This window comes from Tamandua tetradactyla, chromosome 21 (assembly GCF_023851605.1).
Source record: "Tamandua tetradactyla isolate mTamTet1 chromosome 21, mTamTet1.pri, whole genome shotgun sequence".
In the NCBI taxonomy this organism is placed as follows: Eukaryota; Metazoa; Chordata; class Mammalia; order Pilosa; family Myrmecophagidae; genus Tamandua; species Tamandua tetradactyla.
The window spans coordinates 60,394,805-60,623,244 of record NC_135347.1 but is presented as its reverse complement, the minus strand read 5'-3'; the positions used below and the strand labels follow the sequence as shown (position 1 = coordinate 60,623,244).

General features: G+C 44.5%; 2 protein-coding genes, 1 long non-coding RNA gene and 1 pseudogene across 9 annotated transcripts; 1 reads left to right on the top strand and 3 right to left on the bottom strand.

Moving 5' to 3' along the window:
* The first annotated feature begins 8,287 nt into the window (after positions 1 to 8,287).
* MAP1B (microtubule associated protein 1B) lies at positions 8,288 to 98,122 on the top strand. Its single transcript, XM_077139509.1, has 7 exons — positions 8,288 to 8,471; positions 17,927 to 18,028; positions 74,103 to 74,185; positions 75,822 to 75,962; positions 82,902 to 89,406; positions 92,605 to 92,843; positions 93,841 to 98,122. Exons 1-7 carry the CDS (start codon positions 8,288 to 8,290, stop codon positions 93,994 to 93,996), a joined length of 7,410 nt encoding a protein of 2,469 aa, XP_076995624.1. The 3' UTR covers positions 93,997 to 98,122.
* A 3,868-nt stretch (positions 98,123 to 101,990) lies between these two features.
* On the bottom strand, positions 101,991 to 104,475 carry LOC143665731 (uncharacterized). Its single transcript, XR_013167211.1, has 2 exons — positions 103,868 to 104,475; positions 101,991 to 102,163 (listed from the first exon to the last, which is right to left on the bottom strand). It is a non-coding gene; the product is annotated as an uncharacterized LOC143665731 (long non-coding RNA).
* Positions 104,476 to 106,280: 1,805 nt separating this feature from the next.
* Positions 106,281 to 228,170, bottom strand: MRPS27 (mitochondrial ribosomal protein S27). Of its 7 annotated transcripts, none has more exons than XM_077139502.1 (11): positions 227,996 to 228,170; positions 220,746 to 220,823; positions 199,814 to 199,884; positions 190,330 to 190,388; positions 123,338 to 123,452; positions 119,182 to 119,260; positions 116,852 to 116,967; positions 113,265 to 113,367; positions 111,105 to 111,247; positions 110,052 to 110,222; positions 106,281 to 107,660 (listed from the first exon to the last, which is right to left on the bottom strand). In XM_077139502.1, exons 1-11 carry the CDS (start codon positions 228,021 to 228,023, stop codon positions 107,439 to 107,441), a joined length of 1,185 nt encoding a protein of 394 aa, XP_076995617.1. In that variant the 5' UTR covers positions 228,024 to 228,170; the 3' UTR covers positions 106,281 to 107,438. The 7 variants fall into 7 exon arrangements, with proteins under 7 accessions (XP_076995617.1, XP_076995616.1, XP_076995620.1 ...); XM_077139501.1 differs by lacking the exon at positions 227,996 to 228,170 and adding an exon at positions 227,290 to 227,421; XM_077139506.1 differs by lacking the exons at positions 106,281 to 107,660; positions 227,996 to 228,170 and adding exons at positions 107,667 to 109,856; positions 227,290 to 227,443.
* Positions 207,500 to 212,659, bottom strand: LOC143665730 (eukaryotic translation initiation factor 1b pseudogene; annotated as a pseudogene).
* Positions 228,171 to 228,440: the final 270 nt, after the last annotated feature.

The following is a 228,440-nucleotide window of genomic DNA, read 5'->3' as shown; positions in this document are numbered from 1 at the left end:
GACCACCAATAGGGAGAAGGGAGCATCACCTCTGGCACATCCATTCTATACACTACTATGTAGCGGCTTAACAGATAAATAGAGTTTTACATGTTTGCATGAAAGAGCTCCAAAGAGAAGCTGCCATTTGAAGCAAAGTATGTAAAATATTCCATTTCTGGGGGGAAAGCTATGTGTATGGATATCTATGCTGCTTTATTTTTTGTCTTGTTGTGCTTGTTGTTGAAGGGTGGTGATAAGACAGACCCAGTTCACACAGGCAGGAGAAAGGGGTCAGTCCAGCCGTTTGGTCCTGCTGTGTGATAGTTTTTCCATCACGTCACCAAAAGAAAAGAAGAGGACCTTTCTGAATCAGCAAGGATTAGATAGAAGTAAGTATGAGAAAGTTTTCTCTAACTCTGAAGGACAACACTAAATTTTCAGAAAAGTCCCTCTTTCAACTAACTAAAATTGCCACAAATGAGAGTTAGGTGCATTTGTTTTGTGGGAATGGAGAGTAGCTGTTCCCACTGACAACTTAGCACAGAGGTTATACCTTTAAAATCTTCTCCAAAGCCTCTTCAATACTTCTTTGGCTTCTATTCCTGGACTTCCTGTTATATATATATTTTTAATCTAGCTTAAAATTTAGAAAGAAAGGACTGATGAATGCTGAGTAAAGAAAGACTATTTCTATTTTCCTGCATTGGCAAGCACCGGGAATCAGAACCGGGAGTCTCCATTGTGGCGGGCGAGAACTCTGCCGCTGAGCCACTGTGGCCCACCCAGGAAAGGCTGTTTCTTGACTCTTGAGTGACATTGTTTTAGATTACATTCCAGAATCATTTCAATCTTAAATTACAGCAATAGTCCTGAAGGCTCATTCAATATAAGATTGATCGTGATTCTCAACTCTCTTTTATTCTTATTCCCGCCAAAATGTTTCATTAAATTGCTGCGCTTTGTTTTCTTTACTTGCTTTAATTCCTACAGCATGGAAGAAGCTATTACATAAGGAAGGTCATGACCTTTGAAGCCCTGAGTCCTTTTCACAGATTTTCAACTTACTATCTCTGTGATTTGGAGCAAACTGCCTAAACTTTCTGAGCGTCCTTTAATTCTCATTTGGTGTTGCTGGGTGAGACCTTTTTATTGTTTCCATGGAGATGCGACCCACCCAATTGTGGGTGATAACTTTTGATTAGATGGCTTCCATGGAGATGTGTCTTCACCTATTCAAGGTGGGGTTGCTTACTGGAACCCTTGAAGAGGGCACCATTTTGGAAAAAAGCTTCAGTGCCACGAGAGCCACTAGAACTGATGGAGCTCACACAGCCAGAGACCTTTGGAGATGAAGGAAAACAACCCTGGGGAGAGCCAAGTGTTCTCCCAGCTGACAGAGAGAAACCCTGACTTCATCGGCCTTTCTTGAATGAAGGTAACCTCTTGTGGTGCCTTAATTAGGACATTTTTTTTGCAGCCTTAGAACTGTAAACTTGCAACTTATTAATTCTCCTTTTAAAAAAACCAGCCCATTTCTTTATTGGATTCCAGCAGCTTTCATATTAGAACAATGCCCAAAGATGTTTTTTTGAAAAGACTGACAAAACTGATAAATCCCTAGCAGGACTGATCAAGAAAAAAGAGAGATAATACAAATAATCCATATTGAGAATGGAAATAAAGGACATCAATACAGACCTTAAAGTGATTAAAATTAGAAACATCAATGCCAGTTTTTTAGGGTGAGTTTATGGGAATTGAATGAGATAATGAACTCTGAGCACCTGGCACATAACATGGCATATGGATGTCATTCATTCAGTCATTGACAAGCTGTCACTGAGCACACGCCTGTACCGGACACTAGGAATATAAGGTGAGCCAGGAGGTGTGTGTGAGACAGGGGGACAATGACGTCCCTTCTCCCTATCGAGCAAAGTGTGGTAAAGAGACACACACATAAAAAATTACACACATAAATGTAAAGTTGCAATGATGGCAAGTGCTACAAATAAGAAGCGGGGCATGGAGATAAAGATGCGTCTAAAAAGGTGAACTGACGTTGTGAGGAAGGGAGAGAGGACTTGCCTGGTGAAGTGGCAGCTGAGTTGCCATCTGCAGGAAGGACAGGCATGGATGAAGGGAAGAAAAGCAGTGAGAGCACTTGGCAGAAGGAAGAGCCAGGAAAAAGGCCCCATGTGGGGTGCAACACGGCTGAGGGCAGTGTGGCTGGAGCACGGAGAGTGAGGGTGGGGGGTCAGGTGAAGCTGAGGTAAGCAGGGCTCACGCTTCCAGGGACGTGTGGATGATGCTGAGGAGTTTGGTCTTTCTGCTAAAAGCGATAGGAAGCCCCTAAATGGTTTGAGTGCGAGTGGGATACTACAACCAGATCAGGAAAGATGCAGTGTGACGCATGGGCTGGGGGAGCTCAGGTAGATTTGGAGATGCCGGTCAGGTGATCCAACTGCTGCCTCTCAGGTAAAAAAAAAAAAATGATCAGCTAACTACCATTTATAATATTTTAAAAACCTGGAAATATCCCAACTATCCAACAATAATGGACAGGCTGAAGAAATTAAAGTGAATAAACACAGTGCAGCTATAAAAAGAAATGAAGACTAGTAATATTTACTGCTAAGGAGTTATCTCCAGGATACATTGTTGTTTTAAAAATATTTTTATTGAGAAAATTTATTTTATTTTAGAAATAAATGGGGGATATAAATATATATGTAATTGTTTGCATTTTTTAAGTGAAAGACTAAACCATGAAAGAAAGGTTACTTAGAGGGAGAGAGAGAGAGTAAGATGGAGGTGGTACAGAGAGAGGCAAAGGGTCTCTGAATATAAATTGGCTTGTAGATTTGACTTTAGAACCATGTAAATATTTTCATAATTATAGAGAAATTAAATTTAAAGAAACAATCCATAAAAACTGAAAACAATGAAATGAAGATAACTATCTATTGAGTTATAATCATATAAAAATGATTAATTCAAGTTACTTTGAAACTGCATCCTTAGAAGGATATACTTAATGATGCGGAAAATGTCAACAACAAAAAAACCCTAAACTGCTTTCGGTATTCCTATTGATAGCAGTAGCATTTTTATTGTTATTCTATTAATAATGTATATTAAGGGAACAAATAAAGTGATAATTTTGGTGTCTTTTGGCAAGTGAGAATTTTGGTTCTCTAATGTGATACATTCTAAGAACAAAAATAATTGCAAAAAATTTTTCAAACTATTGTTTGCGATCACATCTTTGGCAAAAGTGTTGTGTTGTTGCATGAACTTCCTTGAGTGTAAGTTGTATATATTACGGGATAAAGCAAGTGAGTGATTATGGACTCTGTAATTCTGTCGCTGTTGGTATCATTGAAATCTGGAATTCTCAGCATGGGACAAAGGAAACAAATGCTAGAAAGAAGATGAAGCAAATTCCCTGTAGTTCTGATCTCTAATTGACATTATCAGTATGAACTCATAATGTATTTTATCTTGAAAAAAGGATTCCTTATTTCTGCCCACTTTCTCAGTCTAGAAACAATGACCAAGATAGCAGCAACAAGTAATAGCATCCAAATTATGGTCTCAAAATGTCATTTTCCACTTAAGGAACAGGGTCCCTCAGAAAAATGGCTAATTCTAGGCTCTGACACTGGAAAGTATGAGATGAACGGCAATATCTTATCAGATGACCAACCCCAAAGCATATTTCATATTTTTCATATAATTGCTGCAAGTTACATGTTTAATGGTACTAACAGGTTGGTCACCTCTGGAGGATATTATGGAACCAACACACTATTTTGAAAATTAGTAAATAAAGACAAAGCATCATGTGTATATCCTCCCTTTCCTGTACAAATCATTCCTCTGGCCAATGTATCAATGGGTGATAGTTCCTCTAATATAAATTTTCCAGCTGTCAAGTGTAGAAAGAATAATAAAATTAGTCTCTCACAATTTTCCAACACTTAATGAGTCTAGGTGATGATCACCAACAGCTGCTGACTTCACAGAGCGCCACCCAGATTTTGCGTGTCTCCTAATGGAAAAGCAGGACTATGAAATATTGCAACAAACAAGCATGTAAGTAATCAAGGATTTAGGTATGACTATCAATGTACAGAAATTCAGGAGCTAGAAGAAAGTGTTAAATAGCACAACAGGGATGCGATCAGCAAAATTCAGACCTGCAAAGCTCTACATAACACATGATCAAAGTTACTCAACCAAATTTGGAGTTGAGAGGGACACACACACACGGGGGGGGGGGGGCAGCAAAGGTGAGATCCTGCCCTTTTTAGTTGCCTTTTTCTTGATTTGATGCTTACCTTGTTACTGCTGTTTTCCAAAACTTTGAGAAGGGTGCTTCTGTTAGTTCTTGTTTGTTGTTTAAAGCTGTGGGAGGGTAGAGCCGTGGAGTGTCTCACATCACCATCTGCATTACCCTCCTCTCATTACCGAAGTGCTAGCCTGGCTCCCACTCCGTGTGGGTCGCTGGTCCAGCTCTGGAGGGATCAGGGCAGCCTTTGCAAACCTACAGTCCTGCATAAGTATCTGTGCTAGTTGGTCTGATAGCAGCCTGGAGAATGGAACCAGGACGCTCACCACTGGCTTGCCTGCCCAGAACTTACTCTGCGCAGAGTTGGCTCATAGAGCTCTCCTACAGAACACTATAGAAGACGGTAAATCACAGCTGCTTGGGGGTGAAGGCTGGCTGGCTATGGGACATACAATGTAACACCTGGACCATGAGGAAACACTGTTTCCTAGGAAATGGGGACATTCATTTCTATGCAAATGGAGGATTTCCTAGGGCCAAGTGTGCATGCCCAAAACAAGATGCCTGTAGAAAAGACCAGGGAGGACCCTACGCTGTTTGCCTCCTGCTGGTCTCTAAATTCATTATTAGGACAGTTAAACTCTCTTTTGTATACCATTTGCATAGACCGTCTTTTACCATTGATGGTAGTTTGGACAGCGTACTCCAGTTTGGATATGTCCTTGCTCTTGGTCTGCGTTCTGGAAGGGTGGTGGACTCATTGTAAACAAGTTCTCGTCAAGCTGTTACTGAAGTTCAGGCGTGGCCCCACTGAGTCAGGACAGGTGCTGGAGTCCTGTCTAAGGAAAGTGAACTCGAATGGACAGGGAGGCCTTAGGGAATAGCTAGAAGCTGGAAGTGAGTGGGACCCGGAAGAGAACGAAGATCCTTCCGTGTGCATCTCCACGTTACACAAAAGAGAGCGGGATGGCCGCACTAACTTCAGAGAAAATAAACTTTAAGTCAAGAAGTGCTAAAAGGGACACTATGCTTGATAAAGCGGGGCAATTCATCAAGATGTTATAATGATAACATATATGCACTTAATAACAGAGCCCCAAAATATATGAAGGAAACACTGACTTATTTGAAGGGAAAAATACATAGTTCTACAATGATAGCAGGAGACTTCAACACACCAAGCTCAATGACGGATTAAACATCTAGACAGAAGAGCAGCAGGAAGACAGAGGGCTTGAGCAATAATGTAAACCAGCTAGAACCAGCTGACATATATAGGACATCCCACCCCATACTAGCAGAGTGCACATTCTTCACAGGTGCACACAGGTCATTCTCGAGCATGGACCACATATTAGGTCAGAAAACAAGTCTTGATAAATTTAAAAAGACTAAAATCATACAAAGAATCTTCTCTGACCACACTGGGAAGAAGCTAGAAATAAATGGCAGAGAGAGAAAGGTCTGAAAAATACGTGGCATTTATAAATATGTGGACATTATACAATATACTCTTAAACATCCAATGGTTCAAAGAAGAAATCAGAAGGGAAATTAGGAAATATCTTGCGACAAATGAAAATGAGCACACAACATACAAAAATCTATGGAATGTAGCAAAGGCAGTGCTGCATTAGAAAAGATCTCCAATCAGCAGCCTGACCCACATCAGGAGAAACTAGAAAAAGAAGCACAAGCCAAACCCAAAGTGAGCAGAAGGGAATCATAATAAAAATCAGAGTGAAAATAAATGAAATAGAGACTGGAAAAACCAGGAGGAGCTTACACACACACACACACACACTCAAACACTCATAAAGATGTTATCCTTCCCATTATAGAGATGAGGGGCCTGAAGCTCCAAGAACAGTCGCTTTTCCAAAGTTACAGCGCTATATGGTAGGGTCGCATCCCTAGTTCGTGTTCTCTCCATTCTGTCTCGGCTGTTCCGAGCGTGGCCAATGACTCAGGTATTCGTGGACGTGGGATTCTGTGCATTGACTCACACGGTAAGAGAGCTCATCTGCTGTAACTCTCATCCAACCTTCTGTTATGACACGGAGAACAACTCAATTAGGTGCTAGTGTATCTTTAACACTTCTCTAACAACTGCTTATTTGTTTTTTGTTTCTTTGCTTATTTGTTTTTAACCTGGAGAGGGCACACCTCAATTTCTGAACTTTCACTGAACAACAACTATGTATGTAGCAGGGATGTAATCATATTTTCTTAATTTCATTTTGTCAATTTTAGGGATGCTGCCTATTTATGTGTTATCAGTGCTTCCATTCATAGAGCAATACAAAATTTCATTTTAAAATAAACTTCAGTAAAAGAAATGAACTGGTTTAAAGAAAGTGATTGCATGAATAAAAGTCATGGTGCTTCAGAGAAATCGAAAAAAAATTGCCAGATGAGGTGGACTCCAAAATCTGATCTTTGGAAGAGAGTACCCCTGAGCACATCTGCCCTCCACCCCACACCCTCTTTGAGATTTTGTTGCTGGTGTCATCTCTCCAGCAATAATTCAAACTCTTGGCCAGGACACGATTTGTCACCATCCCATTTGGAAATTCTTAAGTCATTGTTCACTGCTGAACGCAGTGAGTTTGGCGCAGACCCCAACTGCTGCCGGCGGCCTCCTCATTTCCCGTTGGTCAGACTGGACTCCAGCATCGGACCCACAGCCTTAACTGCCCAGCATGCCTCCAATGCAGGGCTTCAGGAAAGAGCTAAAGGCAAACCCCTAAGTCACGGAGGTTAACACCCAAGACACTAGGTTCCTTTGGAAATCTTAAAATACCCTGGTGATAACTTGTTTAATATGCACCTTGGTGTTTACAGGGATATTGGCCACATCAAGCTCCATCCATTTCTCTTCCCTGAACCTCCAATCCCCCAGTCTTTTATAACACCGTGCTTACACATTTAGTTCCTTCTTCCTCCTCACCTCTCCTGGGACAGGAGCTGTATTCAGTATGTTTGCAAGAAATGGTTGTACATGAACTGCATTTTAAAAACATTTCAACGAGTTCTTCTACACAAGGCAAGGGCAATAAAAATTCTCATGCTGCGTATATTTTAAAAGGAATCACAGTCACATAAAATAATATTGCTTGTGTGTTCCCCAAAGAACTGGAAAGTCCATTATAGTCCCTGTCCTGCTGGGTAGAGCATCTTCTCTTCATTCTTTGTTATGCCTGACACTATATGTTCAGCCTGTTACTGAAGAAATAAAAAAGAAATCTGTATTTAAGACAATGCATCTGCATTCATCTCATTTCCCACGAGTCCCACGAGCCTGGAAAATTGTTCGCCACCGGGCTTTGCAGCGTCCAGGCCCTGAACAATAGCAGGCTTCGGCTCGGCGTTTTCAGTGCATTCTTCAGGGAAAAACCGTCCTCGCCGAGCGGGTAGAGGCGTCTTCCTGAAGCCCAAGGTCAAAGGAGAGACCGGCGGGTCCTCCTCGGCGGGCGCCCGAGCACGCAGGGCTGCCCGCGCCCCCGCGCCTGCTCTGGAGTCGGACGCGCCCCCCATTCTCCACCCGGCCGCGCGGGGGCTGCATGGCGGGCCGGGACCGGGGCCGGGGTCGGGGGCCGCATCCCCTTGCCCAGCGGCGGCGAGAGCCGTCCGGGTCCCCGCGCCGGAGCGCCTGCCCAGCCCATTGTCCGCACACCCGGTCCCTGCGCTTCCGGGCCGCGGGGAGGCGGCTTGCTGCAGATGACATCAGCGCCGGGCCCGCGGCCACCGCTGGGGAGGTGCGGGTGGTCCCCTCCCCCTCCCCTCCCCCTCTCCCTCCCTTCCCCCTCCCCCGCGCGCCGGCGCAGGCTCCGTATAAAGGCGGCGCCGCCGACCCGCCCCTCAGTCCGCTGCGGGCCGCGCTTGGCGAGGGCGGGGGCGCAGCCGGGGGGGCCGGGGCGGAGCCGGGGCGGCGCGGGGAGCCCAGCTGCCTCCCGTCGCAGAGCAGCCGAGCGGCCGGAGGCGACGGTCCGCGGACTCGGCGGCGGCAGGATGGCGACCGTGGTGGCGGCGGCCTGCGAGCCGGAGCCGTGCGGCGGCGTCCCCAGCCCGGCGGCGGCCACCTCGCCCAGCCTGTCGCACCGCTTTCTCGACAGCAAGTTCTACCTGCTGGTCGTCGTGGGCGAGGTGGTGACCGAGGAGCACCTGCGACGCGCCATCGGCACCATCGAACTGGGTGAGTGGCCCTGGCGCGCGGAGGCGCGCGCGACCCCACCCAGGGCGCAGCGGCCCCCTCGGCCCCCGCCGCCGCCCGGGCTCCTGCTGTCCACTTTCGGTGTATAATCCGAGTGGTCAGGGTTGAGACCCGGAGGAGAGCGCGCCTCATCCCTTCGAGCTCTGCACCTGGCTTTCCGCGGAGCCGGGGGGGGGGGGGGACCTCCTCCCCCCGGAAGGGAAATGCAGGTGTCAGAGGAACAGAGGCCACCAGGAAGCCGCAGGCTGCGGGGGGGAACACGCCGTGCCCCCCCCCCAGCTCCCCTCGCCCCTGCTTGGGACTGGGCAGACCCGGGGTACGGGGCTATGTGCCCGCGCTCGCCTAGCAGCCTGCCTCGTGCACTGCCTTTTCGCCCCCAGAAATGTCTTTTCTGGCCTCAAAACCTCCAGATCTATTCTTTCCTGGGAATGACTAGGCGAGAGCTAGGGCCACGCCCGCCCAACCCCCCCCCCCCGCAACCCCCCCCGGCCCCCCGGGACGCAGGGATGGTTCCCAGACGTAGCCGCCTCGCCGCCGCCCCGGGCCTTGGCGCCCCTTTCTGAAGGACAATGAAACCCCGAGTTGTGGGGTGCGGTTTCTCCTTTTAAAGGTCCAAGCGTTGAGGAGGGCGGCTGGGGGTGCGCGTGGGCAGGTCGTGTCCGAGGCGCGCCGGGCAGAGGCCACATACCGAGGTCGCGAGCACTGGGCGGGGCAGTGAGGCTCGGGAGGACGCGTTTTCGGGCGCGCGGACCCACCCGTCCCTAGTCCCCCGCACCGCCGCAGAGGCCCCCGCCCTGCCGCAGTGTCCCCATCGCCCCCCCCCCGTACTGCCCCCATCGCCTCCCGCATCGCCGCAGCGCCCCCAGCCCTCCGCACCGCCCCCACTGCCCTCCGCACCACCCTCCCGCACTGCCGCAGCGCCCCCATCGCCGGTCGCTGCGCCCCCAGGCCTTCCGCATCGCCCCCTGCCCCCGCACTGGGCGCACCTCTCGGGCACCGCCCGCTGAGTTCGGCTCTGCGGGCTGCGCGCCCACCTCTTCCTGCGCCCCTCTTTGTCGCGGCCCGACCCCGGGGGGGCAAGCTCTCGCCTCCGCCTCTCCCTGCATCCCCGCGCCGGGCCCGCGCGCTCCCTAGGGCGGGGCTCAAGCGCCTCTGCGGGCGCGGGCGCGGGCGTGGGCGTGGGCAGGCCGCACTGCGGGCTCCATCGCGGCCAGTGCGGACAAAGAGTCCCCGCAGCCCTCGGCCCCCCCCCCCATTAATAAAAGATTAAAGAAAAAACATATTTTAGATCCAAACAAACAAAACAAAAAGCAAACCCTTGTCATGTGCCTCTGCGTTTGGAAAGGGCCACTTGTGCCCAGAACAAAAGGCTGCCGAGTGGGGACTGAGTTGCCCACCTCGTTCTTTTGTTTAACTTTAGGCACTGATTTTTTCTTTACAACTTAAAAAAAATAGCAAAATGCAATCGTTGCATTTTATACTGAAAAAAATTTTCAGAATGAGATTTCTATAATGAAATGATTTATTTGAGCATTTCAACAACCTTTCATTTTCAAACTAGAGGCCATTAATCCGAACTGTCCTAATTTGGCTGATTTGCACATTTTCCCGTATGAAAAATTTCCCAGTACTGACTTTGGGTGTGGCTGCTCTAGAACGCAATGACTTTGGATTTACAAAAATGCCGTTTTTCAGCAACAGTGCCGGGAATCTGTCCCACATTAGAGGGGCTTTCCTGTCTGTGAGACCCTCATAACCTCCCTTATGGCGAGCCAGCACCACCTTCCCTTTAGAAATGAGGGTCCGGAGTGGTGGGAGGCATCGCGGACCAGCTCAAGGTCACGCCGCTCCTGCGGGCACCGTGGCATCGCTGTGCCCTGTCCCTGTCCCGATACCGGTGCAGGGGAGGCCAGTATCAGAGGGAGACCGACGTACAGCAGTGTTCAGGGTTCCCCTCCTCCTGTCCCCGGGCAGGCTCAGCACCACCTCGGCCGGCATTGTCTTCCTGCGTGGTGGCCGCCCATCGGCTCTCAGCTGCTCCTCAGGGGCTCCTTTGAGCTGCTTCTGGTTGAGGATAAAATGGATGTAGCCGAGTGCTGCTGCGGAGTGCTTCCTGTCTTTACTCCTCATTTGTATTTTTATAATACTAGCTCTAGATGATGAAAAGATTGGCCTTTGATAAAAGGATAAAATCTTTTCTGATAAAAAGATTTGATTTTTTAATGCATAAAATTTATTTACGTCTAGAGACAAAAGGGCGCAAAAGGTAGATGGACAGCTCGGTGCATTTTCACAAAATGAACAACCTGTGTTAAGCAGCTCGAGAAGCAGACGTGACTGGAATCCCAGAAGCCTCCCCATATCCCCTTTCCAGTCACCACGCATTCCTGAGTCGAATTTACGAATTTGGTCAGGTTTTTGTACGAAACTCTGAAATGGTTGTATTGATCCCATTAAGAATTATCCAAGTGAGTGGACAGAGCCATTTCCATGCTCCCAGGACCAGATGCTGCCCGCCCTCCTGCGCCCCGCCCTCCTGCGCCCCGCCCTCCTGCGCCCCGCCCTCCTGCGCCCCGCCCTCCTGCGCCCCGCCCTCCTGCGCCCCGCCCTCCGGGTCCCTCCTTCCTGGGTACCTCCCTCCTGCGCCCCGCCCTCCTGCTCCTCGCCCCCCTGGGTCCCTCCCTCCTGCCCCCGCCCCCCTGCCTCCCTCCTGCGCCCCGCCCTCCTGGGTCCCTCCCTCCTGCGCCCCGCCCTCCTGGGCGCCTCCCTCCTGCGCCCCGTCCCCCCGGGTCCCTCCCTCCTGCGCCCCGCCCTCCTGGGTCCCTCCCTCCTGCCTCCCGCCCTCCTGGGTGCTTCTCTCCTGCTCCCCGCCCTCCTGGGTTCCTCCCTCCTGCCCCGCCCTCCGGGTCCCTCCCTCCTGCGCCCCGCCCTCCTGGGTCCCTCCCTCCTGCGCCCCGCCCTCCTGCGCCCCGCCCTCTTGGGTCCCGCCCTCCTGGACCCGCTGCGGCCTCCGCCCACGGTCTCCTGGCTGCTGGGGCTCTGAGATGACCAATCCCCGGGACAGGCTTCCCTGTCCCCGAGCACCGCAGGCTGCGCAGCCGTCGGGTCCAGCCCAACCCGGGAGCAACGTGATGGGCGGCCGCTGCTGTGTGGCGCGGGGCTGGGCGGGGCTGGGTGGGCGGCTCCAGGGCATCGCTCTGAGGTGTGCTGGGGCCCAGAATGCGCTTCACCTCTGCCCCCTTTTTCTTCCTATTTCTCCTCTCACCTAACTGACCCCCTGTGGGTTGGAGACCCTCGCAGTTTGGGTTTTTCCCGTCTGATTGCTGAGAGCTCTCCGCGAAGCCTAGAGAATAGCCTATAAATCTGCAGGGAGATTGTGGTAGCGGAGTAGATCGGCAGGCGGAAGCACCTCATATGGAGGCCCCATAAATGCTTCTTGAAACCAAGGAAGATGACTAGTTTTCTCAGCTCTACTCAAAGGCGCGAAGTGGGCTTTAATCCTGTCTTCGCTCAGAGTTTGGAACAATAGTCTGGCTTTGTTTCTTTAATTGTGGAAGACCTTATGCGAAACCATTGTCTTCCACACCAATTACCATTCCAGGCCCTTCTCCCCGAGGTCCCCTTCCTAATCAGCACAGGTGCACTAAACAGCCATGCTCACGCCTCTGATTTATTTTAATGTGTAGACTACCTGCAATCTATGCCTTGCAAATAGAATTCTAGAGCTTTGTGCAAAGTGTTTTTATTGTTTCATTTTATTTTTTAAAAGAAACTGAAACATATAAGGAATACTAAGTATCAGTTTGAGGCTTTCAATTACTGTTAAAGAGTGTAACTTTTCCTCTTGTCAACACTGGGAATCACAGAGATATGTGCATACAAAGACAGCTGTGTGTGCCAGCCACTGGGTGTTTCAGGTGTGCTGGCCCACTACGTTGTAGCTTTCTGATGTCACTCTTTTTTTTAAATTTTTAATTAATTTTCTCTTAAAAGTATAGCAACAAACAAAAACATTCTTAACATCATTCCATTCTACATATATAATCAGTAATTCACAATATCATCATATAGTTGCATATTCATCATCATGATCATTTCTTAGAACATTTGCATCAATTCAGAAAAAGAAATAAAAAGAAAACAGAAAAAAAATTCATACATACCATACCCCTTACCCCTCCTGTTCATTGATCACTAACATTTCAATCTAAATTTATTTTAACATTTGTTCTCCCTATTATTTATTTTTATTCCATATGTTTTACTCATCTGTTGATAAGGTAGATAAAAAGGAGCATCAGACACAAGGTTTTCACAATCACACAGTCACCTTGTAAAAGCTATACCATTATACAATCATCTTCAAGAAACTTGGCTACTGGAACACAGCTCTACATTTTCAGGCTGTTCCCTCCAGTCTCTCCATTACACCTTAACTAAAAAGGTGATAGTCTATTTAATGCGTAAAAATAAGCTCCAGGATAACCTCTTGACTCTGTTTGGAATCTCTCAGCCATTGACAATTTATTTTCTTTCATTTTGCTCGTCCCTCTTTTGGTTGAGAAGATTTTCTCAATCCCTTGATGCTGAGTTCCAGCTCATTCTAGGATTTCTGTCCCACGTTGCCAGGAAGGTCCACACCCCTGGGAGTCATGTCCCACGTAGACAGGGAGGGCAGTGAGTTTGCTTGTTGTGTTGGCTGGAGAGAGAGAGGCCACATCTGAGCAACAAAAGGGGTTCTCTGGGGGTGACACTTAGGCCTAATTTTAAGTAGGCTTGACCCATCCTTTGCAGGGTTAAGTTTCATATGAATAAACCCCAAGATTGGGGACTCAGCCTATTGCTTTGGTTGTCCCCACTGCTGGTGAGAATATCAAGAATTCTCCACTTGGGGAAGTTGAGTTTTCCCCCTTTCTCACCATTCCCCCAAGGAGACTCGCGAATAGTTATTGATTCACTGTTCAAATCTGGGATTTATTGGGGCATCACACTGGACAAACATACAAAATCTTATGTCCTACTCAAGGATCCATGTACTTATGGTGTTCAATTAAGCTGTCTACATAAGTTATATTAGGAAGTGCACTAGTCAAAATATAAATTTTGTACCAAATAAACGTTTTTTGCTTTAGTCTCACACAAAGGTTAAAATTTTTAAATATGAATTACCATCTATTTTCAACACCCTGCAATACTGGCATTCCTTTGTTCTTCCTCATGCAAAAACATTTTTAAATTTGTACATTTAGTCACTATCATTATACAGTCTAGGCATTCCTAGATTATACCATCTCATTCTTTATCGTCTGTCTTTCCTTCTGATTTCATTTGTGCCCCCAGCCCTCCTCCCTCTATCATTCTCACATTCAGCTTCATTCAGTGTACTAACATTATTGTATTACAGTTAGGTAGTATTGTGATGTCCATTTCTGAGTTTTTACAATCAGTCCTGTTGTGCAGTCTGTATCTGATGTCACTCTTGAATATCTTCAGTCTAAGACAGTAATAGAATGAAGAGATTTGGGCTTTACTTTTTGTCATTTTAACAGGGCAGAAAACATATATGGTAAGCGTGTTAAATTTACTATATTTGCCTTTATACTTTTCAAAGTCAAAGGGAGATGAATTTCTGCTTGCTGCTTAATTGCTGTTATTTACTCAAGGTGCTGTGATCCACGTTGAAATGCAAACCAGCCCCAACACTTACAGTCATTAAACTGATGATTCTTTGTTAATCTTCTCAAAGAGCTTATTTTTTATGACCCTCAAGTTGCTGCTTTAAAAAAAAGAAAAAGAAAATTGAAATGAGGATCATCAGTTAGGTCAAGTAGAAAATTAGGAAATCCCTGAGAAATAAAGTCTACGTGAATTTAGCATTTCCTTTGTTTTTATTGCTTCTTTAGTTTATGATTCTAATCTGGTTTGAGGTAGGTTTTTGGCATAATTTTTACAAATAGAATCTTATGATTCTAGGTTAATCATTTAGGTACTTGCAAAAATATTCAAAAACCTATTTCTCAGAGGGAACAACTGACATCCATAGACAAAAAGTAACTTGTCAAACTCCAAAATAACTGCCAGATAGAGCCTGTGTGCTTTCAACAAACAATCCATAGCCATTTTATTCCGTAGTCTTCAATCTTCTGTCTCACTTGGGAACATGGAATTTAGTCATTTAAACAGGAGGTGCCATTTTGTTGTTGTGGTTGATTCCATGAAACAATCCTGCAACGCATTCATGTGATTGGCAACATTGGGGAAATTCGGCGTCCGTCCGTAAGGGTCCCTGGCTCTTCCTCATCCTTTTCCCTGACTCACACCTGCTGCCCCACCCCCTCCACCTTTTATTTTCTCCTTCTTCCCACGTGCGAGCTTCATGTGTGTGTTAGCCTCCCCTTTGTGGACGGCCAGGGAGTTGTGGAATTGAGAAGAAAGGCCTTTTGTTACTCCCCGAGGAAAAGGGTGAGGCAAGAGTAGGTCCAAGAACTGCCAGATGGACACAGGATGGCGCTTCCTTCCAGACCTGGGGGGCTGCCCCCGAGGGGGCTGGGAGCGTTCTCAGGATGCCGCACCACACCGGTCGGGGTGACGGGGACCTCCGGGCCGAGAGATTTTGTCTCTTCCACCTGGACCCCTTATTCTGCCCCCACCTGGGTAAGCCAGTAAGGGGTGCAGATCTGGGAGAATTAAAGGTCTGGGGCCAGCTTGAACTGGGGTGTATTGGGTGGGGGGATGCGGATGGGGGGACGTCAGAGAAGAGGACTGGGAAGCCATCATGGCCCCTCTGCTCCCCACCAGGGACCCGGAGGGCTTGTTTCTGAAACACCCAGTATCCCCTCCAGCCATGAACAGACACAGGGAGACTCTAGGAAGAGCCCTAAAGAATATTTTTTTTCTGCCCTCGGAGCTTTTGAGGGCCCACTGTTAACTCCTCCCAGGTACAAAAGGGAGATACATCAACCTACTGAATGCAGTATGGACTTAAAGTGAGAGATACTATTTCCCTTTACTAATATTTTCAAGTAGCAGGTACAGAGTGAGTGCAAAGTATTTTATTTCTAAAATTGGTATAGACAGTGGCCTGGTTCCAATGTTTTGCTTTCCAGCTAAAATTACTAGTGAATCCATTGTAACCTGTATTTTATAAGTGGTAGTAATGATTATGCATTGTTAAGAAATAATGTGGCTGGAAATTGCTCTCTTAAAAAGAGAACCCAAGCTAAACTTTTAGTTCCATTGGTGATATAAAGATGAGAAATCTTATTTTTATTAGGTATTTACTCATGAAACTTCAAAATTACTAAATGCCTTTTTAGTTTAGTACCTTTTAATTGCTAAATTATAAATCATTCAACTGGCCTTTACAAAATATGAAGCAAACATTTAATTGCATGTATCATGACAAGTTAATTGAAGCCCAGGGAAAAATGGCAAATAATGTAAGAGCAAGCCTACCCATAACCCAAAGTCATTCAAATTATGTAGCAATTTGGACATTACTTGAAACAAAGGCAGAAAAATTGTATGAATTTAGTTTAAAAACATGTTTTATTATTAACTTATCGACAAGCTGGAAGACAAAGTGGAGCTCAGGCCTGGAGCCTGGAGAATTCAGTCAACATTACTGATTAGTCAGCTCAGACAGGACTCAGTGATTCTCACACTGGGCGGAAATAGTGTGTACGTTGAAATAAAATATTCTAATGAATTCAGACCTCTCAACCTGTCAAGCTCCCCACGAAACAGAAAGAACTAATTTATCATTTCTCCACTAAAAAGATCCACAAATCGTGACAAGCCTTACTTGTTAAAATTTAAATACTCCATTAGCACAAATGCAAACTGAGGCTGTTAATGTTTCTGGGGAGACCCACAAAATTCTCCCTCCTACCTTAGCCTCTCTTTAGGAATGTTAACTCTTCCATACCTAAACTCTTCCCATTTATCATGGGAGAAATTTCTGCCTTTGTATTTCTTCACAAATGAAAAGGCCTTTCATGTACAATCTGAAGGTACTAGATATACAATAAACTGAGGTTATAGGATAGTTTTTAAATGTTTGCATATAAATTTAGGTTGATTCTTTGCAAGATAAGAATACTGCACAGACATAAATGGAAGTGAATACAGATATGCATTAAGGCTTTACAGCGGTGTCCAATAATGCACTGCCATTTGTGTTCTCAAGTCTGAAAGCACTAATGACCAACAAAAATGAGTAAATGACATGGTGCTTATTTGGAGATAGTATACCTGCTGCGATACACGTGAAGGTCAAGCACCTGCCCTTTGGAAGGTCTGCAGTAAATGCCTGGCACTCAGAGGTTTGTTCCTGTCGATCTCTGAGGATGCCCCGTACAAGGCACCATCACGGAGACTGCGTCCTGGCCTCCCCATGAGCAGTCTATTTGGGAAAATGTAAAAGAATGTAAAAACGCACACACTCCAGAGTTTGAGGGGGGGTTCCCTGGTTTTCCTTGCTGTCTCCCCAGATCTCCTTTCTCTGATGCTTTCTGGGTCTCCCTCTCAGCTGCCCCCTGGTGGGAGGGTGGGTAGGAGGGAGGAAGAGGAAGGAGGAGGAAGGAAGAGACCAGGGAGGCCCGAAACCACAGTCCCTCTGTTGGTGCCCCTGTGCTGGCTCTCCTCCGGCCCCCGGCCTAGCGAAAGGAAGCCTGAGCTTCCGTGAGAGTAGACAAGTTCACTGCCCCTGACCCCATAGAAGTTTTGTAACGTATAAAAAGTTGCTTCATTTCTTTGCCTCTGGATAAGAAAATTCAACACAACTAACAATTCCTGAATGAAAGAGCTGCCTGCCAAGCTATTCGGGCAAAACAAATGCCTGGGAGGACAGACAGGTCGAGTCCAGAACACAGAGGTCCGCCTAACCAAGGGTCCAGTGGGTTTGGCATTGATATCCAGGGGTTGAGAAACGACTCTCATGCATGGTGACACGCACACTAGAGACTTCCTTTAAAAACCGTGCCCAGATTGAATGCCAGCCCCAAGCCCCTGCCTCCTGCACCTGTGTACTCCATTTTCCTACCACTTACAGGGAGCCCAGGAAAGCTAGAGCTATGCTGGTACCGCTGACACCTGGGGACTGCCACAGACCTGGCCATCTTGTTTCTGCCCTCTCTACTCCTTCCCCAGAGTGCAGTTGTCATTCCCTTAATGATAGTCTTCTTTTATTCTTGCAGAAAAGCTGCATTTACATTTTATGAGGGGCAGGGGTTCATTGCACACTGCTAGTTGCCCTCCCTTGTGGTTTCTACCTCCCCAGCCCTCCGTGTTGTGGCATCCACTGTTAGAAACCAAGCTCTTCAGAAGGCAGCTTCCACACCCTACCAGAGCCTGAGAAACAGTGTAGTGACGTTTTCCAAACCCCTGTGACGTGGCCAAAACTGGAAGTCTGTCAACCGTTTCCTTTCTGTCCTTAGGAATCCGATCATGGGACACAAACCTGATTGAATGCAACTTGGACCAAGAACTGAAACTCTTTGTATCTCGACACTCTGCAAGATTCTCTCCGGAAGTTCCAGGTGAGTTTCCCTGCAGTATTCACCAACCTAGAAGGGATTGCAAATAATTTAAATGTTCATTTTACCCAGATGTAGTTATGAATTCAAATTAGATACCCTGGAATCTCATGACCCCTTTCCCTCAAAAGAAAATGCAAATGTCTACTGCATTTAAAAATGAATAAACATCAAAATTTCATTTTTGCATCATCATCTGCCACTGAATCATTGCTTACTTTTCTTTGTGTGGTTCAAAGAGGGTTTAATATTCCACAAACTGCTGTTAAAATAGACTTTCGTTCAGAGGTGAAAAAGAATCCTACAGAATAAATAGAGGTAAGGATCCAAACTTGTCATATGTGGAGACGCTGCTGGCCAGCAGTGGGTCCCCTCAGTGCCCCTGGGGTAGGAACTGCTGGCGCCACCCCCGCCACACCTGCCTCTGGGGAGCAGCGGCCTGGAGCTCTCCCAGCTGGTCACTTGCAGGGATTGTGGGAGAACATTTCAGGCCCATAAAGATTTCAAACCTGGGATGTGTTTCTCAAAAGCTCTTTCACTGACCCACCATAGATGCTGTAGTGTGTTTTTTTTTAATTGCATTTTTTAAAAATATTTTTTATTATGAAAAATAGCATTACTACAAAAAAGCCGTAAATTTCAAAGTAGATTGTAACAAATAGTTATAGAATAGATTTCAGAGTTTGATATGGGTTATAATTCCACATTGAGGTGTTTTCCTGGTAGCTGCCCTAAGACACTGGAGACTAAAGTGTCCATATAGTTGTATTGCCTTTTATTTCTTGGATATCACTTGAACGTTATGGAAAGCAGAGTAGAGGAAGCTCTTTCTTTATGCATGCCTTTGATGTATGGTTGCTGAGTTTATTGGCATTGAGGTAAAATCGAGAATGGGCTCCAGTATGTTTTGACTGAGTAGGTCACGGGCATTAGCATAGTAGGGATGCGAATTGAATCTACTTTCACAGGTGTCAGGCTTCACGAGTCCTTAGCAGCGCCCTGCTAGCAGTGTACCCATGAGACTGTCCCAGCTCTTCCTTTTGCGTTTAGCATTACAAAAAACAATACCCATATATATGGTGATTGAAATCAATCAGTTTAATAATGGAATTGAGTAAACTGGTTTATTAAACACTGACCTTGCTGCAAAGCCTGTGAAAAACCAGCTTTTAATTGACTCTGCTCTGAGAATGACCAGCACATGAGTTGCTGAAGTAAAGGTACAGTGCATGGTTGTTTCTCGTTATTGTGTTGCATTTTCACGTCTTGCAAAATATAAATGAATTATCTTTTGTCCAAGAAGAACACTTATTTCAGAAGGACGATAAAAGCCGAGCTTTTATCCTTTTATGTAGGTTGTTCTGGCTTACTTACTGTGAGTTGGGTTTTTTTGGTAAAGCAGATCATGTGATTCCCATTGTGTTCATTCATAATTGGATTTACTTTACAGAATGACAACAGTGTACTGCAAAGTGAAAGGCAGCCAGAACTTCTAAAGAGTTAAACCATTCTTTAAAAAATGACCTAGTATTACTCTTGTAGACTCGGAAGGTCAGGTTCCCCTAAATTGCCACATTCTCTGCTCCTTTCTCCTGCTGTTGTCCACAGTAGGCTCTGTTCACCTGCCTGGTTGTGGCAGTGCTGTGCCAGATGCTGTTGGAGGTTGCTCTAGGGACACGGAGCACCGTTTCCAGCCTGGCTGGCTCAGAACCAGCAGCGCTCACCTTTCCCCACGAGCCCGTGAGCGCCCTGCACCAGCCTGCCCTGGGGAGCTGCGCAGCCCGAGCAGGGCCGCCCATCGTAGTGGTGCATGCAGGACGCGTGCAGGGCGCATGCAGGACGCGTGCAGGGCGCATGCAGGGCGTGTGCAGGACGCGAGCAGGGCGCGTGCAGGGCGCGTGCAGGGCGTGTGCAGGACATATTCAGGGCGTGTGCAGGACATATTCCAGGGCGTGTGCAGGGCGTGTGCAGGGCGCATGCAGGGTGCATGCAGGGCATATTCAGGGCATGTGCAGGACGCGTGCAGGGCGCGTGCAGGGCGTGTGCAGGGCGCATGCAGGATGCGTGCAGGGCGAGCAAAGTCTTCCAGCCGAAACTGCGGGCCGGGAAAGCATGTGCCTGGTCCGTTTCTGGCAAGTGGGCTTTGGAGAGAAAAGATTTGGTGTTGGAGGGCAGGACGCAAAGTTGGTGAGTGGAGATTGCTCACAGGATGGTCTGATTGGGCTCGGGGAAGCCTTTGGCTCTTCCCGATCAAACCAGAGTTTATAGAAACGTTTGGAGTCTTTCGTTTTTAAGTGGAACCGATTCTAGTGGTTACTTCCTTACTCACTGAAATTCCGTAAAAGCCAACGCATGTGCTCAGGTCACCCTAAGGTGAGTCAGCCTTGAATCTTTGTATTTAGAGTTCTAAGACTCTAAGTTCTCTTAGAGTCAAGGAACAAGATGAACGCTGGCTCCTGAAAATGGTAACGGTTTCAGTCACTCAGTCATTGAAAAAAATGCTTAATAGCACCTACAATGTGCTTTTGGGGTGCAGCCGGGCCACCGTGGTGGAGAAGACAAGCCCAGTCGCTACTTTCAGTCAGCTTTCTTCTCGCGGGAGGAGATGCTTCATGATTACGTACAGCCCAGCATAAGATCCAGCATCCTGCGTCAAGACCGGACTTTAACCAGTTTTTTGCTTTGCTTTGCTTTGCTTTGCTTTGCTTTTTAGGTTAGCAGATCACAGCAGTTATGGCAAACACTCGTCTTCTGTGACAAAGACAGCTCAGGACCAGGACCCCTATTATAGCTGTTACACATTCACATTGGTTATTGTATCTTTTTTGTGTTTTTAAGAATTGGAGGTTGTGCATAAAAGACGGGATAGCCTCAAGTTGCAGCGATCAGAGGTTGCCCAGATGGGGCCACCGTATTTGTTCCCGTATGTTCTTTCTCCCCCATTCTTGAGTTCTTAAATATGGTTTTGAGATTCATTTCAACTAGTTTTTCAGGATTGAGGGTTTCATTCAAGAACCTTGATCAGCGTTGATATCTCTGCGCCCCGCCCTGCTCCAGAGTGCTGTAACGCTTGGGGTCAGCCACGTAGGGCATCTTACCGTCCACCAGACATGTGCTGTGTGTCCATGTACCCTGCGGTGCTCCTCCTGCCCTGCATGGTCAGCAGGTGTCAGAGCAGCCTGCCGCAACTAAGCTGGGCTCAAGTGGGACCAGTTACCTAGAGAGAAAAGCTCAGGTGCTTTCATGAACACCCCAACTATTCACTCAGGTAAAAAGTCAACAATTGAGTGTTTTCAGCATGGACCAAAAGTCCTACATTTCCTTATCTTTATGAATTCAAATACTGTCATACAATTTGTATCTATCTATTAATCACATAGGTTTTTTTTTTTTTTTGGTACCTTGGCCATGTTGGAATCTGTCTGCCTATTAAAGTAATTATATATTTCTTGATAATCTGAGTTCCTGTAAAAAGGTTAAGAGTGAAGATTCTTGAGCCATCCCACCCATGATTTGATCATAGCTGTGCCATTTATTTGCTGTATGATTTTAGACAAGTTACTTAATCAATTTATGCCTTAGTTTTCTCATATATGAAATGGAGATGATCACTCCTAACCCATATTTTTCATGAGGATAAAATGAATTAATTCGTGGAGAGAGCATAAAACAGTGCTTGTCACATGGTAAACAATAAACACAAGCTAGTATTGTGCGTCCGTTTGACTTGTGTATTCGGTGATTATTTCCATTTATAGGAAATACTGGCTTTGGCTATTGAGTGTCTTCTTTTTTGTAATAATGCCTAATTTGCATTAAAGTGTTTTCTAGAGAAACACTTCAACATTATCAGACAAAAAATAGCTGCTGGTTTTGTGTGGGGGCTGCAGCCATCTATATTCGGTTTGGGGAAGTACTTTGCGCCTTAGAACAGAAAGGAGGCCGTGGTTTTGGCTGCTGCCATCACGGACTCTCAAAGCAGGGTTGTAGGCCCTTCGTGGAACCATCTGTCAGGTGCTGCAGCTGAGGGCACTGAGCTGGAGGGAGAGGTTTGCTTGCCTGGTTTCTCATTAGGATGATCCATTCATGGGTGGCTTCTCTCACTCCATCTACTGCTAGGTTCGCTGCTAGTACTTTCTCCAATCACTTAGAGACTGTAGACTTTGCCAGTTTTGAGAAACTGGAATTTCTTGTGGTTTATTTTCTTAGTCAGCTGAATAAATATTCAGACCTTGGCATATTTATACTTTGTCTCTGGTTTTATAACTTGGGATCACGTTAACAAAAATATTCATACAGTGTGATTGATTTTGAAATGTATATATGAACAGTTTTGCTTAAGAACTCATGTGTTTTCCCCAGAGGAAAAACACATCCCAGCTAGGCATCATTAGATTTGTGTTGGATGGCTGCTAGGAATGTCCTGCCTTGAGATTGGTTTTTGATGGGGAATTAAAATCAAGCCCTTTGAAATGAAGTCGTGTGAATCCTGTTCTCCCTTTGACATTTAATGAGACAAGGCTTTACAGCTAATATTTGTCATAGAGTAATCAGAAAATGTTAAAATGCTCTTAGCAAATGCCCACAAATGCTTTTAGCATGGTTGTCTGTCTGGAGTTGTGCATCTGGTCTGCCGGTACTGAGAATCAGAGCTTAGCCGGAGCGGCCTGGAGCGCCTCAGGTGCCCTGCGACAGAGCATTGCCTGTGCTTTGGGCCGAGCCTCCAGCCTGTGGACGAGGCACACTGGCACGTGCTGCTTGGTTGGCTCTGGGGGAGCTCTGAGGGGTGCCACGTGCAGAAGTCAGCAATTCCAAGACCTGTAGAGGAGAAAAGAAAAAAGTGCATGCACATTGAAAATACCCATTTAAGCATATATTATATATTCATGTTGTCTATATAAATTGAGGCATAAATACATGTCCATGAATTCTCTTTATAATCGAGGAATTTTGAATCCAAACTGTGAATGAAAGTATTCACTATTTTGAAGCTACATTTTCAGTTAAATGCTTGAATTCCATTTTGAAAAGGTTGCCTTGACATTCTGCACGTCCAGCCCCTCTGCGTGTGTGAGAACACATTGCTGAACCGAACGTGGAGGGTTAATTTCAAGACTGTCTCCATCCTTGAGTGCTGGGGACTTGTCCACTGGTAGCCTCAGAACTAGAGGGAGATTGTTGGACTGGAAGGTTTTCTGGGAACTAACCTGAAACGACTGCTTTGCTGCCCCGAAGCCAGTAAAGAGGACCCTTTGCAGAGGACCTGGCCCAGGTGTCCCTGTGTCGGGGAGGTTGGGAGGGGGCTTCGGTGGGCAAGCGGTTCCTGGACCTTCCCCTCGGGCAGCGCTCAGAGGCTGACCTCACGCTCCTGGGCTCACCTGAGACAAGTGGGGCTCCTGTCACTCCCTGAGAGGCTGCTAGGTGGAATTTCCTCCTTTGTAAAACAAAGAAATCAGGCGCGATCCTGGTATCCTGCGTTTTGTTCTACGAGTCAGTAGCTCTGCAAACCTGGTGAAATTCCGTTTGCGAGCTGTGGCCTGTGGGTCTCACTCCCAGGAGAGGCCTGATGTGCGGAAAGGCACGTGAACGCACTTGCCGAATTTTGTTTAGCCATAAGTTTCCTTCACTTACTGGACCAGTCACTTCCACCTCCTCTTTCTCTCATGGGCTAAATGGTTACTAAGGCCTTCCCGGGTTTGACATGCCATGATTTTTCTCCTGAGGTTTTACTAAATTGCCTCATCACTGAAAAGTAGAAGGGAACTTGTCCTTCTCTGTTTAACTTGGAATGTTTTTTAATCCAGGTTTAGAATTGACATAAATGAATTTGGTTTAGAAAACCTACCTGTCCAGGGTTTTCACTCTGAGGACGTTGCCCGGCCTCAGGCACCGTGGAGCCTGGTCCTTGAGTTTCCCCAGCTGTCTTTACGTTGCGCACAGACCAAGCGAGGCAGACACAATCATGTTTGCACAGTCCAGACACCTGGATGGAGAGTCTTCCAAAAGTCAAACTTATGGTGTTTTATCTACATAATGCCAAACAGGAAATAGCTGCAGTGTTTTCCATTGACGTGTGGTGCTGCACTGAGCCTCTGTTCTTATACACAGATCTTTGGAAAGAGGCTGAAGTTTGAATCTCATGAGATTCATCTGTAGGTTGAGGATGCTAAAAGTCCCAGGCACATCGTTGGATATGGATAATTGAGAATGGAGTACATTTTAATAAGCATGATTAGCAATGCATACCTTGTCATGCGAACTATCAATTAGCACAACATGATTTAACGAGTAAGCACATGCAGATATGAATGCTCTTGGGAAGCAATGCTGAAATCAGATTGTTGCTGACAATCTACCACTCATATGCAGGTGCTCGTGATCAGAAAGCCTTGATTATCCAGAAGGAAAAGGAATTTTTATGGTAATGCATCTTATGATTGACTGTTGGTTTCTAGTACCTTTAAGGTAACAATTTCAATTTATCCTATCCCTGATTTGGTCATGTTTGTGAGAAATGCTTAATTCGCTCATTAAAATTGAAATGTAATGCTATGTATTTACAGCAGGCATCACGGAGTTCTAAAACTCAAGGAGATAATTTATGTACAGTAAGAGATTAGTGACAATACCTCGGTGGATGAGAACTGCTGGCGGCCGGTCTGGCTCACTGAATATTCTGTTCATGGCAAATTGTCAGTATTCCCTATGGAATTATTATTTTTCAAAGTTTAGAATCCAATGATTCAGTTGTTTCTTTCCTATGAAAACCTCAAATTTATCTTAGAATTGACTTAGAATCTCTAAACCAAATTTATACATTAAACCAGGATATACTTAAACTATTTGTATAGTTTGAATCTTGTAGTTTGCAGAACGTCGCTAGCCCACCGGATTCACGCTGTCTGATGTCCGCCAGCTGGCTGGCCCCACTTCCAGGCTCAACCATCTCTCCTTCCTGCTTCCTATATCCCTTGCTTATGAAAACACATTTTTAAAAATAACTGATTGTCTTCTCCACTGCACCAACTCCCTCCTAGTGGACTGAGCACAAACACCTAACCGAGAGGGAAAAGAATGAGGAAAGTTCCTTCTTTTTAAAGGCACTCGCTTCGCTTTAGGTTTGTCCAGACTATAGTTAGACCCAGGGAGGAGACGAGCTCCACGGCAGAGCTGGGTGGCTGTTTGCCCGGTGCTTATCGTTCTGTGCGTGTGCGAATGACTTTGCTTTTATATTATTTCAAAGACAACTGCGGTCACGTCTGTCTTTGCCTGTTCCAGAGGCATTCACGTACCTGTGGGTGTGGAAGTACATTTCCACCCCTCTCCTCGGCAGCACGCACGCAGTTTCTTCCCCATGATTTCATTTCCCTCCTGCGTTTCTTTCTTCTCTCCTTTCCTTTTTCTGAATGTGCCCTCCCAACCACCACCCCCCTTCCCTGGCCGCAGCCTTCTTTTCTACAGATAATGCTGGTTTGGGTTATTTTAAGACATCTAAAATGAGATCAGTGTCTACTTTTTAAAGAAGCATTATGTATTAGTTATACTGTTAGTATGCTAGCTCTTATTTTTGTTTTATTGTATCATACATAGAACAGACTATTTGGAGCCTCTGGAATAATATTCCAGCATATAATTATAAATGAAATAATTTGACAAATTGACTCACTTCATGGTTAGTCTAGAAATATGATTCCTTCATCAGATAGAAATTTTTATTATTGGAATCTTCTAGCCAGCAAATGGATTTTCTATGCTTGGTAAGCAGACTCATCAAATATTTGAAACTAGTTACCAAACAAGCTCCAACTTACAATTTAAAAAGAGGGAAAATTAAAAACAACCAAGCAAACAAAAGCTTACTTTGTACGAGAAACTGAAGACCAAAGAGCTTGAATCAAATCATCAGGGTAGATTTTAGTAATCTTTCAGGGTTCTAACCTTTCAGAAGTGCCTTTCTTCCCATAGCAACTGAATGAAAGGAAAGGAATGCAGTGGTCTTTTAACCAGAGAGATAAGGAGGCCTTAGATTAATGTTCCTTGAGTAGCGCCTTAGCCCGTGCCTGGTACGTGGTCCAGGCTTGTCATGTACGTTTATGGCAATGAGCAATGAGGTATCAGGGGGTGGAGAAACTATACTTAGCTCTTAGGCTTGAAAAATAAGTTACATAAGAAATCTGAAAATTTGCAGTGATTATTAATGTTACAATTTCTTTACCACAGATTTTCTTTAAAGATTGAGCTGTGGTGAAGTGTTTGTTACAAACTGTCAATTACTTTCAGAGACTTGGCAACCTAGAAGCTCCATTTAAGAGGCAATCTGCTGAGAAGCAGTGGTCTGAGTGCTGGGCAGTGGGCAGGCTGGAAGATAATGCCAGGTCTGCGGCTGGGCAGAGTTGTGCATTGTGGATACATTATTCCATGTCTGCGAATGGAAGTGTTTGTATCTCTGAGGTCCCTTTTATATCTGATATTCTGTGATATAATATCAACCCCAAATATAGATGTTAGTGAAAAAAAGTCATTCAAATATTTAAAATAATGGTTTGCACACAAAGTTGGTAAACATAACTAATGTGGAAAGTCAGGATGTCTTGTTTGTATAAAGTTCTTTGGAATTCTTGGGACATAACCTGTTTTGCTGAGTGGTGAGTGAAAATATGTACGGTAAGTCTGTTCATTTTAAAAATGATATTGTTTCTTTTGTGGAATCTGGTGCTGTGTCAAATACTGAGGTTAGCAACAATAAACAAAAATAAAAAATAAAAAAGACAGTCCCTACTCCCATTGAACTATTTATTAGTCAAGGTAAAGAGACAGACATTAAACAAATAGTCACAAAAATATATAATCACCAGTGTGCTAAGTACAGTGAAGGGAGAAAGCCTGGTGTTATGCAAGTACATAAAAGAGAAAACTGACCAACTAAGGGGGCAGTGAGAGCTCTGTTGAGCAGAATTAATGATCTGTTAATCATTAATTAAATTAAATTATTAAATAAATTAAATCTGTTAATGATCTTTTATTTTATTTTTAATTCATTGAATACAGTATTTCTCTTTCCCTTTTCATAAAACATTAGCAACACAACCTAGTTTTATGGATTCTTGAATAATCAGACTTCATCCAGGATTTCACAAGGCTCAATTTGAGTTTACAGTGGCATTTAGGAATTTGATGCCTAAATTCTTAGGAAGAAGAATCAATGAAGTGGAAATTGTTAGTAAAATATTTCCATAAAGATATTAACATCCTGGTAAGGATTCCGTACTTTACTCTGAGTCAAGAATGAAAGTGAAAGAGTACTATCCAAATACTGTTCTTTGGCCTCTTAGAAACATGGAATGAATTACAGGTTAGCTGGGCTGCACAAATCCCAACGATAAATGAAAAGTGGAATAGCAAATACTTCTGACATCAGAATTTGAAGGTTTGTGTTGTGGTAACATAACTGTGGTTCCTGAGTCCTATAGAGTCGTGGCCTGTATAATACAGTGCTTAGATTCAGTACGGCATTCCCAGCATCTGCTCTGGGTTTGCCTGTGGGATGCTTCCCTGGGATTTCAGTCCAGTCCTTTCCCTGGTGTTTTCTTTGTCAGGCTAACAGCAGGAAGACTTCTTGCATCACCGCTGGTCATTTTTTATTAGCCGTTTACCTTCTGGTTTAAATGTCCACTTCTCTTCCATGCCATCTGCTGTCTGTTGGCCCTGTTTTGTGTTGTGTCGCAAATCTCAGCTTTACATATAAAAATATACTTTTCTTTAACTTGGAGGATATGACTAAAACAAATAACCTACATGTTACTTAGAACCAGTGCCTCTTATTGGAAAAATATAAAACAGCTTCACCATTATATGTAACATGGAATGGATTTTCTTGTTCTATATATGATTTTTCTTGAAGGTGCCAAAAATTCAGTTGCTTGCAGAGTAACTTTCTCAATAGCATTTGTTCATTCTCAAATCTTGGCTGATCTCCCGAATCTATCTGATATTAAAATGTGTTGTAAAGTAATGTCAAGATGCAAGTATTTTTCATTAATTTTTTGTTTCTGAAATGCTCTGAGCCCTTTTACTCTGCTAAGCCTGGTCTTTTCTATCTAGCAAGTTCTTTCCATATAGCCCTTTCGTTTCTGTTATTATTTCAACCTTAAAGATAGATATAATTCTCATAATGAAACAGTCTTGTAACTCATCCTGTCTCCTTATTTTCTCTGTGATTTTTTTCTGTGTGTTCTAGGAGAACAGTTTGCCCTATGCATCACTAAGTTGGTATTTGCAGTGTCAGTTCTGCTATTTACTGTCTTGAATGAGTTTTAAATTCTGCTGTTGCATTTTGTCTTTCCTTAAATTCTTTTGTCAATTCAACTGGCTTCTTTCTCAGTCTCTGCCTGTGATTCAGCGCAGAGGATTTTTATTGTTCTCTGTCATGCATAGAGACTATGTCTAGAACCTTTGTACAGATACCAAAGGTCACTTGGTAAAATTTTATTTGGTTCCCATACAAAGTCCTTTTCAGAGATATGTTTTTTCCCACCAAGTCTCAAGACAATGCTCATTGATTCTGGTGTGGCAGGATCTTTTCCACCATCCCAATTTGCATTCTGTTTATTTATTCCTTGAACAGGGAGAGGCCTGTCCAGACTCAGCATTTGTACCTGGTTGTGTATACTCCTTAGTAATGCTCACTGCCCACCTGGGTTCTCATAAGTACAACCTGGACATCAGATTCAGGTGCATGCATGCCATCCCTAGGGAGGCACTGCCCGTCTGTCATGGTGAGTGCTTCAGCCTCTGAGAGAGACTTGCAGCTGACCGGCAGTTCTCAGTGTAGCTATGATGTGAGAAAGACCATGCACCTGTGTGTATGCCATCCAGGTTTTTCCTGCCTCTGCTTCCATTTCCAAGTGCTTTTCCCAAGATGCAGTTCAGCTCAGGTAGCAGTGCAGGACAGCAGTTTTCCTCTATCCCCAGCTGTGTCTCTGGACTGAAGCCTCTTTTTTTTCATCTTTGTATCCTAGAGTTAAGCGGCAGATGTCTGAAAAGTGAGTCAAAACCTTTCCCACTTTCTTTGGGCCCTCCAAAATAACCAAGAGTAGAGGCTCAGGAGGGAGAGGGCCGATTCAAACACAAGGCCCACTGCATAGTTCCCTTTTCTACCTCACTTTCCTCATTTATGAACTGATCTTTTAGGTGACTCATGAAGCTGACTGCCTGTGTACGTGTGATGTGCTAAGGTGGTGACTGGAACAGATTCAAGTGCTGCCTGTATTTTACCTGTCGTCAGTACACGTACTGTTATTCAGAGGGTGAACATGTGGTTCAGGAATGTGTATTTCAGTTTCTTTTGGTGCGGCTCTTCTGGCCCAGCCTCTCTCCATCCTCTTTGGTCATCTATATTTTAAAATCATCGTGGTCAGTTTTTCTGGTCCTGTGTATTTTCGTGACTATATTTCAAATATTCCTGAATTTGTTTGGGATGTGTCAGGCTCTCCTGGTCTGCCGCCGTGTTAACCCACCAGCCTTCCTAATTCCAACTCAGAATAATAAGGGGCACAATCTTCAGTTGTGAACATCTGTAATGCTTATAGAATGTGGTGCCATTTTGACATCTCTGATATACGTTTAATTCCTATTTTTAAGAGCAAATTACCTGTGTCATTTATGCAAAAAAGAAAAAAAAAATTCTCTGGTAGAGTCGATTGGCTCCGTGGTAAATGGCATGCCATTCTTAGTCTAAGTACTGTGCAGATATTTTGTACTATAAACTAATAGTTTATAAATTTATGGGTTTTGTATTAGATTTTTAGAGAAAGGTACTTTTTTAAAAACAGAAGACCATCTTTGATAATGATTAATGCCTTTAACCTGTCATTCAGGGATATTAATAAAAAATGTTAGGAAAGCAGAGAAAGCTGATTCATTTTGACTCAGTGTTCAAATGAGCTACAGTATTTGTCACTCTATAAACTCTATGCTGTTACCCAACAATAATTTGGGGAGCTTGTGGTTCCTTTAGCTCTTTATCTGTTCTCTTTATTGGAATTTTCCTAGAGCAAAATACTTCGACTTTTCTTTAATCAGGACTTTACACATTTCAAAGCTTTGTATAATCCCTCTCTTTTTACAGTAGAAACAGCGTTTTCCTTTCCTGTAACCTCCAGGACCTGCGAACAGATGTGCCAGCTTTGCTCCTGTTGTCACTGTGTGAAAACCTTGTGAATTACAGTTTTCTGTTCAACTTTAGATTTTGCATGTCTGTGAGTCAGAGTTTCGTTTGTGTACATGTAGCCTTTAGAGACACTGCAGTTTGACTTAGTTGAAGGAGAAAAATTCAGTTTCTTTCAAGTGGTCACTAGGGGATGTCAAGTTGGCATCAGAAAATCCAGCCCGATCCCATGGTCAAGTGTAGAGCTTCGGTTGCGGCTTCTTCTCACACGGTCTCAGCAGGACTCCTCCATCCATCAGTGGGTCCGACTGTACTCCCAGGGGGGCCAGTGGGAAGAGCTCACCTCACCTCACACCCGCTCCCTTCCCCCGCTTATTCAGCCTGTAATCACGGCACACACCTTTCTCCCTCTGTGGAATGACCTCATTGCATGTCTAACAGGATAAGCGTCAAGAGAGGGGTCCAACTGAAATTTTCATTTTCACCATGAAGAATTTGGTTTTGCTAACAGGAACTATTACCTTACTTCATAGGAGACATTTTTTAAAAAGGAAAAAACGAAAGGAACGCATGCAGATGTAAAACCGGACACATGCTGGCCGCATGAATGGAACTGCGCTCTGGAGCGCCTATCATCAATTAGTGAAAGGGTTGGGACACAAAGCGTGCCTGGGAAATCTGCTCCTTTTCTTACAGAAATGAGTCTCATTCCTCACAACGCCCACAGCAGCCCAGACTCTCTCTGGAGAATGTCCCTGAAAAAGAAAAGCAAGACCACGGGGCCACCTCTGGGTGGGAAGGGACAGCAGGCGGTCCCATCAGACTATTCATGTTTTAAATGTTCCACATTTTTAGGACGGCATCTGTTGGATATGCTCTGAGGTCTTCTTGTTCACCTCTCAGAGTAAAGCTCTCAGTTCCTTCCCATGTGAAAGCGTACACCAGGGAGTAAGGTGGAGGCCTGATGTCGAGACGCTTTGAGCCCAGAGCTGGGGTCCGTGGGAAAGCGCAGTTGTTATCAATTATTTTCACCTCCTCCAGCACAAATAAACAGGGAGACAGTCACTGTCAGACTTGGGGAGAGGGAGTCATTTCCTCCTTTGGAACAATCAAGCACAATGTCTGAGTGAGAAAAGGTGGGCTGGAATACCAGCCCAAATTTAGCGGCACAACCTCAGGAGTCTTCCTGAGACGCTCTGAACCTCAGCCCGCTGTGTCTGCCCAGCGGGTGACCTGGCAGCCGAGTCTGCCCCTCACAGGGCCTGGTGCCCATCTCCCTTTCACCTCCCAAAAGTATTTCCTCTCAGAAAGCAGGCTAGCATTCCACGGTGACCTTATCACCTCCAGTGGGCAGAAGTGCCACCCCTCTTCTCCTCATCCTCTCCCATTTCCATCTGTCTTGTGGATGCTCATAGAGAACTGACCCCTGCTGGTCTGTATTCCCTCCCTGTGCGGCCGGCCTTGGGGGCATGAGCCTGAGGTTCACTCAGATCTCATGGGCTGTAGAATTTCAGTCTTTTCCAGTTTTGCAAAGCATTGGAAGGAAAAAAGTCCCCACAGATTTTTCTTGGGAGGTTTTACGAATCGTTATAGTGTTTCTTGTTATTCTATATTTGGAAATTTCTTTGGAAATTGGCTTTGGCACAGAGTTGTTTTGTAAGAAGAATGAATCCAATCCAAATCAGACCCTCCTGCAAGGGAACAAGTCTCCATCCACCTTGCCCTGGGACCTTTCCATTTTCATTCTTCTTTCACCTTGAAAAGGTGACACGGTGGCCAGCTGCCTCCCGTTCTTCAGCCGGCTTTTCAGGTCCAACTTCCTGGCTCATTTTTGGCTACAAGAACAACAGTTTAGACATAAGATCCTGAATCATCCTGGATTTGAGGTGGAGGACACTGAATCTGACCAGTTCTCTTTAGTTGCAGTCCTTGATCAGTGTATCCATCATCTGGTTGGAAAGAAACCTGGATGTGCTGAGCTCTGTTGGATTGTTTCAGAAAGGACTCGACGCGCCCTATTGCCTGTATGTGGACCCAGGAGAAGGGAGAAGGCCCTGCTTCTCTGTGCAGAGCCCATCGCCGCGCCACGTGTCCCATGTTCCTCTGCCCTCCTGAGCTCCTCACATGGATTCTAGGGAGTGTTGCTATTGCTTTCTGTGCTGCCGCCCCCAGCAAGCCTTGGGCTGTCTCCAGTACAAGATTCTCTTTTACCACAAGTTACCTGAAGGTGACCAGAGGCCAAGGGAGGAGTGTTACAAACTGTAAATCGGCAGTTGCTCATGGGAATGGAAATTGCTGTCTCAGATGGCCAGGTGCTTGCCTGGGCGGCTGGCAGAGCAGCTGGGCCACCCTCGCAGGACCCGATCGTGTCCTTTCTGAGCTCCCCGCAGGGAGCGGTCATCCAAGTGTGGTCCTTTGGGTTAATTTAAAATCTACTGCTAAGATGCAGAGCCTGGCTGGAAGGGATAAGAAGACATTCTCAGTTGCTTTTCACTGGAGAACATAATTATTTCATTCCCACCCCTAAATCAGACTGGTCTACCATTTTGTTGTCTCTGTCCATTCGTTGACCAACACATCCTACAATTAGAGGATGTCTTCGCCTTGTTTTGTATCTTTCTCTGATTACCACTTACAGACTTAGAGATTTTGTACACTGAACCCAGGTTTCTACCAGGAAAATTTTGTCTGGAACTTGCTAATAATGAATGCTTAAGTAATATGTGAATCTTTTTTTTTTTCGTCAAGGATATTAACAGGACTTATTTTATTAGAAACTAATGAGCTAAATTTTGAGTGTTTTGCACCTGGTCATTATAAGTTGTCGAGTTTCAGATTTCTGCATCTTCTTCTACTCAGTGATCACGTGTCCTTTCACTGTGCGCTGAAAGCTGCGTTTATGGTGCAACAAACCAGCTGGGTTGTTGGGGTGATTTGCATTTTTGTTTACATCTGAAGTTTCAGGGATTCAGTAATAATTCACAGAAAAAAGAGTCAGTCCAGCACATTCATTAGGATGGCTCTGAGAAAGCAGCTATTTCGTTGATCTCCTAGGGATGTCAGGCCATTTGGTGGTGGCCCTGTGCCTCGGCTGTTGCATGCACGTGAAATCAGTGACCCACTGGCCTTACCGCTGGAGGTGGCCATCTTGACAGCCTCAGTTTCTGGAGAACCTTCGAGTGGATTGAATTTCCTAGACCAGCCTACTGGAGGCATGTAGGCAAGCACTGTGTTACCTAATTGTTGTCTCATGTCAGCCACAAATGAAGTCCTATTTTCCAGTGGATCACATGAAAACGTTCTGCTCTTGAATTGGTAAGACCTGTCTTCGTTCAGAGCTAAGTAGCGGCAGCTTTGCCTAATTTACCTGACCTATCCAAGCCTGCAGTATCTACAGACAAAGCATCTCAGTGTGTAGGAGAAGCCCGGCTTACAGGTGACCCTTTTTAAGAATGCCTTTTGTAAAATAAATAATGAAGACATCTTTCCTCATTTCTCTGATTGTTAAATTTGGGTTTTCAATTATTAAGATTCCTGAAAATAAGGCACACATACTATGTTCAAAATTGACACCAGCAGGGTTCTTATCACTTTTGAGGTGATTCACACCCAATTTGCTTTCTCTTAATAATGTCTAATGATAGTTTTTTTTAAAATTCTAGTGAAGTAAACAAACATTTTTTAGTGTAAACAAAAATTCTGAAACATAGTATTCACGGTATAAAAGGTCCTAAATAGCTCCAGTTGCTGTTGCTGTTTTGTTTCCAATACTTTGAAATAATTGATGTGGAAAAAGTATTAAAGCAGTACCCATCTTGGGGACACAAACTACTATCTATTCTGTTTATTTTTACCAGCAGGTGGCATGAGTTATCACCTGCTGGTGACAGTGTAAAAGCTAAGGCATCTTATCACTTTAAATTGTTATATAAGTAAAAATGACTCCCAAAGTATTTGCCCTAAATATAAGTCAGAAGTTTAATGTCCTTATTATATAAGAGCTCTTACAAATAAATAAGGAAAACCTTAAAACCTCATAAAAGAATGAACAAAGAATGTGAACAGTCTCCCCCCCCACACACACACATTGAGAGAGAGAAAGAGAAATGCAAAATGGCCAATAAGTCTATGAAAAATGTTTAGCCTTTCTCTAAATCAAGGAATAGAAATTAACTCAATGATATATACATTCTTACTTGTAAGGCTTTAAAAATGATGCTGTCATCATTGGCAAAGAGGACGAAAGAGAGGTACCTTTAGCTTCTGGTGATTGGATATAAAGATTTACTACCTCTCTAGAATGGAATTTTACATATCAAGAGTCTTAAAAATGTTCATACTCTTTGACTCAGTCATTCGCTACAGGGAATTTATCCTACGGAATAATCAGAAATATGCACAAAAATTTATGTAAAAAGATGTTTACTGCCACATTGTTTATATATTTGAAAAATTTGAAAAAACCCTGACATTCTCAACCAAAGTAAGTGGTGTATTAATAATGACTTTTCAACAGGATGCCACATTATAAATTCAGCCAATGTTATAAATTATATATTTAAAGAATCTTGACCAATTTGTGTAATGTTAGGTGAAAAAGAGTACACGAAGGTATATTTCAATTTGATCACAATTTTGTACCAAAAGCTTATTTATGTATTCATAGACCAAATATGTGCAAACTGTAATATTGGTTATCATAGAGTAGTAGGTAAACAGGTTATTTTAATTTTCTTTCTTACTTTTTCTGTATTTTAAAACATCGGTATAGTAGACATGTATTCTTTTATAGTTTGGAAAAAACATAAGCCTTTTTTAATAAATGGGAGCCTAGCATTTGAGACATGAATCACTGTTGCTTTTGTATTTCTCATGGAAATGAGATTCAATGGTAAATTATATGTCTGGGGAAAATAGAGCTCATTTCAGTTAGAGGCTGGAAAAGCTCTTATGAATACTAACCTCAGAAACCTCAAACTAGTACGTAGTGAAATAATGACATGGCACAAAAAGCCATGGATGTCAGTTTGAGTTAAGGGGGTAAAGGAGATACATAAAACAGGCGTAAGAGAAGAAAAGTTCACGGATCTGGTACCCCCAGCGCGGCTAGCCCTAGGGGTCAGTGTGTGGCTCCGCAGTAAACCCGTGCCTAATGCGCGATGTTGGGACTGGAACTCGGAGGCCTGGCTCCTGCTAGAACCTTTTGTATCTAACACTGGGCAAGTCACCAGACTCCCTGAACTCTGAGATTTCTTGCAGTTGCTGGATGTTTATTCTCTTTGTCGGAGCTTGGCATTCTGGTACAGATCCTGGACCCTTAAGATAAGCCTCTTGTGGGATCTTGAAGCTCCTTCTAGGTCACCCCCTTGGTCAGATGTGTCTGAAGTGACCCATCCTACGTCAGCGTCGGGTAATAAGTCACCCTGACATCAGGCCTTGGAGAGGGCTGCAGTGGAGCACAAGGAAGGCAGTTTCTCTCCCAGGGACCACATGGTGAAGGGAGGGGTATGTCACAGACTGCGAGCAAGCCTGGCATTTACTTTAATAATATATGTTTTTCCCTAAATGAAAATGCAGGTTTTAATTATGATTAGGTTAATTTTCAGCATAGTCTGTGCTTTTAGAATTGAGACTTTAGGAGCAACAGATCTTCATCCAATCACTGTTCCTGGCATTTAAGAAGGGTCCAGTTTAGGGAATTATCAAGATATATTGTACAGGAACGGTCTATATACTTCTTTTACCTTAGCCAAAGTATAAAAAATATATGGTGACCCATACATTCATGGACAATTCAAATAAATTCACAAAACAATGCAAACCCTTGTTCTCTTCAATGCATTCTAACATTTTCTATTTGACTTGATTAGATAGAAAGTCAGTCTAATGACTTTCTGTGACTCCCCATTTGATTTCCTGCCATTCTAAAGTATTATGAGGGTTTTGAGAACCTGGAGAACACGAGTGTAGAGCTTTTTGAAGATGCACCTAGAATAATGAAAAGAAAAACTTATCCTAAGTGAAATAAGATTGGATTTTTTTCCCACGAAGGTAGGGCCATGGTCTGCTGTATATTTGGGGAGGGGAGGGTGTGGGAAGGAAGCTAGTGTGAAGAGATGGACAGTAGTGTCTTTATAAGTAAAACATACAAGTTTTGAAGATTTTCATCCAAATGTTTGTTTTAGAGTTATATTTTGGAGTGTACATATAGGTAGATAGATTATTGGTCAAAATTATTCTTTACAGCCAGTCATGGGCTCTCAGTACCTCTTAATGGGGCCTTAGATGGACAACATGTAAAGTAATATGAAATACTAAATTAGAAAAAGTGAACTGTGCTCAGTTAGGGTGTTCATCTGCCTCGTTTTGCTGTCTGCCCTCTGGTTGGCATCAGGTGTGAGGCTGTGCATAAAGAAGGAAACTGTTTTCATGGGTCTGAGAATTGTTAAATACAGCTTCCAAATTTCTTTGCAGAGAAAGGAAATAGATCTTTTTTATATTAAGGTCATTGCGACAGGAATAAGGGCAAAAATGTTGTAGGAGGAACAGGTTAAAAAGAGGAGCTTTACACGTATCCCGTCCTTTTCGAATGAGCAGGCGGCACCTGAACCGGGCTTCTCGCCCGTCAGCGAGCTATGCCCGTGGAAGCCGTCGCGTGGCACCCACCTGAGCGGCCAGGGCGCGGCCCATCTGCTGCCTGGAGGAGTGAAAGGGCCGAGAGGGCCGGGTTCTGCCTCCGGGCCTGTCTTGCCGCTTTCCCTTCTCCTCTCTGCCTGGGCGGGGTTGGGAGTCCCCCGGTGAGCGCAGCTGCCCGCGCTGGAGGGCGGGTCTCGGCGGGGCGCGCCCCCCACCCCGGCCCCTGGGCCCCCGCGGCAGCAGCTGCCCCGGGCCTCTCGGGCTCAGCCTGGGCCGGGTCCTGGGCTCTGCCCCGGCGTCACTGCGCGCGCCCGCCGCTGGACGCCCCCGGGCTCTGTCCCTTCCCCTGCCCCCGTCTTCTTTCCTCCTTCCCTCGCGTTGCTGCCCCTTGCCCCCTTCTGCCTTGGCTGGCCGTCCCTGGCACGGCTGGCGCCGGAACCGCTGCCCCCAGGGCTCGGGGCCGCGGCGGGTGGCGAGTCTGGAACAAGACCTGGAGGCCGCGCGCCGCTTCTGCAGGCCGCCATCGCCTCGGACCCCGGAGACGCGCGGAAGGACCCGACTTCCGAGGCTTCCTGGCCGCGAGGGTCGCCTGCAACTGGCCCCCTGGCCACCGGGCGACTCTCCTGCCCGCGCCGGGCCCGGCGCTTGGAGGGCGGAGGTGTCCCGGGCCCGCGCCCGGCGCCGTGCGGGGCCCTCCTAGTCGGGAAACGCCTTAAATGGAGAGGCAGTGAGGCCCCGTTTTCTGTTTGGTTTGTAAGAGAATCAGGGTTTAAAAAAAGAACCAGAAGCCTGAGGCATGGCTATCGTATTACTAAACAGCTTGGCTCAAAAAGAAAAAGAAAACAGGACTTCAAATGGTTTCCATCTACTTGTGGATTTCGTGGGGGCGACAGCAGCTCCGCTATTCCCGCCGGCTCCGGCCGACCCACGCTGGCTGCGGAGCCGAGGCTGGCCGCGCGCACCAGGCGCTGCTTTCCCGGGCGGTCCTGCCCCGCGGCGCCCAGGCCTGTCGCTCTGCCCGGGAGCGTTTTCATTATTTCGGGAGCGCGGCCCCCGAGCCTAAATCCTAAAATTTAGGATTAAAATTAGGCGGGTGGTGCAGGATACCTGGCCCGCGGGGCAGGTGTCCTCAGACCCCCGGCTGCTCACACAGTGACAGGCTGAAACCTCCGGACGCGGGGGAAGACGGAGCAAACTGCCCCTACGTTTTCTAAGCCAGGATGTCGGAGCCCAGCAGAGAAATAGCGATGTGGAAGTATATATGAAATCATACCTTAAAAAGGTCATTTTAAAAGTATTTACGTAACGTTGTGCGCGTCTCAATTTTCAAGATGATTTGAGGAGACTTAGGACAAGTAAGGAGATTTGAAATAAAAGAGATTTTCCGGGAAATCAATGTTCCCCAAATGGAATGAAAGAAATTCCACGGCATAAACATTAAAGAAACATGAAAAGAACAATAAATCGTCTTTAGCACCTGGTGCCGAGGAAAAGACACGGAATAAAGTGGGGCCGCCGCAGGGCATGTTTATGTTGGCTAATATTTTGTGTTTTAAACTGTTTGAGTGTGCGATTTTCCATTGTCTGTGTCTTACTGAGAGGTGTGTGTGGATTTAGGCACTGTGTGTGTGTATATTACTTTTTTCTTTTGCACGGGCAGGCGCGGGGACTGTGCCGTCGAGCCCCGTGGCCCGGCCCGGGCTCCGCAGTTCGGAGCGCCGTGAAGACACGCGTGGTCCTTCCGCGCCACTCGCGGGCCTGCGGGGCGTTGTCCCGTCCTGTCGCGGAGTGGTACCATCTCTGCCTCCGCGTGGCCGCGTGTCTGTGGGCGCCGGGCCGGCCATGGGGCTCGGTTCCCAGAAGTGAGGAGCAAAAGTGTCGGGCGAGCGTGCGGGGATGCCCGGCCCAGAAGCGCGCGGGGCGCCACGGGCACCCGGGTCCGGCCCCTCCGGGGGTGCGGGCAGGTGGCCGGGGCGCCCGCTGCGATCCCCGGGTCCTGGGCCCCCAACGCCCACCCGGGCTACCTGCAGCGGGTCACCACGCGGCACCCGGCTGCTTCCGAGGATCGCCCTCGTGCTCGGCCCTTTGGGGTCAGCCGTAGTGTGTGCGAACCCGAAACTAAGACTTCCTATTTAGAGGGGGAGAGACAGGGAGACAGACAGAGGGACAGAGAGAGAGAGGGAGAGAGACAGAGACAGACAGAGAGAGGGGGAGAGATTGATTGAGCCTCAGGGCACTTGGGGTCTCTGGAAAAGTCCTTGAGCATCAGTGTTTTGACTGATTGCACCTGGTTTGCCTGCTCAGACTTTTTTCCCTTTTCCTGGATTCTGAGCTGAATTTCCTGTGGTTGCAGCTGCAGGAAAACGCCTTCTGGCGGGTGAACTGCGATGTTTGTGAGCCCCGTGGGTGAGGGGGCAGGCGGAGCTCACAGGGCAAGGCTCAGAGGGGTGGTGGAGGCCAGAAGACGCGAGAGGAGGGGCCGGCTGCAGAGGCCCGAGAATGGACTTCTTCTGTGGCTGGGACAGAAGCGCCCTTTCCTCCCGCCATGTGACCACGGAGGACTGGGGTCCCTTGTGCGGGGTGTGGAGGCCGCCCCTGCTCCCCAGTGTGATGTGAACCGCCTGATGCAGCTGGATGCTGCCCTGGCTGGGACAAACCCCTCCTGGGCTCAGTGTACTCCGATTTTCTCTTTTTTCCAGAATTATCCTTGTACAGATTTACCCGCTGGACTGTAGAGAAGGGCGGGCATTTATTTAGCCTGTAAAGAAAGTGATGGAGCCTCCCAGCAAAAGTGTTCACCAGCTCAGTACAAAATTATAGAAAGATCCTCTAGAGAACTTGAGATTTCTTGCATCCACCCTTTTATTTCCTGCCTGAAAGAAAATACTAAACCTCAGAAAGAGAATGATGTTAAACACAGAATGATTTTAAGCTTTGGCAGTAACCCACATACTTAAAAACAAAACAAAACCCTGGCTGTCATGCTGCACCCGGCGCTCCTCTGAATAGGTGCTTTTTCCTGTGCGTGGACAGTGGTTGTCAAAGCCGCTTCTCATCAGCAAATGGGGTGTCAGGCAAAGGCTTCGTCACTGTTAAGGAGTGCAAGGCAGGAATCAGTGGAATTATTCAGTGTTTGCATAATCAGCAAGATTTTTGAAGGGGAATGTTGCACAACTCAGAAGTGGCCTAATTTCACCTGACGAATATTATGCTCAGACTTCAAGCTCTCCTCCAAGAAGCGCTGAGGTGCTGGTGGGTCTCCTTAAGGTATGGGGCCATCACGGTGGGAAACTACGTTGTCCCAAATCTCTAGGTAGTTGTGATGACGCCCAGTGAGCACTTCGAGGCAGCCCCATTCATCCCTGTTGCTTCAGAGAGCTCGTTTATTTATTAGGCATGAAGCATGAGGTAATAATGAACCGCCAGCTAAATCCATTAAATTTCATTCAAGAGTAGAGTAAGGCTGAGAAATGTGGACAGTTTGAGCAGAATCCTAATGAGACGCTGAGATTGATTGAAAAGATAGACCTAATAAAGCATGCGTGGGGAGCAGTTGGGAAAAAGGCACAAAAGTTAAATATACATTCACATTTCTGTGGGGAAGAGAATGTCTTTTGCAAGAAAGAAGTTGTCAGTTGAACTGTTTTCGAAAGCTCTGCAATACAACTGTTTGTATGTGTCCGTATGAGGGAGATGGAGTTTTTCAGTAACTCATTTACATCAATTTATTTCAGCCCGGCATGATACCTAGAACTGAAACCCTGATCAGTGCCCCGGGGCAGCATCTCAGTCATCCAGCTCGTCTAATTTGGAATAGATCGCTTTTCTCATTAAATCTAAACATGATTTCAGGCAGGCCGGCTTTCCAGGGACCTCTGTGGTGAGCCATGTTCTAGGCAAGAGGCCTTGTCATCCCAGACAGACCGGCCGCCCTTCCCCGCTGCAGCCCCAGCAGCTCCCCATGGGTGCCAAGCCCCTTGGCTGCGTTGGTGAATTAGTCCTCTCGGCAGCTCCAGAGGCAGGTACAGCCACCGTCCCCTTTTCACCACGAGGAAGCTGAAGCACAGCGTGGTTAAGTCGCGTGTGCGGGGACACACAGCCAGGAGGCGCAGAGCTGGGGCTCGGACTCCGTTCGAAGGTGCCCTCCTGCCCGTGGCAGGTGGGAGGTGCTTCCATCCCAGTGCTTGCTCTGCGCCTGTTGGCGCTTCTGGGAACAGGATTTCCTGGGTGTGTCCTTCTCAGTGTCAGAGAGGAAAGGCTGGGGGGAAGGGGGAGAAGGCAGCCCCCCGCATCCCCCCGCATCCCCCTGGGGCTGCCCAAACCCCGCCCCCACTGTGGCGTGGTGCTGAGGCCACTGGGAGGGGGACTCGGGAGAAATGTCACTGGACACAGCTGGTGGCGGCTGGATGGCTGGGCTGGGGCCCCTGTGAGCAGGGCGGTTGCCGTTTCAATTACCCAATATCTACCCTATTTCTAGCTCCTATTTGTCTCTGTTCTTAACTGAAATTCTTCAATTTAATTCTTTAATGTTAATTCATAGCAGTGAGACCATACAGTATTTGTCTTTTTGTTTCTGACTAATCTCACTCAGCATAATGTCCTTAAGGTCCATCCATGTTGTTACATGCTTCATAATTTTATTCTGTCTTACAGCTGCATAATATTCCATCGTGCATATATACCACAGCTTCTTTAGCCACTCATCTTTTGATGGACATTTGGGCTATTCCCATCTCTTGGCCATTGTAAATAATGCTGCTGTAAACACTGGAGTGTGAATGTCCATTTGTGTCCTTGCCCTCATGTCCTCTGAGTAGATACCTAGCAATGGTTTTGCCGGGTCATATGGCAAGTCTATACTTAGCTTCCTGAGGAACCACCAAACTGCCTTCCATAGCAGTTGTACCATTTGACATTCCCACCAACAGTGGATAAGTGTGCCTCTTTCTCTGCATCCTCTCCAGCACTTGTCATTTTCTGTTTTATTGATAATGGCCATTCTGGTGGGTATGAGATGATGTCTCATTGTGGTTTTGACTTGCATTTCCCTAATAGCCAAGGAAGTTGAGCTTCTTTCCATGTGCGTTTTGCCGTTTGTATTTCCTCTTCTGAGAAGTGTCTTTTGAAGTCTTTTGCCCATTTTGTAATTGGGTTGTCTGTCTTTTGTTGTTGAGTTGAATAATCTCTTTATATATTCTGGATACTAGACCTTTATCTGATATGTTGTTTCCAAATATTATCTCCCATTGTGTAGGCTGTCTTTTTACTTTCTTGATGAAGTTCTTTGATGCACAAAAGTGTTTAATGTTGAGGAGCTCCCATTTATTTATTTATTTCTTCAATGATCTTGCTTTGGGTGTAAGGTCTAGGAAACCACCTCCTACATTTTCTTCTAACTGTTTTATGGTCTTAGATCTAATGTTTAGGTCTTTGATCCATTTTGAGTTGACTTTTGTATAGGGTGTGAGACATGGGTCCTCTTTCATTCTTTTGCATGTGGATATCCAGTTCTCTAGGCACCATTTATTGAAGAGACTGTTCTGTCCCAGGTGAGTTGGCTTGACTGCCTTATCAGTTGTCCATAGATGAGAGGGTCTATATCTGAACACTCTATTCAGTTCCATCAGTCAGCATATCTGTCTTTATGCCAGTACCATGCTGTTCTGACGACTGTAATTTAGTAAGACCTCTGACTTCATTTTTCTTTCTCAGGGTACTTTTAGCTATTTGGGACACCCTGCCCTTCCGGATAAATTTGGTTGTTGGTTTTTCTATTTCTGAAAAGTTTTTGGGGTTTTGATTGGTATTGCATTGAATCTGTAAGTCAATTTAGATAGAATCGACATCTTAACTATATTTAGTTTTCCAATCTGTGAACACGGTATGCCGTTCCATTTATTTAGGTCTTCTATGATTTCTTTTGACAGTTTCTTGTAGTTTTCTTTGTATGGGTCTTTTGTCTCTTTAAATTTATTCCTAAATATTTTATTCTTTTGGTTGCAATTGTAAATGGAATTTTTCACTTGATTTCCCCCTCAGATTGTTCATTACTAGTGTATAGAAACACTACAGATTTTTGAGTGTTGACCTTGTAACCTGCCACTTTGCTGTACTCATGTATTAGCTCTAGTGGTTTTGCTGTGGATTTTTTGGGGTTTTCGACATGTAGTACGAATGATCTGTATTAATTAAGAACAAAGTTATGACAGTAATGAAGAATATGAAGACTTTAAAAACAGAAATTATGCCATAAAATGCTTCCTTTACAATGCTCCTGGAGAACCGGACAGCTTAGCTTTGATGTGGAACAGAACCAGCTGAGTTAGAACCCTTTGGAGCTTTGTTCCATGGGACTTTCCGTCTCTCCCTGCGAGGCTCCACGTGCTCCCTCTGGCCCCTGGGGCTTCAGGGGCAGCTGCTGTGCTCGGGCCATGGGGAGCTGGGGAGGGCTGGGCAGGCAGCCCCTCGCCCAGCCCCTCCGAGGGGTCGGCTGCTTGGCCTAGACGTGAACTGCCCTTTGGAATGTTCTCCTCCAACAAATGTGGAAAGGTAGGCGAGAGCAGTGTAAGCTTTCAGACTTGTCCCTGGCTGGGGGAGGTGGGCTGGGCGAGGGGAGAGTGCCTTTAGAAACAGGCCAATCCCACGTCTCTCCAGGGTGCCTTCGAGTCCCCAGTGATAGGGTCTCAGAATCCGCTCACAAGATGACTTTTTTTTCCTGCATCTTTTTTTTAATTGAGATGAAATTCACATAGCATAAAATTAACCATTTAAAAATGTACATTTAACCCCACTTCTGACTAGTTCCAAAGCATTTTCATCACCCCAAAAGGAAACCCTGTGCCCATGAAGCGTCACTGCCTGCTCCTCCCTGCACCAGATGACCCGTGGGCCCCCCCGTGCATGCCACTGCCACGTATGCGGACCTGCTGCTCACACACTGGGGGAGCTTGCGGTAGGGAAGGGAAACAGGAGAGTTTGCAAGCAGGGGTGTTTGCAGAATGGAGTTTGGACTGCGATCCTTCTCCATTACGAAGGGGCAGAGGTAGAGGAGTTGGGAGAGGGCAGCCTGTTGGTCTGCCCTCTTTAATCTCCAAATTGGAGCATTTAGCACCATCCGAGCTGATTGTTTTCCTTGAATTTCCTGAAGCTTGTCTCCCTGACGTCACCTGCTGACAACTGCACCCTCTGCAATCTTCTCTGACACCCCAAGGTCGTTGAGCCCCCTGGAGTGCCGTTTCCCCGCACTCTGTACCCTTCAGTGTGTGTGCGATTACCTGTCCTGTCTTAACCCTCTTCCCCCGTGAAGGCAGAGGCCATGTCTAATTCTCCACTTCGTGCAGCCAGCACAATGCTTAGCACATAGTAGATGCTCACTAAATATATTTTGGAATAGACGAACGCATGTGAGTCCCCGCAGGTCTAGGCTGTTTCCAGGCTTGAGGAAGCGTCATGGTGGAGAATGTGGTGGTTGACTTCAGAGTCACTGCTCCTTCACACCAGCCTGCGAAGGAATTCATGGTCCAGCAATGTGATTTATCCCCTTTTGGGAAAATGTATCAGTCAAACATGTTGAGACTTAGAAGGGATGGTCAGTAAGCAAAACCTCGGGTTTCCCTTTTTCCCAAGTAGTCACTTGAATATTGTCTGCAGATGCCTGATGAACCCTGAATTTTATAAGAAGTATTTGATGACTTGTTGGCTGTTTTGAAAAGAGTGTGAGCTTGTTAGTAGCATTGTGGACCAGGCTCCTAAGACTGGGGAAGTTGGTTTTCTACACAGGCTGTTGACAGGCCTCCAGGATGGCCCGTGAAGGGACTGGTTTGCTCAGTGGAGACACCTCTGCCCGCCCCTGTCACTCCTCGGTGCTTTTGTTCACAACTGTGGAGGCAAGTGGGCCGACGGGTTAGAGTGGAAAAGCAGAGCGGGGAGCAGAGAGGAAAGTTCCTGATCGCACTGGGTACCAGAAGGAGGAAGAAGGACAAATGAAATTCAAACAAGAATTTTAATTTATCCTCAAAAGCCTGCTTCCCTGTGTGTGTTTTGTTTTTCTTCCTGAATATCGATATGGTCATTTGAGTGCACCGTGAGGGAGATCTTGGCTGGATAAGCCACCTTAGGGTTTGCACACGCCGGTGTGTGAACACTTGACGACAGGGGATCCCATTCTCCGGACGAGCGGCAGCCTCGGCTGTCCGTTTATGTACCTTGTGCATTCCCAGGCTTCCCCCACGCTTTTGAAAGGGGCTCATAAGTTCTGACAAAAATGGATGTGTCAATTTAGTTGCCACATGAGCAAACTGGCTCATTTAAAACAACGCCATAGTTTTCTAAGTCTAACTGTCTTCTATTTGTATTCTGCTATATATGAATTACTGATTCCAAATTCATTTAGTATTTTATACCAAGGAACTCTGAGCCCTTAATTTGTGTCTCTTCTCTCATGATCTGTTTTCTGTCGGATGGTGATGGGCATTTTCTTCTAATTACCCCTGACCACGTACAAAGTCTGAGCAGCCCCACGCATTCTGGAATAGGCTGCCCTGCTGAGACTGACCCGTGAGGAGTCCCGAGCTCACGACCAATCCTTCAGGGGCCGCGCGGGTCCGGTCGGAGCCTGGCGTGTGGTGTGGTCCGGTAGACCAGATGGCCCCCTCGGCGGGCGGCCGGGCAGCAGCTGGACACTGGGTTTGTGAAGCTGCGGGGAAGTTACTTACATAGACAGTTCGGTGCAGAAAGCGGGACCTGGAAGCTGTGTTTTCAGTATGTCCTCAGCTATGCAGAAGATGTTATGTGGAGGTAGGATCAAAGATAAACAATAGCGATTGTGTCTGGGTAGAGTGATTGTAGGTGAGTGCAGCTGCTGCCCCGTCTGTGCCACCCCGAGTGCTCACTGTGGACAGGTAGCTGCTGCTATAGTTGTTTATAAAAGTTTAGGCAAACCGTCTCTGTGAGGCTGAGAGACGTGGGCTTTCTACCCGCGGACCCGTGGACCCGCCTCCCACACCCACTGGGCAGGGCTGGGCGGGGCCTCTCTGTCCACTCCCTCCTTTGTTCTTTAGCTAATAAAGAACCACTGTAATGATGGAGCATATTTTTAATCACTTTTGACATTGCAGGGTCATCTTTTTAATAAACTTTTAATCTTTCAGTCATTTTAGATTTACAGAAAAGTTGCAAAGATGGGTGCCTTTCCCAGCTTCCCCCAGCGCTAACAGCTTCATAGCCACGTGCTTAGATCCAAACCAAGAGGTTAACCTTGGCAGAACGCTGTTAACTAAGCTAGGCTTTCATCCAGATGCCTCAGGTCCCTACCTGTGTCCCTTCGCTGCTCTGGGGTCCGTGAGGACGCCACGCTGTGTTTAGAGGTGGTTCTTTCCCGAGGCCGGAATCGGAGCGGCGCTCCGGCGGGCGCATATGGGTGTGTGTAGCCTCTCCCGTCCCTGGCTCTGTTTCACGTGCACACATCTAGACGCTTTTCCCTGGCCGTGGAGGAAGGGCTGCAGTGAAGCCATCAGATTCTCGCTTCTTCTCCATTTTTTATTTATTTATGTTTTGGCCTCGCACTCTTGAAAAGAGAATTTCTTGTTTTATAAAACCCAGGGTCTAGCCCTGTTACCGCCCCTTCCCAGCCTGAGAGGGGAATGCTGACCAACAGAGGGCCGGGAAGGAAAACCCAGGGAAGAAAAGAAAGCATTTGGGAAATCCCAAACTATTTTATGTCATTGGTTATACGTCAACTAGATCCTTTTAAAATTGCAGCTTTTGTTGTAAAGTGCTGTTAGCGTGAGGACAGCAGTGGCCAGCTCAGCCCCTGGTAGCTGCGCCGTTGACCCCTCTCAGCCACCAGCGAAAATCAGAAGGAGCAACAGAGAACCCAGGGCTGCTGCCCACAGGAAGGCTTGTAGATGAGCTCATAGGCCCAGCAGTGAACAGAGGAAGACAATGTAGTCAGGAAACTGCACTGTGGATAACGTCTGTGTCCGGTTTTATGAAATCTGACCGGACTATAAACAAGTATTTACTTAATATTTGCTGCAGGTGAGTGTGTGCTGGCTCTTTTTGCACAGCTTTGTCTTCTGCTCCTTCCCCTTTACACAACGAGGCGACAGGTTGGCCTTGCCCTGTGGCCTGGCAGGCGACTGGCCGGTGGTCTTGGGAGAGAGACCCGGTGAGGGTGGCGTGGGCAGCTCACCTCATCTTTCCTCCAGGGAGCTTTCCCAAGGAGAAGAATTGCGCGCTGAAATTCAGCCGTGTCGAAGTAGGAGGTCTTCTAGTTGCTTGAATCTGGGAATGCTTGTTGGCAGCGACGAGGTTTGTGCTCGTGTGGGCCGCGGTGAGCGGCGATTTTCATGACACCTGAGTGTGAAGACAGCCAGGATTGAGCCCAGAGTTAGTGTGGGGACGGCCGCAGACTGGACCCCGCAGACTGGAGCCGAGTCCTGGGCGGACCCCGGCAGCGATGTGTGGCTTTTGTGGGTGGGAGGGAGGGACGGATGAGACAGACGTGTGGGCGCAGAAGCCCTTGCGTGTGTCCCATCCGGTCTGCTTTCCCTCCTTATCCTCTGGCTCCTCTCCGCTGGCCCAGACAAGGACATGGGACGGGTTTGGCGTTACACGTTTTGTCGAGACGACCGGTCCACGTTGTGCAGCATAGGAGAATGGAAACAACAGCAGCATCTCCGGCCTCCACTGGACAAGCACCCCTCCTGGGGCCTTGGGCTGTGGCCTTTACAGTGTCCACCTAAAAAGTCTCTCTGCCTCAGGTGGACGGGCTGACCTTTAAAACACAAGTTCTGACGATCCCTGTGGGTTGGAACTGCAGTTAGGACACAGTTGCTGAGTGGAATGCCCTGCAAACTTCTCACATACTGAAGAAAAGCAAATTGTCAAAACAAAACAAAGTCTTTAAATAATATTGGTGTGGAATTGTTACTGCTGTCTTGCTTTTATTTCCACTGGGGAACCCATTTTCTTTATTACTGGTCTCCTGTTCCTACCTCACTTCCCCATTTATATCACAGTGGCTGTACCGTAGAGACCCTCGGATTCTCCAGAAATGATGTGTAACGAAGATGGAACAAGATTTAGGGCCAGGGAATTGGGTGGTTCTGGTCGTTCCGTATCTGCCGCCCCATCCGGGCCGTGCCCACAGCACAGTGCAGCGCGTTCCCTCCGGGTTTGTGGGCCGCTGACACGTCCAGACCGAGCGAATGTTTGGGTCCCGTTCCAGTTTGCTGTTAACAGCTTCACCTGGTTGTGAACAGACGCTGGGGTGGTGCTCACACCACAAGGGGAGGGTGGCAGCTCTTAGTAAACTAAGACAGCCACCGCAGGCGAGAGTCAGGGCGACGTCTTCCGGCTGTGAGATTGTCAGTTCTGTGTCTCCGGGATCCTGCCCCAGCTGGGCTCCTGAACTTTCCCAGCCAGGGTTTTCCGGAAGAAAGAAATGCCAGTCCCACGCCAAATGCAGAGGTGCTCACGGGAGAGGCTGCCAGGCCTGGCAGCTGTGCCCCCTTTGGTGACCAGGCCTGGGGCGTTTGGAAGCTGCTTCTTGTTCTCTGCGGCTTCTGTCCCCTGTTCACTGGTTCTGCGCGTCCAGCAGGTACTGAGCTTTCTCCCTCTCCCTTTTCATCCTTCCTTGCTCCCTGCAGTCCCTGTTACGCCTGTGCCTCTCAAGAGTGTCTTCTAAACTAGGAACCCTTTGTCTGGTGAACTTCTGTCCTGACAAATTCAAGGGCACCGCTTATCTGTGCATGTTTTCAGGTGCCCCAAAGACTAGAATTTTCTAGACTCCAGGTCAGACGGTGGATTACGTATTATTTGAAGAGTATATACCCTGTTAATAGAAGGCTGGACTTCTGGTGAATTGGAAAAAATTCTTACACACTGTGACCCTTCACTGGCTTAGAAATTATATGTGAGCATATGTTGTTTTCTAAAAATTGTACATCTAAAAATCCAGCCCCAGCAACTAGACTGATAAACTCCTCAAGAGTGATAATCCATTTTTGTACATCCCTGTGAAAGGGCTAAGTACACAGTTTGGATCTGATCCTGAGGGAAAGCAGTGCTTGAGATCATAATTTGGTGAGAGTGTTTCGGCCCAAACCCTCGAGATTGTGGTTTTGTGTGTTCTTGTCCCTGGCAAGTTCCTGGTGGTTATACCAACAACGAAAGTATGTGATGGGTTAAACAGAAATCTCTCTGTAAATATGACAGAGTGTTTAAGTCCATCCAAGGGCACTGCTCTTAATCTAGGGGTCGCCAAGCCGCCATGCCCAGGACACGCGTTCGGGACTCTCTCCGTGCGGAGTTCCTGGCAGCACACATCTGTGCCTGTCTGTGTTTTGAAGCAATTCCTAAATGATTTCATTTGTAGATAGTCACCCCTCATTTCTGAGTAGGCCTTCAGTCCAAAATCTGATAGAAAGGACACGGGAGGTAGTTGAAAGGTTTTTGTTTTGAACCACGTCTCCTCAGGCTTGACATTGACCCGTCCTTCTCCCCCGCTGTTTCCTTCCTCTGCTGCTGGAATGCTGATTTCTCCTTGCAGCATTTGCTATCATGCAGCGGGGAAGCCCCAGCTGGCACTGCAGACGCCCAGACCCACACACCCGCCCTCCACGACCCTCACTCTCACTTACTTATGTACGGGATTGTCCTAGTTTGCTAGCTGCCGGAATGCAAATACCAGATACAGAATGGTTTTTAAAAAGAGGAATTTAATAAGTTACTAGTTTACAGTTCTAAGGCCAAGAAAATGTCCCAATTAAAACAAGTCTGTAGAAATGTCCAATCTAAGGCATCCAGGGAAAGAGACCTTGGTTCAAGAAGGCTGATGAAGTTCAGGGTTCCTCTCTCAGCTGGAAGGGCACGTGGCGAACACAGTGTCATCTGCTAGCTTTCTCTCCTGGCTTCTGGTTTCATGAAGCTCCCTGGGAGGTGTTTTCCTTCTTCATCTCCAAGGGTTGCTGGCTGGTGGACTCTGCTTCTCGTGGCTATGTCGTTCTGCTCTGTCTCTCTGAATCTTCATTCTCCAAAATGCTTCCTCTTTTATAGGACTCCAGAAACTTATCAAGACCCACCCAAATGGTTGGAGACACACCTCCAGCTTAACAACCACTCTTGATTAAATCTCATCTCCAGGGAGATGATCTGATTACAGTTTCAAACATACAGTATTGAAAAGGGATTATTCTGCCTTTACAAAATGGGATTTTGATTAAAACATGGCTTTTCTAGGGGACATACGTCCTTTCAGACCAGTGCAGGGATGTTTAAAGCTCCCTCGTGCAATAAGCATTAGTGTTTCAAGCATGGAGGACTTGGTAAAGTTTAGGAGGAAAAACAGAAATCTGCCTTGGTAAATGATGGATTTGTTTGTGGACTGAGAACACTAGATGAAAGCAGCAACTTTTAAAACCTCATCTTAGAAAAAAAATCAACCCCGCAATGAAATCGCCACATAGAACCATTGAAGTCTTACGCTTTTCTTATTCAACTAGCACACAGTGGTTTTACATGCTAGTTGAGTAAGAAAATAGGACTAAGAAAAGTGTAAGGCGTGATGGAGAGATGCCCAGTGACGGCAGAAAGACGGACTGTCCGTCTGGTCCTGAAGGTGGTGGCTAATTTTAGGAACGCTTGTGCCAACTCCCCTTTGGGCAGTGTTTTCTACAGCAGTTCTCATGTTACCTCATTCAGCACTTGGCACAACCCCGTAGACAGGAATTGTCATTTTTCCTGTTGTGCAGACGAGGACCCAGGCAGCTGGCGAGGTTGAGGAACTCAGACCTGGTTCCTCCGTTGGCAGTGTCCGTCGCTGGGCGCCTCTGTGCACGTTATGGGCAGCCGTGTTCTCGACAAGGACACAGAGTAAGAACTGTGTGTGCGCCACATGCCGTCAACCGTCAGCAGGAAGGAGCGCTCCTGCTCCTCCAGCCCCTCCCGCCCCGCACCCGACACCCCCAGTTTACAGACTGAGACCCCGAGGGCCTTGTGCAGCTGGAGGCAGGGAAGCCGCCTGTCCTCGGCCGGCCTCAGGCGTCCTGGCTGCAGCACCCTATTTCTACAGGGTAACCACTGCATTCAGTCAGGTCCATGCAACCCCCACTGGCAGGGCCGTGGGCCTGGCACTTAGTAACTGTGTTAAGTAGATGTATGAATGATTGACTTTAGTTGTAACCATATACAAATCAGTAAAAACTTTTATATCAGTCTTGACTGGGTTTTCCTACCCAAAGATGTGATTTTTCACTCAGTGTGGATTAACGGGTTCATGTGTGTGAAAATCCTGAGACAATGGTGGAGAGGCCTCTGTGGGCACAGCTCTGCTCGTGCATTCCTGAGTTGCTTTTCTTTGGTCCTTTGGGTTCATCAAAGCCCTTTGTTATTGATGCCTCAAACACAAGTCTTTAATTTATTATTTAGTTTGTTGCTTTTATTAACGTATTTGAAATGCAAATAGCAGCAAAACACAGGTCAACTGCTGCAGCTGTGGGAGCAGCACGATGGAAAAGGGGTGCGGGGACAGCCAGCCATGCACGTCCAGGCCCTTCCCGGGGCTGGTGAGAGAGAGAGCTCTGATCATAGCCGAGGGGTGGGGTGGGCGTCTCCGGAACAGCTGCACAGCCGAGCCTGAGGGAATCGCCAATCTCAGTCCTTGAAAGGGGAGGAAAATGACTGGACAGCCCATGTCCTCCTGATAAAATTCACGACTGTGCTCGTGGGTCCTTGCTGCAGAAGCCAAGTCCCAAACCTTCCAGTAATTTCTTCTGGACAATGGGAAATGACAGTGGTAAAGGAAAGGAAACAATGCATTGCAGAGCATTTACAACAGTGCCTTGCACATAGAGAGCTCTTGGTAAATTATTATTATTCTTTTTCTTCTTACTATTTTTATTAGAGCCCTGTAATCAGTTGTGTTAGTAAGGGATGGTGAGAGACTCTAAAACAATTTAAGCTTCAGATGAACCCTCAATCTTGTCCTAATGTCATACAACTATTTAGGTGGCTAAGGCAATTGGAGAGAAGAGAAAGGTTATAGGAAAATGTGCCTGGGTCACCCTAAACAAAGCATCAGTGTTCACGCCAAGGGAAAGACGCACAGCTGAGCAGAGGGCCCTTCCGTGGTGCTTACTTATGTGATTTTATGTGGCTAACGTGGAGAGGACCATCGGTGTACTATTGGTCAGATAATGACAGGTTGGCGTTGTGGTGACTTACTAATGAAATCTAAAACTTGTGCCTAGTGGAGCTGAGTAAGGGGCGGAGGGGAGGAAAGCTTCAGGCTGTGCCGCCACCCGTGATGCTCTTGTCCTCGGGTTCGCGTGGCAGAAGCGGTTGAGGAGTGAGTGCTGTGGGGGGACCTCGAAGGGAGCACTCCCGGGGACCATGGCAGCTCTCTGAGGGGAGGAGCCGGACTCTGGGTCCAAAGCAGTTTTATAGAAATGTATAGAATTTGATTTCAAAAGTGTTCGGCTATGCAGGAAGCTAGGGATTGGGGCAGTGTGTCCAGTTCCAGCTACTATGGTGAGTATAGCCTAGCCCTCTCCTCTGTGTACACCGTGTGCTGGCCTCCTAATGAAGGAGACCTCACTTCATTCTCATAGCAGCCCGATGAGGTGTGGGCGCTGTCATTCCCATCTACAGACGAAGAGCCTAAGGGTCAGAGAGATGAAATAATCTGGCCCAAGGTCACAGCTAGGAAATTGCAGAGCTGGGATTTGAACTGGAAAAAAAAAAACCAGTCTTAGATGAAAGATTATAGAGCGGCGATGCTTCCTCGCAGAGGGATGTTTAGGAAATAGACCAATATTATTATTCCAGTATGCCTACATTTAGGTTTCTTAGGGGTCATCCAAAGCAGGATCAACTTTGAGTCTTTGGAGAAAGCAAAAATATCCACTGTCTGGAAGCTACCTCAAAGCAGATGGCGTGTCTTACCGCCCTGAAGAGGGTCATCGGCTATTTGTAATTGAGTGTCCCCGCTCTTTCCTAAGGGCTAGAGGCGTGACAGTCGGCCGTCTCCTGGCTTGGCTGTTGATGTAAAGTTATTTGTTTAAACTGACCCTCTCGTTTTATAGTGTTGCTATAACACTAAGTGATGTGGTTTCGTCCTTGGAGGAAGAGATACTTCAGATGAGTCAAAAACTGACCTTGAGGGAGCCCGAAGGCATCGCGTGATGGAGATGGAGAAAGGAATGTGGTGAAGCTTCACCAGGGATTTCAGGAGTCTCTGGGAACTAAAGGTGTCACCAAGTTCACATCTGCATCTGAGTCTGTTTTGAGGGAGGCACAGTTTCCCGTGGCTGTGTAGGGTGAGAGCCAGGTCTCATTATTTGGTTGTTTGAACTTGAGACGGACCCGTGCTGCCTCTGTCCTTCTGAGGAAGGCCTCTTCTCACTCAGTAGCTGCTTCTCGCTCTCTTTTGTGGCATCCTCTAAGTCTAAAACGCGGTGAGTGTTGGGCAGGCAGTGGTGGTGCCGTTGCAGAGTTCTCGCCTGCCATGCCGGACGAAGTCCCGCGTTTGAGGCCCGGTGCCTGCCCATGCCAACAAGAAAAAGGTGAAAAATGCAATGAGAGTTTTAATTCTTATGGAGAAGTACAAAATGTGAGCAAGGGAAGACGTGTCACCAATTCTTCTATCATCTCCCCTCCTTTTAATTCTCACTTTGAGAATAAATGAGAATTGGGAAGCAGAAGGGAAGAAGATTTTATGGTGGATTAAGATCAGAGGACAAATGAGAGTTTTCACTTGTATGTTGGAAATGAAAAAACACACACACACACACACAAACCAGCAAACAAAAACTTCTCACAGCCTCCTCCCAGCTATTTTCAAAAACATGCTGAGAAGTGAGTAACGTCTTTAATTAAGAGTAATAGTACTAGGTCTTTTACTACAAGTTGTACTTTTCTGTAAGCCTATATTTATTTTGCCAGGCTAGAAATAGCTGGAGTTATTTAAGCAACTGAGACAGTTGTCTGGGAATCGAAGGGGGGCTGGAATTGCCTGGTTGGCTATGCTATGTAGAAATGAGCCTTGTGTTGTGTTGTTGCCATTTCTTCAGGTAGGAAGGGTTTATAAATGTCCCTGTGTTTGACTGTCCCACGGCACCTTTTCATCTCAGTTCAGGGGCCTCATGCTGTAATCATTTCATTCTACAGTTTATTATTTTGAGTCTGTTATAACATGAACAGTAATCCTCAGAAAGTGGAGACAGGGCACATAGCAGGACTCCGTCCCTTTCTGCTCGGGGCGGGCTAGAATCCTGTGATGTTTTTAGAGACGGTTGTAGACTCTTTGTCCCAGGAAAGCTTCTAGAACAATCTAGACTCACCATGGAAATGACTGACTATCCACCGTACCTGCTGGCATGGATGAAGGGGTCTGGCCTTAGGCTCCACCAGCCAGAACGCTGCAGAACTCCGCCTGTGGGTGGCCCGGCTCCAGAGCGCAGCAGCCACCTCGTGAGCGGTGAACGGTGCCGTGGGTCTGAGCAGCGCCGTGGCCCTGGGGAGACTGGGCTGCTGCTCCCTGAGACTTTGGCATCTGCGCCTGCGAGAGTCCCAGCCCCGGGCCTCGGGTCGAGAGGAGACCACCCTGAGCTGCCAGGACTCTCGGCTCGGCGCTGAGGGGACTGGGGAGAGGTGGACTTCAGTGTAGATGCGGCTGGATTTGATTCCAGCTTTGCCATGCATCGGCCGCACGGCTTTGGCCGATCACTTAAATTTCTCCACACCCCAGTTTGTCTGCGCACACCGTGAAGTCGGCCATGCACCTCTCGTCGGGTATTAGAATTAACATTATAATCAGCCAAGGATGCACACGGAGCAGGTAGTAATGGTAGCTGCTGTGGTCCATGGTGCTCGTACTAGCTGCTAGTTACAGGAAAGGGGTGAACAAACTGAAGACATTTCTCCATGTGAGACGCTTCACCTGAAAAGGCCTCTTGCCCCCATTGCCGAGAGGTGGACAGAGGATGGACAGGGAAAGCTGCAGTTTGTGATGAGCCACGGCGACTTCCTCTCCTTCTCTGCCCTAGAAGTTTCGGCACCCTTAGCTCACACTTAGGTGTGTTGATGATGTGGGAAAACTACGTGGGGAAACCAGGATTGGCAGCCAGTTCTGAGGCCTGTGAGAAGCTAGTGCCATGTTCTCGTCACCAGGGAGGGAAAAGGGCCTTCTCCTGTGGACAGCGCTGTATGCAGCGCCTGCCGCGCAGGGCGCTGAAGCGGGGGACTGGCCTTGGTGACTCTTAAGAGCTTTTCCTGTGTCTCAGTATCACATAATAAATTCAGTCCCTCTGAGATGTTTTCAAAATGACATGATTGGGGGTGGGGAGCATCCTCCAGTTTTCTCTTTCTCCCTTTTTTTCTCTTCCTTCTTGGAGATGAAAATAACATGGCTTTAAGAAAAAGAAAAATATCCTTAAAAAGAAAGTTAAAAAAAAAAGATCTCCTTAAAACCGGCCTACTGCCTTACTCCATCACTTTATGTTCATGCTAATGAAATATTTTTAAAGAAATATGAGCATGTTCACGTAGTTTTTGCTTCCTCGCTTAGATGAGCACCTCGGAGGGCCCCTGGCCTTTGCAGATAACCTGCATTGCCAGGCCCGGCCCCGTGGAGCTTAGTAACTATTCCATCGTCAGTAGAAAACACTCCCCCTTCCGCCTCGAGTGCCTGAAGTTCTGTGGTGGAGCGTTGGTGGCAGCATGTGGGTGTTGCTCAGGACATCGCATCCCCGGCCTGAAGGCTTTCAGTGCACACGTGGTTTCATTTCTTCCAGTCTGCTGCGAGGGGTTTCTGAAGACTGAGAGCAAAAGAGAGAAGGCTCAGGAGAGGAAGCTTCACTGGATGTGATCTTAAGGGCTCTCTGTCTACACTCGGAATAGTTTTGGAAGTAAGGCAGTTACTTTTTCTAGTCCATCACCTGTCGGAAGGAGGGAGGCTGTGCGGCCACACAGTCTGAGCCAGGTGGGTGAGAGCCCTTGTTTTCCCATCGCCGACCCAGTAGGTGACCTCAGAGTTCAGCTGAAACAGCTGCTCTCACAGCACATTTGGGTCTCCAGCCAGGAATCTGAGCAATATCTGGGCTGAGAGTCAGAGACGCCCTTTACTTCATTTGAGATGACATCATGCAATGGGGGCTTCCGCTTGCTATGTGGGAGAGACCCCAGGTCCCAGAGCTCGGAGATCGCGAGGCCCCCCCGGAGCTGCCTCAGCTTCAGCAGGGGCTGCTTTGGGGAGGAAAAAGCTGATTGGCCAGATGCTCACGTTTACTCCTGGTTCTGCCATTATCTTGCTGTGTGATGTTGGACAAGTCACTTAACCTTTCTGAACCTTACTCTCTTTATTTGTAAAATAAAGGCTTCCTGTGGTCACTGGCTGGGAAAGATTTTTTCCTTCCCCATTCCGGAACGCCATCTTATTCTTTCCTATTCTCTAACTTGTGAGAGGCCCAGCCCCGTACGATTCTCTCCTCCAGCAGCTCCCCACCCCGCAATCCCCCCACACCAATAACCTCATGTTATAAATTCTAGAGATTCCTGTGCTGGTAATGTCCTTAGTCTGATTCAGACTATTGTGGAATTTGGTAAGAGAACTTTTTCAGAGGAGTTGCTTGTTGTAATTCCAAATGTGGTTGTAAATCAATGAAATTTAGAATTGAAAGCGGGTCCCAGAGAGGCTCCTGGGAGCCCCACCTCCACCCAGCGCTGGGGCCGTCTCTCAGGCAGAGGCTCCCAAAGCTGCCAGATGACCAGAGTCCCCACCTGCAGCTTTTCGTCACCCCCAACCAGCTTGGAGAGGTTCTGGTTCTGCATTCCCCGGGGACAGCGGGCCGGGCGGGCTCGGCAAGGGGCCCCCTGCAGCCTCTGGCTTCACACCAGTCTCCAGGTGGGTCTCACCACCTGGCACGGCCCCGAAGCCAGCCGCGTGCTTCCACACGGCCACTGCAGCGACCTGCAGCGGGCCTGAGCACAAGAGGGTCAGATGCCGGCTAATTGGACTTCAAACCACCTTGCCAGGTCAAATACAGTAACGTATTTAATGGTAGATTAAAGCAGACACCTGTTTTGAACAGCTTGTCCTCAGGTACTGATGAGTAGGTTGAACCATAGCTTGTGGAATGCGTGTCCGCAGCTGTTTACAAATATCCAACTATAACTCTCGGTCAGAATCGTTCTCTCTTCCCATCTGCCTCATTTGCAAAGTCTCCTTTCAACTATTCTACCTCCACTGATGTAACCAGTATTGCTCGGCTCTTTCAGAAAGCAATATCGACAGTTTCAGTTGGGAAGGCTTTTTCACAAACTCATCTCCACCCATGAATGAGAAATGAAAGCCTAGTGTCCTTCTGTGAGAAAGTGTCTGTCCATCTCGTGCCTGACCCTGTGGAGAGCAGAGGGGCACTCGTGACCGCATGGTCAGGGGGGCAGCTACCAAGAGGTGGCATTGTCTTGCCAGGACCCGAGGGACCCCTGGATCGCAGGGAACAGCATTCCAGCCATGGGGAACAGCAGAGGCAGAGCCCCAGGAGGCAGGAGAGCAGAGCTTCAGGGCAGGCACGGCGGTGAGGAAAGACCGAGGTGGGCCGGTTCCGAGTGGCCTCGTGAGCCGTGGTGTGGAGTTTAGATTCATCTGGAAGGTTCTGGGGAGACCTGAAGTGTATGAAAGAGAAAGGCGACAGGCTGCTGGTGATAAGGATATGACACGTGTGGGCAGCACTGACCCTTCTCCACCGTTCTGTGCAGCGCATTACCTGCCAACCCACGCATTCCTCCCAGCAGCCCTACGAGCCAGGTACTGTTACTATTGCCATTTTACAGATGAGGGGACAGGTGGGGAGTTAAGTAGTTTACGCTGAGGGAGTACAGCCAGTGGATGGTGAAGCTAAAGTTTGAATCTGTGAAGTCTTGTTCCAGAGTCCAAACTTTCAATTGTGAACAGTTTTACACATAAAAAGATCCCTTTGGCCGTAGTGTGCAGCACACGCAGGGCAGGAGCACACCTGGGGGCAAGGAGGGCAGGTGGGGGCCTTTCCCATCCAGGTGTGACTGTCTGGGCTAGAGCTGTGGCGGGTGCAGGCACCTGGGGTTGAAAATTCCCTTCTTTGTATCAGTTGTGGGTTAGAATCTTCCCCTGGGGAGGGAGAGCCAGTGGCTGAGTGTCACTGTCTTCTGGGCCTCTGGTGGCTTAAGAAGGGCTGGACAAGGAGCTGGAGGGAAGCAGCCCCCGGAGATGCCACACCTTGTGTCTTTCTTGGCCAAGGCCAGCGCTCGTGCCTTCACGATAGCCAGCAGGGGACCGTAGGACTCACCTGGTCGCCGGGAAGTGACCCTCAGTAGTTAAAGACACTTCCATCCTGGAGGGGAGGGACCTCCTTTTACCTGCCTGTTCGAGTCCTCAGGGGTTTTCCTTTCATGAGGGCAGGTGCTGCGCTCTCAGGAGGAGGAGCTCTTGGCTGAGTGAATGTTGCTTGCTTGCTGCCAGTGCTTTTGGTTGCAGGATGTTTTGTTTGGTTAATTTTATTGTTGGGGGGTGAGGTCTCGTACGTAACAGCTGCCTGTTAGTGTTCCCTGGGAACCCCCTTCATTCTTTTCTTCTCCCTTTTCTTCTTCTTTTTCCCTCTTTTTTAGATTATCTTTTCCTGTGTGCACCTGTTAGCAAATGATGCCTAGTCCTTGGGCCTCACTGTTGGTTTGGGAATTTCACGAGAACCTCGAATGGTTAAAACCGAGGGGAAGGAACCCTTGAAACTTACTCTTTGGAAATAAAACTTAATTTTGGCAGCTAATTCTTAATATGTTTCTTTTTTTTACCAATGACATATTCCAAGTTTATTCCCGAATGTCTGTTCACATCAGTGGGACCGACCATACAGTATTTGTCCTTTAGTTTTTGGCTAGACTCACTCAGCATAATGTTCTCTAGGTCCATCCATGTTACTACATGCTTCATAAGTTTAGTCTGTCTTAAAGCTGCATAATATTCCATCGTAGGTATACGCCACAGTTTGTTTAGCCACTCGTCTGTTGATGAACATTTTGGCTGTTTCCATCTCTTTGCAATTGTAGATAATGCTGCTATAAACACTGGTGTGCAAATGTCCGTCTGTGTCTTTGCCCTTAAGTCCTTTGAGTAGATTCCCAGCAATGGTATTGCTGGGTCGTATGGCAATTCTATATTCAGCTTTTTGAGGAACCGCCAAACTGCCTTCCACAGTGGTTGCACCATTTGACATTCCCACCAACAGTGGATAAGTGTGCCTCTTTCTCCGCATCCTCTCCAGCACTTGTCATTTTCTGTTTTGTTGATAATGGCCATTCTGGTGGGTGTGAGATGATATCTCATTGTGGTTTTGATTTGCATTTCTCTAATGGCCAGGGACATTGAGCATCTCTTCATGTGCCTTTTGGCCATTTGTATTTCCTCTTCTGAGAGGTGTCTGTTCAAGTCTTTTTCCCATTTTTTAATTGGGTTGGCTGTCTTTTTGTTGTTGAGTTGGACAATCTCTTTATAAATTCTGGATACTAGACCTTTATCTGATGTGTCATTTCCAAATATTGTCTCCCATTGTGTAGGCTGTCTTTCTACTTTCTTGATGAAGTTCTTTGATGCACAAAAGTGTTTAATTTTGAGGAGCTCCCATTTATTTATTTCCTTCTTCAGTGTTCTTGCTTTAGGTTTAAGGTCCATAAAACTGCCTCCAGTTGTAAGATTCATAAGATATCTCCCAACATTTTCCTCTAACTGTTTTATGGTCTTAGACCTAATGTTTAGATCTTTGATCCATTTTGAGTTAACTTTTGTATAGGGTGTGAGATATGGGTCCTCTTTCATTCTTTTGCATATGGTATCCAGTTCTCTAGGCACCATTTATTGAAGAGACTGTTCTGTCCCAGGTGAGTTGGCTTGACTGCCTTATCAAAGATCAAATGTCCATAGATGAGAGGGTCTCTATCTGAGCACTCTATTCGATTCCATTGGTCGATATATCTATCTTTATGCCAATACCATGCTGTTTTGACCACTGTGGCTTCATAATATGCCTTAAAGTCAGGCAGCGCGAGACCTCCAGCTTTGTTTTTTTTCCTCAAGATGTTTTTAGCAATTCGGGGCACCCTGCCCTTCCAGATAAATTTGCTTATTGGTTTTTCTATTTCTGAAAAATAAGTTGTTGGGATTTTGATTGGTATTGCATTGAATCTGTAAATCAATTTAGGTAGGATTGACATCTTAACTATATTTAGTCTTCCAATCCATGAACACAGTATGCCCTTCCATCTATTTAGGTCTTCTGTGATTTCTTTTAGCAGTTTTTTGTAGTTTTCTTTATATAGGTTTTTTGTCTCTTTAGTTAAATTTATTCCTAGGTATTTTATTCTTTTAGTTGCAATTGTAAATGGGATTCGTTTCTTGATTTCCCCCTCAGCTTGTTCATTACTAGTGTATAGAAATGCTACAGATTTTTGAATATTGATCTTGTAACCTGCTACTTTGCTGTACTCATTTATTAGCTCTAGTAGTTTTGTTGTGGATTTTTCTGGGTTTTCGACATATAGTATCATATCGTCTGCAAACAGTGATAGTTTTACTTCTTCCTTTCCAATTTTGATGCCTTGTATTTCTTTTTCTTGTCTAATTGCTCTGTCTAGAACCTCCAACACAATGTTGAATAATAGTGGTGATAGTGGACATTCTTGTCTTGTTCCTGTTCTTAGGGGGAAAGTTTTCAATTTTTCCCCATTGAGGATGATATTAGCTGTGGGTTTTTCATATATTCCCTCTATCATTTTAAGGAAGTTCCCTTGTATTCCTATCTTTTGAAGTGTTTTCAACAGGAAAGGATGTTGAATCTTGTCAAATGCCTTCTCTGCATCAATTGAGATGATCGTGTGATTTTTCTGCTTTGATTTGTTGATATGGTGTATTATATTAATTGATTTTCTTATGTTGAACCATCCTTGCATACCTGGGATGAATCCTACTTGGTCATGATGTATAATTCTTATAATGTGTTGTTGGATACGATTTGCTAGAATTTTATTGAGGATTTTTGCATCTGTATTCATTAGAGAGATTGGTCTGTAGTTTTCTTTTTTTGTAATATCTTTGCCTGGTTTTGGTATGAGGCTGATGTTGGCTTCATAGAATGAATTAGGTAGTTTTCCCTCCACTTCAATTTTTTTGAAGAGTTTGAGGAGAGTTGGTACTAATTCTTTCTGGAATGTTTGATAGAATTCACATGTGAAGCCATCTGGTCCTGAACTTTTCTTTTTAGGAAGCTTTTGGATGACTAATTCAATTTCTTTACTTGTGATTGGTTTGTTGAGGTCATCTATTTCTTCTTGAGTCAAAGTTGGTTGTTCATGTCTTTCCAGGAACCCGTCCATTTCATCTAAATTGTTGTATTTATTAGCGTAAAGTTGTTCATAGTATCCTGTTATTACCTCCTTTATTTCTGTGAGGTCAGTAGTTATGTCTCCTCTTCCATTTCTGATCTTATTTATTTGCATCCTCTCTCTTCTTCTTTTTGTCAATCTTGCTAAGGGCCCATCAATCTTATTGATTTTCTCATAGAACCAACTTCTGGTCTTATTGATTTTCTCTATTGTTTTCATGTTTTCAATTTCATTTATTTCTGCTCTGATCTTTGTTATTTCTTACCTTTTGCTTGCTCTGGGATTAGTTTGCTGTTCTTTCTCCAGTTCTTCCAAGTGGACAGTTAATTCCTGCATTTTTGCCTTTTCTTCTTTTCTGATATAGGCATTTAGGGCAATAAATTTCCCTCTTAGCACTGCCTTTGCTGCGTCCCATAAGTTTTGATATGTTGTGTTTTCATTTTCATTCACCTCGAGGTATTTACTAATTTCTCTTGCAATTTCTTCTTTGACCCACTCGTTGTTTAAGAGTGTGTTGTTGAGCCTCCATGTATTTCTGGCATTCTGCCTATTACTGATTTCCAACTTCATTCCTTTATGATCCAAGAAAGTGTTGTGTATGATTTCAATCTTTTTAAATTTGTTAAGACTTGCTTTGTGACCCAGCATATGGTCTATCTTTGAGAATGATCCATGAGCACTTGAGAAAAAGGTGTATCGTGCTGTTGTGGGATGTAATGTCCTATAAATGTCTGTTAAGTCTAGCTCATTTATAGTAATATTCAGATTCTCTATTTCTTTGTTGATCCTCTGTCTAGATGTTCTGTCCATTGATGAGAGTGGGGAATTGAAGTCTCCAACTATTATGGTATATGTGTCTATTTCCCTTTTCAGTGTTTGCAGTGTATTCCTTACGTATTTTGGGGCATTCTGGTTCGGTGCGTAAATATTTATGATTGTTATGTATTCTTGTTGAATTGTTCCTTTTATTAGTAGAGAGTGTCCTTCTTTGTCTCTTTTAACTGTTTTACATTTGAAGTCTAATTTGTTGGATATTAGTATAGCCACTCCTGCTCTTTTCTGGTTGTTATTTGCATGAAATATCTTTTCCCAACCTTTCACTTTCAACCTATGTTTATCTTTGGGTCTAAAATGTGTTCCCTGTAGACAGCATATAGAAGGATCCTGTTTTTTAATCCATTCTGCCAGTCTATGTCTTTTGATTGGGGAATTCAGTCCATTAACATTTAGTGTTATTACTGTTTGGATAATATTTTCCTCTACCATTTTGCCTTTTGTATTATATATATCATATCTGACTTTCCTTCTTTCTACACTCTTCTCCATACCTCTCTCTTCTGTCTTTTTGTGTCTGACTCTAGTGCTCCCTTTAGTATTTCTTGCAGAGCTGGTCTCTTGGTCACAAATTCTCTCAGTGACTTTTTGTCTGAGAATGTTTTAATTTCTCCCTCATTTTTGAAGGACAATTTTGCTGGATATAGGAGTCTTGGTTGGGAGTTTTTCTCTCTTAGTAAATTAAATATATCATCCCACTGTCTTCTAGCTTACATGGTTTCTGCTGAGAAATCTACACATAGTCTTATTGTGTTTCCCTTGTATGTGATGGATTGTTTTTCTCTTGCTGCTTTCAAGATCCTCTCTTTCTCTTTGACCTCTGAAATTCTAACTAGTAGTGTCTTGGGGAACGCCTATTTGGGTCTAATCTCTTTGGGGTGCGCTGCACTTCTTGGATCTGTAATTTTAGGTCTTTCATAAGAGTCGGGAAGTTTTCAGTGATAATTTCTTCCATTAGTTTTTCTCCTCCTTTTCCCTTCTCTTCTCCTTCTGGGACACCCACAACACGTATATTTGTGCGGTTCATATTGTCCTTGAGTTCCCTGATACCCTGTTCAAATTTTTCGATTCTTTTCCCAATAGTTTCTGTTTCTTTTTGGAATTCAGATGTTCCATCCTCCAAATCACTAATTCTATCTTCTGTCTCTTTAAATCTATCATTGTAGGTATCCATTGTTTTTTCCATCTTTTCTACTTTATCCTTCACTTCCATAAGTTCTGTGATTTGTTTTTTCAGTTTTTCTATTTCTTCTTTATGTTCAGCCCATGTCTTCTTCATGTCCTCCCTCAATTTATCGATTTCGTTTTTGAAGAGGTTTTCCATTTCTGTTCGTATATTCAGCATTAGTTGTCTCAGCTCCTGTATCTCATTTGAACTATTGGTTTGTTCCTTTGACTGGGCCATATTTTCAATTTTTTGAGCGTGATCTGTTATCTTCTGCTGGCGTCTGGGCATTTAGTCAGATTTCCCTGGGTGCTGGACCCAACAATTTGGAAGATTTTTCTGTGAAATCTCTGGGATCTGTTTTTCTTATCCTGCCCAGTAGGTGGCGCTCGTGGCAGTCGTTTGTCTGCGGGTCCCACCAGTAGAAGGTGCTGTGGGTCCTTTAACTTTGGAAAACTCTTGCTTTCGGGGAGGTTCGCTAGCCGAAGCGGCTTGGAAGAGTGCCAGCCGGCCCGGGGGTCCGGATGCGGGGAGGGTCACCGGCCGCTGCAGCCCGGGAGAGCGCCCGTCCGAATTTCCTAGTCGGCCCGGGGCGCCAAGCGTGGCGGGAGGGCGCTAGCCGCCACGGCCCGGGAGAGTGCACCGTTCCCAGCCGGACCGGTAAGTCACGTGTTTGGAAGGGCCCACCCCCGTCACCGTTCTCTGCGGCCTGGGGATTTCCGATCCAATTCTCTCAGTTGGTCTGGGGGACCGTGCGTGGTGTGGGCGCCAGCCGTCGCGGCTTGAGGGGACCGCCTGTCCAATTCTCCCAGCTGGCCCGGGGACGGGGAAGGGAGTGACTCTGGCCGCTTGCCGCCCCGTCCGGTGAAGCCCGCGCCCCTTGGCGATCTCACCAGAGAAGGTTCTCTCAGCCAGTCAGCCGTTCCAGGATGGGGTACGCTGTCTTTTTTATCTCTGTCGTGGCTCCGGAAGCTGTTCTGTATCGTTTCTACTCCCCTAATAGCTGTTCTGGAGGAGAAACTAAGATCCACGCGTCTTACTAAGCCGCCATCTTCTCCGGAAGTCCTTAATATGTTTCTCGATGTTAATCTTCCTTAGCCATTTGTTCAAAAGTAGTTGCCGCCATCCCTTCCACATGCCCCTGCTTTGATTCTTTGCAGTCACTTGATTTTTCTGATAATTTGATGTGTTTCTTATTTTTTGTTCACTTCCCCCCCTTTGCCCCCACTACAGTCTCACTGACTGTTTTACCCTCAGAGCCTGGCATATGGGAAGTGTTTAACAGAGACCTGTTGAACGAATGAAAGGAGAACGAGTGAAAGCCGTGCAGCGAAGGCACTGACGGTGCTGCAGGGGTGGGGCCTGGAGGAAGAGCCGCAGACAGCAAACAGGGCCTCAGTGGCCTTTGCCAGCCATGGGGAGCTGGATGAGGGTCCTTCAGGCGTCAAGGGCTGCACCGCTACCTCAAAGGAAAAGTGCGTTGCCCAGGCCTGCGCCCCACCTGGGGAACGCGTGCATGCTGGGAGCTGTGGGGATGCAGGGGGGACACGGGGGGTGCAGCAGGGGCAGGGGTGAAGCGCCATTTCCACCCTGCCACCACTCCTGACCGGGGCTGGGCGATCACCCTTCTGCAGGCAAAGTCCCTTTCCGAAGCGTGCAGTGGGCAGGAGACGTCACCTCGGGTCTCCTGGCCCTGAGGCTGCCCCCCACAGTTCCCGATCCCCGCGCCCTGTCTGTGGCTGGGCAGGTGGGAGACGCCTGGTGGGTGACGGGGCCCAGGCCACTGCAGGGTGGCCCGTGCTGCCCCGTCCCGGGACCTGGCGGCGGAGCACTGTCCCCACCCCATGGCCTCAGGGTCTCTGGCCCTCCCTGGTCCTCCCAGGCCTGTGGCAGCGGCAGGCAGAGCGGGTCCTCCGGGCAGGTCCCACAGCGACACCCCTTGTCCTCACGGCCATGAGATGCTGATGCACGAAGGGAGAGGCCGGCCTGGCGGCAGTGTGGCCGTGTGGCCGGTGGTGTGGCTGTGTGGCCGAGTGGCTGGCGGTGTGGCCATCTGGCAGCGGTGTGACCGTGTGGCAGCAGTGTGGCCGTGTGGCCGGTGGTGTGGCTGTGTGGCCAAGTGGCTGGCGGTGTGGCCATTTGGCTGCGGTGTGGCCATGTGGCAGCGGTGTGGCTGTGTGGCCAAGTGGCAGCGGTGTGGCCGTGTGGCAGCGGTGTGGCCGTGTGGCCGGCGGTGTGGCGGTGTGGCTGGCCTGGCTGCCACTGGGTACACGTTAAATCCGCAAGCGGGTGAGATGGCCCAAGGGCTTACAGGGGAGAAGGGGCGGCACCCCTGGGTGGCATATGGCTGGTGGGGAGCAGGGCTAGCCAACAGGACAAAGCAGGGCGGACCTTGTCTGTCATTCACGTGTCTGTGGACGACCATGCTAGTTTGTGCGGCCACATCACATACACTAATTGCTGTTTTTTCTCTTTTTCCCGGGAAATGCTCAGATGGAAAGCTCTGAAACCTAAGAGACAATGCAGAAATGCCAGAATGTAGACATTGCAAAAGAGGGAGGAATAGAGGGACAAAGAGAACCCAGATTTACAAAACGGGTGAGCAATTTAACGGGTGAGCAGTCCGCTAAATCAGCACCTGTCTGTTCCACGCAAGCCTTATGAACACTAGGGGAGTGGAAGGGTGCGATTTCCCAGGTGTGGCTTTTTCACACCTTTTTCAGAATATGCAGAATATGACATCTGCCCCATATTCTGAAAATTGCTAATTAGGTCCTTTTTTTTAAGCTAGAAGCAGAAATTTCACCTACCAAAAGACTAGAAAGTTAGCGAGTTCAGATAAAAGGCCAGAGAAGTTACCTACCCTCCAGCATATATGATAAGAAAGCAAGCGCTAGTGCTTTCTCTTCTACTTTTCTGACAAAACACCTCTCAATTGACCACAAGACTCAGATGCAAACTGGAAAGAGCACACAATTCAGCCCACTTCAAATAATTACTCATTAATAGACAAGTCTCACTCATAATATATATTTTAATGTATCAAGGGCCGTGCATCTCTGGTGTCCCATTAAATTTTCCTGAGCGACTCTCATTCTTTTGTTATTCAAATAAGAACAGACCAACATGTTAAAAGCATAATTTCTCTAATGAAGCTAATTAGAATGCAGGCATTTCATACTGAAAGAAAATGGACCAGGGAAGAGAAACATATATTTATTTTTCTTTATCTCTGGCATCAAAATATATCTGGCATCAAAACCAAACAGTTAATGTATTGATAAATGGACTTCTTATCTTTCTCCCAAAAATGATAATTCTGAATCCTTGTATTTTCCTGATACGAGTTTAAATTGAGTCTGTAGAACCCACGGGAATCTTAGTGTGCCCTGTCTCGCCTTTTAGTTCTTCAGTGACGACCTGTGTTCCAAAATAAAGTGGAAAGGATGCACTGTTCCCTTCTGGGGTGGGCGTTCATGTTATTTCTTTTTGTTTGTTTGCTCTTTTTAAATTTTTCTTTTATTATTTGTTTTGTTACAAGTTATTTCTTTTCATTATGTATACTCCAGTTCCTGGTCCTAGGGCACCCTTCAGAGCCTGATTTGATTTGTTCATCTCTAGAGTCTGCTTATCTGTTGGCATTTTTACAGGGACAAACATATTCTCAATTTACAGTGTTTTATTTGTGAAAGCAAAAAAAAAAATGCATCGTAAGAACTCTGATTAGCATACATATGGATAACTGCATTCTTTCAAGTTTGTAAATCATAAGCATATCCGACAAAGAATAATATAAGATAGAAATGAATAAACTGATTTTAAACATGCTAACTTTATTATGAGAACCTATTATTTCCCAAAGAAATTAAAATCTCCTGGAGATTTTATCAAGAGCAAGCTTTCCTAAAGTCCCCAGTTTATTTTCTTTCCCCCTGAACTTGTTCTGAACTGGAATTCTAGTCTTTTTCTTAAAAAAAGATTGAGGAGGGTAGGGTTTACTTGGCTACCTTGTCGGCTCTCTTTGGCATCTTGGCGGCTTCGGCTCTGTCTCTCAGAAGACCACGTCCTTCGGCTCAGCACATTTATCAGGGTCTGGAAATGCCCCTCGGCCAGAGTTGATTGAATTGTATCAGACGCGAATCGGGGCTTAAGTGAGCAGAAATTAGACATGTGGCACTGAATGTGCTCCTTTTGTTTCCTGCATCAAGTTTTCCTAAGTCTGCAGATGTATTCATTCAGCTCTGACCGCCCATTTAAAGATAATGGTATTTACTTTAAGATAAGTGAAAATACGTTAAGTAAGAAATAAATCTTCAGCAAAAAGTGTGGTTGGGGCCATGCTGTGGTGTCCTATGGAGAGTGATGTGGCCATTGAATATAAAATGAGAATAAAATCTTCCTAATGATGCCCAATTTTAATTCCTTAGGAATCATAGTAGGTGAGTGATCAGAGACAAAACCCACTGCACTTGGATTTCACCTGAAATTCCTGTGAAGTTGGCAATTTTTATGTAAATGTCAGGCCCTAGATCACAGCCTCCCACCTCGGGCAGTCAACAGAACACATTCGATGATGGGCGTGACAACTCAGAACACAAACACCGCCAGCCCTTACAGACGCGCATGCGCCATGCGCCGTCTGAGCAGATTTAAGGTAACAGTTAAAGGCTCCTGACACTGCTGGGCGTTGGTTTGGCCGTAGTCACATTCAGAGAGCCAAACAACGTTTCCTTTTTAGGGATGGCCATGTGGCAGTGGGCTTTCTCCTGACGGAGACACGGTTTGTATTCTGATCCTGGGGTCGGCCGTGTGGCTGGTTCACTTCTGAAGGCTGGATTTCTGCCTGGACTGTTACCTTAAAGCTGCTCAGACAGCGCGTGTGCATCTGTAAGGGCTGGCGGTGTTTGTGTTCTGAGTCGTCACGCCCATTATCGAATGTGTGCTGTTGACTGCCCGAGGTGGGAGGCTGTGATCTAGGGCCTGACATTTACATAAAAATTGCCAACTTCACAGGAATTTCAGATGAGATTTTGTGCATGGAAGTATGTGAAAGCATTTTATGAACTGAAATGTTATAATGTAGTTGGAGCCTATACTGTAAATATAAATATTTATGCTGTTCCTCTAATTGAATTGTATGATACAGAGGCCATTAACTGCTATTGGAATTTCAGGGGAAGAGCCGGTTCTGGGAATTAAAGTGGAGAGGGAACTGTTTCCAGGGGAGATAAAGTGTGAGTTGGCCCTGTAAAGAATGCATTAGGGTTAGGTGGGCGGTAGGCCTTTCTCGTGATGGCAAAGTAAATCGTATCATCAAACGACACTTTATTTACAGCAACCTAAAAGCAGACTGTCCCACTGGGGATAAAAATGGATGCGGTGACCAGCTGATTTGAGCGTCTGCTTGATTGAGAATTTACATTGCTTAGTGTGAATGGATACATCAGCATTAAAGGTCATAGTTTATTTAATGTCTACCTTTGATTATTTTTAATAATTTAGAAATAATTTTTGATTAACTTGAACTGAAAATTCAAATGAAAATGAAAAACTCGTAGTTGAATGAAGAACTCATAGTGAAATGAAAAAACTCACGGCTGGATTGAAAGCCAGGGGCCTGCGCCCTGCCCACCCAGGTGGGGTTCCTTATGAGGCTGTGGGCGGCCGCGCCTCCTCGCCTCTTGGTCTCCTCGGAGACTCGGTGTTGGAGTAGAGGCAGTGCGGAGGTCCGGTCTGTGTGTGTGCTCCTGAGTGAAACGCTGCGTTAGTCCGTGTAATAGCTCCCTTTGAGCCTTTTAATAAACATTTTACTGTTAAAATATGGGATGTAGATTTGGTTGGGGGATAGGTGCAGGATTTAGGTGGAGAAAGTCCTTCTGATCATTTTTTCCTGGGCTGCGTCTGCTGAGAGGAGCTGGAACTAACCCAGACACGGGACTCAGTACCCCTGAACGTCTCTGAAGATCCGGCAGCCAACCTCTGAGGCCTTGTTGAGCTGTCTTCTTTAAGCTCGGTAATTATGGTTAAAATACCTACCTAAGGATTTATGTTCATGTAACTCATCAAGGCTTGAAAAATGCCGCCCTCTCTTGTGGCAGGAACAGCCTACAGGGAGTAGAAAGCAAGGAGGTGGAACGGGGAAGGCCTGTAGCGCCACTGCTTAGAATAAGAAAAAGGAAAACGTGAACAAATATGGTGGTTGTTCTGGGGCCATTTGCCAGAAAAACAGCAAGGGATTGTGATCCTTCAGACGTGGCAGAGCTGATGAGTGGGCCCTGGGCTTGGAGAAGAGGCCACAGAAGCGGGCGGGCCTCAAGTCCGGTCAGCAGACCAGGCACGGGACCCAGGGCAGGACAGGAAAGCAGGACATCCAGGGCTGATGTGCTGAGAGTCGCCTTAACCCTGGGGAAGCGAAGACCACGCTCGGGAGGAACCGGGCACTTTGCTGGCGGCCGAAGCATTGCATCAAGACCTGACAGCACAGACTCAGTGTGGGGTGGAGATGCAGAGGGGCCGATGGCCAGCGTGTGAAAATTCACCGTCTCCTGCTGCGTGAGTGAGGCACATGGAAGTAAACAAACAGCAAAGATCCCGGGTCCCTTAGGCTCTGCTGAGGATTTTGGTCAGACGCCCTAGAAGAAGACATGACCAGATTTATCCTTTGCCTTCGGCGTCACCAGTGGTGGCAGCCGAGGCATCACCACTGGTGGCAGCCGAGACACCACCGCAGCTAAGAGCAGATGCAAGGCCCCGACCTGTGTCCTTTCAGGTCTGAGCTTGTCCTTTGGGAGTCCCTTCCTTGCAGGCCACCTCGATGCTGCTTCCCATGGCAGGCGTCTGAGGGGCCGGTAATGACTGGGCATTGGGGCTGATATCAGCTGTCAGCTGCTTCTGTGGTTCTTTTTTTTTCCTTTATCCGTTTCCTTCTCAGTGGCCAGGCTCTGTTTTGGGAGCAGCTGTCCTGAGAGTGAAGAGCTTGGCAATTCGGGCTCTGAGCAGTCACAGATGGGGTGTGAGGTCAGCAGTTCCTCTGGATTTAGTCGGTGGCATGAATGGACAACAAATTAAATGTCAGATAAATCTGTCAAATGGTTTTGAAAATCTATACTTACAAGGAAAAGCTGTTTAAGCCGTTAATTGTCCCATTTGCTCACAGGGAATTAATCTTCGCAGTACATTCGGACGCCATGGCAGCAACACGTGCGAACCACGTGGGGGTGAATCCCGTAAGACCTGCCATCGCTGGGTAGAGCCCCTGGTGTACGTGGCTTGTTCTCAGAGTTTCCACGGACCGCCGAGTCTCCTGCGAGATGGCAGCAATGCAGGTCCCTGGCCCGGCCCACGTCCCCGAATCAGGGTTTCTGAGGGTGCACCGTGCGGTCTGCGTTCTTATGGCTGCCTCAGGCCGGCGTGGGGTTCATTACCTTTTGAGACCTGCTGGCCCACGGCCTCTTCCTTCCGTTAGGAAGCTGTCTCCGGGGTGCGTGACGCAGCGTAAAGCTGTGCCCAGAGGCTGCGGAATGCACGTGTGGGGGTCAAGCGGGTGGGTTCTGGACTGAAGTTGAAAACTGGATGTGGATTATCTTGGGATTATTTAATGTCTCTGAAGTATTCGGACTCAGCTGTCCTGCGTCCAGAGGTGGGCTCAGGTTTAGAGATCAGGACACCCTGCAGCGGGCAGCCTTGGGCGGTGGGCGCGCCGAGCAGGAGGGCTGCGCATTTCCCGCTGCCTCGTGTCCTCCCCCACGCCGGCTTTTCCCCTGCGCGTGTCCTTCCGCCACTGGCACTTCCCAGGACGCGCCCTGCGGGGACCAGGCTGATGCTGGCAGGTCCCCACGACCACCTGCTGCTGGACAGGGCCCCGAGGTGACCGGACGGGCCTCAGCGCCGAGCTCGCGCGGTCCCTCTGCGAGCGGCGTGTGATTTACGAGCCGGCCCTGCGGACGGACCTGCTCCACCTCCCTCCTGGTCTGCTGCTTGCTGGCCGGTCCTGGCGCCTGCCTGGTGGGGTGACGGAGGATTAAATGAGTTCCTGCCCCTAAAGAAGTGAAGTCGCGGCCTGACCGGGAGAAGGTTTTCAGCGTATCTTAGCCATTTTTTTTTCAATGCTGAACAGAAATTGAAGGCCTTATTCTTTGATTACTTTTTCCAGCTTAGACTTGAAGTCTTAGCTTTTCAGGAAAAAGAAACGGTGGGAATAAAGTCCTGGATTGGCTCATTATTGGCCTTGGAAAGTGGATTTTCACCCTCACGACATGGAGAGCTGTCCTAGAGACAGTGAACCCGGTTTGCAGAGCTAGTGATGATTTCCACGGGGGCTCAGCCTCAGCTCCAGCCCCTGGCCTTTGTGCTGGGCTGAGTCATTGGCGGCCACCCCTGGGCAGAGACCGTGTGGGTTGCTGCGGTCCGAGCAGAGATGCCACACTCTCCTAGGCACAGCACTGCACCCCACGTATGGCCCGGCTGTGGGGAAGATGAGGGTCAGAGGCGCAGCAGGGAAGGTTCTGAGCTTTAGGGGGGCGGGAAGGCCGAGGCTGAGCCTCCTCGGTGGCTCTGTGAGTTCAGCCGTGGTCAGCCTTTTCTAAGCAGGGTGCGGGGAGCCGACGGGGTCGGGGTCCGCCGGGATGGATCCTGCACTCTGGAGAGGAGGCCCTGCAAGCATCCTAGAAATTCATACATAGAAAAATAGCATTTTGCTTTACGAGATTTCAGAATCACCTGCAAATAGTACATCATAAACCACTGAAACAACTCAACCATAAAAGACACACCGATTCAATTAGTCGGACATGTTTTCAAAGCGGAGAGAGTTCCAGCAACAGCGCGCCCTTGGGAGCGCGTGGACAAGTGTCTGGCCCGCGAGGAACCCCTGCTCTGAGGGGCCCTTTGACTCTGAGGTGGAGCAGACCCTTTCGTCACTCAGCACTCGTTTTTTTCAGGTTGAACCTTCGCAATTACACGGAGTTCTGAGGGGGGCCCTCCAAGGCCTTTTCTTATCCAAGCAGTAAATGACGTAGCCCGTCCATGAGGACAGGAGCCCGCCCATCGGGGCTGCCCGTGGCGTGCTGTGTGCTGGAGGGGGGCCGGGGGCAGGGGCCGGGACGCGTCGTCCTTCTCTCCTAGGGACTTCTTTTCTGTGGCTATGGAATGAGACCTTTACAGTGAGGGTGGCGGCCCGGCCCGTCTCCCAGGGCGACGCGCTCCTCAAGTATGTGACCCTGGGGGGCTGCGGGGGCGGGTGCTGGGTCTACCAGATGCCCAGGAGGGTCAGGGCCCCCAGAGCCCGCGTGCTTGTCTCTTTAAGTCCCCCCCCCCCCCGCCCCGTTCACTTCAAATCCTATCAAAAGGCTTTTGTGCAAGGAGCAGCCATGGCATCTGAGGGCACGTCTGTGTCACTCCTCTCAGTATTTTCGAACATGGACAGAAAGAGCCGCGTCTAGCCGGGCTCCTGGGAAACAGGTTTGGGAATTGACTGGGGAGGGGTGTAGCGGCCGTCGTGGTGTCGTGGGGGGGTAAGACCCCGGAGGGGGGCCGGCCGTGGGCTGGTGGAGGCCGCGGCGGCTGGGCCGGGGGGCGGCTGCGCAGGGGCAGCTGGGGCTGCAGGAGACCTTTGCCGCCAGGGCGCCCCGAGGGATGCGGGTGGGGACGCTGCGGTCACTGAGGGAGGACGGGGCCTGGTTGATTGCATGCCTTGCTTGCGCTGCTTATACGGGTCCCCCTAAGTGTGGCCGTGACCGGGCAGCTGGCATCGTGCTGCTGCGAGCCGTCACGTCGGGAGTGCGGCCGGGGAGACGCCGTTCACTCCTCCGAGGGCTCCGGTCACACCTCTGGAGTCCCGGAGCCTTTGCCTGCAGGGGCCGCGGCCGGGAGGGCGGTTTTGTGTTCCTCCGATGTTCTTTTCTCATTGCCTGTTGAGTTTCCTCTGCTTTGTCCTGACTGCGCAGTGGTCAGAGGAGAAGCAGCCGAGCCGGGCAAACGCCCCACGAGTTACCGACGCAGGCGCTCCCAGTAGAGAGCGTCCCTCCACCGGCAGAGGTTAATTTCTGTTCCTCAGGCTCAGCCCCTTGCCGGCTCAGACCGTGGGTGGTGTTTTCATTTGGAGTTTGTTCATTTTTAGCCATTTGTAAGAAAACGTCACACACCTCGTAATTTTACCCTCTTTTATGTGGATATTCTGCTACCTTTGCCTTCTATTTGATTTTATTTTTTTGCAAATATTTCTTTTCCTAATGATTCCTGGCTTCTAGCTTCGTTGAGCACATTTCTGGTTTTACTCCCGTGGGCTTCCCCTTTGCCCCCTGCTTGGTGTCTGATGTCCGAGCCTCCTCTGCTGTCCCGCAGTCACACCCCAGCCAGCACCCACCCCGGCACTGAGGGGCGGGCAGTCCGTGGGTGGGCGCCAGAGTCCCGGTCCCACCTGGTCACTTCCCAGGTGTGAACTGGGCAGGTTAATTCGCTTCTGAAGGCTCCAGTTCCCGCAGGAGTAGAAGGAAGTAACGTCATTTCCGTGTCATAGAGTCTTCGTGGGGTCAGGTGTGGAGTGCTCACAGCAGGGCCTCGTGCATGGTGAGCGACCGCTGGTGACGCTGTGGACCTCACCCAGGTCTGAGGGGTTCTGTGGTCAGCGCTGGTTGTTCAGGAAGTGAAGATGGTGGAGGAGGGTGGGCTTGGAGAGGGGGTGGTACTGTGTCCCCGTTTGGTAGACCTTCTTGGGGGTAAAAAGGAGGCACACTGTGATTGTGTTTTCTGGCCCGATGTTTGGTTGTTCTCTCCCCCTGGCGGAGCCCTTGGTGTCTGTCCCCCACATTCTGGCCCGTCCCCCGCCTGCTGTCCCGCGGAGCTAATGGTGTCCTCTCTGTCTGCAGGACAGAAGATTCTCCACCACCGCAGCGACGTCTTGGAGACAGTGGTTCTCATCAACCCTTCAGATGACGCTGTCAGCACCGAGGTGAGCGCGGCCTGCTCGGTACCGCTTAGCAGAGCACAGCATGCACGGGATGCAGCGGACCTACGTGTTCGCATGCGATGGTCACTCTTGTGCTGCCCACCATGTGAGATCGTCCCCCGCTGCCCGTGGGCAGGTGGCGGGAGCAGGGCCCTGGGTCCCCCACCCGGCCGCTTCCTTCCAGGGGGCGCAGCGCCACTGAGGATAAGCTGCGTCCTGTGCATTCAGGGGGCCCCAGGCCACAGGGACCCATCTTCATCCGAGTGTCTCTTCTACCCAAACTTTGGGCATTTCTGTGACTGTAGCTTTTTTTAAATTTTAATTGAGATACAATTCACGTACTATAAACTCACCCTTTTAAAGTGTAGAATTCAACGATATTTTTTAGTATATTCACAAAGTTGTGCAACCATCATCACTAATTCCACGACATTTTCATCACTGAAAACCCTGTGCCCGTCAGCTGGCACTCATCCCACCTGGCTCCTGGCACCCACTGGTCTCCTTTCTGTCTCTCGATTTGCCCCCCTGGGCCTCTCCTGAATGGAATCATACACCATGGCCTTCTAGTTCTGATTTCTCTCACTTACCACAACGTCTTAAGGTTCACCACACTTCATTGCTTCCTTCCTTGTTGGAGGGTCACCATCCCATCGCATGTGTACACACATTCTGTGTTCCTCATCGAGAAAGACATCTGGGCTGTTTCCACTTGGTGGCTGTCACAGTGTGCCCTCTCGGAGCAGCTCCAGGTCGGGAGGACCCCCCCCCCCCCGGATCCATCGGGGCATAAGGCTGAGGAAAGTGATGGGATTGCCGTCTCCCTGAGACTCACAGAATCATGAAGCAGTTACCCCTGGGGGAAAACTGGAGGGTCATTCTATGTCCAGGCAGCCCGCCTGGAACAGCTGCAGGGAGTGGAAAGGGAAAAGAAAGAATTTCTTTAGAGAAGCCAGGCTTTTTTGGAGCAGACGAAACACTGGCTTAGGGCTTGTGTTTCTCTGTGATTAGATTGGGGGCTCCTGAGGGGAAGGAGTTGCGGCTTGTTGACTTTTGTACCTGCCTCGGTGGCTCGCCTGGCGCCTGGCATGGAGCAGGTTTGCACTGACACTTTGGTGCTTAGAGCGCTGCTCCTGCTAAAGGACAGGCTGGCAAGTCCACAGACCGTCCTTCAGTGCGTATCATCTGCAATTCCATTTAAAGGCTCAGGGCAGCCTTTGCTTTTCCTTTACGTTCAGCTGAGCCACTGGAACTGCTTTTGGAACTTTCTTTGTGCTGCCCGGCTCAGAAGGCAAAGGATCGTGGGTGGCAGGGTGGGCTTGGGCCCTGGCTAGACCAGCCCTCCGGGAGGGGTGGGTGCTGAGTCTCGTGACTCAGCCTGTGGGATACTTGGCGGTCGTCCCGTCCCCCACGCTGGGCAGCTGTGGAACAGGTGATCGAGACTACTCTGAAAGAGGAAGAAACCATGGGAGATAGCTACCTGCTGGCCGTAGCCCTGGCTGGAGCCTCCTGCACGCAGGGCCCGAGGGCTTGAGGGCCCAGGGGAGATCCGGAGGCGGGGGACAGGCGGCTCCTTTTGGGGCTGAGTGCTGGCTGGGGCCGTGGCCAGGCTCACCCCAGCCCTTGCGCTTTGTCCCAGGTGCGCTTGCTCATCACCGACGCCGCCCGGCACAAGCTGCTCGTGCTGACTGGGCAGTGCTTCGAAAACACGGGCGAGCTTATCCTGCAGGCCGGCTCCTTCTCCTTCCAGAACTTCATAGAGATTTTCACCGATCAAGAGGTGAGTCCCTGTCTGGAGAAGCTTTCCAGCCCCTTGCAGGTGGACGCGGCTCTGTGTGGTAGCCCTGGAGACAGTTAGAGGACGAAGGGGGGATGTCATACCTCCTTTCAAAGTGCAAAAGTGGGGGGCGTACACTGCGGCTCCGCGGCTACCACCTGAAAGTGTGCAGAGCGCACCTCCGTGATTAACTGGACATTTCTCGGTGTGTCTGAGATACAGCTGAGGGGGTCTCTGCACAGTCAGTTTACACAGCAGACACATGTCCAGGAAACCTGAGATGACAGAGCCAGAAAGAAAACCCACATCTCCTGTTTTCTGAAAAAAGACTCCAAACCTCTGGTGAGCTTTTGGTGGGATTTAACCACCCTGGTCTCTTACACTGTTCGTGCTATCTTCCTGCTCTAATTATTTCTGATTCCTCTCACTCTTCATGCCTTATCCCAATGTTTGAACTTGGGCTAAAGAGTCACACTCTAGAAGTAGAGGTATATAGAAAATAGGCATACCTGTGACACAAGGAAAAGATGATTAAATTTGTTGAACTGAAACCAAATCGTTATGCCTTACGAATATATTTTATTCAGAGATGATGCATGTGAAGTATTCAAAATTATATGAAGTTAGTGGTACTTGCCAAAATCAGGTAACAGGTTTTCATTTGATTATTTCTGCTTGAGGATTTACCTTGGACAGGGAAACATCATATTCAGTGCGATGTGCCTCTTCCGTCCTGCTGGGAGGTGGCAGTCTCAGAAGCAGAGTGGCTCCCTGCAGGCTGGTGCTGCCTGGCAGTCGATTCCTGGGTGGGGCCCTGGGGTGGCCCCCACCTCTGTGCAGAGCTCTCCCTGGGGAGCCGGGTAGCTTCTCGGTCCCTGCTGAGAAGGCTGAGGACCTTTCTGCATTTAATCTTTGGGCTTCACAGAAGGTCTCTGGTTTTATTTCATCAAGGGCAAGGGCTGTAAACAAGCTGCCCAGGCCATTTGACCCTGGGGACTCTGTGCAAACACCATCAGGTGACAAGAGTTTCACTCTCTACTCCTGGGGGAGAGGGGGAGAGGGGAGGAGCTTGGGGATAAAAAACAGTAAAAAGGAACATTTTATTTAGTGTTTGGAGCCCCAGCTTTCAGGAGGTGTGCTAGGATCCGCAATGAAAGGACCCTGGAGCCCGTCTGCTGGCCCCCCTCAGTGGTGTAGGGTTTCCCCACAGCTGGCCCCTTCCTTACTCCACAGTAAAGACAGCACGCTGCCTTTCTCTTAAGTCTGTGATCGCGGCTGCTGGAGCTCAGGCCCTATGTCCCCTTCACTTTGTCCCCACTGGCCCTGCACACAGGGAAGCCCGGTGAACCTTTGCTAGATTACACTGAAATGGCAGAGAAGGCCTGCGGGTCCCATGAGCTTCTGCCCTGGACTTGTGTGGGACAACTCTGACACCAGAATCTGCTGCCAGGCTGGGTCTCCCATGTCCGCACAGGGTCCAGGGGCCGTTGGGCAGTGGTCAGGCAGCTGGTGAGGTCACACATGCCTTCAGCACCTTGCCTCGGGGAAGGCCATCGTGTGTGGTTGCAGCCCTGTGCCCGACTCGCTCACCCCTGTGCAGCAGTGAGCTCTGCACTCAGCTGCTCCCGGTTGGTTCCCACCCCGCACCACTGGTGTCTTTTTTCTTCACAGTAAAACTGAACAAAGAAGTTCTGTAAAGAAAAGCCTTTGTCATTGGCAATATTTCAAATAAGGAGTTTTAATTCATCCACCTAGCCCCCAAGCAATACCTCTTTCTTTTTTTTAAAAATAAGGAACAATATTATGAATATTGTTGCTTCAATCACTCTTACCAGACCACAGCGATAGAATTGTAACGTAATCATCTGTGCATGCATCAGATTTTGCCACTAATTATGAAGAGAAACAAGTGGCCTTCCCCGAGGAATGGACGGTCCATGGGAGGTCAGGCCCTCGGGTCTGCGGTTACTGCCGTGGTTCTGAGGAGCTTGTGGACTCCGTTCTCCCCGGGCGGGCATCTTGAAAGGCATAGACCTTGCCTTACTCTCTTGCCTCCCTCGTAACCCACACCCCAGTCCTTTGGAAAAAGTGATGCACAACACATGTAGGAAAGGCATCTACAGTTTTCCCCAACAGACAGATGGGTTTTGTCGGGTTGGGGGCACAAGGGAAGAGGAGGACAAGGGGTGGAGCTCACGCTGTGGCCTTGGAAGGGCGCGACAGCTATCGGGGCTCGAAAGTCGCCAGATTGGGCCACTGCCCCTGGTCTTCCTGTATCCACGCTGCCCAGTGTGGTCTGGGGAGGGGCTAGAGCGCCGCAGCGATGAGGGGCCCTTAGAGGCCGTTGGCTGTCCAGGTCTGTTCCTTTTATCCAATCCTGGATGCATAGCAGTCACTCCAGAGAAGCCAGAAACACGATTGGGGAAAAATAAGCATGATACATTTGGCAAGAATAGTTGGAAATAAATGGACAGAAAGATGTAACTATCAATGTATTTATTATTATTTTTTTGAGTCTTAGTCACACAGGCCACTTGAAAAGCCAGAACTTAATGAATAGAACAGGCATCTGGCTTACCCATCCCCTCCCTGGAATCCAGGCGGTGAACTCCCGTCTCCTGGGAGCATTGTCTCATGCTCTTTGTTACATAGTTTTTCCATATTTGTTTCGCTGCATCTTCAAGGAAGGAATGTGATCCCTTTTCTGCCTGTGTGTCAGGCCCTCTCTGCCGACACTGCCAATGCGTTTTTGTTTTTCCCTCCAGATTAATCATTCTTGATTTCACTCCTGCTGTTCTTCATAAAGAGTTAAAAGTTCCTCAGAGTCTCTGGCCGCTGTCCTTCACATCTGCTCCCATGGCGGGAGGGAGGTGACAGGTGGGGAATGGCAGACTTCAGTTCTAAGTGTGTTTCGGTGCTCTGCAGTCACCAGGCCGTTGGCTGTGTGAGCCCAGAGGTCTGGGAACTGTTGAGCTAATCTGGAGACATTAATTTGGAAGTCACCAGCACACTGCAGGCTCTTAAAACCCTAAGCCTGGAGGGAATGCTCTAGGAAGGACCGTGTTAACAAGCAAAGGGGGTTCCAGTCCAGCGTTTAGAAGTTACAGCCAAGGAGAGGGAGCCAGCAAGGCAGGACACAGCTTTCTCCAGTCCGGTTTCTCTCAAATTCATCAGGAGCCAGGATTTCACACTCAGAGGTCATTCCTCTGAGTTGGGATGGTGAGAATTGATGATTTCTCTAGTTCTCAGTACAATCTTCTAAATAAGTCCAAAAGTACCATTTGGCTGTCACCATTCACACTGAGGTGCCAATGACGTCATGACACAGGTGTTGAGGCAGGGGGATCCCTTTAAGGAAAATAATATAAATTATAAATCTACCATTAAATACAAGGCTTTGGAAGAGGACCACGCCACTGAGGGGCCTTGAAATTGAAGCTTTTTTAGCATCGTCATAAATCCAGCTGACTGCCAGCTAAAATCCCTGAGCATTTTCCACAAGCATCATCGTCAAGCCTCGTCTCAGCCTGTGCTTTACTCAGCTGGTCTGTCGGACCGCTAAGCTTATGCCTTGAGAATGCCAGCCCGTTAGGGCTGACTGTGCCGTCCTGTTAGGGCTGACTGTGCCATCCTGTTAGGGCTGACTGTGCCATCCTGTTAGGGCTGACTGTCCCATCCTGTTAGGGCTGACTGTACCGCCCTGTTAAGGTTAACTGTGCCATCCCACTAGGGTTGACTGTGCCACCCTGTTAAGGTTAACTGTGCCATCCCGTTAGGGCTGACTGTGCCATCCCGTTAGGGTTGACTGTACTGCCCTGTTAAGATTAACTGTGCCATCCTGTTAGGGTTGACTGTACCGCCCTGTTAAGGTTAACTGTGCCATCCCGTTAGGGTTGACTGTGCCATCCCGTTAGGGCTGACTATGCTATTGTCCTCATCCCGAGGTCCGGAACTCCCATCGGCCCCTTAATTCTGCCATCCCGTGGTCTTGCTATGCCTCCTGTATTCGTCCATCTACAAATCTGGTAGCATGCCTGCTCCATTTGCATCCAAGGCAATATCCGCAGTATGAAAGGATCCCTGAGGCCGTCTTCAGTCTTTCTTTAGGTGACATTAGCGCTATTTATATAGCCAACTACAAATCCACCTAATTCAACCATCCCACTGTTCAGAGAGCTTGTTAGATGCTCTGCTAAAACCCAGAGATGTGCTGTCTACTGTACTTCCTCATCAGCCGAGCGAGTAACCTAATCAAGAAAGGAAATGTAGTTATGCCCATGGTTTTGGAATTCAAATCTTGTTTTGCCCATGCTATCTGCAGTAAAACCATTTATTTCCTCAGTCTTCCTGCCTCTTCTGGTACGCCAGCATTTAATCAGAAAAAAGTAATTAAAAAAATAAGAGATCATCTTTGCCCCCAAGCGATATTTCTTCATGGCATCCACCTTTTTAAAAACCAGCAAGGAACAGCAGTGAGTGTGTTTGAATGAGTATTAGCAGGCTCTCTTTCCACCCAAGTGCCCTTTCCAGGAAGACAGCTTGTGTTGGATTGGCTAACTTTCATGCAGTTCAACAAAATAGAGCCTGATTATATATTGGGGGAAAAAAAGATGGATAAGCTGCAATGATGCAGAAGATTCTTCTCCCATCATCCAGAGACCTTTTAGTGTAGCTGTAATAATAACCACCATTTACTGTGATGGTTTCCAAACTCTTTTGGAGGAAGCCAGAAGGAGCATGCTGCTTTCTCGAGGGGCGCAATTTACCCTTTCTGAAAAGAAACCTGGACAGCTTGTCATTTTTCCTCTGCTTTTCCTTGTATGTTGTGGTTTTCCATTTACTAACCTCTCTGCTCTTTTCATTACCCTGACTTCCCCACAGTTGTGGGTGGCCTTGTTTTCTTTCTGGTCATGTCTGTGTCACACAGGAGCTCTGGGCAGAGGTGATAAGATGGAAAATAGGCAGGTATTCTTTGAGTCTTTTATCTTCTCCTTGAATTTGGTGATCTCACCAACTTTCATAGGAAAAGAGCTAGTGACCGAATACCTCCCTTTCTGGCTGGATTATATATATATATATACACACACCCTTGGCAGCTGCGCCTCTCAGCTAGAATTTCAAAATTTAAAATGAACTAAGTTGTAAACATTTCACTATTAAAGATTCAGCAGTTTGAGTTACCCAGGATTCCCCCCTAAAAGGTATTGTAAAACATTAATTATTTGCATTGTGCTCTGTTGAAGATTAGGCTTGAGGGAACCCTGAGTGTGCTGGAGATAAAGCTATGCGCTAGTGTCATTGGACAAGAAACAATGTTGGTGCTTATGTTTGCTTTGGCAAGTGAATCATTTGAGCAGAGACTGTCCCGGAGAATGCCTACTATCTGCTTTTTCAGTTTGTTTAACTTCCAAAATGGCAATCTGTTTTTAGCCCTTTTATAGGAGGTTGTGAAGTTATAAGTCAGAGGGAAATAGCGAAGTCAAAGTCTTGCTATTTTGTGATCTTTCACATAAAATTTTGTACTTGAGATTAATAGGCTAACAAAACAAAAATGAGAGTTTTACTGCAAACTAACGTAGGAAACTTCAGATTTTTAAGATTACCCTTACACACTCACAAGTACCCTCAGAATGTTAATTTTCGAGGTGTTAGGTGAGGCAGAGAAGACACTCTTGTCCTAGAATGGAAGAGTTCAGACTGCTGGCTCAGGGATGCTTGGACCAAATTAAACCTTTGCTTTGCCCTTTCATCACATACCATCGATTGCAGAGCCCTTCTCAGTCTGAAGCTCTGAGCTACTTATAAGCTTGGCTGAAATGAAAGGAGAACAGCAGCTTATGACCTGATCCCCTCAGTGTTTCCAAGGCTAAGACCATGAAACATGCGGTCCTAATACCAGATGAGAAAGACAATAGCTTTGCATTGAACTGCAAGCTCTGTTTTGTTTCTGATTTGTTCCTTCACATCCCTCTCCTATGGAAAGAACTGAACAGTGTGTCGCAATCTTGTGGAGCTAGATTTGCTCCTCATCCACTCAAACCCAGCTGCCTGAAAAGAGCAGGAGTTGTTAGGGAGCTTAGTGTCTCCACCTGAATTTAAATAGGAGCAAATAAGGGACAAATTTGGCAGCTTACTTGTTAATTACCTAATCTCTTTAATCATCACAGTTTCAATAAAAGCATTAGTATTTGCAGAATTGCACTTGCTGCCATAGTATGAGAATCTGCTGGGTAAACCGCTCAGGGTTTAAATAGTGTGAATTGATGCCAGAAACCAGTGATTTTGTAGTAATGAGCAGTTCATAACTTCTGTCTCAGGAGGAAAAAAAAAGCCATCTTTTTTCTTTTGAAACTTCCAAATTCTAAAAGGCGACAACAGGCACACTGTTATCCAAAACCTTTAATGTGTCAATCAAGCCTTGTCTGCCAATTCCGATAGAATAAAAAAAAAAACACAAAACATTTTATATCACATTTATACGAGTGAAACCACGTACCAAGCCTCCCTTGAAGGTTTAATCATTTTTAAAGTGCATCTTTGCCTGGTGAGTGCCCAGGAGTGATGACAACTGCTGCGGCACAAGCACTTATCTAGAATGGGTGCTGGCACAACTGGAGCAGGTTTCTGATGTCTCCCTGCTGGGCGGGGCCATACCCAGTGTGGTAGGATCGCGGGGCGGGAGGAAGTCCTGGGCTGGGCTCAGTGGTGGTGGAGGCAGGGGGAGGTTCCTGGGCCCTGGGGACCTCAGGACAGAGGCATTTCACCTCCTATCATGTGGAAGTATTTCAGCGTCTAAACCATCGGCATTGCCACATGAGTGCACCTTTGGAACTGGCCTTGCGTGCATCCGGTCGTCCTCAATCACTAGTCATAGATGAAGGTGATGGGGCAATGATGACCGTCACTTAAACGTTTTATGTCTTTCTCTTTTCTTAATCCCAGATTGGGGAATTGCTGAGCACTACCCACCCAGCCAACAAGGCCAGCCTGACCCTTTTCTGCCCCGAAGAAGGGGACTGGAAGAATTCCAATCTTGACAGGCACAATCTGCAAGACTTCATCAATATTAAACTCAATTCAGCTTCTATATTGCCAGAAATGGAGGGACTTTCAGAGTTCACCGAGTATCTGTCGGAATCAGTGGAAGTCCCATCTCCCTTTGACATCCTGGAACCACCCACATCTGGGGGATTTCTAAAGCTGTCCAAGCCCTGCTGTTACATTTTTCCAGGAGGTCGGGGCGATTCTGCATTATTTGCAGTGAATGGATTCAATATGCTCATCAACGGAGGATCAGAAAGGAAATCCTGCTTCTGGAAGCTCATCCGACACTTGGATCGAGTGGACTCCATCCTGCTCACCCACATTGGAGATGACAATTTGCCTGGAATAAACAGCATGCTCCAGAGAAAGATCGCCGAGCTCGAAGAGGAACAGTCCCAAGGCTCCACGACAAATAGTGACTGGATGAAAAACCTCATCTCCCCTGACTTAGGAGTCGTGTTTCTCAATGTACCTGAAAATCTGAAAAACCCAGAGCCAAACATCAAGATGAAGAGAAGCATAGAAGAAGCTTGTTTCACGCTCCAGTACCTTAACAAATTGTCCATGAAACCAGAACCTCTATTTAGAAGTGTAGGCAATACCATCGATCCTGTCATTCTTTTCCAGAAAATGGGAGTTGGTAAACTTGAGATGTATGTGCTTAACCCAGCCAAGAGCAGCAGGGAAACGCAGTATTTCATGCAGCAGTGGACTGGCACCAGCAAGGACAAGGCGGAACTGATTCTGCCTAATGGTCAAGAAGTAGATATTCCAATTTCATATTTAACTTCTGTCTCATCTTTGATTGTATGGCATCCAGCAAACCCTGCAGAGAAAATCATCCGAGTCCTGTTTCCTGGAAACAGCACCCAATACAACATCCTGGAAGGGCTGGAAAAGCTCAAACATTTAGATTTCCTAAAGCAGCCACTGGCTACCCAGAAAGACCTCACTGGCCAAGTGACCACTCCCACAGTGAAACAAGTAAAATTGAAACAAAGGGCTGATAGCCGAGAAAGTCTGAAGCCAGCCATGAAACCTCTTACCAGCAAATCTGTGCGGAAGGAGCCTAAGGAAGAAACCCCCGATGCCACGAAAGCTAACCATGTAGAAAAGCCATCGAAAGTTGAAAGCAAAGAAAAAGTAACAGTAAAAAAGGACAAGCCAGCAAAAGCAGAGACCAAACCTCCAGTGCCTGAAAAGGAGGTGGCCAGCAAGGAAGACCAGCCTTCAGTGAAAGCCGAGGTGACTGAAAAGCAAGCCACAGATGTCAAACCCAAAATTGCCAAGGAGAAAATAGTCAAAAAGGAAACAAAATTAAAATCTGAAGAAAAGAAAGAGGAGAAGGAAAAGCCAAAGAAAGAAATGCCTAAAAAGGAGGACAAAGCAACTATCAAGAAGGAGGAAAAACCAAAAAAGGAAGAGGTGAAAAAAGAAGTCAAAAAAGAGGTCAAGAAGGAAGAGAAAAAAGAATCCAAGAAAGAGGTTAAGAAAGAAACACCACTGAAGGAAACCAAGAAGGAAGTTAAGAAGGAAGAGAAGAAGGAAATTAAAAAGGAAGAAAAGGAGCCAAAAAAAGAAATTAAGAAGCTTCCTAAAGATGTCAAGAAACCATCTACTCCTCTATCAGAAGCAAAAAAACCAGCTGCATTAAAACCAAAAGTACCCAAAAAAGATGAGTCTGTCAAGAAAGATGCTGTTGCTGCTGGAAAGCCAAAGGAGAAAGGGAAAATTAAAGTCATTAAGAAGGAAGGCAAGACCGCAGAGGCTGTGACTGCAGCCGTCGGCACCGTGGCAACTGCAGCAGCCGTGGGGGCTGTGGCTGGAATAGCGTCCACTGCCCCTGCCAAAGAACTTGAAGCCGAGAGGTCCCTTATGTCATCCCCTGAAGATCTAACCAAGGATTTTGAAGAGTTAAAGGCTGAAGAGGTCGATGTAGCTAAGGACATCAAGCCTCAGCTGGAATTGAGAGACGATGAAGAAAAACTCAAGGACAGTGAGCCAGTCGAAGCCTATGTCATCCAGAAAGAGACAGATGTCATCAAAGGTCCTGCCGAATCCCCCGATGAGGGCATCACCACCACCGAAGGGGAGGGCGAATGTGAGCAAACACCCGAGGAGCTGGAACCAGTTGAAAAACAGGGAGTGGATGACATTGAAAAATTTGAAGACGAAGGAGCTGGTTTTGAAGAATCCTCAGAGACTGGAGACTATGAAGAGAAGGCAGAAACTGAGGATGCTGAGGAGCCCGAAGAGGACGTTGAAGAAAATGTGTGTGTGAGAACTTCCAAGCACCGCCTTACTGAGGATGAGGAAAGTGCGAAGGCTGAGGCAGATGTGTACATCAAGGAGAAGAGGGAGTCCATGGCCAGTGGCGATGACCGAGCAGAAGAAGACATGGATGAGGCAGTGGAGAGAGGGGAAGCTGAGCAGTCTGAGGAAGAGGGTGATGATGAAGACAAGGCAGAGGATGCCAGAGAGGAAGAATATGAGCCTGAAAAAATTGAAGCTGAAGATTATGTGATGGCCGTGGTGGATAAGGCTGCAGAGGCTGGCGGTGTGGAGGATCAGTATGGGTTCCTTACCGCATCAGCCAAGCAGCTAGGAGCTCAGTCTCCTGCCCAAGAGCCTGCATCTTCAATTCACGATGAGACTTTACCCGGAGGCTCAGAGAGCGAGGCTACCGCTTCTGATGAGGAGAATAGAGAAGACCAGCCTGAGGAATTCACTGCCACCTCTGGCTATACTCAGTCCACTATTGAAATATCCAGTGAGCCCACCCCAATGGATGAGATGTCTACTCCTCGTGATGTGATGAGCGATGAGACCAACAATGAAGAGACAGAGTCCCCATCTCAGGAATTTGTAAACATTACCAAATACGAGTCATCCCTGTATTCTCAGGAATACTCCAAACCTACTGTTACACCACTCAACGGACTATCTGATGGGTCAAAAACAGATGCCACAGATGGCAAGGATTACAATGCTTCTGCCTCCACCATATCACCGCCCTCATCCATGGAGGAAGACAGATTCAGCAAATCCACACTACATGATGCGTACTGTTTTGGAGAGAAAGAAGTGAAAGCCAGTGCCACACTGGAGATCAAAGGCACTTCGGCAGATTTGGATGAAAAGCTTAGCTCACCCAAGAGCCCATCCTTGAGTCCGTCTCCACCATCACCCATAGAAAAGACCCCTCTGGGTGAACGTAGTGTGAACTTCTCTTTGACGCCCAATGAAATCAAAGTCTCAGCAGAGCCGGAAGCAGTCCCAGTGTCTCCTGAGGTGACTCAAGAAGTAGTTGAAGAACATTGTGCTAGTCCTGAGGAAAAGACCCTGGAAGTGGTCTCTCCATCTCAGTCTGTGACTGGCAGTGCTGGCCACACGCCTTACTATCAATCTCCCACTGATGAGAAATCCAATCACCTCCCCACAGACGTCATCGAAAAACCACCAGCAATTCCAGTGAGTTTTGAATTTGATGATGCCAAAGATGAAAATGAAAAGCATTCCATAAGCCCAATGGATGAACCAGTGCCTGATTCAGAGTCTCCTATTGAAAAAGTTTTATCTCCTTTACGCAGCCCTCCCCTAATTGGATCAGAGTCTGCATACGAGAGTTTTCTAAGTGCTGATGACAAGGCTGTGGACAGATGCACTGAAAGTCCCTTTGAAGGAAAGAATGGAAAACAAACCTTTCCAGATCAAATAAGCCCAGTTTCTGAAATAACTTCCACTGGTCCTTTCCAAGAGAAACAAGAAGGGAAAAGCACAGACTTTATACCAATAAAGGAAGACTTTGGTCAAGAAAAGAAAAATGAGGATGTCGAAGCCCTGATTTCTCAACCAGGACTGGCTTTGGATGAAAGGAAATTAGGAGGAGATGTTTCTCCCACACAAATAGATGTCAGTCAGTTTGGATCTTTTAAAGAAGACACCAAGATGTCCATTTCTGAAGGCACTGTCTCAGACAAGTCAGCTACTCCTGTTGATGAGGCTGTAGCAGAAGACACATACTCTCATATGGAGGGGGTGGCTTCCGTCTCCACAGCGTCTGTGGCTACGAGCTCCTTTCCAGAGCCAACCACCGACGATGCATCTCCATCTCTGCATGCTGAGGTTGGCTCCCCGCATTCCACAGAAGTGGACGACTCCCTCTCAGTGTCTGTGGTGCAAACTCCCACCACCTTCCAGGAAACAGAAATATCTCCATCTAAAGAGGAATGCCCAAGACCAATGTCCATCTCTCCACCAGATTTCTCCCCTAAAACAGCCACGTCCAGGACACCTGTTCAGGATCACAGATCGGAACAGTCTTCAATGTCTATTGAATTTGGTCAAGAATCCCCGGAACACTCCCTTGCTATGGATTTCAGTCGACAGTCTCCAGATCACCCTACAGTGGGTGCAAGTATGCTTCACATCACGGAAAATGGGCCAACTGAGGTGGACTATAGTCCTTCTGACATGCAGGACTCTAGTTTATCACATAAGCTGCCGCCCATGGAGGAGCATTCCTATACCCAAGATAATGATCTTTCTGAGCTCATCTCAGTATCTCAGGTCGAGGCCTCCCCATCCACCTCTTCTGCACATACCCCTTCTCAGATAGCTTCTCCTCTCCAGGAAGATGCTCTATCTGATGTTGTTCCTCCCAGAGATATATCCTTATATGCCTCACTCACCTCTGAAAAAGTGCAAAGTCTGGAAGGAGAGAAGCTTTCACCAAAATCTGATATCTCTCCCCTGACCCCAAGGGAATCCTCTCCTTTGTATTCACCTAGTTTCTCAGATTCTACCTCTGCAGTCAAAGAGAACATAGCAGCTAGCCGTAGTTCCTCTTCTCCGCCAATGGACGCAGCATCTGCCGAGCCCTGTGGCTTCCGTGCCTCAGTGTTATTTGATACAATGCAACACCGTCTAGCCTTGGATAGAGATTTGGACACGTGTGGTGTGGAGGAGGATAGTGGAGGGAAGACACCTGGTGATTTCAGCCATGCCTATCAAAAGGCCGAGAAAACAACCAGATCCCCAGATGAAGAAGGTTATACCTATGAGTCTTATGAGAAAACCCCCCGAACCCCAGATGTTGGTGGCTATGACTATGAGAAGACAGAGAGAACCACAGACTCACCAAGTGACAGCGGTTACACCTATGAGACCATTGAGAAGTCGGCCAAGACTCCTGAAGATGGCGGTTATGCCTATGAAGCTATGGAGAAGACCCTCCGGACCCCAGAAGAGGGTGGGTACTCGTATGAGATAAGTGAGAAGATGACAGGGACCCCCGAGGCGAGTGGTTACAGCTATGAAAAGACCGAGAGGTCTAGAAGGCTCGTGGGTGACATCAGCAATGGCTATGATGACTCTGAGGGTGGAAGCCGCACACTTGGGGATTCTAGCTATGCTTACGAGACAACTGAGAAAATTCCCAGTTTCCCTGATTCTGAAAGTTACTCCTATGAGACATCTGCAAAGACGACGCGGACCCCTGCTGCTTCCCTGTACTGTTATGAGACTCCGGAGAAAATCACTAGGACCCCCCAGGCATCTTCATACGCCTATGAGACTTCAGATCGAGGCTACACCGCAGAGAAGTCCCCCTCTGAGGCCCGCCAGGATGTCGACCTATGCCTTGTGTCCTCCTGTGAATACAAACACCCTAAGACTGAACTTTCACCCTCCTTCATTAATCCCAATCCTCTAGAGTGGTTTGCCAGTGAAGAGCCAACTGAAGAGTCTGAGAAGCCCCTCACTCAACCTGGGGGCCCCCCGCCACCCCCAGGAGGGAAGCAGCCAGGGCGGCAGTGCGATGAAACGCCCCCCACGTCCGTCAGTGAGTCAGCCCCCTCGCAGACAGACTCAGATGTCCCCCCAGAGACGGAGGAATGTCCGTCCATCACAGCCGACGCGAACATCGACTCGGAGGATGAGTCTGAGACCATCCCCACAGACAAGACGGTCACCTACAAACACATGGACCCCCCTCCGGCCCCCGTGCAGGACCGCAGCCCTTCCCCACGCCACCCGGACGTGTCCATGGTGGACCCGGAGACCTTGGCCCTCGAGCAGAGCCTCGGCAAGGCTCTGAAGAAAGACCTGAAGGAGAAGGCTAAAACGAAAAAGCCAGGCACGAAGACCAAGTCGTCCTCGCCCGTCAAGAAGGGCGAAGGGAAGTCCAAGCCCTCTGCCGCGTCACCAAAACCAGGAGGCTTGAAGGAGTCCTCAGATAAGCTGTCTAGAGTGGCTTCTCCCAAGAAGAAGGAATCTGTGGAAAAAGCAACAAAACCCACCAGCACCCCTGAGGTCAAAGCCGCACGTGGGGAAGAGAAAGACAAGGAGACCAAGAACGCAGTCAACGCCTCTGCGTCCAGATCCGCCAAGACCGCGACTGCAGGTAGGTTGCCGGAGGCACCAGGCACCCTGAGCTGGCCGCAACAGTCCCACTTGTTTTTGGAGAAACTATGTGGAATCCTTACATTTCCATGTTTGACTTTGGGCTTGGAGGATGAGAGAGCACAAAGTGGTGCTTTATCTTCCCTCTAAATTCTGTTTTGCCAGAAAAGAACATGTCCCAGCCCAGCGAGGCCTTCAAAGCCCCAGGACAGTGCAGATGTGGTCAGAGTGGCTCTGGCTCGCCAGATGGCATTAGACAGTAACCACAGTCCTAATGGGTGGTACTGGAACAGAGGACGCACATTTGAAGTGCTTCTGGAAAGCCTGTGCTGGCGCTGGCTTCAGCCTCATTGTCCCCAGAATCAAGCTGAGGCTACGCAGGCCAGGAGCTGGCTTCAGAGGCCTGAGGGAGAACCAGAGGTTCTGAGCAAGCCTAGTCTGAAGCAGGCATTCTAAGCCCAAGATTACACTCCAATTTTTTTTTTCATTAAAAAAAAACAACTAGGCTGGAGATGCATGCCCATTTAGGCAATGCTCTCTCTCTCTTTTTAAAGATCTGCCAACAAATTATATAATTTCAGTTGACGAGTGGGGAACCCAGTACAAACTGAGAGAAAAGCCCCCAGTCTCTTCTGTGACTGCCTTATTCCACAGCCTCAGTAATGGGGACTCATAATGTTCTTTCAGATTGAAATCCCACTCCCAGGAGCATCCATCTCTGGCTTCCTGTTTTGTTCTGATTCCCAAATTTATTAGGCTCTCAGTGATGACCTGGGTTTTTCATGGAACAAGTCTTGGGTGGCCCAGCTTTGTCCTGTTGATTCCAACAACACCCCTATTTAATAGAAATTTCCGTTAATAGATCTTATTTACTTTACACAATTATTCAGGAATTTTAGATTGCTGTTTACAAAGTAATATAAATAGATTCAAACATGTACAGCAGGAAGTAATATAAATAACATTTCCTAGGTTTATTAGGTAAAACCTGAGAGATGAAAGTAGGAAGTTAATCAGAGCTGTACATTTTTACCTTAAGCATACAGAGCAGCAATCTCAGAACTCAGTTTGGTGTTTACGTGTGTGCAGACAGTAAACTGAGTCTGTTCCTGGTCAGAATTAATGAAAAGCCACCAGATAATTAACCAACTGTTCTAGAAACATTGACAACGGACCTGCCCGTGGGAGAATATATAAAATCCGCTCAAGCGCATAAAAACCAACTGAAGTTTGCTACAAGGCTCGTCAGAACCCACGCCCCAGCCCAACCATTACCCACGCAAAAAGATAATTTAAGTCATAGTAATAAATAAGGAATGGTTGATTTGAATTTACTTTGAAGATGCTTTTACAATGGATTTCTAAAAAAGCAAAATTACACAAGGATTGTGCTTTCAAACAAACCTGCCGTGACATTTGTCGAGCCCCTCTGGGCTTCTATGAGCAACAGGCCTCTGGTGTCAATGGCACTGATGTAGTGTGCAAGAGACGATCTTATGTCCTTAATTATTAGTACAAACGTAGTTCACAAACTTCTGCTACAAGTCACGACTCTTTAGGAGGCCCACAAATGGGTATTTTGAAGGCTTTCTGCTCAGAGTTAATCTGTTTTTAAAAGTGAGTCAGTTTATTCAGATATCAGTTTGGCTGATTTGTCCCCCCACCATCCCCAGATAAAACCGGGCAGTGGGCAGGGTTCACCAGTGGTTTTGTCTCTGTGATGGCGGTCTTTAAAAAGCCCTAGAAAGAGGGACAAGCGTATGAGATTTAGCTGGCATTTTAAATGGCTTTAGAGTAGTGGTCACAAAACAGCTGCACGTTAGAATCACTTGGGGTGATTTTCCAAAATGGGGGCACCCCTGCCGTGATCCCAGCCCCATTAACCTGTCCTTTGGTGGTGGGGCCTGGTGTCACCAGGTGTCTGCAAGGGCCCCAGGTAAGTGTACCTGTGCAGCCAGGGCCGAGAACAGCTTCCTTAGGAGAGTTGTTGTACTGATGTTTCAGAGCCTTAAGCGGCCTTAGATTTGTAAATTAGTTGTGTCTGTGTGTGTTTGTTGGGTGTTGGGGTGGGGTGCGGAGGCGATAGTGAGAAAAGCCGTTCTCCTAAGACGAGCTATACTAAACAAGGAGCATTTTATTTTAACTCATCAGGGCTCCTTATATACCCTCGGTTTAAATATGAGTCTCCTGCATCACTTCCTGTTGGTCTTACTGAATTTGCAAAGATTTAGCCTTAATTTTAATGCCATTTGTTCTCCACGTCAGCCCCCACCCAGACTCCAATCTCAGCCTGGGGGGCTGGCGCAGGCCCCACCTTTAGAAGGTCCTGCAGGGGCTCCGTTGCAGCAGATTTCTGTCTCCCTCACCCAGTAGAAACCAAAAGGGGGGAAACTATCCAAATAACCAACCAACCCATCACAGGCTTCAAAACAGAACTAACCGCGGTAGCCCCCGCCTCCTAGGATAAGTGAGGAGGCAGCCCACCAGAAATGGTGCGAGAAAACTTTGGATTGGTCTGAATTTTCACTTTGCCCGGGCCTTCCTTAGACTGGGAATTTGGGCTGCACGATTCCTCCCTCCCCAGTCCGGTGTGCCCGGACCGGTCTCGTCTTTCTGAACTCCCTCCTGGCAGTGCTCGGTACTCAGCCTGGGGAGAGACGTCAGACTTGTCGTTGTCGTGTCAGGGCAGAGCCCCCCGTGTTTTGTCGGTGTTTGTGAAGGAGGGAGAGGGCCTGGGGGTCCGGGGGGTTCGCGTCTGATGCGTCTGCCAGGCCCGTGGGAGCTGGAACACCAGCTGCCGGTGGAGTCGCTGCCCAGTGACGTCCTAACGTGGGTTTCTGGGGTCCCTTTCTGTGGTTTCCCACGTGCCGGAGTCTCTCCTTGTCACTTAAAGTCTATTTCTTAGATCACTTTTCAAATTAGGATGCACAGTAGTATCCATGGAAGGACCTTTTTACAATTTTGGCTGCTATTTTGGGGAGGCCTGAAAGTCTCAGCGTCCTTTTCCTGGGTTGCCCCAGAGGGAGACCTGCCCGCCCTTCGCCCCTCCTGCTGAGACTGGGTGCCCTCGCAGCGTTCCCCGCCTGCCCGGGGTCTCCACCGTACGTCCCCGAGGGGCTCCTGCGGGCGGCCAGGGAAGGCGGTGGGTGGCGGGGTCTCTTCGCTCTGCTCTGACCTCGCCTGGGTTTGTTCACCAAAGGACCAGGAACCCCCAAGCCGGCCAAGGCCCCGGCGGTGCCTGCGGGGCCCCCCGTCTACTTGGACCTGTGCTACGTCCCCAACCACAGCAACAGTAAGAATGTGGACGTGGAGTTCTTCAAGCGCGTGCGGTCAGCCTACTACGTGGTGAGCGGGAACGACCCTGCCGCGGAGGAACCCAGCCGGGCCGTCCTGGACGCCTTGCTGGAAGGGAAGGCTCAGTGGGGCAGCGGCATGCAGGTAGGAGCTCGGTGCGGTGCGCCGCAGCATGGGCTGTGTCTGGGGGCAGTAGCTATGGACCGTCCTGATTGTGGACGTAGGGAGGGGCCTCGCGGGCGTGCACAGGAAACCATGCAGATAGCATCCTGGGCACCTGCACTGAGGCCTCGGGGGCACTTCAGCCCTAAGGCACCGCTGACGTGTCTGCAAAATGGGCCCAAGGTCACTTCCCCTCTCCCCAGAACACCAAGCATATTTTGTGTGTCAGTCACAGTAGTTATCTCGCCACGTGGGCGCCGCTGCAGACCTGAGTTTGTGCCTTCGGGTTTCCTGACCAGGCCAGGCATTGCTGAGAAGGGTCCCACAGGGTGCCCAGGGTCTCGCCCAGCCATCCTGTTGGCCCAACCGGCCCTACTGTTCGTTCGGCTTGTCTAAGTTCGGCTCGTGGGCCTGTCAGAGTCACAGAGTAAACTGCATCTGCACACGCTTCTCTGCAATGGCTTGTTATTTAAAGGTATGAAATCCGACGAGAAGCACCCAGTGGTCCGTAGGGAGCCCCACAGGGAGCTTGTACTAGTCATGCCAGCACCCACCACCCAACCCTCCACCCCAAACACACACTCCAGTCAAAGACACAAACCTTTGTTTAGTGAAGTGTGGTTTTTAGGCTTTGAGATGCAGCGATACCTAGACCTCTTCAAATTAAATTTACAGCCTCTTAAATGCAAAACCCACTAGTTGTGTTAAAGGAAATACAAGAAACCACACCTTAACTGAGCCATTTCTTGACGCTAAAGAATTGGAAAACTGACAGCAAATCTAAATGAGCCAGTGGCCTAGTCATTAGTTGCTTCTGGTTCCTGGAACATAGAAGTTGAGGCATCATTTGCATTTCTCCAGGAAAGCGGAAGAATTCCCTTTCTTTTCTCTCTTTCCTCCAACGGCGTGACGCCGCGTCCTGTTCAGTCTCACCTGGCTGCGGCTCTGCCCTTAACCAGCCATTCTCCCCTGACTGCAGGTGACGCTGATCCCCACGCACGACTCGGAGGTGATGCGGGAGTGGTACCAGGAGACCCACGAGAAGCAGCAGGAACTCAACATCATGGTCCTGGCCAGCAGCAGCACCGTCGTCATGCAGGACGAGTCCTTCCCCGCCTGCAAGATTGAGCTGTAGAAACCAAGGCCAGCCACACCCCAGGACCTGAACTCTGTTTCCAGAAATTCTTCCATTTGAAACCACCCTTTCTAAGAAGTTGATTCGTCTAATTAAGTTGCTGAACTATGTTACCTGCCACATGCTGTACTGTATCACGGTGATGCAAGTCACTAATATGTCTCACTTTTTGCTGATTGCCACGGGAAGTAACAGTATTCCCGCAATAGGGTTCAAATTACTGCAAAATCACCTGCCCCAGTTCATCTCTGCTGAACACTTGGAAACCATGCACTAGCAAACCCAACTGACTTCTGCTAGATAGAGGCATTTGTCTTAGAGAGAGAGAGCAAGAGAGAGAGAGAGAGAGCAAGAGAGAGAGAGAATGCAGGACAGAGAGAGAAAGAGTAAGAAAGAAAAAGAATGCAAGAGAAGGAGATGGAATGGAGAGAGTGTTGGTGAGATGCCCAGAGAGAGAAAGAGAGAGCAGGGTGGGGTAAGGAGAAAATAACCAACTATGAAGTCTGCATTTTCTCAGGCAAATAGGTATTCTGTAGTCTACAGACACAAAGTTTTCAATTTGTGTCAGTCTGAGTCATCAAAAAGGGTCTTAATTTTCAAAAACATGCTATCTAGAGGAAAATGAAAAGAGTAAGATTTCTTATGAAGGCACATGAGCTCCCCATGCCTTAAGCGCCTTCCGGCTGAAGGCCGCACACTGACGTCACATAGCGAGTGTAAACTGGACACGCAAGTGGGTTGAAGCCCGTTCAGAACTCTCCGACGTAAACCACACCAGTAGGTTGAGCTAAGGCATGCTCCCAGCACTTGTCCACCCGTTAGTTCACTCTGAGCCACCTAACCCGCATGCATCGACACCCATGTCCACCTCGATTAACTGAAGCAAATACCAAAGCAGTTGGGAGTACACACGGTAGACAATTTGCCTTAGAAAGTGACTTGAATGTACAAAGATACTTGATGCACTTATTTTTTAACGTGAGACAGCAAGCTTATCAACATCTGAGTAGGAGTGCAGACCCTCTGCCTGGAGGGGCATGCGTGGGCTCCAGAAGCACGTCCGGCTGGCGCGGCGTGTGATGCTGTGCTGTGAGCTGACACCACTCCGGGCACACGCCCCTTCCCAGGCTCCTTCACTGCACATTCAAGGCCAAAGTGGCTTCTAGGATCAGAACTGGGAAAACAGTGAATCTTATAGCGGAAGAGGTTCTTGGCAAGTGTACAGTATTTACCTTCCTTTGTCTTACATTGGCTTTTTTTTTTTAATTTTCCATTAATTTCAACGTAATTATGGGAACAAGTGTACAGAAGAAATTTTTCTTTTAGATATGTGAGAACTTTTCATAGATGAACTTTTTAACAAATGTTTTCATTTACAGGAAAATGCAAAGAAATTTTCAAGTGACAGTCTTTTTTTTTTTTTTAAAGTGTTTCATAAGACAAAAAAATTGAATAATGTTTTCTGAAATTCTGGTGAGACTGAGGTCTGATATTGCAGTAATAATATTTATTAAAAGTCCGTAAGCAACCAGGAACGATACCTCCCACCCTTTGATTCCCGTGACATAAAAACCAGAGTACGTGCTTTGGGGGGGCCCGGCCTGGCGGTCTGCTTTATGCTCTCCCCAGCGCCTCCCCCAGCGGGCCGTGCAGGATTCTTTCAGGGTGTCCCACCACAAGGAAAAAGGATCCAGACAAGTTCAAAGAACACTAGGGCACATTTGCCTTGGGGTCTTCTTTTCTGGATAAAAAAGAAGAGAAAAGAGAAGAAATGAAACACTGAAAGCCACTGCATTCCCTGCTCCTGCAGTCCACCTGCATTTCCTGCAGTCCACCTGCAGAGTCATTCCCACCGTGGGGTGGGGCCCCCATGCACAGCCCCGATCCTGCGCCTGGACGAGACTGCGTTCTCCGGGGTGGCTGCGCTGTCACCTGCCCTTCCCGCACGCCAGGATCTACCCGTGAACAGTGACCTCATTTTATTTTCTATGTTAGTTATTTATTTCAAAATTACCATTGTTAGTTTATTTTTGTCTGATGAGTGTATGTTCTGCACCGCTATTATGAGGGTTTGAACAGTGCTTCTTTAGGCTCCTTCACTGAGGCCCGTGCAGTCTCCTTAATGCTGTGAATTATAGTTTTCAAATGTTTAATTTTTTTAATTAATATTCTATTTTTGTTAGGCTTCTCTAGGAATGCAGTTTTTATTTATTACCCCATTTCTTTCAAGTCCTTAAAAATAACACATTAAGGTACAAAAAATTCAACACAGTGGAAAAGTCACTGTGATGGAAATGAATTTCGTTATGTATAAACTCATCTACGTAAGACTTACTTTAGGAGACAAACTAAGATACTCAAGATAATGATTTAATGGTTAGCTGTTAAGTTGTATCGGTCCACATAATACATGCAATAGATTTGTAGCCTTCTTGCCAAATCCAGACCTCTGGTTGATTTTTCTTTGCTAGAAGATGGAATTATTTTCCAGTTTCCAAAATTAAATTTGTTTAACAAGTACATAGTTTTGCTTTAAAAAGTACAAAACGTTTTAGGAGGATTATAGCCAATCTCAATCATAACCACTCTACCCCCCTGCTCTTTTCCTTTTTCTTTTCCTGCTGTGGGATTTAATGGGGAAAAAACAAAAAAACTGTCACTTGGCCAGCTGGCTCTTTCTCCTGTGAACGGTTTCACTACCTTTCTCCGCCCGTTGTTCTCAGCGATGACTACCACTCCTGAGTACACCAGGAAAACCGAGATTTGCATTCCAGGTCGCTCCTGGCCTTGCAGACGGCCCTGCTGTGTCTGATCTCTTTCTGCAGTTAATCCGGGACAGCGGCGCAGCGTGCTGTGCCCGAGGCCGCGAGAGCCGGCGGTGGGCACGGGGCTCCAGGAGCTTTGCGGCGCTGATTCCTTACTCCTTTCCTATGAAGACTTGAGTGGAAGGAATGACACCACGTTTCAATGATGGGATTCCACTGAGATAGCTTTCAGGATCATGACCTTTTTGGTAGTATTCTTAAACAAAATTCTACAGAGACTAAATGTTAGAGATGACCCTGTTTCAATTTTAACCAATTCTTTCCCCTTTCTCCAGGCCCTGAGCCCCGTGCATGCTTGCTCAGTCTTGTGGTGGACTGGACACAATGACTGACCCCCGCCTCCCCCTCTCAAATGCCATTTCCCATGGAGTTCAAAAAAAAATTTCTTTTCTTAACCCTACATTCATAGTGAATGCTTTCCCCAGTGTATATGAATGTTTTAAGTGTCTCCAATAGTTTAGGAGCTTAACAATACTCATTTAATAAGATTTAATCATTTGCTAATGGAATTTTGCCAACTTCCATTTTCCCTTTTTTTTTTTTTACCAAATTTCAGCTCTCATGGAGCTGTTCTACAATCCCGAAATTGCTTTGATTGCCTCTCTTTAGTCACCTATCACAAGAGGTTCTTGCTCAGTAATATTGTGAGTTAGGATAAGTTTTTTTGCACTTCAGATTTAGAAGCAAAGATCCTGTTTCCATTTTAAAGGAAATGTAAGCTTTTATCTTTTAACCAACTGAACAACACACCAAAAGCAGCCTAGGCTAGGGATGAGCATTTCTTTGAAAGCAATTAGGTTATTCACCTGGTGTTGAAACTATTCGCTATTTACAAAATCTGTGACTTTACTAAGTTAACTTAAAAGGCAGCATCAAAAACGGAGAAGGAAGGGAAAAAAATAAACAGCTTCTCTGCACTCGTCTGAGTTCCTCAAAACGGGAGCCTGCACGAGGCCCGGGGACCCGGCTGTCCTCGGGGAGCCCCCGCTGCGGCCGTGGCCCCTGGGGCATGGGAGAAGCGGCCGGCACCGGCCTCACACTCCTCTCCTGTTCTGAATGGTGTTTGTGTCCGTCTGCGGCTGTGTACCGTCTTCTGTCCTATGCTCCTGCACCACTTCTTTCCCACCCAGTCATATCTAATGTAGAAAATTAGTTTCCAGTGAAAGTAATATGTAGTGCTTTTATGATATTTGTGTGCAATATCCCCTCTTCCATTGAGGATATTTGATGTAAAGGGAAAAAAAAAGAACTCAGTTCCACAATAAAATACAAAAGTGGCAAAAGTTCGTGTGTGTGCCTCTTCAGCTTGGGTCTGAGCTGGGCTCGCGGGCCCCCCGGGTGCGGGGCCCGGCCTCCTGAGTGACCCCCGCTCTCAGCTCTGCAGCTGTGCCCCCACCTTTTAGGGCCACGCCCTCGCTGGCTCTGGGGTGTAGGAGATCATCCCAGAACCTGGGAGGAGAGGGAAAGGGACAATGCCCGTGAGCGCGTAAAAGACGGTGCAGCGGGAGGAGGGGTGGGGAGGGTTTCCTGCACAAATCCCAGAGAAACTAGAAAAGACACGCGAAGCTCATCGCGGCCGGCCCCGCCCCGCCGAGGGGCCCCAGCGCTGTTGGTGCGTGTCCCTGGTCGCAGGCGCAGGAAGGGGGCTGACGCCTGCTGCATCTCGGCTCCTCGCCTCGCCATGTGGTCGTTTGGCCCTTCACCTTGCTATCTCCCTCGGCCTTTCTGGTGCAGTGAAAACACACTTGTCAAAGCGCAGCTCCAGAGGCAAACCCGGTGTGAGGCCCTCCTATTTCGGCCGTGAGTTTGGACACGTCCTCTCTGGTCTTAGCTGGGGTGCAGTTTGCCAGGTTCAGGAATCGCAGCGCGGTTTTCCTCCTGGGCGCCTACCGCTTTCTGAGCCTTTTCTGGTTACAGCGAACTGGTGCACGGTGGAGCGGGAGACGGTGGCGTGTCCGGCTCTGGAAAGGGTCTGGGGCGGCCCCAGGGCTCCCGCCCCGGAGGGTGTGTCCAGCCCCCGCCGCCGGGTCCCGCGGGCGCCGCTCCTGGGGGCTGCGGCGGGTCCCCGGGACGGTGTGGGGCGCCGAGCAAACACGGGGCGCAGCCGCCCAGGTCAAAATGTGAGCTGTGGAGCCCGCGCCCCGGGGTGAAGGGGTTTTTTAAACCGAAGTGAGTTGCGAATTCAGAGATTTTTGCTCTTAAGCAAACGATCTGCAAGCATAGAAACGTGCCCAAGCCTTCTTGAAAACATCACATTAAATTTAAAAAATAAAATGTGAAAAGTGTGATTACAGGCCCACATTCTGGGTCTTGAATGACTTATTTGTATTTGGAATTACTTTTTTTTTTTACATGGGCAGGTACCGGGAATCAAACCCGGGTCCTCTGGCATGGCAGGTGAGCATTCTTGCCGCTGAACCACCGTGGCCCAGGAATTACTTTTACTCTGTCATTTCACGGAGCTAATTCTCTCAGTTTCTTGCTCGTTATTACTGATAAGCTCCATATAATCTTCACGCCCCGGAACTGAGGGTAGTTTAGGAAGGCGGCTGCGCAGCAGAAAGGGGCGCCGCAGTCACCCGGAGAACACTGGTGCGCTCGGCTTTGCGCCCAGAGGCGGGTTCCGGGACGGGCTTCGTGGGACCAGGGCACCGCGCGGCCCTCGCTGTCCGGGCCGTGGCACCCGCTGTGACAGGGGCTCCGCCGCGAGGCCACCTTAGCCTCAGGTGGGGCGTGTGAGTGCGAGTGCGTGTGTGTGTGCACGTGTGCGTGATGGGCGGAAACCGCATCCCTGGAGGCTCGAGCGGGACACGTACACACCCGGACTGCTCGGGGCGCCCGCGTGTGCGTGGGGGGCAGCACCCCAGCTCCCTCCGCGGCGTGGGAACGCGCAACCGTGGGGGGCTCGGAGACACCGGCAGGACCTGGCCCCATCCCGCTGCCGTGCTCCTGCTCCCTGCTCGCTTGACCCCGGCCTTCCCCCGCAGCCCTCCTAGGAGCCACCACGTGTCAGCAGCGATTCCGAAATCCCGCCAGAAGTTAGAGGGTTAAGCACGTAAAACTTTAAACTGGGAAAACATCCCCAAGTGATTTTAACTCCATCTCTCAGACTAAACTTAGCTCATTAAATGGGCTGTCTTCTACCCCACTGCCAGCGTGCTGGTCCGGGGAAGTTCTTCTCCTGGACTGGCCCAAGGCTGACGCATTGACCTGTCACGTCCTGTGCCCGGGATCCTCAGTCCCCAGCAGACCAGGGCAGGGGTCACCCTACCTGAACACGCCTCGCTGCTGTTCCTGTCCCAGCCCCTCCTCCCCGCCCCGGCCACCCGCAGAGATGGGGAAGCCTCCGTCCCTCCTCAGCCGGACCTTCTGCACATATAGGAGGAGGTAGTGTTTTTTTCAGCTTCCTTTTGTCTGTCCTTCAGGCAGATCGAGGAAGGTCTGTCAGGGAGCTGTGGCCGTTCCCCCCACCCCCCATGACTGCATTGCTCACTCTGGATGCTTTTGTGTCTCCATAATGATCTTTTAACCCACTCCTGGCTCATGGCCTCTTGTATAAATATCATTGTCTTGGAAATTCGCGGGTGTCGCTATGCAGAATGAGTTCTGGTCACACGCAGGTCCTCTTGTATGGGCTGTTCTTTTAGCTGGTCCTCAGGGGCCGCTGCAATGTTTGCCACAGGAGACGGAGCAGTGCTTAGAAGGTCTGGTTTATGGGGTGAGGTCTCCCGACCATTAGGTCAGCTGCATTCCATGGTTCCGACTCAACACTCAAGCCAAAAGTACGTGCTCCAGCATGCAGTTCACGGATTTAAACGCCATATATGAAGAGATAGTCCTACTTTGTATCTCCAGCCTGAACCTCTTCTCTGCTCTCCAAACACACATGTCCAGCTGCCTGTCAAGATCTCCCTTGGGGGTGTCCAGCAGAGGTCTTCAACATACTCCAAGAAAATGTAACACACCCACAGGCATGCCCTCCCCTCTCCTTCCCCTGCTTCTCCCCTAGGCTGTTCCAGCTCAGTAAATGGCAAAGACACAAGTCCAGCAGCTCAGGCCAAAAAATCTTGGCCCACTGGCAAACCTGCTGGTTTGCAAGTTCTGCTGGCTCTACCCTTAAAATACATCCAGCCCGACCTCTTCTCCCCATGCCCACTCTAACTGCCTTGTCCAGGCCACCAGCATTTCTCTCCTGGGTTATTGCAGCAGCTTCCTAACGAGCTGCCTGTGTCCTGCCTTCCCCCGTCCAGTCGATTCTCCACATAGCAACTAGATCAGAACAATCATCTAAAAGTATTAGTCAGATCATGCCCCCCAGGGCTCAACACTTTCAGGGGCCTCATCTCAGAGTAGAAGTCAGCGTCCACACTAATGGGCTAGGGGCCCACACCTGTCCCTTCTCCTCCCTGTCTCTTCTCTCCCGCTGCTTCCTGTCTTGCACATTTTACTTACTTCCGTCTCAGGGCCTTTGCACTGACTGGGTCCTTTGTCTGACATACTTTTCTCAAGGTGACTCGATGGCTCCCAGCCTCATCTCCTTGGCCTTTAACGTCTTCTCAGGGAGCCCCCCCACCTACCAGGCTTAAACAGCAGCCCTCACCACTTAACCAGCACTCTCTTCTTTGCTTTATTATTCTCCATATCAGCTATCACCATATGATATTATATACTTATTAATTTTATTACGGCTCCCTCCATAGAATGTCCCACGAGGGAAGGGGTCTTTGTTGCATTCCCTGCTGTACCCTCAGTGGCTATTTTAACAGTGCCTGGCACATAGTAGATGCCCAGTAAATATTCATCCAATGAATGAATGAACAAACACCATATAACCTCCTTAGCAGTTATAAGGTGTTGCTGGAAAGTGGGCTTGAAATTAGACAAATTTTAGTCCAAATGCTGTCCTTGTCACTTGGTAATTGTGCAGCTCTGGGCCAATCAACTAAGTATCAGTTTTCTTCTCTGCAAAATGGGCTAACAGTTCCTGCCTAGCAGGGTTAGGTAGGACTAGAGAGGATGTACTTTGTTAGCTGGACAAGGGGCATTCAACAAAGATTGTTACAAGCCTGTGTGTGAAACAGCAACACCCAACCATGGCTACCCTGCTGCCTTTGGAGGAAACTTTCAATATACATTCTTGTATCCTGAGCATATTAAATTCTGAGGGTGTTTAAGGATTTAACTTTTATATTGCACAGGGATGAAGCATCATGAGAACGAACAAAGCAAATAAGGCTCTCCTGCCATCGGGCGCATCTGAAGATAGAAGCTCCCTTCCCAAATCTTCATAGTCCTTGATGGGCACAGAAAGCCCCACTACGGAATTTAGGTTCAGATGCTTTCTGTAAAAAAGGACAAACACAGTATCTCACTGATATGAAATAAATAGAATAAGCAAAGTCATAAAGCAGGACTCTAGAATACAGGTTGCCAGTGGGACGGGATTGGGGCAGGGATAGGGATTGAAGACTTAGAATGCGGTTTCCATTTGGGGTGACGGGAAGGTTTTGTTAATGGATGGTGGCGATGGTAACACAACACCGGGAACTGGAATACACTATTCTGAATATAACTAATAGCACTGAATTACATACTGGAATGGGAGTAAAAGGGGGAAATTTTAGATTATATGTGCTATGTGAAAAGAAAATCCATGTAGCTGTATAACACAGTAAGTTAAACCATGGATCATGGTCAAAAATACAATCACAAAAAGATATCTTTTTGTAACAAGTGTGCCACACCAACTCAAAGTGCTAATAACAGAGTGGTATTTGGGAGTCCTGTATTTAATGCATGATTGTTCTGTAAACCCACAACTTCTCTAATTAAAAAAATAAACAATAAAAAATAAAAAATAAGCTTGTTTTCTGCATGTGCAGCTCGGATTTGGAGCCCCTATACTTCATACGTAATATGCATGCAGCCAAACTAATTTGCTTTAAACAAAGCCACAATCTTGGGCACTGCCTTCCACCCTTGGTTTGGACTTCCTTGTTGCTATACAGACAACGACTCCTCACGGGAGCAGGCGATGCCAGGGAGATGGCCAGATCGAGAGGGAAAGGAGTAGTTATTGTCAAGCTAAGAGGCTGTTATTTAGAAGAAGAGGCAATTTTCCTGACATGATTATGTTGAGGCGCACTCCTCTTTCCCAGTTTTCTGGAGTAGGATTTTTATTTTTCATTTTCAGATTTTGGAAAGTTCACTTCCTAATGGTTAATAACCTTTAACGAGAAGACACCACCCCCGTGCTTTGTGGCTTTTTAAGTCTCTGCAGCCGAAGCTCTGGGCATCCCTTTCTCGGTGTGCCGGGTGGGCCCAGGAGACCCTGCGGGCCGAGAGCAGCTGCTTCACTTCCCAACTCCAGGCTCCAGGTCTCAAGTGCATCTCCCCAAAGAGCAACAGTCACCTAAGCCATTGTTTACCCCTTTCCATCTTGGTTCTTGTTTCGGGAAATCAATGCCCGGTCCTACGTCACTGAATATTTTACACGCATATTCAGAGCTAGATAAGAACTGTTAACTGCTAACTGCTAACTACTAACTATAACTGCTAACTACTAGCTGCTAATTGCTAACTACTAACTGCTAACTACAACTGCTAACTACTAGCTGCTAACTACTAACTATAACTGCTAACTACTGCCAACTGCTAACTATAATTGCTAACTGTAACTGCTAACTGCTACTAACTCTAACTGCTGTTAACTATAACTGCTAACTACTAGCTGCTAACTATAACTGCTAACTACTAACTCTTAACTGCTAACTATAATTGCTAACTGCTAACTATAACTGCTAACTACTAACTATAACTGCTAACTACTAACTGTTAACTATAACTGCTAACTGCTAACTACTAACTATAACTGCTAACTGCTAACTATAACTGCTACTAACTGCTAACTACTAACTGTAACTGCTAAGTGCTAACTACTACTAACTGCTAACTGCTAACTGCCAGCTAGTACTAATTGCTAACTCCTAAGTACCCGTCTACCCGAGAAATGCCATCTGCAAATGAAGCGCTTGCTGCAGACTCACTCTTGGGCCTCGTGCATGTGATCGCAAAGCCCTCTGGCACCTGGGGCCCGAGAATCCTATTGGGGGCTGTCCTGGCCACAGTATGGTGCTGGGTACCGTGGCCTCGACCACTGGCTGCCATGGTGGCCCCTTCTTCTAGGACCACCACAGCCACCGCCAGGAACGTCCGGGCCCCACCGCCCGGTGTGAGCGTCTGCTGCCCATGGGAGTCCCTGTGGTCAGGGGTGCTGGAGGCTGACACGCCCAGTGCACCAAGCACCACGGACACCTGTAAAGACCAGGGCTCCTTGCCGCCCAGCACAGATGGCCGCTGGGTGCCCACCGGCTGGGTGGGGCCGGGCGCCTTGCCTTCCCTGCTGGGCTTCTCTGCATCTCGCCCAGCTCGAGGGCCATTGCCCGGATCCCGCTGCACGGCCGCCTCTAACCAACTTTCGGAGCATACGTCCTGGCCGAACTCGGAGTGAGAGCTGCGTTCGGCTCTCCAGTTCACCTACCACAACAGTGGGCTCTTGTTAACCCCTCTATGCTTTTGTTTTCTTATACATAAGAGGGAGCTGAAGTAATAGTTGGTCCCAAGAGTGGATTAAATAACAAAAGGCATGTAAAAAGTTTACCATGGCTCCTGGTTGCTAGGACGTGACCACTACATATGACCTTTTATTAGAAAGGATATTGGTCTAGAAACCGTAAGGTTTGTGTCATGACTTCGTCGCCTCCTCTCTGCGAGGTGGAACTCTCATCTCCTGTTGGCTCCTTCGTAGCCCTCCACCCGGGCCTGGTGTTGCTTGGCCTCCACTGAGGGACCCAGAGCCTGCTCCGGCATCACACCTTCAGCGGAGTCCACACGACCTCCCGTGTCCCAGCACTGCGGTCGGAAACTACAGCTCAATCCAAGACATTCTTTCCGATCTAACCATCAAAAATCACCTGCTCAACAAATACTGATAGAAAGCACTGCATCGATGGCTCCCTGCAGTGGAATGTGACAAACAAGACTCTGGTGCTCAATCCTCTGGAGTTCAAGGATGGCACAATCTCACCAGTAAGCTCTAAATAATGAACTCGGACCTACAGTGCAATACCCGAGTTGTTGTGGCAAACCACGGAGGAAAGGGAAAAAGACCAGGAAGCAGCCAGCTGGGTGGACACACGTGTCAGAGGACTCCCCAGAGAGCTGTGTGCCGTGAGGGTCAGGAGCCACTCCCCAGGCCACCGGGAGGGCCTTGCCTGGCACCTCCAACCCCTCCCTCCCCTCCACTCCCCCACATCTGAAGATGAAGCATCTGCTTCCTGGGGCAACTACATGTGAGTTTCCAAACGACTTTCATACCCAAACCTAACATGACAAAACCTGCAATTTAGTTTCGGTATTTGAAACAGCAGCTATTTCCCCTCTCCTCTGCGGAAGTTAAAATAAAAGGGTTTCTGAAAGATCATCACATGGATGCAGCCAAGAAAGAAAAGAGAATGCGTGGGCGCACAATGCGGGGAGCGGGGGAAGCATGGAACGTCAGAGCCAGCTTTCTCTTCATTCAGATTGGAAAAAATGGCTTTTCTAAACTTATTTTCAAGACTTCTGATTATTTCTTGTTAAACTGATCAAAACCTTCCCACCCACATCTGTGCCATCCTCAGGCAGCCTGGAGTTAGGATCACAACCGTGTTTGGTGACAAGGCCACACAGCCCCTAAGGGAGCAGAGCAGCACAGGGGGCAGCTGCGGCCATTCCAACTCTGCCAGGGGCAGTGGGAGTGGGGAAGGTCGAACCTTTGGAGGGGTGGGTGGGGCAAGAGTGGAAGGAATCCTGAGGACAAGAAAGCACCTCGTGGAGGGCAGCAGTGGCAGAAGGGGCCCCTTTCGGTGAGGGCTGGGTGCCAGGGGGCAGGGGAGAGGGAAGCGGAGGCTGAGATGTGTACCTGGTGACCACGCAGCAGGGCATCTGAGAAAAAGGTGCCTCCGATTGATCTTGAACGTTCTGCTTTAAATATCAAGGAAAGAAACTTAGTATGAGCCTGAGGAAGCCCTGTGCTTGAAGACTAAAATGTCAGAACTGACTTTTGGCCATGTGTGTCAGATTCAGCTTCGTGGTCCAAAGGGCTCCTGTGCTGGGTACTGACCGCGGTGTACGGGTGGCGACGGATGGATGGGCGGGCGGTGGTGGCCCGGCCTCGGGCAGGTTACTTGGTTTCAGTTCCCTCATTCATAAAATGGGACAAGAGCACCTCCCCCAGAGGGCTGTGTGAGCTGTAAGCACAGTGTTGGGCACAGTGAGTGGTGTAAATGCCAGCTGTCGGCACGTCACACATGCCGTCGTCTGATGGGGCGAGGACTTGCAGATGTTGAACAGATCACAGTTTCAGTGATGGTGTGACTCCCAACATCTCCCTCCCTTTCCCAAGAGAAAACACCAAAATAATCCCAGCACATTTATTTCCACAGGCTCTTGAAAAAGAGGAGCACAATTCAGAATAAAGGTACACCACCGCACTTAAATCAAAATTACACAGCAACCAAAAGCTGCTCCCTTACCCCTCTTCACAGTACAGAAACTTCAGCAAGGAAACGTCTGCCATCTGACAGCTTCACAGTTATTCATGCCTCCTGTTCATTACATGAATGCCCATCACCCCTTTCATTTTCTCCAACTTTCCTAACTGGAATGTGCATTCACAAGTTGTATGTCTACGTGAGTGTAAACAAAAGGCTCATTTATGTACCTGATAAAGGTGGTGAACAATGGTTTAGGAAAAGAAGCCACCCCAACATGATGGAGAAGCCAAGCTAGCTCCGGCTAGCTTTCTCCTCAAAAGACTTACATTCTACATTGTCACTCTGCGTTTCTGAAATTTGAAATCAAGTTGGTGTGTGGTCTGTGCTCACTCCTGCACTGAACTGCATGCTGGCCCAGGACCCGTCTGGAAGAGTGAGGCACAGTCACCTCCTTCCCAGCTTGTGGTGAGTGCTGCCCCAGCGGGGAGACTAGGGGTGCACATCAGCCCGAGTCACCTGGACTGGGGAGACACAACACCCCATGTCTGTGCTGGAACCCTGACTCTCCCGCCTTGTCGCTTCTCCCACCACCATCACCAGGCACCAGGGAGTTTCAGGGTCCAGAACTGACCCGAGCTGAGGAATGCCACCAGGAGCCTTCCGAGCCCCTCTGCATTACTCAGCTCATGCTCCGGTCCAATTACACCTGCACTTTCCAAGTTCCACTGCCCTTCCTGGCGTCTGGGCTGGCAGTGCTGCGATGGTTCCCTTCAGAGACTTAATCCCTAGAGACACTTGTGAAGAGCTCCAGAAGCCGCAACACTCAGGTATGAAGTGAAGCCCTCCTATACAAAACTGTGGTTGGTCTGACAAACACACGCTGCTCTCAGCTTCCAAGTCCCACCAAGGTAAGGCCTCCGGCCCCCTCACCTCGGGCGTGCTGGTCCCTCAGAGCTCACCAGTGCCTGGCTTGGCAGCTTGTCACGGCTGTCGTGACCCCGTGGCCTGCTCTAAGATCCCTGGGTCTCATCTGATGGGGGTATGAGCTCATGTGGGAGGGGGCTGGGCCCTGTGCTGAGCATCAGACAGATGCCTGTGCTGCTCTCCGCGCGCTCTCCCTCTGCTCCTGCTCCCTCCGAATGAGCTGCATCCGCTCCAGGCGCCACTGCTGCAGCTTCTGGTCATAGTTGGTGATGTCCTCTGCTTCACAGGTGGGGAGCTGCTGCCTGACAAGCTGGGTGGTTCGAGTCAAAAGGCTTTCTGACTCAACTTTGCCCAGAGCCTGGAGCTTCGAAAGTAAGGCCTGTTGGAAATAGAGGAAAACAAGGGGGAGGAGGGAGAAGGAGACAGGAGATAAGCACAAAGAAGAAAAGAGAACAGTTAAGTCATTTGTGTTTGGCTTACAGCAAAAGGCTAGGAACCTACCACACGGCCTTTCATCTAAGCAGTTAGCTTTTGTCGTGGGGCGATTTTGCTCAGATGCAGCACAAGTGATTTCTCCCCCTTCCCTCACAAACTGTAAACATAACACCGTATGTTTGCGACTGCCTGTACAGAACTGTGCAATTCTTCTTCTTTTTCTAAACCACAAAGACAGCACCAGTATAACAAATTTATGTTTCCATTGTGACCTATACCAAACTACGCAGCAAACTCTAAGAACAAAGATTCTAAGATGCAAACAAACAGGTAGAAGCACATGATAAACTGGAGTGAGTCCATCCGTGCTTTTCCTTTAGAACAACCGAGGTGAACATTTGTCCTACTAGTATTCCTTCCAAGAGATCCCTTCAAGGGTTTCTTACTAATGGTGTGCTGAACAGGTCCCCTAAGTGCTCACATCATTACAGCTTCCACCTGCTGCATGCCACTGCAGGTCAGCCTTGATGCCCCGACAGCTGACAACTCCATCTGAAATGGCAGTGTGGTCTGGCGGGAACTGAATCCTGAAGAAGTAAAGTATTTAAACATTAACCTACTTACCTGCCTCGGATGCAGATGGTTGGATGGGCCACTTACGGCCCCACCCGTGGCTTATGCCACCCTACCAGGGACTCCCTGCACACCACAAACGCATGCACTCGCTTGGCATACGAGAAAGGTCTGTGCCAGGGAGAGGCTGGAAGGTGGGCAGAGGCTAGTGGGACAGGTCAGTCATAACCACAGGCCCAAGGGACGTGCAGGTGGTCAATAAGTATCAGGCCACAAGAAGAAAAGAAAATGTAAAACGAGTCCTTCTGCTGTCTCCATGTGGTCTGAGGCCGAGGAGACAGCTTGGGGCACTGGAAGAAGGGCTTGGCTCTGAGTCAGCAACCTTTTTCCAGATCTGAAGTCAATCACTCAGGGGTTAGTTTCTCTCAGCCTTGGTGTCAGGTAACATGGAAAAAGGAGCACCTACCACCCAAAGCTCTTGTGAGGATTCGCACAATGCAATGATGTCTAACACACAGCTAATAGTTCATAAATGTTTGACTCTATTTTATTTGAAAAAAAAAGCATTTGTGGAAAAGCAAGATCTGAGAGTCTGCTGCAGGCGCAGATTTCTATCCTGAGACTGATTCTACGGGAAACAAGTGAAGGAGGTTGTGATTTGTGGTAAGGTAGCCTCGGTCAATGCGAACGTGGTGACTGATGATCCATGGGGCTAAGTAGATTTTCTTTAAGAAGCTTAAAAAAAAATCTACAGGCAAAGTTAAGAGGAAAAGATACACAGACAAATTCTCTGTATATCAGTTGACCTCTCTTTCTCAGTTCAAGTTATAAAATGAGAGAAGCTGAGCGATGACCTCATTGAAGCAGAGAGAAACAGCTGCTAAAAATACAACAGAATCCCCCTAATAACAGGAGGAAATAGGTTCCCTATAGCTGGTTCAATACAATTACTGAAAAGATTTAAATGCAGTAAATAATCTTGCAAAGTTTATAGCTCTCTTTCCCAAAATGACTCAATAGGTCAGCTGGCAGGAACGGGAAGGTTTTCTGCCAGGTATAAAGACTTCCCATTCGGGCAGTACCTTTTCCTCTTGGCACTAAATAAACCAGAAACAAAGGAAGGCAATGTCAAGGATTTAACCTTTGAACATGGTTCTTCCTCTCTGACACAGATCACAATGCATATTGTGACCAGATGCGTTTTGAGTACAGATGAACGCTTCCAAAGGCAGCCTGCGTGCTCAGGCATTCAGGAAGAAGCTGCGGCATCCTCCACGCTGCCCAAGAGAGCACTGGGGAACAAACGAAGTCACTGAAGATAAGCAAGATAAGATGGCTGTGTCACCTCTCTATCATACGTAAATGTGGCTTTGGAATTTCTAACTGGGTTTATGGATTATCGAGCACTTTAAGTGAAATATGGAGAAACAACCAGCTATTTTTCACCTGGGGTTGGAGTCAGGTCAGGGCTGTGGGTAGGAAAGCGATTATCCAGCCATCAGGCCTTTCAACACCAGACACATGTCAGGAAGGAGTGGGTGATGGCATGCTGCCTCAGTGAACACAACTGTGAACCATAAGTACAAAAAGGAGCATAAAAATTCCATTCGTTTCTTTTAACACTACTTCCTGTATGAAGCAATGAAAATGCAATTTCAGTAAGTTTTAAATGCCTTTGTATGTGCCATTTATGCATGCAAGGACTGCTTGTCTATCACCACGGCAGAAAAGCATATCTAATGCACAATCCTCCAAGACTCACCTCAAAGCGTTCCAGGTAGTGGGGGAGCTTAGACTGCTCCGTTTCCTCTGTATCTAACTGCTCTGCTAGCTCTTCTGAACCTTGGCTGTCTCGACCTTCTTGGGACTGCTCTGCTGAAGACCCCTCGGCTGGAGAAACCAGAGCCTGCAGCACTCCATCCAGCACATCGAGCTGTGGCACAGAAAGAGAACTCAGTACCCTGCAGCTCTGAAAGCATATTGTGAGGAGAGGCTAGAAAAGGTGAAAGAAAAGGAAAAACAAAAACAACCCCCACCCTCAACATAGAACTGGGTCTAAGAAACCATGAGAAAACTTCTCTTGTAAAATTGTAGGAAATATAAATGGTTATAATAGTTCACATTAGAAATTCCCAGTGAGATGGAATGGAAAACTCAGCACAAAACAAATGCACCAAAAACCAAGCTCAGAATTTTCAGCATAAGTAAATCAGCACAATGGCATGTGATTGCCCCTTTGATCAACTAGGCAGGAAAGCAAGACTAGCCAAGAACTCTGCTTGATGGATACTAAAGTACCTCCTCTTTCCTCTTAAACCGTTTTGGAACTGACACAAAAGGAAAGACCACCACAGACCCCAACCAACAAAGGGCTCCTGAGTGCATGTTAGAGCCTCTCAATAGAAGGGAGCCTCCCTCAGAAAAAGATCTTTAGTTCAGAGTGTCTATAAATTAGAGATCAGCATAACCCAGATAAGCTGCTGGCAAAGAACAGAAATGCATATATGAGGGAGGCAGGGCAGTGGAGTGGGCCATATTTTTTTTAATTCAGCTTGAATGTTAAAGGGGGGAATAGTTTTCCTTTGTAGAGACAATTAGCTATAAATTCAATATGAATCTTGTTTTTCTTTTGCTTTTTGTAAGTAACATTGAAAATGTTTGCAGTTCTTCGTTCCTTTTTAAGTTGGAAAATGAAATCTTTTATCGAAATATAGAGGAGGGAAGGTGGGTGGGAACAGGGAGAAAACAAACTCAAAGCTGATTTATCATGAGGAACAGATGGCTAGCCCCACGGAGTCACGCTGAGGAGCATTACCGCTTCTTGACACAGCATCACGTCTGCTGGGGAGGCAGTCACCTTCTCCATCACGTGAAGGGCCCTGCCCAGGTAACCAGGCTTCCACATCAGGGGCATGTCGTGGTACACCGCCCGCAGCCCTCGGCGCAATTCCACCTTCCCTGTGGCCAGAGAAGACAATGACGAATGCTGAGCCACATTTTCCCATCACGCCTGAGACTAAGGACCGAGGGCACCAGAGCACCTTGGTGGGGCAGCTCTAGGAGCCCAGCCCACTGAGAACACACGGACACTCGCCCACTCCAGCGACCCGGTGAAAGTTCACTGGATAAAGACTGTGGGAAAATTCACTGGGTACATTTATCTAGCACAAAACTGTGTGAACCTGCTTTTCTTCTTTCGCATTTGGGCTAGTGGGGATTACTGTTAGGATGCACTAAACCATAGGTTTGGGGGAAATTAAGAGAAATTGATATATCTGCCCCTAAGCAGGCTACCCTTAAAAAATGAGTCAAACAACTGAATACTATTTCTTGTTTCAAGAATAAATTTCCTCATGATATATAGCTTTCGCAATGTGACTGCATGATTAGTAAAAAAAAGAAAAGAACAAAATTTCCCTCAGAAAAACAGACTCATAACTATTCTCCAGTGAGAATCTTGTAAACTAATAACAACTCGCCCCAACAGGGAATATTTAACAACCAAACACACGATCTGCTGGCCCTGCTGCGCTCATCAGTCCTTTACCCACGAAGGCCTTGTCAGCCTTGGGCCACAGCACACGGGTGTATCTCTTGGTACCTCAAGCCAGGACGGAGAGCCTGGCCCTGGGTCCCGAGCCTCTTTTCCTGTCCTCCAGTGGGGAAAGGAGAGGAGGCTGTCCCTGAACTCCTGGGGAGTACAGACCCTCTCTACACTAACGGCTGAGTAAGTCACCTTACCTTGAGCTGTCAGGTTTTAAATAACCTTTACTTATCTTTGCTGAGAAGGAGGATTTGGGAAAGCTACAATAGCACATAAATAGACACAGCTTATCAGGTGACAGCTAATTTTAGACCTTTAAGGTGCTTGGGCTGGACGCTGGGCAGCTGCTTCCATTAGGGTGGGATGAGGCTGCAGCACACATAACAAAACGAGAGAAACGAGTTTTTGATCTGAGGCTGCTAGTCACAAAGCACCAGGGCCTCTGCTCATGAACAACAAAGCGCATTTCCTTAGCCTTGACAGCTTCTTGAACAATCCATGCAGTCTTATGGCTCTGAATGCTAATTTGAAGGCAAAGGAAAAAATCACGTAAATCCATATCAATAGTAGATGTAAAAAATGATCTTTAAAAATAGCCACTAGCCTGTCTGATAAGCTCTGAAATTCCTCTCTGAGTCAGTTAGTGTCAGAATCAGCACCCAGGAACGTCCTACTACATTTTGTTGGCAAAGATGAACTTCAAAAGCAGTTAAAATGATATAATTTTTATTTTTTTGACATGGGCACCAGGAATTGAACCTGGGTCTCTGGCATGGCAGGTGAGAAATCTGCCTGCTGAGCCACCGTAGCCTGCCCAAAATGCAATAATTTTGATGATTTTCAGAAAACAAAGACAAGCAAGAGCAGTGCATGGTCCAGAGCGGGTGTTTTCTCTGCTGTTTATCTATTTGAGAAAGAGAACGGAAGGGCAATGAAATAAGAATGCATTTAACAGACATGTAAATCAGGACCCATTCACATCAAGGCTGATTATTTGCCTTGAATCTACACAACCCTGGCTCTGAGGCCACAGGCCTCTGACGGCTTCCTCCCCTGCACTGGCCAGTTTGCCAGTGCGATCAGAGCACTGAAGTAAAACCCTCACCTCACGGCACGATACAATCACACTGCACCGGTGAGCCACTCAATGCTTCTCTAAAACAAGGGGTAGAGTTTTCCTGTCTTTATCTCTTCCTCACACTGACGACTTCTACACCAAATCTAAACCGGGGCCACTGGAGCTGGTTCTCACCAACGGTGAAGAAGCTTCTCAACCCTCTCAGTCACTCCGTCTGTTTTTACGTCTAACAATAGAGGCTGGATTGGAATTTCATTAGAAAATTTAAATCAAATTACAATTTTGTTAGGAAGCAGAAGAATGCATCGCTTCTATCCATGACGAAAGACATCTGCAAGGCTTACTCAGCTTACCAAGAAGTGCAAGGCCATACACCTGGGAACTCAACCCCACTGTGTTTTCCTGTTTTAGGCCTGGGAGCAGCAGGGACGCACCGAAGTTCTTCTCCTCTTCCCACTGCAACAGAATACACAGCATTGTCCACCCAGCAATGAATACTTTATGCAAAAATGTAATTTTGAATGATACAGAGGAAAAGAACATGATACAGTGTTAAGTAAAAAAGCAACACATAACCAAGTTGTGCCTACATTATAGTCCCAAATTTGTGAATAGAAGGTATTTGTTTAAAAAAAACATAGAAAAAGAAATACTCTCTATATTAACAGATTTCTGGGCAGCAAAATTATGAATACTTTTGGTTTTCTTCTTTGTTACTTTTCATTATTTTCCAAATTACCTGCAATGAATAAGAGTTACCTTTACAAGCAGGAAAAGCAAAATAAAACCGTGATCAAGAGCACCACTCTGGACCAACACTGCCTTGAGAGCCAACAGTGCCTTGCGCGCCGCTGGCCACAGCCCACTGCCATGGCAGGGTGGAGCCAGTGCTGGAATTTTAAACAATTCCACAATCCTAAGACTCCTTCACAGTATTAAAATAAATGCCACTACTGGTTGCTTTTAGAAAGATTTGTGCCTCTTAAAAACAAATTAGGGGCAGGCCACAGTGGTTCTGTGGCAGAGTTCTTGCCTGCCATGCCAGAGACCAGGGTTCAATTACCGGTGCCTGCCCAAGAAAAAAAAAATTGGGCAATCAGAAACACTCAAGTGGTGCCTTGTTTAAACCTCAGGTCCAAAATTACACTTCAACAAAATCAAAGTCCTTTGAGAACAATGGGGAGCAGGCAAAAGCACAAGCATCTAAGCCGGCTGCCAACAACCAGCAGGTGTGGCCAGGGAACCTGCAGACAGCACGGGGCCCAGGGGACCGCCTTGGGAACTCCCAGACAGCGGTCAGCTGTGGTCTCCTTGGTGCCATGCGAGGACACATCAACCACAGCACTTGCTCTGGCTTCGAAACACAGAGCACAGAGCTGTGCTGGACTCTACACCCAGGGCTCAGGGATGGAGCCCAAGAACGAGCGCGGTGTGCAGGTTACAGCTGCAGCCAGCCAGGCACACGGAGGCATCCCAGGTGGTACTGCACACTCAAGCCTCCTCACTGTGAATGGCTTTTGTGTAACCTAAGTGCAATTTCTGTAGGTTTTTCTAAAGCTTTGAAAAAAAGCAAAGACCTTGGGAGAAAAACAAAACCTCCCCAGGCATTTTTGCAGCACAGATAAGTAAAAGAGCTAGATAATTAAGGACCATGTCATTTTACTGTCAAAAGCAAATCACTCTAATCCAGGGAAGTCTGCTTTTCCCAGCACAAACTGTATGAAAAGTGGACCCAGCTAATAAAATATAAAAAGCTTTAAAAACATTTTCTTTTCTTTTTCCTATAGGGAAAAATATGAGCTACAGTGTCAGGATGCAAGGACAAAAGGCAAATGAGAGGTAAAATAGCTAGGAATTGAGCAGGGGTGATGACAGGGACTGAGATGGCAAAACGTCCAAGAGGAGTTTTAAAATGATGAGTGAAAACAAAGAGATGAATGAATGTAGTAGTTAGGTTCAGGTGTTGACTTGGCCTGGTGATGGTGCCCGGCTCCACTGCTGTGAGCCTAAACCATCAGCACAGGAAATTCATCTGCGGCTGATCACACCTGCGCTCGGCTGGGGGAGTGCTTTTACAATACCTGACGTTTACTCTGATTAGCTGGAGGCGTAAAAGGAAGAGTCAGAAGAGAGCAAAGCAGCTCAGCACAGCCCAGCCGTACTCGGCTCAGAGCTGGCTCAGATCCAGACATTTGGGGCTGCAGAATGGAAAACCCAGAGTGGGAGGGAAGGCCAGTGATGCTGCCATGTGCTTTCCCATGTAACAGAGGGACACGGAGAAACCTACAGGAAAGCCAGCTGCCTTTCCACGGAGGAACTGTACGTCTGTGTGTGACTAAATAAATCCCCTTTATGAAAGCCAGTCCGTCTCCGGTGTATTGCATTCTGGCAGCCTTAGTCAACTAAAACAATGCTTAGAGATGTTTTGATTTGCCTGGGAATCACGAAACCACTGCTGCATTGGGTTATCATAAATATTAAATCTCTTCCAAGCCTTCAGCTTCTACTGTACTGAAGAACTAAAATCAGGAGTTAGTTCACAGATGTTCTTGAGGTTTTCCCATTTTATGCTGTCTCTCCCCTTCACACAAAGCAAACTCTCATTCTCCTTCTCACCCTCTCCATTCCCCTTCATAGCTACATGTCACCAAAGACTGCCTATATTTGACGTCTTCACTTCTGCACTCCTAACTCACTCTAAAATCCACCCCAATTTTGCTTCCTGCTCTACTGCTCTATGGAAACAAAGGTTAGTGCCTCCATGTTATACATTCAATGAACTTTTTAAAAGTCCTTATCTTACCTACCCTATCAGAAGCATTCTACATACAGACCACTCTTCTCTTCCCATGTTTTTTTTTACTTGCTAGTGCTGTCACACTGAATCAGGATTAAAAGAAACAGCTGCCCCACGAGATTGGGTCAGGATTTAAACACGGCTTTTCTGGGGCACATTATCCTATTAGGCTTAAAAAACATCATAAGTCTCTTTTTGTGGTGCTTGCTATAGTTTTAATTTTAAACCTGTGTGTTAGTTTTATTTTCCTCCAGGATTATAAGCACGGAACTGCTTATATTTGCTCACCATTGGATCACTAGCACCTGGCAATGTATGGAATGCAGTAGATGCTCAATAAATATCTGTTGAATTAATAGATTTGGGATATAGCATGACACTCATTAAGTCTTTAGAATGTGGGTTGAACTGGATGACTGTCCAGTTCTTACCCAAACTGGGATTTCTGATGGATCCAGGGCAGCCGCTTACCCACATCAGGCGGCTCTACCAGCTGTCTGGTTTCTATGCCTACCCTCCGGCTCTGTGGGGTTGCTATAGGGCTACGCAGTCATACACTGAAAGCACCAAGAACACAGCCGCGTAGAAAGTACGTGCTATTTAAAATTTGTTGTTGTATCGTTGCTGTTACTCCTTAAGATAGCGCTTTACAAAAACGACTAAATGTCCTAACCTAAGAGCTGAAACTAAGACCCAGCATTCTGGACCCTTCCGAACACCCACGGTTTCAGAGCCACCTTAGGATAATAGGGATGCAAATGAAGTCATCAGCAGTTCCTACCCGAAGGGCTTTGGGTGGTGTCAGCTGCCTTGTGGCTGCTCTGCTGGGTCATGCCTGGCTCTCCCTGACAATAGATTTTACCCATTTCTGTATGTTGGACACTCACTCGGCCAACCTCAAGTTTCAAAACATGCATAGGGAATTTCACTTGAGAAAACCTCTATTTCCACGTGGAAAAGCAGTAACTAAAACAGAGAACGATCACTCATTTCCAGTCATGCATGCACAAGACCTGCATCTCAGATTCCTTCTTCAGTTTTCCAGACTCTGTGGGCAGGGGTCTCCTCGGCCAGCTCCCACCTACTGAGAAGCTGCTGCTGCACCTTCTAAGGTCCTTGGCACAGCTAAGGTAGATGACTTACTCTCAAGTCCGTCTTCTTTGCCAGGCAATGGTATAAAACATAGAGAGAGAGAAGTTGAGTGGAAGGCACTTCAAAGGCTTCTTGCTTCATGATCTCAAAAACCACGGATAACGCATCTGGCAAAATGACGAAGGTAAAATAGAGATGAAATTTGTTGTATGTAACATCATAAAATCTGTACTTAAATATAAAAGCTCGCATGGTAGAAAATAAATAGAATTAAATAAAAAATGTGAGTTCTGACCCCAGTTTTCCATCAACTAGGTGTCTTCAAAGTGTCTGGCTTCTACTGGACATAGTGCAAAGGACCAAATTAGGTGCTATTACTCCATGTCTTCAAAGACATCGAATAGGCCACTTGATTTCACTTGGCCCCAGTATTGTGTTCATAATGATAAAAATACTCTTTGTCCCATCTCTTCCAAAAAATTTTTGTTCACTCCGAGAAGATAATATGTATGAAAATGCCTTGTAAATTTTGAAGCAAATTTAAGGTATCATGTTCCTCCAGCTAGAAGAATTAAGGCAGACTGGGGAGGTCACCCAACAAGCTGAGGAGAGCACCAGGGCTGGCTGCCTGCACCCTGTGCTCGGGGCCTCCTCGCTGTTACAGCACATGAGACGCGCGCGAGAGGAAACCCTACATTCAGGCATTATTTCAAAGACAGAAAACAGATGCCTGTAAAAAGAATAAGGCTCAGTTTAAAAGATTTAAAGGAAGAGAGAGAAAAAAACTCATTCATAAATTACATGTCCCTGAGTATAACATACAGCATAAACCAGATCTCTGCTTCCGCACAAATGCTGGTCACAGGGGGTCAGTCTTTGAGTGACTTTTATATTCCACAACATAGAAGCCAAGAAAATCAAGTTTAAACCACTCTCTTCTCTTAGTTAGTTGTTCGTAAATTAAAGAATGTTGATATTGGTTTAAAATATAGGGCTGTACATATCACAGGCACAACAAATGTTAACTAAGTTTTGCATATATTCATAACTACAAGAGTTAGCATGGAACTGCAGCTGTTCAGGGCCAGCTGGTTTTGCACTTGCATCCTGTCATGGTTCTGAAGGAGGTCACAGGTGAGGGTTCCTACAGTCGTTCTGTAAATGGGGAAACTGAGATGGACAGGCAGACCAGGAAGTTATCTAGTAAGTCAGCAGCAAGATAAGGACCTATAAGTAATTTTAAAAATAAACAACCAAAACAGTATTATTATTTTTTAAAATTAGAGACGTTTACAGTACATCATGCACAATATAAAGAGTTCCCACATACCAACCTACTATTAACACCTTGCATTAGTATGGTACATTTGTTACAATTCTTGAAAGACCCTTCTTATAACTGCACTATTAACTACAGTCCATTGACTACAATAGGGTTCACTGTTTTTGCTGTGTAGTCCTATCAATTCTACTAATTTCAAAGGATACAACTAAAGCTAAAAGCCCAGTTTTTTAAAAAAACTCCATTTTTGCAACTGTTCATGACTGACTCTAAAATTGTACATGAAAAATAAATACAATATACTTTATCTTTCATTTACATTCTGCATTTCAGTTTGAGAAAATGAAATTAGATTGGTCTGTATAATTAATTTAACTTTTCTCTTAAATCATTTTTGTACTGTGATATTTCCCATCCTGGACACTGCAGGCTCCAGGGTAGGAACAGATTCTTTGTCCACTAGCGACCGGCGTGCAGTGCCCCAGCTGCCGTGCATGAGAGTCCACTGCCATCTCCGTTGCCCTGGCCTCCCCTACGGCAGCAGGAAGTTAAGAGCCATTTTCAAGTCATTTCATGCGGTCAGAGAATTGTGGTGGTCAAGAGAGCTCAGCGATCCCTCTTCTCTTCACGGTGGATACGGGACACTGGGGCCCAGGGAGGGGAAGAGACTTGCGGACAGCTCTTTCTAGGAGGAGTCAACTGATTTGCATACCAAATGTAAATGTTGCATACTATAACAACTGTGATAAATAAAGCAAAGTCTGTTTCATAGCAAACAATGCTATAAAAAAAGTCCAACTAATATTGCATCACCATGACCATTAACCACGGAAGCCCAGGCAGGGCATACTGCAAACCAAATTCGCCATCCTATGCCTAAAGCAGCATGGACAATGAAGCCTGAGACAGCTTAGAAGGGAAAAAACCCAAATTGTTGTATTTCTCCTATCTGGCCAAGTGGTATGGTAAATCAACTATGCATTTATTTCTGACTGATAAAGCCATGGAAAGAGAGGACATTAAGGAATACAAAAAGGGAACATATCTACATTTACACAGTGGAAATCCCATAATAACTAGCCTGCATTTGGTTTCTTACCTTTGTAGTTTTCTTTCTTAATGAAATCATCCATCAGTAAATTGAATGTAAAGCTATCTGGAAAAATTCCATATTGAACCTGTTATGAAAATAAAAGGAAAAAAGAGGAAAATAACCTCTAATTCAGGCCATGATATATGCTATTGTATTACTATGGATAAAACTTGTCACCATTAGTTTTTAAATGTTTGGCTACCATTTTCCAGCCTCTGTGACTGTAGAATTAGGAGCTGTGACTCCTGAAGTTTGGAAGTTGGGACTGTTTGGCAGGGTGGGTAATTGATAATAGACTATCGGTATGTGAGAAAGAAAGCTCAATTCAAGTACCTCATTATAGCTATAAAAATAAAAATTAAGAAAAAAAAAACATTGGTTCAGTGATCCTTTCATAAAGTATGGACATCACTGCAAAAATGAAAAATGGACTTTCATGAAAGCATACATTATGCAACATTTTCTGGTTCTTACAGTAATTTTTAAAGACCAAGAAATACGTCAACGTAATATCACTACTAACCAGGCTCCGAGGACACTATATGCAAAAGCAGCTGAACGTTCGAGAATCCAGATTTCTCAAAATGTAAAATTTCTTGAGAATATTCCAGGAGTGTTTTTAATAATGCCGATTCCTAAGCCTCAGACCTACAGAGTGAGACTATCTGGGAATGAGGCCCAGAAACCTACAGTTTTAGTGAGTTTCCTCTGTGACTTTTCTGCATACTCAAATTTGACTACTAATTATCCAGATTAGATTGCAGTTGCTTTTCCCTTCTGTTTTCTGTGGGACTGAAAACCATCCCCCAGCTGCCCCATTCTGCCCCAACCAACCACGGGGAACAGCAGTGGCCGAAACAGTTAAAATGGCTTTTCAAATGACGAGCGTTTGTTTGGAAGATTCTGGTGCAGTCTTAATGCCTACTTGCAAATCTCTGCTGAACTGGGCCACTGCGACTGGGGGGCCATGTGGGATCCCTCGGGTGTTGAAGTGGGAAAAAGTTTAAAAGCTATTGTGTCACAGGTGTGGCTCAGGCGCTATGTCTGCATTCCTCAAAGCAACCATCCAAATCAGCACTAACTCCCAGGGGCAGGGTAAAGATAAAATATTTCTGAATGACAAATCAATTAGAACTGGAAGGGACCGCAGAAAAGAATTGACTGCAGAAATGAACTGGCCAGCCATTCTCAAACTTGGATGCATTCACAATCACCCGGGAACTTTAAAACAACACCAATGCTGGGCCCCAGGCAGATTAAATTCGAACCTCTGGGAGTGGGGTTAAAAATCTACAATTTTTCAAAGCTTCTTCAGCAATTCTAATGGGCAGTTGAGGGTGGAAATCACTGATCAAGTGCAACCACTTGACATATGAATAGAAAAAACTAAAATCTAGAAGGATACAGTTATCTGCCTACATTTACGGCGATCAGAGGAATTTGCAGGGTTCATAGACCAGAGCTCTTTCTGCTAACCCTCTGGGAGCTGTAGGAATCGAGGCAGACTTTGTTCTGTGTTTCCGGACCTTTCTTGGGGTTTTCCTAAGACTCTGTGAGTGTGATCTCTGCCATTACACTGAGCTGAGGGACAGGAGTCCATCCATTCCTCCCCCTGGGCCTTCCAGACCCTCATCTTGTAACTGATCACGACCACCTGAATCGGCCGCATCTGAGACATAGTTCCTCCGTATGACTGCACCCCCCCACCCCCCCTTAACATGCCTTATACTCCAGGAGAGAGGGAATACTCTGTACTGCCCCTGCTTTCACCCAGACACAGCTCTGCCAACACTGCTTGTGCCAGCCCATCTCTACCTGTGACTCGCTTAAATACTACCTCAGGTCTCTTCTAATTCTTTCTTTCTGATTGGATTCCCTCATCTAATTCTCCAAATACTTTACTTGAACTCCTGTGTGGCATTTATATTTGCCTTAATATTCAATCTAGAAATGAACATGCGTAGCTGCCTGTGCTGGTTTGAAAGGATGTATGCCCCCTAGAAAAGCCATGTTTTAATCAAAATCCCATCTCATAAAGGCAGAATAACCCCTATTCAATATTGTACGTTTGAAACTGTAATCAGATCATCTCCCTGGAGATGTGATTTAATCAAGAGTGGTTGTTAAACTGGATTAGATGATGACATGTCTCCACCCATTTGGGGTCTTGCTAAGTTTCTGGAGTCCTATAAAAGAGGAAACATTTTGGAGAATGGAGGAGATTCGGAGAGAGCACAGAATGCTGCAGCACCATGAGGCAGAGCCCACCAACCAGCAACCTTTAGAGATGAAGAAGGAAAATGCCTCCCAGGGAGCTTTATGAAACAGGAAGCCAGGAGAAGAAGCTAGCAGATGAAGCTGTGTCTGCCATGTGCCCTTTCAGATGAGAGAGGAACCCTGACTGTGTTTATCATGTGCCTTTCCAGTTAAGAGAGAAGCCCTGAACCTCACTGGCCTTCATGAACCAAGGTTATCTTTCCCTGGATGCCTTAGATTGGACATATCTACAGACTTGTTTTAATTAGGACATTTTCTCGGTCTTAGAACTGTAAAATAGCAATTTATTAAATTCCCCCTTTTAAAAGCCATTCTGTTTCTGGTATATTGTCTTCTGGCAGCTAGCAAACTAGAACACTGCCTTATTAAATTATAAGCTTGCTGAGGGCAAAGATAGGATACTGCTTATTTCTGTATTCACACACAGCATGTAAAATGCACGCTGAGTGGGGCTGGGTTCAAGTCATGCGAATGAACTATTCTTCACGGAGGGGTGCAAAAACAAGGCTAGTACTTCCTTCTGAATTCTAACATACGGATCTGTGATACTATAAAAATACACATTTTGTATAGGAAACACGTTAACTTCTAGCTTAAGTTACATGGTTTCAGACTGTATAAGGGTAACTGAAAATTAATTCATGGCTATTAACGGTCTCTAATCAAGAATAAGACTTAACAAAGGACAGATTGCCCATAACTATACTACTGTAAAGAACAGGCATTTAAACACTACATTTGCTTAGCTTAAAGCTATATTCAGGAATGTTTTATAATATATTTTAACATATTAAATAACATATAGAATATTCAAATCTTTCTATGGCTCAAACTGTTTTGGCATGAAATCTACAGTAACATTCCAAGCTTCTGCTTACTTTTGGTGATGAAGACTCAACCGCTGGGTAGAGTATAACTTTCAAAAAGATCTAATCATAGGTGGCTCTTGGTATTTAGGGGAGGAGTCATGGAACTCAGAGGACAAGCTATGAATAACTAGGAATAAGTATCTTTCTTAAAACTACATAAGATAGCCTAAATACGCTGGGGATCACATGCTGGCCAAAATGCTCACTTCTTTTCTGGAAGGAAATGACCACCCCGTGCAAATCTTCTGACTGGATTATTTCTTGCTTTTACCAAGTCACTAGACTTAGAAAAGCAGCAAGTACAATAATTTTTATTTTTAATTTGTACCCAGCCCCATTCAGACAGGATATCTGGAGACAAATACCTTTAAAACATTATTTCTTTCTTATGCTACTGAGGTAGGACAGAATAGGACACTAAGGCTGTGGCTCCTGGTTCCCACCCAGCTCCAAAGGAGCTGACACACAGCTGCAGACTTCACAGGACAAAAACCTCCCCTAAAGCCCTAAAATCTCCCCAAACCATACAGGCTGTGAAACCATGGGCCTGAAGTGGAATCTTGATTAATAACAAAAGCATGGGGTCATAAAGATTGTTAAGCATCTACCCCCCAAACAAACTTCTGAGTGCATGATGGAGCTCCACAAGTACCAATGCTTACCTCCTCCTGAAACAAAAAAGGAACCTGGTGTTCAAAGGTTGAGCTGGAAAATCTCCACTGCAAAACCTTTCTATAAAACAAGCTAACAACCCACTCCACTAGGGGCATGTCTCTACCTTGAACACGTTAATTTTTTTTTAACATGCACCCTCTCTCTCTCTCTAATAAACTTCACTACCACTGCTATTTTGTCCCCGAATCGTTCTGGCTTCAAGACCCCCGAACCTGGAACGAGGCTCAGCTGGCTCTAGTGTCAGAGGGCACCAGTCATGCTGTAATTTGCTGTGCTGTAAGTACAAACCCATATCAACCAAACGCAAGAAAATAAGCTACAGACACCAGGGAACCACACACCTTGTTTACAAGAGTATATAAGGCTTTGTCTTGTGCACCGTATTTCAGACACTGCCTAATCCAGCTGTGGGTTGTCCAGTCTCTCAGGTGCCAGCAGTTGGGGCTGTGTCGAAATCTAAATAAAGGATAAGACAGAGAAAACTGGTGTTAACTCTTAAATGCCAATGTCCAAATACATCTTCTGACAGCAGTGTCTTTTCTTAGATATTTAATGATGTGCAGTTAATGTGACCAATGCTTATAAAAGTCAAAAGTCAGGAAAAACTTGAGGTTGAAACTCATTAACTGTAAAGAATAAAGAAAAGGCAAAGTAACAAAAATATTATAAGCATTCTATTCTTTAACATCCTTTGCCAAAACATCCTGTTTTAGGATGAACCCTAGGGACTATGAAAAACGGTTTTGGGGAAAATACTAACTATGGCAATACAGAAAAACACATTTCATTAGAAAAGAGATGTGGTGCTTAAGCTGACACTATGGAAGTTTAAAATAAACCAGATGATACAAACATGAAAAACAGAAGAGCACAGGAACTCTAGAGATATCATCTTTGAATGCTATGGATATTTCTTGCAGCACTTAAGAGAGTGGACCACTCCTCACTGATCCAAAAGAAAACAAAAACAAAAACAAACAAAAAAAAAGAAAAGAAATAAAAAAAAAGCAAACAGACTGGCAAAATCTAACACACAGGCCCTCCAAGATCCACAGTTACTCTCCCTTCACACTCCATCTGAGCTCTCCAATCTCTCTCTTCTCACAGCTCCCCACAGGGCCTTGAAGATCCTATGCAGCCTAAGCTGAGGTCCATCTTTTAAGACTATCCCAACACAGGAATGATTCTTGTGTTGATCCTGCTTTGAGTTCATGCAGACTGGAAACATCTGGGGGTCAGGCGGCTTCTCCTTGTCCCTGGAGCCTGAGCCTCTTGGGAGACTAAGTGCAGAGAGGCCTCTAAGGGGGCTGCGTAAAAGGCTCTGCAGTTCCCCCGTGATGGTACCACTGTGAGTGGGACGGATCCTCATATATCATATCATGTTGGCTGAAGCCCCCAAGTTTCCTTTAACCATTCAGGAAGCAGATCAATTTCTGAGTTCCACAAAAAACAAAGTATTTTCTTCTAAAAAAAAAAAAGTGAGAAAAAAAATCTTGGAGTTAAAGGACTTTGTACTGTATCTGAAAGTCAAAGACACAGTCTGCTATTAGTATTTTTTTGTTTTGTTTTGAGGCTGATTATTAAATCTGTTGCTCTTTCCTGTGATCTGCTTTGGGAAGCTTCCTGCTGGACAGGTTCTCTGCCCAAGTAGAAGCTGAGAAACGGAGAGGAAGTGAGATGTATTTAGTTCAGACTAGTTATTAGTCCTTTGGTGAGAGATCTGGCAAAAAATAGATGTAAAGATGTTTCATGGCTTTAGGATCATGTGGCTCCTCCTATAACTTTGGCTCTTTTCTCTTAAATGCATCTTTCACTACAGAATTAACCTCTTTATAAACAGAAGGAGAGAGAAGTTATATTCAGGATGAGAGTGACGTGGCAAGAGAAAGGCTTTCTACGGGTGCTGTAGACACGGGAGCTAGTGAGATAATCTGTGGGGAAAGGAAAATATGCCTTTCAGTGTTTCATGTTTGTCTGCACATTTTCAAATCAATAGTTGAGCTACTTGAACTCTTGTCCTTGTCATTATTAAAAATTTGAGGGTTATGTAATGGCCAACTAAAAGGTAATTTTATTTTTTAAAGAAAAAGTCAAGTGAAAAACCGGTCATATTGCCAGATTGGCAGTGTCCCTCCAGGCTGGCCTCGGAGCAGCCCGGGCGGAGGGCGCCGGCCGACGTGCTGGATCACAGCCACAACCTACCACCATCTTTCTCTTGTTCATCATCAGCAGACCTTTTAAGACTTTGGACAGGAATAACGAAGACTGATAGAGAGAACCTAGTTATAGAACTTCAAAGTTTAAGTTAAAACCATCTGCTAACCTTCTGAGGCTAACTTTAACACATGGAAAAATAGAGAAGTCTTTCCTTCTTACACCTCCTTTCTTAGAAAGGGAAAGTCACTCAGGACTTTGCATATTTACCATGATCATCTCCACACAGCCATCCTTAGAAAAACGGGTCAGAGGCCTTTCCTGTGCCCAGTCTCTCGGCCACTCCGGGCCGGGCCAGCTGGTCTGATCCTGGCTTTCTAAGAGACCACAATCCAGATGCACAACCACACCTGGGACATTTCCATTGGACAACATGGAGTCAATTCAGGAATAGCAGTGAGACATTTACACAGATATTAAGAAATAAGCCACTCAAAGTACAATTTCTGCATTTCCCAGCCAGGCAGCCAATCAACTCCTTCCCAAGCTGCCTTCAGTGTGAAACAGAGAAATCAGCACTCCATTTGTGTGAGCAGCCATCGGGAATATAAGTAACTCAGGGCACTGGGTAATGGGCCCAATTTTGGATGGTGAGTCTGAGAATTCCTCTATCAGTGATTTTTAAAGCAGTTCCAGACAGATAAACTTGGGCCTTTTCAGAACTGCCAGCAGCAATGTGACAGGCAGATAAGTCTCTGGAATGGGTATTTGCTGAGAAAGGGTCTGCAGACTGCTGGACAAGAACTGTGCTTTTCAGCCAGGAGGAAAGCAAAACGACGGGCACAGTAACACTACTCCTATGCGCCTGCAGACAGACAGGCTCTTGTTCCTGCCGGTTCTGACCAGCAGCCTGGCGGATCACAGACTGTGCTGTGGGGTCCCCTCTGCTGCCCCCATGCCATCAGCTGCTGGCTCACCTCGACAGAGGGTTTATTATTGCTCAGCCCAGCAAGCTGCCAAGTTAGACAAACAGTGTGAATGTGGAAAAGATAAACAAATGAAAACCAAATAACCCCAACAATGCTTGCGCTCATGAAGGCGAGAGACCTGAGCTGCCAGCTATAAAACATAAGTAAACTTACAACTCTCAGGACATGTGTATTTCTTGGGAGAAGGAGAGAATGAAGACCTGTACTCAAGGGCAAAAGATACAGCTGAAGGGATCTCTGTCCACAGTGCTAGGAAGCCAAAACATGGCCAATCAAACATCAGGAACCAAGAAGCCTCCTCTCCTAAAAAAAATCCGGATATATTCAGGACAACCACTTGACTTGCACTGCTGCTCATTCAGGAACGAGAAGGAAGGAGAGCAGAATCACAGGCTGCAAAATGGCATGGGACAAAAGCCTTGGGTACTTTAGAGGTTTCTTAGACGGGAAGAGAGATTAAATAAAACAGGTTGAGAGTGAGTAGACAAATGATGATATAGAAAGTGTCGTGTATAAAAGTCACCTGGTAGTTTTGAATTGTGACCAATCTTATCATTTCATTAAAAAAAAAGTGGTATGCAGCCTTTTCTTCATGGTGTTCAAATAAAGGCTTTGTTACTGTTAAGTGGCAAAAGTGGCAACGCTCGTTAGCTCTCAGTATCAAAATAAAAGAGCTCCAGGCTGAGCAGGGCTAAGGTACAGATGCCAGAGTTGGAGTCCAGCGGCTCCCCATTAGCTGCAGCACTGGCTTTTCCATCGAATGGGCAAGCTTTCTACAGTGTCAACTGATTTCGAGTCTCCAACCTTAGACAACTGCATGCAGCGCTCCGTCCTCCCTAGCGAATTCTCCCTCCTGTGGCAGCAGCCTGGCCAGGTGGCAAGCTCGGCTCCTGGGCTGGGTGGAAGTGCAGACGGCTGAGAGGGCCAGGGCAACGGAAGGAAAGAAAGAACGCCAAGAAGGAAACACAGCTGGCTGTAAAGACTGTGGTGTGCACAAAAATCGTATCACTGAAGGAAGGCAAAGTCTACAATTATCAAAAGGTTTGTGAGCTGTGCTAAACTAGAACCAAAGAGCAGGAGGCCACCGCTTGACTATTTAAACCATTCAATTACTGCTACCCACTAATTTTAAAAGGGTAATTACTTTCTTTTGCATCTTGCTGGAAACTTTGCTTCCATCAATTATTAACTGCCTCCAACTCAAACAAATAAAATCAGATTGCAAAGAGATAATTCCATAATAACTACAATATTTTTTGACAAGTTTTTAGAAAGAGGGCATTGATAATAAAAACACTAGCACTGTAGAAGTTAACTGAGTGGGAACATTCAGTATAAAAATCACATGAAAGAGGAGGCAATAAACAGGAGTAGCTACTAAACATTAATAGATCGCTCTAACTGAACACATGATCTGGCTACCCTACAAACTATAAAAGGACTATGACCAATTCTTTCACGTTATCCTAGTTTTGATTAATCTTAAAAATATAATAATGATCCAAAGAGAAATCTACAGTCCCTTTGGAACCGGTGCTGACTAAAAAGGTGTGAAGTAAAGGAGTCATATAATTCTGAGTAATGTGATGGCAGGTCCCATTAGAAAACTCAAGGCTGTTTGCACTGGTTTGAGCAGAGTGGCCTTGGAGTTGAGAAGAAACGTGTTTGTGATTGCTGGACACAAGTGCACATGCATTGTCATAATCTGAGTGTATGAATGAAACGAAGAAAAAGTCAATATAACTAAATGGGGGAGATGGTTATGCAGCTATAGAAGCCTAACAAGTGAAAATATGACTCAAAAAAGGAATTTATTAATAAAAGTTATGGATAATTGTTGTTTCAGTCTAAAACAACAATAACAAAACAACCCACTAACACTGCAGATTAAAATATCTTTCCTGCTTGTGATCCCGGATCCCTAGAGACTGAAAGGGAAATTTAGGTTAATTTTAACTTTCAACAAATACATACTGAAGCTACAGTAAGTAAGGCATCAAGTGCAAGAACCTACTTCAGGAGAAATACTGTATTTCCCACGTCCCCTTGTGGAACAGAAACAAGATTCTCATTCAAAACGTACCCCCAAATGGTCACCCAGTCAGGGCTTGAACATTTCCAAAGAACGCACTATTTACTGAGCAAGGCAGATAAAAATTTTATTCTTTAAAAGGTCTGATTTTTTTTTTTAAGTCAGGTTTACTGAGACGAAATTGTATAGAGTAAAATTCACACATTCAGCACATAGTTCTGTGAGTTCTGACAAACACATCCAGTTGTATAATCACCACCACAATCAAGATGTAAGAATAGCTATCACCTTGAATATTCCCGAATGCCCATTTGTCAGCAAACTCTCTGGGGTTTGCTGGTCAATTTAAGCAAACAGATAACTTCTCCTTGAGTTCCTTTCTAGCACCAGTTACTAATTTTGTAAGATGAAAGTGAAAAAGGTAATAAAACCATAATTTTTCTCTGTTTGTTGGCTTCTGATTTATATTCTGCCAATTTCCAAAAAGAATTTAAAGAAATTAAAAGCTCAGTTTGCAAGGTGTTTTCTCTGAGTCCTTGATACAATCATTCGACCTTCTGGTATCCCTGTTCGCCATTCTAAATAAGGTGTTAAAAAGTAAGTGGATTTTTGATAGAGAATAATACGGGCATGGAATTTTGCAAATATGAAGTGCTAAATAAATGCAGCACAATAACACATTTTTTTTATATGAAAGTGGATAACACAAGGACTTGTTAGATATCAAAGTCAAAGTTTGAATTTGTCAGATCCATAGCTTAAAAATGAGGCCAGGAGCCCTATACTCGGTAACAGCGGTATAAAATAGGGTCTGTGAGATCCACTCCAGGAGAAACACTGCATTTTCCACGTCCTCTCGTGGAACAGAAAGCAACCACAGCTAGGACACACGTCATCAATCATTCTCTCTCTCACCTGGCTGCTGCTCTGCTTCTCTAATCTAGGAGACATCTCTTACCCACTCAGATGTCAATACTTAGCGGGCAGCCACCACAGCAGGCACAGTGACCCACGTTCTGTCTCTTCCGGTCTGCCCAAGTCAAAACAATCTTAAAGATGACATTTCTCTCTCTTTCTGATACCAAAAGAAAAACCCACTGAACTGACTGCCCGCTCTGGTGCTCTCTTTCTCACTTTCATACTTTGTAAAGGGAAAGAGGCAAGACTTTCACAGGCAGGCTGCACATCTGTACTATGCTGAGGAAGGAGAGAAAGGAGGAAAGAAAAAAGAAAAACAAAGGAAGAGAAACCAGAATTTCTGGAGATTTCTGGAGATTTTAGTGAAGTGGTCATGATCAGGTCTGTCACTAAAAAAACGAGCAGGTTAAGACAGCCGGCCCGGGGGATGGAGTACCAGCATAAACGCAGGAGGAATGAAGCTGGTGTTCAGCAGATTCATGCGTTGGAATGTGAAACTATGGATTTCTTTAGTGGTGTTTCTGCGGGAAGAGAAGCTCAGCATTCATCTGGTTTCTTAAGATTTGTTTTTTGTTTTAGTGAAGGAAAGCACCTCAATTGTTTTTAACATTCTGACTATTACATGAAAAAGTTGAGGCCCTAAGTTCTCTCTGTTTATAGTATAAGGTGAAACTAGAGTTAACTCCAGTTAAACAACCCACATTTGTAGCTGGTTTCTATTTCTATAACTCAATTGACTTCTCTATTAAGACTTTAAGCTCTTAAAAGGCAGGGGACAAGTTTTCTTTTCTGTCGTGTCTTAAAGGTGCCTGATGATTTGGCAACAAAGACTAGGTGCTCCAAAGACTGTATAAATACCAATAATGCGTGCTGAAATTCACTAGAATTATTTATATTTTAAACAGTAATTCATACACTATTTCATACCAGCTAGGATGGCCAGAATCAATAAAATGGAAAAAAAGGATTGGTGAGGATGTAGAGATACTTAAAATCTCTCACACATTGCTGACAGGAATGTAAAATGGTACAGCTGCTGTGGAAAACAATTTTCAGTAAGTTAAACACAGAATTACCATATGATCCAGCAATTCCATTCCTAGGTATATACTCAAAAGAACTGATGGCAAGTGTTCAAACAAAAGCCTGTACACAAATGTTGATAGCAATATCATTCACAAAAGTCTATTGAAAAAAAAGTCTATTGATGATAGCCAAAATGTCAATCAACTAAAGACATAAACAAAATGTGGTATATCCATACAATGGAATATTGTTCAGCCACAAAAGGGATGAGGTAGTGACACATGCCGCAGCATGGATGAACGCCCAAAAGCCAGACACAAAAGGTAACGTATTGTATGACTTCACTTTATGGATTTACCTATGCTAGAACTATCTAAAACCACCAGAACCCTAAAATCCTTTTTCAGGACTCATGCTGAGTGACTCTAAACAACAACAAGCCGAGATCCACTCATCAAAATATCAGCCATTTACAAGTCTCTATTAAATTGGAGCAGCTCCCTCCAAAACAGCAGTGATACAAATAAATGAATAACGACTCAAAACGACATAGCTGCCATTAGGGCCACAGCTGATTGCACTCTAGTCGATCCGCGCTCCAGTTTCCTATCAGGTGGACATCGTTTCCCCTGCTCGGGCGGGCAGTAGACACCACGTGCAGGGCAGACTCGCAAGTTGACACTGGGAACTTCAAGATGAAATTGTATAACCAAAAGTTAAATTCAAGGTCCCGAGAGTACATTTTAATGGAAGAATGAGTTGTGTAGGAGATAAAATTTTTAGTGATTAATCCCTCCATTAGCGAGGTATTTTCTATTTAAATGAATACTCACTGCTAGGCAAGTTATATCTTAGTCAGCCATCTAAAGTAATTTTCCTATGCAATACAAATTGTTGTTTAGTTGTTACTTTCTTTTACTCCTTAAGTAAACTTAAGTAGTCATAACCATCCAGAGGTTGCTACCAAAACATTATTGGTATCAAACCCCTGTTATAGGGCAATTCTAAAACAGAAATGGCTAAATCCCTAAAAAGAAAAAGAAAAGGAAAGGGGAGGGGTGAGGTGAGCAGAAGGATATTGAGAAATTTTCTGTCAACAATCTGGAACCATAAAAAACAACCACTTTTTGTAGATAAAAAGGAAAGACTTTTGGAAATTGAGATTTATGTGTGTGTCAGTCCAACTGGGTTTCAGGAAGTTTTAATTCACCACGTACAAAAAACAAAGCAAACTTCGTTATTTATATATGAAGATAGGAAAATTAAGAGACCTTCCTTTCTTTCTTGTGCCAGTAGAAAGTAAAAATCAGAATGACAGCATTTAATGGGGAGCTCTTCTACTGAGCTCAAAATGTCCCCACTTATACCAAAACTAACCTTTAAAAAAAAAATCTAAGTATTTGAAATTGTACAAGCATTCATAATAGGCTAGAAAATTCTTAAGCGTGACCAAACACAAACTTTATGCTAAAGAAAAGCTTAGGGGCTAGAGTCAATTCCTTTTAATATGATAAAAATCATCAGAAAGAATGATTACAAATTTTGAATAAGGAGCTATTTCTTTGCTAATAAACCTCAGACAAAGATCTGGGTTCATCTGTTCTGGCTGGCAAAGCTTTCATAAAACTGCCGTGCTACAGATAAACAAAAACTTGTAGCCTGTCCCAGGAGGAGGGAATGAACAATCTGAAAAACATCTTTTATTTTCTTAAGAAAACTTAAAAAAAAAAAAAAAAAAAAAGAAGAAGCCTCCAAGTGCCAGAAGCGCGCTGCCTCAGTGTAAGCCGTAGGCTGCTCTCCAAAGGCCCTCTGCTCTTCCCGGCAGGAGTAACAACGGAAAGGAGAGTGCTCCTTGGCAAGGGTGCAGATTTTCTTCTTTGGTTCCACCCTCCTCCCCTTGATTAGAAAAAAAAAAGCCTTGATGAATAATAGTTAAACAGATTCCAGACAGGCTTAACCGAAGAAGTCCTCTCAAACCCAAGGAGATAAAATTGTGCAGAGGTCTTTCCTGTTTGCCTTCGTGGGTTACCCACTCAGGGAAGTGTTTCTGCACCCACAAAGGGCTGGGCCACCGAGCCTGCGTCACAGCACGGCTGCACTTCGTGGGAGAGAAGGAACAAGTTACGAACAGAACCTTACTCTACTAGCTTCCTACACACCACCTGCTCCCATCCGGGACCAAGCGGGGGGGGGGGGCGGAAGCTCATCCTCTGAGAGCTGCACATTAAGTGGAATTTTAAACGTGGTCGATGTTAAGTCCAGTGCAGCCTTTAGTAAACAGGTAAAAATTTCCCTTCACTAATTTTAGGCACAAAATCAAGGGAGCTGGCTTGTTTTATTTTCAATAGAATAACATTAAGGAAAAGCTAAATGTTAAAGAAAGTAGAGAGAATAACTCCACTTCTCTACCCATATGGAATTACTTTATTACAACAGAATGGAGCATTTGGTGAGGATAAAGCTGCTCTCATCTGCATCTGATTGTTCATCAATTTCTGTGAGTCAAGACACTGTGCCAGACACTGGAGGGCTCACCTTCAATGAAGTTAGACTGGGATTATAGAAAAACAAATATTTGTTTGCACATCTACAACAAATTAAGCAGAAAAACTCATAAGAATCCAGTCCATTATGAACTATATATAGTATTGATTATTTCACAACATTCTGATGCTAAAATTTTTTTAATTGGCTGTCAATAGAAAAATGAGTTCAGCTTTTCTCTCCCCTTCCCAATAATCCCTAGCACAGTGTTTTTCATTGGTTTGTTTTCTTTGGATACATTTTTAAGAAATAAAATGCTTAAGTTAGATAACGCCCTGCCCTCCTCCTCCTCCTTTCCAGGGAGGAAAATTGGCAGCCATCATCCCACGGATGATTCTCTACCTTTACCACCTTAGGGATGTGTCTGGATTTATAAAAATGGCATGCAGTGCTATGCTTTTCCAACTTGTCAGTTTAAATATTGGTTCCACTTTAAGTTTTCATTGTCTAATTCTACAGGCATTAATTTAGTTTGAAACTGCACGAGAACTGTGCCTTCCAGGTCCTGACAGAAAACGGTGTAAACCACAGTGACGGGTGCTTTCACAGAGGCAGGAGGGCAGGGACAGAAGCAGCAGGATCACTCTCACCCCAAACGTGGGCGTGTGCAACGCCACTTGCGATGGTCAAACTGCATGTCAGCTTGGCTAGGCCATGGTGTCCGTCCAGTGGTCTGGTCATGCAAGCACAGGCCTAATTTTTCCTGTGATGAAGTTTCATAGATTTAAATCACCAGTCAGTTGGTCCCATCTATAGCTGATTACGTCTACAGTAAACAAAGGAGAATGCCTTCAGCGATGAGAGAAGTCTCATCCAATCAGCTACAGGACTTAAAGCAAGAACTGATGAAAGAATTTCTACCTCTGCTTCAGCCAACAGCTCTACGGAATTCAGACATACCAACCCCCAGAGTTCTGTGAACCAATTCCTATAAAAAATTTCATAAAACCACACACACACTGTTGTCTATTTCTCTGGAGACCCCAGACTAGTATGCCACCTTTACTATGGAGACACATCAGCACTGCTACGAGGAAAACCCCTGGTAAAGTGAACTTGACTGCCGCTCTGGGTCTGATGAGAACCAGTCCTGACTCACTGCCTTGGTTGAGTCACTTAATCTGAGAATTTGTTTTGTCATCTATAAAATAGAAGCAATAATGCCTTATTCACTGGGTTATTATGAAAGTCAAATAAGAGTTAGCTAAATATTTTGACAACTTTTAATCCCTTTTGGAACCAAACAGGGAAGAAATATGCACACATACAAGGAATGTTACTATTATTATTACTAGTTTACTTGATCCAGCACTTGACATTCAGTCTGGTATTGTTTACTAATTGCTTTAAGTGTGTTTTTAAGGGTAAGTTTAAGGTGAAGGCCAGTGGCATAACTGCCTTTGAAATAGAGAAATAGTTAAGGGATAGGATTTGGCATCACTAAAAAACTGCTTCCTACTTTGACCCTCAGAAAACTCACTCTAAAACCTCAGTCTTCATTCTGTAAAATGGGAATAAAAGTTGTCCTTGCCTCATAGGGTAGGACTAAGACCAGATAAGAGGATGTAAATGTGCAGCACAGTACCGAGCATATAGTGAGTGCTCCATGAATGTGAGCTCACAGCCGTTCTCATGCACACAGACGGTCTGCATGGCACAGGGTATGCAAGTAGAGCAAACACCTGCCTGCCACTAGCCAGGTGGAAAGAGACAGTGTAGGAAGGAGGGGCTGATGACAGTCCTGTGTTCCTCATTCCTCTAGAGATACTCTCAAATGAGGTGATGCGAAGGAGATGCAAAGTGGAGAACAGAGAGGCTTTTTCATATCACAGTGAGGCTCCAAGCCAATCAGTGCTGGAGTGTGCCAGTCGGTCTGATGACCGATACAGGGTTCTGATTTCATTTATGATAGAAAAAGGTCCAGCCAGAGAATGAGCTTGAGGTGACCTAGTCAGGAGTTAATTTTCCCAGTTGTTCTCTTGTCCTTGAGCTGGTTTTCACAAGCCTGGCAAGACATAACTATCTTGAGCTGTCTGTTGCTCGGCGCCCACCAGCCTCCGGCTAGAGTAAATAACCAGGGAACACAAATGCCTACTGAAGGTACATCACGCCACTCAAAAGAGGAGCTGCCAACCACTGCTCATGGCTCTGATCTGAGTTTGGGGCAGAGTCTCAGAGGACGAAAGGAGACGTTAGAGGAAAAAGAAGGGCAATGGAGGCAAAGCATTTGCTGTGGAACAAGCTGCTGCCCAGTCAGGAACCTTTGCTCTCCTAAGCCACGAACCCTCAGCTTTTTTCATCACTTACCCACAAAGGTTGGCCTGAAAAGAATTTAAGCCTGGCGACTCCCACTCCTGCCCCTAACCTAAATGGAACCCTCAGCCCACCAACACAGCAGCAGCGGTTGGCAGCAGCCACATGCAAGTGGCCACCCAGTCAACAAATACAGTGAAAATCCACGACTTTATAGACACAGTGATTCCCATGCTGAAAAAAATAGTAGACATAAATTATCACCAATAACTGTATATTAGGACCCTGTGTTAAGATCTTTCTCTCCAAAATATCAGCGATGACGGAACTGTTGCTATAGTGACCAAATAATCTGATCATTTTCTACAATTCTATGCAAACACCATAAAGCAATACTTTTACTAATTATATTTCCACCAGTCTGTAATGAAAATGAATGAATAAATGAATAAATTTGTTATAAAATGGCATAGCATACTAAAGAGTTGCTTTTTATGAGTAATCATACTGAAGAAAAGATTCATTTTCCTTTTATTTAACTCTGATCTTTATTTTACTTGACTTTAGATCTTTATTTAACTGTGACTGAGAATGATGATGATAATATTAGTATTGAGCATTCACTATGTGCCAGGCAACTTGTGCTAAGTACTTACATACTTTTTCCTTTTTACAAAGTAGGAAATTGAAACTGAAGGGGATGCATTTAGCCCAAGGGCTTGCAGTGAATCCAATGGTGTTTTTTCCCTTTTGCATTTGAAACAGACTGCTAGTTGTTGAGCCTCAGCAGTAATTAGCTTGCCTTTAGATAGCCAGCTTTTAAAAAATGCAGCCTTATGAACATTAGAATTGTACTTGACATGGCAAGATGTTCATATTTTAAGAGGAAACAAATGAAGCCCACAGAGTCTTTCATCTCATCTCTCACGGAGTAGTCTGCCAGGGCTATTTTGTTGGGGAACCTCGAAAGAACCCACAGATCTCTTTTGGGTTGGTCAGTTTCCCCAGAGAGGACTCCTCCAATCTCTTCCCTGAGAAGGAAAACAAACCTTGTGTCCTCAAGTCCAGAGTCCCCTTGTCTGATCATTCCAGAAAGAAAATAACCAGTCCTCTGCTAGAGTTAGAGAGAAACCTGGGCATTTCACTACTTTTTATGAAACTTTCAATGAATCCTTTGTTTTCAGCTTCATCCAGATCTCTGATTTGAGAATCCCTCACTGCTTTTTAGTTATGAGCCCTTCCGGGGGTCCTAGAGCATGGACTGCTGTGGTTCTGGGCTTCTGTCTCTGCTAAGTTTTAGCTTTCTCTTTCTGCTAAGCAAGCCCAAAATCTTATCTGTTTTTCAGCTTCCAAAACGTTGTTTCCTCTCTGCTGTTCTCTTTATTTTCTACATTTTTATCCCTTTATTAACATATTTGTGGACGTTTCAGTAGAGAATAGAGACTAGCACATATGTCCACTGCCACAATTAATTGGAAGACTTCTATAAGCTGTTTGATCTAAGAACTAGTCAACAGACTGTAACAACCTAAAAACCAATGATAAAGGAAATACATTTCAAGCATTCAAATACATTTCAGTAGCAACAATCTTCTGTTCGAAAAATAGAAGAAAATATTTTGAATAAGGTACTCAACTCTTCTGGAATTTACTTTCAATAAATTATAAAACAAAAGGCTGTATCAGATATTAAACAATCCTTTCAACTGTAATATCTTTAAGCAAAGGGTAAAAATAAATCAGTACCATATTTTGAATTCTTTGCTCAATCTAAAATGTTTTATTGTTGCATTTATGTAGTGGCAGAAATAAAATACAGGGTAAATCAAAGTTATTTTTAAACCCACGCAATGCCCAGTACATGGATAGTATGTGAAATCCTGACAAGGAATATTAAGGCACAGTCCCTAAATTATAATATTACCTCTCTCTTTCTCTCTTTTATTCCTGGAATTAAAAAAAAATAAAAAAAGATAATCACACATAACACTATTCATGATTACTCTGAGCAATTAAGGATAGTTAAATTAAATTGTAAACTCTTTCCTTTATGAAGGTAGGCAATGATGTAAAACCACAACACTTTCTTAAAGATGAAACTTCAGCCATATTCACAGGACATTTACTGCTCTGAGGATTTTTTTTTTAATGAAGTGTTTTCTTTTATCAGTGTCTGAGGAGTTAAAAGGCTCGGAGAATGGAGGCAGCAAGATTATGAAACCCAGAAAGCAGGAATTGCCAAACAGGCTGAAACCCAGCAGGGCACCAAGGCGCTTATAGGACAACTTCCTGTAGCGGGTTTGTACAAAACCAGGGGAATCAGGGAATGCACGCCATGACACAGCCCACCCCGTGTGCGCTCTCTCTCTCTCACACACACACAAGATATCATAAGGTGGTAAAAGAAGAAAGGAATAAGGGAGGAAAAACAAACAGGAGAAAGGGAAATACTCGAATTGCCCCCATTTATGATCCTTAGGGCTCACATGCTTTACGTGAAGACAGCTACAGACCAACAGAAAGAGACAGACAGACATCTGAATTCAGCAAAGTAAGCACTACACTGAAACAGGGAAATATGATCTCTTCCTTCTGTACACTGCAGAGAATCACTTAAATTAATGAACGCTACAGCAATATTACACATAAGAGTACCTGTTTCCTCTAACTAATGTAATTAAATTATTTCATTCTTTGCAAATGCCTCATGGCATTTGATACAACACAGAACCATATCATTAGGCATATTTTATTTTGTATCAATTCAAGCAACAAAAAAAGGCTCAAATGGTTGAATTAAGAATTCTCTGTTAGTGAATTAGGTCACTGAAAAATCAGGAATGTTGTTCGAAATGTATCATGGTCTTTTGCTTTCTGGTTACCTCTGTTCTTTCCTTCACAGAAGTGTTTGCTGCTAAGAAATGTGAATGTCATTTTTATTCACTAAATCAAAGAAATATTCAAGTTTTAATAGCTCTATACAGAAGAGCTTACCTTTCACAACTAAAAAGTAATACATTTTTTGATTTACATTCAATATACATAAATACACTGAAATAAAGATAACAGATAAGGACAAAGGGCTAAGGGCCTCCAGATTACATACGTACTAACCTGCCCCTGACGCGAATACTAGTCACTCCTTACACAATTGCTTTCTCTTCAGGTAGTCAAGCACACAGCCCACGTATGATGCAGTCAATAATAAAATCAGTTATTTTACTGAATTTGTTGAGTTTTTACATTATTCCAGTCATTGTGCTAACTGCTTTTAAAGATTATTCATGTATTTATCAGAACAACCCTCTATAGTGTAAGGATATTACATTCATTTTACAGATAAGGAACTTGAACATCAAAAAGCTAAGTAACTCTCCCGAGGTCATGCAGTTTATACGAAAGGAGCAGGATTCAAACCCAGACAGTCTGACTGCAGAGCTTTTGGGGGTAAAGTCTCTAAAACTCTCTACCAACAATCAACTTCCCAATGCCTCAATCAGGGTGTTAACAACAAAACGGGTGGTGCTCTTGCAATTAAGATTACCTGTTGAAAGAGGGGCTGATTGGCTAGAGAACTTAGTCATTTCATAAAAGTTAGAGATAAAATCAAATGAATGAATCATTTTGAATGAAAGTTATTGCCTGCTTCTCTCCTGATTCTGAAATACCACATTATAAATAGAAAATTCAGTACGCCACCGCAGGCCTAAGGTTTCCATTATTGTTCACCAATAGCAATCAAACAGCACCGCATTTTGTTGAACCCTCCAATGACTACGAATCTAATTGAATAAATACCAATTGAGCTCAAATGACCAATTCCTGAGACACCAGGGTTTCAAACAGGAAGAGTTCATTGCCAGGTGTGAAGCAGGAGATCACATGGCCTAAAAATCTGTCTCTCTGAACTCCAGTAACTGACAGTTTTATAGTATCAAACTATGCGCAGGCTTCAGGAAAATGAGCACAAAGGCTGGGGTGATGAGGTTCCAGAAGATCCGACGATTGAGCATTGTGTGAACAGATACCCGCTCAGTCACACCCTGTAAGAGGACGGCAGCCTCAACACGATGACGGGTCTGATCTTTAGAGGAAATGAGGCACAGGTCACGCAGAGGTTAAAGTTCAGGCTGCTGCCCATGTCAGGTGGGCCAGTTCTGGTTAGGTCCAGCTTTGCTAGTAAGATAGTTCTGGAGGTGGCGTGGGTTAGCTCTGGGCTGACCAAGTCCTCTCATTAAGAAACATTAAGGGCTGTTTTCAGTAGCCATAGGACTCGAAAGTGGAAAAACAGCCTAAGAGGATTCAAGTGAGGGTCAGTCAAAAGACAAAGGCCACGCAGTTATACAATCACTAGCAAAGACCCAGGCAGCTGGATCACAGTTCAGAGATATCAGGTATTCCTTTCTGTCAGAAAGGAACAATTAAATAATGATTCAATAATCATAATCCTCTAAATCCTAACTTCTCGGTTCTATAATGATATCACAGATGGACATATCTGCTACAGTCCATGTATCACGGGGTTACGAATTTTGTTCTCTTACACATTTATACTCACACATAAGAAACTGCTCCCAAACAGTGTAACATGCACCTTATATTGAAGAAGCAGAGCACAGTCATTCCAAAATTTTAAATAACGAAAGATATTAAAAGAGAATGAGTAAAATAAAATTTAAGATAAAGGGTGGGTAGGAGAAAGGGTCTGTGCTGACCTGGAGGCAAAGCATCCTATTTTAGAATACTGTAAAGCTGGAAAGGGGCTGTCTTCAAACTATCCATCCAATTCCTTTATGTTTATTTTTCATTTATCAACAAAGTGATCACTATGCAAATTTGATTACAAGCTCTTTGACAATTTCATTATACAAACTGTATTAACTGAGCCTTAACTTAATAACTACAATGTTTATTAATTTTTAATTAAAAGTATTTAATAAGATATATTAAATGAATCTTCTCACCCAAATAGCTATCCAGAAATCATTTAACATGGAGTCGGTGTGGCTGCAGAACTATATGGATGGCTGAGGCAGAGTGCAAGCAGTTTGAAAAGAAGACTCATTTGAGGAAAGGGAATTACTGTACTTGGAGAGTGACTGTGAAGTTTACAAACTGCTTGGCACCAAACATCTTCAAAGATCAAGCATCCAAGACAAAGAAAAAGAGTCTCAAAAGAAACTGACCAGCCCATGCATCTAAGAGAACAGGCTGCATCTACGATGCTGTTCCAGAACGCACTGATGTCTAATTTGTGATAAAAGGACACTACGCTTTGATTTTTTTGTTTGAAGAGGCTTTTCAAGCAAAGGGAGACAGAAATCTTGTGTTTTCTGTGATCTGGGGTAATTCCAAGCCATTTTGTCTTTAGGTTCCCAAAGACCTTAGGGGAAACATAGGTGCTAAAAGAGCTAAGTCGTAGGTAACTCCTGAAACTGTATCTCGAGCCCAAACACCTCTCCCATCTACAGACCCACACATTCACTGGCCTCCCGGACACGCCACTTGAACCTGGCACAGGTTCCTAAAACCACCACGTGCAGATTCGTATGCTGCTTCTCCCTCCCTCCCCCAACCATACTCTTTCTGTAGTTCTCCCCTCCACTGGCGGGACCTTCCTCCAAGCTCTGAATCCCACACCCAGATCTGAACATCTGTTAGTCTCTGTTCTACCAGTTCTAAAACTCCAATTCCCCAGTGGTCTCTTCACAAGCTTCTACTTGAAATCTTTTTTGAAATGGCAAGAAACTATCTTTCCTGATAGCAATGTAATAAATTTCATTGTAAATGCAGTCATAGAAAAACGCAGAAGTCAGTCACTTGAATTCTCACCACCCAGAGCTGGTATTCCATCGTTTATTTTACCAATTTCCCAATGATGCTTCTATTTTCCCCCCACTATTATAAACAAGGCTACAATTAATTTTCTTGACATATGAATTTTCTGGCACTCCGCCTATTATAGATTTCCAACCTCATTCCCTTATGATCTGAGAAAGTGTTTTGTATGATTTCAATCTTTTTAAATTTATTGAGACTTGCTTTGTGACCCAGCATATGGTCTATCTTTGAGAATGATCCATGAGCACTTGAGAAAAAGGTGTAGCCTACTGTTGTGGGGTGTAATGTTCTATAAATGTCTGTTAAGTCTAGCTCATTTACTGTATTATTCAAATTCTCTGTTTCTTTATTGATCCTCTGTCAAGATGTTCCGTTCATTGATGAGAGTGGGGAATTGAAGTCTCCAACTATTATGGTAAATAGTCAATTTCTCTTTCCAGTGTTCAGTGTTTGCCTCATGTATTTTGGAGCATTCTGGCTCAGTGCATAAATATTTATGACTGTTATCTCTTTTTGTTGAACTGTTCCTTTTATTAATACATAGTGTCCTTCTTTGTCTCTTTTAACTGTTTTTACATTTAAAGTCTAATTTGTTGGATATTAGTATAGCTACTCCTGTTCTTTTCTGATTATTTGCATGAAATATCATTTCCCAACCTTTCACTTTCAACCTATGTTTATCCTTGGATAACATTTAGTGTTATTACTGTATGGGTAGTACTTTCTTTTACCATTTTGCCTTTTGGATTTTATGTCATATCTAATTTTTCTTCTTTTTACCTTTACTGATAGTCTTCCTTTCTACATTCTTCTTCATGCCCCTCTCTCTTGTCTTTTCATATCTGCCTCTAGAGCTCTCTTTAGTATTTCTTGCAGAGCTGATCCCTTGGTCACAAATTTTCTCAGAGATTTTTTTGTCTGAAAATGTTTTAATTTCTCCTTCATTTTTGAAGGACAATTTTGCTGGGTATAGAGTTCTTGGTTGGCAGTTTTTTTCTTTTAGTAATTGAAATATGTCATCCCACTGTCTTCTTGCTTCCATGGCTTCTGCTGAGAAATCTGCACATAGTCTAATTTGGTTCCCTTGTATGTGATGGATTGCTTTTCTCTTGCTGCTTTGAAAATTCTCTCTTTCTCTTTGACATCTGACATTCTGATTAGTAAGTGTCTTGGAGTATGTCTATTTGGATCTATGCTCTTTGGGGTAGCTGCACTTCTTGGATCTGTAATTTTAAGTCTTTCATAAGAGTTGGGAAATTTTCAGTGATAATTTTCTCCATTAGATTTTCTCCTCTTTTTCCCTTCTCTTCTCCTTCTGGGATACCCACAACACATATATTCGTGCACTTCATATTGTCATTCAATTCCCTGAGTCCCTGCTCATATTTTTCCATTCTTTTCCCTACATTTTTTTTCTTGCCGGATTTCAGATGCTCCATCCTCTGTTTCACTAATCCTATGTTCTGCCTCTCAAAATCTGCCATTGTAGGCTTCCATTGTTTTTTTCATCTCTTCTACTGTGCCTTTCATTCCCATAAGTTCTGTGATTTGTTTTTTCAGACTTCTGGTTTCTTCTTTTTGTTCTTTCCTTGCCTTCTTAATATCCTCCCTCAATTCATTGATTTGGTTTTTGATAAGGTTTTCCATGTCTGTTTGTATATTCTGAATGAATTGTTTCAGCTCCTGTATCTCATTTGAATTGTTGGTTTGTTCCTTTGACTGGGCCATATCTTCAATTTTCCTAGTGTGATTTATTTTTTTGCTGGCATCTAGGCATTTAATTACCTTAATTAGTTTATTCTGGAGATTGCTTTCACTTCTTTTACCTAGGGTTTTCTTGCTAGATGAGTTTGTTGTCTATCTGTTCTTTGACATTCAGTTAAGCTTTTTCTGAACCTCTAGCTTAGGTTTTGTTTAACAGAAGAGAATTTTTCAGTTCTTGTTTTCTTGTTTCTTGCCCTGCTTGTATGGTGCCTTTCCCACCCCCACCCTTAGGAGGGTCTACTTAGGTATTATAGACTCCAGCCGGATTTTCCCAGACCAAACTGGCCTCCTATCAGGAGGAAAGAGCCACCTGCATCGGTTTTTCCTGAGGGTGAGACACAGCAGGTTGAAAGACTTTCCTGTGAAGTCTCTGGACTCTGTTTTTCTTAACCTGCCCAGTATGTGGTGCTTGTCTGCCTGCAGGTCCCACCAGCATAAGATGATGCAGTACCTTTTACTTTGGCAGACTCTCCCTGCTGGGGGTGTGGTGGAGACAGAGGAGAGGTTGTAGGCTGGTTTTAATGGCTTCAAATTACCAAGCTCTGGGATCTGAATTCCTTGAGGGAGGGATTCCACCTGAGTTGGGCTTCAGCCCTCCCCTGGGGAAGGCACAGTCTCCAGACAAGCCCTCAAACGAGTTTGTTTCTGCCTATGCCTGGAGCAGTTGCAGCCTGAGGAACCCTGCCGCTGTATCCAAAGGCAGTCAAGCCACAAAAACCTATTTCTTTTTCCATCAGCCCTGCCCTCTTGGTGCTGGGGCAAAAATGAGCGACCTCCGCTTTGACCAGGTTCACCTGAGCTGGGGGCCTATTTTTTAGTAGTCAGAACTTGTTAATTAATTCCACAGTTGGCGTTTGGTTGGGCTCAGCCCCTGCTGCTGGTAAGATCCTTTCCTGTCCTCTCTGGGAAGCAGCCTGTGGGGGAGGAGCGCCGGCTGCTGTAGCTTGGGGAACTCACGGTTCTGGGGGGGCTCGCAACCGGTCCAGCTGGTCCAGACTGGGGTACACTGTGTGTCCGGTCACTGATGTGGCCCCAGGAGCTGTTCTGTACTGTTTCTGGTTATTTATTAGCTGCTCTGGAGGACAAACTAAATCCACACCTTGCCAAGCTGCCATCTTGGCTCCTCTCTCCCCTTGATCAATTTTCTTGACATATGTACAATCTTCTGCTTAGGCTAAATTCCTTGAAAAAAGTTGTACTAATTTCTGCTCACACCAGTTTTCAAGAATGTCTGTTTCCACAAGTATGAATATTAAACTTTTAACCTTTACCACTATGAGAGGCAGACAGTATTTCATTATGTTATTAACTGCATATTTCATTTAGTGATAATGTTGAACAATTTCATATGCTTATGACTGTCAAGTCTTCCTTCTTTCTAGAATTGTCTTTTCTGTCCTCTTTCTCTATTGTCATGTTTATCTTTCTATTATTTATGCTCTAGAACTCTGTTTAAGGGTATTAATAAACAACTAATGTTAGTTACTTTTTTCATTTTTTCACATTTTAAGGCATTCTGCTGTATTTTGCTTTATAAATTTTCACACTAACAACTCTGCTGTCATTTATTACGTGATTTTTGACATAAATGTCATGTTTAGGAAAAGTCTCCATGTCCAAGATTACATAAACACTTACCTATTTCAGTTTCATATACTTAGATAGTTTCACTTTTTAAATTTAAATTTTGATTCACCTGGAATTTATTCTGGTATAAGGATATAAGAATGCCTTTAAAAATCTATTTACATTATATACTTCTTAAGTTATATTTCCTGTCTTCCAGACATTGATCTTTGTTTTCTTTACTGTTTTATTTCTCCTTTCTATCCACAGACTCATAATTTCAACATAAGTTTATTTTCAGGCTGCTATGGTCTGAGTCAAACAGGGATACACTTAGAAAATATATCATAGAGAGAAATATTTACCACAGTATAATCATAAAGGGAAGAGGGCATCTCTTGCTTCTTTCTGTTTTTCTTTTTGTATTAAAAAAAAAAAGATAAAAGTTTCTAGAGATAAAATGGATATCCACCGAGAGAGAATGTAAAATCAATACAAAATGAAATATGTATCAGGTACAAAAGAATCTAATCTAACCATGAAATAGTCAAACAGTCAAAATGTTGTTACATGTAATCACTTGGTTCAAAATACACATGGAATGTTGGGGTATGTTTCTATGGCAACAAAATGCCAAATTTCATTTCACTTTGTGCAATAATTAACTAAGTCATTTACATTTAAGTGGCACCTTTCACAGGCTTCTGAAAATTACTATATCGGTATATTATAATACTGATCAGGAAAGTGCGGTTAAAAAAAAAAATACCCAGCTGTTATACAGACTCATGGAGAAAACAAAACAAAAAAACTGTTAGTGCAATTCTGATGATGCATTGCATTTGTGTACTGGATTATGAGAGTAGAACAAGACTAGGAATAGAAAATCAAATTAAATACTTTCTGACTAGCTCTGATACTCATGTAAACTTCATGATGAGAGAACTGCGGAGCAGAGACTGGAACTGTAACGCGTGCAACATGGAGAACAAGGGTTACCATCATCATCTGTAACTTCTTTCCTGTCAATTGCCCGACCCCCCTCTTCCATCACTGCCCGAAGACAAACAGGACACAGAGAGCTCATTTGTGGGCCAACTCCTGCACACAGGCAGAGCCACCTGAAGTGCTCTGCTCAGAAGGCTTCTCAGGCTGGGTCAGGGTTGTGGAATTGAGTTCCAAGATCCAAGCGTGACAGCAGACAGAACTGCGGTAGTAGAGATGCAAGCTATGTGCCGCACCCGTAAAAACACCAGCATTAGCACCTAGACCCTCAAGTTCAAACACACACCAATACTCACTATACTTCCTAACCTCTGGGAATGGTGGCAGGTTAAAATCCTGGGCTGTGAAGTAAAACAGTCTGGGTTTGAATTTCTAGCCAGCTATTTCTCCTTGCTAACTGTGTGCGTTTTAAGGCAAGGTAGTTAATCTTTCTTGGTTTTCATACCCATAAAGGAGAATAAATAGTATCTACTAAAACAGTTATGTGGGGACTCAATAACATATGATCACATGGTCAACACTCAAATGAAGGCTGTTGCTATATTATCTCTATTCAGAGGTTTTCTGGGGGGTCTCTTATCTAGAGCATACTCTCTGCCCCCCCAAAAAGACCCCACAAAGAAACATACCCCAAAAGCATTTCAAAGCTCAGCAATACCAGTTCAGCAAAATAAACACCCACTATGTGTTAGGCACCGCTACCTGCCCGAGATACACAGGTAAACACAACAGGGCCACTTCTGGTCTGTAGTTGGGGACCCCATTAAAGACTAATCAAGTCTCACATGAAAACCTCTTACGAATATCAATAGTCATGAACCAGTTCTCCAAGCTGTAGGGCCAAGGGAAGCTGGCCTCTGATAAACCTCTAAGTACTGAACAGAATCTCTATTTGGTTCATTTTCATAATTTGGTTTAACAAAACACAAAACACCCAAAGATACGGCTGTCCTCTCAATAACAGGTACTCTCCTTCATGGTATAGGAAAACAGAACCCACAGGATATATATATATTATGTAAATATTATGAGATTTATTATAGGAATTGGCTCATGTGACTGTGGGTTCGGGCAAAAAGTCAGTATTTGTGGAACAGGCTGCGAGCTGGGTAATCCTAAGAAGATTTTTGATGAATCCTTCAGAAGCTGGCTGGTACAGTAGAGATGGAAATTTTTCCTTCTCACTGCTGAAATCAGCAAGGTCTCCTTTTAAGACCTTCAACTGATTGGATGAGATTTCTCTTGTTGTTGAAGGCAATCTCCTTAGTTGATTGTAGATGTAATCAGCTATAGATACAATAAACTTACTGATGATTTAAATCCACAAAATATCCTCACAGTAACTATAAGGCCAATGTTTGCTTTCTTTCTTTTATTTGTGAAACATATATTTCACAAAGGACTGGCATTCAGAATATATTTAAAAACTTCTACAACTCAATAGTAAAAAGGAAAATGACCCAACTAGAAAACGCATAGAAGATTTTTTAACAGACATTTCACAAAAGAAGATACACAAATGGCTAATAAATACATGAGAAAGTATTCAACATCATTAGCTATCAGGGAAATACAATGAGATACTGGCAAAGATGTTGCATAGGCAGACTCTACTGCATCACTGGAGGAAGTGCAAAATGGTACAACCACATTAAAATACGGCCTAGAAGTTTCTAAGAAAACTTGAACATTCACCTACCCTATGACCTGGCAAGTCCATTCATAGGTATTTTTCCAAGATAAATAAAAATAAATGTCAACAACAAAAAAATTGTGCAAGAATTTAATAGCAGCTCTACTCATGACAGCCAAAACTGGAAACAGTCAATGTTCCATCAACAGAAGAATAAACTGAGGTATTTTCATTCAATGGACAATCACTCAACAATAAAAAGGAACAAACTACTGATAAATATTACAACATGGATAAATCTCTAAATCACTGAAAGAAACAAGCATTACACAAAAGAATACAATCGTATGATCCCAATTAAATGAAGTTCTAGGAGAGGCAAACTAATCTATGGTTACCTATGGCGGTTGGGGCAGGATTGACTGGGAAGGGGCAAAAAGAGAACTTTTTGGGACCTGGTAAGGTTCTACATCTTTTTTTCCAGTTTTTACCCTTTATCCCCCCCTATTATTTAGCCTAATTTTTTTACTCATCTGTCCATACACTGGATAAAAGGAGCATCAGACACAGGATTTCACAATCATATGGTCACACTATAAAAGCTCTAGCATCATATAAGCATCTTCAAGAATCAAGGCTATTGGAACATAGTTTAACAGTTTCAGGTACTTCCTCCTGCCACTCCAGTATACCATAAACTAAAAAGGGGATGTATATAATGAATAAGAATAACCTCTAGACTCTGAAATCTCTCAGCTACTGAAACTTTATTTTGTCTCATCTCTCTCTTCCCCTTTTTGGTCAAGAAGGCTTTCTCAATCCCTTGATGCCGGGTCCTAGTTCATTGTGGGAGTCCTGTCCACATCGCCAGGGAGTTCTACACCCCTGGGAGTCATGTCCTACCGAGGGAATAGGGCAGTGAGTTCACCTGCCGAGCTGGCATAGAGAGAGAGGCCAGTTCTTTCTCGGCTAAACAGCTGAACACCATAACCTAGCCAAGTTGGCAGGTGAACATAACCATCACAGTCCGTCCTTGTCAACTTACATACATACACATCTCCTTAAACCACATTTAACCTCTAAATAAAGACAACAATAGTCATCTTTTCAACTAATAATATTCAACTGTCCTGCATACAAATGGAAACACACCAACTCTTTCCCCAGAAGAGGGTGAAAGTCCTTGGGTAATATTCACTTTTAAACTCAATATCCTATAACATAAATACTGTGACAGAAGGTTAATACAACTCATGTTATATGATAAGGGGATAAGATAGGGAAGAAAACAAAGATATCTGCTTTATGAATATAGGAAAACACATTCATAACTGAACAGAGAGGAACCATTCATAACTCTGACTGCCCTCATTTCTGTAACTGGTCATGCGGTCGTAAGATCCTATTTATAACTACCTTCCTCCACTACTCATTCCACAGTCTCTTTTTTTTTTTTTTGACAAATTAGAATGTGAGCAGTAATTTCCAACTGAGTGATTTCTCCTAGTCCTATCTTTTAAAAATATCACCTTTATTACTTCACTTACTTAGGGCTTTGACATTTCACAAGCTTATTTGCTACACAGAAAGCGACTGTGACAGCTCCATAACACAATAGTCTCTTTACCCTCAGCAAGTATAAGAAGGTCTGTGTTATATATCATATCCAATATTTAATGCCTTCTATAGAAATGTCTTAACGGAAGTTCTCATCGACACACACTATGCTGTGGTAATTATGTAGTCCAAGAGGGACCGACATGCCAATTCTCAAACTTCTCAGGAAAGTTTGTTCCACTTAGTGGAAAGAGTTAGCTGAAAATCAAGGTAAGAATCAAGTGCAAGAAAGACAGACAATAATTTACATTACATTAGCATTCAAAAAATAAATTTAACAAGAGGGTGAAAGACTAGTACACTGAAAAGTTCAAAACAGTGTTGAAAGAAACTGAAAACCTAAATAAATGTACACATCCCAGGCTTTTAGATTATAAGACAATATGGCAATACTATTCATACTGAGCTACGGATTCAATGCAATCCCTATCAAAATTCCAGTGGACTTTTTTGCAGAAATGGAAAATCTAATCAAGTTCATAGGGAATAGCAAGGGGATCCAAATACTCAAAACAATCTGGGACTAAAAGAACAAAGAGGGACGACTGACACTTCTCAATTTCAAAACTTACTACAAAGCTAAAGTATTCAAAATTTTGTACTGTCAAAAAGACAGATACAGATGAAAGGAACAGAATTGAGAATCCAGAAATAAACCTATACCTCTATGGCCAATGGATTCTTGACAAGGGTGCTAAGCCCATATGTGCTGGTTTGAAAGGATGTATGAACCCTAGAAAAGCCATGTTATAATCAAAATCTCATTTCATAAAGGTAGAATAATCCCTATTTAATACTGTATGTTGAAACTGTAATCAGATCATTTCCCTGGAGATGTGATTTAATCAAGAGTGGTATTAAACTGGATTAGGTGACAACATGTCTCCACCATTTGGGTGGGTCTTGATAAGTTTCTGGAGCCCTATAAAAGAGGAAACATTTTGGAGAATGAAAGAGATTCAGAGACAGCAGAGTAGAATGACATACCTACAAGAAGCAGAATCCACCAGTCAGCGAACTTTGGAGGTGAAGAAGGAAAATGCCTCCCGGGGAGCTTCATGAAACAGGAAGCCAGGAGAAGCTAGCAGATGACGCTGTGTTCACCATGTGCCCTTCCAGATGAGAGAGGAACCCTGACTGTGTTCACCATGTGCCTTTCCAGATGAGAGAGAAACTCTGACAGTGTTCACTGTGTGCCCTTCCACTTGAGAGAGAAACCCTGAACTTCATAGGCCTTCTTGAACCTAGGTATTTTTCTCTGGATACCTCAGATTGGACATTTCTATAAACTTGTTTTAATTGGTGCATTTTCACGGCCTTGGAACTGTAAACTGGCATCTGATTAAATTCCCCTTTTTAAAAGCCATTCCGTTTCTGGTATATTGCATGCTGGCAGCTAGCAAACTAGAACACCATACAAAGGGGAAGGAAGTGGCTGGGACAATGACTGGATATCCATAGGCAAAAGAATGAAGTTGGACCCCACCTCAAACCATACACAAAAATCAACTCAAAGAGAATCAACAACCTAAATATAAGAGCTAAAACCATAAAACTCTTAGAAGACAACATAGGAGTAAATTTTCAGACTTTTAATTTGGCAATGGATTTCAATATGACACCCAAAGTATAAGCCACAGGAAAAAAAAAAAAACAGGGTTCCATTAAAATTTAAAACTCTTGTGCAAGGATATTATCATGAAAGTGAAAAGATAACCTACAGAATGGGAGGAAATATTTAAAAATCATATATCCTTATAAAGATTTAGTGTTTAGAATATATAAAGAACTCCAAAACTTAATACAAAAAGACAATCCAGTTATAATGCTCAACATTATCGGTCATTGGGGAAATGGAAATCAAAATTTTAATGAGAGCCTGCTGACATGTCTGCACAATGTAGATGATTATGAGCATGAAGTTGGCAAAGAAACAACTTCTCTCAGGAAGTATCTCCAAACTTTTGAAAACTGTCAAGATTCTTACAGGAAAAGAGTCTAGAAATATCATGATTTTCTTTCACCATTTAGTGAGTTACATTTCCACCAAGTTTTGAAAAATCGCCAAATTCTACTCAGTACAAAATGCTTAGTTTATTTTTCTTCAAATCTTTTGGATGGATGTACATTTTTAAAATTTGGGTATTCATATTTTACATTATTTAGTCCAACTTCAGCATTTAATGGGCAAGAACACCCAATTAGAGAGGTTAAATGATTTTTCAAGGGGCTACATTTAAGTTAGAGGCAGAACCAGTATGGTTTGGGGGACACCCCTGTCCCAGTCCTTTCTGCACCTTAACACCTTGGTTGCTTTCAGATAGTTACAGAGATGTTTGAGAACACACTGAAATGAGGAAAAGTTTAGGATATGCATTCATCTTTGTTCTTCAATTTATTTAAGCAATCACACAGTCAGTAAGTTTTAATTAGCTTCTGCTATGTGCCTAGCACTGTCTTACCTAAAGTAAAGTAACGTGAAGTTTATTTACTGATTCAGGTCTTCTGTCAGTAAGTGACTTACAGGGAGAGTTCTGCATTTTGGGTTGTTAACTCTTATACTACACTTGAGGGTAATTTATTATAAAAAGTTTCTACTGCAACTTTGAAAGCTCCATTACTTTTTACTCTTTTTTATCTCACATTCCTCATACAAATCAATGGTTAAGATTCTTTTCCAAGTGTTGCACTTCTTTCCTTTCTTCATCTGCTTCTTGTGAAGGTTCTATTACCCAGTTGCTACCTCTGGCCTGTGGGTGAGGCTTGGAGTGGCTTCTCCTTCCAGGGACTCCCCATACCCCTGACATTCCTTTTCTCTTTTCCTTCAAAATACACTTATCCTATATTAGCTACCTGTTTTAGATTCCTGGGTTGCTCAAACAAATACCATGAAATGGGTTGGGTTAAAGATTAGCAATTTATTAAGCTTATGGTTTTGAAGCTAAAAAAAAGTTCAAATCAAGGTATCACCAAGGCAGTGCTTTCTCTCCAAAGACAGTGGCATTCTGGGGCTGCCACCAGCAACCCTTGGTCCTCATTTGTCACATGGGAAAGAACATGGCAGTGTCTCCCAGTCCCTCCCTTCTCTTCTGGTGCCACTGGTTTCAGCTTCTGGCTGCTCCATCTATGGCTTTTATCTTATGTCTGAATTCTTTTTTTTTTTTTTTTTTACCCTCCAGCCTCTCCACTTCCTCTTAGATAACCAGGTGATATCTACTTAATGCATAAGAATAACCTCCAGGATAACCTCTCGACTCTGTTTGGAATCTCTCAGCCATTGACACTTTGTCTCATTTCACTCTTTCCCCTTTTGGTGGAGGGGATTTTCTCAATCCCTTGATGCTGGGTCTCAGCTCATTCTAGGGTTTTTCTCAATTCCTTGATGCTGAGTCCAAGTTCCTTCTATTTATAAAGACTCCAGCAGTAGGATTAAGAACCATCCTGATTGGGCTTGGCCACACATACCTTACATGCAGTAACCTCATCAAAAGATCTTTTTACAAAGGCTTCACATCCACAGGAATGGATTCGATTTAAGAATATGTTTTCTGGGGTACATACAACTTCACCCCACCATACTCTCCAATAAAACAGACATACTCGCATACACACATGCATGCACACACACACACAATGAGTCAACACTTCATGTCCAACACTGCCACATATACATACGGAAAATAACAAATGTTGACAAGGGTTTGGAGAATTTGGGACGCTTGTATTACTGGTAGGAATACAAAATGGTGCAGCTGCTGTAGAAAACATTCTGGCAGTTTCACAAAATGTCAAATACAGAAATACCATATGATCTAGCAATTCCATTCTAAAGTATATACCCCAAAAAACTGAAAATAGGTGGTCAAACAAATACATGTACTCGCATGTTATTCATAGCAGTGTTACTCACAATAGCCAAAAGGGGAAACAACCCAAAAGCCCACCAACAACTGATGAGTTATAAACAAACTGTGGTATGTGTACAGACACATACGCGTATGCACACACACTCCCATAAGAATATTATTCGGCCATAAACAAGAATGAACTACTGATACATGCCACAACATGGATGAACCTTGAAAATACCATGCTAAACGAAATATGTCATGCACAAAATGTCACATGTTTTATGAGTTCATTTATATGAAATGTCCAGAATGGATAAACCCAGAGAGACAGAAAGCAGACTGGTGACTGGCAGGGACTGTGAAGAGGTGAAATGGAGAGTGACTGCATAATGAGTACAGGGCTTCCTTTTGGGATGATGAATGTACTAAACGCCCCTAAATCATTCACTTTAAAATGATTAATTCTATGTTATGTGAACTTCCCCTCAATAGAAAAGAAACCAAAGAGAGGAAAATGAAGGTAGTAAGGTGAGAAAAAGAAAGAAATCCTTGTTTATTTGCACATGTGAAGCACAAAGACTGGCTGGAAGGGCAACTAGAGGGTGAAGAGAGAGGTCAGATATGCAACTCAGAGTATGTCTATGGAAAGGACTGAAGAAAATGATTCGAATCTTGCAGCTTGAGATGGCAACAAGATTTCATGGAAGAAAGAGTGGCAGGCATTCGTTTACTTACTTAATAGGCAATTACTGAACATTATTGCATTTAGGATCCTTCTTTAAGGCCCTTTGCTAATTATGATTAGATTTCCTCAAGAAGCTGATAGTCTCACAATGTGATAATATCACAAAGCTAGGCCACATCCAAGCACACCGGCATGCAGGTATGGGTACTGCTGGAGGGAGCGATCTGAAATGGCATCCTTGAGACTGGGTTTTGGCTCTCTTCGAAGCAAAGGAGCAAATCCCTAGGGCAAAAGCCGTGGCGGTTTATAAAGGAAATACAATCAATATTTGTTGGGCAAAACTGAATGAGCCAAAAAAGATAATCCCATAAATGTGGCGTTTATGCTAGAAATTAGTAATAACTGGCTAGAAAAATAGATTGGAACCAAACTATATAAGCAGTCTGGGCTATCTTTGAAATACGTAGCATTACAAATAGAACTACATCTTGAGGGGACCTAAATAATCATTTTATTCTTCTAACTTCTAATCTAGTAAATGATAGTGGATCTACTGAAGACTGTCAAAACATGAGTCACCTCAATAAAGAAAGCTGACTTGGACAGATGATACACAGGGTTACAAAAGTGGATGACGACGTACACATCTCTACTTTATAAATAGGAGCTGCAAATCCAAGAAGCTATGAGTATAACTTGTAAAACATGAGCAACTGCTAGTGTTTTAATTGAAGAAGGAGACTCATTTTGCTATGAAAACAAAAATATGACATTAAATAGACTTATAACATTAACTTATGACATTAAGGTAGAATACCTTATTTTAAACCAACAATTATTGTACTGAAGTGACAAAGCAAGATTCTGATTTGTAATTTGTTAATGATTTCTCCTCTTCTTGGAAGATGTTAGGGACAAAATAGAAAGTAGGTTAGAGCCTGACCTCGGATGATATCCCATCGGACAGAGACAATACAAGAATTTAGGGGAGAAACAAGCCTGCGGGAGGAGATAAAAAATGAATCAAAGATGTCGGATACTGCATTAGTTAGGGTTCTCTAGAGAAACAGAATCAACAAGGAACACTCGCAAATATAAAATTTATAAAAGTGTCTCACGTGCCCGCAGGAACGCAGAGTCCGATATCCACAGGGCAGGCTGTGAAGCCGACGACTCCGATGGATGGCCTGGATGAACTCCACAGGAAAGGCTCACCAGCCAAAGCAGGAATGGAACCTGTCTCCTCTGAGTCTTCCTTAAAAGGCTTCCCATGATTAGATTTAGCATCACTAATTGCAGAAGACACTCCCCTTTGGCTGATTACAAATGGAATCAGCTGTGGATGCAGCTGACGTGATCATGACCTAATCCTATGAAATGTCCTCATTGCAACAGACAGGCCAGCACCTGCCCAATCAGATAAATAGGTACCACAACTTGGCCAAGTTGACACGTGTCCCTAACCACGACAGTCCAGCCCTTGTCAACTTGGCACCTATATATATATCACCTTAAACCATACTTAATTTCCAAATGAAAACAAATAAGCACACATTTTTTCTTTTACCTGAAATACGCAACTGTCCTGCATATAACTGGAAACACATTAAATCTCTCCAGAATAGGGTGCAAATCCTTGGGCAACATTCATTCTTAAACTTAATATCTTACAACTTAAATAGTATAACATGAACAAAACAGCATTACAGTCCTCGTTTCTGTAACTGATCACGTGGTCGTAGTTCATATTTATCACTACCTGCTTCCACTACCCATTCCGTGTTCCCTTTACCCTCAGCAAGCACTTCAGCTGGCTGTGGTTCTTTGCCTGGTGGGGTGACCAAAACCTTCATTCCTGAAGTTTCAGAGCCATTAGTAGTCCTGCCTGGATTGTGTTGTTGCAGTTGTCCATTGATTTTAATCACAGGGCATGGTAGTACTAATAGACACCCTAGGGGATCTCCTATATTCCAAGAAAACTCTTCTTTACCTCCATTATGTAGTTGCAGTCCTACTTCCTTGTGATAGTCAGGATCAATTACCCCAGATAATAATGTAATCCCCTTCTTGGCTTGTTGATCCAGAGGCATAAGTAGCCCAAAGTGGCCAGGTGGCAATCTTAACTTCCAGTTCAGTGGTATCACTGTTGTTTCTCCTGGAGGAAGCACACCCCGTTTTGGAACTAAAACCTGTAGACCAGCAGAACTCAGGGTAGCAGGGACAGGAAGCAAAAATTTTCCTAGTGGATCACTAGGGGTAATAGTGAGTGGCACCACACCCATTCCCACCCCTTGGTTCCTGGACCCATGGATCCTGGCTATGGGAGAAACAGCACCATACAGTGGACGCTGATTCAGAGCATACACAGCTTCCTGGAGAACATTACCCCAGCCTTTCAAGTTTTTGCCACCTAGTTGGCACCGTAATTGAGTTCTCAAAAGGCCATTCCACCGTTCTATCAATCCAGCTGCTTCTGGATGATGGGGAACATGGTAAGACCAGAGAATTCCATGAGCATGTGCCCATTCCCGCACTTCATTTGCTGCGAAGTGTGTTCCTTGATCCGAAGCAATGCTATGTGGAATACCATGACGATGGATAAGGCTTTCTGTAAGCCCACAGATGGTAGTTTTGGCAGAAGCATTGTGTGCAGGGAAAGCAAACCCATAAGTGGAGTATGTGTCTATTCCAGTTAGAACAAATCGCTGCCCCTTCCATGAAGGGAGTGGTCCAATGTAATCAACCTGCCACCATGTAGCTGGCTGGTCACCTCGGGGAATGGTGCCATATCGGGGGCTGAGTGTGGGTCTCTGCTGCTGGCAGATTGGGCACTCAGCAGTGGCCGTAGCCTGGCTGGCTTTGGTGAATGGAAGTCCATGTTGCTGAGCCCATGCAAAACCTCCATCTCTACCACCATGACCACTTTGTTCATGAGCCCATTGGGCAATGACAGGAGTTGCTGGGGAAAGAGGCTGACTGGTATCCACAGAACGGGTCATCTTATCCACTTGATTATTAAAATCTTCCTCTGCTGAAGTCACCCTCTGGTGTGCATTCACATGGGACACAAATATCTTCATGTTTTTAGCCCACTCAGAAAGGTCTATCCACATACTTCTTCCCCAGACCTCTTTGTCACCAATTTTTCAATTATGGTCTTTCCAAGTCCCTGACCATCCAGCCAAACCATTAGCAACAGCCCATGAGTCAGTATACAAACACACCTCTGACCAGTTTTCCTTCCAAGCAAAATGAACAACCAGGTGCACTGCTCGAAGTTCTGCCCACTGGGAGGATTTCCCCTCACCACTGTCCTTCAAGGACATCCCAGAAAGGGGTTGTAATGCTGCAGCTGTCCACTTTCGGGTGGTACCTGCATATCATGCTGAACCATCTGTAAACCAGGCCCGAGTTTTCTCTTCCTCAGTCAATTCACTGTAAGGAACTCCCCAAGAGGCCATAGCTCTGGTCTGGGAAAGAGAAGGTAATGTGGCAGGAGTGGAAACCATGGGCATTTGTGCCACTTCTTCATGTAACTTACTTGTGCCTTCAGGACCTGCTCTGGCTCTATCTCGTATATACCATTTCCATTTTACAATAGAGTGCTGCTGTGCACACCCAACTTTATGGCTTGGTGGGTCAGACAACACCCAACTCATGATAGGCAACTCAGGTCTCATGGTAACTTAGTGGCCCATGGTTAAGCATTCAGTCTCTACTAAGGCCCAGTAGCAGGCCAAAAGCTGTTTCTCAAAAGGAGAGTAGTTATCTGCAGCAGATGGTAAGGCTTTGCTCCAAAATCCTAAGGGTCTGCATTGTGATTCTCCTATAAGGGCCTGCCAAAGGCTCCGGACAGCATCTCTATTTGCCCCTGACACTTCCAGCACCATTGGATCTGCTGGATCATACGGCCCAAGTGGCAGAGCAGCTTGTAGAGCAGCCTGGACCTGTCGCAGAGCCTCCTCTTGTTCAGGTCCCCACTCAAAACTAGCAGCTTTTCTGGTCACTCAATAAATGGGCCGGAGTAGCACACCCAAATGAGGAATATGTTGTCGCCAAAATCCAAAAAGACCAACTAGGCGTTGTGCCTCTTTTTTGGTTGTGGGAGGGGCCAGTTGCAGCAACTTATCCTTCACCTTAAAAGGGATATCTCGACATGCCCCACACCACTGGACACCTAGAAATTTTACTGAGGTGGAAGGCCCCTGTATTTTGGTTGGATTTATCTCCCATCCTGACACGCAAATGCCTTACCAGTAAATGTAGAATAGTTGCTACTTCTTGCTCACTAGGTCCAATTAACATGATATCATCAATATAATGGACCAGTGTGATGTCTTGTGGGAGGCAGAAACGATCAAGGTCTCTGCGAACAAGATTATGACATAGGGCTGGAGAGTTGATATACCCTTGAGATAGGACAGTTAAAGTATATTGCTGACCTTGCCAGCTGAAAGCAAACTGTTTCTGGTGGTCCTTACTAATAGCTATTGAGAAAAAAGCATTTGTCAGATCAATAGCTGAATACCAGGTACCAGGGGATGTACTGATTTGCTCAAGCAATGATACTACATCTGGAATAGCAGCTGCAATTGGAGTTACCACCTGGTTGAGTCTACGATAATCCACTGTCATTCTCCAAGATTCATCTGTTTTCTCACAGGCCAAATAGGAGAGTTGAATGGGGATGTGGTGGGAATCACCACCCCTGCATCTTTCAAGTCCTTAAGAGTGGCAGTAATCTCTGCAATCCCTCCAGGAATACGGTATTGCTTTTGATTTACTATTTTGCTTGGTAGGGGCAGTTCTAGTGGCTTCCACCTGGCCTTTCCCACCATAATAGCCCTCACTGCACGAGTTAGAGAACCAACGTGGGGATTCTGCCAATTGCTCAGTATGTCTATGCCAATTATACATTCCTGAACTGGGGAAATAACTACAGGATGGGTCCGGGGGCCCACTGGACCCACTGTGAGACGGACCTGAGCTAAAACTCCATTGATCACCTGGCCTCCATAAGCCCCCACTCTGACTGGTGGTTCAGAGTGACGTTTGGGTCCCCTGGAATTAATGTCACTTCTGAACCAGAGTCTAATAATCCCCAAAATATCTGATCATTTCTTTTTCCCCAGTGCACAGTTACCCTGGTAAAAGGCCGTCGGTCTCCTTGGGGAAAACTTAGAGGAAGATTAACAGTATAAATTTGTGGCAGTGTAACAGGTTTCTTCCCCATAGGGACCTGGCCTCCCCTTCATTCAAGGGGCTCAGGGTCTGTAAACTGTTTCAAGTCTGGAAATTGATTAAGGGGCCGTGACTCTGTGTTTTTGTAATTCAGGTTAGACTTCTGTTCCCTTGACCTAGAACTCTTTTGTTTATACAGCTCCAACAACAATTTAGTAGTCTGCCCTTCTATTGTATTTCTAGGTACCCCATGATTTACTAGCCAATGCCACAAATCTCTGCGTGTCATATAATTTTGATGCCTCCTTTGAGTTTGTTGTCTATTATAATAGCCGCGTCTACCCTGTCTTTGGTGATTAAGTGCTGCCACCTGGCTTCTGCCAACTCGGGATCCCATCATCCCCATTGTGTTTAAGGATTCCAGCTCAGTGACAGTGGTTCCTACAGTAATATCTGACCTACAGAGAAGTGCAACCACAGAGCTCTTTAAGGATGATGGTGCTAGTCTCACAAATTTATTTCTCACTGTTCTGATAAAAGGTGCATCCTCTGGACATTCCTGGGGTGTAAGAGCAGGCTTTGCATGATAAATCCACTCTAACATTCCAATCTCTCTAAGCCTCTGGATCCCCTCATCCACATTATACCAGGGCAGTTCTGGCATTTCAACCTCAGGTAATGTTGGCCACCTTTTGATCCATGTTTCAACCAACCACCCAAACAAGCTGTTAACACCTTTTCTAACCCCTCGAGCTATAACAACGAATGCAGAATCTCTGCTTACTGGGCCCATATCAATAAATTCAGCCTGATCCAACCTTATATTCCTCCCACCATTATCTCACACTCTTAAAATCCATTGCCACACATATTCACCTGATTTCTGTCTATATAAATTGGAAAACTCACACAGTTCTTTTGGAGTATAACGTACCTCCTCATGTGTGATACTTTGTATCTCACCTTTAGGGGCCTGTTGGGACTTTAGTCTAGTTATAGGTCTAGAAGAAATGGGGGTGGAGGGGGTGGGTCATGAAAAGAATTAGAAATATCTTTGAAGCCATTTGGTTCAGGGCATTTATTTGCAGTTTCATCTGGTGAAACAGGATTAATCACTCTAGGGCTAATCCCTTCAGGAGGAGGTTGGGTGGCCAATTCCTCAAGGAAGGCTGGAGGTGGGGCGGCTATGTCCTCAGAGCAGACTATTATAGGGTTATCTAGAGAAGACTCAGCATGATCTAGGGTTTCAACCTCACCACTGACATCATTATCAATCCATATGTCACCATCCCATTTTTCAGGGTCCCACTCCTTTCCAATCAATGCCCTCACTTTAACGGCAGACACCATGCAAGACTGAGATTTCAGTTTACGTTGTAAAGTTGCTACTCTAACAATAAAATTCTGAGTCTGATTTTCAGAGATCTCAAGTCTACGGCTACAGGAAATAAGATTTTCCTTCAGGATACTCATAGAAACCTCTACATCTTTCAGACGGCGCTTAAGCTTCTCGTTTGAAGCCTTAAGCCCATCCCTTTCACCCTTTAATGTAGACAGTGTATCTAACAACAACCAACCAACATCTCTATAACTCTTATTTCTACAAAACTCTGTAAAGGTATCAAAAACATTATCCCCCAGAGTCTGGCTTCGTACAAGCGAAGCATTAGGAGAATCGAATGATGATATTTTGACTATCTCCTTTGCCAACTCACTCCATGGATTGGGAGTGTCATTCAGATTACGGGAGTCAGAGTCCTTAGTGTCTCTGAGTCCAGTCAGAGTAGAAAACCATTCATAAAAACCCATTTTTAAGATTCTGTTTCTTAAGAACCACTTCTGGTACCAAGATGTATTAGTTAGGGTTCTCTAGAGAAACAGAATCAACAGGGAACACCTGCAAATATAAAATTTATAAAAGTGTCTCACGTGACCGCAGGAATGCAGAGTCCAATATCCACAGGGCAGGCTGTGAAGTCGACGACTCCGATGGATGGCCTGGATGAACTCCACAGGAGAGGCTCACCAGCCAAAGCAGGAATGGAACCTGTCTCCTCTGAGTCCTCCTTAAAAGGCTTCCCATGATTAGATTTAACATCACTAATTAGAAAAGACACTCCCCTTTGGCTGATTACAAATGGAATCAGCTGTGGATGCAGCTGACGTGATCATGACCTAATCCTATGAAATGTCCTCATTGCAACAGACAGGCCAGCGCTTGCCCAATCAGATAAACAGCTACCACAACTTGGCCAAGTTGACATGTGTCCCTAACCATGACAGATACTAAAAGTAAATTGTGGACTACAGGAAGGGATGACAATTTGAGAAAATAAGTACGTCCAGCTATGCAGCAGTCACTCTATCCTCATAGAATTGGAAAAACTGGGTTCTAGGAAATCAGACATTTACACCACCTCCTCTTCCTCCTTCTCTGGCCCACACTTTCCTTCCCGACCCACGCCCAGTTGTGGACGTAGCTACCTGCATCAGCCTCCCCTGGGATAAGGGAAACACCCGACTCTCCAAACCCAACCTGAGTCAAGTAGCAAAACAACAACATTCCTGAGGTTTGATTCTGAGTTTCAGTGAAGGTCCCCGACTGACGCTGCTCATCCTTGGAACCTGCAGTGACTCGGCTCCTAACTACCGGCAGAGAAATGTCAAGGAAAATGTTACCAAATTGCAGGGATAGCAACAATACAGATGGAGCCAGAAATGTGGTATGAAGTTCATGTATCATTACTTACAGTAGAAAATATGCTAAACTTCATGGCAAAAGAGCTCCCAAAAGTTCCAAAAGTGGGGGCTCAGGTTTGTAGGGACAGTCATTAACAGAGAGTGGAGGCCCTCTCCTGCAGAATGCTTGAACCTTTCTATGGTATCTCTACATCTATGGTCTGAATGATTCCCACAAACTTTGCACCTTTATTTTAAAGATGATAAAACTGAGGTCAACAAGGTGAAAGATCTGACCAGAACCAGACCACAGGCATTCTGACAACACCACATGGAACCTTCTGATTCCAGGCCCAGTCCTTACTGCTAACCGTATTAACGCCCAGACTGATACTCTAGGCCAGGATTTTAAATTGCATTACTCTGCTTATACAGGCTTCGTTTAGTCTTTCATTCAACAAATATTTATTGAGGCCCAGCTACGTTCCAGGCACAGCTAGGTGCTGGGAATACAAAATCAAATAAGATACAATCTTTATCCTCAAAAAGTTCAGTGTAAATTGCTGGTTCTCCAGCAATATAATCTGTCCAAAATAAAAAATGCTTCCAGACAAAATCTAATTGACTGTTGCCAAAGATGCAGATAGCAAAACAAATTAAAAAGAATCTGCTCTATCTTGCAGTAATAAGATATTTAGATCATTTAAAAAAAAAGAAAAAAAGAAGGTCAAATGCTACTTTCCAAATAAATATCCAGGTGAACTAGGTGAATCATTTAAAAATATTTGGCTAAAAAAATCTGGCAGTCAAGCCTAAATGATTACTATCTGCAAAGAAAAACAATACTTAGAAATGGAGAGAGAGAGATTTTTAGAAACACCAAAAACTACTGTCAGAGTGACTCCCAAGCTCAGCCCACACGTGCACTAGCATCAGCCTCGGCAATTTCCCTACTTGCTTTCAAACATAATCTGTCCAGAGAGCTGAACAGTGTGGTTCTATTGTGGGGAAAAAGCACCCCAAAAGAAATCTAAATATCAAATCATTAAAAATGATTAAATAAACACGACAAACTTAGTTTATCATAGGAGAATATAACCTTACCCTCAAAATCACTTTATTTCCATCAGTCTTCTAAAAGCCCAGAAGCTTAGACCTTTAGCAAGCCAAAACAAATACTGAGCAACTTTTACCTTTGTCCTTAAAGAGGTTATTATTATCCTCTGTATTAGTTGAGAGAAACAGAATCAACAGGGAACACTCTCAAATATAAAATTTATAAAAGTGTCTCACATGATGGCGGGAACACAGCGTCCAAAATCCACAGGAGAGGCTTACCAGCCAAAACAGGAAGAGCCTGTCTCTTCTGAATCCTCCTTAAAAGGCTTCCAGTTGGGGCGGGCCGCGGTGGCTCAGCGGGCAAGAGTGCTTGCCTGCCATGCCGGAGGACCCCGGTTCGATTCCCGGCCCCAGCCCATGTAAAAAACAAACAAACAAACAAAATATAATAAAACAAGAAAATGTTTAAAGATGTTTCCCTTTCTTCCTTCCTTCCATCCTTCCTTCCTTCTCTCTGTCTTTCCTTCCCTTCCTCCCTCTCTCTTAAAAAAAAAAAAAAAAAAAAAAAAAAGGCTTCCAGTGATCAGATTAAGCATCACTCATTGCAGAAGACACACCCCTTTGGCTGATCACAAATGGAATCAGCTGTGGATGCAGCTGTCATAATCATGATCTAATTCTATGAAATTTCCTCATCGCAACAGACAAGCCAGCACTTGCCCAACCAGACAAACAGGTACCACCACTTGGCCAAGTTGACACATGAACCTGACCAAGACATCCTCTTTGCACCACGAGTGTTTCTAATAGGAAGGAAAGTATTTTGACTTCACAAGTGAAGGTGATAAAAACATGCTAGAAATGTCAGAATGTGCTTTCAGGAGGATGAAACATAAATCATCACAATTCATGGACACTTGTGGAGCTGACAATGTTTTGATGAGACTGGGCAATATGAGAAATAAGTGTTCCTTCAGGCTTCGACTTCAAAAGATCTGTGCTCAATGCCTTCTGTCACTCACTACCTGTTAAATTTGGAGAAGTTTCTTCTGTGACTTCCCTCATCCACAGAAGGAGAAAGATAATATCTACCCTTTCAATTTCACAGGCTGTTTACATAAAATGATTAAAAAAATTGAGAAGATAAACAAAATATACTTTCTCTCCATAAGTCATTATCATGATTTGACCTTTTTCTGTGGTGACATGTGATGTCACTTCAATTGATGGGAGGCCAACTGGACTTTGGAGAGGTTCATTCACTCCCACACCAATCTGACCAAGCAGCACTCACTAGTTGGCACATCCCTTGCACGTCTACTAAAGGAGCCACATTACTGAATGATATAACTTGTCGCGCCTAGGTCTGACGGCTAAAACGGGGAGTAGAGGCTAGAGGGAAAATAATCTCTGGCCTCCCTAATAATTCTTTACTGACTATGTCATAGAATAGTATAAAACTAAGTTCAGGATTGTTACATAGAGACGTGGCTTGTAATGGATGTGTTTCATTTTAAGTACTGTCCAAGGTGTGAACAGGGACTTAAACCCCCTAGTAACTGGGCACCCTGGTATAAGGCTGCATTTTCCAGACAAAGGGCTTTTTCCTCTAAATCATCTATCTAGAAGTGGAAATCTTTTTCCAGTTTGCATAAAGATGTCCTACAGGTCATCTGAGGTCCTGGTAACATTGGAGACTTTCAACTACAACCTGAGCCTCCCTGTGAGGAGGAGGAAGGGACGTTTATGGAAACGAGGTACTCAGAAAACAGTTCTAACAATCAATGAGGTTGTCAAGCATAGGTAGAACGGGACAAAGGAGGCTGAGCAAACAGGTGGGCAGAATTGTGGACATTCTTCCTCAGATTATAAAATGCATTAGAAAGCTACAATAATTAAAACAAGGTACAATGCTGTTGAATGAATTTATTTTTCAGTGGAACAGCCAAAAAATTCAGAGGCAGACCCAAACACAAACAAGAAATTAGGATATGAAAAGGTATCATGTTAGTAGGTAAAAGATGAATTATTCAAAAATGGGGGAAGGGGAGGTGTATAAATATGGATCTGTATGTCACACAATTAAACCAAAATAAATTCCAGATGAATCAAATATTTACATGTTAAAAATCAGGATCTCAGGGGGAATGCTGTTCTCAGTATGACATTAAAGTCATCGAAGCGGAGATCATTAAATTCAACTACACAAAAAATAAAAATGTCTGCAAAGAAAAAAACACCCACAAAGCAAAGCAATTTTTAAAAAATGAAAAAACTATTTGTCAATTCAAGGTTAGTCCCTAAACATTAAGGGAGGCCATACAAATCACTAAGGTAAAGATCAACAATCCAAAAGAAAAACAGGGCAAAAGGAAGTTCATAGAAATGTGAACTCTTAAGCATGTAATGCCATGTTGACCTCCCACTAATGGAATTAAAACTATCTTGAGAAGCCTTATATATGTTTAAAACTAGTAATTTGTAATTTTAAATGTTCTTAAATAGAAAAATCAGGTCCAAATGGCTTCACTGGTGAAAGTGATCAAACACAGAAGAAATAATATAAACTTCACACAAACTCAGAAATAAAGTGGGGAACAGTCCTTAGCATATTTTATGACATTATATATTTATGAGGTTAAAACCACATAAGGATTACAAGGAAAGAAAATTAGAGAAAAACATAAAAATAAAAATCCCTAACAAATTAAATTTAGTAAATACATCAGGACAATACATTCTTGGGATTTTATTCCAAGATGCAAGCTGAAAAACTTTTGAAAACCAATCAATGTAATTCACTGCATTAACAGAATAAAGAAGAAAATCCATACAATGGTCTCCATGATTATAGGAAAACCTTTGACAAAATTTAGCACTCAGTCATGATTAAAAAAAAATTAAGAAAACTACAGTTAACATCATTCTTACCGGTGAAAAGTTGAATACTTCCTCCCCAAGACTGGGGCAAAGCAAAGAAGTCTGCTCCTACTATTTCTAATTAACTTTGTTTTGGCATAAGTACTAGACAGTACGATAGGGCAAGAAAAAGGAGTAAAAGTAACAAAATTCAGGAAGGAAGATGAAAATGTGTGTCTATTCATAGGCAACATGACTGGATATGTAGAAAACCCTAAGGAATTTATGAAACAACTACCAGAATTAATAAGTGAATTTATCAAAATCTCAGGATGCAGGGTCCAAGATGTAAAAATCAACTGTATTTCTCTATACTAGCAGCTAACAATTGGAAAATGAAATTTGGAAAAAAAAAAAAACTTCACTTAAAATTGTATCAGAAATTATAAAATATTTAGAAATAAATTTAAGAGTTGGAAGATGCCTATACTAAAATTTAAAAACGTAACTGAGAGAAAGTAAGGAAGACTTAAAAAAAGAAAACCATGTTCATAGGTTGGAAGATCAATATTGTTAAGATGTCAGTTCTTCACAAACTGACCAACAGATTTAACAAAATCCAAATCAGAATCCCAGCAGGACTTATTAAAATAGAAATTGACAATCTGATTTTATACAGAAAGGTAAAGGATCTAAAATTTCCAGGAACAATAATGAAAAAAATAGTAAGTTGAAGGTCTTACCTGACTTCAACACTGATTCTCAATCTACACATCAATACTGGCAATGCTGCCCTGAGAAAAACACACCACTTAGAGGCAGTCCTGCCTGTGCCGGTTGGAAACTGCTGTGGACCCAGAAAAGCCGTGCTCTTTCATCCCCATTCAACACTGTTGGGTGGGATCTTTTTGATGAGATGGTTTCCATGGAGGTGTGTCTCCACCCATTCAAGGTGGGGGTTGCTAACTGGAGTCCTTTAAGAGGGGCCCATTTTGGAAAAAACTTCAGGAGCCACAGAGCCGACAGGAGACCCAGAGGTTTGGAGGCACAGAAAGTAAATGCCCCCACCTTTGAAACTGGAATCCAAGGACCCAAGCAGACCCGGCCATGTGCCTTCCCAGGTGCTCCGGACCCAAAGGCCTCTCTTTATTCCAGGTACCTTTCCCTGGATGCCTTAGTTGGGACATTTGTACAGCCTCAGAACCGTAAACTTGCCATTTATTAAATTCCCTTTATGAAAGCCAACCTATTTCTGGTGTATTGCATTCCGACAACTTTGGCAAATCCAAACCCTGCCTACATGCACATCCTGAACCGACTCACCAGGCACTGATGGTCACCAGGGTCTCTGATGGGAAGCCTAAACTGATGGATATTCCACAGAATAACTAGCCTTGCACTACTCAAAAATGTCAAGGTCAAGAACAAAAAGGCTGCTGAACAGTTCCAGATTAAAGGACAATACAGAGAAATGGCAACTAAATGTAATGTGTGATCCTGATTTAGATCCTAGACTAGGGAAAGAAAAGCCATAAAGAACATTGAGACAAATGGCAACATTTTAATATGGACTGTATATTAGATCATAGTATTGTATTACTGCTAATGTCCTGATTTTCATCATTGTACAATGGTTATGTAAGATACAAGCTTAAATACAAGGCCAAATTATTAGCATCAATAAATAATACCCCTGCAAGCTGGATGCCTGTCAGCAAACAAGGTCCTCTTTCTCCTGGAACCTGCACAAGCAAGGAGCAACTGCCGGCCATCTGCTGTCACCCAGCATTTGTCGCAGGGTTGATGGAAATCATGCCTAGGCTCACCCTGGGATACAAAACAGCCATCCAACCTGCTCCTCTTTGGACTAGCAAAATGAAATAGCTCAGGAGGTAGTTTAAGCTACAGTCTTTACTTTTTCCCCCCTCAAAAAACAAAGAATGGGAAGGATGGATAAAATGATGTGCTGGTGCCCCCCACTCTCCTGAAGTGTTAGGACAGGGAAGTAGGTAAGGGTACAGATCGAGGGCTGGCAAGGTATCCAGTCCATAGCCCACTTCTGTTTAGTTTACAAGCTAAGAATAGTTTTTGCATTTAAAAAAAGGTTTATGTAGAAAATCTGAATTAACAGCTAGGCCTGAGACTGCTGTCCTTAGGAAGGCCTGCCTCCAAGGCTCTCAGCTGGTGTCTGGGAACTTCGATTTCAGAGGGGGGGGTTTCCCACCATCCCCTAACTGGTAACAACGACTTGCTGTGTGTAAACTGTACACGTAAACAATGGAGTTTACGCTGAACACCTGGCTTCCATCTGGGAGTCTGGAATTTGGGTATGTTCAAGGCAAAGTGTGCCTATGTGACTGGCTCCCAGCCAACCCTGGGCACTGGTCAGGAACTCTAATGGGCTTCGCAGTTGGAAGCATCTGGTATGACTTGTACTTCAGTGCTGGAGGAAGGGAGCACATCGTGCGTGACTCCACCAGAACTCTTAGAGACTCGGGCTTGTCTCTTCCAGACTTTGCCCTCTGTGCCCTTCCCCTTGTTGATTTTGTTTTGTATCCTTTCACTGTAATAAATCATAGCCATAACTGTATGATACCTGCTGAGTTGTGCAAGTTCTCCCACCAAACTTCAGACCCATCTTGGGGATTCCCTATACAGGTTAAAAGCAAACACAAAAACAACTATCAAACAGATACTGTGCATGGCCTGACAAACCTCAATCATTTACGATCTGGCCTTCACAAAAAAATGTGCCAGCTCCTGGTATAAACGAAAAAAAAAAATGGGCTAGAAACTGATGGTAGTTGTTGAGACTGGATGATGAGTACGTGACTACAATACACTCTTCCGTCTACTGCTATATATATTTAAATCTTCATTATAAAAGTAGCTAAAATAAAAATAAGATAAGCATTCTAAAGTTGTATATCTTAAAATATTAATAAATGTATTTTCGGCATATTCAGCTCAGAGAGAATACCTTATAAGATTATCCAACATCTGCCCCCTGCCCCGCCGCTGACCCACACATGGCGGCCACGTCTCCTGGCTGGCCCAGGTGGCCCGTAACCTACCCTAGCCTTCTCGCCAAAGTGTGCCCGACCCAAGCTGGACCACCTGTTCTACCTCACAATTTTTGAGGAGAAAATTAGAAAGAATTTTGCCTCAAATATGTTCAAATAAATTTAATAAATGTGAAAACTGATTACTTCTGAGTTGTGAGAGAAGGAATTGAAACATTATGAAGTATTTCAAACATTCAAAAAAGTCTAGAAAACAATACCCAAGTACCCGACTACCGTGAAATTCTAAAATTTTATCACTCTTGTTTCAGGCCATTTTCTTCTTAAAGAAAAACGCATTTCAGACATAGTTGAAGCCCCCTCCCCCCACCAGGAATCTCCTGATTCTATTTCCATCCCACCCTTCTTCAAGTAAACAATATCCTGAATTTGCTGTTCATCATTCTTGGGCATGCTTTAAAAGCTTACACTTTATATATATATACATATACAGATACATAAACTATAGTCTTGCTTGAAATGTTTCCAAACTACACAAAAGATATTGAATGAATCATTCCTCACTTAGCTTTTTTCACTCATGTTTTTGAGAAAACCACACAGCTATGCAGAGCTCTCACTGACTTTCTCACTGCCGTATGATAGTCCATTGTGCGAGTCTCAGTTTGTCCATTTTCCTGTTGCTGAACATTTATATTTTTAATACTTTTAATAAAAAAATCCTTCACTATTCCCAATGTTATACAAATACCAACATTCTCCTTAGACTTCCTTCTAAATGTTTTAACTTTGTGTTTTTCCAGTTAGGTCTTTACCTAAAAAAAGTGTGTCATGAATATGTGTTTAATAACTAATCTATTCTTTCCTCTGATCTAAGCTGACATATGTGCGTGTTTGTGTGTGTGCGTGTGTGTGCATGTGTGTGTGTGCGTGCGCACGTGTGTGTGGCTTTCTAATCATCCTTATTATGTATCTGGTAGACCAATCATTTTATCTTAGCCTTTAAAAATTTTCTTAGTTATTTTTGGCCCTACTCTTTGATTTGAATTTAAGGATCATCTTCAATATTCCACAAAAAATTCTACTGAGATTTAGGTTGTAACTGCACTGAATTTATAGATGAAATTTGAGAGTTGGTTCCAAATAAGTTTAAAACAAATAAAATGGAAACATACAATAAAATACTAGCAGTAAACACACTAAAGAGTGAGTGATTTTTCCTTTAAAATTTTCTATATGCAATATTTTTAAAAGTATGTAGTTACTTTTTTCATAAGCAAGAAATATGTGTTTGTTTTTTTAAAAAATATGGACAAATTTTTATACTCTATACTAACATGCAGGGCCACCGCAGTCGGCTCAGTTTCCCATTATGACAATAAACTACTAGAAACTCGGTATTCCACAGCCAGAAAGAAAATCAGTAAAATGAAATAAATAGGGGGACTGTTGACAACATTAAACAGCTTTAGCCATTCTGAGCTGCTCTCGTGCACTCCATGTAGCCAAGCTAAAATCACTGGAAGCCGTCCCTCGATTTCTATTTCACTCCTTTCAATGTCTTCCTGTCATGCCCCCATCCCACATATTAGACCTCTTTTTCTATTTAATCTGCCTTTCGAGTATTGATTTGAGAACATCTTCCCAGAGATCAGTTTTGGCGCAGGTTTCTCTGATCCTTATTTAGGCTTCTCCAGCCCACAGATGGGCCTGGGATGCCTCTCTGCTGCCCCCCTCCGGTTTCTGACCACAGGACGCTTAGCAGAATGGGTTTCCCTCATCTCAATCAGCTGTCTCATAGGGCCAGGCAGCTTCCCCTAGATGCGACATCCTTTCCAGCTGGGCGGTGAACTGCTAGTGTTCATAAGCGTCTACTTCTCCCTACCCCTGGCCTCCGGTAACCCTTATTCCCTGATGACCTCGAGGTAGAGGGTGAGGAGTGAAGATGGTCAGGGAACGTGGTCTTAGAAACCATTACTGGAGGGGCGGGCCACGGTGGCTCAGCAGGCAGGAACGCTTGCCTGCGATGCCAGAGGACCCGGGTTCGATTCCCAGTGCCTGCCCATGTTAAAAAAAAAAAAAAAAAAAAAAAAACCATTACTGGAGTTCAGAATACATTTTCTCTAAGGAGAGAAAGTATGGAGAAGTAAGCAGTCAATCACTGCTCTTCGAGATGACACTATCTGGTATATTCAACATCAAAGCTAAAACTTACTAACTGATCTACTTTGTCCCAAGATTGTTCTAAGGACCTTGGCCCTTGGAGCACATTAACTGCTTTGAGTCTCAGAGCTACCCTAAGGCCCAGGCATTAATTTGTTTCCCCAAATTTTTGATTTCAGGAATTTTAAATAATATTACTATAACTGTCTATATATAGTTTTTTTAAAACCTTTTTTGTTGTAAAATATAACATATATATATATATATATATATAAAGAAAAAAGCAATAATTTTCAAAGCACACTTCAACAAACAGCTATAGTACAGTTTCCAGAGTTTGTATTGGGCTACCATGCCCTCAACTCAGAGTTTTCCTTCTAGCTGATCCAAAACACTGGTGGCTTTATGATGAGTTATAATATGGAATTATACAGGATCTGTCCTTTTGTGTCTGACCTATTTCAGTCAGCATTAGGTCCTCAAGGCTCATCCATGTTGTCATGTGTTTTGGGACATCATTTTATCTAAATGCTGCCCAATACTCCACTGTATGTATATACATTTTGTTTATACACTCGTCTGTTGATGGGCACCTGCATTGTTTCCATCTCTTGGCAACTGTGAATAGCCAGGCACTATTTTCAATCCCTATTCTATAGATAAGGAAACTGAGGAAGAGAAAATATAAGCAAATAAGTCATACAGCTAGAAGGTGTACATCTGGGATTCAAATCCAGGCGGACTAGAACCGAGTCCATACTCTTACCCACTATACCATGTTGCTCCTTAAGTAGGGAAAAGTACAAAGCACAGAATTTTGATAAGTCAAAAGACATAACGGACTAAGGAAAGTGTCCCTGGATAAATATATAGTTCTATAGAAACGCCAAGGTAGCGAGAGGTCACAGTCAAATGGTGAAAATCAGGGCAACTTTATGAATATAGCAGAATTTGGGATTGACCTAAAAAGACAGGTTAGGAGGAAAGGGGAGGGGGAGCAGGGAGTGCAAAGGTGAGACAGTGGAGAGCACACTGAGAGAGCAGCAGTCCATTCTGGCTGGAGTCTGAAAGTACTTGCGCATGTGCCACACATGTTAACTGTTACTACCTGCTAGTAACTCAGAAAACAGAGGGCTATGTAATGTGCATGTAATGTGTGTGCTGTCACGGGGGAGTGCAGTGAATGCACTGCTTGTGCTGTCACGGGGGAGTGCAGTGAACGCACTGCTTGTGCTGTCACGGGGGAGTGTGCAGTGAACGCACTGCTTGTGCTGTCACGGGGGAGTGCAGTGAACGCACTGCTTGTGCTGTCACGGGGGAGTGCAGTGAACGCACTGCTTGTGCTGTCATGGGGGGAGTGCACAGTAAATGCACTGCGTGTGCTGTCACGGGGGAGTGCACAGTAAATGCACTGCTTGTGCTGTCATGGGGGTGCCCTGGAGTGGGAAATCTGGTTTTTACTAGCCATGAAATGTGATGCCTTTTGCACCTAAAAACCAACACTGGTACTAAAAGAAAAAACAGAATGGACTTCAGAATATAACAGCTGTCTGGCAAGACACACATAACTGGAAATCTATTATGACAATGATAGGAGCACCAAGACCTTTAAAGAGAATTCATTTCTGTTTTTCAAATGTTCTCTTGTCTAGACAGATGGCATCTGGTAATGCTCAGGAATTTAGTGGCCTCTGGCCTCAAAAATCATGATGTAATCAACCAAAACTTGTTCATCTGCTCACCTCACCCTTAAATAGTATACCTGCTGCGGACAGATCTTGTAATTATTATCTTCAAGTCAACTGTCTCACATGCCAAACCCTACTAAAATATCTTTAATAAACATAAGTCGTTGTTTAGTTATGCCTTTCTCTCTATGCTGCAGCTGCAATTACTGGTGCCTTGATTTTGAATTCACATTCCTGACAATAGCAAGCAGAAACAATTTTGGATCAAAGGTCTTATATACTAGAAAAATGAACTTAGGATATATTGTTTATATTAAGCTGTAAGAGTTTTTTGTTTGTTTAATCCATGAAGCATTCTATAGCTATTAGAATGGAATTACTTTACCTTCTCTTTGTAAATCCCATATATACCCAAGGTATCAAAAATATGTGCTTTATGGGTCTTCCAGAGAAAGACGACAGGAAACTGTCAAATACATATGGCACAAAAATCAGTTCCCTGCAAAATGAGAGTCAATATCCTGTTTACCAAAGAAATTTACCAAAGGTATTTACAGGTAAGATTTGCAATGAAGCCTGCTCCCTAAACTCGTACGAGATTAAAAGAACAACTACCTGTTCTGTTTAATTTTACAACCAGTAGATTCTCTTTTAATATTCATTGTTAAGGTGGCTGAACCGTCAATTCCATTGTTATTTAAATGAATAAAGCTTTTAGTAGGAAACTAAACAGAGACCAGAACCTCATGCTGTCCACGTCTGAGGCTTCTGGTGATAAATGAAGTCGCGCTTCTGTCTCAGAAGAAACACCTGACTCTAGATACGGAGGACGCTCTGGGGGTATTCCAAGGGCATTTGCTCCGGTAGGAAGTTGTCCTCCAGACAGGGCACCAACTGCTGCCAAGTTACAGGCCATAGCAGTGACGGCACCGATCTCAAAATCGAGCCACCTGGCCCTTTCCTTCCATCTTGGCTCCTCGGGTTTTCAGCAATTTCATGATAAGGCATTTTACTCTTGTCTCTTCATGGGCTAGGTTCACTCTGATCTAACTGTATGTCATCCTGTTACGAAGTACTGAAACACTCACAAGCTTTTTTTTTTTTTGAGATTATCAAAATCTTGATCATTCTTAAGACAGAAAATGGCTCATACCAGCCGCACAACTGGGTCCAGGTGGGCTCCACTGCACGGTGAGGCGGCGCGGTGAGTTCTGTGGGGTTAGTTCAGTTCTGATGGCACCAACATTCTACTCTCTTGAGATTTAGCCCATTTCTCCTTCACCTCTCCTTGCTCCCCTCCTCATCCTCTTCACCATCTTCAGTTTCTTCCAGCCCTTCTCCTTCATCACCACCTTCATCCTCCCCATCAGGAACCAACCGCACTGTAATGGACCTGTCCGGACACCACCTGGGACGCCCTCCCCGACCCATCTGCACCTGCCCCAGGACGGTCAGCGACCAGGGAAGGGGCTGCGGCTCTCTCGCCGCCCTTCCTGCAGGTGCCATTCTGTGCCGGCTCAGACACTTCGTCCAACCCTCCTCAGATTTCCACTTGACTCCTGTCGACTTGGAGGACGGAGCACCACTCTCATTCAGATGAAATTCTTTGGAGAGAACTTTATTTTCAAAGTAAGGGTTTTCATCAAAATAAAAATCTGTTTCGTAACTTGATTTAGTATCACCAAATTCTGTCACCTCAACTCCTGTCAAATACTGCAGCGCCCCTTCATCCTCCCCCAGAAGCAATGCGACACTTGTGGATGGTAGACAAATGTTACCCCAAAATTGGGGATTTTGTCGATCAATTCTGACTTGAGCTGGTACAAAGATACACTTACACTGGTCAGCTGGTGAAACTGAACTTGAAGTCCAGTCTTCCCCCACAACTAGAGCCTGAACCTGTCACATGGATGTAAGGAAATGCTTGTTTAGACTTTTTCTAAAAATTAGCAAGACTCCAGATATCACCTAGTCTAACATTTCTCTGCTAGTGTCAGAACACCAGGAATGCTTTGGTGGTTGTTCTTTTTCCAAAGATCTGTGGCCAGTTTTTCTCAAACAGTCCAAGTGTGGTCAGCAGGTGTAACACGTGATGCACCAAACCCAGAAATGTGTGTGTGTGTGCCATGAAAAGGCAAAAGAAAAACCCACCCTCTAAATCCACTTCCGATTCAATATTTCTATCGACAGACCAACATTTCTCCATTAACTGAGGTTCAATTTCCAGTTCTATCTTTGACCTTTCCAATTTTCTAACTTCACATTCAATTAATCCTGTTGACTGATTTTTTCCCTTCCTATGTATAATTTTTCTCTTCATTTCCTGTCAACCACTTCAAGACAGGTTATGCATTGGCAATTAATTTCCCTCCAATGCTTAACCCTTTCAATCCAAAATTACTGTTGTTAATCTTCCTGAACTGCTTTTATTATGATGTACACTTCTCAAGAATTTACTGATAACCAAGTACCTTGAGGATCTTTAAAAAAATGTTTCTTGACTAAGTAATTTATAAGAATGATATAAAATTGAAAAGGTAAACGAGAATTCGGGGAAGAGTCACCCAGGTCTTTGTTCTAGGGGAAACCATGTTACCAGTGTTTGTGTGTGTGTGTGTATCAATCCAGAGACACTCTCCATGCACACACATATTACATCCACACACACAGCCTTCAAAGAACATATACACATGCCACATAGAGACCACCGAGATAACGTCCTGTACAAAGTTCTATGCATGCTTTTTACAACTGATGCGTTTTACAAATTGTTCTATATGAAGTATGAGCATAATAAATCTGCCTCATTCTTTTCAATCGCTGCACAGTATTCCACTATGTGGCAGCCGGGTCATTGACCTAGCCAGGCTTCTACTGATGGATGTAACTTTAACTTTTTGCAATGGGTATCTTTGTACATACACTACTTTTTGTTTGTGCAAGTGGATCAGGAGGCTATATTTCCTAGAGATGGAATTATTGGGTCAAAGGGTATGTGCATTTGTAAACTTCATAGACATTGCAAAAGCTCTCTCTATAGAAGTTGTTCCACTTTATACATCCACTAGCAATGTAGGATAATGACAGACTGTGAACTCTCCCTTTTTTCCCATCTATTTCCGCTATAATCTGCCTATGATATTTCTCGCTATACCCCAGTACACCCCATTCTCTCTGGTTAAGGCACTCTCCTGCCAGTCTCCACAAAACTCATTCTTACTCGGCTCTTCTGTCTCACCTACGCTGCCTGCCCATCTTGAAGGCTTGCTCGTGTTTCCTCTGTTCATTCAATCTGAGTTCTACCTCCTCAATGGACGCTTGCCACTAATGACATCAGACCTTCCTCCCACAGCCTACCCAAACCATGTCTTATCTAAACATACACTCCAGTATATAAATATAGTCAATTTGCCGATTTATTATACTCTGTGTTCATATCATTTTAAATTGCTTCACACATCTCATTATCCCCAACCAATTTATATTCTTTTTGATTGTGTGAGTATATCATATCCTTCCTTTGAACACACCACAGTTCTGGTAAATTTAAAAATACTTCTCTTAAATCTTAAATTGGCTTCAGAACTTTCCCTATTATATAGAGCTGAGAACCAAATTCTGTGAGGGCAACTTAAATTCACCTTCGGTGAAAAGAGAATCAGCCTCCCTTCATGTTACTTATAATCTTTCCTCTTAGCCTTTATGTTTCTAAATATATACAAGGAATTCAATTCATATTTCTTGAATTTATCTCGTTCCTGATTTTTCTACTTTAATAATGTATGTATGTAGTTTTAGTATATAATACCTTTATATAAGACTATAGAGTTATATTATCATCTTTAGAGTTTTCTCTTCCCTTAGTCACAAAGACTGGGTAAAAGTTACTTTTAATGAACTTGACAAGCTATTAAGTTTGCTGTTACAGTCATTAAAATGGAAGTTTTCGGGCAGGCCGTGGTGGCTCAGCAGGCAGAGTTCTTGCCTGGCATGCTGGAGACCTGGGTTGAATTCTCAGTGCCTGCTCTTGCCAAAAAAAAAAAAAAAAAGAAGCTTTCCATTAAAACCTACGAAAGAATTTTTAAAGCAAATATTAGCTGCTTGTAGTATTTGTGAATAAAATACAGTAAAACTGTGACATTTTCCTAAATTTTTTATTTAGAGTATTGATAACTGATTGTGAGCTACCCATCTATTACAGCTTTTTCTCCAGTTAGAATTTTGAAAATTTTTTTGACAATGTTTTAAAAAATATTTTTATTGAGAAATATTCACACACATACAGTCCATCCACAGTGTACATCAATGGCTCACAATATCATCACATAGCTGTGTATTCATCATCATGATCATTTTTAGAACATATACATCACTCCAGAAAAAGAAATAAAAGACTCTTACATCCCATTCCCCTTACCCCTTCCTCTCATTGATGACTAGTATTTCAATTGATTCAATTTTTTTTTCACCCCTTATCCTTCCATTATTTATTTATTTTTTACACTTTTTTTTTTTAACTCATATGTCCATACCCTGGATAAAGGGAGCATCAGACACAAGGTTTTCACAATCACACAGTCACATTGTAAAAATTATATAGTTATATAATTATCTTCAAGAATCAAGGCTACTGGAACACAGCTCAACAGTTTCAGGTACTTTCCTCCAGCTACTCCAATACACCATAAACTAAAAAGGAATATCTACATAATGTGTAAGAACAACCTCCAGGATAACCTCTTGACTCTGTTCAAAATCTCTCAGCCACCGACACTTTATTTTGTCTCATTTCTCTCTTCTCCCTTTTGGTCAAGAAGGCTTTCTCAATCCCTTGATACTGAGTCCCAGTTTATCCCGGGAGTCTTGTTTCATGTTACTAGGGAGATTTATACCCCTGGGAGTCATGTCCCAAGCAGGAGGGAGGGTAGCGAGTTCATCTGCTTAGTTGGCTGAGAGAGAGCGGCCACATCTGAGCAACAACAAAGGTTTTCTGGGGGTGACTCATAGGCCTAATCATAAGCAGGCTTAGCTTTCCCCTTACAGGAATAAGTCTCATGGGGGCAACCCCCAAATCGAGCTCTCAGCCTACTGAATTGGTCGTCTCCACTGCTTGAGAGAATATCGGCAATTCCCCAGATGGGGAAGTTTCATATTCCTCCTTTCTTCCCAGGACAATGTTTTTGAGGAGTTTTGGTCACTAAGTACCCTTATCTTTGTAAGGATAGGTATTCTAGTTCCTGCTTATACTCCCAGTGTAAAAATCCCAACTTTGCCATCAAAGCAACCTGTCTAAGCTCCAAAAGTCCTTTCGCAAAACAAACACACTTTTTGTGAAAAAAAGAAGACATCAAAACAAACTTCAGCAAAACATACCAATTTTATGATTATTTAATGCTGTACAGGATCTCCAATAAATTACCGCACTTAAATACTGTGCCAAAGATATTTGTTACTCAATAGATAGTATACAGTGACTTTATTTATTATCTAGGAATTTTTCTTACAATAAAATTTGTGGTCAATCAGGAGATGGAAAGAGCTTCATTAGACAGAGGTGTTATTTATTATGATTCATTAAAATGAAAGTCTACTCATAATGTGATATCCAAACCCAAATTTTATATTGTCTTATAGTCTCGCAATCTAGTGGCAATATTGTGATAATCAGAACAATTGATATTAACTCCGGAATATTTTAAAAAATGCAAAGAATGATGGATATGTGAAGAAAGCTGAAGACCTGAAATGTAAATATGGCTTGCCATTGAGATGCCTTTTGCTTCATATTTTAATACTAGTAACCGAAGATGAATGCAATCAATGTTCTGAGAATTAACAATGATTTAAAGAAAATGATAGCTACATTTTCAGAAGGAGCTGAAAATCAGTTTCTCTCCCATCTTGCTACACTGCTGCAAGTTCCCCTATACTCCTCTGAGAAGTGATAGAGCAAGCCAGACGGACCGCTTTCCACATCTCTGCCTTCTCACTCCCATCTGGTGTAGGCCAGAGAGGACAGAAGATTCCAGGGTTACCTTTTTATTATACCAGAGGAATAAACGAGAGTCGTCACCTAAGCTGTGAGACCCTGGGGAAATCAGGTGGAATGTTTGAACCCAAACCTGGAAAACCCCCTCAAAGTTGGCACCAGGCTGAAAGAACAAGATGAACGGGAGGAGAAGTGCAAGGACTGGAGAATGGCGGCCAAGAGTTCTAGCCCCAACTCTCAACCCTAAACTCCCATGGGTCTTTGGCAAGGCATCAACCATCCCCACGCCAGCCCACTATTATCTGAAACAGAGCCACTAACAGTAACAGATTATCTCTCAGGGCCACGGTAAGGATGAGCAGATAAGAACCAAGTAAAGCATTCAGCAATATTGAAGTACTGAAGTGTTACAAAAAATGTTCAAAGTCATTTATTTATCTCTCCTCATGCTCTTATTCTTTTCTTAATAATGGCCAAACATAATGGGATCTGGCAATATGCTGATAGGAATTTAAGATTTCCTTTTGCTGCTATTACAAACCTCTTTGCTCTCAAAGGAAAACCACTACTGTTCAAACTCATGCTTGTTGTTCCCTCCTAATAAACTCCCACCTCCCCTTGCCCTGAAGGCAGAAGTGGATCCCTACAGGGTGGCTGGCCAGGAGCCCTGTGCTGCCTGCCAGGAGCCACCAGGAAAGCTCCTGCTTATTGCAAATGAAGCTATTCTGGGGCTCACCCTTTCAGTTGGCTGCCAGTCCGGGGCCTGAAGACACGAGGGTGCCATCTGTCTCACCCAGCTGCTCCTGACCTGCCATCCGCTTCCAACTGGGGAGGCCTGACACTTGCCAGGTCAGCTAAGCAACTGCTGAAAGAGGCCCGAAGCCAGTGTGCCGGGGGGATGTGCTGGCAGTACAGAGCCTGCCACGCAGCCGTACTACCTCTCCTTACCCGTGGCGACAGACAGAGTGAGCTCTGTTCTGAGAAAAATCATGTATTTCCATGGAGTTCTGTCTTACTGTATGACAATTGATTTAGCATTCTCCACATTTTTGCTAAAAAACCAAACAGCTACTTCTAAATTATGCTATATTCTTAATATATAGACTGCATGTTATAAATCTCCACCATTTATTCTTCAAGAATGATTATTATGTTGTAGATGAAATGATCAGTTCTGATTACTGAAGCTCTGATAGTAAAAGGAGAAGTTTAATTTCATGCATCTCTAAACTGCCAACAGAAATGATTTAAATGCCTAGACAAGCCTTTACAAATGTAATCTGCAAATAAATCCAGTGAATATTAGGATACCTAGAGGAAAGAAGGAATTTTTATGGCTTGGGTTTGCATTCCATTACTGCAGCAATCAAACACTAATACATAGGAACTGCTAAAGCTTCTTATAACCATGAAAATAATGGCTTTTACTGATGCTACAATTTACTAGTGACATGTAGTTTCATCTTCCAAAACAGGAAGCCCAGAGCCTGCCTCGGGACTCCCTCGGCTGTGGTGGGGGGCACACACTGAGTTCGGGAACCCTGAGCTCAAAACTACTGACCAAGTGGCTCAGCCAAGAGATACTCCTCACAAAATGATTAAGGAAAACCCTCTACCAACTCCCGTTATCTCCCATAAAATACCACTGACCTCAAGCAGACAGGGCTCAAAATGGGATCTCTCGTGGAGGAAATGCCAAGATCATGGTTCTTAAAACACAAACAAAACAACAACAGTAACAAAACAACCCACAGACTACATTAATCCTAATTTCCTCCTGTTCTACCACACTCTGTACTCTGGCCTTCCTGGAACCCCGTCTTGTCTATTTCCTTTACAAAAATTTCAGCTCCATATGGGATCCATGAAGATAAACTCTTATACTGAGAAAACATGATGTAGTTTTTAAAACCCTGTTCTATCTTCACACTTGCAGTCTTCCCTCTCTGCTCAGATCAGGCAGTGGCTCACACGCACACAGGCTCTGTGCTGGGTGTGCTGAGGGGATCTCTCTAGTTTTTAGTTTGCACAAGCAAAACAAAGATGTAAATTTAATTGTTAGGAATGCTATAAAGATGTATAGTAAATCAAAAGCAAGAAGCCCTTTGCTTTGTTTCAAATGTCACTGAGAGGGTATATGGGTAGAAAGCAGAACTTAATTCTATGCCCAGAAAAAAGAAGAATATTGTGTTCAACTGTTTTTAAGATTAACATATATAAAAAATAATTATGAAGTCAACTTCTTAAGCCCACCAATCAGATGACCACTGACCAGCCCTTTCCGGCCAGCTGCTATTAGCTGAGCTCTTCTCTTAATTCCTCTTCTCTGTCACTGCAGAGAAATATCACAGCTCCTCACTTCATCAAGCACTGAATGGTGATGACACGAAAATAAAGCAGAAATGATGCTTCCTGACCCCATCCCAGCGCAGGTCTCCTGACTCATCTCAGGGCCTGTTTAAACCTTCTCACTTTCCCCCCCAGTTTCTTCCTGCTCCAGTAGGAAAATATTTAGGAGACTGACTACATTTATGTTTTCATTTGAAAGACAGAATGCACATCAACCATATGTTCTTTAAGGTCTAACCTTAGAAAAACAAGCCTTTTTTGTAAAAGGAAGAAACAAAGACCTAGAACACTTCAAAAAGCCTGGGCAAAGAGGCAGGAAAAAGTGTAAGGAAAAGGACATTTTTTCCAAACAAGATCTTATACCAGGTTCTTAACATTTTTTTATGGCATGAACCTTCTGGCAGTGTGATGAAACCTACCCTTCTCAGAATAACGTTTTAAATGCATAAAATAAAGATACATAGGGTCACAAAGGAAATCAATTATATTGAAATGCAATGAACAAAATATTAAAACATCTTTGTGCTATGATAGTACATGTGTTTCTTTATTAATGCATTAACACTACCTAGCAGCAGGTAATTTCTAAGCCCCTAAAGAAGTTTATTACTTAGCTTAAGACCGCGTACGCAAAAACATGCCCATGCCTATTTTCCTAGCCTCCCAGTCATATCTACACATATTTTATGAAGCTCTGGCTCAAGTCCTTCTTATCACACTTTGTTTTATTTTTTCTTTTTTATACTCTAATTTTAATGATCTTTCCTTTATTTTCTTACAGTCCAAAAGTTCTTAGCATGTCTTGTTGTCTGGTGATGCAGAACAAAATTTAAAAAATACAAGAGCTATTTTAACTTTTTTATTGTTTAATCCCTTTAATTTATGGTTTACTTTCCCATTATATTTGTGATCTGGTTTTTTGTACTGTCAATTTATATAGTTTCTGGTCTTAACTGTTTTAATCATATTTAGTTTATATTGCCTTTTGTTTAGAACATCCTTTCCCTTTCTTTGGTGTTTTCACTTTTCTTTTTTTTTTTTTTTTGAGGATTTAAAAAAAATTTTTTTATTGTATGGTGTAACATATATACAAAGCAAAGAAATAAAAAGCAACAGTTTTCAAAGTACTCTTCAAAAAGTGGTTACAGGACAGATCCCAGAGTTTGTTATGGGCTACCATACCATCCTCTCGTATTTTTCATTCTAGCTGCTCCAGAATATAGGAGGCCAGAGGGCTTAAATACTTATCATCACAACCGACCCCCCCCCCTTTTAGAACAATATATATAAAAAAGCTATAAATTTCAAAGCACAGCACCACAATTAGTTATAGAACACATTTCAGACTTTGACATGGATTATAATTTCACAATTTAAGGTTTTTACTTCTAGCTGCTCTAAAATACTGGAGAATAAAAGAGATATCAATTTAATGATTCAGCAGTCATATTCATTTGTTAAATTCTATCTTCTCTGTATAATTCCACCATTATCTTTGATCTTTCCATACCTCTCTTTAGGGTGTTTGGGCTATGGTAATTCTAAATTTTTGATATTGCAAGGGTTGTCATTAATATGGGGTAGGGAGATGGAATTATCTGATGTTCCGGAGAGGCTGGGCTAGGTGTCAGGACTTCTCTGGACCAGGGAACCATCTGGGTAGGTTTCTGGAAAGTTACTCTAGTGCATGAAACCCTTGTGGAACCTTACATATTGCCCTAAGTGTTCTTTAGGATTGGCTGGAATGGTCCTGGTTGGGGGTTGGCAGGTTATGACAGGTAGCAAGGTCTAACTGAAGCTTGCATTAGAGCAACCTCCAGAGTAGCCTCTCGACGCTATTTGAACTCTCTCTGCCACTGATACTTTATTAATTATGCTTCTCTTCCCCTTTTTGGTCAGGATGGAATTGTTGATCCCATGGTGCCAGGTCTGGATTCATCCCTGGGAGTCCTGTCCCACGTCACCAGGGAGACTTTCACCCCTGGATGTCATGTACCATATGGGGGGAAGGGCAATGATTTCACTTGCAGAGTTGGGTTTAGAGATACTGAGGCCACATCTGAGCAACAACAGAGGTCCTTCAGGGGTAACTCTTAGGCATGGCTATGGGTAGTCTAAGCTTCTCTGCTACCTATATAAGCTTCACAAGAGTAAGCCTCATGATCGAGGGCTTGGCCTACTGATTTGGGTGTCTCTAAAGTTTGATACAGTATCAGGGGGATTCCCTGCGGATAAGGTTTAATGGTTCCATAGTCTTTCTTTCCTCCCTCAGGGGACTTTACCAATACTTTTTGATTATCTGCTTAATATACTCTAGGATGTTTCCAGGCATTACAGTAATCTATATAGGATTAAAAGTCCTCTTTCTTTTTCTGGGCTCCCTGTGCTTCAATTGTTCAAAAGAGCTGTAATCTAGATTGAATTAGATTATGCACTACAGAAAATTTCCAGATCAAATAAACCTTTCTCCCATCGGTCTCAAAGAATATCTGTGCTTCTAAGAAATATATCTCCCTTACCCCTACGTTCTGAATTACTTTAACCCCAATCTGTTTGGCTCCATTCTTATCTCTAAATATCAGGTTATATATATAAAACAGCCTCACAATCCAGAAATAATAATCACTATTCTGGACTTAATGTGTCTGCTCTAAAAACTTACAATCTAGGCCCCTGTTTTCTTACAAGTATTTTCTAAAGGTGACCATACTATTGTCGTTTTTTTGTTTCTGGCTTTTTCTCACCAAATGTCCCACACGTTCATTCACATCACTGCATGCCTCATGGCGTTGTTCCTTTTTGTAGTTGCACAGCCTTTGTTCATAAGTACATACCGTTGTTCGCCAATCTACTTCTCCATCAGTGTTTCCTTCAGCCACCTCTATGCTGACCATAAAAGTGGAGTCATACAGTATCTGTCCTTTTGTGTCTGGCTTATTTCACTCAGCATTATGTCCTCAAGGCTCATCCATCTTGTCATGTGCTTCAGGACGTCATTTTGTCTTACTGCTGCATAATATTCCATCATATGTATATACCACATTTTGTTGATCCACTTGTCTGTTGGGCATTTGGTTTACTTCCATCTTTTGGCGACTGTGAATAATGCTGCTATGAACATCGGTGTGCAAATGCCTGTTCGTGTTGTTGCTTTCAGCTCTTCTGGGTATATACCAAGTAGTGCTATTGCTGGGTCATAGGGAAACTCGATATTTAGTCTCCTAAGGAACCGCCAGTCTTCCACAGTGACTGTACCATTATACTTTCCCATCAGCAGTGCATAATGCCCCAGTTTCTACACATCCTCTCCAACATTATAGTTTTCTATTTAATAGCAGCCATTCTTATAGGTGTGAGGTGGTATTCTGTAGTCTTGATCTGCATTTCCCTTACAGCCAGTGAAAATGAGCACCTCTTCATGTGCTGTTGACCCATCTGTATTTGCTCTTCAGAAAAATGCCTATTCATATTTTTAGCCCCTTTTATAATTGGATTGTTTGTTCTTTTATTGTTGGGTTATATGATTTCTTTGTATATAAAGGAAATCAAACCTTTGTCTGATATGTGACTTCCAAATATTTTCTCCCATTAAGTTGGCTGCCTCTTCACCTTTTTGACAAAGTCTTTTCAGGTGCAGGAGCATTTGATTTTGAGTTCCCATTTATCTACTTTTTTCTTTTGTTGCTTGTTGTTTGGGTGTAAAGTTGAAGAAGCTACCTTCTATTACAAGGTCTTGAAGATGTTTCCCTACATTTTCTTCTAAAAGCTTTATAGTGCTAGCTCTTATATTTAGGTGTTTGATCCACTTTGAATTTAATTTTTGTGTAGGGTGTAAGACACTTTCATTCTCTTGGCTATTGATATCCAGTTCTTCCATGCCCAATTATTGAAATGACTATTTTGTCCCAGTTCAGGAGATTTGGGGGCCTTGTACTGTTCTGTGAGCACTAGAGAAGAATGTATAACCTTGTACTTTGGGGTGCAATGACCTATGTATGTCTGTTAACGTCTAATTCATTTATCAAGCTATTAAACTTCTCTATTTCCTTATTGATCTTCTGTCTGGTTGTTCTGTCTATAGAGGAGAGTGGTGTATTAAAGTCTCCTACTATTATTGTTGAAACATCTATCACTCCCTTCAGTTTTGCCAATGTTTGCCTCATATACTTCGCAGCTCCTTAACTGGGAGCATAAACATTTAGATTGTTATATCTTCTTGATGAATTGACCCTTTAATTAGTATATAGTGTCCTTCCTTGTCTCTTATGATGTCTTTACATTTAAAGTCTATTTTGTCTGATATTAGTATAGCTACTACTGCTTTATTTTGGTTACAACTTGCGTGAAAAATCTTTTTCCATCCTTTCACTTTCAATCTATTTGTATTCTTGTGTCTAAGATGAGTCTCTTGCAAGCAGCATATAGCTGGATTATGTTTCTTAATCCAGTTTGCCAATCTGTATCTTTTAATTGGTAAATTTAGTCCGTTAACTGAAAAGGCATTTCTTGATTCCACCACCTTATCTTTTTTATTTTGTTTGTCAGATCTATATATTCTATTCCCTTTTTTCTTTGTATTATTTAAATTACCCTTAGTGGTACTATTCAATTCTGCGCCCTCCTCCAGACTTCCCTCTCCTGTCTTTTTTTTTTTCAGCTGGCAGAACTCCTTTTAGTATTTCTTGTAGGGCCGGTCTCTTGTTGACAAATTCTTTCAGGACTTCTTTGTCTGTGAAAACTTTAATCTCTCCCTCAATTTTGAAGGACAATTTAGCGCGGTACAGAATTCTTAGCTGGAAGTCTTTCTCTTTTAGGATCTTGAATATATCATACCACTACCTTCTGGCCACCAGGGTGCTAGTTGAGTAGTCTGAACTCATTCTTATTTGATTTCCCTTGTATGTGGTGGACTGTTTATCTCTTGCCGCTCTCAGGATTTTCTGCTTCTCTTCAACATTTGACAGACTATTATGTGCCTTGGGGAAGGCCTATTTAGATTTATTCTGTTTGGAGTTCTTTGGGCTTCTTTGACTTATATATTTATGTCCTTTATGAGGATTGGGAAATTTTCCCCCATTATATCCTCAACTACTCTTCCTAACCCTTAATTCCTCTCTTCTCCTTCTGGAACACCAATGATTCTTATGTTTGTGTGCTTTGTTTTGTCTATCATTTCCCTGAGATCCCATTCAATTTTTTTCATCTTTTTTTGCCATTTGCAGTTTTGAGTCTTCCAAGTCAGTTATCCAGTCCTCTATATCACGTATTCTTTCTTCTGTCTCTTCACATCTGGTGTTGTGTGCCTCTAGTATGTTTTTTATTTGGTCAACAGTGTCTTTAATCTCTGTGATTTCTGCTATTTTTCTATTTCTTTTTTCAAATTCCTCTTCATGCTCTTCTCCTGTCTTCTTGATCTCCTTTTACGTCATTTTCTATTACACTTATTTTATTAACTAGAGTTGTGTAAACATCTTTGATTAGTTGTTCCAACGTCTGTGTCTCCTCTGGTGTTTTAGTTTGGTCATTAGGCAGGGCTGTATCTGTCTGCATTGTGATATGCTTAGTGATCTTCTGCTGTCTTTGTGACATGTAAATATCTTGATGGATTTACTTTGGGAGTTGATTTCTTTCGGTGGTCTAAGGCCTTGTGTTTGCAGGATGGTTGTGCAGCAGGGAGCAGGGCACGGGGTGGGGCACTCAGTGTGGTGATTTGTTTCAGGGCAGGTGTGGGGGCAGGTTGGGGATGTTACGCTGACGCTTGTGAACGTGGGCGCCCAGCAGCCAGGGAGGATGTAGCTGTGTGGGTGCACTGGTCTAGGGGGTGTAACCCTGGTATGCACTGGTCCAAGGCACAGGGCCTTTTGTGCACATGCATAGAGATGTGACAGAAGGTAGGTGTTATGCATTTGTGGATTGGAGCCAGATGCGACCAGGCTGCGCAGGTCAACACTTTCTCAGAGCTGGGAAGTGAGGCTGAGGGCTGTGCACATGCGCGGTTCTAGGACTGCTGAAAAAGTGCATTTCCCAGAGCTGAATGATGTGATTGGGGGCCCGTGTGCATGCCTGGGCCTGGGAGAGCTGTAAACGGATGTGCTGAGCTCAGAGAGGGTGGGGTGAAGCTGTGCAACACTATGGGTGGGGGGTGGGGGTAGCTTAGGTATGGAGGTCAGTGCCCACAGTCTTTATGTGCTGGCAACAGCCTGCAGGGAACAGGGAGAGGGCAGAAGTGCTCGGGAGGGGTGCAGGAGAGGTGGGTTGGGCTGTATTTGGGGTAGGGGTGGGGGGCAGGTATGTGCACTGGGGGCTGGTGGGGTGGGAGCACCTGGAGTGCAAGGAATGGGAGCAGCTGATGGGGTTCAGGTGCGTGGGGTGGGGGGTGAGTCGCCGGTCATGGGGCTGTGCACTCCCGTGGCCATCTCCTGGAAGTCCTGTAGGTTATTCTTATGTATCATATAGATAACCTCTTTTTAGTATAAGGTGTATTAGAGAGGCTAGAGGGAAGTGCCTGAAATTGTAGAGCTGTGTTCCATAGCCTTGTTTCTTGAAGATGAATGTATAATGATATCGCTTTTGCAATGTGACTCTGTGATTATGTCTGATGTTCCTTTTATCTACGATATTGGCAAATGAGTAAAAATATGGATTAAAGATAAATAAGTAATAGCGGGGACCAATGTTAAAATAAATTGAGTAGACTGAAATACTAGTGAACAATGAAACGGAGGGGTAAGGAGTATAGTATGCATGAGTTTTTTCTTTTTATTTCTTTTTCTGGAGTGAGGCAAATGTTCTAAAAAATGATCATGGTGATGAATACACAACTATGTGATGATAGGCAGCCAAGAATTTGCTGAGGGTCTTCCCTTAAAGGTGGTACTAACTGAAGAATGAGAAATCCTAAAGCCTGGTCACCAAGAAGCTATCAGTTTCTTGTGTATATAATTAACAGCACTGAATTATATTTGAATATGGTTAAAAGGGAAATTTTAGGTTGCATATGGTACAATTATAAAAATGTGCTGTCATCGATTGTCCTCACCAATGTAACACACCAATGCAGGTGTTAGTAATATGGTGGTACACAGGAACTCTGTATCATATGCATGATTTTTCTGTAAACCCACAACTTCTCTAATGAGAAAAGCAGCAGCAGCTCTCAGTTTCTAGGATTAACAAGGTACTTCTGCATTTCCTCGCTCTAGACCTGTGATTATAAGTTCACCCAAGGCATTTAAAGTCATCCCATCTCAGGACGTGAAGCCTCACAACCACTGCATGATAGACTTAACTGGTGGAATTCCACAGAGCAGCCAGCCCTTGGTATCTTCAGGATTAACTTTTCTAATTTTAATGAATTAAAGTAAACTGAAAGAGCTCATAACTTGTAACTTCAAATTTTGCTGAGGTCTAAGTGTTATATATTTTGAGGCTGCAAAGTAGAAATGAGACACTCAGCTAGTCAGTGAACCCAGCTCACCTTCCTCACCCACATCTTACACTTACACACAGCCTTGCAGAGCTGCTGAGTTCTACTCAGTCTCACACACATACACACTAACTTCATGAACTTATAAAAACATTTCTTTTTTTTTTTACATGGGCAGGCACCAGGAATCGAACCCGGGTCCTCTGGCATGGCAGGTGAGCATTCTTGTCTGCTGAGCGACCATGGCCCGCCCAAAAAACATTTCTTTTTAAAAAAACAAAAAAGCCTAGAAAAAGAGAGCTAAATCATTTAGTAATAGAAGAGAGGAGAAAGAACAGAGCTAAGAGTGATGAATCGCAGCCTAGAACGTTAGTTCTGACTAAAGCCAAAGACAGAATGTCAAACTAAACAGTGGTCAGGTATATGATGGGCATGCACCGCTATTGACCTATGTGGAAACAGGAAATAGAGATTTTATGAAACTTTCAGTAAGATTCCAGGCCACACAACATTGGTCATAATATTAAAAATTGATCACGAAAGGTCTTGAAGGTGTGATTTAAATTTATCAGCCAGTAAGGATACAGACAGTGTCTAACATGCACCACTCTATCACCAGCACCTTGGACGTGGCTTGGCAAATACTAGATGTGCAGTAAATATTTGTTAAATGTGGACTCATCTTTATATGCTACTTGTGAATTTGGGACCTGTTTCTTCAATAAATTTATTGGACGAATAGCCACAGTAGGCAGTGTGAGCCATGAGAATTGTGACTATTGTCTGACTTTTTGCCATGAACAAAGTGAAAGAATGAGAACTGGCCAGAGGCCAAATATACCTTAGACAAAAATAACTACCAGAGTTATTTCCCACTGTAGAGTACTTTCCCACTGTAGAGTAAGGAAAGCAGCCCTCACTCTCACAGAGGGATACATTTATCTTTATCTTAAAGCTTAAGAGGCACTTGCTACAATTATGATTTCAGGACCTAGAAATTGAACTCAAGATATTATACCTCCCAATTAAATGCTTTTAAAGCACAGAATCTAGAGTACTTGCAATTTATATTTAAACAGAAAACATCAAAAAGGTGGTAGAGTATACCTAATTAAAAAAACAAGAAAAAGGGAAGAAGCCTCTTACTATTTAGCAAAATCAAATAAAAGAAAATTGAATGTATGTTTTAATAATATACTGTAAGCTTTAAAAATGCACCTGCTTGGAAATAACTGAAAATTCTCTCAGTCAAAACAAAGGGAGACCAAATGGGAGATTCCGAGGCAAAGTTTCCTGGAAATATTTTAAATTCCAATCTTAGTCTATTTTGGGAACTAGAAGATGGGAGAATCTAAACTCAGATTTTTAAAATAGGCATCCATAAAGTTAATTGTGAAAGTATAATTCTGACAGATACCTGACAGGTGGAAAATCAATCGTAGAGCTGTCAAAGCTGGGATGCTCTGTGTAGAAAGTCCGAGCATGGACAGGTCCACAGACAGAGGAGAGCTGTGCTCCAGGACAGACCATACCCAGCTGATTTTGTTGAGACTTTGTACTCAGCATTGCTTAGAAATGTTCTCAAGGCTTCTGGAATGCGATGAGGGAATGACCACATCTTGAGTGTACAAAGAGCATGACTTCTTGATATCCAGAGGGTGGGCACACTGTGATGGTTTTCAGCTCTGTACCCCAGAAAAACCTGTTCCTGTGGGTGTGAACCCTTATAAATAAGGCCTTTGGATGAGGTTACTTCCGATAAAGTGTGGCTTAGGACGCGTCTTAATCGTATTTCCGAAGGCCTTATTAGTAAGGTCCCAGAGAGGGAAAAAAAGCCACAGGGGAGAGCCACAAGACGAAAGTCAGGGGAGCACAGAGGAGAAGGGACGGCCGGGAGAGGTCACCATGTGCACGTGACAGCCAAGCCAAGGCCAAGGGTCCCCAGCAGCCAGCCCGAGAAGACCAGTCTTCAGGGAAGAGCATCGCCTTGATGCTACCCTGATTTGGACGTCTTTTAGCCTTAAAACTGTGAGCCGATTAAATTCCCACCGTTTAAGCCAATTCATTGCATGGTATTTGCTTTAGCAACAAGGAAACTAAAACTTCATTATGTTACATGTCTAAGACGTGTCTTCAAACAGCGATAAAACCAAGTCAGAAATTTTACTATTCTTATTTCCAGTCCAAAAGTCTATCTATTATATAGTGTTTATATTTATAATTATTTAGAATTGTTCAGCTTATTATACTTATATCAACAACAATAAAAATCAACTGTAAGGATTTTTGTTAGGTAATTGCAGTTAGTGCTACTTATTTCACCCCCTTTTAATATAAAATGTGCTTTATATTGTACAGTGCTCAATACCTTAGTTGTGTGACTTTAGCAAATTCATTCCATTTAGTCTCATTTTCCCTATCTGTAGAAAGATTTCTAGGAATCACGTCAGTTCAAATATTTCCTGAATTTATAAAAACGTGCTTGGTTCTTCCTGTGCTTTTGGTACTTTTCAAATGGTTTTGGCATTTCTGAAGTTTCTTATTGGTTTCTACATTTAGGGAAAAGACCTTCTATTTTCCATTCGTGATAAATACCAACTTAAACTGTCTTTGCTTTGCCATTTAGCCTTTTATTTAGTCTTTGTTATGAAGTGAAATATAAAATATTAAATACCTCTGTTCTACTACCAGGGATGTAGTGAAGCTGCTATTATGATAAGAGAGCACGGTTAACATATTAATTAGAATACTGCATACAATTCCAACAAAATTATGATTAGTTTTTACTTGACTATTTCATCTTAATTACTTATTTCTGCATCTGGGTTTTTAGTTTCAGTTAACAGAGACAAGCCCTGGGAAGCACAGGTCTCTTGATTCTCAAGTCAGCGATCTTGAAAGAAAAAACGAAAAAGCAGGCATGGGACCATAGCAGCTTCTCATATTTAGCCTTCAATATTTTAATCAGCAAGATGAAGACAACTGTTTGTAAAGACTCATACTATATGAGTATCTAGCTAAATGAAATGGAAAACTTACTTGTAAAGGTAATATTCTGCATAGTCTACCTCTTCTCGAGATGAAATGTTGTCCACAAACTAAGGGAAAAAAAGAAACCCATGGATGAGTATAAATTATGCCACATATTGGGCCTAATTCACCATTGGCCTTACATAGACAAAACATCCATTTCATACAAACCAATAATCATGCTTAGTGGAACAATGTTCATGTGCTGTGATTCCATCTTTCAAATCACTTTAAGTTGATCAAAACAAAGGCTATTCAGAGGCAGGGCAGGATGGCGGCATAGTGAGGTGTGGGATTTAGTTCTTCCTCCAGAGCAGCTAGTAAATAGCCGGGAAGAGGACAGAACAACTGCTGGGGGAACATCAGTGAGCAGATACACGGCACACGCTGGACCAGAGGAACGGTTGAGACCCCACCCAGAACTGAGTGTCCCCCAAGCTGGTATGTGTCCCCCACAGGCACAGCAGGCTGGTTCCGAGGGGAAACAGACTTAACTAGTAGCAAGGGCTTACCTCAACCAAACTGCAAATGCAGAATTAATAAACAAATTCTGACAACATTTGGAAACCAGAATATCAATAAGAGTTTAGTATTCTGAATATATAGAGATTTCCTGTACTCAACAACCCAATTAAAAACATGGGCAAAAGACATGAACATTTTTCAGAAGAGGAAATTCAAGTGGCAAAAGGCACCCGGCAATTAGGGAAATGCAAATCAAAACCACAATGAGATATTATCTAACACCCACTAGAATGGCCATTATCTAAAAATCAGAAAACAACAAGTGCTAGAGAGGATGTGGAGAATGAGGCACACTTATCCACTACTGGTGAGAATGTAAAATGATTCAACCGCTGTGGAGAGCAGTTTGGCGGTTCCTCAGGAAGTTAAGTAAAAAATTGCTTCATGACCCGGCAATACCATTGCTAAGTATATATTCAGACAATCTGAAGGCAATAATTCAAATGGACATTTGCACACCAATGTTTACAGCAGCATTATATTTGATTGCCAAGAGATGGAAACAGCCCAAATGTCTATCAACAGATGAGTGGCTGAACAAGCTGGGAGATATATACACGATATAATACTGTGCAGTTATAAGACAGAATAAAGTCATCAAGCATGTAACAATGTGGATGAGCCTTGAGGACATTAGGCTGAGTGAGATTAGCCAGAAACAAAAAAACAAATACCGTATGGTTCACTAATACGAACTAATATTAACGAGTGAATTTTGAGAGTTAAAGTTAAGAACACAGGTTATCAGAAGATGGAAAGGGTCAAAATTGGGCATTTGGTGCAAAAGGAATACAGGTTGTGCAACAGGACTGATTGTAAAGATCCAGAAATGGATAGCACAATACTATGGGATGATACACAATTACATAAGGTCACTGAATGAAGCTGAGTATGAGTGTGGCTGAGGGAGCAGGGCTGGGGGCACAGAAGGACAGAGGACAAAGACCGGGACAGTATAACTTAAGAATGCCTAGAGTGGATAAGGATGGTGTGATGGTTGAGTTCTGACATCAACTTGGCCAAGTGATGAGGCCCAGTTGTCTGGTCAGGCAAGCACTGGCTTGAGGACTGCTGCAAGGATATTTTGTGGTTGGTTGATAAAAGGGAAGGCTGGTGTATGAAATCATCAGTCAGTTGATCGCATCTGTGGTTGATTACATCTGTGACCAACCAAAGCGTGCCTCCCACAATGAGATAATCCAATCAGCTGAAAGCTTTTAGGGGTGAGGAGACTCTTTCACTGCTTTTTCAGCCAGTGAGCCTTTCCTCTGGAATTTATCCAGACCATTCATCAGAGTCACCAGCTTCATAGCCTGCCCTGTGGATTTTGGACTCTTGCATTCCCACAGTTGTATGAGACATCTTTATAAGTCTCACATTTACAGATCTCTCCTGTTGGTTCTGTTTCTCTAGAGAGAGTGATTCTTAAGAAACAGAATCTTAAAGATGCGTTTTTATAATTGGTTTTTTACTCTGAGTAGACTCGGAGGCACTAATGACTCTTTTTCCAATAACCAAGATGATACTGACAGTCCAAGGTGAGTCAGCAAAAGAGATAATCAAAATATCACCATTTGATTCGGTAATTGTATGCTTTCACGAGGCAAGGCTATGGCTGATAATGTTTTTGACACCTTTGTGGGGTTTTGTGAAATTAAGAGGTACAATGATGTTGGCTGGTTGTTGTTAGATATGCTGGATACAGTGATGAGGGAAAGGGATGAGGTGAAGGATTCAAATTTGCACCTTAAGTACCATATGAACGATTTAAAATTCTCCATGTATGCCCTGAAAGAAAATCTTATTTCCTGTGGTCACAGATTTGAGCAGTGCACCTGGTTGTTGATTTTGCTTGGAAGGAGAACTGGGCAGAGGTGTGTTTGTGTACTGACTCATGGGCTGTTGCTGATGGTTTAGCTGGATGTCAGGGACTTGAAAGGAGCATGGCTGGAAAAATGGCAACAAAGAGGTCTGGGGAAGAGGTACATGGATAGACATTTCTGAGTAGACAAAAAACATGAAGTTATTTGTGTCTTGTGTGAATGCTCACCAGAGGGTGACTTCAGCAGAGAAAGGTTTTAATAATTAAGTGGATAAAATGACCCATCCTATGGGCACAAGTCATCCTCTTTCCTCAGCCACTCCTGCCATTGGCCAACGGGCTCATGAACAAAGTGGTAGGGATGGAGGTTATGCATGGGCTCAGCCACATGGACTTCCATTCACCAAAGCCAACCAGGCTACGGCCACTGCTGAGTGCCCAATCTGCCAGCAGCAGAGACCCACACTTAGTCCCCGATATTGCACCATTCCCTGAGGTGATCAGTCTGTTACCTGGTGGCAGGTTGATTACATTGGAACACTTCCATCATGGAAGGGGCAGTGATTTGTTCTAACTGAAACTGACACATACTCAGGATATGGGTTTCCATTTCTTGCATGCAATGTTTCCACAAAAACTACCATCCGTGGACTTACAGAATGCCTTATCCATAGTCATGGTATTCCACACAACATTGCTTCTGATCAAGGAACCCACTTCACAGCAAATGAAGTGCAAAAATGGACACAGGCTCATGGAATTTTCTGGTCTTACCATGTTCCCCATCATCCATATGCAGCTGGTTTGATAGAACAGTGAAATGGCTTTTTGAAGACCCAACTATGGTGCCAACTGGGTAGCAATACCTTGCAGGGCTGGGACAACATTCTCCAGGAGGCTGTGCATGCTCTGAATCAGCATCCACTCTACTGTGCTGTTTCTCACACAGCCAGGATGCATGGTCCAGGAATCAAGGGGTGGAAACGGGTGTGACACTACTCACTATCACCCCTACTGATCCACTAGGAAAATTTTTGTTTCCTGTCTCTGAAACCTTAAGCTCTGCTGGTCTACAGGTCTTAGTTCCGAAGGATGAGTGCTCCTACCAGGAGACACAACAAGTATTCCATTGAACCTGAAGTTAAGATTGCCACCTGGCCACTTTAGGCTTCTCATGCCACAGGTACAACAGGCAAGAAAGGGGATTACGGTTCTGTTTGGGGCAACTGATTCTATCAAAGGAATATAGGGCTGCAACTACACAATGGAGGTTAAAAAAAAAAGAGTTTTCCGGAAATCCAGGAGATCCCCTAGGGTGTCTCTGTGGTAGTCAGCTTTAGATGTCAGCTTGGCCAGGCGAAGGTGCCTAGTTCTGTTGCTGTGGACATGAGCCATTGGCATGTGAGGCTTATCTATCACTGATTGCATCCAGGGTCGGCTGGGGTTATGCCTCCTGCAACGAGTGATGTCTAGCTTAAATGGCTGGATGCTTAAAAGAGAAAGCTCAACACAACACAGCCCAAGCAGCTCAGCATACATCATCTCAGCACTCATAGCTCAGCCCAGACCTTTGGAGCCACAGAAAGGAAGCACCTAAAATCCAGGTGAAAGCTGCTGGAACCCAGAAGCCTGGAGAGAAGGCCAGCAGAGATTGCCCTGTGCCTTCCCATGCAAGAGAGAACCCCAGATGAAAGTTAGCTGCCTTTATACTGAAGAACTATAAGTTTTTAACTAAATAAATCCCCCTTTATTAAAAGCCAATCTATCTCTGATGTTGCATTCTGGCAGTTTTAGCAAATTAGAACAGTGTCTCTTAGTACTACCATGCCGTGATTAAAATCAATGGAAAACTGCAACAACCCAATGCAGACAGGACTACCAATGGCCCAGAAACTTCAGAAATGAAGGTCTGGGTTACCCCACCTGGCAAAGAACCACAGCCAGTTGAAGTACTTGCTGAGGATAAAGGGAACATGGAATTGAACTTCGACCACATGATCACTTACAGAAACGAAGACTGTGATTGTATGAATATTTCCTCCCTGTTTTGTTATGAATGTTCGTATTTGTACATAAGCAAATCTCATGTTTTCCTCTTATCATATGACATAGTTGTATTGTTCATGCTGTAGCATTTAAGTCATAGGATATGAAGATTAAGGGTGAATGTTGCCTAAGGACTTGCACCCTACTCTGGAGAGATGTAGTGCTTTTTCGGTCGTATGCAGGACAGCTGAATATTGTTAGGCGAAACATATGTCTGTTATTGTGTTCTGTTTGGGAACACAATGCTTAAATGTTTCTAGGTGATGCATATAACTGGCAAGTTGAGAAGGGGTAGACTGTGATGGTTGGGTTCTAGTGTTACCTCGGCCAACTGCTGAGGCCCAGTTGTCTGGTCAGGCAAGCACTGGCCTGACAAATGCTGCAAGGCTATTTCGTGGCTGGTTGATGAACTGGAAGGCTGGTGTATGAAATCATCTGTGGCTGATGAACCAAGGTGTGTCTCCCACAAGGAGACAATCCAATCAGCTGAGGGCTTTAAAGGGATAAGAGAGACTCCATCACTGCTTGTCCAGAGCAGTTCATTCAGACCCTCCATCAGAGCCGCCAGCTTCACAGCCTGCCCTGTGGATCTCGGTCTCCTGCATTCCCACAGTTGTGTGAGACACCTTTATAAATCTCACATTTACAGATCTCTCCTGTTGGTTCTGTTCCTCTAGAGAACTCTAACAGCTGGCGATTCAATGTACAAATGTAAAAATGCTTTTGCACAAGGGAGAACAAATGATTGTCAATACTGCAAGTGGCTAAAAATAAATGGTATACAGGAAAAGGTACAATCAATGCAAGGTAGGGTCTATAGTTGACAGTAACATTGTAATATGCTTCCACTGAATGTAACAAAAGCATTATGCCAAAAGTGAATGTCAACAAGGCGGGGGCATAAGGGAGGGGCATGGATTCTTTGTGGAAGAAAAGGAAATGTCTTCAGATAGAATATGGTGGTGAAGGCATGTCTTTACACTTAGGCTGGATTGTATGATGTGTGAATAAAACTAATTAAAAATGAACAGAGAGAAACAAGTGCTAGAAAAAATGTGGAGGGAGACTCGACCTATTCATTGTTGGTAGGGCAGCTCGGAGTTGCATTCTGCCCTTGGGCTTCCCCTTGGAGGGCAGGGTGGTGGTTCCACAGGAGGCGAGGGGTGGGGCTGCCATAGGGTCCTGAAACCCTGCTGCTCAGTATATACCTGGAGGAAATGAGTGTGGGGACACAAACGGACATTTGCACACTGGTATTTAAGGCAGCAGTGTCCATGATTCACATGATGGAGAGTGGCGTAAGGGTACAACGACTGAAGAATAGAAGGGGGAACTGTGGTGTATACGCACGATGGACTACTAAGAGGCTGCAAGAAGGAATGAAGTTGTGAGGCATGCAACTACGTGAATGAATCTTAAGGACTGTATGTAGAATAAAATGTCAGAAACAAAAAGACAAGTATTATCATGTCTCACCTATATGGATTAAATATAATATACAAACTCAGAGAATTGAAGTTGAGATCATGGGTTATCAGGTTGGGGCCTACTGTAAAGGTTCCTAGACTGTAAGCTCTTACACCAGTCACATATATTTAAGAGTTGTAAATAATATTTCTAAATTCTGAGATACTGAGCTATTTGTATATAACCTGATAGTTCTCTGAAACTTCAGGCATTTTTGTGACACCTGAGACCCAGAGGTAGAGCACTAAAGCTATGAGAGTCCGTAGTACCCCATTCAGCAACTATTAAAAAAGCTGAAAAAGTGATCAGACTTCATTCTAGAAATATGAATGAAGCTGATCTAGATAGGACTAAGGTAAATCAAAATGTTGGGTAAAGTGATATGGCTCAAATTTTCAAACTTCAACCTCTATGTAAGATCAAAGGGAGAGATTAAGTATTTGGTGCAAAATTTATATTTTGGGTAGCACACTATCTAATTTAACTTGTATGGCCAATTTATTTAATATTATAATTACATGGAATCTTGAATAGGGCGTGAGATCTTGTTGGTTTCTACATGTTAGTTTGATGTCCTGATAAATCCCAGAGTAATTTGGGCAGAAAATAAAAAAGTATGTGCAAAGTCCCCTTGAGTGACTGGGGATAAAGAAGGACATATTAAACTTCCCTATTTGGGGAATTCTGATATTCCTGCCAGCAGTGAGGACAACCAATTCAATAGGCTGAGCCTTTAAACTTGGGGCTCGTCCCTATGAAGCTTATTACTGCAAAGGAGAGGCTATGCCTACTGATAATTTTGCCGAAGAGTCACCTTCAGAGAACCTCTTTTGTTGATCAGATGTGGCCTGTCTTTCTAAGCCAACTCAGCAGGTAAACTCACTGCTCTCCCCATTACATGGGACATGACTCCCAGGAACAAAAAAATCTCTCTGGCAACATGGGAACTGATTCCCAGGGATGAGCTGGGACCCAACATCATCTGAATGAGAAAGCCTTCTTAACCAAAAAGGGGAAGAGAGAAATGAGACAAAACAAAGTTTCAGTGGCTGAGAGATTTCAAACACAGGCGAGAGGTTATCCTGGAGGTTATTCTCATGCATTATATGATACCCTGTTTCAGTTTATGGTCTATTGGAGCGGCTGGACGGAAGTACTCGAAAGTGCTGAGCTGTGTTGTACTAGCCTTGCTTCGTGAAGATGACTATATAACTAAATAGCTTTTACAGTATGACAGTGAAAACCTTGAGTCCGATGCTCTTTCTGTCCACACCCGATTCAGGGTATGGACAGATAAGTAAAAAAAAAAAGTATATAAATAAATAATAGGGGGAGGTAAAGAGTAAAAATTGGGTAGATTGAAATACTGTGGGTCAATGAGAGGGAGGAGTAAGGAGTACGGGATATATTGAGTTTTTTTATTTCTTTTTCTGGAGTGATACAAACGTTCTAAAATGATCAAGGTGAAGAATACACCACTATGAGATGATACTGTGAATCACTGATTGTATAATATAGTTGGACTGTACCTGTGTGGATACTTCTCATTAAAAATAGCTTTTCTGTCAGAAAATTTATGTGTTTCTTGCAAGAAAAGTACGTTATCTCCTTACCATTGAATTTAAAATGAAAATTAGCACATACTAAAATAAATGAATTATTTTGAAGGCTAAAAAAACAAACAAGGGATATTCAATGGTTTTTCTATGTGAAAACAACCTTGATCAGAATAACTGATTGAAATCTAAACACGACCCTTGTTCAGAGCAAGAGAAAAGCTCTTCCTATTATATTTATAATTAGTCACTGACACTTCCCTCTATCTCTAAACACTGCTATCTTCTCTATGTTATGAGTTCCAAATGCATGGGAACACATGGCTGAAAGGATGAAGGCTCTCATGATTAAAGAATGGCCCAGGAGACAGAAATCTACCTTGAGAGAATTTGGTCTTGTCGTCATCCTTCCTGCTCTGGTTCAAAGTTCTGCTGATCGAAGTCAGCCTGTGAGTCCTCGCCCCACAAACCTCCCTCCTTCAAGTCAGGAAAACTGTAAGTATGTTCCTTAAACATAAAGCAAATAAACAACCAGAAAGTACTATTCTAAGGATGGATTATATTCTGAAGTAGAGACTCAGATCCAAAAAAGATGGAGTAGGAGATGATGGCATGCTACAAAAACTATTAGAGTATGATTAAAATCTCATGGAGGGCGGGCCACGGTGGCTCAGAAGGCAGAGTTCTCATCTGTCACGCCAGAGACTAGGTTCGATTCCCCAGTGCCTGCCCATGCAAAAAAAAAAATCTCATGGAAAGGGAGAAGAGAGTTAAAATGGAAGGGTTTCTAAAAATGGCTAGGGCTTAGGGATTTGACTTAGAATATGTTCCCTTGCCCATGAAGGAGTAGATTATGGTTCAAACATAGGACCTAAGACTGCTTGCTCCGATGGCCTCTAGGACTTAGTTTCCCCATCTAGTAGGTTAAAGGCACCTGCTCTGACGAGTATGAGACTCCAGTGAGAAAATGTACACAAAACCTCTTTATGTTTTGAAGCGCTACCTAAAAACACCTCAGATATCATGGCTTACAGGGGTTTCATTCATGTAAGCAATGGACCAATGTTGGCTCCCCTCCAATTTAAGAATTATGAGTCTATAAAATTTAATTTATGACCAAATTAAATTGTTGACCTACTAACAGAAAGTAAATGGCAGAAAGAGGGGCCAAGACTAAAAAGGAAGATATCTATTTCTTTTCTTCTCTAGATAGAACAATACTTTGAAGCTCACAGTGCCAGTCATTCCCACCAAGAGCTTTCCCAACTAGGACCCCATTTTAGCATCACGTTGTCCCTACGAAGACATCATCACCCTTATACTGGAAAGGAGGGAACTGAGAGACGCCCCATCGCCAAATGTCACAAAGTGAACTCATGATAAAGACAAGACCAGATATATTTGAGGAAGACAAGAAAAAGAACTCTGATGATGCAGAGATCTAGGTTTGAATTCTGACTTTTCTAGGTTGTGAGCCATGTGAGCTTGGACAAATTATCCAACCATTCCAAGCCTCATCTATGGAATGGCGATGATAATGCTTATCTCATATGGCTGTTGTGAGAATTAACAGAGATAACATGTATTAAGACGTTAGTGCGATAGCTGACAAAGCTGCTCAGTAATGTTTACTATCAATAACTATTCTTGATTCCTAGCATAATATTATTCTCTTCTCTATCACTCTGCAGTAATTAAACACTAACATTAATATGCATTCTTTCATAACAACCAAAACCATTTCCAGTATTAATAAGTAAATATTATTACTTTGAAGGCAGCATCACCTCTTCTAAAAAGACTATAGCATGATATAGCAGAATATCATACCCTGCAAAAAAATTAAGACAAATTAGATACAATAGTGATTATTGGCATCATCTGATAAATTTATAACATTTTATTTCAGCCAAAAAAATTTCCTCTTCATTATGAAATATTTATTAGTAACTGCAAAAACATACCATACTCTGGAAATGACTGATAGTCTTTAATTTACACTGTTTCATCCACATAAACAGCTTTTCTTATTTTCTTCCTTCTACTTTTAAAAAAGTATATATTTAAATTTTCTTACCCGTGATATTGTCAAAGAACTAACTGGCAACTTTCTCTCATATGTTTTATCCATTAAAGATGCTAGATCAGCTGTGAAAACAAAGAAGGAAAAAAAAACTGTTAAATATACATAATTCTCAAGAAAACGCTAACAGATACAATTCATGCCAAATGGCTGCCAACATTATGAAGTCATTATTAAAACAAATGCTTACTCTTGCTCTTTTTTGAGAAATTATTTTTATAAAAATTAAAAAGAAAGAATACTAGTAACATTTCTAAATGATTTATTTAATTGGAATAAAGATTATTTTTAAAATCTTAGCATATTTTAGTATTTAAGAAATGGATTAGGATCTCTGGAAGGAGACCTAAGTACTCAAGACCATGGGGAGAGGAATTAGATGATGGACAGCCAAAAGGAGATTTTTTTTGCAGTATGAATTGGGTAAATTGCTAGCTCTAAAAAAAAGAAAAAATTAATTAAAATCTATTGAATGACGTTTGGAGGCACCCTGGCTATCCTTCAGCCTGAACTATTACCACTTTTATTCTTTTTAGCAAAACATCCATCAGAAAACGTGGTGTTCCTGAGATTACCAAACACTTTTCTCTTAATGTCTAAAAAGGTTTGAAAGTCTAGGTAATACTCTCTCCAAAATGAATATTTCATGTGTTCTCACTGCTTCTCAAACTTCCAACATCCTTTTTTCCCTTGCCCTTTCATTCTCATTTTCAGCTCATCTCTGAAAAAACAGAAGCCATCAAAAGAGACTTTCATCCTCCTGGCACCCTCCTGCCAGGCTACTTGCATCTGTGTCCACACATTCTGCCTTCTTTCCTGTTCAAAGCATCGAACTGCATTAAACAAAGAAGAAACCTCTCCCGCACTCATAGCCTCTTCCAGCTGCACCATCCCCGTTTCTCTCTCCCTTTAAAGAGCAAAAGATGCTCCAAAGAGTCACCCCGTTGCTACTGCTACTACCTCCTGAGCTCCCATTCTCTGTCGGACTCATTCAAATCAGATTTGGGTTCCTTCAATCCACAACCACTAATGACCACCTCTGCAAGGTCCAATCCAATGGTTAATTCTCAGTGCTCACCTTATCTTACCTCTCACTCGCATTTAGTACAGTTCATCATGCCATCTTTCATGAACTTTTCCCCTATTTCTCCATCCCTCTTTCTTAGACCCCTTTGCAGGATCTCTTCTTCCTCCTGACTCCTAAATACTGGGGTGTCCTAAGCCTCAGCGGCAGAGTCTTCTTGTCGCCATCCACACTCAGTCCCTCGTGGGATCTCATCCTCTCTCATGATTTCAGTCACCTCCATCTGCAGACGATCACCCCCAGAAATATGTCTACTGATTTCTACCTTTAACTCCAGACTTGCGTTTCCAACTGCACAGGTGATCACGTCATTTGAGTGTGCAATAGGTATCTAAACATTACCTGTCTTCTAGATTACTCAAACTTCTACCCCAAACATGCTTTTCCCTGGCCTTCCCCATCAGTAGATGGTCACTACCTTAGTTAGCTTCCTCAGGCCAAAAACCTAGGTGTCCTCTTGATACCGTTCTTATTGACACTCTATACCCATCTGTCAGCAGGTCCTGCATGTCCTACATTTGAAATATAAATATATATTTTTCACCTTGTTCTAGTTTGCTAGCTGCCAGAATGCAACCCACCAGAGACAGTTTGGCTTTTAATAAAAGGGGATTTATTTCATTAGTTCTTCAGAGGAAAGGCAGCTAACTTTCAACTGAGGTTCTTTCTAGCGTGGGAAGGCACAGAGTGATCTCTGCTGGTCTTCTCTCCAGACTTCCCCCTTGTAGAGAGCCGCTTTCCGGGTTTGGCCTAGTGGACACGCTGCAGCCTGCTCTAGAGTTCCCCCCGCCCATCGAGTGAGCTAAGATGGCGCTCACATCCTGCTTCCGCAAATGACGCACACGCCCACCAACCCTATCTTCCAATCACCTCTGTATACGTGGCACTAACCTATTGGGTTTGGGCACAGTATATAAGAGGTTACCCGGACGGGGTGGGTGGAGACGACCCACAGGGAGCCGTGCCTGACGGCCGCATAGAGGTTGTTCCCCCGCGGGATATTTCGCCCGCGCGGAACCTGTAACAGAGAATGCAAGCTTAACTCCAGTAAAGGTCTGTGCTTACAACTGCTACGTGTCTTGGATCTGTGTTTCTCACCAGCGCGGATTTGTCTGCGTCTCTCTGTCTCTCCTCATTGTCTCACCCGCCGGCCGGGGGCTTGACGCTGAGCGAGAAGTCGCGGACACCCCCTGGGTGATTTCCTTCTGCATCTCCAAAGGCCTGGGCTGAGCCGTGAGTGCTGAGATGAGGAATGCTGAGCTGCTTGGGCTGTGCTACATTAAGCTCTCTCATTTAAGCACCAGCCAATTAAATCAGACATCATTCATTGTAGCAGGCACACCTCCTAGCCAACTGCAGATGTAATCAGCAACAGATGAAGTCCACATACCATTGGTTCATGTCCACACAATAGATCTAGGCACCTTCACCTGGCCAAGTTGACAACTGAATCTAACTACCACACATCTCCTCTACTGCTAAGCCACCAGTATCTCTTACCTCCTAATTACCTTGCTTCAGCTACTGCTCCAACCCTTACAATCTAATTTCTACCCAGAAAGTCTGAGCGATCCAATCCTTTAAAAAGGCAATTAAATCCTGTCATTCTTTTGTGTCAACCAGCCACAAGGTCCTACAAACTCTGGTTTGTGGGGTCTTCTTTCTGAAATTACAAGTAAAATCCATGAAGGCAAGGACTTATTTCACTAACATAGCCTCAGTCCCGTAAAAGGTACTCACTAAATATATAAAGAAATGTATAAAAGTAAGGAAGGAAGAGAGGAAAGGAGGTAAAAGAACTGATTAGATTTTCATGTTATTTTTTTAATCCCTAGTGAAAAAAAATCAAGCAAGAAAGAGACACTTAGAGGTAATCAAATAACAAGTATTTGTTAAAGACCTATTAGTGTGCATTTAGCATTGTCATAAGACAAAAGTTTTTAAAAAAATTTTTAATCATTTTTCCTTCTCTCCTTTCCCTGGGGCAATGCTCTTAATAACAATAGCTATTGGGGAGACAGCAACTTTGAAAAACTTCTAAAACCTGATGTGATGTAAAGTAACTAGCTTTTCTTATAGAACAAAAGGACTGTCAGGTTATTAACAAACCAACCAACCAACCAAAAAAAAAGCAAACCCTAAAGTCTATTCCGAAGTCTACTTGCTCACAGAACAGGTGTTAAACAGCTCTTCGGTGATACCAAATCTTTATCTGTCACTTCATAACAGACTTCTGCTTTGAGATGAGAGGCAATATAAAGAATCACCTCATTCACTTAAAATCTACACTTCAATGAACAAAAGCAGGATAAAAACCTTCTGGCCTCACTGGGTGACACACAGCCTGTCTTCTCGTAGGTTCCACATGGTGCCCAATGTATAAGGAGACACTGGGTTTGCGTCAAGGGTCACCTCAATAGTGTGAGAACACAAGGGTTCATTTCCATCCTTCACCCCAAAGCATCTTCAGTCAAGTGAGACTGGCTGGAGACTCAAAAGGCAGCAGCTGCAGAGCCAGCATCTGATGAACAGCATACTGCAAGTCAAGGAACGGTTTACTGCTCAATATAGTATGTTACCAATCACCTCCTATTACAGCACTGGCATGATAAATGAGGCAGAAAACTGCACAGAGCAGGGATCCCAGGAAAGCTGGGGCAGTGCAGCCTGCAGGGAGGCAGCACCCCAGGTTTCTGGACTCTGGGCTTCAGTGGTCAAAAATCACACTTCCTGTTACATGAGGGGCCACCAGACACTCAGGTTTCATTCAAAGGGATGTGCCAAAGAAGCTGTTTCCTAGCCTGTTACTCAGCTTCTCAGGGCTATACATCACAGCTGACAGGGTGGGGTGAGGACAGCAAAGACTAAATGGGAAAATCGATTTGAAATTTGAATGTCATTTAATAAAACTTACAGCTGTACAGACAGCATGGAAGCATGTCCAGAAAGGAAAGCGTATGCGAGTATATACATGCCCTTCCTGCTTGAAGACAGTGTCCCACTGGCAATCTAAGGGCAGAACGGAACCTCCTGAAGACCCTGCACCATTCCAAGTACCGGTGCACAGAACCTCTGGGGCTCTAACCCACCCGATTCCGGGGCCTCACACAGAAGGCGATCCTGAATCCGACTGAGCTTCAGAAAGTAGAAGTAAAAGTCAGAGGCCAAAGGCAAGATGGAGTGTAAATTGAATGTTTAAGGGAGCACAGAGGGTAGCAGCCACCCTGAGACCATCTGTGGTTTCCCAGACACATACAGTTTTTATTTTAATGGCTTGCAGGGGGACAGAAGATGAAGCCCCCAGGTATTTGTAAGATGAAAACCAGTTCAGAGGTCCTTAGATAAAGCCAGGGCCACCCAGGGCTGCACCTACAGTAAAAAGATGAATTAGAAGAAAATGTACTCAGCAAAGGCAAATAGCAAAGACAGTCGTTCCCTGAGGATTCTTAACTACAAAGTCAGCCCTCATGCTTCTTCGGGGCCCTAATTTATACTTCTTATGTAGACCAAAATATACCAAACTGAGAACTCTGTTTAAAGTGATCTTGAATTGACAGTGCCATCAGGACTCTAGGAAAAGTAAACACAGAGCAAAAAGAAGGCAAATGAAAAGTTTACATATTATATGATTCCATTTATATAAAATTCTAGAAAATGCAAACTACTCTGGAGTAAGAGGAACCATGTCAATAGTTGCCTGGGGACTCGGGGTGCAGAGTGGGGAAAGACAGGAGGGCAGGATTACAAAGGAGTAGGAGAAACTTGAGGGTCTTACAGAGAAGTCCATTATACTGACTATAAGGAATTCATGGACATACATACATTTGTCAAATCCACTCAAACTGTCAACTTTAAATAAGAACGGTGTATTGTATAAAAAGAATACCTTAACAAAGCTGTAAAAAAAGAAACTTAATGAAGTTAAAGAGTAGTTAGACAAAAGTGAAGCAAAATTAGTGAATTGAAAGGTAGATCTAGAAGAAATTACCCAGAATGCAGGAAAGGTAAACAGAGATGGGACGTGTGAAAGAGGAGTTGAGAGATACAGAAGACAGAATGTGATGGTTTAAAATACACCTAATTAAATTTTCAAAAGAAGTTAATAAAGAGAATGGGGAAAGGTAATACATGATTAAATAATGGCTAAGAATTTTTTAGAATTCATAAAAGATATGGTTTCTCAAATTCAAGAAACATATGCATTCAAATCAAATAAGTAAAATTAAACTTACACCATTGTAATGCATGAAGATTGAGAAGCTCTTAAAAGTAGTTAGAAGAAAAAAATAGATTACTTACAAAGGAAAAACAATTATACCAACAGGTGTTTTCTCAATAGGAGCAATGGAAACCATAAGGCAGTAGAATAATATATTCAAAGTGTTGAGAATAAATATTATTAACCTAGAATCAGATGCCTTGCAAAACTATCATTCAAGAATAAAGAAAGTATTTTAGACAAACAAAAAATGAGAGAATTTATCAGCAACAAACACTCACTAAAGGGTATTTCTAAAGGATGGATTTTAGGAGGAAGAAAAATGACCCTAAAATAAGACTTGAGATGTTAAGAGAGAATTGATGAGTACATAAATTGGTGGAAATGTGGGCAAATCAGGGGAAACTGACTATTTAAACATCTCACTTGTGTGTCTGGGTTTTTTTAAAAGGATAAAACTTTAAAGTTGGATAACAGTATATGTGGGGTGTGTGTGTGTGTGTATGTGTGTTTTTTAATAGGATAAAACTTTAAAGTTGGATAACAGTATATGTGGTGTGTGTGTGTGTGTGTGTGTGTGTGTGTGTGTGTGTGTGTGTATGTGTGTGGAGACTTCAAGTGTTCCAAAGGATAGTAGAATGTGGTTAACATTAAAATTTAAGTTAAATAAGCATGTTAAAAGTTACAGGGCAATCACCTCTAAAAGAGTGGAAGCTGAGTATAAAATTTCCAGAAAATATAAAACAAAAAACAAGGACAAAACAAACCCTTCATCAATTCAAAGAAAGTAAGAAGGAAACGAAAAAACAGGAGAGATGGGAGAAATCATAAAGTGATAGGATAGGAATCAATCCAAATGTATCAGTAATCACAAAATAACATGTAAATAAAGACTCAACTTTCTAGTTAAAGAGTGTCAATTAGACTGGTTTTTAAAATACAAAATATAGCTGTATAGAACATAGGGACACAAAATAATTGAAAATAAATGAATGGAAAAAATATACTAGGCAAACAGTAGCCACCGCAGCTGTATCACTCAAGACACAATAGACTTAAAGGCAAAAAGCATTATTTTCACAGATCAGGTGGGTCATTACATTATGATCAACAATTCATTTTTCTGGGAAGATAACCTCTACCAAGTAACACAGATTCAAAGTACATAAAATTCTCTGACAGAAAATGGATATCTCCTTAAGTGTCGCAAAAACCTCTAGTAGAGAGATACTAGAAAAGAAACCTCTTATAAGAGATGAATCTCTAGGTCAAAATTGTGATGAGGAGGTCACTAAAGGAAAAACAGATCCACTATCGAATCCTGAGAGCCTTAGGTGAGACACTATTAGATGACTTCAGTTTTTCATAATTTCCAGGTAACTGTACATCATTGCACTCATTCAGTCAACACTAAGCTCCTCGTTCTGGGCTTAAGGCTATCTGCGTACCTTATACTTCATCTAAGTTACGTAACAAAGGACAAGAATCAAGTTATTATTGCACTTCCTAGAGGAAGGGATTTTGGAAAACAGGTTGAAACTTTGTTTTCCACATTTTTTTTTTTTTTTTTTTTTTTTTTTAAAGACAGAGAGAAGGAAGGAAGGATAGAAGGAAGGAAGGAAGGAAGAAAGGGAAACATTTTTAAACATTTTCTTGTTTTATTGTATTCTGTTTCTCCGTTTTTGTTACATGGGCTGGGGCCGGGAATCGAACCGAGGTCCTCCGGCATAGCAGGCAAGCACTTTGCCCGCTGAGCCACCGCGGCCCGCCCCTGTTTTCCACATTTTAAAAGAAAAATATTGGCAGGTGACATATGCAGAGAAGTAACAGAAAGAAGTAGCGAAAACTATTAAGAAACCAATTTGGATATAGATTTTTTAGATTTCTTTCCATTTGTCTGTCACCAGAGGCTTTAAAACAAATGGACCCAGGGCGGCGTGACGGTTCAGTGGCAGAGTTCTCGTCTGCCATGCCAGAGACCTGGAGACCCGGGTTTGATACCTGGAGCCTGCCCATGCAAAAAAAAAAAAGACCCAATAAAGGAAAAATGTGAAAGGAAACTTTGTATACATTTATACAAGGAAAATGAGACTTATGATGCCATGTACAGATCAGACCCATCTCCAGAGCAGCCAGCATGTGGTTCCCATGAAAGACAGCCTGCCGTTCTGAAACTGCTGGGTACCCAGAAAAGCCATGTCCTCTAATCCTCATTCAATACTGCTGGGTGGAATCTTTTTTACTGTTTCCATGGAGATGCGACCCACCCAATTGTGGGTCATGACTTTTGATTAGATGGTTTCCATGGAGCTGTGTCCCCCTCCATTCCAGGTGGGGTTGTTTACTGGAGCCCTTGAAGAGGGAACCATTTTGGAAAAAGCTTCAGCACTGGCAGTGCCAATAGTACCGACAAAGCCCACACAGCCAGAGAGAGATCTCTGGAGATGCAGAAGGAAAACGCCCCCAGGGCAGCCTTATGAAATGAGGAGAGAAAGCTAGCAGACATGGTCATGTGCCCTCCCAGCTGAGAGAGGGGTCCAGAAGCCAGAGACCTAGCAGACACCAGCCACTGCCGTCCCAGCTGACAGTTCCGGACGGCATAGCCTTTCTTGAAAGAAGATAATCTCTTGCTGGTCCTCAATTTGGATATGTTTACAGCCTTAGAACTAAAAATTCGCAATTTAATAAATTCCCTTTTTAAAAGCCATTCTGTTTCTGGCATATTGCATTCGGGCAGCTTTAGCAAACTGAAACTGCTAGTAAATGAACAGATGTCACAGAGATGAAATATCAAACTGTCAGAAGTTAGGAAAGTAGACTTCAAAAATCTCCATCAGGCCTTAACAAAGGACTTGAAAAATTACTGCCACAAGCCAAAGGCCTCCACAGCTGAAATGACACAGCGAGAGCAAACCTCGGCTAACGGGAGAAGTATCGGTATGGGATGGCCACAGTGCTCAGTTTCTACCTGAATTCAAGTGGGTTAATAGCATAATGCTCTCTTTGGAGTCCTAAAGGGTGTTCTTAAAACACACACACACACACACACACACACACACCCCAGTAACCCAAGCCAAAAGGTACCACTTTGTAGGCTTCATGCTCTGGTGACTCAGCACGCTTAAGGCAAAGGTCACATCTTTTCCTCTCATGGAGCACAGGGCTCTGAGCCTCCACCTAACATGCCTTTCTCCTGAGCCCAAATCACTATTCAGTAATTCTAAAGTTGATTCCATACCTCCCTGAAATAATCTGCACTTTTAGTTGAGGAATTTCAGAGACAATGCTTTAATATAATGTTTATTTTGGTCAAAGAGAAGGCCAGTATATAAACAAAGACTAAAATCTTCTCACTGAAGTTGGAAAGACTAAGAACTCCTAGACCGATGCCTTATCAAAACAAAATATCAAAATATCAACCGCAGTGGATTAAAATGGCTTAAATACATAAATCCATGAGTTCATAATGATACCTAAAAAAACAAAACTTCACTGATCACTTTTGGAGCATGACTGCACCTTGGCATACCTTAATTGTTGGTTGAAGAGAAAATTTCTCACAGAAATTGTTTTAGCAAGGGTTCTCTACAGAAACCAAATCAGCAGGCAATATCTGCAGATGTAAAATTTATAAGAGTGTCTCCCATGATCGTGGGGATGTAGAGTCCAGGTCTGAAGGGCAGGCCACAAGCTGGCAACTCCAATGAAGCTCCTCAACGAACTCTCAGGAGAGGCTGGCTGTGCAACCACGTGGACGTAGGGTCCAAAATCCGCACGGCAGACCGTGAAGCTGCGACTCCAATGGAGGGTCTGGACGAACTCCACAGGAGAGGCTCACTGGATGAAGAAGGAAGGATTGTCTCTTCTGAATCTTCCTTAAAAGGCTTCCAGCGCTTAGACTGAGCATCACTCATTGCAGAGACACGCCCATTGGCTGATTACAAATGTATTCAGCTGTGGATGCAGCTGACGTGATCATGATTTAATTCTATGAAATGTCCTCATAGCAACAGACAGGCCAGCACTTGCCCAACCAGACCACTGAGCACCACCACCTGGCCAAGCTGACACAGGAGCCTAACCATGACAGAAATCTTTCAGGTAGTAAGTGAAGAAGAAATGATAGAATTAAAACAGCACCATTTTGCAGCCCCCAATGAAATAATGGATCTAAGCAATGATCATCAGCGGTCTTTAACATGACAGAGGAACCAACACATATTATATGCTTCCTACTGGCCAAAGTAAACAACACCTCCTGTGAATAATAATTCATGCCCAAAACAAACATGACAGAGGAGCCAACACATATTATATGCTTCCTACTGGCCAAAATAAACAACACCTCCTGTGAATAATTCATGCCCAAAACAAACAAGCAAAAACAAACCTCTTTATTTAACTGCCAGTTGAAAATGACACATGGAAGGTAGAACATGTTAAACAACATCATAAGGATGAAATCAGAAAATCCAGCAGGTGGGAAACCCTACAGGACAAAATACATGGTTTATTTAAATAAACTGCAAGAAAAAGGAGAAAGTGAGAGAGACCTGTAGATTAAGAAATATGAGCCATCTCAACAGATTGTAATGCCTGGACTTTATCGGATCCCTTTCAACAAATTGTAAATCAAAAATAACCTGTAAAATTTTATAAAGTCATCAGAAAAGTGAGTGGATGTTTAATGTTAAAGATTTGTTAATTTTTAGATATTAGAATGGTATTATACTCATGTTTTTAAAAGATCCTTATCTTTTAGAGGTACATATCAAAATATAGATAAAATGATCTAATAACTGAGAATTGTTAAATCTGGTGAGGGGGTAGGGGACTGATGAAACAACTGGTAAAGACTGGTAGAGAACTAATAACTGATAACTAAATGACAGTACCTGGGTATTCATTATACCATTCCTTATATTTTTGAATAGATTTCTATAATAAAAGATTTGAAAAGGAGAGAGGACATAGTAACTAATTGCATTGCATGGACCTTACTGGATCTTGTTTCAAATGACCCATTTAAAAAACATCTATATTGTGCTGCTACAGAAAGGAACAGTCATGAGGCATGCAGCGTTGGGAATGAACCTTTGTGACATTATGTGATGCAAAATAGGTCAGAAACAAACGAGCAAATTTTGTATGGTCTTTATTTTCATACAAGAAATTCAGAGCCTAGATTGTAAGCTTTTACAGAAGTCATAACTAGTCAGGAGCTGTAACTGTTATTTCTAGACTTTGAGAGGCTGGGCTATATATGTATAACCTGGTATCGCCCTGGAACTCTGGGCACCTGTGTACTAAGAATAGGAGTTCTATAGGTCTGAAGGGCAGCATTGCCACATACAACAACTGTTAAAGACATTGAAAAAGAGACCAGGCTTCAATAAGAACAAAGCCAAATGGGCCAGGACTAAGATAATTCAGATTATGGGGGTAAGAACGACATTGTCTGTACTTTAAAACTTTATCTACTTTATGAGTCCGAAGGAAGAGAGGTTTATTTTGTCCAAAACCTAAATTTTCTTTTTTTTTTTAATATAACAAAAAAACATTTAATCAAGTGAAAAATAATAAACTGAACAATGAACACTCAAAACAAAATATTTTCCATTAGAAACATGTTAAGATGAAAATGGGGTTCCATTACCATCTCACTGCAATTTTCTTATGTGTTACTAGTCTACATACCCCATGCTTTCTGTAATCATGCAGATATAAATGGAACTTTGAATGATTAAATAAATGAAAAGTCCGTTTACTGCAGAGAATCATTTCACAACGTAGCCAAACTGGATCTAGAGAACAAAATTATTCAAGAAATTCTCCATGTATTTAGGTTCATTCTAGAATCCAAGAACCTTAAGCTGCTCCTCCTTGACAATGCCAACCTCCAAGAGAAACTGGCAAATGTTTTCCCTTTGGTCACCTTGAAGCTGAATAACCTCTCCATATTCAGGATGTTCAATCACAGTACCATTACAAGCAAATTTCTTTTTGTACCATTACAAGCAAATTTCTTTTTGAAAGCTTTCACAAGTTTCTTTTTGTCATAATCATCTGCAATGCCCTGAACAGTAGTCACTGTTTTTCTGCCGTTCCGTTGCTGGATTCTTACATGAATGTAATCCTCAGTCCCTGCTGGGAGTGAGTCGTCATCCTTAGTTGCATCAGCAAAGGGGTGGAAAGATTGGAGGTTCTGGACAGTGGACATGCGACACTAGTGTGAGGCTGGTGAGAGGATAAAATTACTGCGGGGCCCACCCAGATCACCGTGTCAGAAGCCTGCCGTGACGAGAAAACAGAAATAAAGAAAGAATTGCTTTGCTCTGGGGTTGGGATTCGACGGAAGTGGCTACGGCGGAGGAAGAGGCGGCGGTGACTGTTGCTGGGAAGCCAGAGAAGAGGCGGCGCTGCGGCTTCTCCAAAACCTAAATTTTCTGTAGCATGTATCTACTCAGCCTGTCTGGATAGATCATTTAAACACTCTAAACACATGGAACCCAGAATGAGGATGAGGGCTTATAATCCCGTAGAGATTAGTGTAAGGCCTGCGTACATCCAGAGTATGTCGAGGAGATAATTACCCCTGACACTGTCTCAAACATTAGGGACTCCCAAGTCAACAGGCCAAGCCCTTGATCTGGAGGCTTCCTCTTGTGAAGCTTAGTAATGGAGTAGAGAAGGTAGGCCTACCAAAGAGTTACTTCCAGGGGACCTCTTTTGTTGCTCAGATGTGGCCTCTCTGTAAGCCCAACTCTGCAAGGAAAATCATTACCCTTCTCCATACATGGGACATGACATCCAGGGGCAAAAGTCTCCCTGGCAACGTGGGACATGACTTTCAGGGATGAGCCTGGCCCTGGTATCATGGGATCAACAATGCCATCCTGACCAAAAGGAGAAAAGAAGTATAACGAATAATTTATCAGTGGCTGAGAGAGTTCAAATAGAGTCAATAGGCTACTCTAGAGACAACTTTTATGCAAGCTTCAGCTAGATATTGCTATTTACCAAGGTTTGGCAACCCCCAACCAAACCCATTCCTGCCAACTCTGAAGAATACCTAGGGCCTTACCTGAGATTCTACAAAGGTTCTATGTACTATAGTTACTTTCCAGAAACTTACCCAGCCTCTCCAGAACATCAACTAGTTCCATCCCCATCCCATATTATCAAAAGCCCTTTCCAACATGAAGAAGTCAGAGTGGACACAGCCCAAATACCCCTAAAGATTGGGAGCAAGATCAAAGGAGAAAGTAAGAGTTATAATGGAGAAGATAGGATTTAACAAATGAGTATGACTGCTGAATCATTATACTGATATTTCTTTTCATCGCCAGTATCTTAGAGCAGCTAGAAGGAAAAACCTAAAATTGTGGAACTGTAACCCATACCAAACTCTGAAATCTCTTCTATAACTGATTGTTGCGGTGCACTTTGAAATTTACTGCTTTTTTTGTAAATGTTATTTTTCACAATAATAATAATATAAAGATTCAGTTAAAAGAAGTTTATAGGTTATCTTTAAGTAAAAACAAATTAGTATTGAATATTAAAATGAATTTCCCTCCGATAATTAACATATTTCTGAGAAAAAGACCTTGGAAATAAAGTTTAATTTGGCTATAAAACAGTGGCAAAATAAATTACTAAATATCAAAAAAAATTTTTTTAATGTATGAGACAATGTGGGATATTTGAATTTAACTAGATATTTGGGGACTATTCATATTCTAGGTGTGCTAATAGTAAAAAAAATTCTTATCTTTTAGAGACGTATTGAAATATTATTTATGGGTAAAGTGATGCTCTCTGGGATTTGATTCAAAGTAATCTAACGGATGGGGATAGGGAAATGGTAGAGGTAGAAATGAGAAAAGATTGACTATGAGCTGATTAATTGTTGTCAATGGGCAAAGAGGTTTCTTTGTGCCATTCTCTCTACTTCCATATATATTTTAAAGTTTCCACTATAAAACAATTAAAAAAGCAATTATGATGTTAGAAGTCTGGACGGCGGTTACCTGTGAAGAGGAGAGTAGGGTGGCGAGTAAGAGGGCCTCAACAAGGGCTTCCAGAGAGCTAAGAACGTCTTATTTCTTAGCCAGGTTTGTTTACTTTGCTACAGCTCATCAATCTCTACGTTATGATCTGTACAGTTGTCAGGACATATATCACACTGCAATAAAAAGGTATTTTCAAAGAGAGAAACCCACAGCGTTAATGCAAAGGGAAGCCCCTCTGCGGAATCTCAGGGCTGCAACCATCACTGACCGAGGGGCTGAGCAGAAGACGACAGAACGCCGCAGGCCGCGGAGCACGTGCAGGAACTTGGCCCGTTTCCCCATCTCTAAAGCAGAAGTAACAGCAGCGACCTCAGCTGATGCTGGGGCCCTGGCGAGATGGTGTGCGGAGCCCCCGCTAGCGCTGAGTGTCCCCTGACCGAAGTCAGCACGCCTGCCTGCACACCTGCCTGCACACCTGCACGTGCACGAGCTGCAGCCAAGGTCTCCGAGGCAGCTAACCCTTCCCGTGACAGGGGCTAGACGGGCCTCCTGAACACTCCAGTCTCTAGAGACGGCCACTAAGACTTGGGGAGACACCCCTGGACCTCGTTTTCGGCAACGTCCCTCCGCAGCGGCTACCCGCTTGGAGGGAAATCACTCACAGGGAGCCGGCCACGCAGCACCAGCTTCCTTCCCTCCCACGGCACCTCCCGCCTCCAGCTGCCCAGGAAGGCCCAGGGCAGGGAAGGCCTCCCAGCGCCCCGCCCCGAGCAGCACGCCGGTGACGTCATGTCACGGCCCTCAGAATCAGGTCCCAGCATCCAATCACTGCGCCCCACGGGCGGAGACCGCCCCTCACATCCGGATCCCAGTATCTAATCACAGCGCCCCACGGGCGGACACCGCCCCTCACATCCGGATCCCAGTATCCAATCACAGCGCTCCACGGGCGGAGACCGTCCGGCAGACGGGCGGGCTGGGTCGAAGCGCCCCAGACCTGCGCAAAGCGTGGAGGTGGCTCCGGGGGAACCCCGGCCTGTGTCCCGCCGAGCCGCACTGCCACCCCCGGCCGGCCTACAGTGGCAGGTGCGCCTCTCCGCACTCCTCGGCCTCACTTCTCGTGGCCAGCGCGAGCGCAGAGGTCCAAAAGCATCAGGAAACCACGTAGCCTCCCCGGGAGCAAGGGGCGCCGCTTGGTTCTGAAGAGCAGGCCCCGACCTGCGGCTCGGGTGGGCGCGGGGCCCGTGGGGCGCCTCCTCTGCCTGCAGCAGGCCTGGGTTCCGCACGGCTCTTACACACTGGGCGCCATCACGAGCCGGGGGAAATGACCTGCCTACTTCTGAGGCAACCTGCCGTGTCCGGCGCCGCCGTCAACCCTGAGTCACAGGACAGAGCCGAGGCCAGGTAGCCAAAGGCCGGCACAGCTGGGTTCAACCCACCTGCCTGCCTGGGGGGCGCAGGTCATTCCACCTCACACCAGTGAGGAAGGTCAGAGCACGGGGGCCGCGGGGCCCGCTGCGAGGGTGCAGAAGGGAAGCGCAGCTCTAGCTGGACAGGGACGCAGGAGCTGCAGAGCGGACAGCCGGCGCGCTGGCAGGGACGAGCCGGGAAGTAGTAGCTAGCGCTGCCTTCCAGGGAGACGTCGTCTCACCAGAGGGAAAGATGCGGGACACTTCTGTGCCCCAGATGATCAGGCTCATTCTTCGGCAAGCTTCTGCCCACTCAGGTATCCACGACGATGTCCCCCTGAATTTACTGCCAAATAACAGAACTGCCTATACCCAACACTTAAGTGACAGAAACAGTGGTCTCCTTGTCTCCTCACCTTTCCTTCATCCACAGGCACGTGTTGACAATAAGCCTTCCCGGAATTCATCATCCCTTCTCTGTTCATGCATAACATATTACTTATAATTCATACATGGCACATTAAACTGGCCTTGAAATTTAACTAGAGTCCATAAAAGTCCCATCACTTGTAATGACTCCAAAAGGCGACATTTTAAAACATGTGTGGGTATTTTTTATTGTCACGAACACTGGAGGGCATTACTGGCACTTAGTGGGCAGAAGACAGGGAAATTAGATGACCCGCAGTGCTTGAGACTCTCCTACACATAAGCACATTATCTTGTTGAGAGCCAGGGTTCTTGGTATGGAGAAAAGATAGAAATGTGGAACTGAGGAAGGCAAGGAAGAACCCTATGGGAATGAACTGGAATTGGAGATACTGATGTGAACTAAACATTTCTAAAAAAGATATATGTATGTATACATGCAAGTATGTGCATATTTGTGTGTTTATGTGCGTGTGCACTCTCTAATAATGGGCCAAGAAACAAAGATTCCACGGGAGCAATGAGGACACCTAGTGCCCAGATCTAGTTTTTTTTAAATCATTCTTCATGAAAAGAAACAAGGACTCCACAGAGAAATAGCTTATTCTAGGGTTGGGGAAGACAAGAGATAAGATGAGCAAAAAAGAGTGAGAAGAAATGGAAGCCAGACTGAAAGGGCTCCTGCTAGCCAAGTCTGGGATCATTTGACCACCAAAAAAAATAAAGAATGGTAATGAATCATTGTTCTAGTTTGCTAGCTGCCAGAAGGCAATATACCAGAAACGGAATGGCTTTTAAAAAGGGGAATTTAATAAGTTGCTAATTTACAGTTCTAAGGCCGAGAAAATGTCCCAATTAAAACAAGTCTTTAGAAATGCCCAATCAAAGGCATCCACGGAAAGATACTTTCATTCAAGAAGGCCGATGAAGTTCAGGGTTTCTATCTCAACTGGGACAGCACATGGAAAGCACAGAGTTTCTCTCTCAGCTGGAAGGACACTTGGCGAACATGGCATCATCTGCTAACTTTCTCTCCTGGCTTCTGGTTTCATGAAGCTCTCCGGGAGGCATTTTCCTTCTTCATATCCAAAGGTCGCTGGCTGATGGACTCTGCTTCGTGATGTTGCAGCATTCTCTGTTCTTTCTGAATCTCCCACTCTCCAAAACATTTCCTCTTTTATAGGACTCCAATAAACCAATCAACCCCCCCCAAAGGGTGGAGACATGTCGCCACCTAATCCAGTTTAACAACCACTCTTGACTAAATTACATCATCCAGGGAGATGACCTGATTACAACTTCAAACATACAGTATTGAATAGGGACTACTCCACCTTTATGAAATGGGATTTTGATCAAAACATGGCTTTTCTAGGGGGCATACTTCCTTTCAAACCAGCACAATCATTAAAAAAAAAAAAGAAAATGGAATCCACAAATCTAAAAGACCACATGTATCTATAAACAGATACAGAAAAAGGAAGAAATGGGAAAAGGGAAGACTCTTGCACACAGGAAAATGCTAAGTGCTAACCACGTGGAGAGCCTGCTAGAGCTGGAAAGCTATCACTTCATCATAGTGAAGATTGATTCAGGCAAGAAGTTATCTACGGATGCCTAATCTAGGGGTAAACTTTTGGTGAGGCACATGATATTTGCAAGGTATAAAGTGTCTTTCCCCACCGACTGCCTATTAGTCACAAGGGAGAAAAATAGTAACTAAACAGGAGAAGCAGACACACATGCTAGGTGATGAAAGCGAACATCACCAGTGACGTCATATGGACACCCCGAGAAGGACAAAGCACCACTAACAGTATTCTGGCTGGGGAAGCATAACTTCAACATAATCATGATGAAACAGCAGACAAACCCAAAAAGAAGAACATCTTATTAAAAAGGGGACCTCATTCTTTTAAAAATATCAATGTAATGACAAAGAAAGCATGAGAACCGTTTCCAACTGAAGGATACTAAAGAGACATGGTGACTAACTGTAGTACATAAGCCCAAAGAAGGGAGAATGCTATAGAAGACATTATTGGGTCCAATGACAAAAATGGGTAGTAGATTAAAGCATCTTATCAACATGAGTCCCAGACAAGTCCAGAACCCAGCAGAACAATCGCCATTAGATTTCAAAATCAAGTCATTTACGGAGCTATGGATCTAACCTCTGGATCAGTGGCACAGCAGCCCCACCCTTCCCAAGTGGACAGCGACCATGCTCTCCCCAATACTGGGGTGAAGGTCCCAGGCTTTCTGATATCACGATGGTGTCCAGACCCTGTGCAAGCACCAGAACCTCACCATCTCCATGCACTCGGACGGCAAGACTCTCCCTGAACCACAGGATGTAAGGACCAAAGTCTCCGAGTACTGCAGATGCACATCCGAGAGCAGACCCGTCCTTCCCAAGGAGATCTTTCAGTCCAGACTTTTGCTTCCACAGTTCTCCCTTGAAGTCATTATTTCTTCAATTCATCCTTTCACTGTTCCTTTCAGTTCAGGCAGGCAGTGGCTCTGCTCATACAAATTTTGCAAACCCTTGCCAGCTTTGCATGCAGCTCAAGCATATCTTAAACCGTTAGACAATAGAACTTTCCACAGTTTGTTCCTGGATAACTGCATTTCCAACCCTGACTTCCCCTGAAATGGCTGACTGGATCCATGTTCAGCCATATCCTCTTTAGCAAAGGGTTGCTCAGTTAAACCCTCACAAGGAGCCCTATCCTCCAGGGATTCAGAGTACACCATCCAGACAGGCTCAGACTTTTCCAAACTGATTTCTGGGTTTTTTTGTGCTGAAGAGTTCAGTTCTCAGCTGATCCCTTTCCTCCCACATCTTCCTGTAAACTATAAGGAGAAGCCAGGCTGCACCTTCTCACTTAGCTTGGAATTCTCAGCTAAACATTTAGCTTCATCGCCTTCAAGTTTCACTTTCCGTCCAAGATGACAACACAATTTTGCCAACTTTTCTGCCACTTAATAACAAGGATCACCTTTCTTCCAATTTCCAGTGGCAGTCCTCATTTCCTTCTAAGGTCTTACTAGAAATAACTTTAATGTCTTTACTTCTACCAATATTCTGTTCATGATGAATTATGTATTCTCTAAAATGATACAGACTTTCTCTACAGCTCTCACTAATTAAATGCAATTTTATTGAGATACATTCATATACCATATAATCATCCAAAATGTACAATCAATGATTCACAGTATCATCATATAGTAAATTCATCACAATTTTTGAACATTTTCATTACTCCAAAATCTCATTCATTTTTAAGCCCTTACAATTCTTCTAGCCTTTACCCATTACCCAATTTTAAAGCTGCCTCTACATTTTTTTTTGTTTGTAATAGCAGCATCCTACTTTCTGGTACCAAAAACTATTTTAGTTTCCTAGCAGCTGAAATAAATATCAAAAAAGGGACTTGGCTTAACAACAGCAGTGTATTAGCTCCTGGTTTCAAAGTTAGAAGGCTTGCAGCCTCTTGGGGTCAATATCTTCTGGCTGCCACAAGCCTTTGGGTTCCTTGGCTTTTCTGTCACATGGCAATGCACGTGGCTCTGTCTTTCCTCCTTTCTCCTCTGGGTTCCACTGACTCCCAGCCTCTGGCTTTTCCTCATGGCTTCTCTCTCTAACTTTCATTCTGCTTAAAAAGGACTCCAGTAATCCAATTAAAGCCCAGCCTGTTTCAGCGGGGCCACACCTTAACCAAGCAACACCTGGAAGAGATCTTATTTACAATGGGTCCACATTCCCTAGACCAACATGTCCAATCTGGGGTGCACAAATAAATCCACTGCACTAAACTTGACAACAGCTGTGGCTGTACCACAGAAAACCACTATCTCAGGTATCTATTCTGGTCTGTTTCAGGGGTAAAGGGCTATGATGCATACAACAAACTCTCAAATGGTTTAAAAAAGCACGTATGTATATAAAACAGATACGCTCTTTATATTATTTGTGTAAGTTTAAAATTATTTCCAAATAAAAACTGACCCCAGATACCATTCCATTTGTGGCATGGCAGAGATCCACATTATTTAAAAAACTGTGTCTAATTAATTGAACTAACTCCATTTACAAGTGAACACAAAGTATTTTCCTTTTGCCTAATTTGAAAATAAGCTGAGTTTTCCATAACAGCAAATGAGGAATTGAGGGAAGAAAGCACTCTGATTCATTCAAAATCTCACCAAAGAGTTGTTCATCATCTTGTAAATAAAATCAGGTAATGATAATGCCCCTCCTCGTGTTTAAATGCAGCAGGACACATTCTGGCTATGTGCATTTATCTGTCATGCTCACAGTGAGGCCACTTTAACTGCAAGCATCTAGCCACTTCATGGTGCTTCTTGGGTAGCCTGAATCAAGCATTTACTTATATATCGAAATAAATGTTATTATTGAAAGTTACTTTCCTTTTATTTCACCTTTGTATCATGGTTAGGGAATTATGTATGGATAATTTGAAAGTGGTATTATCTCACATAACCCATTTAGAGAGATAGTTGGCTCTCTAACTTTACGTATGAGTTTTTACATAACCCATAAATTACATTTAAAGATAATAAATGGGTGTTATAAGATATCCGTGATGTAAAGGCTATGCTGGGTCTTTTATGGTTTCTTATGGAGAAGCTGTGATTACTCATCTTCAGCAACTCCACAGCTCTGCTTCAGCAGGCCCTGAGTCCCAGGGCTTTCAAACAGACTACAGTCTTGAAGTCCCATTATCAGGGGAGAAAATAATTATTTCTTTGAGCCCTCCACCAAGTCAGCCATTTCAGACAGCTAGAAAATAATGTCCCCTTGGATTTAAGGGAAGAAACCATAAACAGGGAGTTTCTTATTATCTCAAATAAGCCCCCTAAAAGTGAAAGAAATCTGGGGGAAAATATTAGATCCCCACTGGAATAGATCCAAAATGACATCAGTCCCACAAAACAATTATCACTCACTTTTCTAATGTCCCAATATCATACGTATTAAAGGGCAGGCAAAACCAAAAGTTTGAAGTATGTACATTTTTACAAAGTGCTTATAGAGTGAGTGTTTTCCTTTAGAGCTTGGTTTTTTTACAAAAGAAATACTATCTTTCTAATATGGCATAGGGGACAGGGAAAGGACACAATTAGGAGCCTAATGCCTAGGAAAATGTTAGCCAACTATCTCTCTAAATGGCTTATGTGAGATAATACCACTTTCAAATCTATCAGCTTAAAATAAAGAAGAATCAAAGAGATCTGAGGAACAGAGGAGGAATTAAAGGATAAAGAGATTGCCAATAAAAGATGATGAAAAATAAATATATTTTTCCCTGCAAATAATACAAAAGAGACAGACTGCATGAAAACTAACTATATGATAAAATGGACTAAAAATAAGAAAGGAAAAGAACTGTCTACATATCTTAGGGAGACTAATCATGAAGGCAAAGATGAAATAATAGAAATCTGCAGGGCAGTGAAAATTATTTTCTGCTGGTTTTTTTTTTTTTTTTTGCATGGGCAGGCACGGGGAATCAAACCCAGGTCTCCGGCATGGCAGGCGAGAACTCTGCCCCTGAGCCACCATGGGGCGCACCCTGGAAATGATTTTGTCATGTATGAAACAGCACCCTAATTCTTTCTGAGACCTATCATGTACTTATCACCATAAACATCACTTCATACATAGATCACATGAATACATGATCATAAACATATGGATGAGCGAAAATTACACACATAATAAACAACCAGGGGTACCTACCAAGATGACAATGGTCTTTTTCTCTTGCCTCCCATTTGCTGCTGTCCACATATGCTGCGGAAAGCAGGCATCTTTTCCCTAGGAGAAAGACAATGATCTCAAAAACATGGCTTCACAACAGGCTCATTTTACGTATCTGGTTTGTTAAGCATATCTTTGTCATATACTCAACCTACTAAATTACGTACTTTAGACACTCTAGTAAGACACTGCAATTAATAATGCATAGTTGACAATTTAGTTCACAAGAAGATGTATTCAATCTCTAACAAGTAGAAGATGTAGAAAAATTGTGGAAATTTTTTACAATATTTTATGGCTAAAAATGCTATTAATTTTGTTCCTAAAACTTTAAGGCTAAGAATCACCTGTTTCCACTAAAGTTTAGCCTATATCAGCCCTAAAATTCCTTCTGAGAACCCAAAACACTTACTGAGCTGTTGTATGACACATTATTCAAATGCTTTATAATCATTAGGCCTAAAAACATTTTCATATGACTTGGATCACCATATTTACCCCTATTTCACATAAAGCAAAAAGTACTATCTTACGTAGTGCCCCAGTGGCAAACCAGGGAAATGCAACCAGCCCAATGTGAGGTAGCACATAAAATGGGCTCAGCTCCATTACCAGCAATGGGGAGGATGCTCAATAAACACAAGTTCAATGAATGAAGGAGAATGTAGGGCAACTTCATCAAAAACTTAGAACTTTTAGGCTTCAAAGACACCATCAAGAAGTGAAAAGACAACCTATAGATTGGGAGAAAATGTCTACAAATAATATATCTGCTAAGGGATTTGTATCCAGGATTTATAAAGAATTCTTTACAACTCAAAAATAAAATGTCTAATAACCCAACTGAAAAAAATTGCCAAAAGATCTGAATAATATTTCTCCAAAGAAGATATACAAATGGTCAATAAGCACATGAAAAAATGCTTAACATCATTAGTCATTAGAGAAATGCAAATCAGAACCACAAGGAGATACAATGTCACACTACTGGATGGCCACAATGGAAAGGCAGTAACAGCTGTGGGTGAGCGTGTAGAAAACCTGGAACTCTTACAGAATGCCGACTGACAATGTAAAACAGTACAGTCGCTTGAACGCTATGGCAGTTTCCCAAAATGTTATATATGGACTTACCATATGAACCAGCAATTCCATTCCTATATATATAGGTAAGAGGTAAGAGAAAGAAACATGTACCAAAACAGAAACGTGTACATAACATGTTCATAGCAGCATTACTCAAATAGCCCAAAAGTGGAACATCAACTGGAAGGGATTAACAAAATGTAGCATATCCATGCTATGGAATATTTTTTGGCAATAAAAAGGAACACAGTACCAATACATGTCACAACATGGATGAACCCTGAAATCATTACACTAATGGTAAAACTGTACACTAATTGTAAAATTCCATTATATGGAATGTCAGAGTAGGCAAATCTATAGAGAGAATGTAGGTCAGTGGTTACCAAAGGCTGGGGGAGGAAGGGGGTTGGGAGATAGATGGAGGATGCTAATGAGGGCAGGCCTTCTTCCTGGGGTGGTGAAAATGTCCTAAAATCGACTGTGGTGATGGCTGCACAACTCTGTGAATACACAACTCACTCAACTGTAGACTTTAAAGGAGTAAACTGTGTGGTATGCAAATTATATCTCAATAAAGCTGTTTAAAAAAAAGGAAAAAAAAGGATGAATGGCAGGGTAATATCTAGAGGGCAAACCAGGTCACAAACACAACAAAAGTAGATGGGATGTTTTTGTTTGTTTGTTTGTTTGTTTTTTATATATATTTTCGTATTTTTTATTTTTATTTTTTCTCTATATTATCATTTTATTTCTTTTTCTGTTGTCTTGCTATTTCTTTTTCTAAATTGATGCAAATGTACCAAGAAATGATGATCATACATCTATGTGATGATATTAAGAATTACTGATTGCATATGTAGAATGGAATGATTTCTAAATGTTGTTAGTTAATTTTTTTAATTAATAAAAAAAAAGTAGATGGGATGGGGGTTGTATTAAGCACAATATTAGTAGGCTAATATTATTCTCTATCCACCTTTCAATTAAAATAAACCTAAAATACAGACACACCTGAGTGGGTTTATACATAAACTAATCCCTCCTCTACCTTACGCAAGATTAGACCTTTACTAGAATGTCTAAATTTGAAGTCTAAAATTTAAACAATGATATAATAATATAAAAAGCTTAAGACAGTAACTAAGACCATTTCAAAAGGGGAACTAAGAAATTAAAGAGTAACTATTAAAACATACCCACATTTCAATGGACTGGCAATTAAAAAAAAATAGATGTTTGAAATTAGAATGTATTTTTCATAGAAATGATGTAAATTGTTAGGAATATTCCTAGTCCTGCCAAGAAGGGTGAAGCAAAGGCTGCTGGCATTACTCTAGGTGTAAAGCTGCGGTGCAGATAAAGGAACACCAAGACTGGGGTAAGGAGACCCGAGTTGAGTTTAAGTTTTACCACCGTTAGAAAACTTCAGCTCCCGTTGATGCAAATCTAGGCACTGAACTAGGTGATATTTAAGGCACTTGCATGGTCTGATAGTCTCTGACACCAAAAAGCATAGCTCATTCATAATATATATAAAAGATAACCCATTCATACTTATGGCAGCATTTCTACGTCAGCTGAGTTCCAAGTTCTAAAACCGGGTAGTGCCCGCCTTTCTGTGGGGAACAAGGGCTGCTCTTCTCTTCTGAACATCAACTGAGAAAAGGACTGGTAAGCTATATCCCAGGACACCAGTGACTTACTCTCTATATCTTCAAAAAAGACTTCTCTAAACTAGCAAAAAAAATCACCCCCTCTATATTCTGAAATCAGAAAACGTAGTGCTTAAGAGTTCTGAACTGGGTGAGACGAAAAAGCAGGGGAGGTAATGGAGGGGAAAGACAGGAGTCCCAGAATGTGCAGCTGTTCAAGGGGACCACATGAACTAAAAATAAAGTCGGATTAGTAAATTTACAAAAGGCAAGCCCAGCAAACTTCATATATATGAACATTTTACTGTTTGTTTTAAAATGGAGTAACTAGCCTGAAACTCAGAGGGGCCAGCCTCTCCAAAGGTATCGGTTAATTCCATCCCCCCATCCTATATTGTCGACACCCCTTTCTGCATGAAAAAGTGAGAATGAGCATGGCCCAAAGATTCCTAAAGACTGGGAGAAAGATCAAAGGAGAAGGAGGAATTATAACAGAAGACAGGATTTAACAAATGAGTATGACTGCTGAATCATACTGATATTTTTAGTTTCCAGTGTCTTGGAGCAGCTGGAAGGAAAAATCTGAAATTGTGGAACTGTAACCCAAACCAGACTCTGAAATCAATTCCATAACTACTCATCAAAATGTACTTTGAAGTGTATTGCTTTTTTGTATATCCTATATTTCACAATAAAAAAAACATTAAAAAGGGTGGTACAAAGGTGGCTCAGTGGCAAGAATTCTCGCCTGCAGAGCTGGAGACCGGGGTTCAATTCCCGGAGCCTGCCCATGCAAAAAAAATAGGATGGAACCAGTAATCATTCTCCACTCCACTGAGGGTAGAACAAAAGGATACGGGTACAAGGATAAAGAATTTAAATCTGGCAAACAGAAAGATGTGCTAATGCCAATCTCCAGAACCTCTGACTATGAGGTTACACGGCAAAGGGGAATTTATATTGCTTATCATCAGATCATAAAATCGGGTGAGTATCCTGCATTATCCAGGTTGGCCCAATGTAATCACAAGGGTCCTGAAAAGTGGAAAAGAGAGGCAGGAAGGTCAGTGATGTGAGAAGACGCTCAGGTTGGCTTTGAGGATGGAGACGAAGAACCATGAACAAGGAACGCGGAGCAGCTCTCCTGAAACCACCACTGTCGCCTGGTGGGACCCTATGCTGGACTTCTGACCCTCAGAGCTACACACAATGGCAAAATGGAAACTCCAGATCCGCTTCTCAAACGTTAACATGCACACGAGGCTTACTAAAACGCAGATTCTGTATGGGCAGGACCAGAAACTCTGCACTTGAAACAAGTTCCAAGTGAAGACGGCGCTGCAGGGCCTCTGACGACATGTGGACAAGGCAAGGGATGGACTGCTATCAGCCCCACAGATCTAGGTCTGAGGCTGTTTAATCCCACTATAAATATACCATTCAGGACTGTGTATGAACTTTTCTTGAAACTCCTTCCTCTACATCCAGTCAGCTTTTGGGGTATATTCTCTAGAATCACTAGCCTCTAAAAAAAGAAGTATTTTCAACTTTTTTTTCTGAAAAGGTACATCCAAAGGCCAGAATTTCAGTGTTTGGCTCTATGTCCCTACTTATTTTATAGTCATTTTGGTCCTTGAGCAAACATTTTCTCTACCCAGAAGAAAACAGTGTGATTGTGAAAACAGACAGACTTCAAATCATGTCTGTATATTTGAATCCTTGTCTTAATAAAAGCTGTGAAAATTTGGACAACTTTATACAATATCTCAACTGTTTTCTTCATATTTAAAACTGGCAAACAATGCCCACCTTCAGCTGTGGTTTAAGTGAGGGCGTATATGGAGCACTTGGCCTGACAGGCACTGCAGCGGTGGGCATTAAGTAGAGGCCTAATAAATGTGATGCCTCTAGCCTCTTCATATACTTAAATCACTTTTTTTTGGTCCATCTCAATTAATTTTCCATTGACCCTCTTGATCATTTTAGCTGTCCTTCTTCATTATGTAAGGAGAACAGTAGAAGCACCAAGAATTTGATTTCTCAGGTATAATATTACCTATTATTTTTCCTCTCTTCTCCTGTAATGAATCAACATGTTCCATTGGTCCATCTAACATTCCCAAATCCTGAGCTGTCCACGCTCCCTCCCTCAGTCCCAGTTCCCAACCTCAAGACCTCTTCCACCTATGTATAATTTTCTGCAGTGATGGGAACGTTCAATTCTGAACTGTCCGAAAGGGTAGACACTAGCAGTATTTATCTACTGAGCACCTGAAATGTGGTTATGTAGCTAAGGAACCGAATTTTTAAATTTTCCTTAATTTCAACTTATTTAAACGTAAATGGCCACATGGAGTTAGCAGCTAACATACTGCCTAGCACAGGTGTAATCTGCCGTAAATTCAAAAGTTCAAACTTAGGACTGAAATGCCTAACTGGAAATTCTCTCAAACACCCTCACCAATTTATTATTCCCTTATTGAAATGGCTATCTCCAGGCGTTCCAAGCAGCCACGATGCACCCCTAGACCTCAGAGCCGGAAGGAGCCTTGCTGACAGCGAAAAGCACTGACCGACAAGAGGACTCAACACCTCCCGCGGTGCCGACGCCGCGCGCCCCTCGCCGGGCCGGCCGGTCACTGCCCAGTAAACGGTGACCAGGCGGGAGTGTGAGGCACGGAGCCGCCTTCTCACGGGCTTAGGGGAGCTGGGCCGGAAAGAGAAGCGCAGGCCTCCCAACACCGACTCCGCGTGTCGGCCCGTGGTCGCCGGGCCGGGCGGACTGGTCTCTGCGCCTCGCGACACCGCCCGTCCCGGCAGGTCTGGGCGACCTGTCCCCTCACCATCGGAGCACTAGACCTGACCGACCCGCCGCGCTCGCGGTCTACGCCGGACACCCCGGCAGGAAAGGTCAACCGAAGCTGTGCCCAAGGTCGTCGGGTCGGGCTGGATGAATAGGGGGACGCTCTTCCACCAAGTGGAGCCAGGGCCGGGCCAGGTGGGCGGGGAGGAGGGTGTCTGGGTGGGCGGTGGGGGGTCTAGGTGGAGGGTCTGGGGGGGTCTAGGTGGGCGGTGGGGGGTCTGGGTGGGCGGTGGGGGGTCTAGGTGAGGGGTCTGGGGGGTCTAGGTGGGCGGTGGGGGATTTAGGTGAGGGGTCTGGGGGAGTCTAGGTGGGCGATGGGGGGTCTGGGTGGGCGGTGGGGGGTCTAGGTGGGCAATGGGGGGTCTGGGTGGGCGGTGGGGGGTCTAGGTGAGGGGTCTGGGGGGTCTAGGTGGGCGATGGGGGGGTCTGGGTGGGCGGTGGGGGGTCTGGGGGGTCTAGGTGGGCGATGGGGGGTCTAGGTGGGCGGTGGGGGGTCTAGGTGGGCGGTGGGGGGTCTGGGTGGGCGGTGGGGGGTCTAGGTGAGGGGTCTGGGTGGGCGGTGGGGGGTCTCGGTCGGCGGTGGGGGGTCTTGGTGGGGGGGTCTGCCTGGCGCCCCCAGGACGCGCCGCCTCAGCGGGAGAACATTCCAGCCCCCAGGGTCCCACGGCCAGCAGAACCACGACGCCCAGCACTGCACCCGGACGCCACGCGGACGTGCCGCGGGCCCCGCGCCTCCCGGTCCCTGGGGGCTGCGCTCTCCCTCCAGGGAAGAGCCGGGCCGGACTCCCCTCCCCTTCCGTGCTACGCAGAAGTAGCGTCTCTAGAACTCAGGGCCGCGTCCTCTCCCCTCGAAAATCATGTGTTCTTCCACTCGAGAAAGTGAGTTCTCAGGAGCCGCAGAAACGGCCCGGCCACCAACCTGCCAAGGCGGCCCAGGGCGGAGCCGCCTTCCCCGCCAGCAGCATTAGTCCACGCCGCGCCGCGGGGGCCGCCATCTTGGAGCGCACCAACAACTGCTGGGGGGGACAGAGGAAGAGGCCGGAGCGGACACGCCTCCCCCGCTAGCCGCAGGCAGCGCCGACCCGCCCCGCGGGGGCCGCCATCTTGGAGCGCTCCAACGGGCCTGCTGCGTGGGGGAGCGGGAGGCGGAGCCGCCTTCCCCGGCCGCCGCAGTCCGTGCTGCACTGCGGGGGCCGCCATCTTGGAGCGCACCAACGGGCCTGCTGGGGAGGGGGCGGACAGAGGGGGAGTCCCACGCCCGCGCCCCTCCCGGCTTCCGGAGTTGGGGCGGCCCGGGGCGGCCGGTGGCGGCGTCTGGGCCCCGGGGCGGGCTCTGCTGCGGGCGTTGCGGGGTTCGCGGCGTCCGGGTCCCGCTGCCGGCGCTGCCCCTCGGAGGCACCCGCGGGCTCGGCCGAGCGGGCATGAGAAAGGGAGGGTGGGGCGAAGGGGCGTGCGGGCGGCCGTCAGCCGCGCGTGGGCAGCCGCCTGGGTCGTGGCGGCTCCGCGCCCGGGCCGTCCCTGCGTGTCGGCTCTGGCCCTCAGGCCCCGGCTTCGGGGACCCCGCTCTGCAGGCTCGGCCCGGTGCAAGGGATGAAATGGTGACGCAACAAAGTTACCCTTCTTACCCGCGTTGCCTTGGTCACCTGCGTACATGACATTGCTTCCTTTCGCCGCGCGGGTGAGAGCGGGCAGGAAACAGCGAGGTTGAGTGGGTTCCCCAGGGCCACACAGGAAACGAGTGCGGCGTCGGAGACGGCGCTGTGGCGGGACTGCCCGGCCGCACCTGTCCGCGCCTGCCGGTACTTGACCGCGCCTGCCCGCACCTGCCTGCTCCCGGCCGCACCTGTCGGCGCCTGTCCGCACCTGACCGCACCTCCCGCGCCCGGCCGCACCTGTCGGCGCCTGCCGGAGCCCGGCCGCACCTGCCTGAGCTTGCCCGCAGCTGCCCGAGCCAGGCCGCACCTGCAGCACGTTAGCAGCACGAGCGGCATCATTTGTCTTTGTAGCTGTTTTACTGGTGATTGCTTGGAAAAGTTCCGTTCCACTTCGCCTCAGGCGTAACCAAGCATC

Coding starts and splice junctions, on each gene's coding strand:
- MAP1B (XM_077139509.1), top strand. CDS start 8,288: ATGGCGACCGTGGTGGCGGCGGCCTGCGAGCCGGAGCCGTGCGGCGGC. Junction 89,407..92,604: donor CGCCAAGACCGCGACTGCAG/GTAGGTTGCCGG, acceptor TGTTCACCAAAG/GACCAGGAACCCCCAAGCCG. Junction 92,844..93,840: donor AGTGGGGCAGCGGCATGCAG/GTAGGAGCTCGG, acceptor CCCTGACTGCAG/GTGACGCTGATCCCCACGCA.
- MRPS27 (XM_077139501.1), bottom strand. CDS start 227,365: ATGGCGGCCCCCGCGGCGCGGCGTGGACTAATGCTGCTGGCGGGGAAG. Junction 220,824..227,289: donor GCCCTGGGCCGCCTTGGCAG/GTTGGTGGCCGG, acceptor TCTTTCTCCTAG/GGAAAAGATGCCTGCTTTCC. Junction 113,368..116,851: donor CAAAGAAGACGGACTTGAGA/GTAAGTCATCTA, acceptor ATTCTGTTGCAG/TGGGAAGAGGAGAAGAACTT.